This window comes from Acomys russatus, chromosome 31 (assembly GCF_903995435.1).
Source record: "Acomys russatus chromosome 31, mAcoRus1.1, whole genome shotgun sequence".
In the NCBI taxonomy this organism is placed as follows: domain Eukaryota; kingdom Metazoa; phylum Chordata; class Mammalia; order Rodentia; family Muridae; genus Acomys; species Acomys russatus.
The window spans coordinates 16,951,549-17,199,830 of NC_067167.1; the positions used below are offsets into that span (position 1 = coordinate 16,951,549).

The following is a 248,282-nucleotide window of genomic DNA, read 5'->3' on the forward strand; positions in this document are numbered from 1 at the left end:
AGTCAGTGTTTTCTTACGTTCCCCCCAAATCACGTCTATAAACTCCCTAAGTGCACAGTAGTAACAGGTTTCAGAAAGAGAATAATCCTGAAAATATAACTGAAAACACAATTTGAGCACAAAGCAGATGAGACTGGTCTGTGGGAAGCCTCTCAAGACGTATTCACAAGGAAATACAGAGGGACGAGGATACTTCTCAAAATGCTGATGTGTTTCCTGAGTAAGACAGGCCAGGCTGGAGAACAGCTCCGTGACCCACCTACAGCAGAGGCACAGCTGTCTCTGAGTAAAGTGACATAGAGCACTGTCTGTAGGGTTGGGGACGTGGCCTTTGATGTAGAGATACCACCTGGACGTCTGAGTGGCAGGAGGAGTGAATAGAAAAAAACTTAGAAGGGTGCTTTTAAAACGGTCCATTATTTTCCATTTCAAGTTTGCATGGCCCCTTGAAACAGACACATATATGAACAAGGAAACATAGGAAACATGTCACAGCCCAGATACTCTCGAAACTACTTTTAAGTTCCAAACCCCAGCACACATCAATTGAATTCATTACATATTTTTATTTAGAACCTGTATCTCTGTCTTAAGAGTGGTATAAACACAATACGGACAACGTATTTAGCATGGCCGCTGCAGTTACACACTGCCAGGACACAGTAGAAAGGGCTCATCCTAAATGTTTATGCTCTGCAAGAGAATATCCTAGTTACCTATGGCAGCAAATTTTGGCAAAAAAAAAAAAAAAAAGATAAATTCATTTCTTATTAAAATTACTTAAAGAATTGCCAAGATTATCAGTTTTGCCACATACAAAACAGTTTATTAAAAACTGCCCTTACCTTTCTCTCCTGTTCCTAAAAGATTGGCCTATACAGGTATCTATTAATTTCAGGTCAGGTTTTCAAATCAGTATTCACCCTGTAATTTCACGTCTTAGCTTTATGTAGAGTAAACACACACTCATTTTCCTTTCCAGCCTTGAAGCTAAAACACTTTTATAAAAAGAACAATCAAAAAAAAAAAAAAAAGAAATCACTTCATTTTGGCTTTTATTTTTCTTCTACCTCATTTTCGCTTCCTTCATCTATTAGTTCTTCCTCCTCATCACCAAAAGTCTGTTCCTGCATGGTGGTGAAGGACAGAGATCTGGCAGCCACCTCTGCAGCCAGGCCAGCAGTGAAGGTGAATTCTGGTGACAGCTGTAGTCGAGCCAGCCTCTGCTTAATGGAGAGCTGTGGGGAGTCCCTGGGAGTTGGAGGGGCAGTGGCCCTGGCGGTGGCAGCAGCGGCGGCTTGAGGAGACTCAGGCTCACTGTCACACTGGTAGCATGTTCTTTCTTCAGCTCCTTGGAGGAGGGCTTCGTTTGCAGAGGTGTCTTGAGTTTCACCCTCTGGAGGGCTACCACACACATACTCAGTCCTGTTTTTTTCAGGGTCACTGGTGGAGGGCTTACTATTTTCCTCGGCAGTATCGTTACTATCGACCTTTTCTGTATCTGAATTCATGGGTGTTTCTGAATTACTTACAGATTCCACTGGGTCTACAGGAGACAAGGATTTCAACACAGCTTCAAAGAACAAAAAGAAAAAAAGGAAAAAGATAACTAAAGACCCAATGACTTTTAAACTCCCAGTAGCTTTTTAAAAAAAAGGAACAACAAATAAATAAATAAAAGCTCAACAAAACTTCCTAGTAAAATAAATGTAACTTTCTAAATATGGGGAGTTTTATGAGACAGAATACCTAAGAAATTAAATGAGACGGGGGCTCGCTGAAGAGTAAATAGTTCAAAGACAGTGTTCTCAACGCATGGTCCTTGAATCGGCAGAACCAGCTAGCCCCTAGGAAGCTGCTGGAAACATCCTGGAGTCTGATCATAGATAGGGAACTGGACACTGGGGCTGGGGGCAGGATGCTTACAAGCCATCCCACTTGATTCTGATGTTCATTAAAGTTTGGGGACGACTGTCATTAAAGGAATACACTGTGGCTTTCACCACAAAGATAAAAGGCCTGATATGACCCAGATAATGTTATCTTTGTCATATATATATATATATATTTACAAGGTATGAAACATACAATTCATCTTACTTGCCAGTCGCCTAACAGAACCTGAATAGAAGTAAAGCATACTTCTATATTTTGTAGTGCTACAGATAACACAAATGAACTAATCTCTGCATTCAACTACCAGACAAAGTATAACACATAAATAGAATACAGATAGATCCATACAGCAGAAGTTGTCCTTGCAAGAAAAATGAAGTTTTAGTTAGCCCCTCTTGGTGTTAGTAGGCAGTGGGTTGCTTGCTGGGCAGTCTCTCCTCCCAGCATGAATGGTTAGTACGATACAATATACTACGAAGCATGACCGAAGGAAAAAAGTGCGTCTTGAAGGTCTGGCGTATATTTAAAAGGCATTTTTGTAAAAAGTGTCCTTTTCCAAGAAACATCCCTATGCTGCAGTAACTCCACTAGGGAAGCGGCAACAACAGAAACATGGCCACAGCAGGTTCCAGTGTAGGCTTTCCCTCTCTAACTCCATTCGGACTTTACCCCTGTAGGCAGAGATGAAAACAACTCTGGAAGACATACTAGAAATTTTCATGGGAAAGCATTTTTTTTTTTCTTTCTGGCATCAGTAGATCTTTACTTACTTTCACAAACTATAGAGCATTACTGCCTTTTCAAATGAAAATGGAATCAAAAGCATGTTCTTAAAAATGAGACCCATTTCTCTCATTTGCCCATAATGTCAATATAGGTAATTTTATAGCTAAATAATATGAACACTGCACAATAGGATACAAGCTTATACATAATGCGATTTTCAGCATTTCTGCACATTCTTGTTAATAAATCTGCTAGGTCTTAACAAGTGTCCCATGCTACAAGTGTTCAAGATCATTGCTAATTACGGGAGGAGCAGCATTTAGAAGGGAAGCATCAGATGACAGCAGGCTACAATGTAAGCCTCTGGGGAGCAGATTTCTCTCTCTCTTTCTTTCTTTCTTTCTTTTTTTTTTTTTTTTTCCTGTTGATCTGTGTGCCACATACAGCAGTAAACAGTGTCAGGGACCTAACAGGTACTCAGTAACTACTTGTGGAGTCACAATTTCCTGAGTGAATGCTGCTGGAGAATAAAAGCTAGAAAAAAGGACAGTAATTTAGAGACAAAAACAAAACAAAGCAAACCACCTAAACACAGAAACTGATCGTGTCTAAAAAAAAAAACCAAAAAACCAAAAAACCAAAAAAACGATACCACCAATCTTCAGTTTATGAACAGGCTAATCACAGAAGCCTACTGCTGCCTCTGGGAAGGTCACCATGACTCTGCTGTGCTGCTCAAGCCCTCCTTTACAGCCCAGCTGCATGGCTCTCTGGTGTGAAAGTTGACGGAAGAAGGAAAGGCCGGGCAGCAGAGGACTTATAGCGGAAACTATGCTCGGGAGGACAGCTTGGTAGTGAAGACAAGGGTTCTTGGTCAGAGACCGGCGTACATTGTCTCCAAGAATATATCCAGCATGTTTGTGGGACTAATCTAATTCAATAAATGTAAGTTGAGGAAGGTATCTTTATTACAAATACTGGGAACTACAAGTGGGCACAATGGGCTCTTATGCTGGAAAGGCTAATATTAAAAGATGGACCACTGAAGGTTTAAGACAGGAGGCCATCACTAATGAATGAACTGTCTGGGTTTGAACAAGGCCTGGGATAGCTTGCAAGATAGCTTAGGGGAAGGAAAGGGAGCAAGGGGGGAGCCAGCTAAGGGGCTACTGTAATGGACACACATAATCTAGTAGGGATCTGGGTTCTAAAGGGAAACAGCAAAGAAAGGCGAAACCAAAGAGACTGTGCTGGATAGAAAGGTGAGGGTTCCCAAGAGAAGACAGGAGAGCCCAAGGAGCTTTCCAGAAGAAATGATCAATACACTTCTAGTGAGAAAGGGAAAGGCAGCAGGCAACTGGATGAGTCCATAAACATACTCTAGAACGGGATGGGAGGCCCATGCTAGCTTTTTATATGTCCATAGGAATCAACTTAACTGAGAATGAAGTAAGTTGACATTGCCAACTACCAAATTTCTCTTCATTCCTTCTCTTGCCTCCCATGAAGTATGACTGAAGAGAAGAGAGCGAGGATAACATGAAGAAGGGTAAGGCCAGCCAACAATACCCAAAGGTGACTGTGGAGTCAGTGTGCACAGGAACATCTCCTCGGCTTCCATCAAGCTAAGTAACTTATATGAGCTGGCCAAGCGGCCTCAGTCCTCATGCATTATTTTTTTTAAGCATTAAACAGGTACTTTAAATAGAGAACTGAGCTTAGAACCTCAGGTTTATTCCTTTCTTTCGTCTGTCCTTCCCTTCTCCCCGAAAGGGTCTGGCTATGTAGCTAGGTAGCGCAGCCTTGCTGTGCAGCCCCAGCTGGCCTCAAGCTCAGGACCCGCCTTGTCTCAACTACCATGCTGGAACTACAGCGCCACCACGGCCAGCTTGATGTGTTCAACTTACTGTCCACTCTGAAAGAAATCCATCAAAGAATTACATAACTGGCGAAAGAGCGTGACTTCACAGCCTCAGTGTGATTCTATGGCATTCTTTTATTGATCAAATTGATTCTGCTTCTATATGAAAATGCTATACTGACTGGTGGGGTTCTATAGGTAAAACGGCACTCATGGTTCAAAAAGCAAAGACTCCTGTCACTGAGGGAACCTAGACTCTGAAGTTGGAGCTTACCGTGGTCACTAAAGAGCAGCTGCTTCCATTTTTGCCTTTCTGCCTCTGAAGCCTTAAATCCCAGCACGGATTTTAACTCCTGCAGCACCCTCTTGGATTCCTCCTGCTCACGCTTCTGTCTCTCTCTGTCTTCTTGAGACAAGAAATACAAATCGTCCTTTCGGAACTCGCTTTCTATGTCCACACCATCCACATAAGCTTCTAGTTCCTGAAAATGGACCAAAGACAAGGACCGTCAGCAGACAGCTCTCTGACAGGATCCACCACTCTCAGCTGTGCAGTGGAAGGACTTTCTCCTGGGACAGTCACTGTGACAGCTGAGAAGGATGGAAGGCAACAAACGTGTCTGCTGATAAATTAAGATCTTCAAAGCGCTGAATAGTGGGTATGAAAGAGTTCTAGATAAGAAAGTTTAACACCATTAATGGTTGTGTCCTACTCTGAGTCAGTGAATCAAGTTCAAGGCACCAAGAGCAAATATTTTGACATAAATTTACATTGCACTGTACTCTTAACCTCATAAATTCAGCAACTTATCTGACGTGACCCATGTCACCTAAAATCAAAGTAGGCAAATTGTATGCGGACCTCCTCTTGAGGGGAAGCCAGCACCGTTCACCTTTACCTGCTCCTCAGGGATGGGGTCTCTGTCCTCAATGTGGAGGGTAGGCCGCACGAAGGGTGCTGCGGTGCAGTGTGGGTTTTCACACGTTACTTCAGGCTTGCCTTTACAAAGAGAATGGGTGGGAGGGCAGGATAAAGAAGAGAAACAGGCCATCAGAAACAAATGAGTGAACATTAATGACATGACATCCTTTTTTAAAAAAAATATTTATTTTATTTGTTATTTATACATATTCTGCTCACATGTGCATAAGTATTAGATGTTTTGATGTGTATCTGGCTCCCAAAGTATTCAGGTTAAAACTTTTTATTTGCAAAACTTAAAGACACCTAAGTTAACAGTAATAGCCATATATTTACCACTGGCATTAAGTTAAACTCTTGGAGGAAGTGGTCATAGTATCTGTCACATGCTAGATGACAAATACTCCACCCTCACAAAATATTTTCTTCCCAGTGTTTGGAGGGTTTTAAAACAGATTATTTTTTCTCCTAAAACAAACAAACAAACAAACAAACAAACACAAAGATCACTGGGCATGGTAATGCATGCCTTTAATCTCAGCACTTGGGAGTCTGAGGCACACGGATCTCTGAATGTGAGGCCAGCTTGGTCTACAGAATGAGTTCCAGGACAGGCAGAGTTACAGAGAAACCCTGTCTCAAAAAACAAACAAAAATTAATGACATTAAGAACAATTTTAATGATTTTTTTATTTTCCCATTATTTTAACTCAGAATTGAAAACAAGTTTCACAAGTAAATATTTTCACATGCTCACCCAGCTGAGTTTACCTTCTATTACTTGAATGTCAATTTGGTATTTAATCACATGATTAGATTTTGCTTGAAACAAAACAAAATATCCAAAAGATGTAAACCTAGCACTGAGGGGGCTGAAGCAGAAGTTCAAGACCAACTGTCTCAAAAACGCTACCCAAAGGCTTATCCATCCAGACGTGTACCTTTCAAAAATAACACTGGTCTCATAGTGAAAAGCGCTATGAAGTATTTAGGAAATATTAACTGGAGAGCCATCTTCAAGCAAGACAGCCGCTGACTAAAACTAAGGTAAATTACAGCAGTAGGGAGCATTAAAAGAGACAAGATCTCTTATTATTTTGATTTTGTGTGTGAGGCACTGAACCCAGGAGCTCAAGGGAATTAGGCAAGTATTCTAGCACTTAGCTAGCTTAAGCCCCAAGTCTAGGAACATGAAGTTTTGATAGCTCTTAGCCAAACATGCAAATATGATATTACTGAATCTTATGGTATATGTATTAATAGTGGGTAGACTTCTGACAAGAAAAGTTTATTTATAAAATTTGAAGGTATTTAATCATAAAACACTGTGAAATAGTATAAAGGAAGGCTAAAGGAAAATAAAAACAACAACAACCACCACCAAATAACGTATGTTTGGGAGGTAGACATATAAAATTATGGACAATCAGTGAAATTTGAATAGGTACTGTGGATTAGATGGCAATATTGTATCAGTATTAAATTCTTTCATTTTGACAGTATCTTGCATATTAGGGAAAATACCCAATTTGCAAAATTTCAAAAAGAAATATTTAGGGACAATGGGTGTGGTGGTTTTGAATAGGTCTGGCCCCCATAGGCTCATGCGTTTGAATGCTTGGCCACAGGTAGCACTAGTAGGAGGAAGTATGTCCTTGTTGAAGGAATTATGTCCCTGTGGAGGCCGGCTTTGGGGTCTTATATATGCTCAAGCTATGCCCAGTGTGGCACACAGTCTCCTCCTGCTGTCTGCGGAGCAAGATGTAGAACTCTCGGCTCCTCTAGCTCCATGTCTGCCTGCATGCTGCTGATGTCCCTGCTATGAGGTTAAAAGACTAAACCCCTGAAACTGTAAGCATCAATTAAATGTGTTCCTTTATAAGAGTTGTGGTCATGCTGTCTTGTCACAGCAATAAAACCAAGCTAAGATAGTGGGAATTGATGTCTGCTACTTACTCTCAAATAGTTCAGAGTAGCAGCATCCCTGTATTTATCTGAAGACGTTATGCACATACGTACAGAGACAAGACAAATGTGGTAGAATTTACACAATTAGATAATCTAGATGAAGGATATTTTAAAACTTTTTTTTTTTTTGCAATATTTTAAGAATCTGAAGTGACTTCTAACTAAAAAAATATATTTTATGTGTATGGGTACTTTGCTTGCATGTATGTCTGCACACCATTTGTGTGCCTGGTGCCCATGTTGCCTAGAGGAGGACATAGGATCCCTGGATGGAGTTACAGGTGGTTGTGAGCCATCAAGTAGGGGCTGGGAACCAAACCTGAATTCTCCAGAAAGGCAATCAAGTCTATTAACTGCTGCGCCATCTCTCCAGTTTCTAAAATGACTTTTAAATGAAATATCAAAATCTAGTTAATAAAATGTTCAAACATGTAAAGTTTTATAGCCATGGGAAACTGTGTGCAAAAACTAACACTAGGATAGTTATTCATCACCTAACTAATGATGTGAAGACAGTTTTCATATAGTAGCTAAGTCATTAATAGCCTACTTTTCAGAGGGTGCTCAAGAAGCACTGAATGGCACGTACTATTTTATTTTTATTTTTATTGTACAGCCTTTACATGGCAAGCACATATTCTACCACTGAATGAGGCCCTTGCTAAAGATGTATCTTTTTTGTTTGTTTGTTTTGTTTTTTTCGAGACAGAGTTTCTCTGTGTAGCCTTGGCTGCCCTGGACTCACTTTGTAGACCAGGCTGGCCTTGAACTCACAGCAATTTGCCTGCCTCTGCCTCCTGACTGCTGGGATTAAAGGCGTGTGCCACCACTGCCTGGCTCATCTTTTATTTTAAAAGTCAGGTTTCTCTATGTAGCGTTGGCTGGCCTAGACTTGTTTTGTAGACCAAGCTGGCCTCAAACTCAGAGATTCTCCTGCCTCTGCTTTCCTAGTGCTGAGATTAACGTTGCGTAGCAACATACCTGGCTTAAACCAGTTATTTTTTTCTTTACTTTTTTTTGGGGGGAGGGTTTGGGTTTTTGTTTTTTGAGACAGGGTTTTTCTGTGTAGCCTTGGTTGTCCTGGACTCTCTTTGTAGACCAGGCTGGCCTGGAACTCAGAGTAATCTGCCTGCCTCTGCTTCCCTGAGTGCCGGGATTACAGGTGCACGCCACTGCGCTCGGCTTAACCCAGTTCTTTTACTACTTGACCTGTAAGAGTTTCTGGAAGTTCTGATAGTAGAAAATACTATGAACATTCTCCATTGCAGTTTTTATAAAAGGAGATGGGATGCACACATAAATGATCACATGTTTTATATTCAAGCAGAGTCGAGACTTAGAATTCAGTGTCAATTGCACAACTCTTCTTTTTAATAAAGCACTAAGATCTTTTATGAACCCAGTTCCACCATGTCAACAGGCAGGCCACAGAACGGAATCCCAGCAGGACGGAACAAGCATGGTTGATAAGTGTATGCTGAAAGTAATCCAGAGGTACCTTTTTTATCTGTGTTCCTTCGTAGCAGTTTATCCACCTGAGAAATGGCTTCTTCCCAGCAACTGTTGCTGGCCTGAACGTGGGGCTCAATCAGTTTTAATTTCTGCTCTAGTATCGGATAAGCCTCTGATAGCAGCTCTTGTGTCTCTTTAGTACAAACGAGCTTTTCAAGTTCATCTTCAAGAATTATTACTCTGTGTAACACAGAAAATCAGTAATAGGTTCACAAAATATAAAATGGAAAATTTTTTTTTATCATTTAAGAGGAGTATTTTAAGAAATGAAGCCTATAAAATTAAAACAGTTCTTGAGACAGATGGTGGTAATAGTTGTTCAACATTATTATGTATTTGCTACCACTGAACTGTACACTTAAAAATTATCAAGTGGGGCTAGAGATGTATCTCAGTGCTACAGCGTTTAGTTAAGCAATCTATAACAGCCAATTGAAACAAATGAAACTTTATAGGGAGTATTATGTAATTCACTCAATAAGTATTTCTTACATACATACTAGGTAATTTATTGTCTCCTTCTTTTGTTTATTTTTGTTTGGTTGGTTTTTGGTTTTTGAGACAGTCCTGGTACTCATTCTGTAGACAAGAGTGGACTTGAACTCACTGCCTGCCTCTGCCTCCCAAGTGCTGAGATTAAAGGCGTGCACTGAGTTCAATTCCCAGCAACCACATGGTGGCTCATAATCTATGAGATTTGGTGTCGTGGTGTCCTCTTCTGGCATGCAAGTGTATATGCAGATAGAGCACTCGTGTATGTGTGTGTGTGACACACATATATGTACATATTACATAAATAAAAACTAGCAACCAGGAAAATTATATATATATTTCAACATAAAAATATTTCAATTTTTTCCACGCACAGTCCTGTAGGGAGACACTGAGAATAAGAATAACAAATGGGTCAAAGGACAAAAGCAGAAATCAAAAAAGTTTCAAAATATGAAGCAGAACAAATTTTTAGGCAGTGCTTTTAAAAGCAGTAAGAACCATGTATAGCGAGTGGGCAGAGTCTTACAGTCCAGCACTTGGGAGGCCACAGCCATAGGATCATGAGCTCGAGGGTAACTCAGGCTGCGCAGAGAGATCCCATCTCACACCAACAGCCAAGCACCCCACCTAGTCACACAGCAGGAAAGGTGTTCTACAGCAGCAGGATAGAAAACAAAATGCACTGATTTGTACCTGGTATGCTTGTTAATTAAAACACCCTAGCAGCAGTAGCACATATACAGTAGTCTATCTTAAAATAGAACCACACATTTCTCACATACAATCTCCATTCCCGCCTCTTGTTTGTATCAATGTATCTGTGTCCACTCAGTGTAGCATTCTTTCCTCCTTAATCAACCTTTCCTCTATGGTATGCCAATATGCCTGGCATATTTCTCATTCTGGTGCCCCAAATTTTTGGGAGACTTGGTTTTTGCTAATATAACACTTCCTCTGAAGTCTCATTTTTCTCTCTATGATGGTTGCTCTTGTCATCTTGATGAAATCTAGAACGAACTAAGGGACACATCTCAGGTCTGTGAGGGCATTTATGGGAAGGATTAATTGAAGGGAGAACTCAAGGAAAAGCAGTGTTTTGCTTGCAGCTTTTGGTCCTTGTTGATGAGTGCATCTACTCTGTTGCTGCTCCTGTTCTCCGCTGGCATCTGAACCCAGCTTGTGTGGCCTTGTGATGAGGAGTAACACGTAGCAGCTCTTTAGCCATCACTCAGACCTTTAGAACCAGACTGGGGCTGCTGAGATTCCCAGCTCTACAGACAGAGCAGCTGCTAGTTTCTTGGCCTCTCTAGGATGCAGACAGCTACTGCTGCACTACCCAGTCTCTACTGTGTAAGCCAATCTACTAAAACTCCACCTTTTCAAAAAATTGTTTGTAGATTTATTTATCTTACATGTATGACTGTTTTGCCTGCATGTATGTCTTGAGCCACATGTGTTACCTTTGTAACTCCTGCCCTGGAGCATTCAATACCCTCTTCTGGCCTCTATTGACATCTGAATATAAGTGCACAGACACATGCATAAGCAATACATCTTATGTACATCACCAAGTCGGCTCTTTTGCTCTGGAAAACATTTTTTTATTTTTTTAAGATTTATTTATTTATTATTATATATACAGTTCTTTATCTGCCTGTGTGCCTGCACACCAGAAGAGGGCACCAGATCTCATTATAGATGGTTGTGAGCCACCATGTGGCTGCTGGGAATTGAACTCAGGACCTATGGCAGAACAGTCACTGCTCTTAACCTCTGAGTCATCTCTCCAGCCCCTAGAGAACACTTTCTAATACACTCAGACCATCCAGCTTTTGCTTCCCATACATGTGAAAATGGCCTCGTTGTCCCTGTCACTTGCCATGAATTGGTTAGTATTCACCTGTATCTTTGAGTGGTACAGCGAGATCACAGGGACAGCCTCATCTCAGCTTCTTCCCTTTTCCTACTCCTATCTTTCATAAGTCTCCTATCGACCTCTCAAAGGCCTTGAATTGAGGTAGAATTTGTCTTTTTAAACCTGTTTCTAAGCTTACATTTCTATCTCTGTATATCTTGTCCTCCTTCGTCCCACTGGAATCAGCCCTTTGAGTTTATCGAAGTCCAGCCCTGACCACTTTCTTGTCTTTTAGCTCATTTATTGATTTCCCCTTCCACTTCTTAACGGACATCCTGGGTCAGGGGAGTTTATCAGCTGCAATCTTATCAGTCCAGTAAATCCCAATGACCTTCTTGAGTGCCAGTACAAGAACTTAGCCATTTGTTCCAGCCCCACACTATGAATACTTCACATTTATTGGGAAAAAATTCAGTCGGTATGACTATATTCAGATGTTATACTTCGATTCAACTCTAACTCTCTCTCTCTCTCTCTCTCTCTCTCTCTCTCTCTCTCTCTCTCTCGTCTTTTGGAGATAGAGTCTCTGTCCTGCAACTCCCTATAGACTAGGCTGGCTTTGAACTCAGAGATCCGCCTGCCTCTGCCTCCGAAGTCCAGGATTAAAGACGTCTGCCACTAGGCCTGGCTTATTCAAAATTTAAATGTGAAAATTTCCATTTAGAAGTAGAGGAGAAAAATATTTACAACTGATGAAAGTACACCAAATCAGAATACAAACCATTTAGAAACTATAGCTGAATGTCAATATTATGAAAAATAGAAGATAAACAAAAATAAAATGTGAATATTACCCTGTACCGAGGCCAAAAAGTTTATTCTGTGCTATGGAAATATTTCCAGACCTGATGCATTTAGAAAGTAGCAAGGTATTACTCTAGCTAGATACAGCGTTGCCTCTCATAATGCTATAGTGTGTTGACAGGTACTTCTCTCAGAATGCGGCTTTCAGTTTTAAAGCCCAACTTATGTGAGGGTTACAAAGATGCTCATTTTTGATAATCTTCCCCATTTTATCTCTCAAAGATAGGGAGCATCTGCTTTCTGCTGAAACTAGGAAAAGGGGAAAAAAAATTACAACTGATTCTCTTAAACTACAGTGCTTACAAATCATTGTTTCCTTGATAGCTCATGCCTACAAGCCATCCTTTATGATCCATTTTGTTTCTTCTTGCTCATGGGTACATAAGGGGTGGCCAAAATGGAATGAGAATGGCGCTTGCTTATCGCTGTGATGTTCCCTTACAGGGCTTCTAAACTTACTCATTCAGCAGTGCTTTCAGATGGAGCTGAAGGCTGCGCACTGCTGTGTGCAGGTTACTCAGCCCTCTTGACTTCTGCTGAGCTCTGGGTAAACGCTGGGGTACTGACTGGTGCTGAGTTTCGAAGTACCGAAAGAACTCATAGCTGCGCTTTAGCTCTTCCAAGCAGGCAGAGTGAGCATGAGGTAGACCTTGAGTCACGTCAGAGAGAATGTGATGAGGCAAGAGTGCTGCAGTAAGTAAGGGCCCAGAAGGTGAACTGGCTGTAGACAGTAACAGGGCTAAGCGTCTGAAGAACTCTGAACTCTGTGCCACCCAGAGTTGGAACAAAACCTGAGAGATAGGGTGGGGTGGGAAGAAGGGGGTCAGGGGAGCGGGGAGGGAGAGCGAAAACATACTGATCAATAAAAATATTGTCACTATTCAAAACAAACAAATTTATTTACCTTCTGACTTTAACTATTCACATTATCACAAATAATGACTAAACTGAACTTGAACTAACTCCAAGATTAGCAAAGGACAGTATACAGAATTATGCAGTCATAGTCATGTAATGATTTAGGATTCTAATACAGAAGCTAACAACTCTATGTAATTTGGCACAGTTCTATCCTAGATAGAGATGACCTAGGAATGGACTGGGGGCAGGAAGCAGAGAGACAGCTTGGTGCATTTCCAGAGGACCTGGGTTCAATTCCCACCACCCATAGGACAGCTCAGAACTGCTTGCAACTCCAGTACCTCTGACATCACTGGTACACACAGGGACATATAATTTAAAATAGTAAAACCAAGCCTATAATCCCAGCACCCAGGAGGCAGAGGCAGGCGGATCTGTTGAGTTTGAGGCCAGCCTGTTTTACACAGTGAGTTTCAGGACAGCCAGGGAAATACATAGAGAAACTCTGCTTCACAAATGTATTAGAAATGAATTTTCCTTTAAAAAAAATTCAGGCTAGTGAGATGGCTCAGAGGGTAAAGGCACTAGCTATGGAGCCTGAGAATTTGGGCTCTCTCTCCCATGCTCACACGCTGCAACTCCTGCAAGGGATGTTATGGCATGCATGCACCCATACACACACATCAAGCATTTGCAGCTGAAGGGCTGGCTTAGCAGTTGCCAGCAGCTGCTGCTCTTGCACAGTACCCAGGTTGGGCTCCATTCCCAGCACCCATATGGCAGGCAGCTTACACTCATCTGTAATTCCAGTTCCAGATGATCCTGGAACAGAGGCACTGCACATCTGTGGTGCAAAGACACAGATGCAGGCAAAACATCCACACAGATTTAAAAAAATGAATCTGGGGTTCAAGCCAGCTGTGGTGACTCATACTTTTAATCCTAGCACACAGGTGGCAGAGACAAACAGATTTCTGCAAGTTTCAGGCTAGTTAAGGCGACACAGTAAGCCCCTATCTCAAGAAAAAGCAGGAAAAAAATAATTTGGGGTTCAAAATGAGATTACTACTATGTTCTAAGAATTAGCAAGTCTGGCATGAAAATTGCAAACCTATTTTTTGTTCAAGATTAACTTAAAAATATTATGTGTGTACATATGTGTTTGTGTGTGGATATGTGCACATGAGAGTGTAAGTGGCTACAGAGTCCAGAAGAGGGTGTCAGACATACTGGGGCTGAAGTTACAGGTGATTGTGATCCGCCTAACGTGGGTGCTGAGAGCCAGATCGGGTTCTCAGTGGGAGCATTATGTCCTCATAACTACGGAGCCCTCTCTCCAGTCTCTGTAGACTTAGGCTTGAGAGACACAGCACAATGCACAGAGCAGCCCTAACATAAGGCAAACACACGGGAAGCACTCTAGCACTAACAACAAGTAATAGGCAAACTACTTCAGACAAGCTAGATTTCAATATTAACAAGCTATGAATATAGATGTTCTCAAGATGACTTTATTAGATGAACTTAAAATTATGCAGATGATCCCATGGGACTCTACACACACACACACACACACACACACACACACACACACACACACACACACACACACGAAGAGGGAAGGATAGAAACCAATAGAGGGAAGGCCAAGAAGGTCTCTGAAAATTTAATTTGGTCCATGAAGGAAGAGGATCCTATGAAACAGGCGTTGTGTGTGCAGTCTTGTGGCAATAACATACATGATACATGGTATACCTAAGGAACGGCAAGGTCAATGTGGTTGACCCAGCTTAAGCAGTAGGGAACATGGTGTATTATACAGTTCTGGATTTTACTGAGAGAATTAGGAAGTTACTGAGCAGAAGAATAAAATGACTTGTGCTTTAACAGGCTCCTTCCAGCTGCTGAGACTTTAAGAAAGGGAGAGCGGACATTAGATGTTAGCAAAGTAATCCGAGTTCATGGTCCCTGAACCACAGCACATAGAGGTAGGGAAGGTGAGCAGCGACTGCACTCTGGACAGACGGTGACAGGAGACCAGTGCCTAGGGAAGAGCCTTCACAAGGGCAGTGTGAATCCAGCGCTTTGAAAAAGACATCGGAAAGAAGCAAGCTGGCATCCAATTGATACTTTAAAAAAGACTGGCTTATTATTGAATTTCTGTCACATCATCCAGTTACACATTAAAACTCAGAAATATAAAGTTTTCCCGTTTGTTCTTTGGAGAAGGTACACATTCTTTTCTGCTTGCTCGTTTGGATAAGCCGCTTTGGCTAAGGGAATATCCCAAAGCTTATGGCTGAGTAGCACATTTTGATTTTTAAATACTTCATGGCATCTGGATTCATTTCTTAAATCAGAAAATATAGTACTTTATAGTAGTAGTAGTAGTAGTAATAGTAATAATAATAATAATAATAATAATAATAATAATAATAATAATAGTAATAGTAATAATAGTTAAACACATAAAGAATCCAGGCACGATACCACACACTTGTAGTCCTGGTAACTCAACAGACAAGAGGATTACTTGAGTTCATGGGTTGAAAACTAGCAGAACAGTGAGACCATTTCTAAAAATACAGTTCCCTTTTTTTTTTTTTTTTGGAACTATACACCTGAATACTGCTGAGGAAGTGGACATTTTCCCAAAGTCTTTGTAAGCAAGTTATAGCGCTATGTCAAGGTTTACCATGCTGGTCTACCAAAACCTAGGCAGCATTCCTTTATTCTATCGTAGTTATCACCTCCAAACCCTCTGCACTTGCCAGGTAGGTGTCTAGAATAGAGCATATTTATGCAGAATTCACCCCTACACAAAGCTACTATGTAACTTGGCACATAGATTCAATAGATTTAGAACAGTCACCTTAGGAGAGATTAGTGGAATCAGAATGGCTAGTTCAAAGCATGAATAACTTGTAAGTGGCTCTAATATATGTCAAATTACATTGTCAGACAATTAACTTTACAAAATATAAGAAATCAGGGAGAAAACTGTTGCAGCGGCCCACATAAGATGGTAAGCGGTACCTATAACCAGCTAGCTGGAGGACTGAGGAAGAACTTTGAGATCAAGTTTTGCGTAGGCAACAGAGCAAGACATGTCAGAGAAAGAGAAAGACAGATGGGGATGGGGAGACAGAGAGGAGAGAATATGATGATCAGGACAGTGGCTGAGGTAGGGCAGGGATAAGAGGAGGAAAAGGATGGTACTCCATTTTCTAGAATCAGAAAATGTAAAAAGTAAAAGATCCATATTTCAACGCAAAATGTATCTTGGTAAGTGTGGCCAACTGCATCTGAACTGATCTGCAATGTTATCAAGAGATGTTTCAAAGATGAGAAACAAGCATCTCCACTCAGCTCCCTAAACTAAAGGGAACATAAGGCATTTGGACTGACTTCTTAACAACTCTCTGGAAGCTGACTGCATGTGTGCTTTTGATGCTGTTTTGTCCTAACATGTACAGCATTGCAAACGATGGCATGTGGCACCATGGAAGGGGAGTAGGAGCATAACCTGTGCTACACAGCGATGGAGCAGTCTGTGCGCATTCCTCAGTTCTGCCTTCTAAATGGCTGGTTACCTTCAAGGCTGGCAGGCTGAAGCCATCTGTCAAGTTATGAGCTTCCTCTTCTGATATCTGTTCTTCACTGAGTCCGAGCCCCAGCTCCTTAAAAGGTACCACACAGATGTAGTTGGTAACATTGTCACTCTCGGAGTTCAGGGGGTAGGTTAAATCAGGTTAAGGCAATCAACAACATCTCTCATTAACACATTTAAGATAGCCCGAAGTATCCCAAACTATATTGGTTAACTTCATTCAGTTGGTTTAAAGCAAGGAAGCCAAACTCTAGCATTCTTTCTTTTTTTGTTTTTGTTTTTTTTGTTTTTTTGAGACAGGGTCTCTCTGTGTATCCTTGGCTGTCCTGGAGTCGCTGGCCTTGAACTGACAGTGATCCTCCTGCCTCTGCCTCCTGAGTTCTGGGATTAAAGGCATGAGCCACCATGCCTGGCACTCCAACATTCTTTGTAGGCCAAGGACCCTGTGTCCGGCCACACTCTTTGGCTTAGGTACACTTACTGACTCTTCCGTTACACTGCAAAGATGGCACACAGGAACAGCACACAGGGGTTCCTTGAAGTGACATCTCTTGTATATTTAGTGGCTTTTCAGATAGATATGCATACCCCTGATGGCCTGGGCAGTTTCACGGACATTCCCAGTGTGAACATCAAGGTCTGAATCTTTGATTTGTATAATTTTATAGGATGTTCTGGCTTAAAAGTGTTATGAACCATTTTTACACCACTAAAGCTTTATACTTTCTGGTCCATCTAAATGGATGCTTCTCTTAGATTTTTCATTCAAGTCTTAGTTTCAGTGCCAGCTCATCAGAGGACACCCAGTCACTGTAGTACCCACTAACAGTTCTCTGCCATATCCCCGGACCTCCTCCTTTACAGTAATTATATTTGCAAATCCTAATTGCCAGCTCTTTATTATGTTACCTATTAGAAAGCAAGCTTCACTGGAACAGGGTCACTTCCCTTGTTCACTGTAAGGCCCTCAGTGCTGAGGAAACTTGACTAGTGCAAGCAACTTCCCTCAATCTCCCTGCTCTAAATTTACACTGCTTGGGGCAGAGACTATAGCTACACACATAAAATGGCATAGCTAGCGACCAGCACTTTGCTTAGCACCATGTTTCTGTTCAAGAAATTCTCACTGAATGACTAGCCACTTGGAGTTCATAAGCCATTATCAAACCCATTCTTTCCATAGTCTTTTGTTTGTTTTTTTTGCAGACAGCTCTGGCTGTCTGGCTGTGTAGACCACTCTGACCTCGACTTCAGAGACCCACCTGCCTCTGCTGGGATTAAAGGCATGCACCGCCTTTCCTGATTCTTTCCACGTCCTTTTGCTTCATACTCTGTACAGCGCAGACTTGTCGTCTCACAATCAACTTCTATATATTTTTAAAGGACCAATTCATGTTACGGCCCCTTTAACTCCATCAGGGCAGGTGCACTGACCTACTCTGCTGGAAGGCACCCTGAGCACTTATGTTGTATTATGAGTGCTGGGTTATTTCTAGGTCACACTCAAAAGTCCTCGGGACACGTTTTTGCTCTGTCTCATTAACACCTGCAAGAGTGTCTGACACACAGCTGGCAGACATTTTAAGCAGTGGAGGAAGCAGATGGGCAAGTTTTTCATGAGAATTCAATTGCTTTCTCTTCATTTCCAAAGAGAGACGACAGTATAGCTATATATAGTACATATTTACATATATATATTATATGGTTTAAAGGATAAGTCACTTGACTTCTATGTCTGGTTTTCATAAGCAGAGGTAAAGAACACAGTCAGAAGGCCTGTGTAAATCACGTGGTGCTAGAGCACAAGGCACATGGAAACACAGTCTCCATCAGAGCCCAGCAGGCTGAAGGGAGAGCAGTCTTTTAGCCTTCTATTTATTCACAGTTCAGCATACTTATGAATCTTAATTTACTAATTTATGGGATTACCGCCGTTTTAAAGATGAGGAGAGTAGGGCAGAGAGAAACTAAGAAACTAGCTTAAATTAATGAGAGTCACCTATGCAGTAAGAAAGTGACACAGCCAAAACTTGAACTTAGGGAATCCAGCGCTAGAGTTTTTTTTTTTGAAAGGGGAAGGATCTCCTGTCGCCAGCTTATTGCAGGTCAGGACACACATTTGCCATATTTGCTCCTTTTCTTAAAGTGTCTCACGCAAGCTCTGGGACCTCTTTCTTTGGACCAGTGAAGAGAAAGACTTGGAGAATGTTCCCCCTGTGGTAACGACCCACATGGGGCAGGCTTCCTTCCTGTCTGTTACTGTCATTCCTCCTGCAATGTACTTTTAAAAATAGAATTAAGGAGAGAGATTTGATGTGGAATAGACAATATGAATTTATAGTTCACTCTCCGGATGCGAGTGTAACATGTAATTCGGGGCTTTGGAAACCTCTTAGGTTCCCATGGAGACAAAAGGATATTTCTTCAGCATGTACAGTGTAGCTAGCCTTGCAGCTTGAAAGTTGGCTCTTACAGTCCTGTAGACAGCTTTCCGAAGGCCGGCGAGGTGCTGGCTGGGAGACTGGGCAGCCTTATGAAATGAGCAAGCAGCACTGACCCTGTCAAGCAAACTTGAAAAGTAAAATGTGATACAACTGTACAGGTGTCCTAAAGTTTGTGTTTCCTACAACCACAATTCTATTAAACTTAGAAACCATTTCTTTCTTAAAATTACTATAAGTATCTCAAGTCAAGTGTAACCACCTTTTTCTTGATACATACAAAGCCACTAAAATACACAAACCAAACAAAAGTCAACAACTGAAAAATTTAAAATCTCATGGAATATTTAGTCAAATATAGAGAAGATGAATTTTAATTGCAATAGAATAGAAATGAGGAACATTTATGTAGAATGTGTGGCCTTCTACATAAAGACACTCTACTTGGTAAAATCCACTATAGCAGAACTATTTCACAGGCTTCAAACCCAGCACCTACAGGTGATATGCATGGCTTAATTATCAACACTTTCTCATGCGTAATACGCATCTACATTATGTTCATGAGTCACTCATTTGGTGACATGTACAGAGCAGTTAACTACTATATAGAAATGCGGTCTGTACATTCATAAAAGTAGGGCAAAATTACTTACCCACCTGCTGCCACTGGCACTTACCTACTCATAATGAAGTAGGAGACGCAGGAAGGTGACAGGACCAGTGGCCAACAGGGGGATGCAAGTAGAAAGGCAAAGTAAGGGTTACTGTGCGCCAGGCCAGCTGCTCTCAAGCTTTCATGCTGCTCGAGCTTTCCTTAGGCCAGCGGAAAGCACTGGCAACAATGGCATGGGATGTGCTGCTTTGTGACTGAGAGCAGGCAAGGCTAAATGCTGCAGTTATTCTAATCAGCAACCTCCCCCAGTAGCGAGGCAAAATGTCAGACTTATCTGGTAAACCTTCATGAAACCACACATCTATAAAACAGACACTGAAGCAGACATTTTACAATGTAAAACCAAACTAAGATACACGGACAAAGATGGACAGACTTAATTTTAAGTAAGGGAACAGAGGAAAAGAAAGGTTAAATTATTTGCTAGAAAGGAAACATCGAGGCAGAAACAAACCACTCCTGGTTTCAGTGTGAAGCAGTAGGGCTTGTGCTCTCCTAAATCTATTTTACAGACTGAACTGTGTCTAAGACCCTGCAAGGTTTATTATTCCTGTGACATTTCAGTCCACTGTCCAGTTAGACGGAGACAATGAAGTGACGCCTTCCAATACTTTTTACCTGGATGGTACAAAGCAAAACCAGGAGGTCAATCATGCTTAATGGCCTACTTTACTTTTTCATGTTAATTGCATGGATTTGGGTAAAAATCAGAAAACTGACCAGAGTCCCAGCATCTTGTATACATGCTTAAGCATTAGCTGGGCTCCTAGCCATGTATCACTCAGGCCTTTCAATAAAATGCTGTGTAAGTCGACAGTGAAACGGAGACAGTACTTAATTGAAAAGTGACTTTAATTTTTAAAATTTGACAACCAACTTAAAATTTTCTATCTACTGGTAAGAATTGCATTTAACCTAATGGAAGGACAAAATCAACAACATCCACAGGATTGTTTTCCTTTGCACCAAGCAGCACAAGGCATAAAATTCTTCAATGTCATTGTGGCAATTTGAATAAAAATGACTCTCATAGGCTCATAGAGAGTGGCACTATTAGTAGGTGTGGCTTTGCTGGAGTATAGGTGTGGCCTTGCTGGAGTAGGTGTGGCCTTGCTGGAGTAGGTGTGGCCTTTCTGGAGTAGGTGCGGCCTTTCTGGAGTAGGTGTGGCCTTGCTGGAGTAGGTGTGGCCTTGCTGGAGTAGGTGTGGCCTTGCTGGAGTAGGTATGGCCTTTCTGGAGTTGGTGTGGCCTTGCTGGAGTAGGTGTGGCCTTGCTGGAGTAGGTGTGGCCTTGCTGGAGTAGGTGTGGCCTTGCTGGAGTAGGTGTGGCCTTGCTGGAGTAGGTATGGCCTTTCTGGAGTAGGTGTGGCCTTGCTGGAGTAGGTGTGGCCTTGTTGGAATAGGTGACTGACTAGGGGCAGGCTTTGAGGTCTCAGAAGCTCAGGAGGCCTAGTGTGGCATTCACTTCTGCTGCCTGTGGGTCAAGATGTAGCAGCACTGTGTCTGTCTGTGTGGCATGCTTCCCACCATGATAATGGACTACACCTCTGGAACTGTAAGCCAGCCCCAGGTAATGTTTTCCTTCATAAGAGTTGCTGTGGTCATGGTGTCTCTTCACAGCAATGACACTCTAACTAAGACAGTTAGCTCTACTCTCAGGATTGCTGTAAGGAGCACGAGAGCACGAAGAGTGTGGTGCTGACTGCAGGCTCCTGTACTTCTCCACTCCACGATCTCCCAGAGAGTGCTCTGAGGGCAAGGTGAAGGCCTAACTGAGAGCAGGGCCAAGTGAGTGATGCGAAGACTACGGGCACCATCTCCCTCCTGATTTTCTCTATAGCCCAACCTCACCTAATTAGAAATCAGTAATTGTTCACTGCATACTTGTTTTTCCCAATTATAAATGTCAACAGAAAAATGTTACACAGCAGGAAGAGAGGTGACAAGATGTCAATATGATTGAAATATATTATATACACGCATGAAATTGCCAAAGCAAAACTCATTATATAATTAATACATGCTAACTAAACCATTTAAAAATTACATAAATTATTAAACATACTGTAGTCTAACTGTCATCTGTGAACATTTAGTAGTAGCCTAGTGTACTAGAAACGGGCTTCTAAAGTTATGATGGATATGAATGGGATCATAACGGTGTGATAGATAGGAATAATACTATGCATAATACCTTAATTGTATGTAAAAATGATTAGCACAGCATATGGAACATAGCTTGTCCCTAATGAGTGCAACCCCTCTGTATGTGGTATGTGATATGTGGTGTATGCACATGTATATGTAAGTATAGATGCCAGTGTACACAGGTGACCTGCACTTTCTTTTCTTTTCTTTCTTTCTTTCTTTTTTAAGATTTATTTATTTATTTATTTATTACTTATACAGTGCTTTGCCTGCATATGTACCTGCAGGCCAGAAGAGGGCACCAAATCTCATTATAGATGGTTTAAGCCACCATGTGGTTGCTGGGAATTGAACTCAGGACCTCTGGAAGAGCAGCCAGGGCTCTTAACCTCTGAGCCATCTCTCCAGCCCCAGGCCTGTACTTTCACGAATCACTTTATTCTCTTAAAACAGGTTCAATCATTGACTCTAGTGCTGGGCTGGAGGCCAGTAAGGCTCAGTAATGCTCCTGTCCCTATAGTGTCTATAGCACTGGGGTTACAGCTATGTGGCCATGCCTGGCTTTTTATACAGGTGATGGAGATGTGAACTCAAGTCCTCATGCGTGCACAAGTGTTCTTACCTGCTGAGCCATCCCCCTAGTCCTGCAATTCCCCTTTCAGTAACTATCCAGTATATCACGACAGCTAGACTGCTAAATATTTATTTTCCCATGGGAACGAGCAACATCCTTGTGAGCATGATATAAAGTTCTAGTGCTATAGCAGCTGCTAGTGGTTACCCAGGGAGCACTATTAATATATGCTAAGATTTAAAAGTGAACTCATGGTAGACACATCTACCATCTAAACTGGGCAATGAGGTCTTTTGATAGGGAATAAAGGAAGCAAACATTTATTGGGTAGCCACGGCACATTACGCTTAGTGTTAAACAGTGTCACTATCTCCTATAGTCACACAGCAACAGGCCAAAGCAACTATGATTTGCAAAACATTTATCCAAGTGGGTAAGCAGAACTCTACTCTACACTCATCTCTCATACAATGAATGACCTCATCCCTTCACTCATGAGCTATGTGGACTTGTCTTGCCATAACTGTAACACAAAAATAAAAGCAGATGATATCCTCCTTAAAGTAAAATAAATAGCAGAACAGACTTATTTAAGAAAAATAAAGTGAGAAATGAACTCACAGAGTAAATCCCCTGGAAATGACTTCAGTTTCTTGGATGAGACGTAGAGATTTTCTCACAAGGTTAGTGAAGGCTCGGCTATTTGCTGCCATATCTTCTAAACGGACCCTATGTTTTTTCAGAGTCATTTGCAGTTTGGCTGTCCTCCAAAATTTCAAAACTCGTATGATCAAGTAAAGAAGTAGAATTACTCCCCATACCAGCCAGGAAGCCACAATCCACCATGTGGGGAGCACGAGGAGCAAACTAATGAAGGCAAATAGCATCGAGACATCCCTATGAACACAGAGACCAAGAAAAAGCCATCAGGCATGAGGTGGGGGGGAGGGGGAGGGGGGAGGGGGAAGGTCAGCTACCTGAGCTAGTAAAAGCAATGACAGATCTCGGTTTACTAAAGCAAAACACTAGCTTCTTTGTGAAGCCACACTTTAACCGTTTTAAACATGTAACATACTAGATAATGTTGCCTAGGTATTAAAATCTGAGCTGGTGGAATTAGGTAGAGGACATTGGAAAGGAGTGTCTTCTACAACTGTTTTAGGAAGGATGGTATCTAATATGCAAATTACAGATTTAAAAGTCCAATTTTATAGATTTAAAAGTAATAATAGTATCTCAGAGATTTTTCAAGCAGTGAAAACTATGGTGAAATGTGTATACACAAAACAAGAATACAGGGTAATGCTTCTCTGGATATGTGAGAACAGCGTCAGCAATACTTGGGACTTATAGTCACACTCAAAGTCATGTGAGAACACGTCTTATGTGTTGCATGTGACTATGTCCACCCATCACTTTCCACTTTAGTTTCTGAAGCAGGGTCTTTTCATGGAAACTAAAGCTTATCATCTTGACTACAGTGTGTGGCCATCATAGCCTCAGCGTCTGCTTAGCTCCGCCTGCCCACTGCTAGGGCAGGTGCATACCACCACAGCTGGTGTTTAGACTTGTATGTGGGTGCCAGGAAGCTTGAGTTCAGGCACTAATGCTTGTGTGGCAGGCACTTTACACTCTGAGCCATCTCCCAGTTTGGAGAATGCTTCTCAATAAATGTTAGCTCTAACTTCTTCCAGAATCCATAACTTTTAATAACTAAGTTACATAACTAATTTACAATCCTGGTAAAATCATAAATTAAAATCTCATCATTTACTTTTATACAGAAACAGCTGTGGTGATTTGAATGAGAATGGCCCCATAGGCTCATATATTTGAATGGTTACTCACTAGAGAGTGGACCATTGAGAATTATTAAGAGGTGTGGCCTTGTTGAAGTGGGTGTGGCCTTGTTGGAGGAAGTATGTCACTGGGGGTGGGCTTTGAGGCTTCTCTTTTCTCTCTGTCTGCTGCCCATTGGATCAGGATGTAAAGTTCCCAGCTACTGCTCCAGCCTCATGCCTGTCTGTTTCTGGCCATGATGTCATGAACTATCCCTCTAAAATTGTAAGCAAGGTCCCACTAAATGCTTTCTTACATAAGTTGCCTTGGTCATGGTTTCTCCTCAGCAATAGAACAGTAACTAAGACAACAGCAAACTCTAAAAGCATTTACAAAATCTCATACTTGCTCAGCCAATTGCCTTTACAGATTGAACGCCATTGCGGCTAGTACTTAAAGTCTATGTGTGCACAGGTATGTGTGTGTCGAGGGGAGGCCAGAGGTTAACTTTAAGCGTCATTATGCAGGTGTCACTCACTTTGTTTTTTACTATTGTTGTCACTGTTGTTTGTTTTTCTGAGACAGGTATCTCAATGTAGCCCTAGCTGGCCTGACACTTGCTCTGTAGACCAGGCTGGCCTCAAACTCACCGAGATCCACCTGCGTCTGTCTTCTGAGTGCTTGGATTACCAGCCTTTTTTTTTTTTTTTCTTTTAATCTTTCCAAAGAGGTTAGGCTGGGCTCCAGTGAGCCCATGGGAGCTCCTGTCTTTGCCACCCCAGGAGTGGTATTACAAGCATATGCTACCATACCAAGCTTTTTAGAAAATGTGGTGGGTTTTGGGATTGAACTGAGGTCCTTATGCTTGCAAGGCAAACATTTAGCAGATGAGCTAAGTCTTCAGCCCCATAAATGCTTAGCATCTATGGTTCGTTCTTCACATATCTTTAAATTCATTTATTTATACAAATATTTATAATATGCATATAGGTGTCTATTTTTCTGAGTCTTTTGGAGACAAAGTCTTTACTGTGTTGTCCAGGATGGCCTTGAACTCTTGGCTCAAGCAACATCTTTGTGGCCTAGACTGTAACTACATTTGTGGGATTCCAGGTACACACCATGTGCTGGGGAAATTCTTCTATTTTTAAAGAAAAAACTGTAGCTATCCTCATGATGGTATTTCAGTGACTGCTGGCTTAGAAACACACTTGACTATGTGGTACAACGTGACAGGAGAGATGAATTCAGAGTTCGGGCAGTTAATACAGCTACTTATTGAACTTGAACAGTTTGGGCAGTAACTCCACATTCCTTGATTCATTCTTCTCTGTGAAACATGATGAACAAATAGGAGAAGGGCACCAACAATCCCCGTGTGTGTGTGTGTGTGTGTGTGTGTGTGCGTGTGTGTATGTGCGTGTGTGTGTGTGTGTGTGTGTGTAGGTAAGTAAAATCTTTTAGTATTTATCATTTCTTTTTTGAAAAAAATATTTTAAGACATGTGATCTAAGACTTTTGCCTTAGGCTCAAATATTTTCATTAGGATTATTTTTGTTTGACTGTGTGTTTTTCTTCTGAGACAAGATCTTTGCTACATTGCTCCGCTGGCCCCTGACTCCTGGGATCCTCTGGTCCTCCAGCTTCAACTCCTCAAGGAAGCTTTAGAATAGTTCAAATCGCTAGTTATGCTACCAGGTATGATCTCTTCTCAGCCAATATATCAATAATTGATGCTTTATCGCCATGTCTCAAACTTTAGTAACCCTGTAACACAGCTATGACATTATCTGGCTAGGGCAGACATGCACACTGCACTGTTATATTGATATTTTGAGACATTTATCCCTGATGTCTGAGCTGCTAAATATAGAACTAATTTTACTGAGTTTGATAAATACATGATAACTTTTTTCCAGCGCTTTGTAATTTTTGTTTTGTTTTTATCTCTGGCATAGTACTACATTCGTTGTAACTGTAAACATATGAGATATTTATAAGGCCTCCACAATAGAGAATATTATGATGGATTTCTTCTGCCAATTCTCTCTATGTAAGCAGTCAAAAGAGAAATGTTTTCTGGACAGTACCAAATATTAGGGGTTGCCAGGGAGCAGAGTGTTGGAAGGTGTCCATTTTCCTGTTGAGGCTGTCCTGCAGACAGGATGCTGGGGTCAAGCAGCTCAATTAGCTCCACATCCTCTTGTAGCAGGACTTCCTGTTGCAGGATGGTATACAGTGAGTCCAGTCGAAATCCGGTGTCCTGTCCATCAAAATACAGGAAGAGAGGTATTAATACATATGCAATACTGCATTAAATGCTATGTTTAATATAGTTCCAGTTATAGATATTTATTTTCAAAGTAGACTCCAAGAAGAAACACCAATTCACTCTCCCCTTAGTGTGACAGGTGCAGTTTTATTTTCACTGTAAATATAAAACAATAAAGACTGAGGTGGACATATGTGAAAAATGAATTTTTAGTAATGATATGTAAAGTAATTACAGATTATTAAGCCTAGTCACGTGTGCCTTCTTAGTTAAAACACTGGTGTGCAATGTGAGCAATATCATACACATAGGAAATTATACAAAAGATGCTCACTTTGGATACTTTACCCAGTGAGCCAGGGTGGCAGTTTGACTGAGAATGACCCCCATAGACTCGCATGGATGAATGCTTGGTCCCTAGCTGGTGGGGCTGTTTGGGCAGGATTAAGAGGCGTGCCCTTGTTGGAGAAGGTGTATCACTGGGGATGTGCTTTGAGATTACAAAAGTTGGGGCCATTTTCACTGTGCTTTCTGTCCCCTGCTTAACAAATAAGCCGCGAAGAGCTTTCATGTACTATAGCCCTCTGAAACCATTAGCCAAGACAGAGTCAATGCTTTCAGTTACAAGCTGCCTGGGTCAGGCTTTTGTGACAGCAACAGAAAGCAGCTACTACATTTTATCAGAGAGATCAAGTGCTCCGCCACCTGGTCACACCCCTAGCCTGGAAGTGTCTATACTTAAGGCTTTGAGAAAACTGAAAGTAAATGACCACATAAAAAGGTGCAGGGGGTCACAGTAGCTGCTATAAAGGTGACATGGAAGCACTGAAGTTCAAGTCAGAGATCGTACGAGAGGGGACAGCTGAACTAGTCTGAAAGCATGAGCCAATCTGACCAGGCGGCTGGAAGGGTGCAGCAGACAGGAGAAAGTCTAAGCTGTGAGTGTGGAATCTGCCATCGGCTGGAGCACAAGGCAGAAGGGGAGGGAAGAATAGGAGGCTAGTTCTCACAGTAACCGGTGATGTGGACTCACAGAGACTGAGTGGCTTCTCAGAATTCTCATTTCAAAGCTTCAGTCTTTGGTAGTTGTTTTTTGTTTATGTGTTTAAAGGTTGTAAATTAAATGTATTAATTTAGTACTTAGAGTATGTGTGTGGGTACATGGAGATCAGAGCACAACTCATAGGGGCCACTGTTTCCTTCCACCACATGGATCCTAGGATCCAACTCAGATCATCAGTTTTCCCGGCAGGAGCCTGTACCCCACAAGGCATCTTCCTGGCCCATGTCTTTTAAGTAACACACAAGAACATAAAATTAAGCAGGACATGGGCACTGATGCTTGCAAACTCAGCTCTTGGAAGGATGGAACAGGTCAGCCACAAGTCTTAGATGAAGACAGGCTAGTTAGTGAGGCCCAGGCTATTCTGGACTACAGAGTAAGACTGTCAAACAAAAACAAGACAAAATCAGAAGCAAAGTAAAACACAACAACATGGGATTCTGTTAATGAGGTACCATGTAAATTTTGGTACATATATACTGTAGGATGCTTACATCAGGTCAAACAGACCTATCTTCTCTAAGATTTATCATTTCCATTTAGTACAAATTTCCACAATCCTTTCTTCCAGTTTTTAAAATGTACAGTATATTGATGGTATCTGTGCTGGAGAACCCTGCTGTTTGAGGTTGCAGTCTACCATGTCTGGACAGCTTCATACACAGTCTCCTGTGCACCAGCATGGCAGAACTTATTCTTACCTAACTATAACTTAGCACCCAGTGGTCACTGGCACAGCTGTGAGCTCGGATCTACTGGTGGGATACTGGGTAAACAGGCTCATGTGTAATAAGCCTGAGAGCCCAGACCTCAGTACCCAGGCCTGGATCTTGGCTCTATAACTTAAACAAGTTACTAATATCTCAGTGCCAATTTCCTCATCTGCCAAGAGAGTAACAGCAGTACCTAGCCCTAGGATTAAATAAATTGACATTTGCAGAGCGCACGCCTGTAATCCCAGCACTCAGGAGGCAGAGGCAGGTGGATTTCTGTGAGTTCGAGGCCAGACAGGTCTACAGAGTAATTCCATGATAGCCAAGACTACACAGAGAAAACTCTATCTTGAAAAACCTAATAAACAAACAAATAAAAATAGGTTGAATTTTGTTAAGCATGAAGAAGAGTTTCTACAGAAAGCATTACGCATGCTACCATGTATGAAATAATTAAAGAACCAAAACCAACCAAACAAACAAACAGAAAAACCAAACCAAAACAAAAAAACCCAACAAAACAAAACAACAACAACAACAAAAGAAAACAAAATAAAAAATCCAAAGCACAAAACATAAAACTTATGAAACATAAACATAGGCAATTGTTATTAGCCTGGTAAAGGAAATAGACCCAATAGGATGAAGTGTTCAGCAAAGCTAGGATCACTTACTGAAAAGATTGAGAAAAAATAGGAAAGAATTCCACCGCAGAATAACAGCGCACATACCACCCTCAGGATAAGGGAGTTGAAAGACTGGACTCATGGGTAAAAATATCAATAGTGAGACTGGCAAGGGAGGTTAGGGTTAAATTGTGCCAGTTCAGTGCTGATCTGAGTGCTAAGCTGATGTGACGGGTACCAGTAATTTCAGCTTTTAAAAAAGGCATCACTATTCAAGCTACAGGAGGACTGAGTTTTATTGGAAACAGGACTTTAGACTCAGGAGATCTTGGTTCAAATCTTCCCTCTCTCATTTTCTTGCTGAACATTCTTGGACAATTCACTTAAGTACTAGAGGCCAAGCTGTCTAAACCTTGCTTTTCTCCCATTGGTGTAATAGACCAAATCCTGTAATGTGATTTGGAGCATCCAGTCAAATGTGAAAGCTTTGTAAATGCCCGCTTTACAAAAGTCAGTGTAAAAGGACCATACTTCCTGGGTCCCAGGGCAGCCAAGAACCCTGACACCTGCTCCCGCACATCTCTGAGAGCCTAGAGAGCTCAGCAAGCTGAATGCTTTGGGTACCCTGCATATTTACACTGGTAGGTTGGAAGGATGACTGCACCTCTATAGGGGTTTGGCTAAGCAACAAGTACATCGCAGCAGAAACAGAGAGAGACAGAGAGAGGGAGGGAGGGAGTTTTACAGGAACCAAAGACACCATCAATACTGACTCTAGGAAAGGGTGATTTGTCAGCCTTCAGGACCGGACTGATTGTTCCGATTGTTTTATTTGTTTCCTTCCTTACTGAAAGAAATGCCAGTCAATGAAGGAGATGGCAGTAAATTAGCAGTCCAACAAAAAGGGCAGTAGTAACTTCCAGAACACTGGCTACCTTTCATAAGAAACATGAACAATAGCAGCAAGCCCTGTTTAAACCAGCTACTGTAGAATTCCTACTGAAGTCTAATCACATCAGAATCATCAGCAAGACAGAGTTTGAGGCTTCAGCTCTCTCACTGTTACACGGGGCCATAACAGACCGAGGTAGAGCGAAGGAACACTCACTCACCAGCCTGTGGAGTTCCTCATCCTTCTTACAGCGCTGAGAGGAGAAAAGCCAGCCCTTGATGGTTTCCGTCAGCTTCAGCAGGATGCCTTGCTAGAGATTATGAATGATATTGTATAGGATTATTAATTAAACACTCAAGGATCAAAAAACAGTAAACAACTTACCTCTAAGTAATTAGAATTTTTAATTGGAAAAAGAAAAAAAAAACATTTAGATTATACACTGTCAATGTGTTACAGCCTCCTCATTTATTCTTCCTTTTAGTTGTACCACAGAATGACCTAGAAATTGTATTTATGCAATTGATTTCTGGGTCTTTAAATTAGAGTTTAATTCAGTGGAATTGAGATGAGACATGTACATCTGATTTTAAAAAAATAGTCAGAAGTCACTATGGCGCAGCCTGTTTATCATGGAAATACTAACGGCTATCTGTGTCAACATGATAATTATATTTATTTCAGAATGAAAGTACAGTATGGCCCAAATTCCCAATATTAATATAATTTTGTTATAAAATACTAAAGCAGAAAGTTTTTTTCAAGATAGCGTTTCTCTGTATAGCTTTGGCTGTCCTGGACCAGGCTGGCCTCAAATTCCTACTTATCTACCTGCCTCTGCTTCCCAGAGTGCTGGGACCACAGGTGTGTGCCACCACACCTGGCACAGAAAGATATTTTAATCCTTTTTATAAAAACTGTTGTATGCCAAAAGTTTTATTAATTAACCAATTAAATATGTAATTGAACTTAAGAGCCCCATTTCCTGAGCATGCTAGTAAATGAGGCTTACAGTCATGTACTGATTTCTACTCTACCAATAGCCATGGAGACAAAAGTGAGTGTCCATACTGCTGCTGCAGAGAACTTCATAACGAAGAAAAGACAGCACAAACAGTTCATAGCAATGAAGTGAAAGACCATTCAGTGACGTTTATAACGCTTATGAGCAGCTCCACCAGCAATTTCTGAAAGCAAACATTGACTAAACAACCCAAAGTTATCCGTTTTGGTACTTGAATACTAAAGAATGAGGGTAATTACAGAAAACAAAGACTTTAATTATTTTCTTACACTCATTCTTCTCAGTATGATTTTTCGTTTGGGGTCAGGTCATAATTTCTAAACTTTCTGAAATGGTCTTAACCACATGCCTGCAAAAAGGCATTCTCAGCATTGACAAATATAGAACTGAAATATCAACAAATTTTGAAAAGATTGAACATGTTCTACATCCTACAGTATTGAATATTCAGTGAAGATTTACCTCTTCATGTAAAAGTAAACTCACTAGTATGTAGACTGGCTTTTGTCTTTCATGTTTTTGAGACAGGGTCTTTCTATTATGTAGCACTGGCTGGCCTGGAACTCCCTGTGTAGACTAGGCAGGCCTCCGATGCACACCTGCCTCTACTCTCAAGTGCTAGGATTAAAGGAATATGCCACCATGCCCACCTGTGTTTGACTTTAATACATGGTCAAACCATATGCATACAGTTAATTATTTTAAAATAAATTTTGTTAAGATTTGTTATCAGAAAGCATTTAATTTGTACACCCATTTTATACAAGCAGGGTTGCATAAAAATTCCTTGGGCAAAAAAGGGGTTATGAGTAGAAAAGATTTAAGGAGCTCTGAGCTAGGAATTATGACTCAAGAGAGATTTACAGAAGCTTACTATATGTACTGACTCCATGAATCATTTCATTTACTTCAGTGATTAACAGAGTATTTCTTTATGCAAGGACACAGTCATCCTTAAACCTTTGGTCCAAGTTTCCCTCTGAGATAAGTCTCTCACAATGTGCTTTGAACACACTATATTCAGTTCCAAACAACTTGTAAGAGGGAGCTCTTGAGAGAGGGTTGGATAGGTATTTGCTGATCTTGCATAGTTCTTGTTTTTGTTTTTGTTTTTTTTTTTTGTGTGTGTGTGTGTGTGTGTTTTTTTTTTTATGGTTTCTTGAGACAAGGTTTCTCTGTGTAGCCTTGGCTGTCCTGGACTCACTTTGTAGACCACGCTGGCCTTGAACTCACAGCGATCCACCTGCCTCTGCAGGTGCTGGGATTAAAGGCGTGCGCCACCACGCCCAGCTTGATCTTGCATAGTTCTAGTGAGCTGAGTCAAGACAGATGTGCCCTGGCCTGCAGGGTCCTTGAAGTAGATGCTGCCATTTAAGCCAGAATCTTATGGTCAACCACCTGGCTTGTGTGTGCCCTCTGACTTTCCCGAGATTTCTGCTGGGATGAGGATACTAGGAAGAGGGGCCAGGAACCAGGGCGTATACCTCAGTAGCAACATCTTGGTGCACTGTCACAGAACAATACCTAACTATGTTCAATTTTTATACGTAAGTTTACAAAAACAACCCCCCCCAAAAAAAAACCCTGTAGGGCTGGGTGTGTGTGTACAGCTTAGTGGTGGGCTATCTGTCTGCTTGGTATAAAGAAGTGCCATGTTTAAACCACAGCACCAAAACAACAAACTCCCAAAGAACAACAGATACTGGTTGGCAAGATGGCTCAGCCAGTAAAGCCTCTTGCTACCAAGCAGAACACCTGAGTTCAGTACCCAGCACCCACAGCGGACGGAGAGAGCTGACTCTGGCAAGCTGCCACTGCAGAAAAAAGAATAAAACAACAACAACAATTTAAGGAGCATACCACTTAATAGAGAAGTAACATGGGCAAAGTTCTAACTAAGGTTTTAGTGTATTTCTTTGGTCTCTCCAAATAATGTCAATACTTTAAAAAGTAATATATCTTATTTCTCAAATCATTTTCACTTCCTCACATCATATAAATTACCCACAAAAAATTCCAGTACAGCAGTAAGGGCTGATGTTTGTCTCTGACAACTCTATCTGTGAAATAAAAGTCTCACTAGTGTGAGGAAGAACTGAACTCAGGGCCTTGCGCATGCTAGGTAGGTGAGCACACTACCAGTGAGCCACAGGCGAGGCAAGTGCAGTCCCCACTGAGCCACATCTCTGGCCCTAAAAGACAGTAGAAGTAATCATTAAAGATAAAGAACAGAAGACCCAGCCATAAAAATTGAGCGTGTTTCTTACTTTTGGTAGGACTCTTGTGGGAGGTTTTTGAGGTCCCTCTGTTGTCAAGCATTTTTCTGTTTTTGGTGACAAAGAAGAACATATTTCAAAATCTGTGTGTCCCAAATCCTGTAAGTACTGGTAAAGTGGAGAATTCTGAAAGAAGCAGGAAATGAGGCACATTTCAAGATCACTAATGTTTCAAGAGTTTTAGGATCAAATGTAAAATCACACCTGGGCATCAGCTATGCCATACTTTTTATGGCCTCTCCTATGGGAAGTGAAATGATCTGCTATAGTAAAATGCCATCGAACACCAATAAATCAACCAACCTGCAACAAAAAGACCCTAAAAGGAAAAGCTCGAAACAGACACACATTTTTTGAGTGAGCAACAACAAGAAAAATGAACTCAGAATTATAAATAGATTTCTTAAGCAATTTTTAAATCCAATTTTTTGTTGTGTTTAAGTAGACCTTTCTAAAACAGGCGGCACTGGCTATTGATAACTGCTGAGAGGACCTACAGTGAAACAGTTATTATTTAAAGCCAAGAAAAATGAAATATATACATTATAACTCATGTGTAATGGCATACATGCCACACACTTAGCACTAATGTGTGTGTTACCTATCATGCTTGACACAACAAAGAAAACTCCAGTTACTTTAAGAAAAGCTATCACTCACATATTAGGCAACTCAGATATGAAAGAGCATGGTTTTAAATAAAAAGCATGTGATCACAGTGGTTAAAAACACAAGCTTCTTAAGATGGGGATGATATAACACCCCTGTATTTTCAGAATTAGGGAGGCTGAAGGCCATTGGGGGCTATTTGTTAAGACCCTGTCTCACAACATACAAAAATAAATAAATAAAACTCTGGAAGCAAAGTTTAGGTTCAGATTCCAACTCTGACTGTTACTAGTTACAAACCATGGGTACTTTCAGCTGTCACACCTAAGAAACAAGACATTTACATTTAATGCAGAGGCAGATAGATGTCATGAGTTTTAAGTTAGCCTGGTCTACACAGTGAGACTGTGTTTCAAAAACAAACAAAAAAGGGGCAAAAATCACTTAAAACAGTCCCTGGCATATAACTTGTAAGTTATATGAAAACGGCATAGGCTAAGTGACAGTCCCATCCCTGGCTCAAGTGTTGTGTAGCAGTTTCCTTCAAGATTGAAGCATTCTACCCTGCAGTGAAGCTCTTTGATCAAGGAGTAACAACACAGGATATCTTAAGGAAGACCCTGAAACTGACCAAATTCATTAGGCCCCTCCCTGCCAGAGAAAGCAATAAAAGCTGATACTCCTTTCAGACAAATAAAACTGAAGTGTAAAGAAGACCCTCAGACAAGGCGAGCTATAAATAATACCTTGAGACTAGACTATTGGGAGAAGCAGAAAACAGCCAGAGCACAGTCTGGAAGAGGCTTTAAACCACCTGGAAAGAACACTCTCCAATCTGTTGAGCTGCTTGCAGACTGCGCCGTGTGCTTCCTGCTGCCTTTGTAAGCAATCTCTCACCCATACTCCTACAAGGAACTCCAATAAGACTCGCTGCTTGACCAAGTTGGACTTTAGTGGTATCTCTACTTTGGTCTGTTGTGGGCTCCTTACCTGGGGTAACTAGACATGTATGTGGCGTCTCCCTGGAAAAAAGTGATCACACAACTCCAAGTAACCCAATTCCATTAAACAGAAACACACTATTACTATTGCATGAAAATCTCTTGAGAAACTTACCATGGATCAGTAGCAAACATTAAGTCTAACCTTCCAACTTCTCTAAAGTAAAAGTTGAGTAACATGGTTAAAAAGAAACCTTGAGGGGCTAGAGAGATGGCAGGGCTGAGTTTGACTCCTGGAAACCCATATGGTGGTTAACAACCATGTGTCACTCCAGTGTGGGGGAATCCAACAAGCACATACATGAATGTATGCAAAACACTCACATACATAAAGTAAAATAAACTTTCAGGGGCTAGAGAAATGGCTCAGCAGTTAAGAGCACTTGTGTTTCCACAGAGCACCCAGGTTTGGTTCCCAGCACTCACCATGGCAGCTCACAGTTATCCATAACTAACTCCAGCTCTTAGGGATCTGACAGCCTCTTATGATCTCCACAGGCACCGGGCATGCACTTGGTAAACACACATCCATGTAAAACACCTACACACACACAATAAATCTTAATTTTTAATTTTTTATTTCATTCAGTGGAATACTCCAATCTTAAAAGGCAAACAAGAAGCTGGGCGTGGTGACACACATCTGTAATCCCAGCACTGGGGAGGCAGAGGAAGGCAGATCGCTGAATTAGAGGCCAGCCTGGTCTACAAAGTGAGTCTAGGACAGCCAAGGCTACACAGAGAAACCCTGTCTTGAAAAACCAAAACCCAAAACCAAAACAAACAAGCAAGAACACCAAAATCTGTAAATCAGTGTTAGAGAGACACAATCACAAAAGCAGCAACAGAGCTGCCAATCTAAATTAGGCAAGAGAGAGGCAGACTCTCCAAAACCACTCCAGTTTATTCATAAATAGCCAAAGACTAGAATCTGGGATGCTCACGTGCCATGGTGAGCATACTTAGAGGGGTAGGGCAAGGAAAGGTTTTAAGGGCCAGATAGACCACTGGCTACAGCAGCTGATGGAAGAAGCTAATTTTTATTCACCGGAGCTCTGGCTCTTGCTAATGGAGGGTCTGAATAGAACTCACATAACCAGAAAATGTAGGTTGGGGAAAATCCTCTGTGATATTCCCTGTTACTGGCATGTGTATACTGGACACACAAAAGAAGCTCCAGGAAACCTTTTGCTTGGGTTAGGCATAAATGACTTTTGTTTGCTACAGATATCTTGGACGCAGCTAACTCTGTATCATCTCAGTAAAAGTTCTACGGGGGCATTCTCACTATAGCACTGTTAGTGTTAGCCCCTTATTTAGGTGACAAAATAGATTCACTCAGCCAGACAGATGGGACTGAATAAAGAATTTGGCTAAAAGCCAGCACTATGAGATATTACAGTAAATAAATACTGAGGAACACCCCCTTAGCAGTCTAAATCAGCGGATCTCAGCCTGTGAGCAACCCCTTTGGGGGTTGAATGACTCTTCCACAGGTGTTTCCTAAGACTATCAGAAAACACAGATATTTACAATGAATAAAAGTAGCAAAATTACAATTATGAAGTACAAATGAAAATAATTTTATGTCTGGGGGACACCACAACATGAGGAACTGCATTAAAGAGTCTGCAACATTAGGACGGTTGAGAACCACTGGTCTAAATGAAGAAGCCACCAAAGAAGCTTGCTTATAGCTTTATCCAGAGAAAACAAACAATTACAAGAATACATGAGATGGTATGGAAAGAGGAGAGACACCTAACTTAGATTCAGGTTGTTTGAGATTATATCCCTGAGTTCTGAATTTGACAGAATTCCGTCTAAGAGACCAGGCATATGAGACAAATGCCTTCCATTTAATTTCACTTTTAAGAAAAATATTTTAAACAGTAGAAGGGAAAATGTTTCTTATTTCTTTATCCAATTGTTAAGTTTCCCATAGCACATATGGTTAATTTTCTTTCAGGCACGCTTTTTATTATAGCACGGGCTGGAAGGCCCAGAACTCACAGTCTTCTTGCCTCGGCCTCCCGAGTGCTAAGATTGAGCCTGTGCCATCATGCTCAGCTTCAGATTGTTTACCGGCTTCATAGTACATGCTTGCTTTGGAGACAGAGTCTCCTGTAGCCCAGACTGGCCTGGACTTGCTATGGCGGCAAGAATGACCTTGATCAAGATCCCCCTGCTGTTTCTCGTACTTAGCATGTGCTGGACACAGAACCCAGGCCTCTGTGTTAGGCAACCACCTTATCAGCTGAGCTGTACCCCCAGCTTCCGAACAGTTCATTCGAAAATCACCTATAATGTTTACTGAAACAATTGGGTTACTCAACCTGTATTTTCAAGCTGAACTGTGAGCCCTACCCTGCTCTGTCTTCAGCCTGGCAAAGGAACACCCGTTCACTCCTTTGGCTTGACCTTTTGAAAAGGTTACATATTAGAACAACAAAAACAAAAAACAAGACCCCAGGCTTGTTTTTAGAATAATAAATAAGATGGATCAAAGTGAAGCTGCTCTGGATTTGCAGGCCATATGGTCTCTGTTAGAAGAGTCACGCCCACTGCAGCAGAGTGGATGCAATCAGAAACAACTGACACACAAACCCACGAGTGTGGTTAGGACCCAATGAAACTTGATCCACACGGAAATCTGGAATCCTTACCATATTCACGTTACAGAATGTAATCATTCTGATATTTTCTCTGATAATTTAAAAAAGGGAAAGCCATTGCTTGTACAGCAGCACTTAAAAAATTGGATGGGGAAAATTTGACCCAATGCCCTTAATTTACTATGTCCTCTTCCAATTGTAGCCTCCACTGAGACCAGGTACTCTTCTGAGAAGAAGCTTGGGGAGGGTGAGAGATAGGGACATATCTATAAATGTAAGGTCATTTTGTACTTGTGATTGGCAGTGCAAATTGTACCACTTCCCCACACATATAAACCTGGACCCTGCATAAACGAACACCAGAGCTCTATTTTTTATGTTTATCATTGAACTCCAGATTGCAGCTTTATTTTAACTTTTATGCTTCAATAACTTTTGAGCCAAAAGAAAATTCAAATTTTAAGCAACAACACACAATTAGAAACAGTTTTTGGTTTAACCAAATGTCAGCTAAGATGAACTGACCAAGATAGACCTTGTAGTACATTTTAAGAACACAGAAGACATTTTTAATGAAATGTTATTTTACATTAAAAAAAGATGCATGTTTAAACTTATGTGTATGTGTGTGTTTACATGAGTTTACATGGACCACCTGAGTGCAGAAGCTCACAGACAGCAGAAAGGACATTGGTCTCCCAGAGAGGAAGTTACAGGTGGTTGTGAGCCACTACCTGGGTGCTGAGAACCAAACGCAGAGAACTCCCCTGGAAGAGAAGTAAGTACTCTTATCCACTGAGCCATCTTTCTAACCCCACCTTAATTCTTTAAAAGTGTTGCAGCTAACATGCTATTTTTCTTTTAAATTGCTAAATAATCTAGATATTATTTGATAGCTCTCAAGAAACCACATCCTCATCAGTGGATCTCCAAATCAAGATGCCCTGAAGCCAAACACTATGGTACAAGCCTGTAATTGTAGCTCATGGGTTCAAGACTAGCCTTAGCAACACAGCAGGTCTGATGCTAGGTTGGGCTACATGAGACTCTGCTTCAAAAAAAAAAAAGGAAGGAAGGAAGGAAGGAAGGGAGAAAGGAAGAGGGAAAAACCCAAATAAAGAATAATGTACCCCTCTTCAAACAAAAGAACCTTTATAGTTTTAAAAACTGAAGAATCCAAAGACTGTTTTCTGTTTATATAGCTGTTTATTGGCATTTATGATCTCATACATTAAAAGTGAAAATTAAAATATTTGTTTTACTTAAAAAGAGCAATAAACTCTTTAGGAATAATAATGTAAGCAGCGTATTTAACTAAAAAATTCCAAGAGGAAAAATAAGTAAGAGTGGGTTGACATTTGGTACCTTCCTTACTGAAACTGGAGTAATAGAAGACTTGTGCAATGCTGCTTTTTGTATGGGTGTTTTGCTTGTGGGTACAAACGGTCATGGCAAAAGTTGACAAGTGATAGTTACCTTGGAAAAGGTGAGCCTTAGTGTGGAACACGCAATCTTACTAATGAGCTGAATAAGCATGAAAAGAGTGAAAACTGTCAGCATCAAAACTTGATCATGCTGGTTGGTGGTGGCGCATGCCTTTAAACCCAGTACTTGGAAGGCAGAGGCTGGAGGATCTTGTGTGAGTTCGAGCCCAGCCTGGTCTATGAAGTAAGCCCAGGACAGCCAAGGCTACACAGAGAAACCCTGTCTCAAAAACAAAAACAAAACATTCCACCTCAAAACCCCAAAGACTTGATCATTCAGTATAAAATGCATTTTCTCCCCTTTTGTGACAAGGTAGAGTCCCCTCCCTCCCCATTGTAGCTGTCCTAACCACTATTTTTTTAGAGGTCTGGGGCCATTAGGTCTAAGACCCAATTAAATCTATGGAAAGATCTACTTTCACATAGTGAGCAGTATTACCCATTACTGGTAACTTTGGAAAGAGGTGTGGAGGGTAGGCAAATGGTTTGTTATGTCATAGCTCTTTCCCTTGGTTCAAGCAAAACAGATCAGAAATGCTTCGGTTGTTTTTGAAGAGAAAGCACTAACACTAGACTCAAAGTATAATCTGAAGTCTTAGAGTGGATCACTGCTGCCAAAAGCAATAGGAGAAAGCTCAGACACAGCATGTAGGAGCTCCTCCTCAGGAAATCCTTGTGGTTCAGTTCCTGTAAATCCCTGCTGACAGAAACACACATCATAGCCCCAGAAAGAATTCTGTTCAGTAAAAAAATAGCCAAGAGTTTTCAGTTGTGCTAAGCTTTTTCTGGTGGTTGACGCATATTTTTTAAACAAAAATAAAAGCAGGCAAGAAACCTCAAATTTTTTGTCAAATAAAAAGTTCACAAAAATGGCTCATTCAGGTTTTATCCTTAGGGTGCTTCACGGTGTCCCTCTCCCCTGTATCCCACAATAAGACATTAGGTCCCAAATGTAAAGCCTGAACCACTCATTTTATGCAGTATTTGGGTTTTCTTATAGATAACATTCAGTAAAAGTGTCAACGCTGCTATTTTAAAACAAAGATCAGTTCAGAAGTGAATGTGATGGATAAAATGCTTTTGTTATTAAGTTATCTCCTGTCAGGTGTTTCAAGCACAATAGGACAAGATATAGACTCTTAGGTCTAGAGCAAAGATGGTGGGAGGTGACGTCTTCTAAGAGTAAGTGACAGAAGGGCAGGGAAAATGAAGAGAGGCGCTACAGACTGGTTGGAGGCTGATCCAAGTGAAGAGCTGTATTCCAGAAGGACCAACCAAACTGGCTGAGAGGAACTGAGAACGCTCTGCTCTTTTGCCCCATTACAATAACATTTCCCTCTCGTTAGCCTTACAGTAGTGCAGCCTCCCATCACACATCTAATGGCATGCCCTATCTAAAAGCCTCCTTGAGACAGAAACAGGAGTGAGTCCTATTCCTGGAAACGAGTCTTCGCATGGAGATGGCATGGAGATGGCCGTACACTTGAAGTGTGACCCTACTTCGGTCTCTGGGTGCTATGATTACAGGTGTACACTACCATGGGCAGCAAGAAGGTGAACTTCTTTACAGAACTTTCTCATACCCTCGCTTTAACTTTGAAAATTAAGGCTTCCAAGACTTCTAGCTGAACTAAAGAGCAAGCAGATTATTTCTCCTTGGATTTCATCAAGTTTAAATGAATTTTGGTTTCCTAATAAACTATTTTCATGCCAAGGCTCCTGTTGGAGTGTCAGGATAAGAGATGTGCATCTGACTAACTGGGCCACAGATACAACCTAGGAAAGGCAGGTGTCTGAATAAACCCTGCCTCCTTCAGAAATGGCTCCTTCCTAGGTGATTCCCTTTAGCTACTGACTTGAGAACCACCACCAATGTCTGTGCACTCAGCTCTTTATAGCCATGAGTTTAATGCCTGTGGATTTAAACAACCATGGGTAGGACGACACATGGAACTTTTACTGTTGTCAAAAATGTTGCAATGCTCCCTTGAGTCACAATTCTGTTTATGATGCCATGTTATAAGCGCGCAGGTCACTTAGGCTATTTTTAAACTAAAAACTTAACTGAAAGACATAAAGTGAGAAATAACTTTGTTCAGCCAGCCCTTAGCGCTTAGCCCTTTTCTTTTAAAGGGAATAAACATTCTTTAGTTTAGGAAGCCTTCCCTCAAAATGTAGTATGTATTTATGTAGCTATGAATGGCTTTTGAAATGTTTAGACAAGATGAAAATGTACTTCATTTTTCTGCACTTGGCTTCTTCAACTTACTACACTGTGGAGACCCTTCTACATTAGGAATAATAGTCTACTTCTTCCTTTTAGGTGTTTTCACAGCACTTCAATCCCATGTGACCTTGCTTAGCCAGCCTCCTATTGTTGGGTGAAATGACTGCGGTATACATTTGTGGGAACATTAAGTAAATGTTGAAGATTGAAGTAAAGCTCAGTAGTGGCCCATGCGTGTAATCCCAACACTTGGGAGGTGAAAGCGCAGGGTCAGGTCACAGTTATGACTGAATGTGACTGCCACACAGAAACATGGTGGTACCTACACTTCTGTTTCCAACAGGTCAATGGTACTGTTTACTGAAATATAAAATGGTGGCAAAGAAACACCAGAGGAGGAAAACTGAGTTAGAAGCAAACTTGAGCCACACATAACAGTGCATGAGTGCATTTCCAGCACTCAAGAGACATCTAGGCAGGAGGGTCTGCATTTCAAGGGCCAGGGGCTCCACTGGGAGATCCCATCTAAAATATGCAAGGGCTGGGGAGGAGGCGGGGAGGCGCCTGAGTGACAGCCAATGTGAATTATACAGTCTTCAATACTCGCCATTAGGAGAGTTGGACGACTGAATATATAGAGTCAAGTTTTTAGAATACAATCATAGTGGCAGACTCATATGGGACACAGGTATAGGCAACAAGGGCTGGAGAGATGGCTCAGTGGTTAACAGCACTTGTTACAGAGATCCTGGGTTTGGTTGGATGCACCACCATGGTGGTTTATAGGCCGCCTTCTGATTTCTATGGGCACCAGACATACATATAGGACACAGCCATACATGCAGGCAAAGCTTTCACATATATTAAATCAAATAAATAAAGCTAAACAATAACGACAAAAGAAATCTGGCAAATATATCACTAGTAAGGGTGTGGGAAACAGGTACTTCATACACTGTAAGTGTAAGTAGGAAAATATACATGAACATATCCGCTGACCTAGCACTTCTAATACTAGGTATCTAGCCTTGATATCCCTGTACTGTTTGAGCATGTATGTACGTATATATATATATGTGTGTGTGTATGTGTATATACATATTAATATATGTATATAACATACTAATTAATACATATATATATATATATACATTCATGTAATATTGATTGAAAAAATATACCCAGCATAAGCCCTACTGATAAAGAAGGTTTCAGTATCCAATTAAGTGTTACTTTAGCAAATCAACAAAACCGTCTTGTGCTATTTCCACACTAAAACAAATTATTTAATTTATTACATATGTTTTTATTTAAAGTATCAGTACTATATTTTAAACCACACTCTTGGATCTGGCAAAATGCTAACTACTGTCAGCTGTTGGTTACTAGGGCTTGCCAGTGTACACTAAACACAAAAGCAACAGGAAAGCCGTCACACTGGCTACCACTACTGCAGTGTGAGGAGCAGAGAGCTGGCATGGAGGCCTGCAGCTGCAATGTGGAGAGGACCTCACAATGCAGGCTCCCCACCTACAAAAGCCCATGCTCATCCTGGTCCAGAGGCCCAGGGAGGATTTCTATTCCGATTACGGAAGTCACCAAATTGTTCACTTTTCTTTTCAAATGTGTATTAACTTACATGTGGTACAAAGTAAGTCAGTCATATATTTTCAGAAGTTTATACCATGCCAACAGTACCTCTAAAAGATGCTGATTTCAAAATTAAAAACTTAAGGAAAAGGCACTGTCAATGAAAGGGATTTGATGGGAGAATATTTGTCTGCAAATCACAATTTACTTGTTGTTTTAAAACATTAAAAAAAACCCTACCCTTTTATCTTTGAATTAACTGAACACACAGATGTAAAGTCATGTCACAGTAGCACAGGTCTGTAATTCCCAGCTAGTCAGTAGGCAGAGGTGGGAGGATCATTCTGAGGCGAGGGTTTGATGCCAGCTGACCAGCCATAGGTCTAAATATGACTATCATATACAGAATGGAAACTCTTCGGGGGAGGCTGTTAACAGGGAAAAGATAAACACCTTCATTTGCTGTGGCTTCCTTACTTCTGCTAGGCTAACATAAGATAAACTGAGGCACTAAAACTATTGCTATCAAATCATGCAATCATTTTCTAAAATCGTAAATGAGGACTTTATTTGAAGAAGTCAAAATTTTTAAGTCAAAAATCAATGAACCGTACAATGGAAAATAAATTTCATTTCCTATGGAAACCAGTATCTATTTGCTTGTCTTTAACTGAGAAAATGTTTGTAAAGTGTAATCTAAAATAAAATACTCACTGCCTTTCAACTCTTAAAGCAGTAGGAAATATAGGCTAATATACTACAAGATTAAAATGACAAAACAATAGGAAATAGTTGTTGGAGCTTACACATTTTAGCACAACTTCTAAAATACCACTTATTTCCAAAGCCCCAAATCAAAGCATTTAATTGCTCCATAACATTAACTGAGACAAAACTGAATGGCAGAATTTAAAAATATTAAAAGGGCTCATAAACGCAGTCCAACTGAACTACTCACAGACAGCATAGTTTTAAGCTCTCCAGTTTCCCCGGTGAAGAATGTACTGCCTCTTGTCCATATCTCTGATGCAGATTGGTTTCTGAAATGACTCCCACTTGTTTCTCCAGAGCTACAGTACAAAATGGCCACTGGACTGGAGGGCGTGTCTGTCATTACTAAGCATTTTTCTATCAGAAGCAGTGCTCTGAAAAAAACCCTGACCATCATTTTAGCTCTACTGTTACTCAGCAACAGCGGAAGGTAATGGGAAGAGTGGGGCTTGAAAATGCCTTCAAAGGATGTTAATTAACACTAGTGTGTATTTAAAGGTCGTTTAGACACCAGTAGAGCAGGTAAGACACAGATTCATACATCTTCTTGGATTGCCCATTAAAAATGTTAAGACAACAGTATCTAAATGAAAAGCAAAATAAAAAATCAAACTCATCAAAAAGGAGAAAGCTGACTTCTGTAGCTTTTAAATTAACTGACTGAAAATAAGGATCAACAGTGACCTGTTCTTGACCAAGAGGGTAGATGCTAGCAAAGATGGATTGAGTCTTCTCTGGCCTTGATGCTATCTAGCTCTCAAAGTTTTATAAATCTGGCTGATTAAGTGGCATATGCTTGTGAGGCACTTGGTGAGGCACTTATACCTATCTTTTTCAGCTGACCTTTCTTTAAAGAAGGGCAGAAGGTCAAATATATTTGACATAAAATTTTAGGAGAACATGCAAATATCATTAAAATGAAGTTTGGATGCTAAAAGATCATATCAACTTTATTTTCTTTCTTTGCTTACTTCAAAATTGAAAAAAATAAACACAAATGCACACACAATGGGGGGAGGGGAAGAAGGAGGGAGGGAGGGAGAGAGAGGGAGAGGGAAGGAGAGAGAGATTGAGATTCTTTGGGGGAGTGTGGCTGGTGGGCATGTAGGTGCTACGGTGTGTATGGGGGATCAGAAGCCATCCTTTGGGAGTCTGTTCTCTCTTTTCATCATCTAGAACCAAACTCATGTTGTCAGGCTCGGCAGCGGGTACCTTTATCCGATCAGTCATCTTGCCAGCCCTCTTTGAGGTCCTCAAGCCCGCTCTGTGGGTCTTAAAAAGATAAACGAAAAACTTTCTTTCAATATGAGCCGGGCGTGGTGGCGCACGCCTTTAATCCCAGCACTCGGGAGGCAGAGGCAGGCGGATCGCTGTGAGTTCGAGGCCAGCCTGGTCTACAAAGCGAGTCCATGATGGCCAAGGCTACACAGAGAAACCCTGTCTCGAAAAACCAAAAAAAAAAAAAAAAAAAAAAACACTTTCTTTCAATATGAGTTTTCCTTTGTTTAGAAAGTCTGAGGCACTAGGGATGGAGGTGCACACATATAATGTCAGAATTCTGTGGGTGGAGGGGGCAGGAGGATCACGAGTTCCAAGTCCTTGGAAAAATATAGAGTGTTCAAGGATAAACCCTCATTAAACAAACAAGCAAACAAACCAGTAAAGCAAAGCAAGATATGCTTACGTAGAAAGTCCATTTTCAATAAAAGTCTTAACGTATATTAAGTTAAAGGCTGTGGGTCAGCCAGGCTGACTCCCTAATAAGGTAAAGGCCCTCTGGCTTGCTGATCTGTGGTAGGCCTAGCCACGGAGTCTCAATGGGTACTAGAAACAATACTTAGAAAGTCCAGAGACAGTGATACACTACCTGTAGCCTAGATCTTTCCTCCTAAATCCTTAAGGCAATTTACTTCTGGGAACTTGGGGGGACACTTGGTACAAAACCAGAGACAAGTAGAAGTAAATCAGGGGTTCCAACCTAAACATACATTGAATGTGAGTATGCTCTCTTCATGCAGTTCCTAATTGCTGCAAGTTTCCAAAAGGCCAGTCTTTTTCACTCGGGCCACCAGATAGCCTCGGATCTCTTGGGACAGAAGTAAGACATATTTCACATTAAAGAATCACACAGGACCATCTTACCATAACTGGGAGACATAATTGGACAATTAAGTGATCCATTCAGAATCTTAACGCGAATTAATGTAAGTCAGCCTCTCAACCCAGACACCTTCAACAATGCTTTGTAAAGAATGAACAATTTTAAGGAAGGGCATAAAGTACCATGGTAATCATAAAAATAATGTAGGCAAAGACAAGACTGTATTCTCACCAACTAAGGCAGGTGGATCTCTGGAGCCCAGGAATTTGAGGCTAGGATGGGTAGCATAGCAAGTGTGAAAACAAACCTACAAAGTAAACAACCTACATCATAGCTCTAGGCAATGGGCTTACACATTTAATAGGTGCCATACAGATATATAAGAGGGCTGGAGTATGGCTGAGTGGAAAAGTACTTGTGCAACATTCATGGGGCTATCAGTTGCACTGACAGGACCACAAAACATAAAAAAAAAAAAAAAAAAAAAAAAGATTACTTTTTTCAAATGTCTAAATTTTAAAAGTAATTCAATAAATCTCTATTTGGGCCCAGAGGATATGTAATAAAGTGAAAAAAAAATCTAGAAGCAAATGGGGAAAAGATAGGCTTGCTCTCTAACATTCATTTTTATAATTCATATTAAATATGTGACTTATTTTGATATAACTGGTGATAAGCTAAGCCAGCTTTAGTGGCCTACCTTTTATTACACAGGGTTGTGACTTGAGACCATTAGAGTCTTTTATTGCAGTGGTAAAAGTGATAGTCTGTTATTATAGTGGCTACTTAAAATAATAGGATTTAGGACTTTATGCTCTATAAACTAAAACAAAAGACTCAACTTTAAGAAAACATTTCTAGGGAGGGAGGATGGAACGGGAAGATACAAGTGAAGGGATAACAATTGAGATGTAATCTGAATAAATTATTTAAACTAAAAAAGAAAGAAAACACTTCTGCATAGTATAGTTATTCCAGATAGCAAACTCCATCAACAAAGAAGCAGTGCCACGCACGCCCATGTACACGCACTTCCTTCCATTAGTCATTACGCGAATCAATAATGGTAAGTAGAAAAGAATTCACAGTAACACTTTGCACAATGCTTTTTGTTCTTTAAAGGATAATAGCTTTCAGAAATATGAAGAAGATCTACTCAAGTAAGAGGGATTTTTTAAACCATTTTAAATGTGGGGAGCTGTTTGACAGTCATTTCCTTCATTTAGCTGAGTTGCCGCCAAAAGAAAAAAGGACCAGTCAAATGTACTGGCAAGAAAGGGCTGACCTACTGCAACCTACGGGTGGTATAAAAGATCCAGGTGAGAAAAAGATCAAGATTCAAGGGTGAAGGATGATCTTTTCAGCCAAGAAGAAAGTAAGGAGGGTAGAAGAAAGTCAGCAAACATCAAAAAGCCTTTATAGGAAAGAGTCAGCTAGCAAATTAGGTTACCAAGAGCAGATGTTTGATGGCAATTCAAAAGGCTCCTCTCCTGAGCGTGACGGAGCACACCAGGAATGCCAGCACTTGGGAGGCTGAGGCCAGAGGATCACCTACAAGGACAGCCTGGGCTGAAACTGGTCGTTCAGCAGTGAAGGTCTTATTTTCCGACAGTGGTCGGAATCATTCAATTTCTCCAGTTAAGTTACTGTATAAAAACATGAGCCAGGTATAGTGGTGCATCCCTGTAAACTCAGGATTTGGGAGGCTGAGACAGGAGGATCTTTGTAAGCTTAAGGCCAGCCTGGTCTACAAGGCTAGCCAGGACTACATGGTGAGAGAGACCCTGTTCCCAAAACCAACCAAACAACCCAAGACCTCAGAGACGGAGCCACTAGGCCCACTGTAAGGTATTAACTGCAGAGGCAGATGGGAGTCTAGCTGTGATGAACTGAAGGTGCTGAGATCCTAGGGGAGGCCCGAGAAGTCTCCCCTCCCCCCTCCTTCAGTGCCTCTTCTATGCCATTTTTCAGATTATGAGGACTCCCAGCTGTGCCCGGAATGACTGAAAACACAGTAAAACCCATTCATAAGCCAGGAACTGTAAATTAGAGCAAGATTCCTTAAGACGAGGGTGGGGAGGTGGCACAGGTGAAGAGATCGCATGGATCGCGGATCCTGTCAAGGCCCTGAGTTGGTCCCCAGCATTATCAGGTGGCTCACAACCATCTCCAACTCCAGCTCCCACAGGACCCAATGCCTCTGGCCTCCGGCCTCACACACAAGCCCATACCACACATATACACATAATCTAAAAAATGATAAATAACTAAATCTTAAAAAGATATCTTAAGAGTTAAAAGGAGATTGAGTTAAAAAGAAAGGATATTCTTGTGATACTTTCCAAAAGTAAAACTTCTTATTCGTAACGTGGTGAGTCAGTCTGTGCCGTGTAAGAGCTAGACCTCTGACCCTGGAAAGTCATTACCGTGACAGCATTACACCAAGTACGTGGGAAATGACGATAAGCTTTCCCGCGGGGGAGGCGAGCTGGGCGTCCGGCACATGTGGCAGTCTGTCTGGCTTATTGAGCCTCCACTGCACCTCTCATATTGCAGTTCATCTCCTGTATCAGAGACACAGTAAGCCACCCTAACCCTGACCAACCTTGCAGCTGAACTGCATTTCTCCCAGTTGTGTGTATCTGTCAGAGATCTGGAAGGAAGACAGAGGTTCACATTCTCTCCCTCCCTTGGCTTTTCTGAGACAGGATCTCACAACAAAGTTCAGGCTGGTCTAAAACCTGCAATCCTCTTGTCTCAGAGTCCCTAAAGCTGGGCATTGCAATGCTGGGCTCTTCTTTGTTATGCTCAAGTAGTCTTGGTTTCATGTGGACAGCAACAGTGATAGTTTGATCTGTACTTTTCAACAATAAGCTAACCACCAATTTCTTTTCTTTTCTTTTTTTTTAAAGGGAAGTTTAAAAAATATTTTAAATGATTTTTTTATTTTTATTTTCTGACCATTGGTGTTTTGCCTGCATGTATGTCTGTGTGAGGGTGCCAGATTCCCTGGAACTGGAGTTATAGACAGTTGTGAGTGGCCATGTGGGTGCTGGGAATTGAACCCAGATCGTTTGGAAGAGCAGCCAGTACTCTTAACCGCTGAGCCATCTCTCCAGCACCTAACCACTAATTCTAACATCAGATTCCTTTCTGCTTGTGGGATGAACGGGCTTCTGTTTTCTGCACTAGGGTTTATGGCTGATATAGATGCAAACCACACAGCTCTTGTTTCAAAGGGCTGGGGAGATGGCTCAGTGGGGAAAGTAATCCTACATAAGTCTGAGGACACATGTTCAAATCCATATAAACAAGGCATAGCATCTCATGCCTGCAATTGAAAAGATGGAGAGATGGAAGGAAGAGGCAAGCTGCTACAGAAGCTCATGGCCTAGCTAGCCTGCATCTACAGTACTGAACAAGACACTCTTGTCTCAAACAAGGTGGAAAGCAAGAACCTATAAACCAATTTGTCCTCTGACATGTGTTGTGGCATGATGCACACCTGCAACAATGCACACGAGTGCCTGCACACACACACACACACACACACACACACACACACACACACACACACACACACACATCATATACACATGTGTAGAAATACACACAAAAAGAGATAATTTATCATGGAGCCAAAAGCCAGTGACGGTGGCAGGAGAACACAGATCTAGGTCACCCCAAATACTATGTTCCAACATGGTAACAGTTTCGGGAAGTTTTTACGGTAACAGAATAGGGGCACTCTAAATCAAGGTACTTGATCCTGATCTCTGCTATTGGCCTCAATTACTATCTGATATTCTCAGCCTTCGAGTTGGTGGAAGCTACAGGTCTGTTTAAACATTCCAAAAAGATTTACCTGTAATCACCAGGATGTAATGTCACACACAGAGGTGGGTAACAAATGGTTATTTAGAAGGCCAAAGACAGCCCAAGGTAAGTTTGGCTCCCAACCTGTAAGATTTTTAGTTCTCTGCAATCAGTCAGTTGCCTATGTACAATGTTTAGCTTATGTGTAGCTTTGCTTTTCTGGGAACTTTGTTTCACACTGATATAATACTAAGTATGTGTAAATAGGGGTAATTAGCAGAACCTGAATACAACGTACTGGCTGAGTGAGTCAAGTCATAGCTGGCAAGGAAATACTGTGTCTAACAAGTGTTCGACTCAGTAAAGTTTAACCAGGGACTGTGCAGAACCCAGCTGAGCCAGGCCTACCTGAGTCCTGGCTGAAGAATCCTACAAGCATGGGTAACTCCATATGCTTTCAGACCTGATTTGGATTTGTTTTTCCTTGGAGACCCTGCAACTATCCTAAAAATTGAACATATTACAGAACAGACCTATGGCCAATAGTGGCTGAGTCAACACTGAAGTATGTTTATAGTGTTCTGGGAAAAGCCTTTCAACTTGCGGGCTATGTATTCAATATGGGTGCATAGCTCATTGCTTTTGAATACATTGGTGGTGTTGTAATGTGTTCTGGACCATCAGTGAAGCCTACAATTCAAGATTTGGATACCATCTTTGCAGAAAAGTTTAGATGACATTTTTATGGTATCCAAAGAGGTGACACTGTAATTACAAAAAGCCCAAATGATGCAAAATCAAGTATCTGTAGAAGAGTAACTAGTTTGGAGGAGACAAAAGCCTAACCTAGTCTGTAAGACTTCTTAAGATATTCTCTTTTTTATTAATTAATTTTCATTTTATGTGTACTGATGTTTTGCCCTGAAAGTATGTCTGTGTTAGGGTGTCGGATCTTGGAGTTAAGAGGGAGTTGTGAGCTTTCAGGTAGATGCTAGGAATTGAAGCTGGGTACTCTGGAAGAGCAGTCAGTGCTGAAAAGCCATAGTTATGTGCCAACAGGCCATGTTTGGTTAGAAAGCAATAGTTTACAGAATCCTACAGATTCCAGATGCTGTGGGCCTGTAACATCTGGACTAATAAGGAGATGAATCTTCTTTAATGTGGGGCCTTTCTACTATTTTGGATTTCTGAGTGACAGCCCAATGGCCACAGATTTGCTTATGAGTAGCAAGCATTTTCTTTTTTGATTACTGTCTCCTGTTCGAATGAGTTCAGTATTGCAAATTTCAACTGCAGTTGAAACCATGAAGAAGCAACAGCTGTGCCACTGAAGCAACTGACAGGAGCAGCGACCTACACTTACTAGAATGTACCACATACAATGCTCATTTACGCCTTTTCTTTTTATATTCTAGAGATGAGAATTTCAGCTTCTCAGACTGTTCAAAGACTCAGTTATTGGTTTTGTTTGCCAGGCAGTTATGACCTTCCATAGACCTAAAGGCTAAGGAAAGAAATATTTCTGGAATTCAGCAAAAGTTCAAAGTTCAAGAGAAGAAAATACTAGTTGTGGTATCAGGTAGGGGAGTGCAGTTGATTACTGCTTCGTAGGTTTTCTTACTGGCTGAATTCAGCTGGGATGGAGATGGTAAAGGGTGACAGGGCCCAACATAGGGTTAGAATTACAAGTCTCACAGACACACTGAGAAAAATAATTACCCGTGACTCAAATCCCTTACCAATGCTAAGCTAAGTCATGGGCTAAAGAAGAAATCAAGATGATAATCACAAAACCATGACTACCCTTCATAATTCATGAAATATAGCAAAGCAGTACTCACAGGAAAATGTACAGTCTTTAAATTATTTTCAGAAGTCAAGAATCAGTTATTGATTTTGTTTGAATTTATTCATGAATTTAACTCATGAAGCTAGGGAGAAAAAAAAAAAAAAAAACCCAAGCCAAATAAACATAAAGAATCTGTAGAATTCTGTAAAGTAGCACAAATTTTAAAATGTGTAAAAACAAAAAGCAAAAAACAAAACCCCACCACAATAAAAAAAAAATTTCCTGGCTGTAGTGGCACATGCCTTTAATTCCAGTATTTACTCAGGAGGCAGAGGCAGGAAGATCTCTGTGAGTTTGTGGCCAATCTGATCTACAGAGCGGGTTCCAAGATACCCAGGAATACACAGAGAAACCCTGTCAAAATAAAATAAAAATTACAAATAATATGTAGCTGATTAAACAAAGCCAATAACTAAATCTTTTAATTATCTATCTGATAAGCTGAAACTCTATAGAATATAAAAAGAAAAGGCATAAATAAACATCACATATAATAAGTTCTAATTAGTCTTATAAAAAATAATAAGTATCTTGGTGTAACTCTTTTTGGGGTGAGGGTGAGACAGGGTTTCTCTGTGTAGCCTTGGCTGCCCCAGACTTGCTTTGTAGACCAATGATCTGCCTGCCTCTGCTTCCCAAATGCTGGGATTACAGGCGTGCGCCACCATGCCTGGCTTCTTGGTGTAACTCTAACCAAGCAAGTCAAAGACCTTATGACATGAACTTCAAGTCTCTGAAGAAAGAAATTGAAGGAGATATCAGAAGATGGAAAGATGTCCTATGCTCACGGACTGGAAGGATTAACATAGTAAAAATAGCCATCTTACTAAATGCAATCTACAGATTCAATGTAATTCCCATCAAAATACCAACAAAATTCTTTATAGACCTTGAAAGAACAATTCTAAATTTCATATGCAAAACCAAAAAAATGCAGAATAGCTAAAATAATCCTGTACAATAAAAGATCTTCTGGAGGTATCTCCATCCCTGACTTCAAGCTATACTACGGAGCAAAAGTACTAAAAATTGCATGGTACTAGCATAGAAACAGACTGGTTGATCAATGGAATTGAATCAAAATCTAGACATAAATCTACATACCTATGGACACTTGATTTTTGACAAAGAAGCCAAAACCATACAGTGGAAAAAAGAAAGCATCTTCAACAAATGGTGCTGGTCTAACTGGATGTCTACATGTAGAAAAATGCAAATAGATTCATATTTGTCACCCTACACAAAACTAAAGTCCAAGTGGATCAAAGACCTCAACATGACACCAGACACACTAAATGTTTTAGAAGAGAAACTAGGGAAGAGCCTTGAACTCACTGGCACAGGAGACAACTTCCTGAACAGAACACCAACAGCTCAGGACCTAAGATCAACCATTAATAAATGGAGCTTCATGAAACCAAACAGCTTCTTCAAGGCAAAGGACACTGTCAACAGAACAAAATGGCAGCCCACAGAGTGGGAAAAGATCTTTACCAACCCTACATCAGACAAAGGGCTAATATCTAAGATATATAAAGAACTCAAAACGTTAAATACCAACAAACAAAATAACCCAATTAAAAAATGAGGCACAGAGATAAACAGAGAATTCTCAACAGAGAAATCTCAAATGGTCGAGATGCACTTAAAGATATGTTCAACAACCTTAGTCGTCAGGGAACTGTAAACCAAAACGACTCTGAGATTCCATCTTACACATATCAGAATGGCTAAGATCAAAATCTGAAGTGACAGTACATGCTGGAGGAGATTTGGAGAAAAGAGACCACTCCTCCACTGCTGGTGGGAGTGTAAACTTGTACAACCACTTTGGAAATCAATTTGACGCTTTCTCAGAAAATTGGGAATAGCTCTATCTCCAGACTCAGCTATACCACTCCTGGGCATAATCCCAAAAGATGCCGCACCATACAACAACACTTGTTCAGCTATGTTCATAGTAGCATTATTCGTAATAGCCAGAAACTGGAAACAACCTAGATGTCCCTCAACTGAAGAATGGATAAAGAAACTGGGGTACATTTACATACTGGAATACTAACTACTACTATTAAAAACAAAGAAATCATGAAAATTTCAGCCAAATGGATGGAACTAGAAAAGATTATCCTGAGTGAGGTAGCACAGACCCAGAAATATACACATGGTATGTACTCACTTATAAGTGGACGTTAGCCATATTGTACAGGATAAACATACTGCAATGCACAGACCCTAAGAAGATAAGTAACAAGGAGGATCCAAGGGAGCATGCTTAAATCTCACTCAGAAAGGACTAGAATAGACAGCGGTAGTGGTTGAAGAGAAGGAACAAGGTAGGAGAGGGAGCACAGAGAGATATAAGGGTGGAGAGCAGGCCTGGAGAGAGTGGGGGCAGGAGGACAGAAGGCCCATGGCGAAAAGAGAAACTGTGGGCTGCGCCATCTTTGTGACAAGCTGGAGACCTAAGTCAGGGTAGGCTTCAGGGAGGATATGAGGGGGACTCTAGCAGAGACTCCTAGTAGCAGGGGTTATGGAGACTAAAGAGGCTGCTTTCTAACTAGACAGGACTTCTAGTGGAGGAAGGGGAACACCAACCCACCCACAAAACTTTCACCCCAAATTCATCCTGCTTGCAAGATGTGCAGAGATAAAGATAGAGCAGAGACTGAGGGAATGTCCAACCAATGCTTGGCCCAACCCAAGACCCACCCCATGGAAGACAGGCAACCTCTGAATACTATTAATGATATTCTGGGCCTGGAGAGATGGCTCAGAGGTTAAGAGCACTGCCTGCTCTTGCAAAGGTCCTGAGTTCAATTCCCAGAAACCACATGGTGGCTCACAACCATCTGTTATAAGATCTGATGTCCCCTTCTGGCCTGCAGGCAGAACACTGTAAACATAATAAATAAATAAATCTCTTTAAAAAATGATACTCTGCTATGCTTGCAGACAGGAGCCTAGCAGAGTTGTCCTCTAAGAGGCTCCACCCAGAATGCAGTTTGAAACAGATGCTGAGACTCACAGCCAAACATTGGGCGATGTGTAGGGAGTCTTGTGTGAAGGAGAGATAAACATATTTTTTGTTTAGGTCACAAGTGGGGAATAAGAAAAACACTTGTGAGAGAACAGATGATATTTATCTCCTTAGAAGTAGAACCACTGCGTGGGGGAGATTGGTTGTTAACCAGCTGAAAAACATCCTTGAACAAATTCTGAGAGGAGGTATAAATGTGAGCCAAAAACAAGAGGTGGGACCTTTGGAGACTTGGGATAGTTTTGGCTGTTCATTGCTCCACTTCAAGACACTCCTAGAGAACCGCTCAGGGAAGGCTTTGGGGCTCCAGCTACGGCTGAGGTTCCAGGTTCTGGTTGCTCCAGGTTCCAGCAGAAGAAATCCTGCTGATTACGCCAGGAAAATCATTCTTTGGAACTGATATCCTTACTGTTTCATTATTGTATTCTTTAATCTCCTTTTCCTGTTGTTTAGGTTAGTCAGGTTATAAGTGAGGTACTCTTGGTTAATAAGTTCATAATAAAATATATTTGCTATGAAAATTGAGCCTACACTTGTGGAAAAGTGGGAGGAAGGAAGGAAAAAAGGAGGTGACAGGAGCTCCACAAGAAGACCAACAGAGCCAACTAACCAGGGCCCAGAGGGGCTTGCTGAGACTGAAGCACCAGCCAAGGACCATGCATGGCCTGGACCTAGGGCCCCCTACACAGATGTAGCTGATGGAAGCTCAGGTTTCATGTGGGTCCTCTATCTAGTAAGGGGAGTGGGAGCTGTCTCTGACATGGACTCTGTTGCCAGCTTTTTGATCACGTCCTCCTGTGGGGACTGCCTTGCCAGACCACAGGGGAAGAGGACATGCTCAGTCCTGATGTGATTTGATGAGCTGGGGTGGATGGGAAGGGGGCTCCCCTTATTTGAGGAATAGGAGAGGGGGGATGGGAGGAGAGGTAGAGAGGGTGAGACTGGGAGGAGAGGAGGGATGGGGCTACTACCAGAATGTAAAGTGAATAATAAATACATTAATGATAATAATAATAATAAAAGACTAAACTCTGGGCTGGAGAGATGGCTCAGCAGTTAAGAGCACTGACTGCTCTCCCAAAGGTCATGAGTTCAATTCCCAGCAACCACATGTTGGCTCGCAACCATCTATAACGAGATCTGTATACATAATAAATAAATAAATAAATCTAAAAAAAAAAAAAAAAAGACTAAAAACGAAGGAACTACTCCTGAAAGGAAAAGCTGCCTGGTCACGGTGGTGTACACCTTTAACTGCAGCACTTGAGAGGGAAGCAGAGATAGGCAGATCTCTGTAGCTACATGGGAACTTTTAGGCCAGGAACTTGTAGGGCATCACAGTGAGACCCTGTCTCCAAAGAGACAGACAGACAGCTGGATGTGGTGATGCACACATACAATCTTGACCTGTGGCAAAGGCAGGATGAATACCACCAGTTCAAAGACAATCTGGGCTGCACATTTAAACCCATCTCAGAAAAACAAAGGGGGAAAAAGTATTAACCTTGATATAGGACAATTTGCTAGAAAATTCTAATAATACTTGCTGAATGTTTATAATATGCCAGGTCATAATCTAAACAATTGTTATAGTCAGTCACTTAATATCCACTGTTACTCTCTGAAGTAGATTCTATTATTTCTATACACCAGTGAGAAACTTGAAGCTGAGATAAGTGACTTACTCAAAGTCACATTAACTAATAAATAGATGAAATAGCCCTTCCTGCTTTAGAATCCATTCCTTTCTATTATAGTACCTCTCAAAAGGAAAAAAAAAAAAAAAAAGCAAAGAATAAAACTGTAACTATGAAACAAACAGACTGGGGTCTGGAGAGATGGCTCAGAGGTTAAGAACACTGTCTGCTCTTCCGAAGGTCCTCAGTTCAATTCCCAGCAACCACATGGTGGCTCACAGCCATCTACAGGTGCCCTCTTCTGGTGTGCAGGAGTACATGAAGGTGAAACACTGTATTCTTAAATAAATCTTAAGACAAACAGACTGATAGAATATAGTTGCTCTCCTTTTGAGAAAATGACTATCTTTAAGGGGCAACTTAGCTATAGTTTCATGGAAAGTTTAATTCTCAACTTGTAAAATCAGTGTTAGGACACAAAAAAAGATGGGAGGCTGACTGACTTTGAGAAGGTGATCAGAAGCTGGGTGGCAGAGAATATGCTTAACATGACCAAAGTTCTTAGTTCAGTATGAAGCGACAAAGCCAAAAGGCAAGAAATAAGTGTTTTGTATGAGAAGATTCCATGTTACAAAGATGTCAGATTTCCCAGAACTTATTTATGGATTTAATGTGATTTCAAACAAAATTTCAGTTAAGAACTGAAATTCACTGGCTCATCATTTTAGAACTCATGGAACAGTGAGTCAAGAACAGCCAAAGGCATAAGAAAGAAAATCATATGACACGAGGGGGGGGGGGGAATGCAGAAGCTTGCCCAGTGGTGACAGGACATGACTGTAATCCACTTTGGAGACTGAAACAGGAGGGTCATAAGTTTTTGAAGAAAGCCTGGTTTATATAGTGAGACTTTGCCTTCCAAGGAAAAATAAAAGGGGATGGGGTGGGGGGGGGCATGTCAGATGTAGTGGTGCCAACATTCAGGGGGCAAGATAACACCTCTATGAGGCTGAGCCAGCCTGGTTTACATAGTGAGCTCTGGACCAGCCAGGGCTACACAGTGAGGCCCATCGCAATAAAATAAAATGGAACTATGATTAAAACAAAGACATTATATTTTAGTGGGGGAAAGGATAATGCTCGGCCAACCAGATAGCCACATGGGGGATATGGCAGGTCAATTGCATAGGGTCAAATAAAGCTTTTAGAGAAAACATCTTAGGGTATGCAAGTATTTCCTTGGAACATTAACCATAAAAGAAAAAGGATTAAGTGTGTTTTAATGAATTTAGGAGACTCTTTTCTTTGAAATAAACTAGAAGAATGCAGAAACTGGGCTGGAGAGATGGCTCAGAGGTTAAGAGCACTGTCTGCTCTTCTAGAGGTCCTGAGTTCAATTCCCAGCGACCACATGGTGGCTCACAACCATCTATAATGTGATCTGATGCCCTCTTCTGGCATGCAGGTGTACATGCAGGCAGAGCACTGTATACATAATAAAATAAATAAATCTTAAAAAAAAAAAAAAAAAAAAAAAAGAATGCAGAAGCTGCCACTGAGATGGCTCAGTAGGTAAAGGTACTTGCCGCCAAGTCTGAGGGCCTGAATTTGATTCCAAGGGATTACACAGTGAAAGCAGAGAATCAACACTTGCAAATTGTCTTTTGACCTCCATGTGTGCACATGTAACATACATACGCAGAAATGTAATAAAATTTTATGTTTAAAAATGTACAGAAGACACATATATATACACTCTAAGGGGTGTGGGGTAGATATACAATTAAGGACTTGTAGCCTATGTATGTAGTTTCTCTAATAATAAGATGGAAGCAAGGGGAAGACTCACACTACCCGTTAAACATATCACGAAGCACCTTAAGTTCCTTACCAGAGACACTGACATGAAAAGCGCACAGAGATAGAGGTACACATTTCCTAGAAAGAGTGCTGGCAGGGTGTGGCACAGCGAGATGTCTGCCTGCTGATAGGAGTGTCAATAACTGCTTGTAATGTCTGATAAGATCTATGTAAGGCAAATATATGTCTTTTCTATAACCCAGTATTTACACACACACACACACACACACACACACACACACACACACACACACACACGCTTAACAAAACCACACACTGAAAGGTTCTCAATAACACTATTTACAATTATTTCAACTCACGAACTACTGAATGTACACCCTGAAAAGACCTGATTAAAAAAAAAGTCATAGAGGGGCTGGAGAGATGGCTCGGCGGTTGGGAGCACTGACTGTTCTTCCAGAGGACCAGGGTTCAGTTCCCAGCACCCACATTGCAGCTCACAACTGTCTGTAACTCCAAAATCTGACACCCGTAGATATACAATGCACATAAAAAACAAAAATAAATATTAAAAAAATAATAATAAAATAAAATAAAAATAAAAAGTCATAGAGTCACATGAAATACTGTATCAAAATAAAATGCATAGGCAATCATATAAATGAATCTCCCAAGGCCAGAAAGGAAAAAAGAAAGAAAAAGAAGACAAACACAAAAGGACCATGTAAACGAAACTTCACAGTGTGTAAACAGTAGTCTAGGCTGGTTATTACAGTTCTGAATAGTGGTTATACTGGGGGGGGGCGGTGGGGGCTAGTAACTGAAAAACAGCAGGAAGGTGGCACTGGCGCTAGTGATGTCCCATTTGTCATTTGAACGGTCATGGATGTGTACACTCTCAATATGTGTGCATTCCGTGTGTGTGTGTGTGTGTGTCTGTGTGTGTGTGTGTGACAATGATCAAAAAAGTTAAACAGAAAGCTGGAAAAGTTAAGTCAACAGATAGGGTAATGGTGGAAGTAACAGATGAATAATTCATGCAGGGGCTGAAGAAAGTTAAGAGTGCCCATCGCTCTTCCAGAGGACCGGAGTTCAATTACCAGCACCAATATGCTGGCTCACGACTGTCTGTCACTCTAGTTGTGCTGTATCTCACAGTTTTCTCGTCTCCAAGAACACCAAGCACACACGTGGTGCATAGACATACATGCAGGCAAAATACCCAGTGGCATAAAATAACAAAATGTAAAAGGAATGTGCTGGTGAGTAAAACAAAAGAATTAATATAAATCAACTTTTAAGAAGTTAGGCTGAGGGTGTAGCACACTTATTAAGCATGGAAAAGCCCTGGGCTTAATCCCTAGCACCAAAATAGTAAATATATATATATATTTTGTTTGTTTGTTTGTTTTTGTTTTTGTTTTTCGAGACAGGGTTTCTCTGTGTAGCCTTGGCCATCCTGGACTCACTTTGTAGACCAGGCTGGCTTCGAACTCACAGCGATCCGCCTGCCTCTGCCTCCTGAGTGCTGGGATTAAAGGCGTGCGCCACCATGCCCGGCCAGTAAATATATTTTTAAATGGTTCATCAATCTCTAAATGTAAATTAAGCAATATAATGTTATTATTGTGGGGCATGATGGGGTGTGCCGATAATCCCAGGTACTTAGAAGGCTAAGATGAAGAAGTGGGGAGTTCAAGACCAGCTTGGATTACATACTAAGACCCTTTCTGTCTCCCCCCAACCAAAAAAAATGGGGTGAGGGGAGGGAGACAAGATTAATGACAAATTTAAATATAAGCAAAAAAGCAAAATATATTCAAACCGCTGTGGTATGTTTCTCATGCTAAACACACACACACACACACACACATCATCATCATCATCATCATCATCATCATCCATTTGAACAGAAAAACTTCCAAGAACATTTTTTCTTTATCTTTTATAGGAAAATGTTTTGTTTTGATACAGGGTCTCATATCTCATATTACCCTCTAACTCACTAAGTAGCTGATAACTCTGAAGTTCATAAGAACTTCCTCTCACCACCTTTTGAGTGCTGGGAATTACAGGCATGTATCAGGTTTAGGTGATGCTGGCCACTGAACCAAGGAGGCTGTGCATTCAAGGCAAACACTCTACCAAGGGAACTACACCCCCATCCCAATAAAACCCCCAAAGCCAAAAATACCAAAACCACATTTGTTATGTCCAGATATCACCAAAAAAAAAAAAACAAACAAACAAAAAAACCAAAAAAACCAGCCACCTACTTTTGTCTCCTTTCATCTCCCACATTCAATCTGTATCCATTCCCTCAATTTCATATTAGAAATGACAGTATGTCATTATTTCATTATTTTTTTCCGACTTCCAAAATGTATGCCTTTGTCTTCTCTATTGAACTCCTCCTCATGACCTACACCCTTCATTATAGCAAAATAGTCATAGTCCCACTTTGAAATCGCGGGTACAATTAAGTCATTTTACATGGCAACCCTCCACACTCCAGCCCCTCAAACTACACATTAAATATTGTCACTCCACCCCGATCCCTGGCGTACATAAAATCCTTTCCCTGTGGTACATTTTCTCCCATCCATCTTTCTAATTTCATTGACAGTTGATGATCTATCTCGGGTATCATTTGCTGGGTGTAGTTCTTAAGGTGCCAACAACAGACAACGGTTACCAAATTAGCCTTCCATGGACAGTTTGTACAATTCCAAGCACTTTGCATTCTGTACCATATCTCACTCTCCTATTGTACAGTATGGGTAATTTCTTTTCTTCTTGTTGTCTTAATTTCCTAAACTCTAGTTGGCTTAGAAAAAGTAAGGCATACCTACCTACCTACCTACCTACATACATACACACACATTCCGGGTGTGGGTATTGACCTGTCTCATGGGGCGGGGGAAATGACATTAAAAGCACTGGACTTTATTTTTTAAATTCAAGATGGCAGAGACATCTTAAAATAGTCCTACACAAAAGCGTTCACATCCAGACCAGAGCTTCCATTCGTAACTGGCTACACCTAGCGCAACAGCAGGGACAAAAGAATGGAACCTAGGTGCTGAGACACTCCAGAGCCCTCAGCCATTGACCACAGGTCTTACACTTAAACCTCAAACCCAGGTAGAAAACCGGCACCTGCTGCCCGCATTCCAAAGGCCACGCCTTGATGATGACTATGATCATGGTGACCCGAACCACTTCTGGATAACACGCCCGCAAAAACCAAGGATAAAAGGCAGCCGGTTAAGTAGCACAGAGAGAGGAGTATCCGGCACGTTTCGGCCCCGCCCCAGCGAGGCGCAGTCCGCCGAGGTGCAGCCACCGGGTAAGGATTGAGCTAGTGCTCCCGCCCAGAGCCGGTTAACCGCGCCAGATCTGGGAATTCTGGGCGAGCTTGGGGGTACAGGCCAGCCACACCAGGAGCCCATGGGCTGTACCTGTCAGTCGCCCGCAGCCAGCAGGCCCCGAAACAGCGGAGGATTGCTGACCCGGGCCCGCAGGCGCGCGTCAACCGATCCCTCCCCTCCGAATCGCTTTGCCTCCTCGCTCTTTCCTCTAGCCCTTCTGAAACAAAGACGGTCCACACTCCCCGCCATTTCCTCCTCACCTCAAAAACCACCTCTTCGTCAAACTCCGGTGTCATCCTTCTCCGCCATACCACCCGCCTCGGCACGATGGGAAATGCAGGCAGGCGGGGCAGCCAGCACCCAGGCTTCAGCTCCGTGCCCACCTCAGGGGAGCACTGAAAACTACAACTCCCGGCACGCTTCGCGACTCACGCCCCCCCCCCCCTTTCCAGTCTGCTTATTGGAGCGGAGGGTGGACGTGTAGGCTGGAGGGGCGGGAGCGGGCGGGCGTTCCCGAGCTCCTATTGGAGAGAGCTATGGCTTTTGTCTGCCTTTTACATGCTGCGGCTACCAGGGGGCGCCCGGAGCGCGCATTTTTTTTTCTTCCCCCTCCGGAGTTGAGGAGGGGCGCGCGTGCGCGACGCCGCGACGGGCGAGCTCCTCCCGTGCGCGCGCCTGGCGGTCGTCCGGGAGCGCGGCGGAGCGGCGCTCGCGCACGTCCGTCCGTCCTCCCGTCGCTGGCCACTAGCGGTCGGGTAAGCCGGAGGGTCTCGGGAAGCCGGCGTCCGTCCTTTGTGAGGAGCTCAGGCTGTGGGGACGAGATGTGGCCGCTGCGGGGACTTTTGTCTCCCGCTCAAACTCTGGAGAGTGTGGATTGACCGGGGAGCCATGGACTTGAGGGCGTGAGCTGCGCGGGGGGCAGTCATGACTTCTGCCGCGGGTAAGTGGTAGCAGCGCTCGCGCCGGGGCTGGGAAGTTGCTGCGGGCGCCGGCGGGGCTCGGGCTCCCGCTGCTTTCCTCCCCGCGGGGTGGCCGGTGCGGTGGCGCCGGTCGCTCGCGCCTGGGGTGGGATCCTCCGGGACCCCCCACCCCATCCCACCCCACCTCCGCCCCACGGAGCCCAGGTGAAGCGACGGCGACGCGGAGCTTGCTCCTCTAGTGCGGCTTAGGCGCTGTCGCCTGTGCGCGGGGTGGCAAGCTTGGAGTCCGATGCGGAGTTATTCTAAGCTGGGACAGTTTCCCAGCGAACTTGAACTAACTCCGCTACGAGCTTGAGTTGCTTCAAAACCTAGTATTTACTGACTTGAAGCTCTTCGCATCGGGAAGGTTTAAACAGAGCTGTTCTTACCCTGGTGTTTCATTACCTGAGAGTGCACTATTTAGACGGCAAAGCAACAAAACAAATCAAGCAGCACCTCTCCCAAACAAACCCCGCTCCCCCATTTTTTGTTTTGTTCTGGTTTTTGCTCATCTTTACCTTTTCTCCCCACCCTCCCTGTTCTTACCTGGATAGTGTAAACAAAGTCTTATTTTCCATCTGCTTCCTTTCCACTCACCCAAATAACAAAGCCTCTGCTTACCTTTGTGTGAATTTAAGCATTTCAAAACATTCTTAAGGAACAATTTTTATTTTCCCAAATTTAAGTGTTCAAGTGACGTTACAGTATCTTACTAAGAACATAGCTTATTTTTACAACCAGAATTTAATAAGGTATGGAATATTTTAAGAACATCTATATCCACATTTGCAGGAACTTTGGTGAGACATGGTGTAGTAAAGGAATTTAAAGCTAAACTTCAGTCCCGTCTAAGAACAAGCACTTAAGTATGAGATTACGTTTTCTTTGCTTTCGTTGGCATTTGTTTAAAGTGCCTGCAACTTGAAACTGTCAAAAGTGTACACACACACACGCACACACGCACACGCGCGCACACACACACACACACACACACACACACACACACTAAATGTTCTGATTTGTATTTCTAAAGCCTCAGAGGAGTCACACTGCTAGGTATAATCCGATTACATCAAACAAGCAAGAAATTAGAGGCTGCTGTAGATCTTTTGATGTTATGTGTCTTCATTCATGTGACCATCGTGCACGATTGGAGTCACTTACAAACGTTTCTCTTTAATTTTGGGATGCGTTCCGTTTACACAATGGATTGTTTTCAAATTTCTGTGCCTCATCAGCATTCAGCTTTGTAAAATGACTGAACTCTTTTAATTAATTTGAAATAAAAATTTAAAAATTAATTAAAATTTCTAGGATTAGGTCTCGAAGTTTATGACTCTTTCATTTGAATTACTCTAGGACAAGGCTAGCTATTTTTATACTTATCAACTTTACAATTAAGGAAATCCACAGCATTTTTGTGGTATTTAAAAGAGACACTTCCTGTGTCTAGCTGAGTTAGTTGATTTTTTTTTTTTTTTAAACCATGGCTTTGCTGAGAAACATTAACTGCTTCTTTTACTCACTGATCTGATGAGATGTGGTGTACGTTTTTTGTCTAGGGGATATGGAAGAGGACTGAGGGTTTTCTTTCCACCCCATTTTGTTAAAGTTATGTATACATTGTCCTCACAAGCCACGGGTGTGGGGTCATAACAATGAAACAACCTGTTAAAGCTTTGGGGGAAGGTTACTCATGAAGCCAAGTGTTTGTTTTCAGCCTATTCCAGTGTATTCCAGAAGGCTGGCTTAAGTTAAGATTAGAGGGCTGGTGTACAACATTTAAGTGATCTGTGTCCTGCTTTTGTTTTGTTTTGTTTTGTTTTTCTGCAGCTGTTGAAGAGTGAGCTCATAGAGGAGATTTTGCAAGTATTCTAAGTATAACATGAAAAAAACATATTTAAAAGTCTATCTATCTATCTATCTCTATCGTATTGTGTATGTACATTTCACTATTTCACTGATGCCTGGGCTTTTTTTCTTTGGGGCTGGCAGAATAGCCTAGAGAGTGAGTGCATACACGAGCCAAGGCCACCTGCGTGTAACAGATGACGAATCTGTTTATAACAGTAAAATGGTACTGATACTTCACTTTTCTACCTTAGATTTCCCTTGGAGCCAAACAGCTGTGTAAATAAAAGATGTGCTGTGCTGCTCCAAAGAAGCAGCATTTGGGTCTGATTGTTAGTCCGGTGTCAGGAGCCAGAGGTGCAGAATCCACTTCCAAACATTGTGTGCTGATTCCAAGGTTTGGCACTGGAGTACGTCATAACAGAATTTCTTACTGGAGTTTTGAGCCACATTCCTTTCAAAATAGAGCCATCAAAAATAATGAGGGCCGGTGAGATGGCTCGGTGGGTCAGGCTCTTGCTGTCAAGACTGATAACCAGAGCGTGGTCACCGGGGCCCACACGATGAAAGGATGGACCCCTTGACACTTGTATGATATGGAATGCACGCCTCCCCCTCCCCACAAATAACCTATAATCTGAAAACTAGTCATGAAGCTGACGTGGTGTTGCACCCCTGTAATCCCAGTGACTTGGCACACACTCGTTCCTATTAGTCATTAAGGAATTACACAATAATCCTATTGAAGTTCATTGTGCTCCCTTTTCAAAACATCATTTTTAAAAAATCTATTTTTAAAATGTGTGTGTGTTTGTATGTATGTGTGGTGGGTAGAGGGTTGTGCATGTGTGAGCACAGGTGCCAGCAGAGTTCAAAAAAGGCTCTCCCTAGAACTGGAGGCAGCTGTAGAACCCTCCTCATCTCCAATCCTCAGTCCTCCCCTGGCCACATGGGTGCTGGGAGCTGTGCTCAGGTTTTCTATGAAAACAGTATGCACTATACTCCTAACTACGAGCCATCTCTTCAGCCTTCAGAACACCATTTGCTGTTAGATTGGAAAGTGAAGTTAAAAATAAAAGAATCTTTCTGTCGCTGAGAAGCATTAAATGGTCTATATGTGGCAGCTGTCTGTTCTCAGGCCCTTTTTTTTCCCCCCAGCTCTCACCCAGCAGTCACTAAGACCCTGAATAAGCTGGACTCTGAACTGTAGTAGTAACCTCTTCCCATTTCAAGACACAAGTAACTAACACTACTAAGCCCACGTTCACAGTTACTTAGTGAGTGTGCGTGCATCAAAGGCTTTAGAACAGTGCTTCTCAACCTGTGGGTCACAACCCCTTTGGGTTTCCCATATCCAATACCCCGCATATCAGATATTTATATTGTGATTCATAACAGTAGCGGAATTACAGTTACGAGGTAGCCATGAAATAATTTTATGGTTGGGGGGGGGGGTCACCGCAGCATGAGGGTTAAAGGGTTGTATGTAGCATTAGGAAGGTTGAGAACGTCTGCTTTAGAACACAGTGCTGTGCTGTATTTACTGGGAGTCGGCCTTGGCTCATACTTTCTGTGACATTAAGAGAGAACAGGGATTTGTCTCTTGGAATCAGACTCAAAGGGAGGGCTGGAATTGGTACTGGAGGTTAATCATGGTTTAGGGAGAGTGAGGCAGTAGGTTGGTACTAGAAGTGCTTTAGGGAGGCTGAGCTGGAGGGCCAAGAGTTTGAGGTCAGCCTGGAGGGACTTGGCAAAACAATAGCAACAGAGTAAATGGTAATACAGTGTATTTCAGGACGAGCCGAAAGAATTGATTAAATGATCTTGAACCTCCTGACTAGACTCTAAGATCAGAAAATAAATTGCTAGTTAGATGAAATCTTCCTTCTTTTTCTTCCTTCCTTCCTTCTTTCTTTTCTTTTCTTTTCTTTTTTTTTTTTTTTTTTTTTGGTTTTTCAAGACAGGGTCTCTCTGTGCAGCCCTGGCTGCTCTGGACCTGGCTCTGTAGACCAGGCTGGCTTTGAACTCAGATCCACTTACATATGCCTCCTGAGTGCTGGGCTTAAAGGCGTGAGCTGTCGCCGCCTTCTAAGATCTCTCACACATTCTTTCTCTTTAAATAAACCTTCTAAAAATGGATATTATTTTTTTTTAAGATTTATTTATTATTTATACAGTATTCTGCCCACATGTGTGCCTGCTTGCCACAGGAAGGCACTGGATCTCATTGCAGATGGTCATAAGCCACCATATGGGTGCTGGGAATTGAACTCAGGACCTTTAGAAGAGCAGACAGTGCTTTTAACCTCTGAGCCACCTCTCCAGCCCCTAAAAATGGATATATTAGTGAGTACCAGTGGGCGTGTGTGTGTGTGTGTGTGTGTGTGTGTGTGTGTGTGTGTGTGTGTGTGAAGGTTAGAGAACAGCTTGGTAGAGACAAGTTTCCTTCCACCTTTGCGTGTGTTCTGGGAATTGAACTCAGGTTGCCATGTTTGCATGGCATGTACCTTTGTCTGGTGAGCCTCTGGCTAGCCTGATTTCTTTTTAATTGTGATAAATAAAATAGAATATCCCAGCCTCTTTCTGTTTCTGGGGGGACAGAGTCTCACCGCATAGGCCCTGCTAGCCTCACACTCACAACAGTCCTCCAGAGTAGCAAGCACTGGGATTATAGGTGTGCACTGCTGTGCCCAGCCATGTTAACTACTTGTAAGTGTACAGTTCAGAAATGCTAAGAACATTGTAGTAGCTGCTCTCCAGAACTCACTTAATCCTGTAAAAACTCATATTTTTAATTCTTTGAAAAACCCCAGAGGCAAGCAGTTTTAACAATGACAGAAATGAAAACAACATGACAGTCCTGTCAGTTTCTATTGAATAAGAAGAGAGACAGGGACAAGTCCTCAGGCACACATACTTTCACTTAAGATTTGACTTGATGGATGGGGAATTTAATTTAATACACTCCTCCTGTAAGCTTTATCATTAGGCTTTTCCAAAAAACACAAGAACCAAACCTCAGGCTAATAACATGTGTATTGTATAGCTAACTGAAAATTGCCTGATTTGGGAATTTGTATTATTTTGAAAATTCATTTCCTTTCTTACAATAACCGTGTGCCTAGGAATTGAGTTTGCTAAGGGATCTGTTATAAGAACTTGTCTGGGTAGGGGTTTAAAGTTTACAGCCTGTACTGTTCTTGGCTGGTGCCTTAGTTTGAGCGGGACCCCTGGGCCCAAATCTGCCTATCATAATGTTCTACTTTAGGTTTCTAGGACCCTCTGGATCCTTCTACTTTGTTATTCTCCCATGCTTCTCTCATCTAGAGTCCCAATATGATGTCCTCTAGATCTAGCCAATGGGTAGAACATTCTCCACAGTTGAGTAGAGAGTGGGATATGACTTTCTCACGTACTCTGGTGCCTCACATTTGACCATGTCCCCTGGAGAGGGAGACCTGGTGGCACTCAGAGGAAGGACAGCAGGTTACCAAGAAGAGACTTGATACCCTATGAGCATATACAGGGGGAGGTAATTCCCCTCAGGAACAATCATAGGGGAGGGGAGTAAGGGGAAAATGGGAGGGAGGGAAGAATGGGAGGATACAAGGGATGGGATAACCATTGAGATGTAACAAGAATAAATTAAAAAAAAAAAAAAAAAGAACTTGTCTGTGCCTATAATGCCAGAGTTGGAGAAATTCCTCTTTGCTTAGGAAAAGGAAGTAGAGCACCCCACTTTTTTTTTTCTTTTTACTCAGTGCCATGTAATATTTTTTTCCGAGCATTATGACTAATTTCCTTTGTGGAAGAGAAAATCAACACCAAATGAAATATCAAAGCCTCTATGTGTGCAAGCAAATGAAACAATGCCAAACAGTCTTGTGTGGCACAAACTGAGACTGTTTTATAAATAAGTTTTTATTCTATTTAAGTATTAGACCCCGCTGAAGAATCTAATTTAAGACGTATAAGATAAAATGTGCATGAACTCAAGTCCCCTGAGGGAAGCATGATTGACAAGTAGAAGATCCTAAGGAAACTTAAGAGAAATATAGTCTCTTTGTGTCATTTTTACATTTATTAGGGTCTTTTAGAATGAAGATTTATTTCTTGTTTTGCTTGTGTGTGTTTGTCTATTTGAGTATATGTTCGCTTGTGAATTCAGGTTCTTAAGGAGGCCAGAAGAGGGTGTCCCGTCCCTTTGAGCTGGAGTTCCAAGTTGCTGTGAACTTCTTGTGGTGGATGCTAGAACTGAACTCTGCCCCTCATTATTGAACCAAAAGCACTCTTAGCCACAGAGCCATCTATCTCTCTAGCTCCCTCACTAGGGTCCTCTGTGTAAAGCTGGTGTCAAGTTCCACGTGAGCTAAGAGCCAGCGTGCAAAAGTGCAGCATTGTACACTAGGTGTGGATGGAATACGCGGCGTGTGGTGAGGGACTCGTGGTAACCCTTTAATGCTGGACTTGAGGGTGAGGCCGGGATTCCAGCACCTGGACACAGAAGACAAAGGATGTGAGTCTGAGACCAGCCTGGTCTCATGACACCCTTGCTCAGAGAAACGAAGCATCCAGACACGTAGTGCTTGCTGGTGAGGTTATGATAAATGGCAGAATCGATCGCCCGTGGGAAGTGAAACACAAATGTACGGATTGTATCTTCACGTGCTCTTCTGTCGGTGGATCTGGAGCCAGGCCTGGGCATGTGATAAAATAAAGCTCTATGAAGAAATAGGAAATTCCCGATTGATCCTCAGGCCGAGAAATACCAGCCTCGTTATGAACCTCAACACCAATGAATTTACTTTCAGTTTTGTTTTGTTTTTGTTTTTTGGTAGAAAATGTCTGATTTCCACATACATTTTTAGACTGCATAGAGGTTTTACCAGCTAGACACTTTTTTCCCCCTATGTAGGTGCTTGGAATTGAACCCAGTCCTCTGGAAGAGCAGCCAGTGCTCTTAACCACTGAGTCATCTCTCCAGCCCCAGGTAGACACTCTTTATAACAGAAGTCCTGTATTACAGAACAGTGCTGCTTTTATTTACATGAGACACTTAGAGAGTTGCATCCTGTAGGCAAGCTCTTAATACCCTGTGGATGAGCTGAAGATACTAAATAGAGCCACTAAATAAAAGCCAATGATTTAACGAGTGTCCAAGGTAGAGGAAAACTAGCAGTGAATTAACTAAAAGGTGGGCAGTGTAGGCAAAACTGCATTACACTAAAACTTGAGGACAGTTTTAGGAATTTTCAAGGTAATGTTGACTATCTAAGATAATGTAATCTGCCTAATAAAATGAAAGGTCATACTGTTAAAAATGTTTCTTAACAAGCATGATATTACATGCCTGTAATCTCAGAAAGACATGAGTATGGCTGTAAGTTCGAGTTATGTGGTAGGTACCAGGCCAGCCAGGGCTGCATAGCAAGACCTCGTCATAAAATACAAATAAAAACAGGAAAATGTTATATATCTTTGTAATATCCTCTGTGCTTCATCTATTTCATCATTTACTTATTACATTTTTTTTTCTAGACCTTAAGAAGCCACCATTGGCTCCCAAGCCAAAGTTAGTGGGGACCAATAATAAGCCACCTCCGCCTCCTATTGCACCTAAACCGGATGTTGTAAATGCTAGTGTTCCACGGTTAACAAAGAAAGCCAAACCAGCAATTGCGCCAAAACCAAAAGTCCTGACAAACTCAGCTGTTCAAGACATCAAGCAGTCACCCACAAAGACGCTTACTTTGAACCTGCAGGAGCGGGAGCCAGAATTACCTGAGAGCACTGACAAGTGTAATTGCAAAGATGCCGGAGCTCCGCACAGTGATTATATTTTACCAGCGTGTCCGTGCAGTCCTGGGTGTGTTCCTGAGCCTGGGAATAGAGAAAGTCTGTGCACAGACCGGCTCGTTTTAGAGCCTCTGGCAGTGAAAGAGAATTTGGAGAACAGTAAAAATTGTGCGTCCTCGCTAAGGGCTACAAAGACAGGCAGTAGATGGGATTCAAGCGGTGAAAAGTGCCGGAGCCAGAGTGGAGTTGTCTTAAAGGCAAGCATCTTGGAAGAGAAGCTCAAAGAGCCTCTAACACAGCAGCGGTCACCTTGTAGTTCCCCGAGGAAGCATAGAACTCCAGACAACCCAGAAATGAATGGTGACAAGAGCGGCAGCAGACAGATCAGAATTGAATTTGAAGATTTGTCCCCTTCCATGTCCACCGTTGAAAAAGTCCCTGCTCGTCACAGCTGCCACCCACAACCTCCTAGGGAGGGATCTCAAAATCTCGAGACTCGTCCGAGTGGCAATGCTGAGGGTCACAGGCACTGTCTTCCGTGTGACCCGGATGACAAAAGGATGACTTCAGATGGACCTAGTAAGAAGACAGAGGTCAACGATCTCGGGCCTGTAGAAATCCACTTATTACCTCATCCCACTAAGTTTCCAACTCCCAAGCCCAGAAAGACACAAGCTACTCGTCTGCGTCGCCAGAAGTATGTCGAGACTCCTAGCGAAAGTGCCGAAGAGCCAGAGGATTCCCACAATAGGTCTTCTTGTCTCCTGGAAGATAGTTTGAAAAACAATAAAGGCAGTGTTCTCCATCAGAGTGCATTGTATATCCAGGGGCAAGTGGACAAAGCGAAGCCAGCAAATAAAAGGGCTTTGACCTCTGACTCCAACAGACAGGACTCAGTCACCTCACAGAAAGCTGAGCGTCATGGGAAGCCTCCTTTGGAAAAAGTGGCACCTTCTTCAGACACAGACTCTGTCTTGAGCTCCGAGAGCCCGGCAGAAGATGGTTTCGGCATGTTGCCTGCTGCGGACAAAGAGACTGCCCTTCCACAATGCAGTACTCAGCCTCCGAGCTTGCCTCAGCAAGTCAAACTAGCCTGTACTGAACATCCGCCAAGGGCCTGGAACACAGACTCGTCAGGTCCTCAGATACAAAAGGAATCTTCCTCTAGAGTTGTTCCCAAAAAGCCTCAAAGACACAGCTTGCCTGCTGCAGGGGTGCTTAAAAAGGCTGCTTCTGAGGAACTTGTAGAAAAGAGCTCATACTCTTCAAGTAAAGAAACAAATGCAGAGAAAGGACTGCAAAAAAACCACCTACAGCATCCGGGTCCCTCAAACCATGGTATATCACCATCATCCTTTGATTTGCCCAACCCGACTTCAGAAAAGCCAGTATGGAAGTTGCCTCATCCTATTTTACCTTTCTCAGGGAGCCCAGAAGCCTTGAAGCGTGTCACTTTATCCTTAAACAGTGAGCCTTCTATTTCCCTAACCAAGCCAAGAGCAAAATCATTGTCTGCCATGGATATGGACCGGTGCAATAAACCGTGCAAAGACCCCCCAAAGAAAACTTCTTTTAAAAAGTTGATTAATGTGAAACTGTCCATTGGCTTCCTAAAGAGTGACTTTCAGAAACTCAGGTCAAAAAGCTGCCAACATGGGGACGTCACCACAGGACATCCGCTCAGTAGAGAGCAGAAGGAGAAAGGGCTGGAAAGTGATTGGCAAGGCTTGGTGACAGGAGAAGAAACGAGAAGTAAACCCGCCAAGGCATATTCTGCAGAAAACTGCAGCCTGGAATCTCAAAAGGTGAAACCCTGGGGCCAGGCCAGTGCCGGCAGTGGGCAAAGAGCGGAGTCCTTGGATGACCAGATGCTCTCCAGGGACTCAGCCTGTCCGCTGTCTTCCAAGTCTAGTACAAGCGACTACGCGCCAGAGTATGAGAACGTGCGCCATTATGAGGAGATCCCAGAGTACGAGAATTTGCCCTTTTTTGTGGCTGGAGGGAGAACTACGGAGTTGGGATGGCAGAACTCCTACAGTGCAGAGGACACTGATGCAAATCTGTATGAAGCAGAAGAGCCCTATGACGCTCCAGATGGCCAGCTGCAACTTGATCCTAGACATCAGCCTTCCAGGTAATACGGGGGTGTCAGCTAGACCTGCACTTCCCGTGCGTCGTCTTTGTAATTAGCCTTCCACAGCTCTGATATGGTACTGCAGAGGGGGAAATCGCCTGCGGAGGAACCCTTCAACAAAGTGTAGATGAAGGCAGTTCTGTGTTCAGACTCCTTCTGTCATACAACAGGAGCATTTGCATTGCAAGCTTGTAATGCGCTTGCCTTTAATCTCAACACTCGGGAGGCAGAGGCAGACCAGACACGAGGCTAGCCTGGTCTACAAAGTGAGTCCAGGACAGCCAAGGCTACACAGAGAAACCCTGTCTCGAAAAAAACCCCAAAACCCCAAAAATAATAATAATAGCAAGATAGACCTAGAAGGATGACGTGGGCCAGGTCCCAGCCCCACCCCACCGTGCACCAACATAGAACCTTAGGCAGGCACTGGTTAATCCAGGAGGCTTATGAAATGATGAAGCCCATGCGTTTATGTAAGGTGCCATCATTGGAATACTCTAGATCTAGATCTTGCCACTCCTTAAGCATTATTTTCCTTGCTGACCTCAGGTACTAACAGGGAAGCTCAGGAAAGCGTTGTCTTCCTCTTGTGTATGTCCTATCTGTTCCACCTCACTCTCTGGGATTCCACTCCTGTCATGGCTCGGCTTTCCAGTCCCTGGCTTCGGGGAGCTTCTTCGTCTACCTAGTGGGAAGTGTTTACATCCTACTCTGAACTCCCTAAACTCTTTGCATTTTGTAGCTCAGTCTGAACTGCGGCATACCATTTAGTGATGCAGCTGAGTTCTTCTGTGCTTAGTCTTTAGAAAAAAAAGTACTTACCTTTGACAATTTCATTCATGTACATAATGTTTGTCATTTCCACTCGCACTACTCTCCCTCATCTCTCTCCATTCCCATGACTCCTTTCTTCTTCGGAGGAAGTTACCGCCCCCCCCCCCCCCGCCCTCCCTTATTTTCATGTCCCTTTGGCTTCTGGGGACTTTGTTTTCGTGCGACCTACTACATTTAATTATGGTTTCTTGCGTGAGTGTGAGTGGGGAATTATTTACTGGAGCACAGACACCTTAACAGTGGCTACACTACTGAAGAAAATGGCGTTCAGTTTTAAGCGACCTAAAGAGTTCTGGTTCTGTGTTTTTATTCTACATAAGGCCAAACAAGGAGCCTACTAGGCGTGGAATGGACGCGGGAGAGAAGGGGTGAAAAGGAGGCAAAGGAAACAATCCTCGGCCTCCTTCGCTTGCCAGTGCTGCAGAGGCGGCCTGTGCGTTGGCTGCCTTTGCAGTGCTTGGTTGTATTTTGAAGTCGGCAGATTATCCGAGTCCTGAGTCTTAAAATGTGACTTGTAAAAATACTACCATACCTAGCACATAGTGGAACTTCAAAGGGCTATGTGTGAGTTAGTGGGTGAGTTAAATAAAACTGTCAAGGAAGTCAAGACAGACAGTGAAGCAGATTGTTTGAGTTATGTTAATTTTCAGATGCTCTCATGGTGACTTTTTGTTTTGTTTTGTTTTTTCATTTAAAATGATAATCTTTACCTATCCTCTTTTTTACCTGTAAAAGGCTTCTTAGGCCCCTTGCCTATTTTTTCTTACAGCTGACCACAATTTGTTTATACTCCTAAATGTTAGTATGTAGTCAAAGACCTCTTTAGCATAAGTATTTTGATACACTTGATATCTAATAACTATTTGAAGAATTTATCTTTTTTCCTATGTGCGATATTCTACCCATGAAGCAACTTTATTGGCATTTTTAATATCCTTTCATTAAATGCATGTGTTTATGCACGTGCATGTGTGCACATGTGTGTGATGACTTTGATTCCTTTCTTCAGATACACCACTGTCCTCTGCTGTGATCATTTTTTTCCCTTCAGACAGGAGGCTTGACCTTGAGGTTTGTTTCCTGTTGGCTCAGCTCTCAATCCTGAGGGCTTACCACTATCTCTGACATGCGTGGATTCTTCACTTCTGGGACTGGTTTGTCCGGTCTGCTCCACGCTTGAGGGGAAGCAGGTTCTGAGCGGCTAATGTAGCCGGCCAGCCGGTGTAGCTGGTCAGGCATTCATAAGAGGGCTTTTTCTGGAGACCACGGGAAGCCAGTGGATGGCATTGGACAGGCTACAAGGTGTTAAGGACGGCCTGGTGAGGGGTGGGCAACTTTGGCTTTTGAAGTTCGAATTCCACAGAGGGTTTTGTTTGAGTCATGAACAGGGAGGCTTCAGTGGGCTTTGAGAGACCTAACATGTGCCAGCTGGATCCAAAGCGCTCAGCCATAGAGCCAGGCTCAAGCCTTAGACTTTGGTCCTTTTGTAAACAGTTGACTAGTCAGAGAAAGCAAACTGTTGGCCTTCATGAGGAGGACCCTGGGAAAAAGAAATGAGGTGAATGAGGGGCTGAGAGCCAAGAAGATTCAAGTGGGAATCCTGAAGGAAGGTCTGCAAATGGAGACCTGTGCCTTGGAAGAATTAATTCAAAATGCAGGATCCTGGCTGGGCATGCAGTTTAGCAGTCTAGTACTTACTTGTCCAGCATGTTCAGATTATTTTTTATTTTTTATTTTTGAGAGTCATCAGGAAAGTGTTCAACAGTGTGTCAGCCCCCAGGGAAGGGAATCCAGGACTTCTCTGGGGCTCTGGGTTAGAGTGTTGCTAGCTTTGGAGTCTGTTTGGCTGACTCAGAGGTATCTCATTGGTCACTTTCTTTAAAACATAAATGTTTCATAAACCTGAGCAGTTACAAGTCTATAATAATCTATTTGTCATTTATCAGCAAATATTTAAATAATAGACTGTCCCAAATTCTGATTAGGATTATAGTCTAAAATTCTGACAATTCTAACTCATTGTTTTTTTCCCAAAGAATAGTGTTGGGAATTCAGGTAAAGGGTTTGTTGTTGTCGTTGTTTGGTTATTTTGGTTGTTTTTTTTTCCAGACAGGGTTTCTCTATGTAGCCTTGACTTCCTAGAACTCACTCTGTAGACCAGGCTGGCCTCGAACTCACAGAGATCTGCCTGCTTCTGCCTCCCTGAATGCTGGGATTAAAGGCGTGGTCTACTGCCGCCTGGCCCAGGTGACCTTTCTGTGTGATCCTGTAAGATGCTAGCTGTGACTGGAATTGGAGTGTCGGCCTAGGTGTCACTGGAGCACTTGTTATCTCAGAGGACTAGCCGGAGACTCAGCAGGGCTTCTGAGGAAGTGACAGACAAGAATGAGGAAATCAGGGGGCCTGGCTGAGCTTGCTGGGAGGGCTGTTGTTAGAGCTGATAAGGAGGGAAAGGTACCCTGACTGTTTAGTAAGCAAAGGAGTTCTTTACTTCGTTTTCTTTCATAATGTCTATCCTTTCTCTTTTCCACGCTGTTCTTTGTAAACTGAGCGTTTCTGAGCACAAGCAGAGCGGGCTGTAGCTAGAGAGAAGGGAGGAGGTAAAGAGAGGGGACTGGGAGGCCCCCAACGGGAGGGATGAATGGAGAGATGGACCCGGAGGTGAAGGAGGGAGGAAGGGGACTTCTGGATACAGAACCGTAAGCCACATGTGTCACTGTTTGCCTACTGCATTTGTGTCTTAATTTCTTTGGAAGTAGGATGTGAGTCACTTTGGAATGTTCTAGTGTTTGGGGCAGATTTATTTATTTGACAGGATTTTAGTCCAGGATAGCCTAGAAGTCTATGTAGCACAGGTTGACCCCATATTTGCACCCTTCCCACCAAAGCACCTCTCTAGGGTGCTAGGGTTACAGTTGGGTCACCATTCAGGCCTGGGGATGGCGGGGTGGGGGTGGGGGAGATCTCTTCCCCAGAGTGTCTCTACATCATAACCCTGAAAGAATTAGCAGACAATATACATCTTTGTTTCAATGAGTACTGATGGCAAATTTCCAGCTACTGCTCTTACCCAGGAGGCTTGGTTTCATAGGGAAGGTTATAAAATTTAGGTCATTGATGATGGCATTCCCTTTGAAATTCAAACAGATTTCCTGACGGGGGGGGGGGGGGGGGGGTGGGGGGGGGGGGGGCACAGGTAGGGAGGCACTTTACCTGGAAACGGTCCAGATTTTTCTTGTGATGTTTTGGTTTGTCCTCATAGGCACTTAAAAAATGATGGCAATTACTCCCCTCGCCCCCCCCCCCCATAGATATTAAGCATGTGTGCATTTGAAGTTGAGTGTTTACTGGCAAGGAACTCCCCGCTATGAGGCGACAGGTAATTACAGCACGTGATATTTTCATTGAAAGTTTAGCCTGACAGGGTATTGAAGATCACCGAGGGCCGGGGTGTAGTTCAATGATGTCGTGCTTGCCTTGTGCACACACAGTCCTAGATAGAGCCCTCAGGACTACAAAAGCAAACAGAGACAGCCTTACAGATCCATGGTGACACTTGAACCAATGTTGGTTTTTAAGTCAACAGGATCAGACTTGGCTTTCAGGAGCCCGCGGGTTCTGTTTCTATAACATAGGAAGGGCATGTTGGTGGTACCCCGGAGGGAGAAGCCTGAAACAGAAGTAGCATTAGAAATGTGAATCGTTCCAGTACCACCCAGTAGTCCCAGCCTCAACAAGTTTCCATTCATCTTTTAGTCTTCCAGAAACAGGCTTAAAAGGAAAGCAAAGAGACCTCAGAATAATCTCTTTTTCATCAATCGGTATCACTATACTCCCACTGAAGACTGAATACTATTTTGGGGTGGTTGTTTCTCTCCACATTAAACATGGGACTGGGCTTAGTACGCTGTCCAGTAGCATCTGTACTGTATCTTGGCAGACCCGGCCTAGAGGACATCTGGTTTACCATCTGGTGGTATCGTTGAATTTTAATAATGTGATTAAACAATAAAAGAGCAAGCACTAAGTTAACGGTTTGTAAACTAATAGTTTCTTTGTTGTCGCATCACAGATAAGATCATACACAGCTAGAAGGTGGGGGCGGGGTGCATAACATCTCAACAGTGGCCCTTTCCTGTCGGCTGTTTTTAGATTCAGGAAATATCAAATATTTGTATGCCTCTTTAACTCAGTGTTTCAGAGTTACACAGTTTTGACAAATCTGTTTGTTTACATACTTACCCTATATTTGACACCGTGGCTAGAAGAGTTGGGTTTTATTTCTTCCCAGTAAAGTTTCCTTTTTCTTTTAAAATAATCTGCAAGAATTAGTAAAGTGTTACACTCTTACCAGTCATCTCTCGTTGCTCTCTTCTTTTCTTTTCTCTCAGAACAATTAAATTGATATTTTATCAAATACCTGATTTGGAGTGGTTGGGCATCTTAGGCTTTGTTTGAGGCAGGGCCTCATTATGTAGTCCAGGCTGGCCTCAAACTCGAGATCCTTCTGTCTTGAGCCCTGAGATATAAGTGTGTAGCATTGTCACACTCAGCTTTGTTTTTATTTATTTATTTAGTTTTTGTTTTTTGGTTTTTGGTTTTTTGAGACAGAGCTTCTCTGTGTAGCCTTGGCTGTCCTGGACTTGTTTTGTAGACCAGGCTGGCCTCGAACTCACAGCGATCCACCTGCCTCTGCCCCCCGAGTGCTGGGATTAAAGGCATGCACCACGACTCCAGGCTTTTATTTTTAACACTTTTACAGACAAGTTTTAGTGGGAGATTTAAGAAGACCCTTCTGCACGTGTGTGACTGTGTGTATGTGTGTGTTTGTGTGGTGTTCATGTGATACAAGTGTGTGAAAGTACTACGGTGTGTATACATGTAGAGGTCAGAGGGCAACTTCTGGTGTCTGTTTTCACCTCCCACCTTTTGAGGCAGGATCTCTGTGTTTTGGTGGGCCTGCAAGGTTCCCGGAATTCTGCTGTTTGTGTTCCCACCTGCGTCAACATAGGAGCACTGGCGTTACAGATGAGCACATTACTGTGTCAGCTTTACGTGAACTCAAGTTGACCTCAGGCCCTCCAGTTTGTGTGGCAGGCATTACCCACTGACCCATTCTCCAGCCCTTTATGGTTTTCAATTAACTGAGCCCTGGGGAGCTACAGGGAAGGCTCAGTGGTTAAGAGTACTTACTGTTCATGGTCATCAGAGTTCAGTTCCTGGTACCTATGTCAGATGCCTCACTCTTGCTTGAGGGGACTGTTTACCCTCTTATAGCCTCTGTGGCATCTGTGTGTGTGGCATACACACACACACACACACACACACACACACACACACACACACACACACACATTAAGGGGGATAGGGAGGAAACATCTAAACACATGTAGCCATGGAAAACTGATCATTTAGATCAAAAGTAATGCTACCTTTATTAGTCTGTTTGTCAATAATGGTACACATTGTCTTTTCTACCTTGAATGTTACCCAGGAGCAAGTGCATGATTTCTCAGTTTATTAATGCCACAGTCATATTTCCCGTCACTCCCCACTGCATTCAAATTACATATTCATTTTCCTGTCATTCCTTTTTTTACCTTTTAGATTTCAAATTTTATTTTATGTGTATGATTATTTTGCCTGTATGTATGTATGTATGTATGTATGTATGTATGTATAGCATGTCCATACCTGGTACCCCTGGATGAAAGAAGAAGGCATCGGATCTGGTACTGGAGTTAGAGGTGATTGTAAGCCACCAAATCGGTGGTGGGAATTGAATCTGGGTCCTCTGTAAGAGTGACCAGTGCTCTTAACCACTAAGCCATCTCTCCAGCCCACTCATCCACCTTCTTGTATTTTCTAACACATTAGGATAGTATCCTAACTCCTACTCCTTTCTTTTTTTTTCTACTCTGAAAATTCGTTCTGAGTTGCAAACATCTTAATAGGTGTGGTCCATTCACACATTGATCAGTTGTTTACATCTTTTACCTCTCAAGGCCTTAAAAAGGAAAACTGGGCATGCCTGTAATTCTAGTACTTGGGAAATAGAGGCAGAAGGACCTTCAGTTCTGAGTCAAGCCTCGGCTACATGAGACCCTGGAGACAGAGAGGGAGAGAGAGAGAGAGAGAGAGAGAGAGAGAGAGAGAGAGAGAGAGAGAGAGAGAGAGAGAGAGAGAGAGAGAATAGAGAATATGAATTGCAAATGCTTGGGGGCAAACAAATCTGGTGACTGGCTGACTGGCACATCTGTTTTGTCCTACCAGTTCATTCTAGGAACATGTCCCCAGGACTGAAGTCAGGAGCCAGTGCTGTGAAGTAGTTCAGGTTTTCTGAAGTACTTGTTCTCACCTGGTGAAACCTAGATCTCTTAGTAGGTTGGTGTGTTGAGGACAGAGTCATTACTTGGCAAGACATGGGGCAGGTGAACTTGGCCTGAAGGTCCCCAGGTAGTTCAGGAGAATTCCAGATCCAGGGCCCTGTGGGATGAGCATCTTCCCCTCTCAGGAATTCTTCAGTAACAGCTGCACTTACACATGACTCCTGTAAGCTTTCTGTGTTCTTCCAGTCATCTTTCCTTGGAATCACAGAGATGCATTTGTTAGAGAAAGGCCTTTTGGATTAAACAAGTATGATGCTTAGATTAGCCTGTTTATTTTAATGCCTTTTTGGTGGGGAGTACCCTTGGGCAGAGTCTTGCTCTGTAGTGTCTGTCTGGCCTGGTACTCCACTAGGGTAGCCCAGACTGTCCTTAATCTTCTTGCCTCAGTTTCCCCTGTACTGGGATTACATGTATACATCACCATGCCTGGATTTATGATAATGATAAGACTAGGGCTGGAGACATAGCTTAATTGGTAAAGTGTTTGCCTAGCATAGGCCCTGGGTTCAAACCCCAACATGGCATAAAAATAGGCATGGTGGTCATTGGTGTACTCCCCACACTCTGAGGTAGAGACAAGAACGGATCAGAAGTTCAAGGCCATCTTTGGCTACATAACAAGTTCCAGGTATATGACACCCTACTTCAGAAACCTTTTTGAAAGACTATATTTTAGATACAGAGAGCTGTTTGTATTATAGCAGTTTGGTTTGGGGAAGCTAAGAAGAATCACTGACACTTAAAAGGAATGCTGAATTCCAAGGTAAGGTCAAAGCTGGGCATTGTGGCATATGCACTTGGAGGATGGAGGCAGTAAGATTGGGAGCTGAGTTCAAGGCCAGCCTGGGCTAAGTGAGACCCTGTTTCAAGAAAAAGTGATCAAGAGACAGAGACAGCGCCGGGTGCTGTGGCACACACCTTTAATCCCAGCACTTGGGAGGCAGGGGCAGGTGGATCACTGTGAGTTCAAGTCCAGCCTGGTCTATAAGGTGAGTCCAGGACAGCCAAGGCTACACAGAGAAACCCTGCCTTGGTGGTGGTGGTAAGAGAGACAGAGAGAGAATAAGAGAAAGAAAGAATGAACCAACAACTTACTGTGGGTTTTTTATTTGTTTTTTTTGTTTTTGTTTTTTTTTTTTTGGTGGTAGGAAGAAATTGCTTTGGTGCTTTGATCTGCCTCCAGTCATTTTGTTTATGGATCTGTAGGAAAAATGTTATTTGTAAGTAGTTTCGACATTGTCAAAGATAATCTGTCACAGAAGTTGCAGAAAGAGACAGGACTCTAGACCACCAGTGACGTAAAGCGCTGCTTATGTGACTTCTAGGAAGAGTAACTGTCGTCTACAGTTACCTTTCCCAGTTTCTCAGAATTTTTTGTTTATGTAATTCTTGCTGTTTCCAGTTGAGGGTGAATTGGCGTGTCATTATACCCATTCACAAAGTGAAGATGTTGAACCGTGGTCAAGTGGTCCAGGAAAATGAGTGCTGACGGCACTGCAGCTGGATTAGCGGCTGGAGCTGCTGGGCCCATTTACTGGAATCTCTCATTAATGAAGTATTTTGGTTTCTGCCACAGGAAAAGTTAAATAATAAACACTGGACAAAGAAAGTCAGTTTCTCTCAAATGTTTGGATTAAAAGAAAAAGAAGAGCAAGTGTGTTAGTCTTTTTATGTTCAAAAGTGCTATGGCTGCTTGTTCAGCTCCTGAGTCATGTGGACTTAGCTGAAAGCGTTACATGTTTTGCTTAGATAATTTATTTTGTCAGAGTGAAGCCTCTCGATAATATTTATATAGGTGGTCACTCTGGGACACATCCTGGTATCATTTGAAACGTTATAAAGAGTGGATTTACTGGGGCTTCCTAAATCTGAAAAGTAGTTCTGGGTTTGTGATGCTTTGGCAGCTGCAAATCCAAGTCCAGGGGCCATACAGAGAAGGAATGACCTGTGCTCCGCCGCTGCCTCTCTTGGGGCTGTGCATGTATCTGCAGTCAGAGGCAGAGAGCTTTTGATTTAGTGAGAAGCCTTCTTCCCTTTCACCTGTCCCTCCCAAGTCTAAGAAGAAGGGCAAGGACAGTGCGGTCAACCGGGTTAGAAAGAATGTGTGTGTGTGTGTGTGTGTGTGTGTGTGTGTGTGTGTGTGTGTGTGTGTGTTTACAGCATCAGGTATGATTTGCTTGGTGGCAGAAGTTTCCAACCTCAGTCTGTGAGGAGTTTTGGGGTAAGGAAACTATTAGAAGAGGTTTTTGCTTTGTTTTGTTTTGTTTTGTTTTTTTGTCTTTCCCAAATCAAGTAGTTTGAAGTAAAATAATTATACCTTTTAGTAGTTCTAGGTTAAGTATACTCATACCCTTTAGAACTAAAGGAGTTACTGCAAAGCTTCTTTATCAGCCCCTTCACTCATTGTTGAAATCAAAACCTTAGCAAAGGGGCTGGAGAGGTGGGGTAGCGGGTAAGAGCACTGTCTGCTCTTCCAGAGGTCCTGAGTTCAAGTCCCAGCAACCACATGGTGGCTCACAACCATTTATAATGTGATCAGATGTCCTCTTCTGGCCTGCAGGTGTACACGCAGGTAGAGCACTGTATACATAATACATAAATAAATCTTAAAACAAACAAACAAAACCTTCGCAAGACTCATGGACTTTCCCCTCCCAAGAAGATGAGACATTGTAAGACCAGGGCTCCAGCCTGGACCTCCAAGACTTCCTTCTCCCTCTCATGCTGGTAGGAGCATTCTAGAGAAGGTACCAGGAACATTCTAGAGAAGGTACTGGGACTCGGAAAGCTCAGTTCCATCCCAGTGGTGGGAAGGTTCAGGCTGACCTGCACCACGGCTCAGCTCTGCTGTGAAAGATACCGTTACCAGCCAGGCGCAGGGGCCCACGCCTATAATCCCAGTACTCAGGAAGGGAGGCAGAGGCAGGCGGATCTCTGCGAGTTCGAGGCCAGCCTGGTCTACAACGCAAGTCCAGGACAGCCACGGCTACACAGAGAGACCCTGTCTCAAACAACAACAACAAACTCTGTTACCTAGTTAAGAAGGAGGTCTCACATGTTACTACTATGTTATCTGCGCTGAGGCTCCTAGACTAAAGTCATTCCTGGCCACAGCCTCAGTCCCGCATAGCACCCAAACCTGGCTCAAAAATGTAGAATTGCCTGGTGCGACTATTGTATGTTAACAGTGCGTTCTTTCCTTGTACCACCTGACTCTTTCAATCCAGTGCTCCTTCTGTCCTACCAAGAGTCAGGACCAGAGAGTCCCAGGGACTAGAAGCGCTGTTCTCATCGGACACCCTGGGTTTGGTGTGTAACTGGAGTAGTAGTCCCTCATAGGTGGAGCATTATGCTATGTTTGGAGTGATTGTATGCATGGATCTTATCATTTTCTTGTGTAGACGAGGAGCCTGAAGTTGCTCAAGGACATGCAGACAGCACATAGATAACCAATTATTGAAATGAGAGTTCTGATCCTGTGGCACACTGCCTCAAACCCTAACAGTTTTTCTTCACTGTTAGCCAGGGTTCTGACAGAACCGTGGACCTTTTATCCAGGGGATATAAAGGGAAAAATATTCTCGTGTCGAATCTACTCACAATGCCCATACTTTTCAAGCAGGAAGAGCCCAGGCCAGGCAAGAGGTACTTCACACTCTGGAAACTGGATCCTACCATGTTTTTCACTTGGTCTGTTTAGTAGTGGCCAGCACTCAAAGCATGTTAAACGTGGTTTCTGTCGTTTGCTAGTTGAGCATGGTCATTCACGAGATGAAAAGTATTAGGCATGACTTACATTTATGACTTATGTAAGACTTGCTTTTTTAATCTGTTGTTTTTTTGTTTCTCATTCATGCTGTCCAGTCCTTTGTGTGTGTGTGTGCCTTTAAAGTTCTCTCATTTAATAAAGTTAATCACTATTTATAGATTTCTCCAAAGTAAATTTTGTAAGAACTAAATGCCTTATATAATAAGATAACATCCGCTCATCTTTTTGAGACAAGACCTTATTATGTAGACCAGACTGGCCTGGAACTTGTGACCCTTGTGCCTCAGCCTTCCAGGCAGTAGCATAACTGACACACGCTAGCACCTGTAGCTGTTGTCTCTATTGAACGCTGTCTGTATCAAGCACTACTGTTATTGTCTGTGAGGGGGAAAATGAGGTTAAGTAAATGGTAGGGTATTTCTCCCAGAGCGGCAGATGATGAATAGTGTACAGTAGGAATCAAAGGGTTTGTTTGTTTGTTTTTCCCAACAGGGTTTCTCTTCGTAGCCGTGGCTGTCCTGGACTCACTTTGTAGACAAGACTGGCCTCAAATTCATATGATTCGCCTGCCTCTGCCTCCTGAGTGGAGTGCTGGGATTAAAAGTGTGCGCCACCATGCCCAGCAAAGTTTTGTTTTGTTTTGTTTTGTTTTAAGTAGACTTTCTGGAGATTTAGGGTCATGAGAAGGTTAAGGCCTGGACCCTGGATGTAGGTGTGCATTCGGTTTGGTCAGGATAGCTGCCGGGATGCTCCTAGACAGATCTGCTGGCATTATTGCTATGGCAACTAAGTAGGTCAGTCATTAACCTTGCCCCACCAGAGGCTTGTAGCATTTGCCACGGACTAAGGTGCTGCTTCACGGCCTATTTTGTTTTCCTTTCTCTCCCCTTGGCATAGCAGGTAGAAACTGATGTGGATCTGTGGTGTGTGTGTGTGTGTGTGTGTGTGTGTGTGTGTGTGTGTGTGTGTGTGTAGTATGTAGGACTCAGTCATCACCTATCCTGTTGCACCTTTTCATTTGGTATGGTTCATCCTACCTAGGCTCAAGTAGCCATAGTCTGTCTCCGTTCAAGCAAATCAGTGCCATAAATCATATTTAAATTACCTCTGTGCACACCTCTTGGGTATTCTTACACTATTTCCATACTTTAATTACTGTGCTAGTTGTAACACGTTTCTGTAAGGTAAGCTATACAATTAGGTAGATACAGGTACATGAAAGTACTCAAACTGTATTTCAGTTAAAATACCCTGTAATTCAGACTTTCAATGGATTTGTAATGTTTTCTTAATTTAAACCAAATTAGAACCTACCTAGCAATGGGCCCCGTGTTTGTTAGCTGGTGGTCAGGGTGTTTTCCTATGGAAGGGTGTATGAATCAGGGCCTGCACTGTTTGGTCTGCTGGTGTGTTGTTGCATTGTCTTGTGTAACTCGCTTCCTGCCTCTCTTGTTCTCCCACATTTCATGTGTTAAGGGTGGACAGGGTTATGAACCACCATGTGGTTGCTGGGGATTGAACTCAGGACCTTTGGAGGAACAGTGTTCTTGACCTCTGAGCCATCTCTCCAGCCCCTTATTCTTTTTAACATTTACCTTGTTGCTGGCCATAGTGGCACACACCTTTAATCCTAGCACTTGGGAGGCAAAGGCAGATGGATCTTTATGAGTTCAAGGCTAGCCTGGGTTGTCCAGGACTGCCAAGGCTACATAGAGAAACTCTGTTTCAAAAAAACAAAACAAAACAAAACAAAAACCTCATTGGCACCCCACTCGCTAGAGAAGAAAAATCTCTGTAGTTTAGTATTTAAGACCTTTTGTGTCTGACCACAGCCAGCCTTTCCAGGTTTATAATCTTACTACCTACAGTAATCTGACCGGTGCCAGTTCCCCTTTGTTACACTGTCCAATAACCTCTTTACCCAGACATCACTTCTTACCCTTCTAGACTTTACTCGGGGTTATCCTTTAGTACGCATTGGGGCTCACTCTTTGTCATTTTTATTTTTAAAGACAGGATGTCATGCAGACTGGGTTGGCCTCAGACTTACTGTGTGGCAGAGCATGACTTCAACCTCAGCCTCTCTTGCTTTCGCCTCCCAAGAGCTGCATTGACAGGCCTGGCTACCACACCCAGGTGTGTGCCATGCTGGATGCTAAACCCAGGGCACGCACTCTACCCACTGACTCATATCCCGAGCCCTGCCTCTTCTGACCTAGGGAGAGGCACAGATAGGCTCCTACACGTACTTTGTTGCTTTCCATCCTAATTTATCCAGTTTCATTTTCCTTTCTGCCAATTCCCGTCCCTAACAGTACCTTATCTGTTTATGATTGGGATTCTTCCAGAACGTGGACTTCATGACCGGGAGGTACACTGTGTCACAGTGCTTTGGCACTAACATTTAGGATTGTGTGACCAGGAGGTGCACTGTGTCACAGTGCTCTGTCACTAACGTTTAGGATTGTGTGACCAGGAGGTGCACTGTGTCACAGTGCTCTGTCACTAGTATTTAGGATTGTAAACTGGGAGGCGCACTGTGTCACAGTGCTCTGTCACTAACGTTTAGGATTGTGTGACCGGGAGGCGCACTGTGTCACAGTGCTCTATCACTAAAGTTTAGGATTGTGTGACCAGGAAGTGCACTGTGTCACAGTGCTCTGTCACTAATGTTTAGAATTATTTTTGGCCTAGAGTAGACGCTTAGTAAATGCTTATTGAAACGATGGATGTGACAGGACATTTTTGTACATCTGCATCCTTGCTGTCTCCCATAGCATGTTGCCCAATATATAGTGCTCAAACTACAATAAAAATAACACTGTTTGCTGTATTTTTACTCTATACCAAGCAGCACAAGGTGCCTTGTCCCTAGGTGTTTAACAGTTACACTGCACTAATGGATCGCTGTTTTCTAATACTTCATCGGTGTCTGTCTGTCTGTCTGTCTCTCTCCACTTGCAAATGTGAGAGTTAACACTGTGAGGGATTGCATTTGTACCTTTGCACCCTAGCTGTTACTGGCACAAATTAGATGATTACACCTATGCAAATAATATGGAGGTTAAATGTTGCTTTTATCTGTGTGAGGTCAGAGTCTAGCTGCATTTTGAGCACACTCGTGTCCCATCAACCAGGCTTCCAGAATGTGCAGGAAACACCTGTTAATTTTGAGACACAGTTATGTCGACTGGGGGAATTACTGCTGTCCACCGAAAGACTGTTCATCTGGAGAAGTGACATTGAGCTAAAGAGTCATAGCGTGTTCATCTTTATTAGTTCATAGGGAGCATCTGACTCCCTATGGGATAAAGGGATATATTGTGGGATGGTTAAACAACAACAACAACAAAAAACCACTGGGTTTACCCACCCCATTCCTCCTCCCCAGAACCCCAGAAGGAAGCCATTTTGGTCTCACATGGTCCTCGTATTTCTTACTTTTCTGTTGTCGTGATGAAGCATCGTGGCCAAAAACAACATAGGGTAGAAAGGGCTCAGTTCATCCTATATCCCTTAGGTCTCATTTCCTCCCAGAGGGAAGTCAGGACAAGACTATGGAGGCAGAACCTACACAGACGCCATGGAGCAGTGCTGCTTCCTGGCCTGCTCCCCAGGGCTGGCTCAGTATGCTTTTTTCTATAACTCAGGACCACGTGTCCTCAGTGAGATGAGCCCTTCGTATCAATCACTGGCCAAGGAGATGCCCCACAGCCTTGCCTAACGGCCAATCTAATGGGAGCAGTTTCTCAATTGAGGTTCTTCTTCTCAGATGGCACCAGCATGTGTCAAGCTGACCAAAAAAACCAAAACCAAAACCAAAGCCCAACCAGGACGGAACCCAAGATATCATGTACTATTCAGAAAGGGCAAAGATACTTGTAACACTCAAAAAACAAAAAATTTTTTTAAAAATCTAAAGATTGAAGAAATTCACTTTAATTAACAGAACTGTCTGTGTGTCCTAAGTGTGCTAAGAATAGGAGTGGGGAAAAAAGTCTAGACAACCTACAGATAAATAGTTTCGGAGTGAGCACAAATTTACCAAGATGTCCTGCTGACAGGCTTTTTGGAAAAAAAAATAGCATTTGAATAAAAAGATATAATATATGTGTATATGTCACGTATATACGCAGATACACACGATATATGTGTGTATGTGTATATATGTACACACACACACACACATATATATCATATCTGTCTCTATCTCTATATATCACGTGTAATCAGGAGCAAAGGGCATGAATGATCCCTGCATGCTTGTGGTCGCTCAGCTTACTTTTTCTTTTTATGCAGCCCAGGAACACACCCAAGGAATGGCCCCGCCCACTTTTAGGCTGGGCCCTCCTACATCAGTTGAGGTGGTCAAGACAACCCCTCCACAGACCTTCTCATGGGCCAGCCTGGTGTAGACAACCCTTTTTAATGCTTTCTTCCCAGGTGATCCTAGATTTAATACTTGATCCCAGGTCAAGCTAACAGTGAAAAGAGCCACTGCAATGCCTTCCCTCTTAAAGTCTTAAGTGTTCTTTCTAGGTCTTGGGCGACATAGTAAGTTCTCAGGCAGCCCACGCTACAGAGGAAGACCCTGTTTCAAAAAAGTATAAAAACAAATGAGTTGAGAAGTAGATTCCGGTGTACCCTCAGTGCCCAGGAGACACAGGTGGGAGCAACAAAGGCTCCAGGAAAGCTGCGTAACAACACCCCACCCCTTCAAACAGGCAGGTGGAGAGAAAACAGGCGCTAACATGCAGTGAGGAGTACAAAAGGACAGTCAGAAGGACAAAGGCTTTCTGTGGCTGAAGGAAGTGGATTGGAACTCATTAACATACATAGAGTATTTCAGTAGGACAGACGTATTTAAATAAGTAAAATAAAAATATTAAAAATTAGACCGGGCGTGGTGGTACATACCTTTAATCCCAGCACTGGGGAGGCAAAGGCAGGAAGATTGATGTGAGTTCGAGGCCAGCTTGGTCTACAAAAGGAGTCCAGGACAACCAACGCTACATAGAGAAACCCTGTCTCTAAAACCCCAAAACATCATCATCATCATCATCATATAATTATTTTTATTTATTATGTATATGAGTATACTGTCTTCATGCACACCGGAAGAGGACATTGGATCATAATATAGATGGTTGTGAGCCAACATGTAGGTGCTGGGAATTGAACTCAGGACCTCTGGAAGAGCAGCCAGTGCTCTTAACCACTGAGCCATCTCTTCAGCCCAAATTTAATTTTCTTAAACTACAAAAATAATGCATCCACTCTAGCTCTTTCTTTGCTAGAATTAGTTTAGGTGTGCTTTGCCTGTGATTGATTGTTCCTTGGTTAATAGGCAATTCTTTTCACACGATAATAGTCTAAAATGAGATCTTGGGCACTTTTTGTATGTCACTCTATTAGGCTTACCACTGATGGGAACTCAAACCAGGTGGGTGTTGTAGCGCATGCAGAAGGCTTGGGAATTCAAGGGCAAGCTGTGCTACAAAAGCAGGATCCTGTCAGGAAGCAAATAAAAAAGGCAGCAATTCTAAACACTTAGGTCTTAGCAGGCATCACGCTGTTAAAAAGTGAAAAGTGTTTCGTGACTCCATCTGCACGGAGAGAATGCGTTTTCTGTGTGTCCTTGGAAATCGTGTCCCAGTAAGGGTTTCTGCTGGCTGCTCTGCTGGAGCCCTCTGGGTGGACTCTGTCTGTCAAACATGTGTTTACAAGTGCAGCTGGAAGGCATGGGCGCATGCTTCTGCTTTACCATATCATCTGATGCTTTGCTGGAAACAGTTCTTCTTCCTTCCCTTTATCTTGCAAAATACAAAGAGTTGGTCGGTCATCTTGGCCTGCGACTGAAGACAAGGTCTATGGTCCTAGAAGAGTGTGGCTTGAGAGACTGCAGTCAGTATGCTGGAAACTGTTGCCGTGAGGCACATTGCAGCATGGTCGGGTTGGTTTGTTATTGGGTTTTTTGTTGTTGTTTTTCATTTATGAGGAAGACTAAATGGGCATACCTGTCTCCAACCTGCCCTGCCTCTCTGAATTTTTCTTCTTAAATATTAAAAAAGAAAACGTTGTTAATGAGAAAGGTTTAAAAGAATTGAGATTAGTAAACTTGGGCAGAGAAAATGGAGATTTAAAGATTATTTATATGTTAGTTTAATCATAAAAATTATATAGCACTTTTAAAATCTATAAAATGAAAGGTAAATATTCTCTTCTTTCCCCTCTCCCTGGGGAAAGGGGCCTTTTCTCTTTAATTGTTTTGTTTCACTTTGTTTTTCTCTTTAATATGGAAAGTTTTTGCATAAATGGAAAGTTTCGGAGGCGTCAAGCTGTCTCTGGGAGTCTATTGTTTGAAGCACAGGGAAATAAAGACAGCTGACCTGGCAGTTTGCTTAGGATCAGACCCCGGCTTCCTCTTTCTAGCTTTGTGCCCAACTCAAAGCCTGACCCACTGGCTGCTTGTAATCTGGGAGAGCGAAATGCGCCACTGGCGTCCTGGGCGTGGCGCTGGGTGCTTCTTCCTACTTAGTATTTCTTGCCTTCTCCTCTGGTTTTAGTCAGAACAGGACATTCTGTGAATTGCTCACATTAGGAAGGAAATCAGCAACTTTGTTGCATACATGAAGGTGTTTTTCAGTGTCAGCCATAGGTCCTTTTCTGCTTATCATTCCTCAAAGTGATTGTCACTGTACAAAGAGAGACAAAGAAATAGTGGAATGCCACCGAATGAAACTACGTTTTAGGTTAGTGACTAAAATTCCTTTAGGAATAAGGGACAGTACAATTCAGAGCTTGAGGGTTTTACTGTGTGAGCAGTAAGCTCCCCAGAAGTATCAAAGCTAACTAAGCATGACGCCTTAGGAGATGCACTGCAAGGCACACCCGACTTCGGTGATGGAAGGAGTTCTTCACTCTGACACTTAAGCTGGCGGTGAGTGTTTTCACAACACTGATAATGAAGTTTGTTTGTTTGTTTTTTGGTTTTTCAAGACAGAGTTTCTCTGTGTATCCTTAGCTATCCTGGACTCTCTTTGTAGACCAGACTGGCCTCGAACTCACAGCTATCGCCTGCCCTTGCCTCCCGAGTGCTGGGATTAAAGGCGTGCACCACCATGCCCGGCTTGCAGAGTTTTCTTGAGTAACTGTCTATACAGTCTGGATTGCAAGTGTCTGCAGCAACCATTATTTTCCCTTTGGTAGTTTAGATAACACCATATTGGAGAGACTGAAAGGACAGGCGCTTCTGTACAGAAGCATTGTTTGCAAATTATTTGCATTGGTTCATAAAGTCCTCATAGAGTTATAGGCCCATTATTGTCTTCATTTTATGAATGAGGAAAACTGAGGTACCAACAAATTAAAGACTTACTAAATTTTATGAAGGCAGTAAATGCAGAGCACATGTAATTATACTGCAGACCAGCAAACTTTTCCCTTAAAAGGCCAGTGGGAAATAGTTAATACTTGACAGGCCATAACTTTCCTTTTGCACCTATCCAATTCTACCTGTGCAACATTGTACAAATATGAGCATTCTCCGCTCCAATAAAACTTTATTTGAACACCACCAAACCGAATAACCCAATTGAGAAATGGGGCTTGGAACTAAACAGAGAATTCTCAACAGAGGAGTATCAAATGGCTGAGAAACACTTAAAGAAATGCTCAACCTCCTTAGTCATCAGGGAAATGCAAATCAAAACAACTCTGAGATTCCATCTTACACCCATCAGAATGGCTAAGATCAAAAATTCAAGCGACACCACATGCTGGCGAGGATGTGGGGAGAGAGGAACACTCCTTCATTGCTGGTGGGAATGCAAACTAGTACAGCCACTTTGGAAATCTATCTGGTGCTATCTCAGAAAAATGGGAATAGGGCTTCCTCAAGACCCAGCTATTCCACTCCTTGGAATATACCCAGAAGATGCTCCAGCACACAACAAGAAAATTTGCTCAACCATGTTCATAGCAGCCTTATTCATAATAGCCAGAACATGGAAACAGCCTAAGTGTCCCTCAGTAGAAGAGTGGATAAAGAAACTGTGGTACATATACACTATGGAATACTACTCAGCTATTAAAAACAAGGAATTCCCGAAATTTGTGGATAAATGGATTGAGCTAGAAATGATCATAATGAGTGAGTTAACCCAGAAGCAGAAAGAATCAAATGGTATATACTCACTTATATCTGCATACTAGCCCAAGGGGCATGTCCCACGAAAGCCTTCACTTACCAGGAAACTGGGACAGAGGGGAAGGCATCCTATTGGGACTCTAAATGAGAGACGCATGGGAGAACAGCAAAATAAAAGGATCCAGAGGGTCCTAGAAATCTACAAGTAGAACAATATGATAGGCAGATTTGGGCCCAGGGGTCCCGCTCAAACTAAGGCACCAGCCAAGGACAATACAGGAGGTAAACTTTAAACCCCTTCCCAGATCTAGCCAATGGTCAGAATATTCTCCACAGTTGAGTGGAGAGTGTGATACGACTTTCTCACATACTCTGGTGCCTCACATTTGACCATGTCCCCTGGAGGGGGAGACCTGGTGGCACTCAGAGGAAGGACAGCAAGTAGCCAAGAAGAGACTTGATACCCTATGAGAATATATAGGGGGACGTAATCCCCCTCAGGAACAGTCATAGGGGAGGGGAATAATGGGAAAATGGGGGGGGAGGAATGGGAGGATACAAGGGATGGGATAAACATTGAGATGTAACAAGAATAAATTAATAAAAAAAAAAAAAAAAAAAAAAACTTTATTTGTGGGCATATTGCTTTGATAACATAGCTTCATTTTGCAGTAGAAAACAAAGTACCCTTCTTCATTGCTAAATACAGATTATTATACTTCATTAAAATGGAAAACGCCTCAGAGACTGCATTCCAAAATTAAAAACTTGATGTTGTATAGCATTTTCACATGCCAAATAGTTCTTACCCCTCATCCTTTGAAATGGTACTTAGCAAGCCAAACATGGCAGTATACCCCTGTAATGCCAGCAATCAGGAGACCAGGGTGGGAAGGTACATTTCAGCTTGGCCGGGCTATTAGTTAAGACTGCATCAAAACGAAAACAAAATTCTTAACTCTGTAGGCATCAAAATAAATGGCAGGGTGGATGTACCTCATTGTGTTCTACAATACCTGTGCTCAGATATTAGGAGTAAGTCTAATTTATTCATGCAATAAATAGATCAGGTTGGTGTCAAATTCTGGACTTACTAGGAGTAAATAAGGACAAATCTAGACCCTGGCCATTTTATCTACTCAGTAAACACTAATGCCTTTCTTTTCTTAGGACTTTTTGTTTTGTTTTGTTTTGCTTTGCCACTTTTAATGTTTATTTATTTATTTATTTATTTTAGAGTTATCATTTTATTTTGTGCATCTGAGTGCTTTGCTTGCTTGTATGCCTAGTCCATGTGCATGGCCGGACCCTGAGGAAGTCAGAAGAAGGTGTTGGGTTCCCTAGAGCTGACGTTACAGACAGCTGTGAGCCGCCATGTGGGTGCTAGGAATTGGACCTGGGTCCTCTGCAAGAGCAACACGTGTTCTTATGACACATTTCTCTAGCCCCTCCATTTTGGTGGTTGTTGCATCTCCATCCTCAGACCCTTCTATATTCCTTTCCTTGGTCTCCTTCAAATTTATGACCTATTTTTTTCATTAATTGTTGCTATGGACATACACACACACATATGTATATTGCTAAATACATGGCTACAACCTGCTCAGTCTATATAAGGTTGTTGTGTGTCTGCTTTCGGAGCTGATTCTTTGGTACGATATAACTGGTTGATATGCTCTTTCCCTGGGGTTGCCTGTAGTTCTTTGTGTAGGGTAGAGGCCCTAAGAACAGCTGCTCTGCTCTGTCACGCTTCTTCGGCTCCTGTTTCTGCAGTCATGTGGCGAGCCTGATGGTTATAGCTCCTGACTTCCCCGGGAGACACAGTCTTACAGCAAACGCCCTGTTCCTTTGGCTCCTCAAGTCTTTCCGCTCCCTCTGCCTCAGTGATTCTCGAGCTTTAGATAAGAGCTGTGGTGGACCCAAGAGCCAACATGTGGTGCTTGGGACCAGGCTCCACAATTCCGCATGATTATCGCTTGTGGTTTTCTGTAATGGTCTCCAGATGCTACAAAAAGAAGTTTCTTTGATGAGGGGTGAGAACGTCACTTGTCTCCCTAGACCCCGAAGCTTAGTTTAAGTTGTGTTTGTTTCTTGTCTATTGTATATAGTAGGCAAGCTCACATTATTTCATTGAACCTTAATAGCAGGTGGTATTCTTTCAGTTTTGTAGTTGAAAGGAACATTTAATTAAAGCTAACCAGTTACATAGACAAGTGAGAGGTGGGCCCTCTTTTTGAACTGAGACAAGTGTTTTCCTTCTCTATAGAGGACAGCCTCTCCTTTATTCCTAGACGTATTTGATGCTATAAAGAAATGCTTGGGATCCTACTCAGAGTGAGCCTGTATTAAGTATTTGTTTATTCTTACTTCCTTTACATTTTCCCTGACCCTGGCTTTAGAAGATGTTATCACAGTTTGCTAGAACCATCAAGGTTTTTTGAGGGGGTAGTTCTCAAGGATTCCAACGATGAACAGAAGTGGTCAGCCGTGTAGCTATGGAGGGTACACTGCTGTGTGGGATTAAGAGAGTGCAGAAGGTCAAGTCCAGTAGCACAGTGCTACAATTCCTACACTAAGGTATCTGAGGCAAGAGGGCTGTGAGTTTGAGACTGTCCCAGGCTACATGGCAGGACCCCATTGTAAAGAAACAAAAGAGAAGATGGAGAAGGCTAGCACTATCTTAGTGGTAGAACTCTTAGCCAACATGGGTGAAGCCCTTGGTTCTATTCCTCAATACTGAGTAAAAATAAAAGGGTGGAGGAGAGCACCTGCCTGATGCCCATCATATCCACCAGTTTTGAGAAACTCAGAGTTCTCCAGGGAACTCTGAGACAGAAGGTTCTATTTGGGCCTTTGGCGTTATTGGTGCATAGCTGTCCTAGAGTAGAGGTTAAAGAGAGCTCTTTTGTGTCTGTATGGAGGAGAAAATGTTGCTGGAATTGCTCAGAGGTATCTGTGAATACGGAAGTGAACTAAAATGGATTCCTGAGTAACAGCAGTCCAACCCTGTCCAGCATTGCCCCTTACAGGCTCCAGGCAGCTTACTGACCTTTTCCCAAGAGGGGAAGTTCTGCTTAGGGTTGTAGGGTCTGTTAGGAAGTGAGACGCTTCAGCAGATCTGTGCAGAGTCTGGGCATGAAAGCAGACGTCCTTGAACACTAACTACTGTCTGCGTATACTCCCATCATACTTTCTTACAGTAAGGTCTGCCTGTGATGTAGCATTTAACATGCTGTAACATGGAACATGCACATTTCTGCAGTGTTACCTTAGTGCCTTTGGCTTACTTATAGTTTGGATGGATCAAGAGCCTGTTCAGGTGTCTTTACAAAATACAGTTAGGGATATGCAAAGACAACTTTCCGTACCTCTCAATGTGGTTGATCCAGGCAGTTCCTTTAGAAAACACCAGTAGGCCTGCTTGCGCAACCCCGGATCCTAGAGGGTGGCGGTCTCCCTACTGTGCATTTTAGTCACCTTCCTGCTACCATATTAGTGAGGGAGGCATTCTTATCCTAAGGTTGTGGCTTTGGCTGAACACACAAGTTCTACGCCAACTGAAGGGCAACATACATTCACAGCTGGAGAAGGAGCACACCAGATGTCGCGCAACACTACGTAGGAACAAACTGAACCTCCAGGAGCTGTGGGAGTCGGGCGTTGTATATCAAGAGGGTGTGGTGGTCGCCCGGCTCTACAGGAGGTTTATTATGTTTGGTTTATTCGAGCAGTTTCCTAGACTGATAGTTGCTTGGCTTCCACCGAGGGCCTTCTCCAGTCAAACAAAGAGTAGGGGAGAATTTGGGCTTAGCCAGTCAGGCCCACCTGACTTGCCCCAAATAGCAAGGCAGAAGTTAGGCCTTCATTTTTGGTCTTTATGCTACTGCAGTGGTTTGTATGTACCAAGTCATAATCAAGAGTATAGCACATGGTCACAATTTCCAACTGTCTCACCACCTCCTCCGTGGCCACTGGAATTAATTAGGGTTATGGCAACATGACATTGGAGGAAACACAGTGTGGCCACATAAAACTGACGCAGGACAAGTGGTCACCCCGAGAGAAGCGCCCCACACTGTAAGCTTTCATTTTGTATCAGTCTCACCTCCTGGCCTGGCTCCCCTGCTGGCTCCTTTCCAGAATGCTAGATCTTGGCAAGGCTGCTAAGAGTGAGGCCTGGATTCCCAGCACTCCTGCGGGGGGGTGGGGGTAGTTGAGTGTCTGTTCTGCCTTGGCTCCTTGCCAAGCAGCCACTGTTAGCAGCAACCATGTCTTTCATCTTACAGAAGTGCCCACCCCATACTTCCCCCATACGTTGTCTGCCCAGTCACTCTTTCTGTCTTAGGGCCTCCGTTTGTGCCGCCCCCCAGGCTTCCTGCACCCTGGATGCTTTTGCTTCTTGTTGACTTGCTGGAGTCATGTCTCCAAGTCAACCCTTGTCCACCTCCCTGACCACAGCAGCCTGCAGGGGGTTCGGGGTCTCCTGTAACATGTTACCTAAAGTATGTGCCCCTCTTCTCCCTCCCTCTTCCTGGTTCTTTGGTTGTAGCCCCTCTTCCCTCTCCCTCCCCCACCCCTCTCTTGGGCTTTGCTGATTTGCTGCTAGGGATAGTAACCCCAGGCCTTGCACATGGTAGTTAGGGGCTCTTAGCACTAGGTTGCATCCCTAGTCCTTGTTTTCTTTTTTAGATAATAGTCCCTGCTACTATGCTTATCCTAAATCCCTTTTCTCTATCTGTTTAGGAAGGCCACACTCAGTAGGAAAATAAAGAGAAAGAAGAAAATAATTGATAGCTTGAATATTTTAACTAATTCTAATCTTTTTTTTAGCACATAGAATAACAAATAATAGATACATAATTGGTCCTTAAAGCATATTTATTTTATAGAAATAAAGGCCATAGTTGTCTTATGTGTTTTAAGTACTGTTTGATATATCAGTAAAATTTATGTACATGTGTAAATATATGTGCATGGGTTTGCAAATAACTGCCCTTATGTGGCCATCTCAGCATCATTATTTCTAGTGACCTTTACTTGGTCTGACACACACACACACACACACACACACACACACACACACACGTTAACATTATGTAAATAAATACATGATATGCCATGAACAGGTAAAGGAAAAAATAGCGATAGGTTCACAATGCCTAATCTTTTTTTTTACTTTTCAATATATGAAACCTTACAGGACTGGTGAGATGGGTCAGTGGTTAAGAGTACTGCCTGCTCTTCCAAAGGTTCTGAGTTCAATTCCTAGCACCCACATAGAGGATTACAACACAACCATCTATAACTGCAGTCCCATGAATCCCAGTGCCCCCTCTGGTGTGCGCGTGTGCATGTAAACAAAAGCACCCATATACAGAAATAAATAATTCTTTTTAAAAAAGAGAAGGAAACATCGTTTTTTGGTATGCTAATAAAGTAGATTAGAGACAGCTAGATTTTATTGACAATCGCTTTAAGATCAGTAGAATGATTTTCTATTGGTCTTAACAAAAAGTTACAGTCTGCGTTGCTGGAGGTTTATTTTAAGGGATCATTCCTCAAAGCCTTCCAAGTTCGAAAACAGCAAAGTTTCTGACACGTGGTCGCTATTTTAGCTAGCACTTGTTTTGGGGTAGACTTTTATAGAATTTTTTTCACTCCTAGGCTAGAAAGAGCACAGACCTGACCTGGCTGCCTCCTAGTTAGGCAGGGCATGGGTGGGGGTAGGGAGGGGTGGGGGGGGCATGGGGGGGGGAGCAAGAGTGGTAACTGGATTGTGCTCTCCCTTGCTCCTTTACTAGCTACTAAGTGAACTGGGAACCGGAACAGCTCAGGGAGCTCATAGGAGACATACCACACAGTTTGTTTACCTTGGTATAGGTTACAAGTTTTATGGCTACCCTTTGACTCAAAACACTGTTAAACAGTCCTTATGTTTTTTGCTTTTTGTTTTTTTAAGCCATCAACTGGCTAGCCTGTGCTTTTGAGGGCTGGTGATGTAGTTCAGTTGTATAGTGCTCACCTGGCATGTGTGGCTTGTATGTTACCTAGGAAGTAGTCTGTATCCTTGTATTTGGGGAGTAAAAGATTTATGTGGTGTGTGTGTGTGTGTGTGTGTGTGTGTGTGTGTGTGTGTGTGTGTGTGTGTGTGTGTTTACTGAGGATCAAATTCAGGCCCTCACACATACTAGGCAAGGACCATACAACTGAGCTGCTTCCTTGGATCTCAAAAGCACATATTTGAAATTTGTGTGTGTGTGTGTGTGTGTGTGTGTGTGTTTATACATTTTTCTTCTAGATAGATGGAAGCGCACCGTGTCCTGGTTTTGTAGCCCACCAATGTTTGCTAGAGAACAAGCAGTGTCCCTCATTGTGCGTAGATCTAACTTACTTTCAAGTAGGCGCTTAGCAGTTTTCATACAGAATGTCCCCGTTTTAGTCTTCTATTAATGGCCACTGCTGAAAACTCCCTTTAAAACAGCTTTTTAGCTAAACCTTAATGACCTATAAACTGATGAGGTACAAGTCTAAAGGCATCTGTGTAGCTGCCTTTATACCTTAAGGAATCTTTTGTTTTGTTTTGTTTTTTGTTTTTTTGAGACAGGGTTTCTCTGTGTAACGCTTTATAGGCCAGGCTGGCCTCGAACTCACAGCGATCCACCTGCCTCTGCCTCCTGAGTGCTGGGATTAAAGGCTGTGTGCCACCAAGCCCAGCCCTATGAATTTTGAATTCTTTCTTCTTTCCTTAAGCCATTTTCAGAGTTGACCCTCGCAGACTGTCTTTAAGCTATCAGCCTCAAGGGTCAGATTCAGACACTGTTTTGTTTTTGTTCAGTCGGGAGGGCCCGGCTTGAAGAGTCTTAGTAATAAATGCCTTCTCGGGGAAGGGATGGCCTGGCCTGTGTGAAGGTGGATTTGAGGCTGGACACTGGAGTGTGTGTTTGACCAGCACTGAAGCTCCTTCCCTTGTCTTTTGCTAACAGTCTCTTGGAGCTAGTTTTAAATCATCTCTAGCTCATCTTCCAGGGAAGCAAAGTATATTTTTTCCCAGCACAGAACCGAGCTTGGGATTTTTTAAAATTAATTTTTGGAAACTTATTTGTGGGATGAACCACTTGTTCCCCTTCAGCGTGCATGGCGGTCCGAGAGCAACTTGAGGAAGTCCATTCTTTCTTTGCATTGTGAACGTCCCAAGGATCGAACTCAGGTCCTCAGCCTTGGTGGCAGTCACCTTTACTCACTGAGCCTTCTCACTGGTCCAGCCTGATAGTTTTAAAGCCTTGATTGCTAGATCCTCTAAAATTTATGAGCCAAAACACTAATCCTATGTCTTTTATAAGTTCCGTTTTTTCTTTTTTCCTTAATTTTGCTTAACAAACTCCTACCATCTCCTTTTAAGTTTTTAAGGATTCTTAATCTGTATTAATCAGTTCTTAACTTAAAACGGTTAATGCACTGCTTACAGGCTACAGTTTTTTTTTGTGTGTGTTTTGATTTTTGGGTGTTTGTTTTAGTTTTTAACTGACAGCATAAGAGTGAAACCTTTTACTTTCATTTATTATTATTATTTGTTTTTCCTGATACATCTTCTTAGATCTTCCAGGTGGTCCTGGAACTCACAGTTGCTCTGCCACAGCTTCCTGGCCACAGGGGTTGTAGGTGTTTGCCACTGTACCAGCTAATGGTTCGTGTGTTGCTGTGTACCAATATCCTGGAACTCTGGGGTTTCAAACAGGATGCTCAAAAGTTAGGGCCAGCCTGGGACTCCAGTGTAAGGCCCTGTCTCAAAAGGAAAAGAAACAAAGAAAGAAAGAGAGAAAGAAAGAAAGACATGGAAGGAGAAAGGAGAAAGGGAAGGCTAAGATCCTTGTGGGGAAAACCTGCAGATGACTCACTTCATTCACCTCCCTGCAGAGTCACATTGCTGACTGTGGTACTTGTTCAAGTCACATCACTGCATCTAACTGTTAACCCTGGCTGCCTAGACTCTGCATACGGCCCTAAAAACAGAACAGGGCTGTGCGACTCCTAAGAGGTCTACTGGCAGGTGAAATGACCAGTATGCCTACTTTTTAGGGTGCACCAGGTTTTAATGAAACAATCAAGAGAACCACCCTTCTTGTTTTAGGGGAAATTCCAGGTGTACTGTAAGACTTCAAAGCAGACTTAAGTTGAATGGTTCGGGGCTAGTGTTTGTAGGTCCGCAGTAAAGCCTTTGCTTACTTAGTGTTCAGGAAGCTCTGGGTTCAATAGAAAAACAAACAAAATGAACAAAACTAGACAAAAGTATTCGAGAAAAGGTTTTCGAATCTTGGTTGCTGCTGACTCGATTCATAAATCAAGTCTTCCTGTGACACTGGCATCCATAGCGTTACGGCGAAATTGAAGGAGCCACCTTCTGGTGAAATGATGACGCTGTGAGCTTTATGTAATAACTGATCGATCGTTAATTTAGTTTCTCGTGTAATGTTCATCCTTCGAGGACCCTGGTCTCTCTTTTCCAGTGGTAAACATGAGAGCAGCCAAAGGAAAACAGCCCCACAGTCACAGCATGCTGAGCATGCGTGTGTGTGTGTTCTGCCCAGCCCAGGCCGGGTGGAAGGTGGAAGAAACTCAGGCTGGAGTTTGGATTTACATGCTGCTACAGAAATTTAGCCCCGCGTGGTGGCGCACGCCTTTAATCCCAGCACTCGGGAGGCAGCGGCAGGTGGATCTCTGTGAGTTTGAGGCCAGCCTTCTCTACAGAGTGAGTTCTAGGACAGCCAGGGCTACACAGAGAAACCCTGTCTTGAAAGACAAAACAAAAGACAAACAAACAAACAACAGAAACTTGAGAAGGAGCAGGCATTCTCCTGGGCTTCTCTCAGACTTGGGCCAACCTTGATAGGTAGGCAGGCAGGCATGCGCCACCACACCTGACTAGTTTTTATATAAAATTTCATGCACTTTTCCAGTGGAGGCTATTCTGCCCACAGAAAATCTAACGTGGGGAATATTTAACTTTTAACCAAACTCCGTAAAATGATCACAAAGATAGTGGCACTTGGAACTGAAGGACAGCGCCTGCCTACCAATAGGCATTGATTTCTGCCTTTGTTTTCTCTTGATCTGCTAGAAGTCTGCCTCCTTCCAGAAGCAAATCTGACTTGAGGAGGATGGCCCAGGGAGGTAGAGCAGCCCAGTGTGTGTGCTGGCTGCTGTGGATGCTCACTTAACCCTTTCTTCTACTGTTACATCCGGACTAACTAGGCAGGAAGACGTGGAAGAAACAGGCCACAAATTGGACAGTGTTAATTAGGTGTTACTTTCCAAGGAAATACTGAGCATAGAAGAGTTCCATACTGCAGGATTGGCATAAGTGAGGACCACCCCCATCCCCCATCCTTCTGCCCCTTACCCCCTCCCCCCATTATCCTAAGTCTTAAGTTATCTGGTGGATTGGAAGCTACAGTTAATTATGCGGGTCAACACGCTAACCACTGTGGTGTGGCCCCTGGCTGCTGTCTCTGCTGAGGGACCACAGGCCATTGTTGTTCCTTTAAACTCTTGGTGCTTGTTTCCAGATTCTCTTCTGGGTAATCTAACTTATTTGGATCCTTCAAGTCTTCCGTAAGCTTTTTTGGTTTTGTTTTGTTTTGTTTCTTCCTTCATAAGCCCATCACTTCTTCTCAATCCCCGTGCAGTCAACTTCTTCCTTTCACCACTGAAAATGGTGAAAAGTAGCTGGGCGGTAATGCACAACTTTAGTCCCAGTAGGCAGATCTCTGAGTTTGATGCCAGTCTGGTCTTACAGAGAAAGTTCCAGAACAGCTGATGTTACACCATACAGGGCTACAGGCTAAACTTGTCTTAAAAAAACCAAAATGAATAAACAAATAAATAAATGTTGAAAGCCCGGTGTAGTGAGTTCGAGGCCAGCCTGGTGTACAAAGTGAGTCTAAGACAGCCAAGGTTACACAGAGAAGCCCTGTCTCCAAAACCCAAAAAACAAGCCAGGGGTGGTGGCACATGGCTTTAATCCCAGCACTCAGGAGGCAGAGGCAGGTGGATCGCCGTGAGTTCGAGGCCAGCCTGGTCTACAAAGCTAGTCCAGGACAGCCAAGGCTACACAGAGAAACCCTGTCTTAAAAAACCAAAAAACAAAACAAAACAAAACTAAACCAAAACAACAACAACAACAAAATGTCGTAAAGTGCTTATGGAGATATTCCATGTCAGGCAGCATGCTGGGACTCAGCTGAAAACACAGTTGTCTTGTGCTTTCATGTTAGCGAGGAAAACCAGATTGTGTAGCTGTTGACATGAAGTGATTTAGGGCCCAGAAGAGACAAATAGTTTGTGATTCAAGGATAAAGAGAGTCTGGGAAGGTCTTAGTCAGTAAGCAGTCTTTGGAACTCAGAGCATCCCTCTGTGTCCCGTCAGGAAGTTTGCATTCAGGAAGTTGTGTCTTCACTCTCTGTGGAGTTGGGATTGACCGGGGGTCTTGAGCATGCTAGAGCAATGCCCCGCCCCCAGCCACACGCCCAGCCCGCCCACAAGCACAGCTCCTTCACCCTCTTCTGAAGTGGTAACCTTTGCATTTCACTTCATTTGCGGGCTTGTTTGGTGGTGACTGTTGCTGTTTTTCCAGTTTGATTTTAGAGTCCAGCTTGGCCTCAAACTCATGGTCCTGTTGTCTCAGGACCACAGGTGTAGGCCACCACATTTTCTCTTGAGTTCCTAAAGGCTACGACAATAGGAGCTGTCTTAAGAAAAGCCTTTTAAACGTTTGGCTGGGAACCACCTTTCAACTCTTAGCAAAAAACAAAAACAAAAAACAAACAAAACAAAACCCAGCTTCTTCACTACTCCACGCCTGGGATCCCTCTGTTCAGCAGAATCCACAGAAGAGGCTATCAGGAAAAAGCCTTCTAGGACAGGGCTCCCCACACTCCCGGATCCTGTTTCTGTAGGTCAGGGACTGAGGTCTTTGCCTCTTTTAGGAAGTTTCCAGATAATGCTGGTGACTGTTTAGAAATTTAACATGTGCTTAGGTAGCAAAGATCAAAAGAGGTGAAGAGCCAAGGTGAAAGTAGATGGGGCTTGGCTCTGTAGCTCGGTGAGAGAGCTATTGTCTAGGATGCACTGAGACCCTTGCTTGGGTCCCAGCACAGCCAACACCCCCCCAAGGTACATTTCCTTCTATCTACATGGATGGGCTCATTATCTTGTTTACTTTGATTTTTTTCTTGCCAATACAAATTAAAAATCACCAACTCACCCACATTGGCTCCGATCCCAGCTCCCAGGAACGGCTAATTTTGCCAGTGATCTGACTGGAAAATCCCTGCTTCCCTCCCACCCCAGGATGTGAGTCTGAGTCTGCTGCTTGTCCAGGCCACCTATGATAAAGGTGTGCATCCACCCAGCCAAGTGATAAGAGGCCCCAGCCACTGAGTAACAGGAAGCCAAGTCTTTGGTGGTAGGAGGCCTTCCTTTTGGCAGTTCGCCTAGATCCAGCTCGTTTGTGTAGCAGTTGAACTGCAGGAATGGTTTCTGAAGCAAGTCTGTTATTCTACAGTGTAATCAGGACCTGGCAGAGAATTTACCCTTTAGCTTTTAAGATTCACGTTAGAAGTGCTTATAATTTGGAGCTTTGGCAGTTGACTTGACCTGCCTGTGACCTCCAAAAGAGCCACAGCAGGAATGGAATGCAAATGTGACTGTTCTGCAGGAGTGTTTCTCTTGATGATTTCCTGGGATCTTTTCCTGGGTTCACCTATTCTATTCTGCAGATGCTCTGGTGGGCTGAGGGCTGACTAACATCAGAAAAGCGGCATGTTGTTTGCTGAGACAGCTTCACACTGTAGCCTGATCTCGCAGCCAACCCTTTACTTAAAGCCCCAGATGCTCAGGCAGTTTTTAAAAGCATCTTGTTTCTGAGTGTGTACACCCTATGCTAGAGTGATTCCCATCATCTGCCTGGGGTGCTTTCCTGTGGAATTCCCCTTCCAGAATGGAGCTCCGTCTCTACGCACTGAAAACCTCGGTGAGATCAAGCTGACAAGGAAGAGCAGAGCAGATAAATGGCCTGGAAGCACTTTTCCAATGTCAGGCTGAGTCATAGTCACCTGGAGGGCTTGTTTAAACGCCCTCATTAGACTGCTGGCCTCTGTCCCTCAGAGTTTCTGTTTCTGTCGGAGGCTAGAGCCCCTAAGTTCACTGTCCTGCCTACACTTTGAGCTGCAGGCCCACTATCAGTGGTAACCAGGATGGTGGGCGCGTGCTCACCGTTACTCCTGTGTGGTTGGTTGGATGCTTACTGGCGTACTTCCTGAGTTTTCCAAATTTGGTGTGTTGTTGTTGTTTAAAATATGGAGGCCCAAGGTCTCAGCAAGTCTTCTAGTGTACGCCTTCGAGGTCCTCCTGGTTTGCACCCGGAATCAGTAGGCACTTGGGCTTCTGAGGGCAGGACACGTGGGAACGGAGGCAGCCTGCTTCCCAGTCACCTTCCTACTCTCAGCCTGATGTTGACTCTGTCTCCTAAAGCTAAATTCTAAACCCTGGAGTGAATCTGAGTTTATGACAGCTGTATCGGGAAGGAGAGGCGGGGCTCGGCTTATCTCGGCTTTTCCCATTCCTTGGAATCCTTTAAGTGTAGTCTCTCCCATAAGGAGGATGAGGTAGCTGATTCTGGTTTGGTCTAGCTAGCACTTCTTTTTATTGAAGGTAATTAACAACAGGCATTTCTTTTGATGCAGCTCCGGAACCTGCCAGGATGGACGGGATGATCTCCATCTCCATCTTGGTGACCTGCCCTCTGACGAGGAAGCCACCAATAGTTCTGATGACGATGATGTCAGCTCCGAGTCCAGTAAAGGAGAGCCAGACCCGCTGGAGGATAAGCAGGTATATTTTGGTAATCAGTTATTTCTGCTTTTGTTTTTTTTCTTGGCCTGCCACTGTGCATGGGAATGCTCTTTATCATCCTGACAGGAAAACAACACTCACAACCGTAGTGAGTTAGTCTGGAAATGCTTTTCAAGTCTTAAGTTCTATCCCTTGTCTAATAAAGCACCTAAAATGTTATATATCGATATATGTATCACCTAATGATGATTTAGTGGTTTTTGAGAAATTATTTTACCAATGTTCACTGGCTTTTTATATGTGCATGTATGTACGTGAGTATAGACATATGCTGTTATGTGTGCATTGAACTTGAAGAAATCACTCTTACGGATTGTTCTTGCTCTGCTAATTCTTACATTTCTTTGTTGTTGGGTTTTTGTTCATTTGTTTTCGCTTTATGTGTGTGGGTGTTGTGTCTGTATGCATGTCTCAGATGCCCTGGAGTCTGCGTTACAGACAACCGTGAGCCGCCATGTGGGTGATGAGAGTTGAACCTGGGTCCTTTGGAAGAACAACCAGTGCTCTTAAACAGTGAGCCAGCCCTCCTGCACATTGTTTGTTTTTTTTGTTGTTGTTGTTTTGTTTTGTTTTTGAGACAGTATAACATAGTCTGGCACTGAATCCTAGCAATCCTCCTGCCTCAGCCCTCTGGGTCCTGAGATTATAGGTATGAGCACCGCACCCAGGGGAGTTCTTACATTTCCTGAAAGAAGGGAATTGGATGCATTGAGCGTTGGCCACATCTTTAAAAAGCTTGTTTTTAAATAAAGCTCTTGTGTACAGAGGGATGGGGAAGCTTGCTCAAGCGAGCATGCTTTTGTGCCATGGTACATGTGTGGAAGTGTCAGGGTGCAACTTGCAGGAGTCAGTTCTCTTCTGCCGGCTGGCTTCCGGGTTCAAACTCAGGCTGTTGGGCTTGGCAGGCTTGGCAGCGAGCGTCTTCACCCACTGGGCTGTCCCAGTGGCACTTGATGCCGTCTTCTTCAGGACAGAATAAAGATCGCTGCTTGTACTAGTTACTTTCCGCGTTGCTGTGGCAAAATGCCCGACAAGACACAGACTTAAGGAAGGAATGGTTTATTTGGGCTCACGGTTCAAGGGTGCAGTCTCTCATGCCTGGGGAAGTCACCGCAGCAGGGGCCGAGTGTGACAAGTGTGACTAATGCTGGCTTCCAGCCTGCTTTCCCCTGGCATTCAGCCCAAGACTCCAGCCTGTGGAATGGTGCTGCCCACCACTAAGGTGGGTTTCCCACGTCAGTTAGTTAACCAGTGGGGGTTGTCATGGGTTAGTGCTGCTTTACTAACACACACACCAAAAGCAGCGTGGGGAGCAAAGCCTTTATTTTGTTTATGTATCCGGAATCACAGTCCGCTGAGGAGTGCTGCTCAGGGCTCACTCCTTCAGGGCTTGCTCAGCCTGCCAGGACCACTAGCCCAGGGCTGGTGGCACCCCCAATGGGCTGGGCCACATCAATCACTCATTAAGAAAATGCCCCACAGGCTTGCCTACAGCCAGATCTTATGGAGGGATTTCTCAGTTGAGGTTCCCTCCTCTCAGATGACTCCAGCTTGTGTCAAGTTGACATAAGACTGACCAGCACAAGGCAGTCCTTCATCAGTGTCCCCTGAAGCCTGTCTTCTGTGTTATTCTGGATCCTGTCAAGTTGACAGAGGGTGTGTTAACTATCTCACTGTTACCAATATAGCCATCCTTAAAACAGTCCAGTGTGTGTACATGTTACGTGAGTATGTGTTCATCCTTGTGTGTGTGTTTGAGAGGCATGAAGACTGACTATATGTGTGATAGGGAAATTCATTGTACTATTTTTAGTTTATTATAAACATTTATATGCTTCATTTGAAATCATGTGTCTTTGAATAGGGTATGATGAGCGGGAGATAGCGAACATAGCAGCAATGTCCCCATGATGTATTGGAGCGATACAAAATGGATCCTCACAGTATAGCAAGCCAAGGGGGAAACACTTGTCACCTGACTCCTTGTCATAATTTACTAGTCCACTATGCTCCCTGCTTAACCTGTTGCTCTGTTTCAGTTTGCTCTCACCTTTAAATGAGTGGCACAGTGTGGGTGTCTGACCTGGAGTCCTAGGGCTGGAGAGGTGGCTCAGCTGTTACTGCACTTTTGCTTATATAGAGGTCCTGGCTTCAATTCTCAGCACTCTCATAATGGCTCACGACCATCTGCAACTCCAGATCTGACACCTTCTTCTGATCTTGGCATGTGCTGCACATGCATACATGTAGGCAAAATATATAAACACATAAAATGATAAAATAAGTAAACATAAAAAAAATTTGGTTACCATGCCTTTAATCCCAGCACTCGGGAGGCAGAGGCAGGTGGATCAATGTGAGTTTAAGAACGGCCAGCTCTACAGAGCAAGTACAGGACAGCCAAAGCTACACAGAGAAATCCTGTCTTAGAGAAAAAAAAATGGTAACCAGCTATGAATTGGGTAACTTGATGCTAATTACTTAATCTTTTTGGTTTGAAGAATGCCACTTTGTAAATGAAAGCAAAATATTACTTATAAATGATTTGATATGTGAAAAAAAATCTAGACTATTTTTCCAGTATGGGGTTCGAGCTCATTGATGACTTGTTCTCTGCTGATGAGAATTTCTAAACTGGACGTGGCAGCACACATTTGTAATTCTAGCAGTTGGGAGGCAAGAGGATTGGCATGAGTTCAAGGCTGGCTGGGGTTAAATAGTAACTTCCAGATTAGAATGGGCTATAGAGTAACACACTCTCTCAAAAACAGACAACACACACACACACACACACACACACACACACACACACACACACACACACCAGGATTAAATATCAAATCAGGTTGTTGGAAGTTGTTGGTAAAATGAAGCCAAGTGGATCTGTAAAGCTCCTGACAGCGGAGTGACTAGCACAGACACACACAGCAGACTAGGGGGGTTTATGGACTGTCGTGGAACTGCCCCTGTACCTTGCCCATACCTTTTGTGCTTTAGCTCTGTGCTGCTTCTTGGACACAGATCCTATTGGTATGTCTAGGATACCCCTCACATCCCAGGTCGCATCAGCATGTGTTAGAGGTTAGCAGTGGCCATGGCCCGTGCTTCTGTGCTGCTCACAGCCCAATGGAGGAAGAGGGATCAAAATATGTAAACAGGAAGGAGCTCACAGTGTGTTTCCAGGCGGCAAAGGGAATCACAGCGATGTGCTAGGAACCTTAGTGGCCACTTTGGATGAAAGCCTCTGAGAAAGTGGTACTGGGCTAGAATTTAAATGAGCACAAAGAGGCAAAGTCCGTGGAGAGTTTGAGAAAGAACATTCAAGTAGTATTGTGTGGGAGCCATAATTAAGATCAAGACTCACTCTCTTCATGCGTGACCTTGCTCGCTCTTTTCCTGGTTCATCTTGTTGTTTTCACCTGAAGCTTTTCCAGTGCCTCTGGAAGTGGTGTCTGCAGTTATCTCCACATGGCTCTGGGGACAGCAGTGGTGCACGGTAGAAATAAAGGCTCTGTCCTGTCCCATGGCTCTTCCTGGCATCATGTTCTGTCACCGCAGGGTCTCCTTTAGTCTGCGGTCAGTGGAGACTGCTAAAGCCCTCTGTCTCTGTGCCTGCCTTCCCCTCCTGTCATGTCCTTCTGTGCCGCATTGCCATCTCCCTGCTAAATCTTTGTCTTTTTTATCTCCCACATTTGTGCGTGGTGTGTGTATGTGCATGCACCATCACAGATTTACAGAAGCCGGGGGACAGTTTGTGGGAGTCATTTCTTTGCTCTCCTCTGTGGATTTCAGGGATTGGATTCAGATCTTTAGGTTTATATGCCAAGTACCTTCACCCACTCAGGCATCCCACTGGCCTTAATTTTGTTTTTTGTTTTTGTTTTTGTTTTTTAATGTGACTACTACTCAGTTAATTGTTAACATGAAACATTTTTTTTTCTTTTTTAACTTGTAGCAGTAGCATCAATGATGTGTCTCCTTTAGAATTCTCAGCTGCTCTGAGGGACTTACATTGTGTCTCTTCATCTGGAGCAGCAGCTGCAATAGAATATGTTAGCACCTTCTTTCTAGACAGCCCGTTACCCTGCCTCACTGTAGCCTAGTGAACGTTTTTAAGTACTTTGCTTTCATGGATAGTCTCTATGGTGAAATTGTTTGGGTTCCCACCTCTCACTAGCTCTGTGATTTTGACCAACTCACTTTGTTAAGTCCTAGTTTCCCTGTCCAAAAAACAAAGAGAAGTTCATCTTGTCCCTGTTCATAATTGAACAGTCTCAGATGGGGGTCTGAGGAGACAGTAAAGTGGACCATGGGGGAAGAAGTTGATTAGAAGAACTGTTGAGGTCATGGCCAGACAGACAGGTAACAACGTGGTGGAGGGCTCTCAGGAGAGTTTATGCCCCCCCCCACCAGAGACAGAGACAGCACGGCGGGGGTCTGAATAGAGGAAATTAAGGCTCACCTGGCTAAAGTGACTTTTCTGAGAATAGGGGTTATTTGACAGCACAAGCCTGAAGTCAGGCTTTCTGAGTCCTGGGCAGGAGGAAGGAAGGGGAAGAGCTGGGTGGCCACCAATGCACTTTGGCTATAAACTCCCCCAGGTCAGATGTTCTGGCAGCTGCCAGTCTGTTAGCTCGCGATTCCCAAGGTCTTAGTAGGGTGTCCGTCAGTGCCTGAGAGGGGAACGGCAGTTGCAGACTCTGTGGCCTGAGCAGCAGGTAGATTCTAGCGCCATACCATTGTAATACTTCTCCAAATGAGAGAATCTAAGTGATCGCTGGCTGAAAGGTGAAAAAACCAAAGGTGACATCTCCATACAGTAGAGTAGTATTTGGCCATAAAAAGCAATGAAGAGTGACTAGGCAGGGGAGCAGTTTTTTAGGAGATATGGAAGTAGTCTAAATTTAGCTTCTGACGATAACTGGACAGGCCCAACGTCACAAAGAACCACTCAATTATTTAAAGAGTAAAACCACATTTTATGGCATTTAATAAAAACAGACAGGTGTGCCTTTAAGCCCAGCACTTGGGAGGCAGAGGCAGGTGAAGGTCTATGAGTTAGGGGCCAGTGAGTTCTCGTCTAGCCAGGGCTGTAAGTGAGAACCTGCTTCACAAACAACACCAACAGCCCAGACAACAACAGAAGCCCCCATATCCTACATATATCTTTGATTCATATGAAGTCAGGGGATCTTAGGCTGTGTAACCCGCTTGAAAACTCCAATATGGAATTTTTCATTACTGTCTGTTTCTGCTAACAAATTGGTTCATCATTCACAGAAGCCAAATGATGTCCACAGAACATGTTTGGAGAACAGTAATAAGCCATGGGACCCTTTGCTAATTCCCTTTGGAAACTCGTGTGTGTGTGTGTGTGTGTGTGTATGTGTGTGTGTGTGTGTGTGTGTGTGTTTTCACATAGAGGCCAAGGGTCAGTGTTGGGTGGAGGCTTTCTCTAGTGTTCTCCACCGTATTATTTTCTTTTTTAATCGGAGCTCTTCCTGAATCTGGCACTCACCAGGGCAGCTAGGCTAGTGTTTGCTGTCATGCCAGCTTTTTATGTTGATGCTGGGAATCCAAACTCAGGTCCTTACTCCCGTGGGGCAAGCACTTTACCATCTGAGCCATCTCTCTGGCTCCCTGGAAATTCTCCAGAATTTAGTTTATTATCCTTTCACTTTTTAATAAATGTTTGTTTTAAAGAAATGCGCTGGGCATGGCACCTCATGCACATGGCCTTTAGCATTGGGAAGGCAGAGACAGGAGCATTCTTGCAAATTTGACGCCATCTTGTTCTACACAGTAAATTCCAACCAGCCAAGGCAACTTAGTGAGACTTGGTCTCAGAGGAAATAAATACATAAAATAAGTAAGTAATAAAAAAAAGAAATATATTCATTTTGTTTCTTTGTGGTTAGAACATTCACTCTGCAACTTCTCTAATTATTTGTTTCTCTGTTCTTTTCAAATCGTTTGGAAACAGGCTGTGATGATTCTGTTGTAAAGAAGGGTGGGGACTGAAAAGGTTATCACCCTGATATCACCTCGTCTTTGACGTAAAAGTGATAAAGAGCTGTGCCTTGGACATGTCCTGCGGTTAAAGTTTATCTCTTGCAAGTAGAACCCTTGAGTATGACAGAGAAGGCCTCTTAACAATAGTACTAAACACGCTCGGAAAAATGTCATCGGACATCACTGGTACTGAGCCAATATGAAACGAAAGAACTCACTTAAGAACTTAACAAAGCTGGGCTGTTATCAAAACATCAGAGCATATCACTGGATTTCAGATCAAAGGTTCTGCTTTGGAATTTGTGTGACTTATTTCATGACCTTGACAATGTGATTTTATTAGTCTGTGCGAGTGTCTCAACTTCCACAACAATTCTCACTCTGGGGAGATGATGTTATTTAACAGGCAGTCTGCTCTGAAATGTGATACAGTTTCACGAGCTGAGAAGTTTTGAGATAGCAGACGTGGCCTCTTGAGGTCTCTCAAGGTGTGTGTGTTTCCATCCTGTCTCACTGGGTCTGAATCAGCGACTACAGTCCATTGATTGCTTTTCTAATAACATGCCTTTATTTAAATCTATAATTTTCCTAGCTTAAGAGGAATAATGCCCCCAGTACTGCATGCTCATGTAGAAGGCTGGAGTTGGTTGCTAGCAGGTAGCCAGAACCCATGTCATGCTGCTCACAGCTGAAGCTTTGACCTCTTTGAGCATCTGCGCTCATGTATGCAAAACATATATGCCCAAAACTAGAGGCTCATCACGCACACACACACACAGACAGACACACACACACACACACACACACACACACACACACACACACACACACACACACCATTAAAATAAACCTCAGGTGGAGCATGTTGGTGAATGCCTTTAATCTCAGCACTTGAAAAGCAGAAGCAGGTGTAATCGATGAGTTAGAGTTTACTATGATCTATGTAGTGAGTTCCAGGCCAAGCAAAGCTATATATACAGTAAGACCCTGGCTCAAAAATTAAAACAAGGGGCTGCAGAGACAGCTCAGAGGGGAAGAGAAACTCTTGTTCTTGCAGAAGACCCATGATAGCTCACAACCCTCTGTAACTCCAGGGTCCTCTGTCACCTCTAAAAGCACCAGGCACACAGGCAGGCAGGCAGGCAGGCAAAATACTCGTACACAGAAAAAATATGAGAAAATGAAAACAAAGCAAATAACAAAGACAGACAAAATAGATAACCATGGGGACTCCTAGATCAGATTCTTGTATTTAGTTCAGCCCACTATACTTTATTATATGCGCCACAGATTTTGAGTTTGAGCTTGTGTTTTTACGTTCTGTAACACATCAAATAATGTGCTCTAGTCTTAGATTCTAAGAAAGTGACAGCCACTTGTATACATCTGCTTGCTCATGAATGCGCTTGCTCACGAGCAGCGGATTAGGCCCTCCGTGTATATTTAGAAGGATTCCAAAGTAAGTAGGCACACTAGAGAGAGCAGGAGATTTCAACAGAGAATAGGAACATACTTTTAAGTAGTATGTGAACAAGAGAGTAACCTCGTCCTTTGAGGGTGACAGAAGAGAGCATCAAGGCAGCCTTCAGAAAGAGAAAACCCTCACTTGCCATCTTAAAGAGCGAATGGAACATGGCAATGAGAAATCCTCTCCGCGGAAGGAAAGATTGTAGTGGATGTAAACATGTTTTGTTTTGATCCCAAGTGTGGTGTGTGAAACAGACTTGTGTGAGTGTGTGCAGTGATTTTCTGCTGGAAACAGACTTGTAAGAGAATGGGTGATGTTTGTCCATTGGGAAAGTAACCGGTCTTTGCGTTTGTGTGTGTGTGTGTGTGTGTGTGTGTGTGTGTGTGTGTGTATTTTGGTCTTGCTGTTCATTGAAAAGCTCCTAGAGAGAACTGCTCCAGCAGTTCACTTTGAGGTTCCGGGTTCCAGTTGTTGCTCGAGTTCCAGCTGTGCTCGAGTTCCAGTGGCTGCAGTTGCAGTCACCTTTGCTGAATTGCTGGTGTGTTGTTTAATCGGTCTGCTGGAACCCTGCTGACTATGCAAGTGGAATCTCTCCAAAGAACTGAGTCTAAAAAGGTCTACTTCTCCTGTTCCTGTTAACCTCTTTTCTCTCCTACCTAGAGTAGGTAGGTTCGAAGGGAGGTATAAGCATTAAAGAATCCCAAGCAAAGTAGGTTTGAAAAAGTTCAAAGCCTACAAAAGATGCTCTGCTCTTGACCAGAAGGGAATTCCAAAACAAAAGGAGGGATATTGAAGGAGACAGATAGGCCGCAGCTCTCTTGGAATTAAAGGTAGTTCCTGTCTGGCAGGAGTCAAGGAAGGGGTGTGGCGAGTAGGAGAAAGAGGGAAAGGTTACTTGACACAGCATAAGATTTTGTCTTCTCCGCTTCTCACAGTTATGGGGGTCAAGAAGTTCCTTTGCCTCAGGCCCAAAGCAATACAAGCAGCTGATCCCAGTCCCTCGAAATGAGCCCAATTAGACTGCTTTTACATTTCTCTTGGGTGTTTTGTCAAGGGTCGAAAGTCTAACACACACTAAGGAAAGGATCAATTAAGTGGTGAGAAAATATTCATAAGGGTGAACTAATAGGCTCTGTTGACTCAAGGTGGCACTGAGGACAAGAAAGAGGAATTCAGGTGTCTGGCATTAATGCATGAGTAGGTGCAGGCAAGTGTAAGGAAGTTTTTACTTCCTCTACAGGCTCCCTGTGTGAGTGAGGTGAAACAAACTGCGTAAGCACACCAACTGGAGAAAACGCAGACACATCTATGTCTATGGGAGCCACACAGAAAGCAGAACACAGCGAAGGGCCATCCAGTGCATAGGGGTGAAGGTGGGGGCGATGCACTGTGAACTCTGGTTGTCACTGTGTAGAGCAAGTCTCTCTTGGGTGGCAATGCTCAGGGGAAAAAAAAGAGGGTTGTATTTAGCTCTGTAGGTGGAGACAGTTTCATATTTTCTGTGAGTTGGCCTTCCCTAGTTAAGGGATTTTTTATGGAGGAAATGCAAGATAGTGACACTTATTTTGGGTGACCTTTCTTCAGTGAGATGAGCACATCTGTGATGGAGCCCAGGGACAGCTAGAGAGCCTTGAGGTCTCAGGTGGCTGTGTGTGGTTCTGTGCTCCTGTGGTCGGCCTGTCTTGTTGCTTGAGCCCTGCACTGGGGTGCAAGCATGGAACGAGTATTTACAGTGATGCATGGAACGAGTATTTACAGTGATTGAAGGTCGTCAAATGCCTTTTTCTTTGTGAAGTCTCCCTGATTCCACATTGGGCCTTAGTGGAATCGTATAAGGTGCTCAGCAGATTCATAGTTGGGGTATTATCTGGTATTATTCCCTTTGTCCACTTCTTGAAGAGTGGGGCTACTTCTTTTTTTTTTTTTTTTTTTTTTTTTTGGTTATACAGAATAATGGATCTCATTATGATATTCTTACACGCACACACACAGACAGACAGATACACACACGGAGTAAATTTATCTTAAAATGCCAACAAGAGAAATAGAGATATAAATTTTGTCTCCATGATATTAGGAGACTATAGAAACCTCAATCAAAATACATAATGGCTGTCAGGCCTACCTGCAGTGTCTGCAAGGCCCAGTATCTGCACATCTTGCCAACACACTCCTGGCTTTGTGTTTCAAGACAGTGAGTGTCTTACTAGACAGTCCAGGGTGGCTTACAGTTCAAGATCCTCCTGCCTCAGCCCCCTGAGTTCTGATGGGCCTTGTTTGTTTGTTTGTTTGTTTGGTGACAGGATCTCATTGTATAGTCTGGCTAGCCTCCATTGCTTGATCCTCCTACCTTACAAGTTTGTGCCTCTATGCCTGACTTGATTGTTTTTAGTTGTAGCTATTCTGTGGGTGTGAGGTATCTTATTGTAGTTTTAGCTTGCTACTTATGGTAGCTTTAACATAACCATGTCAAAACATTTTCATATACTTGTTGGCCGTTCTTTTCATCTGCTCCAGTGAAACATGTTTGTTCTCATTTCTACCTGAGTTGTTTGAGTTATCAGAAGTTTTTATTTTTATTTTTATTTTATGTGTATAAGTGCTTTGCCTGCATGTATTTCTGTGTACTACATGCATGCCTGGTACCTGAAGAGGTAGTCAGAGCTCTTGGAAATGGAGTTATGGATGGTTGTGAGCCACTATATAGGTCCTGGGAACTGAACCTGGTTTTCTGCAAGAGGAACAAGTTCTCTTTAGCTGATGAGCCCCGTAGTTATCACAGGTTTTGTTTGTTTGTTTGTTTGTTTGTTTTGTGTGTGTATGTGTGTGTGTATTCTGGATACTAGTACTTTTTCAGAATGATGTATAAATAAGTTTTCTAGTCTGTACTTCTGTCATTTGCTAGGAATAGTGTATTTTTGTAATTATGGAGGATCCCATTTTGCACAGTTCTATCTGATTAAGGCTCTAGTAGAGCAAGGTTCCGAGCAGAGAGTTCCAGTGCTAGATCAATACTAAAAGGTGGAAAGGAAATAGGAGGCAAATGCCAAAGTAGTTACACCTTAAAAGAAAGATTTATTTTATATATATGAGTGTTCTGCCTGATAACTGAAGCCATCAAGGACAATAGATCTCCTGGAACTGCTGCTACAGATGGTTGTGGGCTGCCCTGTGGGTGCAAGAACAGTAAGTGTGTCTTCTTCCTCTCACCCCCAGACAGAAACTTTCTATGTAGCCCTGGTTGACCTGGAATTCTTTCTGTAGACCTCACAGAGATTGGCCTGTCTCTGCCTCATACCTGCTGGGATTAAAGGTGTTTGTTTGCTTTTAATATACACTACCTGGCCAGCAAGTGCTTTTCACTGCTCAGACATCTCTCTACCCCACATCATCTCGATTTTTGGGTTTGTATACATGGGGTAGGGGTTGGGGGATGAAAACAATGCTAGGGATCAAATGTAGGATCTCAAATGGTTTGCCCATCACAGAACTATGCTCCCAGCCCTTTAATGAATTTCTAACTTTAAAAATATACAATGTACTTCATTAGCATTAACCTTATAGTCACATGTGTGTAACTATAAGGAGAAATGCATAATGCTATTAGGAAAGCATGAGTTTGTTGAGTCCTCAGAATGCACGTATGCAATTGCAGTCATCAGTGCATGACTGGCGTCTGGTCTGCACAATCGGGACGTGATTCCCGAGGTACCTTAGCCACGCCTCTCTGCTTCTGTTTCAGAAATGTAGTAGAAGAAGAGTGGTGGGAGCTGAGTAGAAGAAACCTCATGCTACCCATCCATCTTAACCATTCAAGAGCCTGCCTTAGAGAAGTGGGGGTTGCTGGGTGGTGGTGGCGCACGCTGGGAGGCAGAGGCAGGTGGATCACTGTGAGTTCCAGGCCAGCCTGGTCTACAAAGCTAGTCCAGGACAGCCAAGGCGACACAGAGAAACCCTGTCTCAAAAACCCAAAAAAGAAAAAAAAAAGAGAGAAGTGGGTATTAATAGGGACAGAAGTCAAATTCATCATTTGTCCCTTTAGCAATAGAATTTGAGAGCTGGGGAAAAGAAGAAAGGTAAAACACACTAGGCTAATTAGACTGCATTTTATGTACCCTGAGTTTGTCACTCGTCCTAGCTGGGCTTCTGTCATCGTGATAAATAACATAACCAAAAGCCGCGTGCGGAAGGAATGGGGTTAGTTGGCTTACAGGCCACACTGAGGGAAGCCCGAGCTCTGATAGTCAAGGTCAGAACCTGGGAGGCAGGAACTGAAGCAGAGACCACAAGGGAATGACTGCTGCTCCCTGGCTTGCTTCCCCTGCTCCCGTTCCTATCCTCTTCTCCCCCAGGATTACCTGCCCACGGACAGTACCACCCACTGTGGGCTGAGCTCTCCCCCGTGGATCATCCGGTCAAGGAAGTGCTCCACAGACATTATCACAGGCTCGGAGGCCGACAGCCCAAGTTAGCCATCACTTGTTGCCATTTAAAGATTCTTTTCATGAAGAGTTGGGTTGTAGCCTCCTCTGAGTATTTTTGTCACAGCAGTCGGCATTAGTGGAAGGGTTAGGGTTTCTTTGTGTCCTGTGCAAACTCCTCTGTAATAAAAGAAAACATGGAAGGGACAAATACAGGGAATTTGCAGGATTATTTGTTAGTGTCACACCCACTTGTAAGCCCAGCAGCACTCAGCAAGTGAAGGCCAGAGGACCAGGAGTTTCAGGCCAGTCTCTGCCATACAGCAAATTGAGTCCAGCTTGAGCTGCACGGGTCTCTGGTTTAAGAAAAAAAAAAAAAGTGAGTTCTGGAGAACAAGAGAGAATTTTAGTGTGTTATTTAACAAATTGTTTCACTAAAAGACTATTTAATGTAAATATTCCAGAATGGCTGGATTTGTCAAATCTTGGTAGGAAAGTAACTAATTATACTGGGTGTGTGTGTTTAGCAGTGAATGCTGGGAAGATATGTCAAGGTTACTACCAGAAGTTGACAAATGATGCAATATTTACTACAGTAGTTTTTCATTTTACCCGTGTGTGTGTGTGTGTGTGTGTGTGTGTGCGCGCACGCGCGCGTGCATCCATGCGTGCTTGTCTATGGAGACCCAAGATGTCAGGTGTCTTTCCCAGTTGCTCTTTGGGGTCTTCCACTGATCCTGCTTGGTGCTCAGTGTTATAGCTAGACATGTTCACCAGCAAACTCAGGGATTCCCTTGTCTCCATGTGTGCCGAGTCACAGGTGCACAACACCACACCTGCCCCCCCCTCTTCAGGTATCTTCAACCTTGCATATATTCATAGCAAGCACTTTGCTAGCTGAGCCATCTCTCAGCCCCATGATAAAACGATACAATACGTTTTAGGTGTATTGCTGAGGATCAAACCCAGGACCTCAGGCGTGCCGGGCAAATGCTCTTCTATTGAGTTTAACCCCTACCCCCAACCCCTCTACTAATCAACTTTAAATATTCACTGTCCGTGTGTCTTCTGCTCTTACCGTATATATTTCCTGTGTCTGAACTGCCCATATGACTACAACCACTACTTATGATCTAATTGGTCTCAAAAGCAATTTTTAAAAATGCATCTAACTTACATGACTATAATTAAAATGAAAATTCCTGGAGCTGAAGAGGTGACCCAGTGGTTAAGAATGCTTACTGCTGCTGTAGAGGGCCCTGTTTCAGTTCCAAGCACCCACATGGAAGCCTGCAACTGCCCCTGACTCTGTTCCAGGGGACCCAGTGCCATTTTCTAGCCTCCAATGGCTCCTACATGCGCTTGATGCACATATACTCACACATAAAAATAAAGGTAAAGAAATACATATCCAGATTCCAGGGGGCTGAGTATGTAAGCTTCATGGTAGAGCTCTTACCTAGCATGTGCAGTACCCCTTAGATAGGTCCTCGCCACTAACAAACAAAACCCCAAATCTCAGTACGATGACCCTTCAGGGCGAGGTGTGACTGTAGCTGAAACAGGAAGAGTTGAGGCCGGTGTGGGCTACAGCAAGACCCTATCTCAAACATGAAACAACAAATTGAGGGAATAAAAGGACTTTAAAGTATGTACAGAATACAGTCACAAGCCTGAACTGTCACTAATATGTATTCTCCCCGAGAGCTGACTCATTTTTAAAACCATGTTTATTTTATACCTTTGTATTGACATGGGAATTCTGGACCCACATGAAAACCAATTCAAGAACTAAGAAAGGGCTTGGGTGTAGTTCAGTGGAAGAATGCTTGCCTAGCATGCTAAAGCTCCCTCCCCTCCCCCACCTTTTGATACCCAGTAGCACAAAAAATTAAAAAATAAAGAACTAAGCTACTACTTTGAGCTGTCACACCGGTCACAGGGCTAAGTAGATCTGCTGGGATGCTGCACCATTTCCGTGTAGAGAAGGCTATTTCTGAGAGCCATTGCTTTAACACATCACTGGCCCCGCCCCCAGTGTCATCCCATGAATGAACAACTAGTGGATTGCCATGGTGACTTTTGATGCATTTCCTTGCCCAGTGATTCTTGAAGCAGCACAAAAATAACTGTCTCGGTGCTGCTAATGCTGGAGAAAATGCAAACAACAAAGCAACAGGGAAGAAAAAAATCTTTATAAAATGGGGTCTAATGTTTTCCTACAGAAGTATTGGAGCTTTTCCCTTTTCATAGTTGTGGAAATTGCTCTTTACTTTTTTTGTTTTTTGTTTTGCTCTTTAATTTTTATGTTTGTGCGTGTGCATGTTTGTGCGCACATACACATGTGCTCTGCTGGGGGTTTAACGGCCGGTGTGCTGAGCAGACTAGTACTGCTAAATTACATCTCCAGCCTTGTTCATTTATAATTTTTGCCCGATATAAATACCCTAATTCTTAGCCAGGCATGGTGGTGCACGCCTGTAACCCCAGCACTTGGGAGGCAGAGGCAGGCGGATCACTATGAGTTCAAGGCCAGCCTGGTCTACAAAGAGAGTCCAGGACAGTCAGGGGTACACAGAGAAACCCTGTCTCAAAAAACAAAACAAGACAAAAAAAACAAAACACACACACACACACCTTAATTCCTTTTTCCTTACTTACTGGTTTTTTTTCCCTCTTCAGTAAGGAATTGTGATTTCAGATCTTTCAGAGAACATAAGGTAAACTCCTCCTGCCTGTCCCCTGCAAACAACAACAAACTCACCGAAATGTTAGCTGCGCTTTCCAAGTCATCTTCGTTTTTTTCCCAGACATGTGCAGTTTTTGTCCTTGATGGGATAAGTAACGCTCAGACTAATAAATAATTAAAAGATGGTGGCGTTGGGATGATGTCGGATCTTTGCTCTGATTACACTATGCTTTCAGAATTAGAGTCATTTGACTTACACAACCCATTAATAGTTCTTCATAACTTCAAGTATTATCGAATGTGCTTTTATTTATTTATTTCTACTTGGCCTTGCAGTGTTGTCTGAGTTGGCCTAGAACTCACCACCTTCCTGCAGCAAGTCTCTTGATTGTTGGAATTACTTATATACATGACCTCACTGGGCTTATTGTGAAACTCCTAGTTGTTTTCTCTGTAGGATATGACATTTCCATTTTGAGCCTTTGATGCTGTTCATTTGGTTGGTTGGTTGGTTGGTTGGTTGATTGGTTGGTTGATTGATTGGTTGATGCAAGAGTCTCACTATGTAGTTTTGGCTGGCCTGGAACTCACTTTGTATACCAGCTGGCCTCAATCTTATAGAGATCTAGGTGTTTCTCTAAGTGGTAAGATTAAAGGTGTGTGTCCCCCAATCCCACTTGTGATTTCTCTCAGCTACCTCTGTATTATGGTTTATTGTCTTATTTAATTGCCCGTGTCTGCCTCTGAGGTATTGTACATTGTGAATTGTATGCTAATAGAAGATATAAGGATCAGAGCTAAAGTGCATGTCTGCCCAGCTCACAGCTGATCCCGTTTTGTGAATTCATGCTTTCTCATTGCACTCTTTCTCTTCAGGATGAAGATACTGGGATGAAAAGCAAAGTTCATCATATTGCCAAGGAGATCATGAGCTCCGAGAAAGTGTAGGTATCAGCTTGACAGTTCAGAAGACTGCTTTTCCACAGTTGGCTTTTTAAAAAAATTTACTGCTTTTCTTTTTTCCTTTACAGGTTTGTGGATGTATTAAAACTTTTGCATATTGTAAGTATCTGATAATATTCTCAAATCTAAGATTATCCCCCAGTCCTATTCTTTTCCTACCCCAAAGGTTCTTACCAATGCTAACCAATAAATTGTACACATGTGCTCTCTAGTGCTTGGTTGTATTTAAATTTGTAATAAAATATTATATACTTATAAATTAAATACGTATTTATAAATTATATGTATATGTATAATAAGCATTTTCTGAAATATCTGTTTCTCATTTGCATATAGATATATGTAGATGATTTCTGACAATATGTCTTCGGCACTTTCCATTTCTTCATAATAAATGAGCTGTGGTGCCTGTTGCTGTTGTGTCCTCCTTCTCGCCTTCCTCCTTTTCCTCCCTTTGGCCCTCATCCTATGTTTTTCTCCCCCCACCACCCCTCACCCCCACCCCTGCCCTCCCTTTCACCTTCCCCTCCTCCTTTTCTTCATCGTCTTCTTTTTTTTAAACCACCCAACTACATCTTCAGCACTCCTAATGGTGGTGTCTCTTTGGGGGCCCTTTCTTCTCTAATCTTAACAGCTCCCAGATACACTTGAGACACAGACATTTTCACAGCTTGAACAGACCCATTAGGAAACAACTGTTTGTAGCTTTTAGTGTTACCTTTGTTTTGATTATATTTTGCCAAGGTTATCCCAAATATCCCAGACATCTCTCACCTGTGTGCCATTAACTGCTAAAATCCAATACTTCTTTTAGCTAAAGACATACTTTGCCTTGAACATTTGATGATCTGTCTCTGCCTGCCTCCCTCTCTCTTTCTGTCTGTCCCTTCTCCCTGCCTCTCCTTCCCCTCTAGCCCTCAAGTCCTCTCCTTTCTCACTCTCTTCCCCTCTTTCACCATCTCTGTCTTTTTCCCGAGTTCTCTTTTGAACAGAGTCTCACTTTAGCCCATCCCTGCCTCAGAGGAAGCAAAGCAACAAGGGGAGGAAAGTGTGCCTTTGACTTATACTTCCTGTTTAGAATCCATCGTTGAGGGGCCTCAGGGAGGAGCTCCAGGCAGGGCAAATGGAGGAACATTGTTTACGTGCTCACTGTTTAGGTCATTCTCAGTGAGCTTTCTTATTCAGCCCACACCCACCAGCCTAGGGATGGTGCTGCCCATGGCGGACTGTGCCCTCTGCTGTCAATCATCAGTCAAGATAGTCTCTCATGGACATGGCGACAGGCCAACTGGTCTGGCAGTTCTTCAATTAAGGTTTCTTCTTCCCAGGCGACTTTATTTTGTCAAGTTGTCAACAAAATCTGGCCAGCACATAGACTCTCAATAAACCTCAAGGCCAGCTGGACATACAGATATCTTAATACCTAATAGAATGTGTTGCTTGTTTTTCTAAGTGCAGTATAAAATGGATAGGTTTCCCAGATGTTTTGACCATCTTAGAACTACCATTCTGCCTCAAGTACACACTTACCTTGTGAGTCATGTGAACCTTTTAAATTATTGTTTGCACTGCCCTCTCTCTAGCTCCTGTTAGTTAGCACAGCCGCCACCTTCACTTGAGGCCTTGAGGTGAAGTTCCTTATTAAGAGCACAGGGCCTGCCTTCTGTCTTCCCTCCTTGGCTTGGCATCTCCTTCTCTCTATGGCTCTAGTTCAGTCTTTGTTTCTCAGCGTCCAAAGACTTGTGGGTATTAAGTGATGTTCGTGTGATTATTTAAGTTACCAAATCTTTTTAAATGAATGGCCTTCTAGTGAGCAGTCTTTATATACCTTTTAATATACTATATAACCATATTACACAGATTATTTATTTTTACCCCCATCACATCTGTAAAAATAGTCTTTTGTTGTTGTTGTTTATTTTAAATGAAGAAAGTAACACGTTACTAAGAGCTACTAAATTTCAAGGCCAGGCTTTGAAGTCAGGTCTCTATGAGTTGTTAGTGCAGAAATTTAAAATGTTTGCTTGCAGTCCTAACCATTGCTATTTATAGTGCAGCTGTAGGATGTAGTGTGTCCTTGGGCATAGTTGTTGCTTACAGAATTCTCTTCAGCTGCCTGGGAAACCAGAGAAACTTTAGTTTTTTTTTATCTTCTAAGGGTGAAAATGAAGTGGGTTTTTGTTACTTAGGTTTCTTACAAACATTATGTATTAACATTATTAAAGAGGGTTGAAAAGTGTTATAAGCGGTTGGTTTCAATGTTTTGCATTGTACGCACTGATGATTATGCACAACTTGACTTGTTGCATATAGAAATGGAAGGATCATCCAGGCGCAGTGGCGCATGCCAGGCGGATCGCTGTGAGGTTGAGGCCAGCTTGGTCTACTAATCGAGTCCAAGACAGCCAAGGCTACGTAGAGAAGCCCTGTCTTGAAAAAACAAAAAAGAGAAAAGGAAGGCTCATTTCACCTGGGAAAATATTTTCATTTTAAAAATAAAGTTAGCAAAGCACAGTGGCACGCCCCTGTCATCCCAGTACTGGGGAGGCTGAGCGAGTATAAGTTAAAGGCCACCCTGGGTCTTCTAACAAGAAACAAGAGGGAGGCAACTGTTGTTGAGGTGGAGGCTTCCCCCTTTACTTTTACTTCTCAGTCTCTCTTTTATTTTTGCATATCTATAACAGGTCTTTGAATGCTGCAGCCGCTTTGCTTTCCTTTAAGTGAGTTTTACTCACTGAGAGCTCAGGTCTGTCCATGTGGGCTCTGTAATTCAGGGGCTCCTGATGGTGGTTAAACAATGCCTCGAGGTCAAGCAAGCTGCTCGGAACAGCTGCTAATTAAGTCCCTCCCTGCTCTCCGCTTCTGGAGATAGAGAGCCTGACTGTAGGCAAGGCCATCTGTTTTGTGCTTCAGTGCCTCTGATGTTCAGACTTGATCTGATCCAAATTGCTCTTTGTTTGGGTCTTCCCCCTAGTTATAAGAGAGTGAAGGAGTTGCTGTCCTAAACGGTTAGAGTTGTTCTGGTTCTTAATTATGGGCTATTGGGGGCGAAATGTTAAGACTAATATTGTGGTGTGCTTTATTATTCAGAGGCTCCTTTTGATCTTTAAAAATTCCAGCTTGAGCAGGTATTTAGTGAAGGTACTTACAGATGATTTGACTTTGCATACAGAGCCCTTGTTTGGTTTTTTATTAGAATTAGTGTTGTGTGTGCTTGATGCCAGTCATGGCTGCAGTGTGCCTAATATTTTATGACATCTCCCCCCTCCTTTATTTCAATTATGCAGTCTCTTTGTCTCCTCACCCTACTCTCCTTTCCAGTGTTGGTTTTCCAACCCTAGGGCCTCACACAACCTAGGCTGGCGCTCTTCCACTGGGCCACACTGCCAGGCTTCTTCTCCAGCTTTCCTGGAGCGCAGAAGTGCTTCATTGCTGAAGTACACGCTCTGCTCACGGGCACCTGCGCTGGTGTAGTCAAAGGAGTTTTGATGAATTTAGATGTCTGCCCAAAATAAGTTTTGTGGCAGATCATTCCACTTTCCCTAATTATCCTGGCTGTTGGGATTTAGAAAAATAACGTGGCCATTGTTGGGGAAAAAAAAAAGTTGTGGCTGCCTGCCAGTGGCATCCCTCGGGCTAAGGTTCTTCAGTATCTGGGAGTTTATCTGGGAAGTTCCTGTAGAAGTCGTTGCATCTGGCCCTGGGGTCAGAGTGCATTGTTTTTGGGAGATGGAGCCAAAGAAGTGAAGGAATGCAATCCAGGTTGCCCGCTGTGTGCAGCGCTGAAGGCTTTTAAGTTACTATGGAGCTCTGGTGTTCATTGTCTTAGCCTGGAGGCAGGGATGCCCTTTCTGGAGCTGGGGTGTTTAGGATTGAATTTAGGATTTTGTGTGTCATACACTAAGCTATGTTCCCAGTCAGGGGACATCTTTTGTTTGGTTGGTTTTGGTTTTGGTTTTGTTTTGTTTTTTGTCTTTTTGTTTTTTGTTTTTTGAGATAGGGTCTCTCCATGTTAGCCTTGGCTGTCCTGGACCCTCTTTGTAGACCAGGCTGGCCTCAAACTCACAGCAATCCGCCTGCCTCTGCCTCCCGAGTGCTGCAAGGGACATCTTTTTTTATGTACAAAAAGATACCAAGAAAACCAATGATAGCCCTAGTTGAAAATAATTATTAAATGACATTTATGAAACCTTTTCAAATTTTGTTTTGTTTTGTTTTTGTATATGTGTGTTTTGAGACAGTTTTTTTGTTTTTTTAATAACATAGCTCTGGCTGTCCTGGAACTCAGTATGTAGAGCAGGGTGGGCTCACTCTTGGAGATGCACCTGCCTCTGCCTCCCACGTCCTGGGATCAGAGATGTTCACCACCATACCTGACCTTTTTTTTTTTTTTTTTTTAATTAATTTTTTAAACATAACAAGACAGACCTTACTCAGCACCAGTGTTGTTGAAGGGATTTTGCAGTGGCAGAGATTAGACTTAAAACTCTGAGCACACAGCTCACATCCCAGGAGCAAAGTGAGTTTGGGTGGGTAGAAGATTCCTCAAAAAGAAATGGAGGAGTCAGCGGGGGAGGGGGCGATCTGCTGCTCCTTGGGAGATGCTGGAAGGCAAGGCACAGGGCCAGAAACTGGAGGTGGTGATGGTTCTTAGTAAAGCTAGCTTGTATAAGGAAGTGCGTCAGCTGACCACTTTGGTAAAACAGAAATCACTGCCATGTGCCTGCTTAAAACATAGAACTGGGTCTTATAGGCCCAAACCCTTGATTTTCCCATAGTCTTTATTAAGTGCTATTCTTTGTTGAGACAGGGCCTTGCTGTGGAGCTCTATGTAGCTAGCTTCAAACACAAAGCAGTCCTCCTGCCTTGACCACTCCCTATCCCGACCCCTAAGTCCTGGGTTTATGCACGTGCAAATGCCACCATACCAATCTTTCTTTGGCTCTCTTTTAAATGCAAAATAAACTTTCTGTTTTGTTTTGAGTTACTACCATAATTTTAAAAATATATCATTGGTCTTCAGTTCATGTAAAGCTGCCCCAAGCATCGAGTACTCTTAGGGGGTGGGGGGAAAAAAAGCAAGCCTTGCCAGGTATGTAACAAGAGCGTCCATTCAGAGGTGGCCATGTCATTGGTCAGCCCAGTTTGGATTTGATTGGTCTTTGTTAAATATATCTTTTGGTTTTATCCAGACAGGTTCTCTCTGTAGCTTTGCCTGTTCTGGACTTAGTAGACCAGGCTGGCCTTGAACTCACAGAGTTCTACCTGCCTCTGCCTCCCTGAGTATTGGGATTAAAGGCTTGCACCACTACACCGGGCTGTTAAATGTGTCTTAAATAAACAAGTTGCCGTTTTTTGGCAGAGGAGGATCTGGAATGCAAAGTCTGGCCGAAGCTGTGTCAGACCAGTTCTTAAGTTACGTAGCAGGCAACATCCACTGGTACTGTCAAGGGAAGGAAATGCCTTCCAGTTGGAAAACAAAAGTTATTCTGCTGCCAAGGGACCAGCATAGCCATCACTTAATTCTGTTAGAAGAAAGGAACATTTGTGTTGCTTTGCTGAGCAGGAACTCGTGCATCTGAATTGTGTTAATCACTAATGGGTTGAAAGCCATGTAGTGGCTTACCTGCTGAACTTTGAACATGTTCAGAGTCTGGGGTGTGATTCATAAATGTGCTCTCTAGTGTTCTTGATAGTAGGCAGTCAAGTGACTTCCAGAAGGGTTAAATAGCTGCAGTTTCTCCTAGCAGATGCCAAGGCTGAGCGGGGCAAGCTGCAAGAGATGGAATCTGGCTGCTATAGGTTTAGTTTCTGGGGATGCTTGTGTTGTTTTCTAAACTGGAGCTTTTTCAGGCTAAATTCTTGTTTTACATTTTACTATTCAGTTATATGAGTTAGTTCTTCAGTTGCTGTGTAGATAAGGGGTTTCTTTAGATTAATGTGATTAATGGGGCAATAAAAATGACCTCAGGTTCTGCTTCTAGAATATGTTATAACGCATTTGTTAAGAAAGTGAGGTGGCTAGGCACATAGCTCTGTTGTAGAGTTCTTGCCTAGCATTCAGGAAACCCTGGGTCCAATCCTTAGCACCTAATAAACGGGGTATGATTGTGCAGGCCTGTTACTCCAGCGCTTGGGAGGTAGAGGCAGGAGGATCAAAAGTCCAAGACTACACAGCAACGTTGAGGCCATACTGGCACATCTATAATCCCAGTCATCCAGAGGTTGAGGCAGGAGGATTGTGAATTCCCGAGGCTGGCCTGGTCTCAGTACGACAGTCCCAAACAAATAAAACACTTAAGAGAGCTGGGAGCATAGCTCGGTGGTAGAGCTTTGTCTGTATGCAGAAGGCTAGGAACATACATCCTAGCTCTGCAAAGAAACTTAACTGGATTTTTGGGTAGGAAGCCTCTCTGTTCTTCTGGGGTATATGTGAGACTTTTTGAATTTGGGGTTTATTTTATTTTCCTTTTTTAAAAAAATTGTTCTGGATAAATAAGAAATGCTCTTAATTTGTATTTTAGGGACAAGTGTTGAAGGGATCAATAGAGAAAATGCTATCCCTTTCAAAGAGAAAGCCTCTGAGCTTCTTGAGGGTTCTGCTTTAGGGCTTGTAATCAAACTGCTAGGAGAAGGAATGGACCTCTGTTTTGGAGTCTTGGACAGCTGGGAGATTCCACTATTGTTTAATTTGGATCTGGAGGCCCACCCTCAGAGGACAATGAAGCCTCGGCACATACTTATCTCCTCCCCCACACTTTCCTCCTCCTCTGCAGTGACAGGGTGTGGTGGCGGTGGCCTATATTAAAGTGTGGCACTAGTGGTAGTCCTCGAAAGATTTTAAAGTGTAAATGCTGAGCTTATTGGGGACTTGGCTCGTGGGAGAGAAGCAGTAAGGCCTAGAGGCTCAGAGCTCTGTACTGACTCTGCACTAAATGTATTGCAGAAAGTTTTATGTGCAACATGCAACTGAACATTATTTCTAGTACTGTACTAATACTAATTATGTAACACTTGTAACAGAAAAAGAAACCAAGGCTAGCTCAGGGAAACACAGTAATTCAAGAGCCATGGCTTAGATCTAGAATCCTGAGTACCAAGTACCCCCCTCTACAAACCTGAATACTGACAGAGATGAGGGACTCTCCAATCCAGGATGGAATTAGTGAAGACCTCCTGGGAACTTCTTAAATTTTTTAACTCAACATTTTTTTGAGAATTTCATACATAAGTACTTGTATTTATGTAATTTCTGTCCTTTTCCCCAACCCCTCCTATCCTTTCCAGCTCCTCCTTTGCCCCACACTTCCAGATTTACTCTTGGTAATCACATACACACACACACACACACACACACACACACACACACACACACACACACTCTTCACTGAGTCTGCTTAGCATTGCTCATATGTACGTATGTCTAGGACTGGACCACTTGGGATTGAATGACCTATCAGGGTTATCCCCTGGAGAAAATGGATTCTCCTCCTTTTGGCAGCCATTGGTTGCTCACAGCTCCTCATCTAGGTGTGTGGCCTTGTGAGAGTCCCCCATTCATGGTGCCATATAAGTTGATGCCATTATACAGTTCTAGTTTAGGCAGCTTGCTGTGACCTTGTGGGTATAGCTTCCCCGTCGCGTCTAGAAGACGCTATCTCAAAGCAGCTGTCTTGGTTTTCTGGCACTCACAATCTCTTCTCCCTGTGCTCCCCCAGGGTTTCCTGAGCCTTTAAGTGTAGGAGTTATGTTGTAGGTGAACTAGTTGGGGCTGGACACACACAATCATTTATCTTCTACATTTTGAATAGGTAGGGATCTCTGTACTAGCCCCCATGTATTGCAAAAGGGAGCTTCTTTGATGAGGGCTAAGAACTACACGTATCTGTGGGCATGAAGATCAATATTTAGAATACAGTTAAAAATTATATTGGCTTATGTATTCGTCAGAGTTCTCTAGAGTAACAGGATTTATAGAATAGAATGAATCTCTCTATTATACATATATGGAGAAAAAAGATTTATTAGAATGATTTACAGACTATAGTCTAGCTAATCCAACAATAGCTGGCTATGAATGGAAGGTCCTAGAATCCAGAAACTGCTCAGTCCAGGAAGCAGGAAGTCTCAGCTGACCTTCAGTAGATATAGGCTGCGATGCCTGTGAAGGAGTGGACCTGTTAGCAAGGTGAGAGTAGGCAGGCAAAGAGAAAAAGCTTCCTTCTCCATGTCCTTCTACAGGCTTCTAGCAGAAGGTGAGGCCCAGAGTAAAGGTGTGTCTTCCCACCTCGAGATCCAGATTAGCCATGGACATTGATACTTCAAAGTAAACAAAAGTCCCTTAGTGGTGTGCACTCCATTTTTGGATATTAGTTAATTCCATGTGTAGTCAAAAAAAATAACCATCACAGTTTAGAAAAATGGCAGTAGTAGGTTCTTCTCTAGGGTCTATGGCCTCTCCAGCCACAGGCTAGGTTTACACACTACCAGGTGCGCATTTCCTCATTGAACAGGCCTTAAGTCTAATTAGACAGTTGTTACCCCCAAGGTAAAGGTGCACTACTGCATTCTTTTTTTTTTTTTTTTCCCTTTACTATTGCATTCTTGATTTTTCCAATTTCTGTGTCCAAAGTGCGTGGCATCTTCAGCAGTAGGGTCTTAACTTCAAGTTGTGGGAGACAACTAAGGGTCGTCACAACCCTGCCTTGGACTCCCCTGACTGACAGCTCAGTGCTTTACCATACCTATCGCCAGCATTTTGTTAGTTGATGCCTCAGGAGGGAGCATTATCACCGCATGTAGCAAAATAGAGGGGTTGTATTCTTATGATGGCGTTAGAGTGGCTTTAATTCCTAGAGCTGCAAAGCAGTTTTTACCTACTTCTTTGTATAACTTAAAGATAAGACTGTCTTGTGGTTTTAGGGCTTCATAGGGAAGAGCAAGACCAGGCAAAAAGTAAATTTGATCAAGTTACGTGCATGTATGGTGATTTTCGTCCTCCTAACTGTAATAGGATTTCCGGGGTGCTGTGGCACGCGCGTCCAGGCAGCTTGGGAAGCCCGTGATTGAGGAGCGGACCCTTAACCAGATCTTGTACTACCTGCCTCAGCTGTATGAGCTCAACCGGGATCTCCTGAAGGAGCTGGAGGAAAGAATGCTGAACTGGTAAAACAAGGGGCCATTTCAGGCTTCCTCAAAGGTTACGGTTTAAAATGAAGCCACAGGGACAGTACAGGGAGTGGGGGGTGGGGTGCGAGGGTGGTGTCCCTTATCCAGAGATATTTCAGTACATTGAAGTTTCGGGCAGTTACCTGTAGATTTTGGCACACTGGAAATACATGTCATTTTAAAAGCTCTTCAATAATGCTTGCTCAAACCCAAGCTCAGCCAATTGAGCTTTTTCTATTTTTTTCCCCTTTTTGTTTTGTTTTTCTTTTTGCTTGTTGAGGCAGAGTTTCACTTCCTGGTGCAGTCCAGGCTGTCATTTTTTAGAGTGCCATTACCAAAACAATTCCTGTACGTATTCTATCTTTTGTTCCTTTTAGAACTTTATATTAATAACACTCTGAATTGGCTCGAAAACCTAACTTTAGGCATATTTAAATAAGTAACATAAAGAGGCTTAAATATGTTTTGCTTATACTAAAGGCTTCCTCAAGTTGGGGATCTGTAGATGGTCTGCATTAGAAAACTCAGCATTCCTAAGAACCAGGCTAAATTAATAAAAGCAAGAACTCTTCAATTATGGAAAATGTTTCACTTATTGCTAACAAAATAGTTGAAGTGTTTGGATAAGGTATTTTCTATGAAAATAAACTTTCCACTGGGCCTGGTGGAGCTGGTTTGCAGGTCCAGATAACTAGAAACTGACGTGAGAGGACCAGACGTTCATTAAGTTGTAGGGGCAACTTAATGAGTCTCTGTCTCAAAAGGAAAGGTTAAGAGACAGCCTGGCACGGTGGCCCAGTAGAGAAAGGTGCTTGCCTTCAAAGTGATGACCTGAGCTTGCTCCTCAGAACCAGCACAGTCAAAGGAGAGAACCAATTCCTATTTGTGTTAGAGCACTTAGCACCCAGTACTCTGTATGTAGATAGAAATGTGCATGTTTGTCTTAGCCTAATTTAAGTGCTCACACTGTTAAGGGAATTACAGTATTTTTAATTCATGTTTTCAATCCAGACCAGGTAGAGAGGGAGCAGTCTTTATCTATAAAACAGAAGTTTGAAACTGGGTTAGGGCCATTTCTTGGTGACCTTGAGCTGGTTGAGCTGGCGTGCAATATCTCTTTGCCAGGAAAAAGTGGAAGCAGAGCCCACCTTGTTGGCCTGGAAAGCCCCGGCCCTGTGTGCCCTACCCCTGTGTGACACTTCTGTTCTGCTGTCCTGAAGGACATGCTTAGCCAGGAGTGACTCTTCACCTTGACCTCCAGGCCCTAGATCATGGTCTGCACCATAAGGAAGGGCCTGGTTCGAGGCCACTGGTGACCCCTGATCTACCCACTGCCTGCTGGCAGGTCACTTTTGTTGGGGTAGAGCCATGAGGAACCCTAACCCTATCCCCGAGCTGCGTGGCTTGGGCTCTACTGTATAGTACAGGCTGATGTTGGACTCGGCTGTTCCTTCTGTCTCACCCTGCAGAATACTAGGATTACAGGAGGGAGCCGCGGTGCCTAGCAAGTATTTTCTTTCCAAGGTTTGACCACCTTCTGTGCTAGTTGGTAACTTACATATGACAGCGATGTCATATAGTACACACAATGGACAAAGGTCTAACTTTCATGAAATAGTTTAGTGAGGAAAAAGACAAGGTGAATAGACAAGGAAAAGATTGTGATTTGCAGACACTGGTAAAATGCTGGGGTACTTAGTGGGGGTTAAGATGGCTAAAAACGGTTCTCTCAGGCTAGAACCTATTCTATTGGACTAGGGACACAGCATCAGGAGAGCGCTTGCCTAGCACATGGACGGTGTCCAGGCCCCCCTCCTGCCCAAAAAGGTGGAACATGTAAACTGACCTGGGCATGTGGGCTCGGGGAAAGTCCAGGCCTCCGTATTTCCTTCCAGGCGTGTGGAACCATTAGTAAACAGCTCCAGCGAGGGTGGACTCTGTCTACTCAAAGGGCACGAAGAAGCTCTGCAGAACAGGAAAAGGGAGGAGAATCCTGACCTGAGTCAGACAGGAAGGTGCAGCAGCCCTTGTGCCCCTTGAGTTTATTTTTACTTTAAGCTCAGTAGAAGGACCTCGGAGCTGGGTGTCGCGTCTCTCAGCTGTCATCACAGCAGGAGAGAGGCAGAAGCAGGAGGAACAGGAGTTCAAGGCTAGCCTGGGCAGCTTAGTGAGATCATCTCAACACACACACACACACATATATATAATGAAAAGAAGACATCACTGGAGATCACATATTAGGGTGTGCATTTTTAAGACTCTTACTGTCCTGATGACTGTAACAGAGAGGACAAGAAGGGGAAAAGGGGGGACAGTAAGAACTGGCAGAGCCAGACAAGCTGTGCTCACGGCCGGGACAAAGATGAATGAAGAGCAGGCATCTCAGGATATGTTTTGAAGAAGAGAGGGGAAAATAGATCAGCTGCTAACTTAGCTGTGCCTTGGACACATTTACAACTGTTTTCATGTATCCTCTGTCCCTAGGACTGAACAACAAAGAATTGCTGATATCTTTGTTAAGAAGGGGCCGTATTTAAAAATGTATTCCACGTACATCAAGGAGTTCGATAAGAACATAGCTTTGCTGGATGAGCAGTGCAAGAAAAATCCAGGGTTTGCTGCGGTTGTTAGAGAATTCCAGGTATTTGCTGCCATGTAACACTGAACTTTTTGTCTTATATTTGTCTTTTTGTCTTACTCTTTTTATAGTCATTGAAAACAAAACTTTGGAGTAAAAATGTATTAACATGTAATCTCTTCGCTGAGTGGTCGTGACACATGCCTTTTTTTTTTTTTTTTTTTTTAAAGATTTATTTATTTTATTTATTGCATATGAGTGCTTTATCTGCAGAAGAGGGTATCAGATTACATTACAGATGGTTGTGAGCCACCATGTGGTTGCTGGGAATTGAACTCAGGACCTCTGGAAGAGCAGGCGGCGCTCTTAACCACTGAGCCATCTCTCCAGCCTTTTTTTTTTTTTTTTGAGACAGGGTTTCTCTGTAGCCTTGGCCACCCTGGACTCACTTTGTAGACCAGGCTGGCCTCGAACTCACAGCGATCAGCCTGCCTCTGCCTCCCGTGTGCTGGGATTAAAGGCGTGCGTCACCACGCCCGGCTTGTGTCACATTCCTTTAATTCTAGCACTTGGGAAGTAGAGACAGGTAGGTCTCTGAGTTTAAGGCCAGCCTGGGCTACAGAGTGAGTTCCAGGACAGCCAGGGCTATACAGAGAAACCCTGTATTGAAAAATAAAACAAGCAAATAAAAAAAAAAGGAGAGAGAAAGGAAAAGAAAAACAAAAAGTATTAATAATAATTTCTTCTAAGTCATAGGAGGAATTGAACAAATAAAGCAGTGAAAACTCAAACAGCCCAAAATTCAATTCTGAAGATCCACTGCACATTTTACTGTTTCAGTTGGGTAAACAATATTTTGGTGAGAGTCAGTTAGCTAATTGATTTGTTTGAAACAAGGTTTCACTGTGTAGCCCAGCTGGCCTCAGAGGCCTGGCTTTCAGGTCTCACCAGCCGCCTGTGTGGCTCGTGCTTGTGCTCCCGGCACTTGGGAAGCTGAGGCAGAAAACTAAAGAATTCAGGGTCATACTCAGCTGTATAGTGAATTCCAGGCCAGGATGGACTCTGTGATCGCTGTCTCAAAAACAAAACAAGGGCTAACAGGATGGCTGGGAAGGCAAAGGCACCTGCTGCCAAGCCTGACGTCTGAGTTCACATGTGGGATGAGAGAAGTGACTCCTGAAAGTGGTCCTCTGACCTCAACACACAGGCTGTAGCATGTGTGCACCTAGTTCCTACACGCATTTGCACACGCACACATAGCACTAAACTAATGAATAAACAAATTAGTTAATCTTATTTTTTTAAGCCTGTGGTAAAATGCATACACTATAGACTTAGGAGCTCAGCAGCCTGTACTGTTGTGTATACAGTTCTGTAATATGAAGCATGTAAGCAATGCTGTGCAACCATCCTTCTAAAATGTACTTAGTCCTGCAAAATTGAGATTCCGTGGCCATTAAACATTAACTTGTCCTTCTCCACCCTGGTCACCCCTATTCTGCCTTGATGAATTTGAATATGAAGGGAACATTTCTTACTTTCAACCTAATATTTTTTTCCATTTGTCTGACAGCTGCACATATAATAATGAAAAGGAACATAATTTTTGTTAGATAAGTAAATAAATTCAACTTTAGCATCAAAGTTAAAAGCTTTTATCTGTGCTTTATGTTTCAGCTAAAGATCTGCGTTTTGACTGAAAGTTTGGAAAGTTAGAGATGCAAACTTGATTTGATTGAGATAAAATGATATTGTACTTTGTAACCCAGACTTGTCTCAAATTTGTAGTGCATTCAGGGCTGTCCTTGAACTCTGGTCCACCTGCCTCAGCCTTCTGAGCACTTGTATCACATTTTTTTTTTTCTTAACACTCAGGTTAATTTTACTTTACCCATTTGGATTGGTATATTTTAGTGCTTATTTCTTTGTTTTGAAATTAAAATGGTCAGTAAATTCTAGCCATACAAAATAAGAAATGAAAAGCTTCAAAAGTATTATAGTATTGCTGATTTCTACTTTATAGTGATTTATAAAAGAGACAAATAATGGTACTGTAAGAATAATTTGTAGTCTTTTCTGTTTTTCCTCTCCTATTTTCATGCTCTCACAAAAAAAAAAAAAAAAAAAAAAAGGCGGTACTGGGTATCTTGGGGCACGTCCTATAATCCTAACACCCAAAAAGTTGAGACAAGAGCATAGAGAGAGTTCAGGGCCAGCCTGAGCCACATAGAGAGGTCCATCTCAAAGAGCAATGCCACACACACACACACACACATACTCATTTTGACCCTACCACATTGGCTTTGGACTGTTGGCTCAGGAGTAGACTGAGATAACCATTCTACATATAAAGAGAAGAAAGTTTAAAGGAGAAGCCTATGGCTTTACGGCCAGGTCAGAATCTTCCAAGGCTCTTGGTATGCCTCAGGGCAGCACATGTGCAACGCCCTGGGTTCTAGTCCCAGCATACATACACACACATCCCAAAGAAAGCATCATGCAGTCAGGGGTACACATGTCGACATGGCTGTCTCGTTCAAAAAGGGTTTTATATCCTTCATTCTTGTAAGAGAAGGGGCCCTTAGCAGGGCTCCTCTTTCCTTTAATTTCTGCACCTGTCCCCAGCAGCCTGTTGTTACTGTAAGTATACTGACCACGGGGCTCTGCTTATTGTTCAAATCTAACCCCAATAGTTTTAGATAGATCTGCTTCCTTCTTTTAGAGGCTAGGTTTTCCTTTCTTGTTTCCTTGGGGCTTGTAGTTAGGACTGTATTGGCAGATGTGGAAGCTGGGACCTCCCCAGCAGGGAATGCAGTTGTGGGCCCCTTACTCTGTTGGGAGGGCTGTGAACCAGTGCTCTCAGGAGCAGCAGCTCAGAGACCTGAGGTGGGTTTGATAGCTCTAGTCAGTCTCCCTTGATGTGTGGCCACTGCATCTCACAGAAGGGAGCGTCTCTCTCTGTCCTCTTCCCAAGTTTACTTTGAATGCTTTTCTCTCCCTTCAGATGAGCCCTCGCTGTGCCAACCTGGCCCTGAAGCATTACCTGCTGAAGCCAGTGCAGAGGATCCCGCAGTACAGGCTACTACTGACAGGTGGGGGCTCCAGAGCTGGCAGCCGGGTCGCCCTCAGTGCCCTCCCTGAGCACTGCCTTTCCTAAGCAGGCTGTCCTCCTTAGGCTTTTACTGCTGTGACGACACCATGATTAAGGCAACTCCTATGAAGGATTTCTTTCTTTTTTTTTTTTTTTGGTTTTTTGAGACAGGGTTTCTCTGTGTAGCCTTGGCCATCCTGGACTCACTTTGTAGACCAGGCTGGCCATGAACTCACAGCGATCCACATGCCTCTGCCTCCTGAGTGCTGAGATTAAAGGCGTGCGCCACCACACCCGGCTCTCAACTCCTATGAAGGAAAGCATTTGATTGGGCCTGGCTTTTAGTTTCAGAGGTTTAGTCCGTTCTCATCATGGTGGGAAACATAGAGGTGCCTAGGCAGACATGACGCTGCACAAGGAGCTGAGAGTTCTGTGCCTACTCCAACAGGGCTACACCTCCTGGTAGTGCCAGTCCCTGTGGCCAAGCACTCAAAACACATGAGTCTATGGGGACATTACTACTCAGACCACTGCCCAGGCCTCCCCATCTCTCCTCCTCTACCCTCTTCTGCCTTGTAGACAGAGTGCATCGCTGGGACTGAACCCCTTTCAGTGCTTTGAACACCCAGTGTCCGCTCTCACCTCAGAGCATTCATGTCGGCTGTGCCCTTTGTTCTGAGCACTCCTTCACCATATCAATCCTTGTCTTCCTCATTTTACCTGAATAGTATTGTTAATCCCAAGGAAGTATTTTCTTAACCACTCAGGGGGCTCTGTAGTCACTCCCTTCTGTTTGCACAGCACTGTCCTGGTGACCCTAATTACTTTCCTCTGTTGTTATAAGGATCGATTAATGAACTAAATTATGTGCATGATCCTAGAATAATTCTTTGGACTTTGTATATTCTAATAATTTTGCCATTCTTGGCAATAATAACAGTACGCTTACTATTATTACTTGAGTATTCTGGCCATCATTTGTAAGTTGTTAGACTTTCCTGGCTGGTTTACAAGAGAGTCTGAGGCATGACTTAGATGAAAGCACACACACTTAGGTACTTTAGTTCCCTGGCTCTGTAACACTTACCAACAAGTTTACATGATATTTTTTTTTCATTGATGAGATAACAGGCTTATGAAGATTTAAGTGGTTTGACGTTATAACAAAAGCTAATACACATCATATTTATGCCACACACTGTTATGTCTACTGAGATTTGCTGATGTGTAGTGGGGGGGCAGGTATATATATATATATATATGTGTGTGTGTGTGTGTGTGTGTGTGTGTGTGTGTGTGTGTCTTATATATAATTTCATAACACTTTGTATCAAAGTGGATTAAAACACTGAAATGTCACCACAGCTCAACAGTATTTACGTATGGTTTGGTATAAATAGAATTTGAAATACTTGGCTATGCTATGACTGTTGTTTCTGGAGGGGGAAAAAAACTAAACCATGATGTGCGTGCTGTCTCTTTAGTCAGGTTCTCTTAAACCAAGATTGATAAAGGACTATATGAACCCTGGAATAGCAGCATTTGCCCATTTCCCTTGAGGCAGAGGCTTCAGGCTTTCCCTGCTTGGTAGTGACAAGAGTGGATGGGAGGGGAAGGCCTTTTCCAATGCCCTGTGACCTGCCAGCCGAGGTGTGTCAAGAGCTTCATTTGAGTTTCTAAGTGCCCGTTGGGCACCAGCTCTCTCTCTGGAATGACATAAAGCAGAGCAAATAACCTGAGGGTATCTTGGCCATCTGCGCTTGCTTCCCTCTGCTGTTGGCCGAGATTATTAATTCACAGGATGAGAGGAAGTACTGACTGTTTTTGCCAGATACATCTCCAGCTTTGCCATAAGCAGCTGCTGAATGGCTGTTTCCACAGTTGTAGAGTGAGTGCGTTGTTTTAGTGGCCAAAGACAACCGTGGCATCAGGCTTGAGAAGGAAAGATCCTTTAGTGAAAATGAGGTGTAAAAGATCCCCACCCCCACCCCATCCCCTACTGTGGCTGGTCTATATAGTAAAACACTGCCTGTGTTTAATTTAGATTGCATGCTAAGTTGTTTTTGGTGGAAAAGAGAGAAAAATCCAGGTTTTTAAAACTGTATATATGTCTTCTTTTTCTTTTTAAGACAAAGTTTCATTGTGGAGGCAACAATGACTCAGGCTACTTACACTGCTGTTGGCCTCCTGAGTGCTGGGATGATAGGTGTGCACTGCCGTGCCTGGCTTTTACATTTCTTTTGTTTCATTTACTTACTTGTTTGTTTGTTGTGTGAGATGTGTATACATGTGTGCCATAACACACATGTGAAGGTCAGAGGACAATTTACAGGTGTCCATTTCCTCTTTATCATGTGGGTCGTGTGGATTGAACCGAGCTCATCAGGCTGGGCAGCAAGTGCTTTTATCAGTGCCCATACCTGGTTTTTAAAAAACGTGGGTTTTTGTTTTTAATTATTTCCTTTATCTTTGAGGTTATAACTACATCATTTTCCCCTTCTCTTTTCTCCCTCTAGACCGTCTTTGTTCTATCCCAAATTCGTGGCCTCTTTTTTTTCATTAATTAAAATCTGTGGGGTTTTTTGCTTTTTTTTTTTTTTTTTTTTTTTTTCGAGTCAGGGTTTCTCTGTGTAGCCTTGGCTGGCCTGGACTCACTTTGTAGACCAGGCTGGCCTTGAACTCACAGCCACCCGCCTGCCTCTGCCTCCCAAGTGTTGGGATTAAAGGTATGCACCACCACACCTGGCTTTAAAGTCTGTTTTTAAGAAAATATTTGAGTTGGGCATGGTGGTGGTACATGCCTGTAATCCCAACACTCGGGAGGCAGAGGCAGGTGGATCTCTGTGAGTTTGAGGCCAGTCTATCCTACAAAGTGAGTCCACGACAGCAAGGGCTACACAGAGAAACTTGTCTCAAAAATAAATAAATTGATAGATAGATAGATAGATAGATAGATAGATAGATAGATAGATCCTACAAAGTGAGTCCACGACAGCAAGGGCTACACAGAGAAACTTGTCTCAAAAATAAATAAATAAATAGATAGATAGATAGATACAGAGAAACTTGTCTCAAAAATAGATAGATAGATAGATAGATAGATAGATAGAAAGAAAGAAAACAAAAGAAAGCAGCTTTGGGGCTGCGGGTCTAGCTGAGTTGGTAGAGTGCTTGCCCAGGATGCCTGAATCCCAGCAAGCTGGGGCATGTGTGTATAATCAAAGCAAACAGATCTGTTGTTTTTTAATACCAACATCATGTGAGATTGGACTTTTAAGTCCGTCTGTGTGGTTCAGCATCCAGAGGGCAGCCTGAGTTCCACATCCAGCAGGCTGGTCCAGGCACTGCTTGCCTCCAGACAAGAGTGCACAGACCTCCAGGTCAAAGGTCTCAAGATCCCATTTCCCTCTCAGAGGCACCTTAGAGCGCTCAGGGTGAGGCCGGAGGCCTGAGTACCAGGCCAGGTTCCTGGTCTTACCAGGAGAGGCAGAAAATGAGTTTCCACTAGAGTGTTACAGGTTAGCTCTTTTAGAGTGAGATTGCTGGTATCAGAAGATAGTGGAGGCTTGGGAATGCCACAAACCAGTGATGATACCAAAAGCGTTACAGTCCTTCCTTCCTGCCGTGCTGAGCACAGCAGAGGAAGTAGGCAGAAGTCCGAAACCTGCTGGCAGGCAGGTCCGGGGAGACACTGGCCTAGCAGTGCTTTGCCACGGGTCAGCATGGAGCTAGCAGTGGTGGAGCAGCTGCCAAGGCAGCTCAGCCACAGCTGTCTTGACCGCCTTACCTCGAGCGTCAGCGTCAGTTCTTCCGTGGAATAAAGGAAGTCTCAGATGGTCATGGTAGGAGAGTGGAAAGCAAGCGAGCCAGCCAGCCAGCCAGCCTTTATTTATAAACAGTGGGCCGTGGGGAGGGACTTGTGAATGTGTCTAATTTGATAGGGCTACTGGGACCAGGATGCTTAATCTACATGCAGTAGAACAGGGTCCTATTACAAGAAGGAAAGCACAGTACTTAATTATCCTATCCTCGAGGGAATAACTTGTAAGTATGATCATTTGTTGGAGGCTAGGATCTCCTCAACATAGTGTGGGGTACTTCCAGGAATTCCCTGTGCTTGCTGAACAAATCCTTTATCAGGAAGTGTTTGGCCTGTTATCTTCCTTGAGGGCTATGTGACATTCCTTACAAGATCTGGGTTTACCAGATCAGGTTGAGTGGGAACCCCACTGAGAAAGGGAGTCCACATCAGACTTCAACTTTATGTATGTCCGTCCGTCCGTCCGTCCTTCCTTCCTTCCTTCCTTCCTTCCTTTCTTTCTTTCTTTTCTTCCTTCCTTCCTTTTCTTTCTTTTATTATGATTTATTCATATTACATCCCAATTGTTATCCCCTTGCTCTTATCTTCCCAATCCCACCCTCCCTCCCTCCTCTGCCCTGTTCCCCTCCCCTAGACCTCTGACTTCACCTTCTGACCTCAGCCTATCAGGTCTCATCAGGATAGCCTGGATCCCCTTCTGTGTGCCCACAAGCCCACTCCACCAAGTTCATGTCAGAGGCATCCCCCCACCCCCCATGGAGAATGAGCTGTCCATCGGCTATATCTGAACAGGGTGTCTAGTTTCTCTGCTTGCGGTGTCCTTGGTTGATGCATCAGTTTGTGCAGCCCCCCTGGGTCCAGAGCCACCAGGCTTGATGGTCTCCTTGTGGAGCTCCTGAACCCTCCAGGTCCTTCCATCCCCCAACTCTTCCATACAACTCTCAATCCTTCGCCCAGAGTCTGGCAGCAAGTTCCAATATCTGTCATAATCCCTTGCTGGGTGGAGTCTCTCAGAGGACATCTATATACCATGCGTGTCTTTCTGGGTCTGGGCTACCTCACTCAGGATGATCTTTTGTAGTTCCATCTATTTGCTTATAAATTTCAAGATTTCCTTGTTTTTGATAGCTGTATAATATTCCATTGTGTAAATGCATCACAGTTTCTTTATCATTTCTTTGGTTGAGGGACATCTAGGTTGTTTCCGGATTCAGGCTGTATGTCCAGGTATATGCCCAGGAGTGGTATAGCTGGGTCTTGAGGTAGCACTAGTTCCAATTTTCTGAGAAAGTGCCAGATTGATTTCCAAAGTGGTTGTACAAGTTTGCACTCCCACCAGCAATGGAGGAGTGGTCCCCTTTCTCCATATCCTCGCCAGCATATGCTGTCGCTTGAGCTTTTGATCTTAGCCATTTGACAGGTGCAGATGGAATCTTAGAGTCGTTATGATTTGCCTTTCCCTGATGACTAGGGATGTTGATTTCTTTAAGCATTTCTCAGGCATTCAGGATTCCTATGTTGAAAGTCCTCTGTTTAGCTCTGTATCCCATTTTTTAAATTGGGTTATTTGCTTTGATGGCTTTTAATTTCTTGAGTTCTTTATGTATTTTGGATATTAGCCCTTTGTTGGATGTATCCTTCCTTCCTTCTTCCTTCCTTCCTTCCCCTTTCCCTTCCCTTTCCTTCTTCCTTTCTTTCTTTCTTTCGAGGGGGTTTGTGGGTTCTTAAATTTTGATTTTAATGCTGTTGGAGGCAGTGTCTTGCTGTGTAGTCCTGACTGGCTTGTACATGCTAGGTAGCCCAAATTGGCTTCAGCCTCACTGTAACCCTCCTGGTTCACACTAAGGAGTGCTACAATTATCGACATATTCCTCTACACTAATCTCTTGGAGTCATTTTCATTAGGGTATATTTTTAAGATTCATAGACATAGTCCACATAAGAGCCTAGGCTGGCCTAGAACCCATTATATAGCCTAAGCTGCATAGAACTTGTAGGAATCTTCTTGCATATATGTATACTACATGTGTGCTTGGTGCTCACCAAGGTCAGAAAATGGTGTCAGATGCCATGGAACTGGAGTTTGAGACGGTTGTGGACCACTGTATGGGAGCTGGGGATTGAACCTGGGTCCTCAATAAGAACACCATCCAGTCTGGATGTTTAGTCTTAAGTCTACATCTGCTTAAATGACTAACTGGGCCCCCACATTTGGGAAAGCAAGTTCAAATTACGCAATCCTCCCAACAACCTTGTAATTTCAAATGCACAAACAGTCCAGTAGCTAAAAGGAAGAGTAAGCCTTTATTTGAACCGAACTCCTGATGTCCATTAGTATCTACGTATTTGGCAGCGTGGGGAAGATTCCTGCCTGACTCTGTGTAAGCAGACGTGTATGCTTCCTTTCTTGGCAGAGGGAGTCTGAGAAATGCATAGATAGATGAGGACCCATAACGCAGAATATTTCTTTTAGAGAAAGGTGAGTAGAAATCCCCAGAGGCAGTGGTCTTTGCTACTGGTTAGCCATCTTTTTTTTTTTTTTTTTCCTCTCTTCAGTGCTTTTCCGCATGGGAGAACTATAATTTCTGCTAAAGTTCTCTCTCCCTTCATTGTAGTAAACAAAACTCCAACTAAATCCTCTGTGGGATTCCTTGTAGAGGAGCACATGGCGTGGAGCATATCATATGGCCACCACTTGCATCCCCCAGCATCACTAAAGCAAACGCACACATGAATTAAATTAATTAATTAGATTAATTCTTGGTAGTAGTTTTTAAAATATCAACTCAAAATTAAATCTAAGAGGATGCATACAGTTGTATAGTAAAATGTTCAAGAAAACACAGTGTGCGGTTTACCTAATGGATCCTGAATGCTTTTTAAGTGTTCCTTTTGTGTTGCCTGGTCACGGCTAATGTGTTACAGTCCGGCCCTATCCTGAGTGTGCGGGGCGCTCAGATCTTCTTGTGTTGGAACGAATAGGAATTCTGACACGCAGGCAGGAAGCAAGCAGACACTGCTACCAAGTCGTCAGCAGTCTGTTGCCTGTTTCTCATCTCTTCAAGAAGAAGCTGTCTGGGTCTCAAAGGTCTTGGCCTGTATCATACTTGACTGATAGGCCTAGGAAACGAGCAGTTGTTCCTTTTTATGAATTTCAGAATCTCTTGCAATAGCATCATGATGTGTGCCGAATGGACACATCACTATATAGCATTTGGCATCAACAACAAGCACCCATGACGCGGGCCCTTACAGAAGGACTAAACTCCTCTTCCTGGTTACTCCCTGCTAGGATCTCCTGGTTTTCCTGTCCCTCTGGAACCTGTTCCTGCTGGGTCAGGGCTTTTCCCACCCACTGCAGAAATGTCTTCCTACTGGCCAAACCACCTATCATCACGCACTATACAACCCAGCAAATCGTTGTTTCATTTCCCTGCCAAAGGAGTGCTTTGGTTCTGCTTATAGGTCTTGGTGATCTGTTATTGTTATTTAATTTGTTTTCTTACTTACTTTTGTACTACAGATTGATCCTAGGGCCTCAGGCATGTTTTACCAGTATTTAGTCACCCACCTTTCTCCCCAGCCCTCGCTGTACTTGATAGAAAAGCTGGGAGCACACTTAGCTGCAGTATAGAGACCTCGGCTCGTGAGGCCAGCTTTCTCCAGTCTTACTCTCCTTTGCTGTAGTTGTAGGCGGCTTCCTGCTGCCTGCTAAAGCACACCCTTCCAGGCTGAACTCTCCCATGCGTTCATCACTCACTCTGCAAGTGCTCACATGGGCTGGGCCTGACCTGGACAGCCGGGGCTGGCCCGCAGCGCGGAAATGGCCCTCACCCCACAGGTCATGCAGTGCTTTGAGGCTGTGTCCAGCTACCCCAGTTCCCACTGAGCTCTTCTTCTCTCTCTGAAATTTGTATGGATCTTGCCCCTTGTTATTTTTGTAGTTTTCCTTCTAAGGGCTCTTTAATGCATATAGAAATATGTAAGTAATATAAAAAGCCAGATCCTTTTTCATCTTCTATTGTTTGGGAATGACTCATAGACCCTTTCAGCTTCTTTTTTTTTTTTTTTTTAATCTCCACATATATTTGCATTTTTCTCAGTAAAAGCATTTTTTTTTTTTTTTTTTTTTTTTTGGTGGAACAGTATTACATTGATATTGAAGGAAGTTGAATTAAGCAGGATCACTGAGGAGAAAGTATATTGAAAAATATATTTTAAAATGCTTCTGAAAATCCTTTCCATTTCCACAGTTATGGAAACAATAGTCCTTTGAACTTTGAGTCATTGTACTTTCTTTGATCTTGTTCAAAATATCTGTTATATTAAAGTTGATTTACTGATACATTTTATTACTTTTTCCTATAGTCTTTGTCTTTGTCTAAGATGACATTAACTCCCTCTAGGTTTTAGAAATTTAAGACTTTCTTTGTTAGTAGAATATGGGTATTAAACATATCTGTTGTGGTGTTCTGACGCTGTAACTCTGAGTGAAAACCAGGCTAATCTACAGATTTTGAAAAGTAAATTAGTAGCTTACACTTTAAAAATCCTTATTGAAAACCCCTCTTAGCAAGTATTTTATTGCCGGGCGTGGTGGCACATACCTGTATTCTCAGCACTTAGGAGGCAAAGGCAGGTGGATTGCTGTGAGTTTGAGGCCCGCCTGCTTTACAAAGCGAGTCCAGGACAGCCAAAGCTACACAGAGAAACCCATTCTCAAAAAAAAAAAAAAAACCAAACAAAAAGCAAGTATTTTATTTTGAAACCAGAGCTGATTGTGTACATCCAAAATCACTTTATATTGGTGTAGTGGCCCATACCTTTAGTCACAGCACTTGGGGCACAGACAGTCAGCTTATCTACATAGCAAATCCCAGGCCAGCCAGGGTTGCATAGTAAGACCCTGTCTCAGAACGAAAATCAAACAGGCCATTTCAACACTTTCTACAGGTCAGAATTTGATTTTAAAAGGGTCTTGGTGACCATATCTTAGACGCCAGACAAAGAATTTACTTTCTCACAAGCCTAAAGGCTATGATAGAAGCATTTCTCTCTATGGGGAGATAGGAGATAATGCTGTCCAGAATTTATGTTAACTAGCCCAGATCCTGTGCTATTGCAATTCCTTTTTAATTATAGTCTGAGGAAACCATTTTAATAGATTCTATTAAATAAATTATATCTGTAGAAATATTTAAATATTTTGGAAAGACCTCAGGACTTAAAAGAAGATCTATGCACATTCTATCTGCCTGTTCTTTCTGTGTATTTGTTTTTGAGGCAGTCTCACTTAGCTCGCGCTGGCCTTCAGCTTCCTAGGAAGGCAAGGGTGGCCTTGGAGCTTTGCCCCTCCTGTCAGGATTACAGTCACGCATCACTGTGAAGTACTAGGGATCACACTCAGGGCTTTGTGCTTGCTAGGCAAATACTCCTGCACTTGAATTACATACTCAGACCTATTCTGGTTTTGTTGTTGTTTTGAGACCCGATGTTGTGTAGCCCAGGTGACCTCAAATTTATTATATAGCCAAGGATGACCTTGAACACCCCATCTTCATGTTTCCACCTCCCAGATGCTGGAATTATAGTCTGTGCTACCTCGCCTAGCCAAATGTGCTCTCTTAGTCCTGAGTTAATTAAGATCTGATGGGAGATTGGATAAGTACCCTGACTCAGAGATAATGCTAATGTGAATATTCACTATTTTCCACTGTTTGCCTCAACTATAATTTGTCATAAAATATATGCTATTTTCATGGTGATAGAGTCACAAAGGTTGTTAATACTTCTGGGATTTGCTACCAGTACCGGTAGACAGAAACTCTTACTTCATTTTAAGGTTGATGAAAATGGGGCTAGGTGTGGTGGCACAGAAGCAAGTGGATCTTTGTGAGTTTGAGGCCAGCCTGGTCTACATTGCAAGTTCCAGGACAGCCAGGGCTACACAGCAAGACCCTGTTTCACAGAAACAAAACAGTAAAGGTTAGTGAAAATCAAGGCTGTCTGTCTGTTTATGTGCTTGTATTTTGTCCATCCAAGGTTGCAGATACCCTGAATATTATCAGCAGGGATCTCTACAAAGCCATTCTTTCTTCAGTCCTTACTGCAAGCTTGACCTAGATTCCCTGCAAGTAGCCAAATGCCTCTGTTTCTGGGACTTGTTTTGGCAGTGATTTAGTGAGCAGGACTTGTTGCTAGAGTTTCTCTCACAGTTTTTGTCAGAATTACGGCCTCATAGGGACTGTTGGACAAAAACACAAAAATTCAGCTAAATGTGAACTCCCTCTGGTGCTCAGCTTTGCTTTATCCTCCACTTGCCTGTTGCAGAGTGAACTACTCTTGTCTCCCAAAGCCTAACTTTGCTCTGTTGATAGAGTGGTAGGGACAAATACAGACAAGAGTTTCTTTACACTTCAGAGTGGCTTAATGTGCCAAGGCTCTTTCTGTGTACTTGAGATTGTCATCTGATCAACTAGCAGCCTTGATTGTCCAGCCACCAAGAAAAGGAGTCTTAGAAAACCCAGAATAATCCCTTGAGAGGCGTCATTTGTGACTGACTCCTCTTGAGGGCATTCTAGACACGCCTCACCATGTAAGAGGGCCCTGAGGCTGGGTCTGCCCACTCTAAGATGCACCTCTAAAGCTTGTCACAGCATGGACTTGGGGTTCACGAGTCCTTTGAAGCTACCTTTTCAGGACCAACGTCATCAAAATCTTGGGTAGATAGACAAGTTTTTTTTTTTTCTTGGTTCTGCCCTGCATTAAGATGATCAACTGAATTCCAAGTCCAGCCTATCTCCCAATAAGAGACTACATCAGCCGAGAAGGGAGTCTTATCTCACAGAATGCTGTTTCTTGCATTCGAAGCCATGAGTCTGGAGGGGGGGAAAAACATAAAGGTCCCTTTTCTAGCTTATACAAATGCCATGTTTATAAAGACAGGTCCAAGCCACATATTCAAGGACTAGAATTGAACTGGTATTTGAAAAATAGATGAATTCGAGTCAGGAGTCACAGTGCTTTTTAATTAGTAATGATGTTACCCATGGCTGGTGTCTGAGGCCAGTGTGTCCAGGTTCTTGGCATCATGTGAAAGGATTGAAGTAAATGCCCACAGATTTCAAAGTAGCAAGGACACTTCATTCATTAGCACAGCGATAGAGCTGATCGGAGTACACTGTTGAGTGATATCAGGCCACATGAGTACTCAAGGGTTCCCCGGTTATTGACTGGGACTTTTATGAGATCCAAAGGAAGGGGGTGCTGGTTACTAAGGGATATAGTTTAGGTGGTTTTCTGTTCTCACTGATTTCAGCTAAATAACCACTCTTTCTACTGTGCACAGCCCTTCCCAGCATGCAGCTGATCTTACCATGTGCACACCCAGCTATGTACATAGGGGATTCTCCCTTGAGGTCAGTCAGAGGACAGAGTTTTCCTTTGCACCTATTCACAGAAGTAGTTCAGGCTGAGTACGTCTCTGACCCATATGCCCAGTTTAACTGGGAATACATTTGAATAGAAACCGTCTGTGTTTGATGGTTGTGAGGGAGCAGGACCTTGTTCTGTTCTCCAGTGTGGAGTGGACTGCATGGATATGCAGCTGATGCGGACAGCGCTCCTGAGTTGCTAGGTGCCTCATAAGAGAAGTATGTGCACTTTCTTGTAACACCAGCGCCCAGGAGGTGGTAGCAGGAGGGTCACAGGTTCAAGGTCAATTGAGTCTGAGGCCACCCTTTTGACAATGCCTTTAAAATTATACTTTTAAAACATTTGTTCATAGTAATCCAAAAGTAGTTTGCAATATGAAAAAACGACAAGTTATCAAGATAATGATCTATGTTACTTAAAACGATCACACCATTTATCCAACTCTGTTAACTTCCAGGAGTGCGATAAGATGCTGTTTCTAACATCTGCTATTCCTGGACAACAGATTTAAGACTGCTGTCAGGCAATAAAATAGAGGAGGAAATCCTTCATATTGCTAAGACACATCAAGCATCTATAAAGCCAGAAGGAAACCAGATTTGTACTCAGTACTGGTAGTGGTAACACACACCTGCAACCCCAGCACTCAGGAAGCTGAGGCAGGAGGCTGGAAAGCTTGAGGCCAGCCTGTGCTACATAGCAAGACACTGTCTTTTTGAAAAAACAAAATCAGGCTTTGTGGCACATAGGTGCATGCCTATAACCATGGAGGCAATATTGATCAGGAGTTCTAGGCCCGTTTAGGCTGTATGAAGACCTGTTTCAAAGAGAAATACTGTATGCATTATTTTAGAGACATGCTCAAGGGTTGAATTTTCTTCATCATTATTTAATTTACCAAATTTCTCATAATGCACCTTATAATTAAAGTAGGTTTCACAATATTTTATAGGTTTTTGTTGTTTGGCTGAGTTTTGTTCTGACTTAATTGTTCCCTGGGACAGTCTTGCTATTTTCCCTCAATCTTCTAATCCTTTTGCCTCAGTTTCCCGAATAGCTGGAATTGCTGGCATATACCACTATATCTAGCCAGCCTAATTCTTTAACATATTCAGAAGTGCTGAAGGGACTGGTGGCCCTCAGTGGTGGAATGCTTGCTTGACCCATGCAAAGCCTGGGTTTGATCTCCAACACCATAAAAATTAATGGATTAAATAAAAATAAGTAAAAATACATTGAAAAAAGAAGTTGCAAGATTGTTCCCTGGCTAGACATCACTAACCAGGGGAGTAAGAATTTCTTTTTTTTTTTTTTTATTAATTATACAATATATTCTGATCAGCTTTTTCCTCCTTGATCTCCTCCCAGATTCTATCCACTTCCTTACCTATCCAACTCCCTGCCTTCTTTCTCTCTGTAGAAAACAAATAGGCACATAAAAACTAACAAACTAGCCAGGCAGTGGTGGCACACAGCTTTAATCCCAGCACTCTTGAGACAGAGGCAAGCAGATCTCTGTGAGTTCAAGGCCAGCCTGGTCTACAAAGTGAGTTCCAGGACAGCCAGAGCTGTTACACAGAGAAACCCTGTTTCGAAAAAACAAACAAACAAACAAACTAGAATAAAAATAAGACAAATAGAAAAAAAAAAGAATGAAAAACATATAGTCAGACATATACCCTGTCCCATAAAAACTCAAAATTGGAAACTATGATATATAAGCAAAAGATCTGTAAGTTAAAAAAAAAAAAAAGTGTGCTTTGTAATTTTTTTTTTCCTTTGTGAGTAGTTATAGATTAGAGATAGCTTCTGGGTCAGGGATGGGAGCTTGTGCCCACTTCCCCTCTCAGCACCAGGACCCTATCAGAGGCAGACCCATGCAAGCTTTATGCGTGCTGCCACAGTCTCCTGGTTCATTTTATGCTTCTGTCCTGTTGTGCCTAGAAGGCCGTTTTTTTCCCTTGATGTCTTCCATCTCCACTAGCTCTTAACAGTTCTTCCTCCTCTTGGCAGATTTCCCTGAGCCCTGAGCGGAGGGATATGATGGAGACATCCCATCTAGGATTGAGTACCAAAGGTACTCTCTGCACATTGTCCTGTTGGGGATCTCTGTTAGTTCCCATCTCCTGCAGGAGGATGATGGCTGAGCAAGACGCTCATCCGTCCACATAGCAGAATGTCCTTAGGAGTCCCTTCTTTGCTGTGTTCCTTTAGCAAAACAGTCGTATTTGGATTTCCAGGGGAGTAAGAATTTTGGCCTCTGATGCCGTAGAAAGAGCTCTGGGACTCTCTCCCAAGCTGCCTTGAAGAAGTCAGTCTTGTAACTTGACATGTAGACGTTTGTTTCGTGTTTCAAAAAACATGAGCTTTGGAGAGCCAGGGTAATTTTAAGCTGCTTGTTTCTAACTTTGAGACTTTGCAAAACAGGCACTTTGCCTGAGTTGATAACCTCTCTCCGGGGCCCACAATTCTGCCTGTGCTGCTAAAGGAAAGAAGGAACCGGAAGAAACACGGCAAGCCTCGTTCTCCGCTTTGAGACATTTTACTCTGGAACAATACTCCACAGTTTGTTTTCTGTATTCTGCCACCACCTGCTTTCAGGATGATCTGTGTTTGAAGGCAGAAAGTTCTAGGCTCCCTCCAGCAACTGAAATGAGATGAATCTGTGAACAGTTTGTACTTTTAGGTAGATGTTGGTTGATTGTGATTGAGCATGGTGAAGCTTACTAGCAGCTCTGATGTAGACAGCGTGGAACTAGAAGAAGAGGCAGTGTTTTAGGGCCCCCATCCTTTCTCTTTGGCCATACGTGAGTAGAAAGGTAACTTGTGTATCCCTAGGGGCCTGCACATGACATGTTTCACTTGGTTTTGCATTACTAATGCTAAGGGACAGGATGCTCCGGAGTTAATTAATCAGTGGTGCCACCTGGTGGTCCAAGAGTACATTTTGTGATGTCCATATACCAGTAATTTGATTCTCATTCATTGTCTCTGTCTGTCTTTGTCTCTCTGTCTCTCTTTCTGTGTCTCTCTTTCTCCCCCCTCCTTTCTCCCCCCTTCATACTGTCTCTGTCTCTAATTTAAGATGTCCACCTCCCAAATGCTGAGGTCACACAGGTGTGCACCACCAACCCTGGTTTTTATCTTTCCTAGTTCTGATTCAAAACCAAACAAAAAACAATAGTCTCATTGGGGTTTGAGACAGTTTGTTTGTTTGTTTGTTTCTTTCTTTCTTAGTTTCTTTCTTTTAAACAGCACTTTAAACTATACTTAATTGGTTTGGGTAGGGGCAGGGAATTCGTGATGTTACAAGTCTAAGTTGGCAGCTGAAGCAACTGCTGGCCCGTGAGTCCTGTGAAGGTTTCTGCAGGGCCAGGCCCTGAATGGGAGGTGGTAGCTAATACCTGTGACTATGCAGGTTGTCTGTCTGGTCTCCTTTTCTGGTTTCACCCTGGCTGCAGCCAGTCCCTGGGTAGCTGTGTTGTCTGACTCACATCGATTGCTCATAGTCCTCATGGTGCTGCCTGCCTGCCTGATTCATACAACTGTTGAAGGGAATCACGAATGAATGGGCGGGCTAGTTGAATTGTAGAGACCAGTATCCTAAGTTTTCTTTTCTTTCTTTCTTTCTTTCTTTTTTTTTTTTTTTTTAAGATTTATTTATTTATGTGTACAGTATTCTGTCTGTATGTGTGCCTGCAGGCCAGAAGAGGGCATCAGATCTCATTATAGATGGTCTTGAGCCACCATGTGTTTGCTGGGAATTGAACTCAGGACCTTTGGAAGAGCCGGCAGTGCTCTTAACCTCTGAGCCATCTCTCCAGCCCCAGTGTCACAGGTTTTAAATTGGCAGAAGGCTGACTTGTCTGCGTTCCTGCCTCGATTCGATGGCTCAGCAATTAAGAGCATTAACTGCTCTTCCAGAGGACCTGTGTTCAGTTCCCAACACACGCATGGCAGCTCACAATTCTGACACCCTGACACAGCCAAACATGCAGGCAAAACACCAATGCACATAAAATAAAAGTCAATAATTAAAACAAATAGCTCATGGTAGCAACACCCTTAGTATACTTTCTGGGTAGCAACTGTACTCAACGCCTGTTCCTGAAAGCTCATGTCGGCAGGCCAGCAGCCTAGTTTGAACACTAGCCCAAACCAAAACCAACCAACCAACCAGCTAAACAAACAAACAAAATCTGGAGAATGGTTCTGAGGTCATGATTTCCTAATATTCATGTCTCCCAGGAAGCTTTTTTGGGATAAAGAAACAATTTCATTTGCAGAAACAAACTTCAGTATAGATGAACAAGAACTGAAAAAAAAAATAAATAAATAAAAAGAAGAATTTGCCATGTATCTGGCACTTAAGTAAACCTGCTTTCCCATCTAGATTCTTCAGCTAACTACAAGCTTAAGGAGAATCCCTTGGACCTTATATCTGTTAAAAGGGGAAGTTTGGGCTGGCAAGATGACTCAAAAGCCTGCTGTGGTTGCCCAGGCCTTTAATCCCAGTCCTCGGGGAGGCAGAGGCAGGTGGATCTCTGTGAGGAGCTTATTGTCATGCCTTCTGACCTGAGTTCAATCCCAAGCCTCAAGGCAGAAGGAGAGAATTGACCTTTAATCTGACCTGCATAAGTACATCAGGGCAGGCATGTGCCTCAGGCAAACACAAATGTAACAAATAAGTAAATGTTAAAAAAAATAAAGGACAAGCTTGTTTGTTTTGGAGACAGCGTATCACTGTACTGGAGGCTAGCCTTGGATTCATCAACCTCCCTTGTCCTGGGATGACAGGCATGAACCACTAGAGAGGGTTTCAATGCTAGCACTTTCAGCCACAGGATTATTAAATACACAGTCATCAAACATGGCTTATATATGGAGCGCATTCTGAGTTGAGTCAGCTGAAACTAGCCTGCTTGGTTTTATTGAGACAGAGCCTCCTTTTGTTGCCGAGGCTAGCCTGAAACTCTTGTAGTCTAGGCTAGCCTTAGATTCCTGGCAGCCCTTTTGCTTCAGGCTCCTGAGCTAGAGTGGCAGGCACGAGCCAACACGCCTGGCTTAATAAGCATTGGTTGCTTTTTTGGTTTTTGTTTTTAAGTCTGAGAATAGGCTAAGCAATTTTGTGATTTCTTTTTTTTTTTTTTTTCCTTCATACTTCATCAGAGAGCTGCCATCCTCCCTGTACATTTGAGCTGCCTTCAGATCTGAATTCCTAATGACCCTCCCTGGCAAGATGGAAGCCTTGCCATACCCCGAAGAAGCTTACTATGGTCACACACAACACTTTACCAGGCTTACTACCATACTGGATAGTTAAAATATGTATATCCAGACTCACAGGCTCCTATTTCATTACCACAGAGACAGGAAGTTTCAACAGTTGGAGTGTATCTGTCATTACATTTGGAAAACCAGTGTGAGCATCCAAGTTTTCATATTTGCTTAAAGTACGGGGATGTGGTTCAGTGATTGACCATGTCTGAGTCCCTGGGTTCCATCTCCAGCATTACACAGGCACACACACACACACACGGGGGTGGGGGGGAGTACAAGAAGGGATTCAAGGGGTTGGAGAGATGGCTCCGAGGTTAAGAGCACCACGGTGGCTCACAACCATCTATAATGTGATATGATGCCCTCTTGTGGCTTGCAGGTATACATGCAGGTAGAGCACTGTATACATAATGAATAAATAAATCTTTATTAAAAAAAGAAGAAGAAAAGGGATGCAGAAGAAGAGAGCAACTAGAGACAGACAGCATGGGGCCACGAAGTACATGGGAAGTGTTTGAATTGTGCCCAACCAAATATTGTTTTAGGACAAGGAGCCTTTGTTAGGCAACAGCTAGAAAGTCAGAAGAGTAAGTAACAGACCATGCCGTGGGGGATGGTGAGTTCTAGAGAAAGAAATTGGATGGATAACTAGGACATGCAACATTTCTCAATAGAGAAGTAAGTGTTTTCTGAGTCCCAGTGACATTTTCTGGTATTAAAGATTCATTAACTAGAACTATCCCATATAGTAAGGCACAGTGCACCATGTTGCTTATGCTGTTCGCATGCCATCTTCATCTAGTCAGGGGTTTCTGGACCTCAGCCATGCTGAGATTTGGGTTATCTGTCCCGAGACTGTATCAAGGATGAATCACCAACCCCCAGATGCCAGTGGCACCCCTTCTCCCTAGCTGAGACAGCAGAAAGCAGCTCCAGACACCGGCAGATGTCCTCTGAGGCTAGATGTCTGCATCTGCAAAGGGCTGCTTTAGAACACACGGGGAGTTACTTTGGCACTCTGGTAATTGCTAGATTCTTAGGTTGAAAAATCTGACTTCCGAGCCTTCAGAGTATTCATGCCTTGAGGTTTTTGTATTAGACCTTGAGGTTTAGGCATTTGATGGTTGGTGGAGTAACCACACTCAGGAAAACAGTAGGTGACCTGGATTGCATTTTTGGCCCAGGAACGAAAAGAGTTGTGAGACTTAGTCATATGATACTAGACCTTACCCCCCCCCCCTCTCTCCCCCCTACCCCCCGTGTTTTTGTTTGTTTGTTTGTTTGTTTTGTTTGGCAAGCTTTCACTGTGTAGCTCAGGTTGTGCTATCCTCAAATGTTAGATACCCCTGCCTGCTGCTTCTGCTCAGGGGTGCAGTTACAGGTATATGTTCCAAACCCTGCTGATTTCTTAGCTTAATGCGTATAGCAGTGGTTCTCAACCCCTTTGTGGTTGAACGACCCTTTCGTAGGGGTCTCCTGAGACCATCAGGAAACACAGATCTTTGCATTATGATTCAAATCAGTAGCAAAGTTGCAGTTATGAAGTAGCAATGAAAATAATTCACGATTTGAGGTCACCACAACATGAAACACTATATTAAAGGGTTCTGGCATTAGAAAGGTTGAGAACCACTCATACAGTCTTTGCAGTTCTGGTTCTGTATGCCTAATCTCAGGGTTTTGTTCTTCCACGGTTGAACTAAAAATAAAACTGAAATACTAAATTTAAAACATGAGTTAGGGAGTATGCACGCTGCATTGTTGTAAATACTCTGACTTGTTTCTTTTCTAGATTATTTAAAGAACCTCCTGGAAGACTCTGTAGATCACCGAGACACCCAAGGTAAGTAACCTTTGCACTCTTAGCTTTTGTATTAGGTTTCCTTAGTTAAGGCTGGAAAGGAAAGATGCATTGAGCACAAAACCCTTACATGGAGCTCCTTTTTTTCTTTTTTAAGATTTATTTATTTATTATTATATATATAGTGCTCTGCCTACATGTACACCTGCAGGACAGAAGAGGGCATTAGATCACAGTATAGATGGTTGTGAGCCACCATGTGGTTGCTGGGAATTGAACTCAGGACTTCTGGAAGAGCAGTCAATGCGCTTAACCTCTGAGCCATCTCTCCAGCCCTGGAACTCCTTTTTAAAAGTTCCCTCGGGCAGATGAGACTAGAACTAGGGGAAGTAGCAGTGTGCTGCTGGACGCAGGTGAGGGCAGCCTCAGGAGACCCACAGGCCAGCCTCCAGGAGAGTGGACAGGCCTGGCCTGATCAGGAAGGTCCTTCCTTGTGCGTGCATTACCCTGCCATGGTGGATTCAATCTGTAGGTGCCCATTTCTCCGTCTCTCAGAACCAGAGACTGAGCCAGATGGTCCACAAGGTCATTTCAAACTTGAAGTGACTAACCTACAAGTCAAGGGTAAAGTTTAAGCCAGGCACAGTGACACACACACATAATCCCAGTATTTGGGAAGCAAAGCGGGAGGATTGCCAGGAGAGTAAGGCTAGCCTGGCCTACAGCTGGCACCCTGACTATAGACAGACAAAGCAACCCATAAAAGGATAAAATCTAAAGTGTTTAAAGGACATTATTGCTAGAGGTTTAATACTTTCCATGTGTCTTACCTCTTATGCCCCCTCCCCAAACACACACACACACACACACACACACACACACACACACACACACACACACACACACACACATTCACTCACTCATTGGAGACAAGAGTTTACAATGTACTACAAGCTGCCCTCAAACATAAGGTCTTCCCAGGTTTGAGGATTACAGGCACATCCCTCCATACTTGGTCTTTCTAGTAAGGAAAATAGCCTACGCAGCGCAAGGAAGATAGTCCCTGTCTCTTTCCCCCTGCCTCTCCATCTCAGATTAACTGTGGTTGGGGTTTCTGTTTATCCTCATACCGCCTCTTCCAGGAGTCATAGGCTCATCTTTAGTTCTTTAGTAATTCACTAACAAGTCCATGTCCACTCCATTAACTTATGAATTTTGATCATATTCTTAGGCATCCTATATATCTTCAGAGTTAAAACTTGAGTGAGCATGGGAGCTGGAGATATGGCTCAGTGGTTAAGAACACTTATTTCTGCAGAGGACCCAGGTTCAGTTCCCAGCACCTACATGCTGGCTCATAGCTGTCTATAGCTCCAGTTCCAGGGGATCTGACAGCCCCGTCTGGCCTCTGCAGGCATTAGGCATGCATACAGTGTACATGCATGCAGAAAGAACACTCATACACATAAAATAAATTTTAAGAATTTGAGCTTCTTTCAAAGCCATTTTTAGAGATTCATCATCATTGTCTCCTAATCATTGTATGTCTTCTCTAGCTTCTATTTGTCTTTTGTCTTTCTTTTTTCCCCCTTGGCTTGGCTTGGCTTTTTAAAATAAGGTTTAATTGTAGCATAGGTTGGATTAAAAGTTGCTATATAGCCAAGGATGACCTTGAACACTTAATCCTCCTGCCTCTACGTCCTAGTACTGTGGTTACAAATACTTGCTCCAAGTCTTGGCTAATTTGTTTTGAAGCAGAATGGCCTTGATCTCATCATCCTCTTGCCTTAGCCTCTTTTTAAAAAGATTTATTTATTTATTGTGTATATAGTGTTCTGCCTGCAAATAACACCTGCACACCAGAAGAGAGCAGTAGATCTCACATAAATGGTTGTGAGCCACCATGTGATTGCTGGGAATTGAACTCACGCCCTTTGGAAAAGCATCTAATGCTCTTAACCTCTGAGCCATCTCTCCAGCCCGCCTCAACCTCTTTTGAGTGCTGCGACCACAGGGCCTGTGCTTCTATTCCCAAGTTAATTTCTTTGGTGTAGTTGTTGTTTGTGATACTACAAATTCCCCTCAGGACACATACTAAGCAAATGCTCTATCAGTGAACGATGTACACAGCCCAGAGTTATGCTAACATCTTAAAGAAAAGTGATGCTTTATGTCTTCAGGAGAGACATAGTCCAGTTGATGAAGAAACTTAAAATCTCTCCCATATGAATAATGAAGGCAATAGCTTTAGAGTAAGGATGCTCTGATCTGTACAGAGTCATAAGAGGAAAATATGACCATTGTAGCGGCAGAGCAGTTAGCTTGGGAAAAAGCAGGACAGTGAATGAGCTGGCATAGGTGGAAGAGTAGGCATTGCTGACCTGAGTCTGTCTCATGAAGAAGGAAAGATAGAGCTTTGAGAGGTAGATAGACTGTCTAAAGGGATAGAGTCGTCAGCATCTCTCTCTCTCTCTCTCTGTCTGTCTTTCTCTCTCTGTCTTTCTTGTTTTTCGAGACAGGGTTTCTCTGTGTAGCCTTGGCTGTCCAGGACTCACTTTGTAGACCAGGCTGGCCTTGAACTCACAGAGATCCACCTGCCTCTGCCTCCCAAGTGCTGGGATTAAAGGTGTGTGCCACCACACCTGCCTGTCAGCATCTCTCAAGGAGATGGCACACAGAGAGTAGAACTGAGGAGCTTGGACACCAGTTGGCAAAGTACAGCATCTCTCAGTCACCCACTCAGTCCTAAGGTTCTCAGCCCTGCTCCCTGCAAATTGCAGCTGACCAGAGAGATGAGCGTTTCCAGAGAAACCATGAGCATGTGCTGTAAAGACAGAGTCAGGTGCTTAAGTTCTGGCTTGTGGTGGGGATTGCTATATAAGGAGACCCTACTTTTCCTTTAGTAACTGAAAAGGGTGAGAGTGTAGTTCAGTAGTAGAACCATAGCCTAACCTCTCTAGCATAACACAGACACACACGCGCGCGCACACACACACGCACACACACACACACACACAGGTTTTAAGCAGTAATACTGAGGAGAACATATGTTTAAGAAGTACAGAAGCCTCTAGGGTTGGTACTAGAAAGAGTACCCAAAGTCAGACAAGGTAACACAGAAACACCCAGCATTCAAGAAGTAGAATAAAGCTGGGCATGGTGGCGCATGCCTTTAACCCCAGCACTCGGAGGCAGAGGCAGGTGGATTGCTGTGAGTTTGAGGTCAGCCTGGTCTACAAAGTGAGTTCAGGACAGTCAAGAGAACACAGAGAACCCCTATGTTTCAAAACCCTGTGTGTCAAAAAAAAAAAATCAAGAAAATTAAGTGGTCCAACATTCAGGAGGCAGAAGCAGGTGGCTCTTTGTGAGTTTGAGACCATCCTGGTCTACAAGAGTGAGCTGGAGGACAGCCAGGGGCAGAGAAACCTCGTCTTGGGGGGAAGAAAGGAGAAGAATAATTTTAAGTCCAGCGTTGGCTACATGAGCAATGGCTCCTTCGTTGCTGAACACTTACGTAAAACTCTGGGCAAGCATGCTTTCTCCTCTGTCATTTCTCCTGTTTGTCTCAGAATGTCCCAGTCATGTGTGCAGGGCAAGCATGTGTGTCTAGGTTAGTGACAGCTAAAGGCTGTGAGCTTCTCCGCTGCCTACCCAACAAAGGCTGTGTGTGGGACCTTCCTGTTCGTTGTGACAAATTATCTTTACATTTGTTCTTTATGGAACATTCGGGCACAGCCACATCCCCAGACAAAAGACTTAGCTAGGTATAGTGGTAAATACCTGTAATCCCACTATTACCCCAGCTGAATACATACACATACATACATACATACATACATACATACATACATACGTGCTTTTATATCTAAGTATAAAGATTTTGTGACCAGAACATTAAAAACACTTGTGAAAGGCAAAGGACTAATACAAATTATAAACTAAAAATAGTCCAATGAAGCTAAGTAACCCAGCGTACAAATTGATGCCTGAATTTTTCGTGCTGAGATCTGGTGTGCTTCTGTGTGGCATTCTTCTTCCCTCCTTCCCTTCTCCTTTCCTCCCTCCATCCCTCTCTTCTCTCCCTCCCTCTCCTATCCCCAGCCCTTTCTTCTCTCCTTTCCTGTGTTGTTCTTTCCCTCCTCTCCCTCTTCTTCCTTTCTCTATCGAGGATGAACCCCAGAGCCTCTCATTTCTCTCATGTCTACTAATTCACATACCTTTAAATCAGTCTAAGAGAAGAAGACTGAACCCAAGGCCCCCTTCTGCTTTTGTTTTGGAAGACTTTGCTTTATTGGTGGTCAAACTGAACCAGGGCCTTAGCCATGCAGAGTACGCGCTGTATCCCCGAGCTGTACTCCTAGCCTCCGAGTCTTATCAGAATCATTTCCCAAGACAGTTTGTATTTGGGAAGCCCTTAGCTACTAGGTAGAATCCTATTCTTACCCTTGTAAACGTAAGCACAATAATGCTCTCTTAGCAAAACCCAGGCCTGACACGTGATCTGTGCTCTCCTTAGGGTCTGTGGCTCAATTTGTTTATTGGTTTTGTTTGTTTTGTTTTTGCCTGTTTCTCCTTGGTTATACCCTCACTGAATCTGTTTGTTTGTTTGTTTGTTTGTTTGGAGACAGGGTTCCTCTGTGTAACAGCTCTGGCTGTCCTGGAACTCACTCTGTAGTCCAGGCTGACCTCGAACTTACGGAGATCCACCTGCCTCTGCTTCCCACGTGCTGGGATTAAAGGTGTGCTCCACCAAGGCCCAGCACCCTCACTGAATATTTTTTTAAATATATTTTATTAATTTATTCATATTACATCTAAATTGTTATCCCATCCCTTGTATCCTCCCATTCCTCCCTCCCTCCCATTTTCCGCTTACTCCCCTCCCCCATGACTGTGACTGAGGGGGACCTGTATATGCTCATAGGGTATCAAGTCTATTCTTGGTAGCCTGCTATCCTTCCTCTGAGTGCCACCAGGTCTCCCCATCCAGGGGACGTGGTCAAATATGGGGCACCAGAGTTCATGTGAAAGTCAGACCCCACTCTCCACTCAACTGCCCTCACTGAATCTTAATGTCTATACTTCCGGCTACTCACAGGCAACCAAGGTCCCCGCAGAGCTTTTACTGTGTAGGGTTTTGTCAACCATAACTGCTTAGTGTTGGAATCCATTTGCTTCCTTGGTAATGACCAGATGCCCTCTCTATTCCTGCACACTTTAGATGCCCTAGCCGTTGTTATAGAGGTAGCGAACCATGCCAACGACACCATGAAGCAAGGGGTAAGTACCTGGGAATCAAGGGCCCGTACGCTGCGGAAGCTGCAAGCCCAGGCGTCACATGCTCTGCATTGTCTTCTGTAGGACAACTTTCAGAAGCTCATGCAAATCCAATACAGCCTAAGTGGACACCATGAAATTGTGCAGCCTGGGCGGGTAAGTGTTCTTGGAATGCCTTCTACAGTTTAATAACGGTGTGTTTGGGCAACGTCTGTAGCTATTTTTATCTTAGTTTTGAAAATGAGTTATGCCAGTCTTCACTGACCTAATATGCATCATTCTGTCCATTCAAAACAGTATGATGTAAGTCACGGTGACAAGCAGTCCAGTTCAATTAGGAGAGAGGCAGAGGACCCCGCGCAGTTCAATAGGGTGATTTAATAGCAACTGAACACACACAGCTTTGAAAGCAATGTCGTTTAAAACCGTCAGGCCTAGAAGGAAAGAGATTGCTGTTTTGATGCTCTTCAGAGAGCACAGAAGTGGCCTAAGAAATGAACCCAGGACGTTGTAAAGTGAAGTTCTTAGGTCCTTGGATGTGCTCAAGATCAAGTACATGCAGTCCACAGAATGCTCCTGGGGCCAGTGCAGGATTTATGAGACCAGTTGTTCTATGCCTTAGATATTTTTTAAATTTCTTCATAATTTTTAGTTTCTTCCCCTTTTTAATCTTTCTAAGAAAAAAATTAAGTTACATTTGGTGTGGGTGTGTGTGTGTGTCTCAAAGGAGGATTCTCTCCTACCATGTAGGTCTCAGGGATAGAGCTCAGGTCATCAAGCTTTGTAGCAATTACCTTTAACCACTAAGCCATCTCACTAGCCCCTTTAAATTTTTTATATTTATTTTAATATTTTACATATTCATAACTTTATAGTTATAAAATAGTTTATATTCATGTTATATGTAAACATTTTGATATGCTAATAATGCATAATTAAATATATTTATATTTAATTTTTATATTCTTGTATATAATAAATGTATTTTTTATGTTTATATTTTATTTTATAAGACAGAGTCTTAACATAACCCAGGCTAGCCTTGAACTTACGTTCTTCCTCCCAAGTGCTGGAATTGCAGAACAGCACATGGCTTCGTGCCTGGTTTATAGAGGTTCTAAATTCAAACCCAGAGCTTCCTGCATGCTTGGCAAGCACCCTTCTAAGTAAACTACAATCCTTTTTAAAATATTTATTTTTTGTTTTTATTTCATGTAGATGAGTGTTTTGCCTACATGTGTATAATGTACACCGTGTGCCTGCAGTACCTTCAGAGGCCAGAGAGGGTGTCAGATCTCCCAGAACTAGAGTTAGAGGGGATTGAGGGCTATCCTCCATGATAGCAACTAGTAATCCTACCCACTGAGCCATCTCTCTAGTACCCCAGCCCCTTGTCTTTTTATCCCCATTTCTAAACCACCTGGAGGGCTTAAAAAGGAACCATGACCTTAAAAGTCACAAAGAAATGATGTCTCCATGGCTCTCAAAAACACAGCTCAGGGAGAATGTTGGAAGGAAAGTGTATGTATGCTGTAGTTATGTGGTGATGGCAGGACTAACTGAGTGTTTGCTTTGGATGCATTAGGTTTTTCTCAAAGAAGGCACGCTGATGAAGCTGTCTCGGAAAGTCATGCAGCCCCGAATGTTTTTCCTGGTAAGAGGATCTGTGTGGTTGGACATGTCCAGGCAATTGCTTAGTGGAAGCATGCATAACAGATGAACTCAGTGCATTCAGGTGGCAGCTTAGAGGCATTTGGGGCAGCCGTACCCCTTGTTTCAAGCATAGGAAATGATGAGATCTGTTATGATGCTTCATCAGCATTTTTTCCCTCTTTGAATTTAGTTTATTTTATTCAGGGAGATTATAAATCTTTTCTTTCTTTCTTTCTTTCTTTTTTTTTTTTTTTTTTTTTTTTGTGACAGGGTTTCACTGTGTAGCCTTGGCTGTTCTGGACTCTCTTTATAGACCAGGCTGGCCTCGAACTCATATCGATCTACCAGCCTCTGCCTCCCTGGTGCTGGAACTAAAACCTTGCGCCACCACACTTGGCAGACAGATTATAATTCTTTAATGTAATTTGGAATCCATAAAACATTAAAGCTCTAATAGAATTTGGAAATGAAATGCATTTCCTTAGAAAATTTCTGACAGGTAATCTTTGCCTTTTATTCTTGTGTATTATTAATATCTCTGTCGCTGAAATTAGTTCCGGCAAGTAGCCTTGTGCCGTGCTTCTCCTTTCAGTTTAACGACGCCCTGCTGTACACAACACCCCTGCAGTCTGGGATGTACAAGTTGAACAACATGCTCTCGTTGGCGGGAATGAAGGTCGGTGTTCACTTTACACTTTTCCTTTACCCAAGCCTGTGCAGAAAAGAGTCCCTAAGGTAGTCGCCTTTGTCACCCCCTCACTTTTCTGTTTCTGTTTGCTCCTGCTTCTGCATCTGTTCCTTCCTGTCAGAGGTTTGCTTTGCTCTTCCGTCAGTTATTCAAGGTGTAGTTATTGAGGATGACTGTCAACAAAAATAGTAACAGATTTGGTAAAAAAGGAGGATGAATTTTAAAAAAGGAGGATGAATTAAAGGATGTTTCATTTTGTCTCTCCTTCTTCCCAAACCTCCCTTTATCCGTAAGACTTGCAGTAATGGAGACATGATTCCTGTAACTACACAGTAGTAAAGGTCACTATAAACATACACGTAACATTTTAGGAGGTCAGTGTGAGTCTGGCAGCATGCACTTTCAGCCTCACCCCTTGGGAGAAGCGGGCGAGAGGATCAAGGAGCTCTAAGGCTTTTTCAGCTACATAGTGAGGTTTTGTTTGTTTTGTTTTTGTTTTTCAAGGCAGGGTCTCTCTGTGCAGTCTTGGCTGTCCTGGACTCACTTTGTAGACCAGGCTGGCCTTGAACTCACAGTGATCCACCTGCCTCTGCCCCTGGGTGCTGGCATTAAAAGCGTGCGCCACCACACCCGGCTTACATAGTGAGAGTTAACTTAACTACTTGAGACTCTACCTAAATATAACATAAATCAATAGATTAATAAATTGAGTTTAGAGCCAAAGATCTATGCCTTTAATCCCTGATACGCAGGAGGCTGAGATAGGAGGATAATTTGAGTTCAGGAGCTCAAGACTCGCCGGGCGTGGTGGCGCACGCCTTTTAATCCCAGCACTCAGGAGGCAGAGGCAGGCGGATCGCTGTGAGTTCGAGGCCAGCCTGGTCTACAAAGCGAGTCCAGGACAGCCAAGGCTACACAGAGAGACCCTGTCTCAAAAAACAAACAAACAAACAAACAAACAAAAAAAGGAGCTCAAGACTCTTTGAGGTAGTGTAGTAGGACCATCATCTTAAATACGTACGTACGTACGTACGTACATACATACATAGTGTTTGCGTGTGTGTGCAGGGTTGTCTTAGTTCGGGTTTCTATTGCTTTGAAGAGACACCATAACCACGGCAACTCTTAGAAAGGAAACCGTTTAATTGGGCCTGGCTTATAGTTCAGAGATTTAGTCTATTGGCAGCATGGCAGCATGCAGGCAGACATGGTGCTGGCGAGTAGCTGAGAGTTTTACATCTAGATCTGCAGGCAGCAGAAAGAGAGAGTGTGTGTGTGTGAGACACTGAGCATCTGAAACCTCAAATCTTACCCCCCAGTGACATACTTTCTCTAAGGCCACACCTACTCCCAACAAGGCCACACCTCTAATGATGCTACTCCCTGTAAGTCTGTGGGGGTCGTTCAAACCACCACAGTAGTCTTTTTTAAAGGCTTGGTTTGGGGCTGTGCTTTTATTTTATTTCCCAGGCTGGCCTATGTAGTCAAGGATGGCGTTGAGCTCCTTATCCTCCTGTCTCAACTTCCCAAGTGCTGGAATCATAGATGTGAGCAACCGTACCGAGCCTCTTTTGGGTTTTATAAGATAGAGTTCACTCTGTAGCACAGGCTAACTTAGCAATCAGGATGCTCTTACCTCCTTGCACGCTGAGATCATTGGCGTGAGCCACCATAGCATAGGAAAGCATGTATCTTTCATAGGTGTGGTGGAGGGGTCGGTGTGCTGTTTTTGATTGACAGCTGGGGAATGGCAAGTGCTACAGAGTGAGACCCTTTCCCAGATAAAACATAAAGGAAAAACCACCACCTGAGAGAGAATCAGGGAAGTCTTTGTGGAGAGAGACAGTGAGCCTTGAGGCATGACTTATAGACCACCATGCTGGGGCATTGGGAAAAAGCATTCTGTAGAATAAATATTGTGACCTAAAGCTGCATGTGAGTATTCAAGTTTGTCTGGAACATAGACAGTAAAGCTGAGTGAGGAGACTGGCTGTGGACATCAGTATCTACGAGCCTGGGCAGCTTCAGCTACTGTTCACATGTCGGACTTGTGGCATGGTAAGTTTGTCAGATGTCGGTACCTTCTTCCAGGTCGGAAAACCTACCCAAGAAGCGTATCAGAATGAATTGAAGATTGAAAGTGTGGAGCGTTCTTTCATCCTCTCAGCTAGGTAAGTGTGTGTGTGTGTGTGTGTGTGAAGTTACCCCATATTCACCTGCATGTACACACACACACACACACACACACACACACACACACGTTGAAATGGCATTTTGGTTGGGCAGTGGTGGTGCATGTCTTTAATGCCAACACTCGGCCTGGTCTACATAGTGAGTTTCAGGACAACCAGGGCTACACAGAGAGATCCTCAAAAACAAACTAAATAAATAAACAAAAAGAAATGACATATTGCTACTATAGCTCACTCAGTTGTTGTTTTTCTTTTTAATTTATTTTTTAACATTTAGCTCAACTGCTAGACATTTTATTTCTCCCTTTGCTAAAGCTTCTTTCCCACAAGTGTATTCTTTGTACTGTCAAGCACGTGAGGGAACCGATACAAGAGTGTGTGCTAGGAGCACCAAAATAGCAGCGTTCCTCTGGATAGGATAATAATGCTAGAATGCGTTATGCTTATTACTTTAAAAAGTATTTAAAATACTTCCATGGTTTATCAGGTAATTATAAACACATAGTGCTTTATATTTTACTAAAAAGATTTCATGTATTATTTAAGTAAGGTTTGTAACCTATGCAGTAGTCATCATCTCATTAAAAATGGGGAAACCACTGGGTGGTGGTGGGGCACGCCTTTAATCCCAACACTTGGGAGGCAGAGGTAGGCAGATCGCTGTGAGTTCGAGGCCAGCCTGGTCTACAAAGCGAGTTCCAGGACAGCCAGGGCTACACAGAGAGACCCTGTCTCAAAAAACAAAAACAAAAACAAACAAAAAGTTGAGTTGTTCTCTGATGTAGCTAACAAATCCAGGGTGGAAATCAAAGCCTTTGCTTCTTTGTCTGTTATTACGATTGTGTATGACACCAGCTCACCTCAAAGTGAAACCTACAGAAACTTATGTGTAATGGAAGCATGTCACAAGGGCTGGGCTTAATGACACACACCCACAGTCACTCAAGATTATTCTCCTCCACATACAAGGTTTGAGGCCAACCTTGACTACGCATTTCCCCATCTTAAAACAGGGAAGCTATAATGTAAATCAAGCATTAAGGAGACACAAAGTTGTGTGGTTCACACAAGCATAACTCACTGTATTGTGTTTCACACTACCTGTGTGTGTGATACTGTGCGCTTTAGTTTGTGTTTGTAAATTGGTTTGTTTTGCGGTCTCCCACCTCCCGTGGTTTGGAATTAGAGGCATGTGCTACCACACCCACCCCAATATGCAATATTCCATGAGCTGAAAGTCTGTAGCTACTCTGCATGCATCCTTGCAGTGCCCTTCTCCTTTTTATGAATTAAGATTTGTGTGTCTGCGTTTGTGTGTGTATGCACATGTGTGAGTATGTGAACATACGCACCTGTGCACATAAAGATGGCAGAAGAGGGCATCAGTTCCATTGGAAGTGGAGGACAGGGCTTGTGGAATTCTGAGCTTGCTAAGTGACTCCTCGTGATTGCTCAGCAGGATTTGTAGCTACTACTTAGCCATCTTCTTGGCCCCTCGATGTGTTTGTTTGTTTGTTTTCTGACAGCAGGTGCTCATTTGATATTTCTCTCTGGCATATTATTTCTCTAATCTCACATCTGTTATCATGATCTGCAATATATGATCATTGATGTTAACATTGAATTGGTTTTGGTACTGTAATGATGTTGAACTGAACTGAGAAATGTGTGTTTTTCTGACTGTGAACTGTCTGTGTTTTCCCTCTCCTATGTCCTCCCTATTTTCTTAGACAAAATAGCCCCAAAATGGCCTATACGTGTCCAACCAAAAGGAAGAGTTACACATCTCTCACTTTAAATCAAAAGCTAGAGGTGATCAAGGTTAATGAGGAAGGTGTGTCACACGTCCCAAGAAACTGGAAACTCTGGGGCCAGTTGGCCAAGCTGTGAATGGGAAGGAGACATTCTTGAGGGCTCGATGCACTACTCCCTGAATGCATGGATAAAGGCAACCTTACTGTTTTATGGGGGGCCGTCTGAGTAGTGTGGATAGAAAAACCAGTAAGAGCATCCCCTCAAGCCAAAGCCTGTTCTAGAGGAAGGTCCCTTTCAGTTGTGTGAAAACCTAGAGAGGTGGGGACCCTGCAGCAGAAAGCCGCCGGAAGCAAGCAGGGCTTGATTCGTGAGGTCTGTGTTGTGTCTGAGAACGTGCAAGCAGACGGTGAGCCACTAAAGCGGCCGGTGCTGATGGAGAAGCTGCAGTGATTGTCCAGAAGATGTGTCTGGACTGCAGAGGGCGGCCATGCCAGCCAACAGATCCCCATCACCTGGAGCTTGATAGGAGTCAGCTTACGTCTCCATGCATGATATCCTACACCACATCTTCCTGATAGGAGTCAGCTTACGTCTCCATGCATGATACTCCACATCTTCCTGCCTCTTGCGGGGATCTCCCCGACCTGGGCTTCATGTCTTCAGTCAGTCAGTAGAAGGGAGCCTCTACCTTACAGATGTAGCGAGTGATTAGAAGAGCCTTTCTTCACTAAGCTTCTATTCCACTAGGGCAGATGTGCACTTAGCAAATATTAGCCCAAGTAAAGTAAATAAAATTGTAATTAAGTAGAATACAGGGAGAGTACTAGTTGTTATGGGGCTGTTAAGTGAGCTTGACATAGGGAAGAAAGGACATGGAGCTAGTCCTTTTTTTTTTTTTTTAATTTATATAGTGCTTTGCCTGCATGTACACCTGCAGGTCAGAAGAGGGCACCAGATCTCATTATAGATGGTTGTGAGCCACCATGTGGTTGCTGGGAATTGAACTCAGGACCTTTGGAAGAACACCCAGTGCTCCTAACCTCTGAGCCATCTCTCCATCCCTGGAGCTAGTCCTTGAAGGCTCATTGTGTACCCTGACGTATGGAGGGTAGGTATTGGATAGCTAGGCAAAGAAAAGCAAGAGCCTGGTACTTAGGACTACAGAGTTCTAAGGTAGAAAGGAGCATGTAGTATGAGGTAGGAATACAGGGCTAGGCACCCGAGAGAGGCTTAGAGAACCATGTGAGCTAGTACGCAGAACCACCCTGTGTAAGAGCCATAGGAAAGCCACTTAATGGTTTATAACAGAGACCAGTGCGGTGAGAGGATTTTACTCCTTAGAAAGGATTATTCATCAGGAGTTGACAGGCTGTGTGGACTGTAGGGGGCTGGTGCCATTCACTGTGATGGGTAGCACTTGAATTCGAGCAGTTTAGAGGAAAATGGGGTTGGTGTGCACATTGAGCACGCGGGCTGTTAGCACAGCGCAGTGAGCGTTGTGTCAGTGGGAAGACAGGCTGGCTGTGCGAGTGTGAATGTGGGTGTGACTGCCATCATCACGGAGATGACCCAAGCCATGAGAGTAAATGAGGGCGCCCAGCACAGACACTGCAGTTCCCTGTGAGCAGTGTTCTGTAATTCTTCAGGTCCTGTCAGCCCCTCTGCACACTTGCCCTAAAGAAAACAGTGTCTCCTTCTATGCATGCATTCTATGTAATTATCTTTCTCACCACCGTAAGGTAGGAACTCTTAGCTGAAGCATATTTTGTGTGGCTGGTTCACACCTTAGTCCCTAACCTACAGTAATTGCCCAGTAGACCGAGTTCAGAAGCGTCACAGTAATGTTGCCTGTAAACATCATTGTTGTACCCTGCACTCAGCACAAACATGGGTGTGGCAAGGTCTGTCTGATACACCCAGAAATCCCTTCGAGTAGACAGTTTTTCCTCTTAGCAACTCATTGCAATTGAGAGGAAAATAATTTTAACTTGGCAAAAATTTACCTTCGATGATATACACATTCTATTAAAAAAAAAAACAAACAAACAAAATAGTCAGACTGTTTGTCAGTTTAAGGAAGATGTGGGTTCTTTTGCTGATCCCATTACAAAAAGCCTAGAATGTCAGCACTGCATGCTTCAGGCAAATGTGTGTGGTCTGTGAGAAATGTGCTATCAAGAGCCGGTAAACATTGTCTTGGCAGGAGCCCACACAAGAGAGCGCCAGGACTGATTAAACAAAAGAGCAACATATGTGACGTGATTTGCACAGTCAAATCACATTCCCCATGCTCCTGGGGCTCCAAGAAAATCCAGCAGCAATTCTCAAATTAGCCATCTGCCTCTGTGTTTTCAGTTACTTTGAGCAAAAAGTGGGTGGTGGCAGGAGGGCTGGTAGTGATTCACGACTGCTTGCTAGGAAGTCCTATGTCTGTCTCTCTGTAGTTCTTCAGAGAACACACACCAGATGGAACAGACCTGGTGAGGAAGGGCTCAGCCCTTCGCAACGCTTGTCAGAGTTGTTTATCTGTGCATGGTGACAATGTCGAGGGAGGGAGGGGTGGAAGTAAGATCCAGTGAGCATTCCAGTGCCTCTGAAATGAGAAACGGTGGCACTCCTGTGGCACTCGGGAAGCCTTTGTAAGTGCGCTTGGCAGAGCACGCTAACTATCAAGTGGCGGCTGTCTCTGGCAACAATGTTGCAATAGCAGAAGTAACAGGCAGATTTTATTTGGTTTAGAAAGAAAAGTGTTGTTGCTTGTTTTGCTCTTTGTATACAATGAAAATTTTGGAACCATATTAAATTTTAAGCAGTATTTGTAAATTTTTAAATCAGTTGAATAAGTAATATAAGTAGCATTTATCAGGGAAGCACGGCACTAAAGACTTGTGTTATGGCAAAGGCACGTGATTGCAGTGTCTGCAGTAAGGAGGGAGCTAGGGCCAGGGCAACTCACCGGCAGAGTGCTTGGTCTGGGTCCCCGAGGTCCTAGGAAAGGGGGAAGAAGACAAAAACAATCCGAAAAACAGTACCCTGTGTCCATATGCCTTCTGCCCATGACAGAGTTTTGCTTTTATTTTGTTCTTATGTGATAGAATTGTTTATACTTAAAATTAGAGTGAATTACACAGTGAGCTGCAAAAAAAAAAAAAAAAAAAAAAAAAAAAAAATCAAGACTACCACTGACTTTCTTGTTTTACAATTTTCTAAAGTATTTTAAATCCAACTGTAGTTGTCAGGTCATTTAATATCACGCTTCAAAAAATACAGAGATTTCTTTACCTAGTTTACACTCTCATTATGATGGGTTCATTTTGATAGATGTTTAAGTTGATTGTTAAAGTCTCTTTTCTTCACCTTTCCTCTCCGTGTCTGTGTATAGATTTACATATTTATATTACCCCAAGTGTGCCTGGACATTTGGAATATGCAAAACAAAGTTTAAACGACTTCATAGGGAGCTGGAAAGATGGCTCAGCGGTTAAGAGCACTGACTGCTCTTCGAGAGGTCCTGAGTTCAATTCCCAGCAAACACATGGTGGCTCATAACCATCTGTAATGTGATCTAATGTGCACTGTATATGTAATAAATAAATAAATCTTAAAAACAAAACAAAACAAAAATCCCGGCTTCCTAACTATCTTGACTCCAGTAAGACAGGGAGGCTTTAGTGAAATCTTTATGTCCAGGGAGGAAAGAGACTAGAGAAGGGAGATGAATCAAGCTCCAGGAACGAGCCGAGAGACTGGTGGGAAGGGAGCCAGGAGCAGAGCAAAGATGCGACAGGAGAGACTTAGGGGGAAGAGTCACACACAGACACCTCTCCAGAGAGAGAAGTCCAGTGGAGGGGGAAAAGCAGTGCCTTAGTGGAGAAGCACACAGCAGGCCCCAGGGAGAGAGAACCAAGGAAAGGCACAGCCTTTGCTTGCCCTGGGCGCCCAGGAGGGCATGGGCAGCTCGAGGAGCAGAGAGGCTCTCTACGGGAGCAGAGGGCACTGACTGAGTAGGCAAGGAGAGCAGGCGGAGGACAAGCAGCGGAAGAGACAAACCCTAAAACTGGAGTCGAGCATGGTGGGTGGCAGAAGCCAGCAGCAACAATGACCCATACCTTAGGAGATGTATGTGAGGGTTTCGGCATCAGATACGAGAGGGGGTGCAGTAAAGAAACTGCCAATCCCCTCTCTCCCAAATAAAAGCTGGGTGTGGTGGCGCACACCTTTCATCCCAGTGCTCAGGGAGGCAGAGGCAGGTGGATCTCTGTGAGTACGAGGCCAGCCTGGTCTACAAAATGAGTCCAGGACAGCCAAGGCTAACCCAGAGAGACCTTGTCTCAGGAAAAAAAAAAAAAAAAAAACCCAAAATTAAAAAGAGAAAAAGAAACTGATAACATGACCACTCCATAATCTAGGAAGGTTTCTATTGCAGATGGGAGTCGGGGGGTGGAGAACAAGAATCCAGAACATGGAAGGAATGAAGTTGAATGAGCACGCCCGGCAATTAGACATGGCCAGAGCTAAGAAAGTAGGGGAGCATGAGAAAACAGGAGAGAGAGAGAGAGAGAGAGAGAGAGAGAGAGAGAGAGAGAGAGAAGAAGAAGAAGAAGAAGAAGAAGAAGAAGAAGAAGAAGAAGAAGAGGAGGAGGAGGAGGAGGAGGAGGAGGAGGAGGAGGAGGAAGAGGAGGAGGAGGATGAAGAGGGAGAGAGGAGACAGAATGAAAATGTGGGCGCTTTGGGGGTTAGTTTGCTGTTATAAAGACAACAAATGGGTGTCTGGGAGGAAGGAACCCTGGGCCAGGTAGAGTGGCTGGGATGATAGCATCGACTCTGAAATTTGCAACAGGTACTTGTGACACTGAGGGAGCCTGGAGGCCAGCATGGGTTTTGATATGCACTCACAGGTTTCAGTACCTCCCTTCTGTCAGAGATGAAGAAAAAAATGACTCCTTTTGTCAGATGGGAACTGAGGTTTGCAAGTTCCTGGGAAGGCTGGCTTTTACCTAACTGCCAGAAATCCTCGAATCCAGCTTGAGCTGGGGCTAGAGTCATTTTTGGACAGATCAGTGGACCTGCCCTTTCGTGGGGAGGGTGGAGTGCCCTTTGGACCGCACAGGAGGGTGAGAATTACTTGTCATGGGAGAAGGAAAAGAAAAACAAAGGACAAAAGAGCTCAGCGCTGACATCTGTTTGATGGACCCTTTTCCTCCCACCAGCTCTGCCACCGAAAGAGACGACTGGCTGGAGGCCATATCCAAGTCAATAGAAGACTATGCCAAGAAGAGAGTCACCTTCTGCCCCAGCAGAACTCTTGATGAGGTACTGCTGTCTTCTCTTTCTGGGCTTGCTTTCAGGTTTTAGTTTTTTGTTTTGTTTTGGTTTTGGTTTTTTTTTTTTTTTTTTTTAAACTGTAAAAAGTTCACGGAGGTTTAGAAAAGGAGCCTGTTCTTCAGAGATGGAATGGAGGAGGTGTGTGTACTCATAGCTTCTCCTAGTTTTAAAACTTAGGCGTGGGAAGTTTTACTTATTTACGCATGTACGTGTGGCTGTGGCTGTGGCTGTGGGCACGTGTATGGGGAGGGAGTGTGTGTCTCTGTGTGCTGTGGGGATTGAATTCACACTGAGCACACACTCTTCCAGCTCCATCCCCGGCTTTCGCTGTAGGCAGCTGAGAGAGCGTGTATTAGCTCAGGGAAGAAGCTAAGCATCACAGTACCGCAAGCATCTTTTACAGATAATTTTGCCGGAGAGGATTTTCAAATGTATCTCATCTTAATATACTGAGGGCTCAAAAAATATAGTAGCCCACTTTTACTCTCGCATCGTTAATGGTGCCATCAGCATTACCTACCAGGAAGACCCGATTCTGTTCCAGGCAATGTGCACCAAGGTGATCAGTGTCACTCTTCTCCCATAGGACCCAGAAAAAGAGGAGGAAGTTAGTCCTCTGGGGTCAAAGGCTCCCATCTGGATCCCTGATACCAGAGCCACCATGTGTATGATCTGCACGAGTGAATTTACCCTGACCTGGAGAAGACACCACTGCAGAGCCTGTGGAAAGGTCAGAGGGACAGCGTCTGCCCTGGTTGCGATCTCTATGGCTCTGGGCCATGTGCAGTGAGGAGATATTTTCCTCCGAAGACATTGTAGTATACAGGGAAGGAAAAAAACAGTAGTTGTGAAACATGGATGCGGTCTTACCTATATGTTTGGGGTTGGAGTAGGGAATATTGTTAGAGGCTCCCCTTCCTCTGCTCTCCACCCACAGATATGGTACCATTGCAGTCATGGAGAACTTATATTCAAAATGAAAACTAAGGGAGGCATGGTGGCACGTGCCTGTAATCGCAGCCCTCAGAAGGCTGAAGCAGGAGAATCTCAGCAAGTTGAAGGCTAACTTTTTGCCTTTGTTTGTTTAATAAATAAAACCCAGTTCTATAGACTCCTATTTATACTACAGCTTAGTTTTTTAGATATCTTTGGTAGACAAGATCAGTAGGAAGGTCTCTATGTAGCTTTGGCTGGCCTGAAACTCATTATGTAAACTAGCCTGGCCTTGAACTCACAGAGTTTCACTTGCCTCTTCCTCCTGGATGCTGGAATTAAAGGTGTGTGCCACCACTCCTGGCCCAATGAAATTAACTTATAAAGAAAACAGATTTACTTTGACTTACACTTTTGGACTTTAAGCCCAAGCCGATTGGCCTGTAGTGTTCGAGTTAAGGCAGCATTTAAAAAGTGGAAATGACCACACCATAGTCTTTGAATGTACCACCCTAATGACCTCTTAAGGTTTCTGACACCCCCCCCCCACTAGTGCCCAAGGGTGGACTTGAACACATGGGGCCATGGCAGATATTTCTGATCCATACCAAAGTTACACTTTTATGTCTTTAGCAGAATACGAGAGCTCCTTCCATTGGTAGAATTGCAGAGAAGTAGTTGTTGCTGTGGCAACAATGCTCAGGGGGATGCTAAGGGGATGCTGCTTAGGATAAGGGGTGGTCAGTGAGGCTGGCAGAAGTTCCTGCACACTAGGCAGTGTTCTGAAGGCTTGTGTTAGCTCCGCAGAGCACACTGTTTATGAAGCAGGCACTTGGGACCTATATGTAGCCTCTTAAGTGTGGCCATGTAAGTTAACTCATTGCGTGTCACAATGCCATGAGATAAGTGAGATTCAGTCACTGTCAAACTGTTTTGTGGCCTTTTTTTATGGCGTGTAGTCAGAAGTCTCCCTGAATGAAAAAATCACAATATGTTTTCAGATCGTGTGCCAAGCTTGCTCATCAAATAAGTATGGCTTAGATTACCTGAAAAGGCAACTGGCGAGAGTATGTGAACACTGCTTCCAAGAACTACAGAAATTAGGTAATGCCAAAGTCAGCATTTTACCAGCCTCATTCTTCAGACGCTTTCTCCTGAAAGAACCGTGCTTGCCATGACAGCATGATTGCCAAGCTCCTCTTAATTCCTACTGAGCTCTAACTTGAATTCTATGGTATTTCCAAGAGAAATTGGACTGAGCCTTTTTTGTTTTTAACAATATGAAAACTAACTATTGAATAATTGTTACAGAATGAAATGTTTAACTCGTGAACTATTTCAAAGTTTCAACTTACTAAATGATTTGTCATTCATATTCTTTTAGATTTATTTATATTATATGTGACTGGTCTGAATGAAAACAGTGCCGTGTGTGTGTGTGTGTGTGTGTGTGTGTGTGTGTGTGTGTGTGTGACCCCCCAGAGGTCAGAAGAAGGTGTCAGAGCCCCTGGAACTGGAGTTCAGAATGGTTGTGAGCTGCCATGTGTAGTGCTGGGAGTTGAACCCGGGTCCTTGGCAAGAACAGCTGGTGATCTTAACCACTAGGCTATCTCTCTAGCCTTTTGCCTTTCCTTCTTCACCTCACCCCGTGAAAGTATAAGGGGCCAGACCCAGAGCTGTGCATGTATGAGGTAAATGCTATACTACTCAACTGCATTCCCTGTGTCCAAATATGTTTAGCTACAAAGCAATTCAGCATGGTAACTTACTATCTGTCGCTTTATTGAGTTCTATTTCATTGGATGATTGGTTTTTAAGTACACTTTTATTAACTTATTTATTTATTGGGATGGTTTCCCTTTGTGACCAGATTAGCCTGGAGCACTCTTGGCAGGTGCTGCTCTTTGAACAATTCCAAGGTATTCTGATTCTGCCTGTTCACTATGAGCATTATTTGCCCACAGGCAAAGAAAATTCAGCCAAGAGGACTGCCCAAGGCTCTATTTTAAATTTCTGGAATCTCTAGATCTAAATTCTAAAACCATTATCCCTTCTATTCATGAAAAGTAGCTAATTAGGAAAGAGGAGTATGTATGTGAATAAAACTAGATGCCATGCAATTTTAGAATCCCTGTTTTTACAAATCAATAGTTCCTGTTTGTGTACATTTTTGAAGATACATCCATCTATTCTTTGTCAGCCTTTCTGTTCCACTGTCGTCTGTCGTCACCCACCTCTACTCAGTTAGTAGATCTTGTCAGTTTTATCTCAGAAAGTCTCACTTGTCTTGTTTTCTTTGTGCCACCCTTAATAAGGTCTAGATTACTGCAATCATATCATTCTGCAAATCTGCCTGCCTTTCTACCTGCTGCCTGCTTTATTTTTCTAGGCTGGCTCTGAGAGGAATGCGGCTTAGTGGAAAGTACCTACCTAGCAGGTGCAAGGCTCTAAGCTTGATCCTTAGCACCGTGTAAAAAGCAACACTATGAAAGTGGAGATAATTGATTTAGAGCCAGTCAGCGTGGCTCACACTTGTCATCCCAGCACTCAGGAGGCTGACACAGGGAGACTGCCAGGAGGCCAAACTGTTCGTATGCTTCCCTAGCCTAAACAGTACTCCGAGTTTCTTAGAGCCACCCGCCCACTTTTCCTCCTAGCCTCATTCTTCGGTAAGCAGACATTCTGCTTCAGACAGCTCTGTGTTTGTCTCTGTCAACCTTTTTAAGTCAGCGGGGAAAGTTTGTAAAATTGATGGGGTCCTTGTATATTTCAGACTTTATTTATTTACTCCTTTATTTCTTTGTTTACTTGTGCTTTATTGAAACCGAGTCTTACATAATTCAGGTTGAGATTGAACTTGCTGTGGTAAGCAAAGATGGACCTTTGAACTCCTGGTCCTCCCACCTCCATCCCCCACGTGCTGGACGGGTGCCACCACGTCCATGTCCATCACCGTGAATTTTTACTGCATGTTTTGGTACTGAGGATGGGACGTAGGGCATTGTGCACACAGAACAGGCACTCTGTCACTGAGCTGTGTCCCCGGCTGTTTCAGAATTCTGAGGGCACAGAAATGTGATCTTTTCGCATGGTTTGTAGTTCAAAAAGTCTGTATATAATCGACTCAACTCCTATGCAGCCCTTGCCTTCCGTCTTTGTTTCTCGAGAACCCTTTCGTGGGTATCTTCTGCATCATCGCTTACTGATTTTAGTAGAGATTCTGAGTGCTTGCCTTTGCTGCATGGGCATGCCTGCTCTGTTATAGATAACCAGCAGCGCCCTAAGATTGGATCTCCTGGAAATCACAAGTCTCCTTCAAGTGCCTTGTCATCGGTCTTACACAGTATCCCATCCGGGAGAAAACAGAAAAAAATCCCAGCTGCTCTCAAAGAAGTAAGTGTTTCCGTTAAACTTGATGAGTCTGATGTCATTTCCTGTTACTGTTAGGACATGAGTTTTAACACTCTGATGGCTATGGCAGATGCCTTGCAGTTTTTCTTCATCTTATGACCTGAGCCATTGGCAGACAATGGCTACAGAAAGTTTTGGGCACCTATTAGTATACCAGAGTGCACACTGGCCCCAGGTTCCCTCTGTGTCACAAGTACCTGTCACACATTTCAAAGTGCATGCCAGCATCCCAGCCCTTCCCACCTCCTCCCCTTCCCTGAAGCCCACCCCAACCCCCCCCCCCCAGCTCACAGGCTTCTTATAATCTCTCTGTTCTCACTATGCTCTGCTCCCACGGTTCTCACTACCTTCTCTCCCGTGCTCGTCTCCCCACTCTAGCAGACAGCCCTGGCCCAGTCCAGTCCACTGCCTGTGTTCCGCTTCCTTCCTTCTGTCTGCTCCAGACTCTTCCATTTGCCTCTGGCTGACTTTTTCCTCTCATATCTACAATAAAAACCTTGACCTTATCATGGAGCCAATGTGTTACCAAATTTCTTTACTGCACCCCCTCAAGTCCCGAGAGCACCCAGGGTGACTCTGAAATGTGGTCATGGTTATTGCTTTCAGTAGCTATGGCTGCAAGTGACCCCGCCTTTCATTGCCTTGTCTGTCGTCTGTGAACCACACGGGCCTTCCTTTTCCAGGTGTCAGCAAACACAGAGGACTCCACCATGAGTGGCTACCTGTACAGGTCCAAGGGCAGCAAGAAGCCATGGAAACACTTATGGTTTGTCATCAAAAACAAAGTGCTCTATACGTATGCTGCGAGCGAGGTGAGAGGGACTCTCTAGAGTGGCTTCAGGATCTTATTTTAGTTTTGTGGGTCTTGTTTGATGCAGAGCTGAAAGGTGTGGGGCCTTGGACATGCCAAGCAAGTGCTGTTTTAGGCACGAGGAGGTGGAGTTGCTGGGTTTTTGCTCTTTGCTGTTTTGAGACAGTGACTCATCTTATATTCCAGGTTGGTTTCTAACTCACCATTTAGCCTAGGTTGTCCTCAAATTCATATCATTCTCCTGCCTCAACCTCTCTAGTTCTGGGATTACAGGTGTGAGTCATTATGCCTAGCATGTTACTAGGACTTTGAATGTGAACAGTGTTATTCTTTTTTCCCATGAGCTCTTACTCAAATGTTAGGAATTTCTCAGAGTACTAAAATGCCAGTTTCTGTCGTCATATGACTGCTATTTCACATAAGACAGAGACTGCCTTTCTTCTAGCCTTCCTTGGTGTCCCCAGCTTGCACTGATCAGGCATCAGCACAGATAAGCTTTGTGATAAACTGTGTCTAGCTGTCCTAGGATCCTGCCTTTTTACCCAACCTGATCTGTGTAACAGTAGCCTATGAAAGCCTCTAGGTGGGGTGGGAGTGGGCTGGAGAAATGGCTCAGCAGTTAAGAGCACTGACTACTTTTCCAAAGGCCATGAGTTCAATTCCCAGCAACCACATGGTGGCTTACAGCCATCTGTAATGTGATCTGACACCCTCTTCTGGCCTGTGGATATACATGCAAGCAGAGCACTGTATACATAATAAATAAATAAATAAATAAATAAATAAATAAATATTTTCCAAAGAAAGAAACCCTCTAGGAAAGCTGGATATGGTAGCACATGTCTGCAGCCTGGAAAGTAGAAACAAGAGAATCAGGAGTTCAAGGTCAACCTCAGTTACATGACTCTGGAAAGTAGGAAGGGGGGACCAGGCATGGGGGTGCATGTCTTTAATTCCAGCACTTAGAGGCAGAGGCAGGTGGATCTCTGTGAGTTCCAGGCCAGGCAGAGTTATATGGTAAAATCACCCAAGACAAACAAACAAACCAACAACAAAGTGTTGGGATTGGGAAAAACAAACACCTCTGGAGAATGCAGGCAGGAGAATTACTGTGAGTCTCAGGTCTGCTTGGACTATAGAGTGAGATCCTGTCTCAACCAACAAACAGTAAGTTTCCCAGAGTTCCTCACTGGGATCCAGGTACGTCACTGACCACTCTAACTGTTATGAAAGAGCATCACCTGCATTCCTTGGCTACAGTGGATACAAGCATGTTGAAAACTGGCAGGGGCTGAGTAGGTGGCTCCCTGCTCGTTAAGTAAAAATAAGCTGCTTAGAATTACTGTGTTGTGTATGAAACTGAGTTGTATAGATCAAGACCTTTCCAAGCTGCATTAAATCTCCATCTAAAAGCCTGCCTTCCTCTGTCTGTTTTGAATTAGGATGTGGCCGCTTTGGAGAGTCAGCCCTTACTAGGATTTACCATCACTCAAGTCAAAGACGAGAATTCAGAGTCTAAAGTGTTTCAGCTGCTGCACAAAGGCATGGTGTTCTACATATTTAAGGCAGACGATGCCCACTCGACTCAGAAGTAAGTAATGCAGACTTCCCTTTTCCTATAGGAGGGTTCAAGCTTTTGTCTTAAATGATGTTTTTAAAAGGCATAGAGAACAGCTCAGAATTTAAATTGGAGATCCTAATTAGGATTTAACCTTTTAATTCAGACTGTTAATTCAGATGATTTTAAAAGAGAAGATGAAAGAAGGGTGGCCCTGTCCATAGTGTCAGTCTGCAGTGACCTGGAGGAGGCACTGGGAGCTCTGCTGAGGGAGGTGGAAATGGAGGTGGAAGCCCTCTCCTTCAGAGAGGACAGGGATTCCTCCCCACCACCCCCCGACCCAGTTGTTTTGTGGACCAGTAGGATTTAAAACAACTGCTGGCTAACTTACTACTTTACAGGGAAAGTCAGACACACTAGGAGACACACAGGCTGATTCCAAGGACTGAGTAAAAGGAAATGGCTATCATTTTCGATGGTCAGGGGTGAAACCATCTCTTCAAAATGCCAGCAAGAGTCTTTTTTTTTTTTTTTTTTTTTTTTTTTAAAGATTTATTTATTTATTTATTTATTTATTTATTTATTTATTTATTTATTAAATATACAGTGTTTTGTCTGCATTTACACCAGAATAGGGCACCAGATCTCATTATAGATGGTTGTGAACCACCATGTGGTTGCTGGGAATTGAACTCAGGACCTCTGGAAGAGCAGCCAGTGCTCTTAACCTCTGAGCCATCTCTCCAGTCCCACCATCAAGAGTCTTGATTTGAGGTCTTAGGATGCTGTTTAACCCAAAGTGTGCATCTGTAAAGTGAAGTTCCCCTCTGTGCACGTAGCTCGGCCTCCATCTCCTCTCACTTGATTTAGTCCACCTCACAAAGCAGGCTGCTGCTTTCAGTAATGGGTGTTCATGTTTTCTCAGAAGGCTTTAAAGCTGCGTGATTGGGGATACAAGGGTATAAGCTTTGAGTATAAGTGAGGTAGGCAGTTTGTGGGAAGTTAAGAGCTAATATGCTAGAATTACATATGTTCCTGAGTCCCCACCAGGTATAAGGCTGCACTCTGAAGGACTCCCCAGGCTTCTACCTACTTGCAGCAATGTATAGCTGGTGTGTGTGTGTGTGTGTGTGTGTGTGTGTGTCTGCAGCACATGTGTGCCTGGTGCCTGGGCGAGGTCAGGAGGGGTGATCAGAGCCTCTAGAACTGGAGTTACATACAGATGGCTGTAAGCCACCATGTGGGTGCTTCTTAAGTCTTCTCTTGCAGTATAACATAAGCTATTTGCACCTAAAATTTGAAGTTTTGGAAATTCTGTCCTTGAAATGTGAGCTGACTGTGTGATCACTAAGATTTAGTGATTTCAGAGGTTTGCAGCTCACCCCAGTCCTTTCTTCTGCAGTCTATTATTGTAAGAAGTCAGTTATCAGTAAGCGTGGGGTGCAGTAGGTTTCAGGAAGTCCAAAGAGCAAAGAGCAAATGGACACAGCCCAGCATCTTCTGAGTAGCCGAAGCTATGTGCGACCAGATGGCGCTTTAGACCCAAGAATTTGTGATGACTGCTATGAAATCTTGGAAAGCTTTTGCAGTGTATGTAAATTCTTGTTCTTAGAATAGACTAAATGACACTATCATTTCCTTTTTATTGAAACATTTGGAATGAGTTTGATTTAGGGGACATGTAAGGGAGTTTTGGTTGGGAGAGTTAAGTAGAAACACAAGTCCATAGCTAGTTTTCAGAACTCACTGGGTCAGGACGCCAGAAAGTGAGGAAAGGAGTTACGATTAGGGCTTTTGTTGACATATCCCTTCCAAAGCCAAGAAAACACACACACACACACACACACACACACACACACACACACACACACACACACATCACTCCCGCACTTAACATTTCTTTATTGTGTATGTGCATGTGGTATTAGTGTGGAGGTCAGAGGATAACCAGCAGGAGCCAGTTTCCACCTCTGCCATGTAAGTCCCAGGGACTCAACTCAGGTCGTCAGGCTTGGTGGCAAACGCCTTCACCCACCATGCCTCCTCACTCACCCTAGGACATCTTAGAACATTCACACATGAAGTAGTGATGCCACACAGAACACACTTTCCGGGCCAAATGTGGGCTCAGATTACCAAGTAAAGAGTGGCTTTCCGTGAGTAAGAGCTCCAGTGTGCTGTGGGGAGAACTCAGGGCCACGCTCCTGGTGTCACATGGTTGGACTGCACAAGCCTAACAGGCCTCTCTTATCCCCAGGTGGATAGAAGCATTTCAGGAGGGCACAGTGCTGTAGCTGCACTGGCTTCACTTCCTCTGTGACCCCGACAAGGTGGAGGAGGCCCAGCAGAATGGGAGAAACACTATTCGCAAGCATGTGAAAACGAACACTGCCAAGAAAAAATGCACCCACAGTCATTACAGGTTCAGTTGTCCTGTTAGGTATATACAGCTCCTAAAAATGTTTTTCATATGTGTTATTTATTAAAACGTTGATGTTTACTTGCTGGTCAGAGTTGATTCTGAGACTCACACTGAATTCTAAAGTACTGTTTAGAGCCTGGGAGCTTACCTTAATACTGTATTCTGTACACTATTGACGATGTGCCGTCCACAGTGTTGTCTCTGCCTTACCTCGTGACACTTGGTAAATCTTTACAAGTAAAGCCTACATGTTAATTAGCAAATTTCCATACAGTGTTTGGTTTAGAAATTGCAATTTAAAACTGCTGGTGAAAATCCATATTTTTGAATCACTAAATGTAGGTGGAACATTTTTTATATTGCAGTAGAGATACACATAGCCGGCTTCTACCTCAGTAACTGTGAAGTGAGATCCCAGTGGAGTCTGTACTGATAACTGTGTCCCCAGCTCCCACCACTACCCCTCACCCCATAGGATCTTGTTAACTGCCAGGTTGGCCTTGCACTAGCTGTGTAGCTCAGGCAAACCTTGAGCTGCAATCTCTGCCTAGGCCTCTGAGCTACTGGAGTCCTAGGCCTGCACCATTATGAGCAGGCTTTATCTAAAACTGCCAGTTCAGTGTAAAAAAATAATTATTTTTTACATTTGTTTTTGGAGACAGAAACTCACTTAGACCCCAGGCTAGCCCAGAACTTGTTATGTAACCCATGCTAGCCTTGGCTTCTCAAGTGTTGGGATTACATGTGTGCCACCAAGCTCAGCAATTAGTGTTTCAAGAGACAGACTATGGCAGGCTCTGTGTTACCTAATGCCTTCTATTAAAGGCATAGTGGTGCACACCTTTAATCCCAGCACTCGGGAGGCAGAGGCAGGCTGTGAGTTTGAGGCCAGCCTAGTCTACAAAGCGAGTCCAGGACAGCTACATAGAGAGACCCTGTCTCAAAAAACAGAACAACAACAACAAAAAGAATTTTGAGTCCAAGTCAGTGGTGACACTTATGTCTAAAGGGTGTCATATTTTCTGTAACGTGTATTTGTAAAGTGATCTGAAGTCACCACCATTTCTTTTTTTTTTTTTTTTAAAGGAAATTTTATACTACTCTGATTTCTTCCCCTTGACATTTAAATCTTACTCTTCTTCTCTTTCCCTGGGACACAGCCCTTCCGTGCAGCCCAGGCTGGCCTTGTATTCATCACCCTGACTTGGCTCCCACATACTGGGAGTATAGACGTGTGCGAACCCACCAGACTTTATCAGTCAGCGTTCCTTGTTAGGAAAGGCCCATATTTTTAATTCTGGCACACTTACTGTTTAGCATATAAGCCCCCTTTCTCACACACACAGGGAAAAAAATGTTGATTAGCAGCAGAAGGAAGTTAACATGCTGAAAATTGTTTTAGTGTCTAAGTATTTTATTGACTGAGTTTAAACTATCAGCTAAAAGGCAAGATTGTCCATAGAATATTCTATTAAAGGATACAAGAATTTTCCTGCTTCTTTGTAGGTGATTTTTTAAATTTAGTGTGATGTCAGGAGTTGAAAATTATATCCTGAATACTGTTTTTTCATCATCAACACCTTCATGCGGTCTTTTGGATGCTGTTTTCTGCACATAAACTAGACCTAGAGGTGGCAAGTGTAATTTTTCTTGGCTGCTCCTGGCTCTGGCATAATTTGAAGCCCTGTGCAGTTTCACACAGCCCTATGGACTCCCTTGCCCCAGGAGTAGCCAGTTCTTTCTGCCTCATTTTAATTGGGTCACATCAATACTTTTCATGTAAACATCTGTGTAATGTTTACGGTGCATTCCTCTTGGAGACCAGGGCTCCTTATATTTCCGTCTTTTGTCCTCTTTGAATTCTTGGCCCCTTTAAGATTTGCTTGTGTGCCTCAAAACATCTAACAAGTATTAACTAGGATATTTTGTCTCCTAGCTCTTGACAGAATTAAGAAACTGATCAAAGTCTAAAATATATATAAAGAGGAGTTAGCGCACAAAGTAACTCCTATGTGATGAAACCCGTGTGTGGCTGTTTGCTAATTGCTTAGTCCTGTTGATTTCCTGATGTAACAGTTTCCTTCCATCTTCCCTGATGACCCCAGTCTTCTCCAGGAAGAAGCTGGACTCTGAATACTTGCTGACATTTTTTAAAAATGCAGTGAGACACACACACCCTCGACTTACAATACAATCTAACGATACTAGGGAACAACAACTCGAGCCTGTGTGTTTGTCAGCCGGATACACAGTCGGCTCTGGAGGGACGGAGGAAGCTAACATCGTCATCACAGCATATAGGGATGTCTTGAATGGAGTTTCTACTGTGCTCATTGTGGTCAAAATGCTGGAATTTCCAGGGGGAAAGTCTATCTCATTGCCCCACGTGACCCTTAAGAAGAGAAGCTATGTTTGTTCTCCTGGATCTTCCAAACTTTAGTTGAGTACAGCGAGGACAGGATTTCCCAGGTGTTTTGTCTGCAGTGAGAACCTGGCTGTTTTTCTTTTTTAAAAGACAGCTCGACCTGCCTCCTCCTCCTCAGTGTGTCACCCTGCCTAACTCAGTAACAAGACTCAGCTGTCCCTGAAACAGTCCCCGGATCTTATGCCCACTGTCCCCACCATCCTGCAAGCACATGTTCATGGCTTTCGTCCCATGCAAGTCTGTTTTCCTGTGCAGCGAAAGGACACCACACGGGCTCTAGAATCCGACTCTGGGTCTCTTGACCTTTCCATCCTTGTCCTTGTGTTTAGGGCTGCTACAGCTTTCCCTCACGGCTGGGGGTGCATCGTGGGGACGCAGCACTTGCCTACTGTATATGAGTTCAATTCCTCACCTAAAAAAAACAAACTTTTTTTTTCCCCAATGCCTTCTTTGTATTGGTCTGTTTTAAGCATTGTCAAAGCAATCTGCCTGAAGCAGAATTCTACTTTAATCCCTGTTCCTATGGACTGCAGTGGCATCCCCTGGTTTGGCACGGAACAACTCCTCTCATCCCATACACTCCAACGGACCCCACATCAGCCTTTCTCTGTTCCTGCTGTTTCCTTTGTTCTCCTGTCAGCCAGCCTGGCCCTGTTTCAGTGTTGAGGTCCTCGTCTGCTTCTGTCCCTTAGGCTAGATGTGCCTTCTTTCCTGTGTCCCTGTAACCCTCACTTCATACACACACTTTGATTATTCTCACCACACTCCTCCGTGAAAACCACTTCCCTTGCTCACGGGAGGTTTCCCACATCTGACAAGAGTGCCTCACACGTAGTGAATAAATGTTCACCTGTTGACTTAAATCTCTCCTATTGGGTCCCTAAGCATCTTCAGCACAGATTCTCTGGAGCCTATGCCACTTTTAATGCTATTTTCTAAATCAGAGTCTGTGGTGTTTTCCCTTATTAAAAAGGCTAGTTACGACTAGGAAAGTGTTTTAAGAGAGAAAACAGGTGTATTTACTATACTGTAAAGGCAGCAGTGATTGGGATAGTAACGTGCCTGCTAGAAAAAGAAATTAAAGGTAGTAGGAGCTTTTTTAAAAAAAAACTAAACACCAAAATAGTCTTTTTCCTTTGAGCTGAAGAGTGGAGGGAGACAGCTTTCCCTTTCATGGAGTTATTTGCTGTATGTAAGAGCCAATGTCAGAATATTTTTAAATGACTTTTAGTGTTTTTCTCAAAACACTTCTTTTTTTTACTTAAAGTGATCATGGTTTGTATCTTACTGTTCATATGAAGATCATTTATAAATAATAGTAACATTGTAAATAATGTCAATATGTATTATAGTTTATACAAAATAAATTTACTATAATATCTACTGTTTGTGTGAATTCCTTTATTAGAGGTTTTGTTTTTTGATTCATTTTTGACACTGGGTAGCCCAAGCTGGCCTTCAGTTTTCAGACCTTCCACCCCAGCCTCTTAGTAACTGAGATTGTAGGTGTGTGCCCCTGAGCCCAGTTTTGACAAAGTCTTTTAAGCCATGCCTTTAAGATGAGCCTCTCTCATCCCTTTTGCTAGAGTGTGATAAACAGAGACATGGCACCTCCAGTATGATCCTAAAGTGGCTTCTGTTTCTAAGGCTGATTTATTCATTTAGTTAAAGACAGGGTCTCGTCTTGCCTTGTAATCCAGGCTGGCCGAATAGTCATAGCAACCTTCCTGCCTCAACCTACCAAGTAGGGGCGTGACAAGCATGAGCCAGTGTGCCCAAGTTTTAATAAGTCAACTTCTTGTGACTTAGTTCATAAACTGGAGGAGAAGGGTAACCACAGCATCCCAATCAAGACGTTGCAGGATCTTTCCCCTTGAATCCAGTGTGCTTTCATAGTGTTCCCCTTTTGGTCCAGCTTAAGGCTGTTAGAAGGGGTGCACAATGTCCAAACCAGACAACACTAATAGGTAGTGTTAGACTTTGGGAGAACTGAGTATGAAACATAGTTCTAATTGCTGGGGAAGGCTGCCAGTCCTTTTTCTATATCTAAATACTTATTTCCAAGGGGAAATGACATTTTTTTAAAAATTTATTTATTTATTACATATACAGTGTTCTGCCTGCACACCAGAAGAGGGCACCAGATCTCATTATAGATGGTTGTGAGCCACCATATGGTTGGTGGGAATTGAACTCAGGACCTCTGGAAGAACAGCCAGTGCTTTTAACCACTGAGCCATCTCTCTAGCAACCACCCTTTATTTATTTATTTATTTATTTATTTTAACATAACCAGGTTAGGCTAATATTGAATTGACTTTGAGCTCCTCCCGTTCCTCCAGCCTTCCCTCCCAAGTGTTAAGATTACAGGCATGAGGCACCAGGAGAATAGGGGACAATTATCCTACCTAGCACAAAAAGAGTTTGGTTCCCCACCCCCTCCACCCGCCCCAACTTAGCTTTCTGCTAAGTCTGGCTGCATTTCTACAGTGCTTATTTAGATGCAAAGAAAATTTCCAGCTCGCCCCAGAGTCTAACCACACAGTACTTAGAACACAGATCAATGTCTCCTGCCCACAGGGTGACCACTGTCAGAACGTGATGTTCCATTAGTGACCTTTCATTTTTTTGCAAATCTTTATTGATCAGCAGGAACTGATAACTATCTGGGGCTACATCATCTAACAAAAGGAACAAAAATCAGCCTTTAGGAACAACACACACACACACACACTGGCGACTGCATTCTTGCTGTTTACTCAAAACAGCCGGGTAAAATTTGCCATGAGTTTGCCTTCGCTTTATCTAGGGAACTAATCTAAGAGAGTGCCTATTTCAAAATCCAGTTTTCCACGTCTACTCCAATTAGGTTATTATTTCTCAAATTAAAACTGTCTTTAAGGGGAAGGAGAGATGGCTTCATCCAGTAAGAGGACCCGAGTTCAATTCCCATCAGGCACATGGCCACTCCCAATCATCTGTAACATCAGAACCAGGGTTCTGATGGCCTCCACCTGCACCAGGCACACCTGTGGTGCACAGGCATACATGCAGGTAAAACACTCATATAAATAATTAAAAAAAAAAAAACCCTACAGCGCACGCCTTTAATCCCAGCACTTGGGAGGCAGAGGCAGGCGGATCGCTGTGAGTTGAAGGCTAGCCTGGTCTACAAAGTGAGTCCAGGATGGCCAAGGCTACACAGAGAAACCCTGTCTCAAAACAAAAAACAAAAACCTACAGCACTGGGGAGGGAGGCAGGAGGATCATGAGTTAGAAGACAAGCGTGGCTTCTGACAGTCCCAGTTTCAAGACTTTTTCTTCTTTCAAGATTTTTACTTTTAGTGTTGAGTGTTTGGTCTGCACATATGTTTGTGCACCAGAAGAGGGCACCAAATCCAATAGAACTGAAGTTACAAAAGATTGTGACCACTGGGCACGTGGGTGCTGGGAATCAAACTGAGTTCTCTGGAGGACCAACAAGTACTGTTAACCATTACGCCATCTCTCCAGCCCTCGGTTGTCCTTGATTTCTAATTACGTGTGTTTGGGTATGTGCACTTGGGTGCACGTGCCCGCGGGGTCCCTGGCACCAGAGTTGCAGGTGTTGCCAGAACTTGATGCTAACCTCACCGGGCATCGAGTGGACAAGCAGCTGCTGCGGCGGTCTTCCTCCACACCTGCAGGGGGCAATCGACTTCCAGAACAGCCGCTGGACTCCGGGGGCCCTCGGCTTCACCCAGGGAACGTCACCACGGCTGGCCGCTTATCCAATGCGCAGGCGCCGAGAGCACCGCGCAGAGCCGAGCCGAGGGTGGGGTCACGAACTCTGACCCCCCACCCCCAAATACACAAACCTAGAAAGCTCCCCAGTACCCTTGGCCTCGGGGTCCCTCTCGATTCAGATCTCTCCAGCCCAGCGGCCGCCGCGGCGGGAGGGGTAAGTAGGGTACGGGGCGGCCCAACCGCCAAGCGTCGCGGCCCGAGCGCCCGTGTCCCCGAGTGTCTGAGCTCCGGGTTACCGAGTGCTAAGCGGTAGCAGACTGCCTGAAGCCGTGGGAGGCCGGGTGAGGACGGAGATCTTTGGCCCTCTGGGAACGCTGCCGATAAGGCGCCGCTTCCCCCGCCCCGGGGCTTGAGCGCGTGGTGGGTGCAGGGCTGGGTGCTGCGGGGCGCGGGACTGGCGGGCCATGTACCCGGGGGCTATGGGATGCTGCCCCTCCGCCCGCTCCTGTCTCTCCCTGCGCGGAGAGGAGGAGCAGCTGCTGCGGTTGCATCTCGGAGGAAAGGTGGCCTACGGTACTTCATACATCAAAGCTTCCACTGGCCCATTTGTTAAAAGCCTGCCTCCAATTCCTGCAGATAGTATCTTGTGAGGTGAGGATACTGCCGAGCTGTCTCTTACCCTCAGTTAAGGAGGTCAGCCTAAGCTGGAAAGGACAGACCAAAAAAAAAAAAAAAAAAAGTTAAATCCTTATGGGACTTTTACCCTTCTCTGAAAGTTGTTAAGTATGCCTTAGACTTTGAAGGAGGGTTTTTTGTTTGTTTTTAAAACAGTGTCAGCTTGTTTACCCGGTTGAGTAATTGTTTTTAAACTTCATGTGTCCAGCTCGGTACATTTGGAAAGAGAGTATTGACCTGTTCTAACCAAACTTGCAAAGATGAAATGCAAATTGATTTGGGAGGCTGTCTTAGGAATTGTAGTTTTGGGGGACAGAAATTCAAGTAAATTAGGGAAGATTCACAGAAGGTGCGAAAAGGGGCAGCGTATTGTAGATGGTTCAACATTGAGAAAGAACCGAGACTGGATGATTTGTGGGAGCCAGACTGGTGATGCACGCTGAGGCACCAACGATTGATCGCCTAGAGTTCCCCGCCGAACTGGCTAGAAACTGTGTATCGCAGCCCCAGAAGACATACAGAAGATAAAGGAAAGGTAGTTCGCATGCCTTTTCTACAATATGTGCAGTGACCTTTTGGAGAGCACCTTTGGATACAATGTAATTTTTCCATTTGGGCTCATACGAGAGAGCTGTAGTCAAAAGGTTAACAGTAGCCAAAGTTCACAATTCCAGGTCAGAGAGTCTGTACTGTTCCCTTCATAGCCTCCTAACTCTGGTTTCAAACACTGTCGTAAAGTTGTTTTCATTGTTATTGAAGAAGATACTTGTGTCCGTTATAAACAAACAAACAAAAAGCCCATATGGTGACAATAAATGTAGCTGATTTCATCTTTCTGTGTAACAAGGTTGAAAGGTTTTGAAGGGGAGGGGTCCAAGGCAACAAATATCTACTGTGGTGTGGTGAAGTTTGAAATTCCTACCCCAGAGATAGCAAGGACAGACACCATACACTAAGTAACACTATAAGATCCTCTCTGTGTGCCTGGACACACACACACACACACACACACACACACACACACACACACACACTTTTTTAAACCATCTCTAGAAAAATGAGCCTCTGCTTGAAAAATTCTAGGAATGAATTGAAGTTTGTCTTTGAATCCCAGTTAACGCTTCCTGTGTACAGAATACACTGGATCAGTCAGGAATTGTGGGTAAAATAGAATTTGAACTGGGTCTCAGAGGTCAGGTAGAATAAGTGAGGCAGGAGATTGAAATGGTGTATTGAGGGTGTTGTTAAAGCCACTGCTTTGTAAACCCTGATGTTTAGCATATAGCACTGGGCTGTAAAAGCTGGGTTTTCTGGGGGGGGGGGGGGGGGGGGGATAAGCGGGGGGAGTAATCTCCATCAGTTGCCTGCATGTATGTCTGTGTGCCAAGGGTGCACAGTGCCCTGAGGGGCCAGAAGAGGAATTAGAGTTGAGGGCAGCAAGTGGGGTAGAGAAGCCACCATATGGGTGGAGGAAGGGAACTCAGGTGCTTTGAAGGGCAAATGCTTTTAACCCTTAAGCCATCTTTCCTGCCTATGGAGGTTATTTTCAATTATAAAGCCCTCTACTGTAAACATCTAGAAAGAGTCAGTTTACACCCTGTCTTTCCTTGTTAACTTTATTTTAGTAAAACTTTCAATTTTATCTTTTAACATAAACATATTTCGGTTGCTTCCTCGAAGCCACATGTTAAAATCATTGAATTTTTTTTCAAAAACTAATATCTGACAAATAACTGTTTTTGAGAGCCATAAATCATTATGAAAAAAAAAAAACCAAATCTGATTTCTGCTTCATCCAATATATAAGTTTATCTCTCAATGTCAGTAGCCTTGAAATTTGGCTGTCTCGAGAACCAACTCTACATGCTGAGAAGCTTCTGTAGGCTGAGTCTGTTTGCCAGTATAAGAAAACAGAGACACAACTTTCTAATGAGCACAACTGACTTGGTGCTCCTCGGCTACAAGTGCCTCGGTGGTAGATCGTTCAGTGAGTAAAAGGACATCCATTTCCACCAACTTTTTTGTTTGTTTTTCAAGAAAGGGTTTCTTTTCACTGTGTAACAGAGCCCAGCTTCCGGGACTCTCTTTGTAGACCAGGCTGGCCTCGAACTCACAGAGCTCCGCTTGCCTCTGCCTCTCAAGTGCTGGGACTAAAGGTGTGCGCCACCACCGCCTGGCCCATTCCCTCCAACTTTAGCTTCTGCTCCAAGCCAACGTTCTCCCATACTGTTTCTCCAACAGCATCTATGCAGAATCTTAAAGAAACCTTTTAGCCGTGAACCTCATTTGTGAAAATAAATCCACTGATGTTAAGATTAATATCTTCTCAGCTCATGTGCCCTTCCACTGGGCAACAAAGTAATTTTTTCAAGTATGTTTCCTTCCTAAACAACTATGCCTGGTTAGAAATACTAGTTGTGACATCTAGCTGAATTACTACAGTCTTTGGCCTCCCTTAGACCTGGTAATAAGCTGATGGAACTGGTCGTATTAATTCTGGAAATTCTGTTGGAAAGAGTGCTCTTCAATAAAGAAACTACGAATGTCATCACTAGCTCTGTTCCGTTAGCAGGCCCCTGACTATTTAATCCCCTCTTCCATGAGCCACTGGTGATGTTTTAATGGTGACACACCTACCTGCTATATGTGTAACACACACACACACACAGTTTTTGCAGTTAAATAAGAATCTTTGTAGGATACAAATAAGTGCTTTTCACTGATGCTAGCAACTATTCAGAGCCTTTTTTTTTTCTCTCCCTTTATTTAGAGTGTTTTAAGAAACATTCAAGGGCTGGAGAGATGGCTCAGAGGTTAAGGGCACTGACTGCTCCTCCAGAGGTCCTGAGTTCAATTCTCAGCAACCATATGGTGGTTCATAACCATCTAAAATAAGATTTGGTGCCCTCTTCTGAATAAATAATAAATATGTCTTTAAAAATGAATAAAAAGAAAGAAACGTTCAAAACATTCTTTTGTCTTACTGCAGTATGTTACGTACTTGTTAGGAAGGTATCCGTTCAGCTACTCCCATGCTCTCTGCAGCCAAAGCCTCACTAAAAACCAAGCCGAGGACTTCTTACTTATTTTCACATCATCATGCTTATTAGAAATAAACCTGTATTGCAAAGATGCCTTGACTTTTTTTTTTCTTGTCAGTTTGGGTAGTCTACAACCTGGCTGGGAAGATTTAGACAGTTATCCACAAATGAACAGTTTTGCCCTAAGATACAAACAAATATTACTTAAAATTTTAAAAGTAAATGCTACCTTTAGTTTATGAAATTACATTTGTGGTTAAATTTTTTTAAATGTTGTTGATACCTGGGCAGTGGTGGCGTACACCTTTAATCTCAGCACTTGGGAGGCAGAGGCAGGAGGATCTCTGAGTTCAAGGCCAGACTGTCTACAGAATGAGTTTCAGGACAGTCAGGGCTACACAGAGAAACCCTGACTCAAAAAAACAAACAAATAAATAAATAAGGAAGGAAGAAGCAAAGGAGTGAAGGAAGGAAAAAAGAAAGAAAGGTAGGTGCTTTTTGTTTATATACATACAAGTACATACATGCACACACACACACACACACACACAGCAGTGATGGTTGAGGAATATTGGTTTTTTGTTTGTTTGTTTGTTTTTTTATTTTATTTTTATTTTTTTTCCAGAATTTTACTTTTTTTTATTAATTTATTCTTGTTACATCTCAATGTTTATCCCATCCCTTGTATCCTCCCATTCCTCCCCCCCCCCCATTTTCCCATTATTCCCCTCCCCTATGACTGTTCCTGAGGGGGATTACCTCCCCCTGTATATGCTCATAGGGTATCAGGTCTCTTCTTGGCTACCTGCTGTCCTTCCTCTGAGGAATATTGTTTAAGGACTTTTGTCTTGCTGCACTGAACATTTAGTTTCTGGAAAAGGACAGAACAGCAGTTCTTCCTTTTTTTTTTTTTTTTAAGATTTATTTATTATTATGTATATAGTGCTCTGTCTATATGTACACCTGCCGGCCAGAAGAAGGCACCAGATCTCATTATAGATAGTTTTGAGTCACCATTGAGTCACCATGTGGTTGCTGGGTATTGAACTCAGGACTTCTGGAGGAGCAGTCAGTGTCCTTAACCTCTGAGCCATCTTTCCAGTCCCAGAACAGCAGTTCTTAAAGACTGTGGCACCAAGCACAAGGCCTGCACAGATCTGAGACAGTTGCCAGCACAGAGTGAGGAGTGGGCACAAACTCCCACCCGTGGACAAGACACTCTCTTCACTTAACACCCACTAGCAATGAGAAGTTGGCTTTCCCCAGTGGAGTCTCTCTGGGTATATTAACCACACCTCAAGGCAGGCCCCACGCCCAAAGCAAAGCCAGCTCACTGGCATTCTCATAGACCGTGTCCCATCGGCCTTTGTTTGGGTTTAGTCTTACGGGCCTTCTGCTTGCTTGCTTTGGTTTCCATCTTTGTGGGGTTTTGTAAGGGTTTAGGTAGATGTTTTTGTTTTCTTCTTTGTTTTAAAGAGAAAAGAAAGACTATGAAGCTGGTGGGTAGAGAGGTGTGCAAGCATTTGGAGAGGGCGGGGAAACGGGATCAAAATAAATGGTATGAGCCGAGCATGGTGGTATGTGTCTTTAATCCCAGCACTCAGGAGGCAGAGGTAGGTGGATCTGTGAGTTCAAAGCCAGCCTGGTCTACAAAGGAAGTTCCAGAACAGCCAGGGCTGTTTCTCCAGAACAGAGAAACTTTGTCTTGAAAAACTTATATATGCATGCATGCATGCATACATGCATACATACATACATACATACATACATACATATTTTCAATAAAAAATTTAATCATATGTATATGCATTGAGGGGCATGCACATAAGTGTAAGTGTCCATGGAGACCAGGAGGTGTCAGATCTCTGGAACTGGAATTATAGGTAGTTGTCAGTTATCTGATGTGGGCGCTGGGAACCGAACCTTGGTCCTCTGCAAGAACAGTACATGCTGGTAACTGCTGAGCCATTCTTTCAGACCCCACAATAGCAATTTTAAAAATCATGCAATAGTTTATACAATCCAGGAGCATATTCATCTTATTTTTCTATTGCTGTGACAGCCATGACCAAAGCAACTTATAACAGAAAGCATTCAATATGGGGACCAAGTATTCAAACATATGAGCCTATGGGGGTCATTTTCCTTCCATTCCAGAGGCCTAACGTCCACGACTATCCTGGTGGGCAGGCTTGGTGCTGGGTAGTAACTGGGAGTTTGCATGTTGAGACAGCAACCAGAAGGCAGAGAGAGTGTGTATGCGCACCTGAGAGCTACCTGGAAATTGCACTTGCTTTTGGATGCTTAAAACCTACCCCAAGAGGCACACCTGCAGCAAGACCACATCTGCTACTCTTTCCCAAAAACAACTCCACCAACTGGGGACCAAGTATTCAAACATACGAGTCTCTGGGGGCCATTTCCTTCAAACTACTACAGTACTAATTTGATAATTAGATGTTAAAGAAGGGTGGTAGGAAAATATTCGAAAATCTTTTTATAATAGTTACAAATGATTACATAATGGTTTTATGTAATTAAACCATTATGTTTCTATAAAAAACAGAAAAGTTGCTGGGCATGGTAGCTCATGCTTTTAATCCCAGCACTTGGGAGGCAGAAGCAGATGGATCTCTGCAAGTTTGAGGCCAGCCTGGTCTACAAAGCAAGTCCAGGACAGCCAAGGCTAAACAGAGAAACCCTGTCTCGAAAAACCAAAAAACAAACAAGCAAAAAAAAACAAAAACCAGAAAAGTTTATATGGGGAAAAGAAACTTCATAGCACCCAGTAGTCTAAGCCAAGGTGTTTCAGACAGAGCTATAAAAGTTTGTGTGTTATAAAAGCATGCATAGTGCAAAGTGCACATATTTTGTGCTTTAAAAAAAAAAAGGTCTCAGTGACGTGGCTCCATGTAACATGGGTGGACCTGTGCTGCCAGCAACACTTTGGATTTACTGTATATTTGGTTTTGAATTAATTTTTGGTCATTATACTCTTAAAAATCTTTCACTGTTGCCAGATTTGTGTTGATTCCTATGGTGATCCATGCATGATCGTGTATGGGGTAGAGATCCATGGTTTAAGAAACTGAGGGGATTTGTTTATTCAGCCACGTCTATGGAAAGGATGAAGAGATGAGGTGAAGGGGATTTTGTACAAGAGAGATCAAGGTTCATGGCTCTGAAGTAGTAAAGAGAACATCCTTATGCTTTTGAAATCTAATTTCATTTCATCTGAATGGGTATTTTACCTACATGTATGTCTGTGTACCACATGCATGCTTTATGCCTACAGAGACCAGGAGAGGGTGTTGGATCCTCCAGGAACTGGAGTTACACCTAATTGTGCCTCCCGGAACTGGAGTTACACCTAATTGTGCCTCCAGGAACTGGAGTTACACCTAATTGTGAGCCTCCGTGTGGGTGCTGGGAATCAAGCCCAGGTCCTCTGCAAGAGCAGCCATAGCTCTTAACTGCTGAGCCTTCTCTCCAGCCCCCACCCTCCTGTGTCTTGCTTTCTACCCCAGGCTAATAAAAATACATAACCCTTCAATGACTAATTTAGTTGTCTCTTCTATGAGATTTTTTTTCCCCTAAGCCTTCCTCTAGTTGTATTCTTCCATGTCCTCTCGCTCACTTAGTGGGCCTTTTGTTCCTTCTGCTAACTTACACAGATGCAACGCTTATTACCTACTAAAGACCATTAGCTACAGCTATATTTTCACTTACATCCATTCTTTAACTTCTCAAAGAGATGGTGTTGACTTTCTTATTTCTGAACAAAACAAAACAAAACAAACAGCCTCAGGTTAAGTGGCTGGAGGATATTATATAATAAACTGTGTGTTTAGTAGCTATTACAATTGGGATTACAACTCTGAAACAGGCTGACCGTGAACTTGAAACTCTGACTCAGCCTCGAGTGCTGACAGGGTAAGCAATTTAAACTTTTTGATGTACAACGGCAAATTACGTCTCTGGGAAGGTAGACTACTTTAGTCACCAACAGTCTGCAGACTGTTGTGGGTCCCTGCTGGAAAGGTCAAAGTCTGGCATATCCGGATAGCCAACTGAGCTCAGTCTATTACAGTGGACTCCTTTTCTCAGTTGGGTTCTCTCTTTGCCTGATCTGGGGAACCCCAGATCTTGTAAGGAGCATCATATAGCCCTCAGGGAAGATTACAGGCCCAACTCTTTCCTGATAGAACCTGTTCAGCAAGCACCTAGGGATCCCTGGAAATACCCCAACCTATGCAAAGGAGATCCTAGCATCAGCAAATGACCTATAACCGTACCTGGAAGTTCTTCCCCCACCAATAGGATAATTAAGTACTGTGCATGTAAATGAGGTACTGTAGCACCACATGTAAATCAAATATCCTGGCATCCTATCCCCAGCAAATCAGACACATTCACCCTCAAACCCCTCCCCATTGCCCAAGGTTTATAAATACCTGGTTCATGAAAACAAAAGTTGGCTGGCTTGCCCTCTCTATGCCTCCACCATGACCATCTGAGCCTCCTTATTTATTCTGGAGAAAATCCCTGCTGGACCACTGGGGCTTGACTGCTTGTCTAGGTAGTGATGGCAGAGCTGCTATGGCAGTTGCTGAACCCCACTCGGTGCTGCCCACTGGTGAAGCACCCACCTGGCCTGTATCTCACCAGATTCACCTTCTGGCTGGTTTTGGGTGCCTGCCCTATTCCTCTGCTGTGCACAACAACTTAACAAAGGACTATAACACTTTTGGTAACATCATGGGCTTGCAGAGCTCCCAGGTCTCCACTGCTGTCTGATACCAGCAATCTCATTCTAAAAGAGCTAGCTAACTATAACACTTGGTGGAAAGCTCAATTACACCCCACCCCACCCCCACCCCCCAGTGAGACCGGGATCTTTGCCTAGCCCATAGGCCTCGCCCTAAAATGATCTAGTCATTTCTTGAGACGAATAGGACCTTTGATCTTGAGATCCATCTGCACCACCTGGACCAGCCTGCCAGAAGTGAACCCAGGCCACCTGCCAGACGCTGAACAATAGTGTATGTTAGAATTTACCTATAATACTAATAGGCAGGTAGAGGCAGAACGGTTAGGAGTTCACAGTCATCCTCAGCTATGTAGCAAGTTCAAAGCCAGCCAGGATACTTGGGACTCTGCGTTTAAAAAAAAAAAAAACCGGGCTGGAGAGATGGCTCAGAGGTTAAGAGCACAGCCTGCTCTTCCAAAGGTCCTGAATTCAATTCCCAGCAGCCACATGGTGGGTAACAACCATCTAATAATGAGATCTGGTGCCCTCTTCTGGCCTGCAGGTGTACATGCAGGCAAAACACTGTGTACTTAATAAATTAAAAAAAAAAAACAAAAACAAAAACAGAAAAGTGACAGGAGTCTGGAGAGATGGCTCAGCAATTAAGAGCATTGGCTGCCTTTCCAGGGGGATCCAAGTTCAGTTCCCAGCACCCACATTGGGCAGTCCACTGCTGCATGTAACTTCATCTTCATTCCTGTGCACAAATTTATGTACATACATATAATAAAAAGTAAAAAAAAAATTTTTTTTAAAAATAAAAATGTGGGCTGGAGAGATGGCTCAGTGGTTAAGAGCACTGTCTGCTCTTCTATGGGTCCTGAGTTCAATTCCCAGCCACCACATGGTGGCTTACAACAATCTATGGTGAGATCTTGTGCCCTCTTCAGGCAGGTAGGCCAGAATATTGTATACATAATAAATAAATCTTTTTAAAAATATGCCTATTTTGCCTCACTTTCTGTGCAATCTTGAGCACATATATTGATCAGCGGTTGTGTGACACTGAGAGTGAAGGATGGGGAGCCTGGTAAATTTGCGGGAATTGGGAGTGTGTCTAGCTAGAATGCAAAGTTTAGCAAATGACAGCCCAAATCCCATAGATAAAACCAAACAGTGGTGCATATTGACAAGATAGGTAATTTTAAATCTGTGTGTTTGATCTTTTGCAAAACAGGAAAGTAGGGCCTGTAGAGATTGTTGGGGGATGGTCTGATGTATTTTGATGCTAATTACTGCTTGCTGTCTCTGTGGACCGCCTTTTGCTTAATAAAAAGCCATCCCACGTGGGCAGGGCAAAGGAGATAGAAGTGTGACTAAGATTCCTGGGCTTAGGGAGAGAGGGGTTGGGGGGTAGGGAGGGGAGAGAAAATGGAATCCTGGAATGAAAACAAAACAAAACAACAACCATGAGGAGAAAGGAGAAAGACCCGAGGAGAAGGGAAGAGAGGAAGGCTGCCATGGGTTAGATGGAGGAGAAACACATGGCAGGTGTGGATGGAGATTTGGCCCAGATGAAGAACATTAGCAAGTATTTGAGATTATGGATGGGAGGTAGCTTGATAGAAATTATTAGAAGCAGATGGCATGGGATTGGGACAGGGATCCCATACCTGCCCCACTAAGGGAAGTAGTTTAGAGGATTAATGTCTGCCCTGCCCCAGGTTAACTAAGGCTATTTTAAAATATAACAAATGCCAGTGTCTTACTTGATCACCAGCCAGACCTACTGGGCATACTGATAATACGGAGGGCATACTGTTAATAAAGCTAATTTAAAAACAATAAGAGTTGGCTTCCAGGCAGAGACAGGGGCATTACTGGGACTTGCTGCCTTCCAGCCTAGCCAAGAAAATGTGAGCCCCAACTTCAGGGAGAGACCCCACTTCAAAGAAATAGAGTGATGGTGGAGGAAACTTAATGTCATCCTCAGGCATCAAGACATGGACATGTAAACACACACACACACATTAAAATAAAAAAAAATAGTGAAGTTGCAATTCGATGAACCATGTTGGGGTTTGAGGTTAAGATACTTGCAGATTACATAGGTATAATTTTCATTTGGCTGTCCTCAAGGACAAGAAAGGGACAACACTTAGTGTAAACTCTGAGGCAGTATCGAAATGGAAGTCACCAAATTATAAATTAATAAAGTCACTAAAAACTGAACTTCAAAAGGAGAGTTGTTCTTGTTTGATTCGCTTACTGCTTTCGTGTTTCTAGGAATTGAGTTCCGGCCCCTTCTGGCATGCTGGGCAAGCGCTCACTATAGAACTCCCTCCAGCTTAATAGAAGGTAGAGGAATTATGGTTTAGAAAGACAGAATTCAGAGCCGGGTGTGGTGGCGCACGCCTTTAATCCCAGCACTCGGGAGGCATAGGCAGGCGGATCGCTGTGAGTTCGAGGCCAGCCTGGACTACGAAGCGAGTCTAGGACAGCCAAGACTACACAGAGAAACCCTGTCTTGAAAAAAACAAAAATAAATAAATAAATAGATAGATAGATAGAAAGACAGAATTCACGGTGGCACCAAGGGAAGTAAACAACTTTTTCAGTAGGCTAGAACACTGGCAGCATTCTGGTTCTAGCCTGGCCCTTCCACACATGGGCTGCTTACTATGTTTGCAGTACTAAACATGAATTAGTAAGTCATAGCAGAGAGCAGCTGGTTACCCCTATAACAGGCTTGCCACTCTTGTGCCACTGGGGACATTTTGCTTATGAGGCAGCAATGTCATCTTTCAAACTCTACAGCTAAGTAAGACTGTAGTTAACTGCCCCCCACAGCCTGCAAAGCGCCTTCCAGCACCTAGGGCTAGCCTGCAGGGAGGAGCCTTCAAGTCTAGCCCCAGCCTGATTTCTCTTATGTCCTGTGACCAAAGACGGTGGTGTCTTCAGCAATAAAGTCTTACCATCTAGTTCTCGTGGGCAAGCAACAGAGGTGGCAATTGCCTGTGGGTCTAAGAGACCTCCTTGAATAATAATAGCTCACAGGAAGCAGCCTATTCCAGGCCCTGGGATTTTCATAAAACAGCATGTGGCTTGTAGGAGCAGCTGGGTGGACCCACACAGGCACAATAGCTTTTCAAAGCAGATGCATCCGCATGTGCAAATACAGAATAGTTACACGAACCCCCAGCATGTTACCTCCATCGGCTGACAGTGTCCAACATTGCTAATACATGGCCAGTCTTGTTTTGTAAAAGCAGATCTCAATCTGTGGGTCATGATCCTGCGTGTCAAACTACCCTTTCATAGGGGGCACATAGCAGATATCCTCCATATCAAACATTTACATTATGATTTATAACAGTAGCAAAATTATAGTTATGGAGTAGCAACAAAAGTAATTTTATGGTTGGGGTCACCACAACATGAGGAACTGTATTAAAGGGTCACAGCATTAGGAAGGCTGAGAACCACTGGTCTAGTCCTTCTCACAGCCCACCGCCTTAACTGGATTATTTTAAGGAAATTCTTAGGCAGCAAATAATTTCACTTACAAATTCTTCAGTAAATATTTTATGTATATGATTGTTAAAAGGCTTTTTTTTTTTTTTTTTTTTTTTTTTTTTCATCTTTGGCAGATATTTTGACAGTTAGGTCATGGCGACCATAGAAGAAATTGCACACCAAATTATTGAACAACAGATGGGTGAGGTATGTCTAGCTTAAAATTCATTTGCTGACCTGCCAAACTTTCATTCTTTATGCTAAATGTCGGTACTGGGTTTTGGAAGTTCCCGGGGTGAAAATTAGCCTGGCTTTCAGATAGCTTGTCTGTGCAGCGGAAAACAGTGAAATAACTTCAATAGAATATGGTAAGTACTATGATTTTGATGTAAATTGTGCTGTGAAACGCTAATAAAGAGGAGGAAGAGGAGGGCTGATCAGAGAAATATTTTAGAGGTTAGGAAATCTGAGACCAGTCTTAAGTTACTATATCCTATTTCTAGCAAAAAGCAACAATAACATGGCAGATGATTTTAGGGCTTTATCCAGAGTTTTTAATGGTATTATTCTCATAGATATTGCTAATTTTGGCCACATCTGACATGTTTTTGGTTTTGGTTTCTTGATTCAGGGTTCCTTTGTAGCCCTGGCTGTCCTGGAACTCTCTCTGTACATCAGGCTGGCCTTGAACTCGCAGAGACCCACCTGACTCTGCCTCTGGAGTGCTGAGATTAAAGGCATGTGCCTTAAGGTCTGATGATAACCAGAGCGTGGCTAATTGTGGCAACCGTTGTCTTTATGAATAACTGGGATCAGACCTTGAGATAGCTTAGCAAGTAGAGGTACTTGCCGAGCAAACCCGGAGACATGAGTTCAAACCCTGGAACCCACAGAAAGGCGGAAGGAGAGAAACAAGTCCACAGGATTGTCCTCAGACCTCCATGTATGTGCAGTGTCTCTCTCATATGCACGTGCGCGCCCCTACATCCCCTCCCCCATGGATGTCACACACACACACACACACACACACACACACACACGATAATAAGATAATAATAGCTAGGATAGTTTATGTTAAAAGCACAAAGCAAGCCAGGTGTGGTGCTGCAGCCTTTAATCCTAGAACTTAGGAGGCAGAGGCAGGTGGATCGTTGTGAGTTTGAGGCCAGCCTGGTCTACAAAGCGAGTCCAGGACAGTCAGGGCTACACAGGGAAACCCTGTCTTGAAAAACAAAACAAAACAAAGCACAAAGAAAATATCCCCATAGTTCAATCATGTTGTATCATATCAGCATGGTTGATAAGATTCCAGTACCGCAAATAAGTAAATCTTATGTTAATAGTAATAGCTGATAGTGAAATAAAAAAATAAATTAAAGCTTCCTCAGGATATTAGTACCTATAACAAAAACAAAAAACAAAAACAAAACAAAACAAAAAAAAAAAACTGGGGCTGGAGAGATGGCTCAGCGGTTAAGAACTCTGACTGTTCTTCCAGATGGCCCCTGGTTCAATTCCCAGCACCCACATGGCAGCTCACAACTGTCTATAACTCCTGTTCCAGGAGCACTGACACATTCAGACATACATGCGGGCAAAACACCAATGTACGTAAAAGAAAAAGAAAAGAAAATTACTGACTTGCCAGGTCACTGGCACGTGCCTGTAATCCCAAAACTCAGGAGGCGGAGGCAGGAGGATCTTAAGTTCAAGGCAGACTAGGTATAGAAAATGTGGACAAAATGATTCATTTTAAGAAAAAGATAAAAATGTTCTTGACTTCATAAGACAAAATATCTGTTTCTTCAAAGCTCCCCCAAAACCCAATCTCACAAAGGTACTATGGAAAGAAATGGAATGTCTTAATAGCATTTTGAATTATGGAAACTGGTAATTGACACCAGACCAAAACATGACTGGTAGCTTTGCAAAAGTTAGCTGGAGCGTGCAATCTGGAGTTATGTTATACACAAAGTTAGCTGCAGCATGACTCAGGAGTTATGTTATAAAGAAATGGAGAACCCAGCGCAGAGAAGTGAGCAGAAGGCAGGCTTTATATAGGGTTTCTTGGGAGTCGAGCTTTCCAGGGTAGTTTGGGATTGGTAGGATTCTGTGGCCTGATCCTAGGGCAAGCTCAGGGATTGGTAGGATTCTGTGACCTGATCTTGAAGCTCAGAGATTGGTGGGGCTTTGTGCTCAGGGATTGGTGGGGTTTTTGTTGTTGTTGTGTTTGGTTTTTGTTTGTTTCTTTATTTCTCCGCTTGGCCCTGGACTCTGACCTGGGGTCAAGTGAGGGTCAGGGTATTCTTTTCTTGGCTCTTTTACCCTACAATGTCAAGTTTGACATGATACCTGGCTCCTGACTTTTTGAGTGTAGTGTCTTCCAGAGAGACCTGAGAGTTGCTTACCTAATTACAGTTCTTCTCCATCGAAGACCAAGTTATTGTATTGTCTTTCCTTTCAATTATTCTGTTACACTGTAGTAAATGCCCTTTTACTGATCCAATGTTTCAACCCAGAGACAGTTAGATCACGAATGTACCCAATTCTCCTTTCTAAAAGCTAAGTGAATATTAGCCTTTTAATCATGATGAGTATTGTTGAAAGAAGCAATCTGAAATAGGACAAAAAGCAACTTAAACATGGTGTGCTGACTAGTGTTATGTCACCTTGACTTAAGCTAGAATCATTTTGGAAGAGGGAACCTTATTTGAGAAAATGTCCCCACCAAATTGGCCTGTGGGTAAGCCCGTGGATTTTTGACTGATGACTGATATGGGGGGGCGGGGTGCTCTCACCTGGGCCTGATGGTTCTAGGTGCTATAAAATGGCAGGCAGGCTGAGCATGCCACGAGGAGCAAGCCAGTAGGCTCCTCCATGGCCTCTGCATCCGTTCCTACCTCCAGGCTCCTGCCCTGTTTGAGTTTCTGCCCTGACTTCCTTCAACGACAGGCAGTGATGTGGAAATATAAACCGCAATAAACGCTTTCCTCTCCAGGTTGCTTTTGCTGTGATGTTTTCTCACAGCAGCTGATACCCTACCTAAGACACAAGGTAGCATCTGTTACAAATGAACTGGCTCACAGCCAAATCCTGTAGGCTGTTGAAAACTATTGAAGTTAGAGCCACCGATTAGTGGAAATACTCTATGGAAAATATTATTGAGAACTTAAACAAAACAAAACAAAACTACCTAGAAAAATAGGACATGGTAGAAATAACGTTCATCAAAGAGTTCAAACCTTCATTATCCATTTCAGAACCTACTCTCAAATTTTGTACACAAAGTGATTTCAGAAAAGTAGAAGTAGGAAAAAAAAAAAAAACCAAACTGAAACAAGTCTGAAAGTTGGGTCACAGATTAAATCAGTTTAATGAAGCATATTTTAGGAAATACTTGATTTGTAACAGAAAATGGCATTGTTGAGATGATTCTCCCATTCATGAGTTTATTCTGCTATAGACTGCCCGGTCCTGTAGTAGCAGAGGTCACTGCTGTCCTCACTGCCCAGGCCAGTGTTTTGTAACCCTGGTTGACTAACCTCCTAGCCACCAGCACCCCCATGCGAAGTGTTTACCTAATCCAGGCTAATCCTTTTTTCACTTTCACCACAGAGCTGTCACTGTTTATATATGCAGGCACACCCTGACAGTGTCAACGGTTTCCTGTCTGTCCCTTAATTTTACTCTTAAACATGTCAAGTCTTCCAAAGTGAGATCAGCCACTCCCCTCCTCCCAGTCCCTAAAGCAGTGGTTCTCAACCTGTGGACCATGGCCCCTTTGTGGGGGGAGGGGTCACACAGCAGATGTTTACATTATAATTCATAACTGTGGCAAAACTACAGCTATGAAGTAGCAACCAAAACAACTTTATGGCCAGGAGTCACCACAGCGTGAGGAGCCATACTAAAGGGTCGCAGTGTTGGGAAGGTTGAACACCACTGGCCCAAGGTGTGCCGCCGCTGTTTTGCACAATGGGAAATCTAGACTCTGCGGGTCCTCTGAAGCTCCACGCTATCTGCCCCCAGCTGTTGCTCACATGTCCATTGCCCGCTATAACCTGTGTTCTGCTGTCTGCTGTCATTCACAAGGCTGTCTTGCTGTGATTTGTGCCTCAGATGTGTAAGACATATTCCCCAAGTCCTCTGGACCACCTTGTATGTTCGATTTTCTGTATCTGGGATGCTTTACAGTTCTGATGCTGCCTGTGTTTCACTCAGGTGTTTGTGTATACGATATGTGTGTACACACATACATGTATCACTCATTAAAACGAGTTTCTCTCTTCATACTCCTTTCATCTCTTTCAACTTTCTTCCTCAGCACTCAGGATAGCTACAGTATTGATTAATTGCCTGTCTTTCCCCACTAATGTGGAAGTTTTATGAGGGCAAAAATTTCGTGCCTTTCACTGATGTACTGAAGGACCCCAGAACATCTGTTGGTCTAAGTCGGTGCTTCTCAGCCTTCCCAGTGCTGCGGCCCTTAGCACAGTTCCTCGTGCTGTGGAGACCCCTCAACCATAGCATTGTTTTCATTACTACCTCACAACTGTAAGTTTGTTACTGTTATGAGCTACAATGCAAATATCTGTGTTTTCGATGGTCTTAGGTGACCCCAGTGAAAGGGTCGTTCAACCCCCAAAGGGGTCGAGACCCACAGGTTGAGAACTGCTGGTCTAAGTGCAAAGTGAAAGAAGGACGAAATCAGAATAGTGAGGTCAAATAATCTTGCCATTGTGCCTTTATTTACAAAGTTCACACGTGCTTACGCAGATCAGAATTTCATTAGAAGTAGAATTGCCATTTAAAAGGTATATAACCTTTTCCGGCTTTGTTTTCACAGTAAAATGAATTCATTAAAGAAAATAAAAGCCAGTTATGGTAGCACATCTCTGTTCTCTAGTCCTCAGGGGGTAGAGGCAGAGGCAGCCAGTCATGGGTTCAAGGCCAGTTTGGCTGCATAGCCAGACCTGTCTCAGAAAGCAAACAGACAAGATTGAGTTGGATTATTAATGTGTCATGGTTGTATTAGATTGTTACAGATCAGCAGACGGGACAGAAAATCCAGATCGTGACAGCGCTTGACCATAGCACACAGAGCAAGCAGTTCATCCTGGCAGATCATGAGGGCTCCACCCCAGGAAAAGTTTTCCTCACAACTCCAGATGCAGCAGGTGTCAATCAGTTGTTTTTCACCACTCCTGATCTGTCTGCATCACACCTCCAGGTAAATCATCGTTTAAAAAAAAAAAAAAGTCTTTTCTCTTATACAGGGAAACAGTTAATAAAGATTGATAGAAAAGTAGATCTGAAAGAAGAAACTAGAACGCTTTGCTTGCATCCTGATAGCTGTACCTAGTGATGAGCTGTTGATACAATGTAACAGGCTTAGTAGTTCCCCCAAGGCTCCTAGGCACCTCACCTAGTCTCACTAATGGCCAATTATGTAGTGTCTTTGCGTAGCAGTCATATTTGTATAACTATAATTAATTGCATAACATTTATTTATAACTCCCTTTCTTTAAAAGAAAATCCACAGCTATCTTTTTATGCTATCGTATTGGGGTTTGGAGGCAGCAGGGCTCTTTCATTCGACACAGGGTCTCACTTTGTAGCCCGGGCTGCTCTGAAATCAAAGATCCTTGTTCCGTAGCCTCCCAAGGGCTCTGCACAGCAGCCGTGCATGACCATGCCCAGCTTTATTTTACACGTTTGTCATGCTGGTCCATTTGTCACAAAGACACATGTCATGAAAGGTCTTAGAACTTTTGGAAGAATTAGACATATTTCATCTGATACTATCAGTGTGTATGAGTGGCTTACATTTAAAAACATCCCGTGTATCTGTGTGTTGAACTTTTTAACAATTTGTATGTATGTCCGCGCTTGAGGATATCTGCATGTGGAACATGTATGTCGGTGCCTGGGGAGGCCAGAGGAAGGAAGGCCTCACCTCAGTCCCTGGAACTAGACTTTCAAATTGGTTGTGAACTCCCTGATGTGGGTGCTGGGAACCGAACCCATGTCCTCTGCGAGAGCAGCAAGTGCTCTAAACCACTGAGTCACCACCACCAGTTGGGTTTTGGTGTTCTGGGTTCAAGAAAGAGTCTCATTACATATCCATGGCTGGACTGGAACTAAGTAGACCAGACTGGCCTTGAATTCACAAAGACTCCTCCCCCTCCCCACCCACAGCCTTCCCCACCCAATCCCCACAGTACTAGGATCAAAGGTACTGTCCCCAGGGCCCATTCATTTTGGTTTCTCAATGGAATTGTTGCCACTGCTGTGGAACAAGTGAAAGGACACTCAAAGTGTCTGCCCTGTGTATCACTGAAGTTTTTGCCTACGTGTGAAAGGAGCTAGCGGTTGAGCTACTCTTTTTTTTTTTTTTTTTTTTTAATTAATTTATTCTTGTTACATCTCAATGGTTATCCCATCCCTTGTATCCTCCCATTCTTCCCTCCCCCCATTTTCCCATTATTCCCCTCCCCTATGACTGTTCCTGAGGGGGATTACCTCCCCCTGTATATGCTCATAGGGTATCAAGTCTCTTCTTGGTAACCTGCTGTCCTTCCTCTGAGTGCCACCAGGCCTCCCCCTCTAGGGGATATGGTCAAATGTGAGGCACCAGAGTACGTGAGAAAGTTATATCCCACTCTCCACTCAACTGTGGAGAATGTTCTGACCATTGGCTAGATCTGGGTAGGGGTTGAGCTACTCTTAAGATCTGCCCGCCGTAAAAAAAATAAAAAAATAAATTTAAAAAAAAAAAAAAAGATCTGCCCGCTGTAATAGGAACTTCTGTCTGGTAAAAGGGTACCCTGGCTCTGCAGTCTTCCTCTGTTGGACCCTGTGACAGTGCTGCTGACTGATAATGCATCTTCCTTCTTTTAAAAGCTCTTAACAGAAAATTCTCCTGACCAGGGACCAAATAAGGTTTTTGATCTTTGTGTAGTATGCGGAGACAAAGCATCAGGTATGATTAAAAGAATTCTGCATGTGTTATACTGTTAAATGAAGTGCTACTCTACTGTGTTCCCTCTAAAGTTGAAAAATGAATAGAAAGTGTTGTTTTATGCTTCGTATTTGTGGCTTTATAAAACTTCATTTTCTCTGTTTTGTTTCATTTGTTTCTTCAGTGCCATTTGCTTTGATTTATAATGTTATAAGATGTTTGTTTTCATTTCACTGTTCGTAAGTAAATACATAGAAAAGTTTTAAATGTAAAAATTAAATTTGCCAAAGGAATCGTGGCCTTTAGTAATACGACGTATTGTTAATGTGCCGTTAACACACTTCCCCCACCCCAGCTTTAGGAAGTCAGAGTAAACCAAGCCCACCCCTGCTTAGCTGCTGTGGTTGGATGGGGTCCGCTGGGGAAGTGCGACTCGAAGACTCGGGTGAGATGTGCTCAGAGTCAGTTATCAGTGCTCAGAGATAAGCCATCTTGGTTCTGACCATAGCTTGTGTCCTGTCAGAAATACATACTCATGCCCGGTCACATGTAAGCACAGATGTCAGTGGGCCCACATTATGTTTGCTAATTTTTTTTTTTTTTTTTTTAAATTTCGTTACAAAAACCTCCCTGAGCACTTTTCCCTGAGTATGTGTAATTTGTTACTATTATACTAAACAAGTGGCTGGTGAAATAACAAGCTAACCAAAATGTAATATGTGTATAAGAAGCTTACCTGGCTGTGTCTGTGTGGTATGTGCGTGCGTGTGTCTGTGTGTGCCTGCCTGTGCAGGCCTGACACCCGTGGAGGCTAGAAGAGGGTGTCAAATCCCCTGGAACTAGAATTACAGGTGATAGCTGTAGGTGAGTGCTGGGAATCCATCCTGGACTCTTTTTTTTTTTTTTTTTGGTTTTTTCGAGACAGGGTTTCTCTGTGTAGCCTTGGCCATCCTGGACTCACTTTGTAGTCCAGGCTGGCCTCGAACTCACAGCGATCCGCCTGCCTCTGCCTCCCGAGTGCTGGGATTGAAGACGTGCGCCACCACGCCTCGCCACCCCATCCTGGACTCTTAGCCACAGCTTTATTAAGAAGTTTTAAGCCGGGTGTTGTGGTACACGCCTTTAATCCCAGCACTTGGGAGGCAATGACCAGTGGGTTGCTGTGAGTTCTAGGCCAACCTGGTCTACAAAAGTGAGTCCATGATAGGTAGCCAGGACTGTTACACAGAGAACTTTGTCTAAAAAAAAAAAAAAAAAAAAAAGGAAGAAGAAGTGGAAAACTCACAAAGAAAGATTATTAAATTTTTCTGGAGCATAGAGTTAATACCAAGGTATCTCTTATACCCAAAGGACACAGGTTGGTGCTAGAATGCTTGCCTAGCATGTATAAGGTGGTGTATTTAATTCTGAGCAAGAGGAAATAAAAACAAAACACTGCTATATGATATATGACTAAACTATATTTTGTAGGATTTCTCAGAATTAAAATTTTTAATGTGCATAATAGAATTTTTGATGATGATCTTGTTTTCTTTCCTAAGTTCCTTAACACTTTTAATGTTACATTATAATTTTTTTTTTCCTAGACTCACTTTGTAGACCAGGCTGGCTTTGAACTCACAGCCATCCGCCTGCCTCTGCCTCCTGAGTGCTGAAATTAAAGGCATGTGCCACCACACCCAGCTTACATTATAAAATTTAAAACCGTATTATTAAACTTAACCACAGGATATGTCTGTTTGAATCTCTACTTAAATAAATCCTTAGAAAATGTGTCAGAATCTCAAAATCACAATTTCATCTTATATATTGTCGTTTTAATAGAAAAAGGTGAATTTGTTTCACTTCTAACCTATAGCACATTTTGTGTTTTCTTAAACACGTCATCCTCAGGACGTCATTATGGAGCGATAACTTGCGAAGGCTGCAAAGGATTTTTTAAAAGAAGCATCCGGAAAAACTTAGTATATTCATGTCGAGGATCGAAAGACTGCATTATTAACAAGCACCACCGGAACCGCTGCCAATACTGCAGGCTGCAGCGGTGCATCGCCTTTGGAATGAAACAAGACTGTACGTACTTGCTTTAAAGGGTTAAGGTTTGTAAGAATGCAGCAGATTTGGAAAGCGGAGACAAGTTAGCAAATCTAAGTAGCTCAAGTATAGTGCCTAGTTACTTAGTTACTTTTCTGTAGCTGTGATTCAATGTCATGACTAAAGGAGCTGAGGGGAGAAAAAGCTTATTTGGGTTTATGGTTGCAGAGAGCGGTGAAGGCATAGTGAGCCAACAGAAGCAGGGAGCAGGCTGATCCCATTTTAGCCCCGTGGAGAAAGTGGAGTGAGGGTATAAGCCCTCAGATTTCACTCACATCAGCACACTTCCTCCAGCATTCTTGTTCAAGCTGTGACATAGTCCAACTAAAAATAGAATATGTACATATGTATTTATTATTTAATAAACAAATATTTTTTGATTACTCCTGTGACAAGCACGCATTTCCAGCAGGCACTTAGCACCCAAATGATTTTTGTAAGTTGTATCGGAATTTAAAAATCTTAATGTGCGTGATAGAACTTTTTAGTGATTTTATTGTCTTTCCTAAACTCTCTGTAGTATTGTTAATGTTACATTATAAAATTAAAAACTGTGTGTCATTAAAGCAGCTAGCTGCCAGCGTGCTTTGTAACTGATCCTCAGAATGTGATCTTTGTAACAGCAGCTAATACAAACTAACTGCACCATCTGTGCCCAAAGCTGTTCCTTGTGTGTGGGTCTGCGCAGTCTCGGGGCAGTTCTCTGCGGCCGCCTGTACTGTCAGGACCTTAACAGACAAAGGTTGGCAACTCAAGGCCAGACATCTAATAGGTGGCTGCGCTTAGTTTTGAGTTCTGACAGTTTGCTGTTCCCTCTACCTCAAAGGAAACTGTACATTTAACAAATGCCTTGCTGCCTCTGTAGTTTTTACAAAATTCTTACAGATCCTTCATGTTGTATAGATGAACATATGTGTAATACATGCATATTTATTTCTTAACTAGAAAGGCTCCACTAGACCCTCTTTATTAGTATGATCTTCAATTGGTCAAGTGTCTTTTTCTTTAACTGTGCATGTAAGGGACGTCTCGCCTCAGTCTTTCTTCTCAATAGTGAGGCTTCTTAAGAGTCCTGTTTTCCACTGGGTATCGTGGCGCACGCCTTTAATGCCGGCACTTGGGAGGCAGAGGCAGGCGGATTGCTGTGAGTTTGAGGCCAGCTTGGTCTACAAAGTGAGTCCAGGACAGCCAAGGCTACACAGAGAAACCCTGTCTCGAAAAACCGAAAAAAAAAAAAAAAAAAAAGAGTTCTGTTTTTCTACCATGGGAGTGCTGAAATAGAAAGAAGTGAGAATAAGACGTCAGTTGACCAGTTTTACAAATAGCGAGTGACATTGTTGATGTGCAGACTCTGAAAAGATTGATGGTCGCTTTGAAATCCAGCCAGAAGCAGTGTCTCTTAGCCATGTTGGCGATAAGACATTTAGATTTTAAAAGCTCCATAGCGTCTGCATTGTGTAATTATCTATCATGTTTTTATAGCTGTTCAGTGTGAGAGAAAACCCATAGAAATATCCAGAGAAAAATCTTCTAACTGTGCAGCTTCAACAGAAAAAATCTACATCCGCAAAGACCTACGAAGCCCTCTGGCCGCCATGCCAACCTTTGTAACGGACAGCGAGACCGCCAGGTGCCCTACCGCTGACATTAAGTAGCCAGTCATTTGCTTCTCCTCCCAGATCTAGTAAGGCTAAAAGTTGTCCTTCATTTGTGACAGGTCATCTGGACTGTTGGATTCAGGAATGTTCGTGAATATTCACCAGTCAGGAATAAAAACAGAATCAGATATGCTGATGACACCAGATAAGGTATGTAGCACAATTTAAAGTGCCTACCCCCCTCACACCCCCCCCCTAACCACCCCCTCACCCCCTCTCACACCCACCCCCTAACCCCACCCACCCCCCTCACACCCACCCCCTAACCACCCCCTCACTCCCTCTCACACCCACCCCCTAACCCCCCCTCACCCCCTCTCACACCCACCCCTAGCCCCCCCTCACCCCCTCTCACACCCACCCCCTAACCCCCCTCACTCCCTCCCCCTAACTCCTCCCTCATTCCCTCTCACACCCACCCCCTACCCCCCCCTCACGCCCTCTCACACCCACCCCCTAACCCCCCCTACCCCCTCTCACACCCACCCCCTAACCGCCCCCCTTCACTCCCCCTCACACCTACCCCCTAACCACCCCCCCTCACTCCCTCTCACACCCACCCCCTAACCTCCCCTCACTCCCTCTCACACCCACCCCCTAACCATGCTCCTCACCCCCCTCTCACACACACCCCTTAACCCCCCACCCCCTCTCACACCCACCCCCCAACCCCCCCTCACCCTCTCACACCCACCGCCCTAATCCCCCCCAACCCCATTCTCCTAAAGTTTGAACCTTTAATCCCCATGCTATAGAGCAACAATTCCTGTTTTCTCTTTTAAAAGATTTTATTTATGGATGTGAGTGTTCTGTCTGCTAGCCCTAAAAAGATAGGAGGTTCCTGGGATAAGACTTTCTCCCACCTGTATTGGACTCTGCCTCTGCAGCACTCACAACCCCAAAGTCCTAGCGCATTGTTCAGTGGAAGAATATATGCTTATGTGAGGTTCTTGGTTTAATCCCAGCTCCTAAAATGTAATGCCAAGCACTTTAACCACCGGTGGATCTCCCCAACCCCAAAAGGATCTCATACATCAAAGTGTTGCATATATAAAAGCCTTTGACTTGGAAATATATCCAAAAGCTCATGTGTCATTATGAGAAGTTACTGAGTGTCAGTCAACTCATTGCTTTGACAGTTGAAAGAGCCAAAGACTGTGAAGAATTTCCCTGCTTTTCCTGGGCAGTGGCTTCAGTTACAGCATTGGAGAGACTTTGGTTCTTTTTTTTTTTCTCTGTCTCTTTTTCTCTCTGTCTCCTCTGTCTCTCTTTCTCTCTCTGTCTCTCTCTGTGTCTCTGTCTCTCTCTGTCTGTCTGTCTGTCTCTCTCTCTCTCTCTCTCTCTCTCTCTGTGTGTGTGTGTGTGTGTGTGTGTGTGTGTGTGTGTGTAGCCTTGGCTGTCTTGGACTCACTTTGTAGACCAAGCTGGCCTTGAACTCACAGTGATCCAGCTGCCCCTGCCTCTGCTTCTGCCTCCCAAGTGCTGGGATTAAAGGCGTGCGCCACCACACGTGGCGATTTATTAATATGCTTTTATTTTAGTATTTCATAACCTAGAATTTGATACTTGGATTTGATATTCCCACTTTGCAAAACATTAGTGCTTTTTTTCTTTTTTCTTAAAGGCTGAATCACACCAGGGAGACTTAAGCACACTGGCCAGTGTGGTCACGTCATTAGCAAATCTCGGCAAAGCCAAGGCCCTATCTCCCAGTGGTAGCGATATGCCTGTAGTGGAGAGCTTGCGCAATGGTGATGCGCCCTTCTGTGCATTTCATCACGATGGCCAGACCAATAGTGATGTCTCAAGGTAAGGGCTGTTTGGTGCCATCTCTCCAGGTTTCCTTTCAATTGAGCAAAATGTTTTTGCATTAAAGTTTATCTATAAAAGTTCCTGAAAACAGTATTTCTATAAGACTTAGAAAACGTAAGGCATCGTAAGGGTTAACCGAAAATCTGCCTTTAGTGCAACCTTGCTGAGCCCTTCTCCTGAGTTTCATGAGCAGTAAGTGCATAGCATAAAACAACTGCTGAACTCTGACATGAATAACTTTCTCTACAAGTAGAGAGATTGGTACTATGGTAATATGCAATACTTCAAACTGCACCCACTAAGTTCAATGTGTTGATTTTGTGATGTGGATAGTCACAGAGGTCACTGCAACGCAGCAGTGTCATACAAGAAAGCTCTGGTTTCTGAAGCCTGGCTAGTTGTTGTTGTGGTGCCTGTGAGTACCTCTCCCAGACGCTGGCACTGGAGGTGGGGGTCCAGGGCCTCCTGTACACTACACAAACCTTCTACCACTGAGCCGCACCCCTGCCCTATTTGCAAAAGACTTTTCAGGCTTAACCCTCCCTCTCCACAGTCCTAGGTATGGAACCTGGGGCCTAATGCCTACCTGGCAGGCGGTCTCTGGTCTCCTACTGAGCTAGTCCCACAGCCCTTTGACTTGAATCATAACTCCAGAATTTTGTATAAGAATTTCATTTTATTGATGGGGATTGGTCATGCTCATAGCCTCTGATGTCTCCCTATAGGGCATTTGACACTCTTGCCAAAGCGTTGCCTCCCGGAGAAAGCGCAGCCTCCTGTCAGAGCTCCATAGAGGGCATGGAAGGAAACATGCATCTAACTGCTGGCGAGTCGGGCTACATGGAGAAAGAGGGGCCACTTCTCAGCGAGTCACATGTAGTTTTCAGGGTATCTTTATTTATTATTATTTTTTTAATGTTATGTTACTGTTCGACTTTGATCTTCTTTTCAACCATCAAAATTTGCCTGCCAACTTTTAAAGTTAAAGGTACCCCTGGTAGAATTTTGGGACTGAAACCAAAACATGCTCGCCCTGCTATCGAAGACAGTGGGCCAGCTTGCTGTCGGTCAGTCATGATAGCGCAGTTAGTTGGTTAGATTTCAGAAGCCGTTGCTTTTGCTTTCATTAAGCATGGACACCCATCGTGAACTGAATATACTGCTACTCTCTTAGCATAAATTGGTATCTGAGACCCAGACATTTTGCTCTTATGTTAGAAATGTTTAAGATAAATACGATGAATGTGTGAGTTACCTTTCTCCCCTACAGCATTATTGTCTGAGGGTGCACATGATGCATTTTAGTGTTAGGTTTTTAGCTGTTAGTGCTTTTAAAAACCATTTTGGAAAAGGAGCATTTGAAATTCAGTTTGTTCTCCTAAATACATCTTGCAATGGTGCTGGGGATAAAAGTCTATGTACACACTACGTATATGGCCCTACGTATGCTAGGCAAGCGCTCCACCACTGCCCCTCTCCTCAGCCTCTGAACACACTCATAATGCAAGCAAAACAGGTAGACCATTAAAAACATATATACTTGCATACATACATATATACATACAAAGCCTAAGAAATAACTCTCAAATAATTGATTTATTATTCAAATTAATGTGCTGAACAGAGCTGTGGGTGTGGCCCCCCACTGAGACCTCATTAACACCACAATTGACCCCCTACTTGGATCTTTGCTCTGCCAGTTGTGAATGCTGTTAGAAAGGCCTGTGCTGGAGAGATGGCTCAGAGGTTAAGAGCACTGACTGCTCTTCCAGAGGTCCTGAGTTCAATTCCCAGCAACCACATGGTGGCTCAAAACCATCTATAATGTGATCTGATGTGCACTGTATACATAATAAATAAACAAATCTTTAAAGAAAAAAAAGAAAGAAAGAAAGAAAGGCTTGTGCAAAATAACTGAGTGGACATAGCAATCCATAGCAGTTCTGGAACACTTTAGAATGATTTACAATAGATTATAAACTTTTCTACATTTCTTAGGAAAACACTTAAAACTATGAAGTAAGTGTCTGTACTTCAACTTAAAATAATGGACAGAAAATAAGTGTATCATAAGCCAAAAACTATAGACATAGATTGCTATTTCAAAATTCAGCTTGGTTGAAATAGCCACAGAAAATGTTAACTATGGTTTAGTAATTGCTGCAACATGATATACCAATTAAATACATCAAAGAAACCAGTTATGTAGAATTTTACTAAAGATAACAGAAAAAATTCAAGTGATTTGTGTTTGTTTCTGTTTTTCGAGACAGGGTTTTTCTGTGTAGCTCTGGCTGTCCTGGAACTCACTTTAGAGACCAGGCTGGCTTCGAACTCAGAGGCCTCTGCCTCTTCCTCCCGAGTGCTGGGATTAAAGGCTTGTTGCCACCACCTCCCAGCTTCAAGCCTTGTATCTGCATTGCACAAAAAATAAATAAATAAATAAATAAATAAATATATATATATATATATATATATATATATTCACAGACCATAAAAGAAAAGATAATGAGAATAATTAATGCCGTGCTTAAAAGTAACTGTTGGTGCCACAATCAAGGGTGGGTCGAGGCAAAAATGCTCTTGCCCGTTGTTCTTTCATATTCTAAATAAAACACATTCTTCTGTGCTCTCAGTTTCATTTCCTGCTCTGGACTTAGACTGGAGGAAGGACAGCAAGAGAGATGTAGGCAGAGCCCCCGTGCAAGCCAGGACCAGCAGCTGCTTTAGACAGGAGCCATTGAACTTCCTTACATTGGTCCTCATATCTTTAATTGTATGAAATAAATGCTCTGGACAGAGAACTAAACAAATTCAACCTTTGACTGTTCTTTCTGAATTTGGTGGGTTTTCTCTCTCTCTCTCAATTTTTTTTTCTTCTTTTTGGGGGAAGGTTTTCAAGACAGGGTTTCTCTGTGTAGCCTTGGCTGTCCTAGACTCACTTTGTAGACCAGGCTGGCCTCGAACTCAGAAATCCGCCTGCCTCTGCCTTCCTGAGTGCTGGAATTAAAGGCATGCGCTACCGCGCCCGGCTTCATGGCTGTATTTTAAAACTCTTTTAAAGTTATAGTTTGAATTGTCACTGTAATATTATTATGTTCTGTTTATCTTCTCCATCTTTCCTGGGTTCTGAAACTAGCATAATCTTTGTTTAAAAAAAAATCAACCCACTATGTCACTTGACAACTTAAAATGTAGCAAGACCCTGTCCTAAAAATCATTATATTCCGTAGCTGCCATTGCTCGTGTGGGATTCAGGTCAGGCTGTGTCACATGACCTTTTAAAGTCCAAGTCACAGGCCACACTCCAAGTCAAGTTTCCATCGCCTCTGGCACGTGCCATTCTTAGCCTTGCCCACACATCTCAGCGTCCAGATGTAAGTGCTGAGATCCAGATGTGAGTGCTGAGACCGCAGCTCCTGGTGTTCACAGCAGCCCAGCAGTCACCCGAGTACCTAATCCAGAGTCACAGAACCTCGGAGGAGAAGCCATGTCTCCTGACGAGTCAAATGTTTAAGTTTTATTCTGACAGTTAGAATTTTGACCTAGAAGCTGCACTAGAGAGATACTTGCCAAAGGCAAGTAAGGAAAGCATACCACTAGCATTCTCTTGTCTAAAAGGCAGTTTAAAACTATTTGGCAACGTGTGCTGAGGTCTTTTGGAGGGTGTTGTTTTCTTGCGTGGATCTCTGTTACTTTGGCTTTTGAGACGGGGTCTTGCTGCGTAGCCTAAGCTGGTTGTGAACTCCCGGTGCTAGTAATGTGCTGTGATGACAGACAGGTGCCGCCACACCTAGCTCACCAGCGTTCTGTGTTGTTCTGTGTTCTTCTTTTGTAGCACCCCTTATCCACAGGACCGGGTGTTCTATTAGAGTAGTTCACCTAAGTTTTCACTCCCCCTCTACTCACCTCAGGCAATTCTGAAATGCTACACTCCCCAAAACGTTTGCACTTATCCCTGTGTAAAAACAGCTACATCCTTGTTTCTAAGGCGCTTGACATTCACTTGCTTCTTTTCATCGTTTTGTGGGTCTGGGGAAGGTGGCTCAGTTCCTAAGTGCTCCACATAGCGTGAGGACCCAAGTTCAGGTCAGCAGCATCTGGAACAGAGCATCAAACAGATGCGGAGAGGTACCGGAAGCTCCCTGGAGCTCACCGGCCATAGGCTTGCTGTATCAGTGACTTCAGATTCAGGGAGCAACCCTGTCCCAGGAACAAGGCGAGGAGCCAGCGGGGAGATGACTCAGTGGAGTTTGACCCCTGAGATGCACAGTGGAGAGAATTGCTTTCTGAAAGCTCTGCTCTGACCTGCACAGCACACCATGGCACACACCCATCCTCGTGTGCACGTGTCACATGCACACCATGGCACACACCCATCCTCGTATGCACGTGTCACATGCACACCATGGCACACACTCGTACACGTATGCACGTATCACATGCACACCATGGCACACACCCATCCTCGTATGCACGTGTCACATGCACACCATGGCACACACCCATCCTCGTATGCACGTGTCACATGCACACCATGGCACACACCCATCCTCGTATGCACGTGTCACATGCACACCATGGCACACACCCATCCTCGTATGCACGTGTCACATGCACACCATGGCACACACTCGTACACGTATGCACGTATCACATGCACACCATGGCACACACCCATCCTCGTATGCACGTGTCACATGCACACCATGGCACACACCCATCCTCGTATGCACATGTCACATGCACACCATGGCACACACCCATCCTCGTATGCACGTGTCACATGCACACCATGGCAAACACCCATCCTCGTATGCACGTGTCACATGCACACCATGGCACACACCCATCCTCGTATGCACGTGTCACATGCACACCATGGCACACACCCATCCTCGTATGCACGTGTCACATGCACACCATGGCACACACCCATCCTCGTATGCACGTGTCACATGCACACCATGGCACACACCCATCCTCGTATGCACGTGTCACATGCACACCATGGCACACACCCATCCTCGTATGCACGTATCACATGCACACCATGGCACACACCCATCCTCGTATGCACGTGTCACATGCACACCATGGCACACACTCATCCTCGTATGCACGTGTCACATGCACACCATGGCACACACCCATCCTCGTATGCACGTATCACATGCACACCATGGCACACACTCATCCTCGTATGCACGTGTCACATGCACACCATGGCACACACCCATCCTCGTATGCACGTGTCACATGCACACCATGGCACACACCCATCCTCGTATGCACGTGTCACATGCACACCATGGCACACACCCATCCTCGTATGCACGTGTCACATGCACACCATGGCACACACCCATCCTCGTATGCACGTATCACATGCACACCATGGCACACACCCATCCTCGTATGCACGTGTCACATGCACACCATGGCAAACACCCATCCTCGTATGCACGTGTCACATGCACACCATGGCACACACTCATCCTCGTATGCACGTATCACATGCACACCATGGCACACACTCATCCTCGTATGCACGTATCACATGCACACCATGGCACACACTCATCCTCGTATGCACGTGTCACATGCACACCATGGCACACACCCATCCTCGTATGCACGTGTCACAGCACACCATGGCACACACTCATCCTCGTATGCACGTATCACATGCACACCATGGCACACACCCATCCTCGTATGCACGTGTCACATACACACCATGGCACACACCCATCCTCGTATGCACATGTCACATGCACACCATGGCACACACCCATCCTCGTATGCACGTGTCACATACACACCCATGGCACACACCCATCCTCGTATGCACGTGTCACATGCACACCATGGCACACACCCATCCTCGTATGCACGTGTCACATGCACACCATGGCACACACTCATCCTCGTATGCACGTGTCACATGCACACCATGGCACACACCCATCCTCGTATGCACGTGTCACATGCACACCATGGCACACACTCGTACACGTATGCCACGTATCACATGCACACCATGGCACACACCCATCCTCGTATGCACGTGTCACATACACACCATGGCACACACCCATCCTCGTATGCACATGTCACATGCACACCATGGCACACACCCATCCTCGTATGCACGTGTCACATACACACCATGGCACACACCCATCCTCGTATGCACGTGTCACATGCACACCATGGCACACACCCATCCTCGTATGCACGTGTCACATGCACACCATGGCACACACTCATCCTCGTATGCACGTGTCACATGCACACCATGGCACACACCCATCCTCGTATGCACGTGTCACATGCACACCATGGCACACACTCGTACACGTATGCACGTGTCACATGCACACCATGGCACACACCCATCCTCGTATGCACGTGTCACATGCACACCATGGCACACACTCGTACACGTATGCACGTATCACATGCACACCATGGCACACACCCATCCTCGTATGCACATGTCACATGCACACCATGGCACACACCCATCCTCGTATGCACGTGTCACATGCACACCATGGCACACACCCATCCTGGTATGCACGTGTCACATGCACACCATGGCGCACACCCATCCTCGTATGCACGTGTCACATGCACACCATGGCACACACCCATCCTCGTGTGCACGTGTCACATGCATACCATGGCACACACTCATCCTCGTATGCACGTGTCACATGCACACCATGGCACACACCCATCCTCGTATGCACGTGTCACATGCACACCATGGCGCACACCCATCCTCGTATGCACGTGTCACATGCACACCATGGCACACACCCATCCTCGTATGCACGTGTCACATGCACACCATGGCACACACCCATCCTCGTGTGCACGTGTCACATGCACACCATGGCACACACTCATCCTCGTATGCACGTGTCACATGCACACCATGGCACACACCCATCCTCGTATGCACGTGTCACATGCACACCATGGCACACACCCATCCTCGTATGCACGTGTCACATGCACACCATGGCACACACTCATCCTCGTATGCACGTATCACATGCACACCATGGCACACACCCATCCTCGTATGCACGTGTCACATACACACCATGGCACACACCCATCCTCGTATGCACATGTCACATGCACACCATGGCACACACCCATCCTCGTATGCACGTGTCACATGCACACCATGGCACACACTCGTACACGTATGCACGTGTCACATGCACACCATGGCACACACCCATCCTCGTATGCACGTGTCACATGCACACCATGGCACACACTCGTACACGTATGCACGTATCACATGCACACCATGGCACACACCCATCCTCGTATGCACATGTCACATGCACACCATGGCACACACACATCCTCGTATGCACGTGTCACATGCACACCATGGCACACACCCATCCTCGTATGCACGTGTCACATGCACACATGGCGCACACCCATCCTCGTGTGCACGTGTCACATGCACACCATGGCACACACCCATCCTCGTGTGCACGTGTCACATGCACACCATGGCACACACTCATCCTCGTATGCACGTGTCACATGCACACCATGGCGCACACCCATCCTCGTATGCACGTGTCACATGCACACCATGGCGCACACCCATCCTCGTATGCACGTGTCACATGCACACCATGGCACACACCCATCCTCGTATGCACGTGTCACATGCACACCATGGCACACACCCATCCTCGTGTGCACGTGTCACAGGCACACCATGGCACACACTCATCCTCGTATGCACGTGTCACATGCACACCATGGCAAACACCCATCCTCGTATGCACGTGTCACATGCACACCATGGCACACACCCATCCTCGTATGCACGTGTCACAGGCACACCATGGCACACACCCATCCTCGTATGCACGTGTCACATGCACACCATGGCACACACCCATCCTCGTATGCACGTGTCACATGCACACCATGGCGCACACCCATCCTCGTATGCACGTGTCACATGCACACCATGGCACACACCCATCCTCGTATGCACGTGTCACATGCACACCATGGCACACACCCATCCTCGTATGCACGTGTCACATGCACACCATGGCGCACACCCATCCTCGTATGCACATGTCACATGCACACCATGGCGCACACCCATCCTCGTATGCACATGTCACATGCACACCATGGCACACACCCATCCTCGTATGCACATGTCACATGCACAATAATAAAAAGAAAAACGTGGAGGGCAATAGAAGAAGACACTCCACATTAACCTCTGGTCTCTGCATATCCTTGCACACATACATGAAGGTATACATACGTCTCTCTCTTCCCTGCCCTTCCTCCCTCTCCCCCCACACCTCTCACAAACACACACACACACACACACACACACATACACACACACACACACACACATACACACACACACACAGAGGTATTTTTAAAGAAATGTTTTCTGTTTTCTGAATTGGGTTGTTGTGGGTTTGTTTGTTTGTTTGTTTGTTTGTTTTTTGGTTTATTTGTTTTTGCTGCTCCAGTAAACATTTACAGTTTTGTTTTCTGTTTTTTGTTTTCATAAGTCTGCAGGTATTGTTGGCTGATAGAATCCATTCTTAGCATGCACAAGGCCCCAGGGTTCAGTCCTCAAAAGACAGTCAGTAGTTCCTCCATTTTCTTCTCTTTTTTTTCTCTTTTCTTTTTTGTTTTTTCTTTTTTTTTTTTCTTTCTTTTTTTTTTTTTTTAGGTTTTTCAAGACAGGTTTTCTCTGTGTAACAGTTCTGCCTGTCCTGGACTCGCTTTTGTAGACCAGGCTGGCTTCCCACACACACCTTCCAAGTGCTGGGATTAAAGGCATGCGCCACCATGCCCGGCTCTTCCATTTTTTTTATATAGGATTTAAACCATCTGTTTCCCTGTCTCATCATTTGGTGCTGTCAGTATTAATAAACAGGTAAATCAAGCTGGGGGTGTAGCTTGGTCAGTAGAGCATCTGTCTAGCATACATACATAATGCCCTAAGTTTGCTCCCCAGCACTACAGGTGAAAATAACACACTTTAGTGTGCTTGTGGTCCCACCTTCTTTTTTTAATTCTATTGAAAATAATATTTTTCATACAATCTATTCTGATCATGGTTTTCCTTTCCCCATCTCCTCTATATATCCTCCCACCCCGTCCCTTTAAAACAAACAGGGGGAAAAAATCCAAAGAAACCGGAAGTAAAAAGAAACACAAACACATACACACGACATAAAAACACAGAATTTGAGACCATAATAGACAAGGAAAGGGCAGTCCCATATTCTACTCCTATAAGTAATAATTAGGGAAACCTAATTCTACCTGATTTTAAACGAAGACTTTTTTTTTTCCCACTTACTTTTAAAATTGAAAAAAGATCCTTTGCTCATACAATACATCCAGACCACAGTTCCCGTCCCCCTTCCCCACCCCCACTTTCCCCAGCTCCACTCCCCCTCTGTTTCCCTTCAGAAAGGAGCAGTTCTCCAAAACACAACAACCGAACATGACAAAACAGGACACAATAAGGCAAGGCGAAAGCCTTCATATCAAGGCAGCCCAACGGGAGAAAAAGAGTCCTAAGATGAGGCAAAAGAAATCAGTCATCTGTTCCCACTGGTAGAAGTCCCACAAAACCACCAGCCTAGCAGCCGTAACATATATGTAGAAGACCTGGTGCAGACCCGTGCAAGCCCCGTGCTTGCCACTTGAGTCTCTGTGAGCCCATATGAGTCCTTACTTGATTCAGTGGGCCTTGTTCTCCTGGTGTCCTCTATCCCCTCTGACTCCTACAATCATTTCTTCCCCTCTTCCATGAAGTTCCCTGAGCTCCAAGGGGAGGGACCTGGTGGAGACCTCCAGTTTAGACTCTGTCTGCATAATGTCAGGCTGTGGCTCTATGTGCCCGCTCCCCTCTGCGGCTGGAGGAAGCCTCTCTGGTGACCACTGGACAAGGCACTGATCATATTTGTCTTTCTGGATGATTTTTTTCTAATTTCACCCATTTGCCTTTAAATCTCATGATGTCATTTTTTTTAACAGTTGAGTAATACTCCATTGTGTAAATGTACCACATTTTCTTCATCCACTCTTTGGTTGTGGAGACCTCTAGGTTGTTTCCAGTTTCTGGCTATTACAAATAAAGCCACTATGAATATGGTTGAGCAAGTGTCCTTGTAGTAGGGTGGATCGTCCCTTGGAGATATGCCCAAGAGTGGTATAACTGGGTCTTGAGGTTGATTGATTCCCAATTATCTGAGGAGCTGCCATACTGATTTCCATAGGCTCTGTACAAGTTTGCACTCCCACCAGCATTAAAGGAATGTGCCCCTTCGTCCACATCTTTGCCATCATGAACTGTCACTTGCACTGTTGATCTTAGCCATTCTGACAAGTGTAAGATAGAATCTCAAAGTAGTTTGATTTTCATTTCCCTGATAGCTAAGAGAATGTTGAACATTTTGTTGTTGTTGTTGTTTTGTTTTGTGTTTTGACACAGGGTTTCTCTGTGTAGCCTTGGCTGTCCTCGACTCACTTTGTAGACCAAGCTGGCCTTGAACTCACAGCGATCCGCCTGCCTCTGCTTCCCGAGTGCTGGATTGAATGTTTCTTTAAGTGTTTCTCAGCTATTTGAGTTTTCTGTGTTGAAAATTCTGTTTAGATCTATAGCCCACTCTTAATTGGATTATTTGGTTTGTTGGTGTCTAGTTTTTCTTGAGTTTGTTTGTTTGTTTGTTTTAATATGTTTTGGATGTTAGTCCTATGTCAGTGGTGGAATTCATGAAAATCTTTTTCCATTCTGTAGGCTGCTGTTTTGTCCTATTGACAGTGTCCTTTGCCTTGCAGAAGCTTTCCAGTTTCTTGAGGCCCCATTTATTAATTGTTGATCTCAGTGCCTCGGCTGTTGGTGTTCTTCAGGAAGTTGTACAAGGCTATCCCCCACTTTTCTCATCACTTGGGTTCAGTGTATCTGGTTTAATGTTGAAGTCTTTAATCTGAGTTTTGTGCAGGGTGATAAATATGGATCTGTTTGGATTCATCTACATGCAGACATCCAGTTTGACCAGCACCATTTGTTGAAGATGCTTTCCCTTATTCAGTGTGTATTTCTGGCTTCATTGTCAAAATTCATGTGTCCATAGATGTGTAGATCTACATCTGAGTTTTCAATTCCATCAATCAACATTGCCAAGAGCCATCCTGTTAAAGGAGCTCATTAGGCATGTAGGCTTTCTAGGAGGTGAACCAGTATTTCACAAGGTCTGTACCATGATGCACACCCAGAATTGCTTCAAGCCTCTGTCTGACATGATGTCAAGAGCCATTGATGTAGGGAAGTTTAGTAGGCATGAGAGATCTCTGGAAGGGATCGGTATTTTGCAAGGTTTGTACCGTGATGCACCCCAGAATTGCTTCCAACCTCTGACAACCTGATCAATTGTGCACTGCTGCATCTCTCTAAAATCTGGCATTAGAGCCAGGCATGGTGGCTCATGCCTTTAATCCCAGCACTTAGGGATGCAGAGACAGGTGGATCACTGTGAGTTGAAGGCCAACTTGGTCTACAAAGCGAGTCCAGGACAACAAAGGCTACATTCAAAGCCAGCCTGGTCTACAAAGTGAGTCCAGGACAGCCAAGGTTACACAGAGAAACCCTGTCTCAAAAAACCAAAAAGAACAAATATCTGGCACTGGTGTAAACTGTCACTTTCTGGGTATTGACCAGCTCTGATTGAGCAAACTTCCCATAGGATCTTGTCGAGGATGTACTGTTGTTCAAATGAATTAATCCCTGATTATGGAATTTCTGATTTGATTCAGATAGTTTGAAAAATTAAATTGTTTTAGATATTCTAAAACAATTCTAGAGAGCTTATGGCTACAGTAAATACCTTTGTGGACCTCCAGATGCCTCATTAGGGGATAGCCTTGAAGCAGATTTGTGGCCTCAGATAAGCCTTCACTCCAGATGGCACCACGAATCCTGGTATTCACCATAAATCTAGGCATGGCACCCAAGATATAATGGGGCTATCTAGAAATGTCTAAAATAAATACAAACCTTAATGTCTAAATATACAAACGTTTCTGTTATAATTCCTATACCATGTCACTTTGTGACAACATACATTGTCATTTTTAATTTACTGTTTCTTAGAATGAAAGACAGATAAGCCAGGCTGGCCTAACCCTTTAATCCCAGCACTCGGGAGGCAGAGGCAGGCAGATTGCTGTGAGTTCGAGGCCAGCCCGGTCTACAAAGCAAGTCCAGGACAGCCAAGGCTAACACAGATAGACCCTGTCTCGAAAAACCAAAAAAAGGGAAAGAAAGACAGATAAAATTATTGTCCTGAAATCATTATGAACTAAGAGATATCTAGATAATATATAGTTATCTCAGTCCTATCTAATTGAAAAGTCATATCTTCTTGTAAGTTTAAGACCCTGTTAACCTTTAGGCCTTGTCAACCTTTGTCATATGAACTTATGTAATAGATACATAGATAAGGCATGTTTACCTTTAAAACATGTAACCTGTTGTATTTTAGAATTTATCTGTTTTTGTGATTAATTGCCCTTTTTAGACTATGAGGTAATTCCCCTTTCTCAGAAGTATAAGTAAGGTGAAATTGGGAAGCTTAACTTCAGTTGAAGTTAAGATGCCTAACTTCATCCACATTTTCTCTTGAATGTGTATATGTGTGTGTGAGTGGTTTATTTTCTATCTCATATTTCTTATTTCTCTGTAGATTCGCAAATAAGTTAGCAGACTCAGGGCTTTACTGTTAACCTTCTAGGGCTAGCCGGTGTAAGTTTACATTCTGCTTACTGGAGATCTCTGCAAAGAGGCCTATCTACAGATCAAAGAGCCTCCTTTCATGACCCCCCCCCCCCTGCAGTTTCCAGCTAGAAGCCGCTTTTATAGCCTCAGCTATAGGAAAATTGTGGTCAGTTTAAATTTCCTTCCATGGCCACAGTACAGCCAGTCCCTGGAGGAGGAACCCCGGGCTCCTTTTCCTCTGTTGATCTTACGTGCATGGGACATCTTTCCATCTTCTCATATCTTCTTCAGCTTATTTCTTCGGAGACTTAAGGTTTTTATCAGACAGGTCTTTCACTTGCTTGGTTAGAGTTACTCTAATATATTTTATATTATTTGAGGCTATTGTGAAAGGTGTTGTTTCCCAGGTTTCGTTCTCAGTCCATTTGTCATTTGTATATAAGAGGGTCACTAATTTATTTGAGTAATTTTGTATCTAGCCACTTTACTCTAGTGCTTATCCTTGGTAGAATTTTGTGTGTCACTTATATTTACTATCATATCATCTGCAAATAGTGATACTTTGACTTCTTCCTTTCCAATTTGTACCCCCTTGATCGCCTTCTCTTGTCTTACTGCTCCAGCTAAAACTTCAAGTACTCTATTGAACAGGTATGAAAAGAGTGGATAGCCTGGATAACCTTCTCTTGTTCATGATTATAGTGTGATTGCTTTGTGTTTCTCTCCATTTACTTGGATGTTGGCTATAAGCTATAGGCTTGCCTTCATTGCATTTAGGTATGTCCCTTGTAGCCATAATTTCTCCAGGACTTTGTCATGAAGAGGTGTTGGATTTTGTCAAAGGCTATTTCAACATCCAATGAGATGATCATGTGGTCTTTTTTCTTGCAGTTTATTTATATAGCAGATGACATTTACTGATTTTTGCATGTTGAACCATCCCTGCATCTCTAGGATGAAGCCTACTGGATGATCTTTTGTTGTTGTTGTTGTTTGAGACAGGGTTTCTTTTTGTAGCCTTGGCTTTCCTGGACTCCCTCTGTAGACCAGGCTGGTCTCAAACTCAGAGAGATCCACCTGCCTCTGCCTCCCTCTGAGTACTCGGATTAAAGGCATGCGTCACCACCTCCCGGCAGATGTGATGTTCTTGATGTCTTCTTGGATTTAATTTGCAAGTATTTTATTGATTATTTTTACATCTGTGCTCGTAAGGGAAATTTGTCTGTAATTCTCTTTTTTGTTGAGTCTTTATGTGGTTTGGGTATCACGGTAACTGTGGCCTCACAAGATGGATCAAGAATATTCCTTCTGTTTCTATTTTGTGAAATAATTTGAGGTTGGAATTAACTCTTCTTTGAAAGGCTAGTAGAATTCTGTGCTAAAACTGTCTGGCCCTGGTTAGGAGACTTTTAGTTACTATTTCCATTCCACTAGGGGTTATAGGTCTATTTAAATTTTATATATATATATAATTTTTATATATAAACACACACAGATATATATATATATATGTATGTATATATGTGTGTATATATATATATATCTGTGTGTGTATGTACAATTTTTAAAGTTTTGACGTTTGTATGTATGGGTGTTTTGCCTGCATGGATGCCTATGTGTGCAGTGCCCTTGGAGGCCAGAAGAGGGCATCAGATCCCTTGCCATTGGAGTTATAGAAGTTGTTAGCCACAATATGGACACTGGGAATTAACCTGGGCCCTCTAATTGAGCCACCTCTACTCTTAAGCAATGAGCCATCTTTCCAGCCCTTGTTTTTTATACTTCATCTGACATTTAAAGAGAACTTTTGTATTTTATTGGTGAAAACTCTTTGATCTGTTTGGTATCATAGCTACTTTTGAGAACGTGATCAAAGCTGTATATTAATCCCCTAGGAAATCTCACTACTGGGAGTTGGAAAGGTGGCTCAACCAGTAAAGCCTCCCACGCACAAGGGCCTGAAATTGGATCCCAGAACCCATGTTAAGTAAACCAACAGAGCCGGCCATGCTGCCACCTGCTTGTAATCTCAGCTGTGTGGACACAGAGACCAGCTTCTCTGGGGTCCCCTAGCCAGCCAGCCAGCCTAAACTTGAGCTCCAGGCCAGTGGGAGGCTCTTTCCCCACAAAAGAAGTTGAACGGTGTGATGTGTTAGGAATGGCGCTGTCCTCCAGCCTGCCCTTGACCCTTGCACTCCCATGTGTGCGTGTGCGCACATGCACACAGGAACACACACAGGGAAAGAAAAATACACTCGGTGCAGCTACGCAGCCCCGCCCCGCCCACAGGCAGCTGCTGTTCCCTGTTGGGAGTCTCCCTGCCCTGCCCTTCTTCCTGTGTCCTGAGGTACTCTCTTCAGCAGAAACTGGGTCATGTACCTTTTATTTTGCTTTTTTTTTTTTTTCCTACCTAGATGTCTGTGAGGCTTTTGTTCTGTCTTGTTTTGTTTTAGAGCAAATAGTCTGTAGCCCAGACTGCTTAGTACTTGCTGCATAGCCCAGACTGGCCTCAATGTCAAGGTCGTGGTCCTCCTGCCTCATCCTCCCAATCTGGACTACTGCTGGCAGATTTTTTTTTTTTTTTTTTTTCCTGTCCTGGACTTGCTTTGTAGACCAGGCTGCCTCTGCCTCCCAAGTACTGGGATTAAAGACGTGTGCCACCATGCCTGGCTTTTCCTAAGATATTCTACAGTGGACGTTATTCTTTTTGCTAGTGATGGAAGTTTGAGTGGTCCCCAGCATTTAACGTCACCGTTAGAAGCAGAGCTACATTGGCTCTCCTTGCCTATGACTTTTCTGTGTAGGTGTAAGCATTTTTGTAGAATAGATTTAGAAACAGTACCCAGGACCAGAAGTGTGCAGATTTTGCAGTTTCTCAGATTTGGGGGTGGACATTCAGAGTTGTTCGTGGTTGAACCCTGCTGATTCCCAAAGCCCAACATGTGATAATGTCTGAAACACCCAAGTACTGATCCCCAAAATGGTTCCTAGTTTCTCTGGTTTTGGACTAGGGCTGCTCAACAATGTTTAAGGTCACAGATGCAACTCAGTTTTCCAATTTTGGTAGATTAACAGCCAGATTCCCTCTGCTCTGGCCTGTCAGTCACAGTGAGTCCCCATTTCCCTGGTCCTCACTGAGGTCAGTACTGTTGCTTCAAAACAGGAAAAGTGGTTCTTCCATATGTCACATGTAGTAATTGCAGCTTGCCTTAAGATTTTAAGGATGCTGGGGCTGGAGAGATGGCTCAGAGGTTAAGAGCACCGTCTACTCTTCCACAGGTCCTGAGTTCAATTCCCAGCAACCACATGGTGGCTCCCAGCCATCTATAATGTGATCTGATGCCTTCATCTGGCCTGTAGGTGTACATGCAGGCAGAACAGTGTATACATAATAATAAATAAATACATCTTTTAAAAAAAGGTTTTAAGGATGCTTTCAGAAATATTTTGATGAGAGGATTTATTTTCACTGTGGTCAGACACTTAAAAGTAACTATCTCAAGTCAAACTGGATATTACTTTTACAGTTGTTTGTTTATAACAACACAAACTTATAATCAAACTTATTTGTTTATAGTAAAATAGCCTTTGAGTTACTTGCCTATGAACACAGTTTTCCCGTAGAACTTTTTTTTTTTTTTTTTTGAGCCAGGGTCTCTCGGTGGAGCCTTGGCTGTCCTGGACTGGCTTTGTAGACCAGGCTGGCCTGGAACTCACAGGGATGCACCTGCCTCTGCCTCCCTAGTGCTGGGATTAAAGGTGTGCGCCACCATGCCTGGCTTGACCTTTTTTTTTTTTTTTTTTTAACATGCCTTTGTAACATTATTTTAGGCTGGGGCCCTACTGCACACACTTGCTTTGTGAAGTTCTGAAGGAGTGTCAGCATTAAGCCCTGGTTCCCATGGTTTTTTCTGCCTGCGTCAGGCCTTCATCATGCCCACATCATGCCCAGTAGTTGGGAGCATGCTTTCCTCTGTTGGCACCAGCAGGACCTGCTTCACACTCACCACTCTGCTGTCTCTGCCGCCAGGGTAACAGAAGGGCCCTTCAGCATCCAGGACTGTGATTGTGTCCCATCAGTAGAGAAGGGAGAGGAAAAGAAAGCACATTGACGCCCCAAGATAGTAACTTCATGAAGTAAATCAGACCATGTCTGATAGCCATTAGGCGAGAGTCGATTTGCCCGGATAGTACGTTGACAGAACTTACGATGTGCTCCTTCCTCCTAAGCAACTCTTATGATACCCCAGCGGCTTGGATCAGCCCCATACCAGGTCTTGTAGGCGAGGATACAGGACCCCTATACGATGCGTTATATTTATAGTCAAGGTTTTCAAAGAACTGATAATTGTAGAACTGTAAGTCATGAGATGATTTACCCTGATCCCTGTTCACGCTAGCTCACCATGCCTTCTCCTATGCCCGAGTACCTGAATGTGCACTACATTGGGGAGTCGGCCTCCAGACTGCTGTTCTTGTCGATGCACTGGGCACTTTCCATCCCTTCTTTCCAGGCGCTAGGGTGAGTGTTTTTGACGTCCTTGCATATAAATGTGATTTTTTTTTTTTTTTTAAATGGGACACATGTATCTAAACAAGAACTTTATTCGGGGAGACTCTGTTATTACAGTAAAAAAAAAAAATGGTCTGCTATTCTATTTATTTGACAATTCATGGTAGCTAACTACAGTTCTCTATTAGTTCTTGTGTGGAAGAGTAGCTGTGTTTTAGAGTTTGAACAAGTTAAAAGTCTGGGTAAGTGGAGAGGACAAATTGTGGCCAGTATCGGCAACAGCTAGCTGCCTTCGGTTAACTCAGTGAAAGCAGTGTTTGGACTTTGAGAGAGGCACAGGGGTTAAGAGCACCATCTGCTCTTGCAGAAGGCCCTGGTTCCGTTGCCAGCACCCACCTGGTGGCTCACAGCCTTTTTTTTTTTTTTTTAATTTCATAAAGTTACTTAATTTATTTTTAAATGTAAAATTATATTAATATTTTAAATTTTAAAAACTCATATTAAGGTGTGTTGTCTGTGTGTGGTGACAACTTTCTTAAGTGCAGGTTCAGGGCATTCAATGCCTTTTCTCTCTGACTCTGCTGCTGGCACCAGGCATGCCCATGGTGCACAGACACACATGCCAGCGAAGCACACATGCATGCATCTTAAAAGATAGGAATGTACGAGAACTCAGGTATGCCCAGCCTCACGGCCATGGGCCACATATACCCAAGGGCGGCTATAATTGCAGCATAAGATCATATAGCAGGGCTGGAGAGTTGGCTCAGTGGTTAAGAGCACTGTCTGCTCTTCCAAAGGTCCCGAGTTCAATTCCCAGCAACCACATGGCAGCTCACAACTGTCTGTAACTCCAAGATCTGACACCCTCACACCAATGCACATAAGTTAAAATTAAATAAAAAAAAATTTTTAAGATCATATAGCAGCATAGGGTTTTTGTAATATATTTCATTTATTTATTGTAATTTGATGATTCTATCTTTGAACTCTGTGCATTGCAGTGTCCAAAGGCTGGATACTCCTGTTGGGTAGTTGTTGTCTGTCCCCCCCGGACCTCCCCACCCCCAAACCCCCAACAACCTGTCTCAGTATTCCTCCCGGGCTTGGCAGTAGTGATCTGCATTTGCTTACATGGTTATGTTTAAAATTAGAGGTGATTGTTTCCCAGGGATCTAGTTTCCTCTCCAAAAAAGGGAACAAAAAAATGCCAACCTCCAACGACCATTTTAAAAATTGCTCCAACTGTGATGGACCACATCTGCATTTCTGTTCTGAAGCAACCAGATGAAATGGAAGTGATCTCCTCTAAGAAATCAAGTTACGAAAGTCCGAGAACCTTTGTCTAAAGTTATAGGCACCAGTAATCGTGATACCAGCAATAGTGAACCAGCCAAGCCTGTCGTCAGTGAGTTCTAGTTTACGCACAGCACCCCGAGTATTCAGTCTGATTTTATAACCACTCGCTTTCCCAGCCCGCTCATTTGTTTTCCCACTTGACACATGGGAACAACTCCCCCTTCCTATTGCTATAAATTGCTTTCACTATATAACTAAGAGGCGCATGAGCCCCGACTTCAAATTGGTGATACCACCATTTGGTGACTAGCGAATCAGCGGTCCGATTTAAAGTCTGGAACCTTTGAATGACGCTTCCCCTCTTGTCTCAATAATATTCAGCTTTTAGTAACATTTCAATAGTTTTAAGGGAAAAAAAAAATTGCGCTGGAGAGATGGCTCAGATGCCAGAGGTCTTAAATTCTATTCCCAGCAACCACATGGTGCCTCCCTCCATCTATAATGTGATCTGATGCCCTCTTCTGGCCTGCAGGTGTACATGCAGGCAGAGCATTGTATACATAATAAACAAATAAACAAATCTTTATAAGCAAAAAAGAAATAAGTTAAAATGTGGTTTAAAACATTAACATACTCATGTCTTACTATGTCTTCAGCATTAAGTGCCATGGCCAAGCTCATAACTGACACTTTCAGCCCAGAAAAGCAACCTAGAGTTTTTTTTTTCCCAGAATAAACTACCTAGTAATTTAGTTTTTAAAAAATTAAAAAAAAAAAAAAAAAGTTGGAGGTATAATGGGAACTGTGTCAATTAGTCACACCAGCGTTGTTTTTAATTACTCTTTGCTTATTGCATGGCAACAGCCGAGCCATTGAAGAAACTAAGACAAGAGCTGAGCTTTCTGCTTACTGAATAATTAATTTTATAGCAGCAGCCACTTTCCTCTGTGGTCTATATTGGAAATCTGTTTCTGTGCTGCTGCCACAGGGCTCTTAATTAGAATAGCTGTTGAGCTAACAATGCAGGCCATTAGCTTCTGTGTAAACTCCGTACTTCTTATCTCTGCCTAGATAATCTGTAAATCCTTTTCATGTGTTGACTTAACCAGATAAGAGCGGGAGTCTAATGGTGGGAAAATCTGTTGTATGGAGATACAGGCTGTTCTAAATCTGCCTGATGTGGGGGCTGCATTTTCCTGGCTGGATACAGAAATTGTCCACAGAGAGGCACAGACAACAACGGCAGTCAGGCACCTTTGCTCCAGTGACCTAGGGGGTGGAGGCTAGTTAGTGACACTGTATTTTGAAAGGCCTTCTATATGTTGATTTTCTGTTTAAGATCTGTAGTTTAGCCAGGGTATGGTGGCACTCGCCTTTAATGCCAGCACTCAGGGAGGCAGAGGCAGGTGGATCACTGTGAGTTCAAGGCCAGCCTGGCCTACAAAGTGAGTCCTGGACAGCCAAGGCTACACAGAGTAATCCTGTCTCAGGGGAAAAAAAAATCTGCAGCTTAATGGGTAGGAAAGTCATTCCACATGATTTAGGTGAATGGCCCCACAGTTCAGCAGATTAAGAAACTGGGGATTATTTAGTGTCATTTGCCTAGAATGTGGACACCAGCAGGGGTATTGGTTTTTTTTTCTTTTCTTTTTTTTTAAACATCTATTTGTGTGTGTTAATGTGCTGCTGTGTGCTGTGCCTGTGCATACGTGTGTATGCATATTGTGTATGTGTATACATGTGTGTAGATGTGCTGCTGTGTGCCGTGCGTATACATGTGCATGTGTGAGTGTGTGGAGGGGCACATGTATTACAAGGCAAACATGGAAGCCGATTCTCTCCTAGTTTCAAGGACCAAGCTCACGCTGTCAGCTCAGCATGAGTGCTTTCAGCCACCCAGTTACCTCCCTCGGCCTCTCCTGCCCAGGCTGACCTCAGACTCATGGCAGTCCTCCTGTCTTCACTCTCCTAGGTGCTGGGATCGCAGGCATGGGCTGTCATACCCAACTCTGCCTGGACCCTTAGAATCAAAACTTCCAGGCCACCATCATTTGCCACAACAGATGTTATAAGTCACAGAAGCTGTCGTTAACTCTACACCTCAAAGTAAAGCTGCCAGGCTTGTGTTAACAGTGCAGTGTCTTCTGTGACCTGGTGGCTTGAAACCATGCCATTTGGTGGGTTTATTACATATTGTTGATTTTATCTAAGAACTATGGATTTAGCTCAAACAAATGGGGGCGTGGTTAAGGCATTGGGTGTATTGATGTGGAAGCTAAACGGTTGGGTTGGCCTCGGTCATAGGTAACTTGGCCAACATAAAGCTTTTGTTGTTAATACTTGTGGGGCTGTCTGGGACCTGCATAGATAGTTTAAATCCATTTTTCTGTCCGTTCCTTTGGCTTCTCAGAAGAAAGAGATTTTCAAAGTAAGTACTACAAGGTAACTGTAGTAGTTATTTATTTATTAACAGAAAAATTCTGTCAGCAAACGTGCCCTGATTCTAGGATAGCCTCAGACTCACTATGTAGCTCAGGTTGGCCTTGAACTCTCTCTCCTCTTGTGTCAGCTTCCCAAGTGCTGAGACTGCAGTCTTGCACCCTATCCCTGCCTGTTTTGAATAAACTTGGGTGGATGTCTGTTGTTGTCGGTTTAAAAGTATGCCCTAATAGATGCTTATTTTTAGGCTTATAATTGTTACAGTGGCATTAGTTAACCCGCTGTCACAATCAATAAAGAAAGAGACACCTGGTATTTTTTAGACTAGCCTTTTCACATGGGCCATGGCAGATATTAACTCCTAAGCTACCTTCTGTTACATCTCAGCCTCCATCCCATGCCATCTGTTGTAACAATTCCTATCCGGGCTATCTCCCATCATCGGGTCATTTCTTTCATGTGGAACTTCAGAGTTCCTTCTCTAGGCTCATGTGGCTCTTTTCTGTACCATGGAGACCCTCTTCCCCTCCTCCTCCTTCCTCCTCCTCCCTTCCTCCTCCTCCTTCCTCCTCCTCCCTCCTCCTCCTCCTTCTCTTTCTCCCCCTCCTTCCTCCTCCTTCTTCCTCCTTCCTGCTCCTCCTCCTCCTTCTCCTCCTCCTCCTTCCTCCTCCTTCTCCTCCTCCTTCCTCCTTCTCCTTCCTCCTCCTCCTCTGGTACCTGACTGCTTCTCCTTCTAAAGATTCTCTCTTTGCCATGCAAACAAGGAGGCAAGGTTTTACACAGCAGTTTTTGGGGTAGTCCAAATTTGCTTGTCAGGGCAACCATTAGATTTTGGGAGCCAGTAATTAGCATCAGAATACATCTCATTAGGCCAACCCCCAACAGAAGTCCTGTACTTGATTTCTATGATTAACCCTTTGACTTCCTGCTGTTTTACTCTCAATTATCCTGGTCAGCTACTTGTTTCAACATTTCTCATCCTCCGCACTGAATCTAAGCTGTTCTCCGAGCCTTCTCTAGGAGGTCCAGGTGTTTCCAATAGCAAAGACCAGCTCTGATTTTTTTTTTTTCCCAGTTATTTTTACTTTCCTGTATTTGCTATGTGTCCTAGTGACTTTTCTATTGCCATGATAAAACGCCATGACCAAGTCAACTTATTGAAGAAAAAGGTTTTTTTCAGGGAAGGGTGGGGGTGTCTTATATTTTCAGAGGGTTTAGCGTCAGTGGCCATGATGTTGGAAAGCATTCCACTAGCAGGCAGGTATGCATCTGAACCTCACACAAGAGGTGGAGAGAAAGCCTGGGAATGGCTTGGCTCTTTTAAGCTTTAAGCCCTGTGACACAGCTCCGCCAGCACAGCCACCGCCCCTAATCCTTCCTAAACAATTCTACCTATTGGAGACCAAGTATTAAACATGTGAGCCTATGGAGCTGTTCTTATTCAAACTGCCATTTTAACTACTTTGGTTCGCTGTTTTCCTTTTAAAACTTCATAATCAGGGGTTAAGATGAAAGCTGGTTTGCTTTTGCCTCTTTTTCGTGCCTCAAGTGATCCTAAAGTACAGAATAAATCAAAACCCCTGCAGAAATAATCCCATCGCTAGTGGTTCAGTGCCCTGCCAGCTCTTCCCAGGCCATGGTCATTGACCATCCGAACACCCCCCACATACTGACGCATCGTGTTCTTTCCCTTGATTGCCACATTACACATTTCTCAATTCACACATATAAATTCCCATTTTCCTAATGGCTGCCGGCTTTATGGGAGTGGTACAGCTTACACGCTCATCTCTATCGATAGACAGTTGGGCTGTTGCCAGCTTTCATATTCTACGCAGGGCCACCAAGCACACTTTGTCAACGTGTATTTCACATAATAGGTCCTTCCCAGTGGAATTGCGGTGTCTTATATCTTCTGCACGTGAGCTCTGATATTGCTAGACACTGTTCCCGGAAGCTACCTCAGCAGTGGACCGACGGTACTCTTTTCTTCATCACTGTTCTTGATTCTGGATCTTACCCTTTCTGACAACTGAACACATTGTCTTCTGATTTTCCTTGCCTTTAACTGGGATGGATCTCTCTCCATTATTTTACGTGTGAAAGTTTAAAAATACTGGAGGTTTTTTTTTTTTTTTTACATTTGAGCTTTGCTCTTAAGTTCACTTCATAGCTAAGTATCTTCTGATGGCAGGACCATCCTCCCCAAATACTGAGGTAAAAATCTTACCCTTGTAATTCCCAGGAGGCAAAACTTCCGTGTAAACTCTTGGCTTTTTGCTGTTTTTGTTGTTGTTGCTGAGTTTTTTGTTTTTGTTTTCTTTTGTTTTTTTTTTTGGTTTTTTGTTGTTGTTGTTTTTGTTTTCTTTTGTTTTTTGTGACATCTCACACTGTAGCACAGACTAGCCGGGAACTCATTGTGCAGCCCAGGCCAACCAACCTCTTACTCTCACCGTCCTCGGCCTCCCACGTGCTTTGTGCACCCACATGCGCTGCCATGTCCGTGTACGCTGTATGCTCTCAGGCAGTGCTAGTCTCGGTGTCTTTTATTATGTTTTTCATCGATGTGCATGCGCTGAGTTCACTTATATGCACCACGTGCAGCAAGTTGCAAGTTTCTTTTTAAATTATATTTTAGTTTCTTTTGTGTTTGGCACGGCACACACGTGAAGGTCAGAGGACAACTTGTGGTTGTCAATTCTTTCCTTCTTCCATGTGGGTCCTGGGGACCGTCAGGTGGCCCGGCTTGGCGGCAAGCACTTTCACCTTCCTGCCATCTCACAGACACCTTGTGGCATTTTCGAGAAGGAAGTAATGTGTGTGCAGTCATCGGGAGGAGCTTGTTTCTTAGCAGCATGTTTGTACTAACTCGGATCTCTTTGGAGAAAGGAAAGAAATCTTATAGTTTAGTTTTCCTTTTTTTCTATTTCTTTCTTTCTTTCTTTTTGCTTTTTGCTTCTTCGAGATAGAATTTCTCTGTGTAGCCTTCGTTGTCCTTGACTCCCTTTATTGACGAGGCTGGCTTCAAACTAACAGAGATCTGTTTGCCTCTGCCTCCCCAAGTGCTAGGGTTACAGGCGTGCGCCACTGCACCTGGTATAATTTAATTATCTTATAATAAAATATATAGGATTCACTTGAATTTTTTTTCTTGTGAAAAGACCCACAACCATATCTTCTCTGACTGTCTTTTTAAAGTCCTTACTTCTGCCTATTCTATGTCCTCAAGGATACAAAACAAATAAACAAAAAAAAAAATCCTGTTTGTTTGTTTGTTTGTTTGTTTTCTATCTGCCATGTATTTTGAGGTCTTCACTGCCATGCAGAAATTCATAAGAGAATTTTTACCTTTGGGTAGTGTGGCAAACAGACCCCTACACAACAAACCAGAAAACTGTGAAATCTGTATAAACTTTGACTGGATGGGTGGGTAAAGCACCAAAGGCGACTAGACAGAGAGAGACATGTTATAAGAGGGCATTTCTTCCAAGAAACAAGCTCTGAAGCCAGATATCACAGTGCATGCCTACAATCCTAGCACTAGGGAGGCCAAGGCCAGAGTCCTATGATCCCGAACCATGGGGGGGCTCTCCATAGTGAAACTCTAACTCAAACAAAAACCAATCAATAAATATATAACTGCAACTCCTGGGACTAGAGGTATGTTTCATGGCCCTGGGGCCAGTGTTTTATCCTCAGCAGCACAAGAGGAAAAGCTCCTATGTAGTCCTTAGAGCATGAGTGGGCTGGGTTTGTTAACTGGAAAATCAAGTGGAGAAAGAACATTCAGAGAAGGCGGGGCCACACTCAAAAATGCATCCGGCAAGCCACTGAACACTGACTGTTGCCTTTCTCACCTCGCTACTTTTCTCATTGCTCTGACAAAGGCAGCTTAAGGAGGAAGGTTTCCTTCTGGCCCGTCAGTTTAATGATATTGTCCATCATGATGAGGGACTCGTGGTGGCACTGACAGGAACATTAACCATTGTACCCCTGTTTCAAGCTTGCTGGAGTTGTCCCTTATTGCTGCAAGGCTTGCTTTCTAGTCTCTGGCTTTTTTTTTTTTTTTTTTTTTTTTTTCCAATTTATTTATTTATCATTATATATACAGTGTTTTGCCTGACAGCACACCAGAAGAGGGCACCAGATCTCATTATAGATGGTTGTAAGCCACCCTGTGGTTGCTGGGAATTGATCTCAGGACCTTTGGAGGAGCAGCCAGTGCTCTCAACCTCTGAGCCATCTCTATCCAGCCCCTAGTCTCTGGATTTTTGAGGCAGTGTTTCATGTAGCCTAGGCTCTCTTCCAACCACTGTAATGCCCTTGAACCCATGATCCTCTTGCCTCCACCTCTTGACTGCTGGGATTGCAAGCTTAGCCCAGCATTTTTGTGCTTTAAAAGTTATCTCCTGGAGCTGCGGAGATGTCTCCATGTTTAAGAGAACTTGCTGCTTTTGTAGAGAACTTGAGGTTGATTCCTGACATCCGCAACAGGCTCTCAGTGGCCTGTAATACCCGCTCCAGGGGTCCAGTGCTCTCTTCTGGCCTCTGAGGACACACATGCACATTTCACACCAACCACACTTACACACACACAGACACACACACACACGCACATGCACATGCAACACATACATGCACACACCACACATACACACGTGCAAACACACATGTACACGCAAACACACACATGCACACATGGCATATACAGACAATCACATACACATGCATATAAATGTCTTTAAAATTACCGCCCATCTTTCTTCAAATTATTGAATGTCATTGCCTCAGTCCTGTCTCCTGGCCTTCCCTTTTTCTTGCATCTTCCTCATAACAAGTGGAATTTTAGTTAACTGAAACTAACTATATGTGCGTGTGTGTGTATTCATATGTATATTTTTATATAACACTTATATAAAATATCCAAAGCTACACATTTATGTGACCTTTCTCTTTCATAGGCAGACTTAATCCACCACGCCAATTCCCATTTCACCAGTGCCTGGCATATGTCATAGCCTATTCATTTAATTTTTTTTTCAATATATTCTTATTGACAATCGATTCATAGAAATGCCTATGGAGAACAGTGTGTCATTTCCACACTCATACAGTGTGTAATGGTCACGTCAGGTACATATCACCTTTTTGTATTGGCAAAGGTCAGAATCTTCTCTATTTGGCATACTGTAAATCTTACTGTAGCCATTGTTATAAACTGGCTGATTGTTAGTGAGCTAGCTGAGATTCAGATTTCATGGCACTCTTCATGGACTCTGTCAAATGTATGCCCATGGGTCTTTTAAACTAGTTGTAATTTGGTATTTTTTTTAAGAGCCTCAATCAGGGTGAAGTTTATATCTGATGTATGCTTTTGTTTCTGTTTTTACTAGGCAAGAAAACAGCATATCATTGGTAAAAGCGTATTGGAATGAACTCTTCACACTTGGTCTTGCTCAATGCTGGCAAGTGATGAATGTAGCAACTATATTAGCTACATTTGTCAATTGTCTTCACAGTAGTCTTCAGCAAGGTAAGAGCACACCTTTATTACGTTCTCAGGGCCCTAACTCGGAGTCTTCAGCTCTACAAAATGTTATGGCCAAAGTTAGATAGCCTGATGACTGTGTTAATGTTTTACCTTTTTACTCTGAGCAATCGTAACCTTGTGATAAATCCATTAATCATTCAATATATTTTTAAATGAGGAAAACACCATGAAGGCTAGTGTGACTAAGTGTGAAAGGCTCAGTAGTCAGTGTTGGCCACCAAAATATAATACCTGAGGGTGGGTTAGCAAGCAGTGTCTCTAGGAGAGAGAGAATGCATGCCCATGCACCAAAGAATCCAAACTTGCTTCTAACGGGAATGAGTCTAACCTTGTGAGGGAGCCGTGAATCCCTCTCCCTTGTACAAGGCTTGCCTCCCAACCCGCTCCCTTAGCAACCAAATTCCAACATGGATTTTGGCAGGTACAAACCACGCCCACATCATGAAAAAGTCCACATAGATCTGCACGTAGGTAGAGAATATGTGTGTACTTCTCTCCCAGTGCCAGAACTGTACCTTTTCCTAATAACCCCCAGGGTCACAGGATGAGCTGGTTTTGGGATCGTCACATAGGATCTATTGTTTCATCTTAAGAGAATGGGGCCACGCTGGGCTCAGTGGCACCAGGAAGACTAGTCTAGGAAGGCAGAAGTTCAAGGCCGTCATGGGCTACATAGGCAGACCTTTATGCAGACATAGTCTCACTGTACACACCAGGCTGTCTTGAGGCATCCTAGAGGTCCCCTGCCTCTGCCTCCTGAGCTCTCAGATTTAAGGCATGTATACATGTGTCACCATGCCCAGCTTCAAAAGGCTTCTTTAAAACAAAAGAGACTGCATACTTTTTTTTTTCTAGATGCTTCATCTGAGGAAGTAGGTAATAAGGAACTTTAACACACGTTGAAAATGTATCACTAAGGGCTTGAGAGATGGCTCAGAGGTTATAGCACTGTCTGCTATTCCAAAGGACCCAGGTTCAATTCCCAGCACCCACATGGCAATTCACAACTGCCTGTAATTCTAGTTCCAAGAGATCTGACACCCCCACACCAATGCACATAATAGCCTTTAGCTCAGAAGTAATGTATACAGTAGTCACTATTTTTAGTTACTTAGACATTCTATTTTTCATTGTTTTTGTTGGTTTTGTACTTTTGGTTGGTATTTATTTTTCTCAAGACAACATATCAGTGTCTTCCTCTGCCTTCAACACCCCATAACCCATTCCATATTGAAGAGGAGTGAAGGTGCATGAAAAGGGCCAAACATTTTAGATGACAATTAGAAGTAAGTGTGTGTTTGTTTTGTGTTTTAAAGATAAAATGTCACCAGAAAGGAGAAAGTCATTGATGGAGCACATCTTCAAGTTGCAGGAGTTTTGTAACAGCATGGTTAAGCTCTGCATCGACGGATACGAATACGCCTACCTGAAGGCAATAGTGCTCTTCAGTCCAGGTATATAATAAGCACACAGTTGGTCTTCTGTTTATCCCTTACGTAGTCGTGTTTGCACTTTTGAGATAGGGTCTCTCTCGGCCATGTAGCCCTGGTAAGGCCAATATTGCCTATGTAGCCCAGGCCCAGCCTGAACTCTTAGCAGTCTTCTGCCTCAGATACTCAAGTGTCTCATTTAAAGTATTTGATGATACGGAGAAATTGGAGCTCTCACCCACAGTAGGCAGGAATGCGAAATGGTGCAGTTGCCGGGCATAAGAGTTCAGCAATGCTTCAAACGTTAAACACAGGAAGGCTGGGAAAATAGTTCAGGGGGTGAAGAACACGCCATGCAACCACAGGGACCTGAGCTTGAATCCCCTACACCGATATAAAAAGCCAGGCACAGTAGTGTGTACCTGCAAACCCAGTGCTGGGGAGTGGCAGTGTGATAGGCAGATCTCTGGAGCTCATTGGCCTTTCAGCCTACAAGATCAATGCATTCAGTGAGAGACCCTGTCTCACAATGTAAAGGCAGAAGAAAGATGCTTGGCCGCTCCCTCTGGCCTACACAAACAGACACACACACACACAGGCGCGCGCGCATGCGTGCGCACACACACACGCACACATGCGCACAAAGTGCAGCATAAGTGAATGTTTGTGTTGGCACTAGTGACAGTAGCCAAAAAGGCGATACTATATAGTTAGCCATCAAAAAATGATTGAAGCCTGGCTTGGTGAGATATGTCTTTAGTCTAAGTGCTTGGTAAGTAGAAGCAACGTGATGAGGATTCAAGGGTACACAGGAACTCTGAGGCCAACTTTGGTTAAATGAGGCCCTGGCTCAAAAACAACACTTAAGAAAAAAAGAAAGGGCCGGGCGTGGTGGCGCACGCCTTTAATCCCAGCACTCGGGAGGCAGAGGCAGGCGGATAGCTGTGAGTTCGAGGCCAGCCTGGTCTACAAAGTGAGTCCAGGACAGCCACGGCTACACAGAGAAACCCTGTCTCGAAAAACCAAAAAAAAAAAAAAGAAAAAGAAAAAGAAAAAAGAAAGAAAGCCAGGTGTGATGGCACACAGCTACAATCCCAGACCTCTGGGAGGCCGAGGCAGGCAGATTGATGTGAGTTCAAGGCCAGCCTGGTCTACAAAGCAAGTCCAGAGAAATCCTGTCTTGAAGAGAAAGATAGATAGAAAGAAAAAAGAAGGAAACAAAGAAACAGAAAGAAAAGAAATAAAGAAAGAGAAAATAAATGAGACTGGTGAAATGGCTCAGCCAGTGAAGGTGCTTGCTACCAAACCTGATAGCCTGAGTTCCAATCCCTGGAATCCACATGGTAGAAAGAAAGAACTGAAGCCAGGCGTGGTGGCGCATGCCTGTAATTCCAAGCACTCGGGAGGCAGAGGTAGGTGGATTGCTGTGAGTTCAAGGCCAGCCTGGTTTACAGAGCAAGTCCAGGACAGCCAGGGCTACACAGAGTGCAGGCCGAGTGCTTCCCAGGAAGCTAATCATCTGTACTTCCGGTTTTGCTCCTTTCTGTTTTTTTCTGTTTGTGGCACTGGCATCCCGCATAGGACCTTGTACAGGACAGGCAATAGCTCTACCACCGAGATCCACTTCAAGCCCAAGCATGTCTCTGTTTTAGCACAGCCAGTTTGCCAATTTCACTTTTTTTTAGGTAAAATTGAGAAATTAGATATACGTTGACGAAGGTTTTTAAATATTTCTACTTGTGAAATATGACTATCAAAATATTTTGTAAGTTATTTCATGTTCCTGTGTTATGGTTTTTCTAATAGAAATAAAAGTGTCTATAATTCATGATCTCATAAGCACTCTTAAACTTGGCTATATCTGGGAAGGCTCCTTGAAAAATGTAACCTGTAAAATATTTGATGGATTATGGGTGCTTTTAAATTTAGTCTTTTAATTTTTGGTAATTTTCTGCTGTTAAAAGCAAAATGGTGTTAGGTGGTGGTGGCGCACGCCTTTAATCTCAGCACTCAGGAGGCAGAGGCAGCTGGATCTCTGTGAGTTCAAGGCCAGCCTGGTCTACAGAGTGAGTTCCAGGACAGCCAGGGCTACACAGAGAAACCCTGTCTCCAAAAACAAAAACAACAAACAAACAGACAAAGCAAAATGGTAAAAACAAAACAAGCCATTCCAACACTTTTGAGGAAAAAAAAAATCATATTGGTAACACACAGTGGAATGGCTTTTATTTATTACGTATTAAAATAGTTTCTTCCGGCCCCAACATGGTGTTGGTTCTGTATTCAGTAACTACTGAGAGAATAAAGGCGCAAAACACTGTAAGTGGGACTTCTGTGTTGAATGGACCGTTTGTTCCTCCACCCTCTGTCTCCACGTTCCCTGAATTATTAACTGTGCATTCAAGACTAGAATAACTATATTCTTTTATGCTTAGATCACCCAGGCCTGGAGAATATGGAGCTGATTGAGAAATTCCAGGAAAAGGCTTATGTGGAATTCCAGGATTATATCACAAGGACCTATCCAGAGGACACCTACAGGTACATCTAGGTTACAACTAATGCGATTAATTTAAAGAATTTGTGTTTGTTTCGAGATCAGGTCTCATATCGCTTGCCTTGAATTTACATGTAGCCAAGGGTAGCCTTCAACCCTGACTCCCCTGCCTCTGCCTCCAGACTGCTGGGACTACACACAGACAGGCGCCACCATACCTGGCCTAAAAGCTTTGCCGTAAATCTGTTCTATCCTTTTTTTTTTTTTTTTTTTTTTTTTTTTCCCATTTTAAGAGTAATGTAATGAGCCGGGCGTGGTGGCGCATGCCTTTAATCCCAGCAGGTGGATCGCTGTGAGTTCGAGGCCAGCCTGGTCTACAAAGTGAGTCCAGGATGGCCAAGGCTACACAGAGAAACCCTGTCTCGAAAAAAAAAAAAAAAGAGTAATGTAATGTTTTAGTCAACCATGACCTTTGAAATAGTTAATGCTACTGAAGGCCATACTGTGACTGTCATTACAGCTTAGCGTATGCCTCATCACCGCCGATGAAGGAGGTTCCAGGGCTTTAGGTTAGTGCAGGGCTCAGCATTCGGCCCCCAGCACAGAGGGAACAAACCAGCTGTTAACAGGCATCGCATGCTAATGAGGTCTTACTTTCAATCAGTGGTTCTCAACCTATGGGTTGTGACCCCTTTGGGGAGGGTTATCTATTGACCCTTTCACTGAGGTCACCTAAGACCGTCAGAAAACAGAGATTTTTGCATCATGATTGATACCAGTAGCAAGATTACAGTTAGGAAGTAACAACAAAAATAATTTTATGGTTGGGGGTCAAAGGGTCACAGCAATAGGAAGTTTGAGAACCATGGCTTTAAACAGACAGGGTGAGAAACTAGCTCAAAGACGCAGGATTGCCAGAGCCCCGCTTTGCCTGGGGAGTTGAGCTGTGGAGCCCAATTTTTCAGATGAAATAATTGAATTAGTAAAAAGAAGAAAATGACAAATTAAAACACCCTTAAACTGACATATAATTAATTTTGAAAAGTAGCATATAATTCTTCCAAGTTATTTCTTGCTAGTGTTCTCTGGGGTGGAAGGGAATTTTCTTTTCTTACTTTTATAAAAACCAGCCACCCACCTCTGGAGGAAGGACGATAGGTGGAGGAGATAGGAGTACGGTGCCGTGCTTGTTGGGTTTAACGTCGGCGGTTCACTTTCCCTATGATAACACTACCACGTCTCAAGATTGTAGTAGGCTTCTCCATGCAAAGCTTCGGTTCCCTATGGTCAGTCTCCAGCCAAAAATATTAAATAAGGAATTCCAGAAGTTCCTCCTGCATCCTAAATTCCACGCTGTTCTGAGTAGCAGATGAGATGTCACATTCTCTTATTTTGTCCCACCTTCGATTGCGTCACCCCTCTGCCCAGCACACCCACGTTGTGCAGACTACTCATGTGTTTATCTGTTGGTAGGCACCTCAGGTGTCACGTGTTTCGTTCAGTGTCTGTTTTCATGTAACTCTTATTTTACTTCCTGGCCACCCAAAGCACGAGAGTAAGGATGCTCTCTTGGTTTCTTACATTCCTACTTAGTTAAAAGTTGTTACCCCTGAGCAGCAGTTTTCACAAGCTGACAATCCTCCCTTCACGAACTTTCTCCCAAACACGGAGTTAGACTGGAAGCAGCCACTCCACGTCTCTGTGGGAAGGCCTGGAGGAAGTGACACTTACCTCTAACTAGGGGCAACTGGGTCACTGTTTTAGCCCAATGACTGTTTTCCATGTCCATGCTCATTGTAATAAGATCAGTTGCCTGTTATACCATTTCTAGGATCATGTGTGTGTGTGTGTCGGTGTGTCTGTGTGCCTGTGTGTATCCTGTGTGTGTGTGTCTATGTGTGTTTGTGTATATATGTGTGTCTGTCTGTGTGTATATATGTCTGTGTGTCTATGTGTATGTGTGTATATATGTCTGTGTCTGTGTGTATATGTCTGTGTCTATGTGTTTGTCTATGTGTGTGTATGTGTCTGTATGTGTGTGTTTGTGTGTATATATGTGTCTGTGTATCTATGTGTGTTTGTCTATGTGTATGTGTGTGTCTATTATGTCTGGGTTGTGTATATATTTTCGAAAGAAAAGAGCTTTTGGACCTCCTGTGTTCTGATAACATAAAGCATTGCTCTTACCATCTGAAATGAGTTGGGAAGCTGTTCTTGAGTGACACTAACTCATGCTTTAATGATGTAGTTCCATGGCTCTTGCAGCCAAGCGTGGACAGTATGGGTCACAGCTCAGAGCATGGCTGTCCTGTGCAGATCGCAATAGTGTACTGGCCCCTGTCGCACCACTCTAAGCCTTGACAACGTAAAATTCTGCTTTTAGGTTTTGAAATTTTGATCTTTGCTATTTTACATGGATGCTTTTCTCCATTTCCGCTCTCAGGCTGTCTAAATTACTTCTCCGACTGCCGGCCTTGAGACTGATGAGCGCCACCATCACTGAAGAATTGTTCTTCAAAGGTCTCATTGGGAACGTACGGATTGACAGTGTCATCCCACATATCTTAAAAATGGAGCCTGCAGATTACAACTCTCAAATAATCGGTCACAGCCTTTGAAAGCTGAGGTCATGTTGCTATGAACTGAGTTTACTGTCCCTCCTTGGGACACAGGAAACCAAATGGAACTGTTGCTTCCAGGGCACCTGCAAATATTAACTTTAAGAGTAACCAAAACTGAAAGTATTTTTCTTTTGGATTCCTTAGGAAGAATTTAAATGACCAGCCAGGGGTCGGGAATCAGACTTCCCTGTCTGTCCTATGGGGATGAATACGAAATGGTAGGAGTCTGGTTTTGGTGAAGATGACGCCCGAGCCAGTCTCCTCCTCACCATCTACACTAAGCTGTCTCATTCTATTTTATAAAACAAATAAACCAGTCATTTTCCTCCCTTGAATTGTGTTCTCTTCCTGTTTAATTCCATTGACCTAATACACTGTAATGATGAGATGCCTAAGCAGGAACTTATTCTTATTCTTCCATAATGTAATCATTTTAGCTACCAGATCCAAAGATTATTTTATGCTCAGTTATATAACGATAATATTAGAACTATGGGAAGTGAGAAATGAATATATATTTTTGGCTTTTATAAATATCAAGGTGCCCTTTAGCATATAATACTCTCATTGCTGGCAATGAGACACAAGCCATTTGTAATTTTTTTAGTGTTGTATATTATTACTTATGAGCACTTTTATTCATTGTAGTAGAAAATTAGCCTTGAAACTAAGATGGGGATCTTGTTTTAAAATTTCGGGTTTATGGGGCTGGAAAGATGGCTCAGAGGTTAAGAGCACTGACTGCTCTTCCAGAGGTCATGAGTTCGATTCCCAGAAACTACATGGTGGCTCACACCCAACTATAATGTGATCTGATTGGCCCTCTTTTGGTGTGAAGGTGTACATGCAGGCAGAGTACTGTATATGTAATAATAATAAATAAACTTTTTTTAAAAAATTGGGTGTCTACTGTGTTTTAAACACAACCGAGACTGAGCCTGGGATGTGTTAGTATTTTAGGATGCTTATTAACAGAATTGCTTTTCCATTCCACAGGAAGCACCTGGCCGCTTCTCACGTGGGGTTCAGCTTCTCCACCTTACTCTGGCCGTTAGCCATTTTTCTTAGGTCACTTAAAAAGACCCACCCAGTTTGTTAAGTAATGAAATTATCAAAGCCAACATAGTTCCAAGGTGAGCTAAATAATCAAAGCAATTGATAACTTGTCAAAGGATATGCACTATTTTTATTTTTTCACTGCACTGCAAAGTAGAAGAGGCCTGCTACAACCTGAAGTTTCGTTATTTGCTACAGTGAACGCATCTTAGACTCCTCAGTCTTTCACATCAATGTGACAAGCATCAATTCTGTGTGCTGACTTCACACTGAATCCCTTTGGTAAACCTAGTCATCTGTTTGTTGATATTCTCTCTCCTCCCCCTCCCCCTCCCTATTATCTGTCTCCCTAGCTCATCTCTTTCTCCCCTCCTCCCCTTCCTCCATCCCTCCTTCCTTTCCCCATCTCTGTTTTGGTTTTTTGAGACAGGATCTTGCTACCCAGTCCAGTGATCTTCGTGCCCCCAGCCCTCAGTTGCCGGGGTTACACACACACACACCACAGACTGATCTTTGTTTATTTTTAAAACACAAAGGTAGGGATCTCGTTGCAGCCAGAGTACATTCTTCTAATACAGACTTTTGCTGAGTTTTTCTATGAGGGTGGATTTTACCACCACTAAGAGTAGCAAAAAGTTTAAAAGTATAATCTTGCAGATTTTTACCAACTTACCACAAGGGCTTTATTTATTACTTGTTTAATTTTGTCAACAGCTTTATTTATAATAAGCTGGTGGGAAAACTACATAGAGCATAAAATGCTCAAATGGACTATTTGTCAGGGCATATGTAACCTGCAGTGGAACACATCTGTAGATGACAGTGTTATATCACAATGCCAAGCTGTCTGGCCCCTCTCATACCTTTATCATCTCAAGGTAGTAAGCCAAGGATTCAGAAGAATAATCTTTTAAAGCAGTGTACTAATGGTTAACATATTTCTTTGAGATTTTTTTTTTTCTGATTAAGTTTGTAGTTATATTGGGAAGTGTTTTTGAAACTGCATTAAAATGTGGCTTGCTTTACAAATTTCTGTATCCTGTCCATGTATTTTATTTCAATGACCTATTTATGTTGGTGTTTGGATGTCTTCAGTTTATGGCAAGGAAAGTGTCCCAGTGGGAGAGCTTGTGCTTAGCTTAGCATTTACAAGACCCTAGGTTCAGTCTCTGGCACTAGAAAAAGAATTAACCATTTTAGGGACAAAATAATGGCTCAGCAAGATGCCTTGGTGGGTCAAAGCACTTTCTGTGAAAGCCTGGGTTTCAGTTCTCTTCCGTCTGAGCTACACACACACACTAAGGCACATACATGCCCCCCCTTATACACACAGGCGCGCGCGCACACACACACACACACACACACACACACACACGATAAGATTATATAAACGATAGGCCGCATTGACAGGCGAATGAGCACATAAAGCATGCAGAATATAATTTAACCAGTTTCTTGTTACATATGTGTAACAACACTTTTATATGTACATATACATATAAAATGAGTGCTCCAGCACTTGAGGGAGGCAGATCTGTGTGAGTTTGAGGTCTGCAAAAGCAGGACAGCCCAGGTGACACAGAACCCCTGACTCAGATAATATTCCTAGGACAGGGGAGATGGCCCAGTGGGTAAAGTGCTTCCTGCTCAAACATGGTCTGAGTTTGGATTTCCAGAACAAGCCAAGTACAGTGGTGTGCCCCTGCGCTTGTGGCCAAAGGTGGGGATGGGGTCACATACAAATGGATGCCAAGGACTCCAGGCCAGCCAGTCTAGCCAAATTTTAGGTTCAGGTTCAGTGGAAGACCTCATTTCCAAAACAAGGCTGTAAAGCTGGGGAGATGGTTCAACAGTTAAATGCTCTGGCTGCTGTTGCTGAAGACTTGCAGCTGGTTCCCTGTCTCAAAACAAACAAACAAACAAAATAGAGACCAATAAGAAAGAAAATGTAGTGGCACTCGGGAGGCAGAGGCAGGCAGATTGCTGTGAGTTTGAGGCCCGTCTGGTCTAAAACGAGTCCAAGATAGCTAAGGCTACAGAGTAAAATCTTGTCTCGAAAAACCAAAACCAAACAAACAAAAGAAAAAGAAAAGGAAACGGCGGCAGCACCTTTGTAGTCTCTGTGCTGGTGAAGTGGAGGCAGTGGATCCATGTCTGGCCAGCCAGCTCTACTTGGCAAGTTCCTGTTTTTAATCTTTAGTTTTATTAATATGACTCCTCTTCCTTTTTTGGTTGTTATGGTTGGGGATTTGACAGTGTTGTTTACTTACTTTATTATTTATGTAAAGCACTAACTCCGCGATAGTCTATGTGGTGTCTATGCTCACATTTTGAACATTAACCTAGCAACTAAAATAGCAAATCTTCGAGGTATTTTGCTTCATCTTACACCTTTCAATTCCTCCTTAATCCTCTACCAACACACCAGCAACGTAAGTATTCAAAATCGTATGCACTCTGTATCAAATGTACAATGTTGATATAAGGGCAGTAGGGCATTCTTTAGCTTCTAGTGCTATAAGGAATTTTTAGAATGGGCTCTGCCTCTTTCTCTTTTTATTAATTAATTAATTAATTTGTTTGTTTGTTTATTTATTTATTTGAGGAAGGCACTGTTTCTGTATTGTCCTCCGCCCCTCCTTTCTGTACTTACTGTGAAATCCAGAAAAAGGAAAAAAAAAAAAAAGACAGAAAGTTCTGCGCATGCGCAGAGACATCCGCGCCTTCCTCTTGCCTAGGAACCTCCAACCGGCGGTTGCTTGCGCTTGAGCAGCAGTTTTCCGCCCGGCGGGTTTTAGCCGGGCCACGGAGAGGGCGGGCCATGCAGGGAAACATGATGGAGCTGGTGGGGGTTCTGAAGCGCGGACTGCAGCAGATCACTGGCCACGGTGGCCTGCGTGGCCTTCTGCAGGTGTTTTTCAGGTAGGAGGCCAGAGCTAGACTCTGGGTCTCTGGGGACGGACCTGCGCTGGCTGCTCTCCTGGAAAGGGGTCTAGGTTAGTTCACCTTGGAGGTCCACGATTCCCGTCAAGGACGACAGGTTCAGTCCCAGTGTTGAGTTCCTTGGACAGAAGTCTCTGGGCCCGGCTCAGCCCCTGGGGATGGAGCTGTGGCGCACAAGGTAGGGCAGCTGGGCTGCACCGGCCCCGAGTCCTGGGGTGTTGAGGCTGACCAGACGCCTCCTTGATGACCTTGGGGAAGTTTTCCGCTGCCCTGTCGTGCAGTAAGCAGTTGAAGGAGGCGAACCTAATCCTCTTTCTCCGTCCTGTTAACCCCCTTTTGCTCCAGGAAGATCCTTAGTGGACTGAGAAATCCAGGGGCCGTTCGTAATACGAAGATGACGTACTTGTTGACTCCCTGAAGATTTTGCTAACTATAGTGTCTCTGGGTGCGGGGTAGTAGATAAACGTGGACTGTGGCTTGAAGATAGTGTTTTAGATGTAATTTAAGTCAGTTGCGTTGGTTCATTTGACCCATACCTGTCTACAAGCTGCTGGGACAACACGGGAGACTTCAGAGCGCTTAGCTGGAAAGTTGATTCTTGAGCGCTGAGTGGCAAGAGCCTTCAGCTGAAGGCTAGAAGTGTATGGCCAGCGATCACCCCCCAGCCTTTCCTCATTCTTGAGTCTTTGCAGCAGTAGATGGTTTCTCTCACTTTATGGCTGTTGTGTCTTGGACCGTGAATCATTCTAAGATTTTTTCCCCCCCGTGTATTTACAGGGCAAATGATATAAAGGTTGGTACATTGGTGGGAGAAGACAAATATGGAAACAAATACTATGAGGACAACAAGCAATTTTTTGGTGAGTGCAGTATTTTTTTTTTTAAATATAAGTAATTGGATTGGGGTTGGGATTTTGAGTCTATTTTTCACACCATGCATGAGCTGATACAAAGTGCTTGGAAAGGAAAACTCATTAGAAAATTTAAAAGGTGGGCAGATGAGATGGTGCAGCCAGTTTGGGCTCCTGCCACCAAGCCCAGTGACGGGAGTTATTCCCTTTTTTTGTTTGTTTTGGGTTTTTTTTGCTTTTCGAGACAGGGTTTCTCTGTGTAAATAGCCCTGGCTGTCCTAGACTCACTTTGTAGACTAGGCTGGCCTCAAACTCACAACGATCCACCTGCCTCTGCCTCCCAAGTGCTGGGATTAAAGGTATGCACCACCACTACCTGGCTGGGAGTTATTCTTTTTTCTTTTTCTTTTAAGATTTATTTATTATTATGTATACAGTGCTCTGCCTGCATGTACAGCTACAGAAGAAGAGGGCATCAGATCACGTTATAGATGGCTGTGAGCCACCATGTGGTTGCTGGGAATTGAACTCAGGACCTTTGGAAGAGCAGGGTAGTGCTCTTAACCTCTGAGCCATCTCTCCAGCCCCCAGGAGTTATTCTTAAAATAGTCAACCCTATGCTGTATCTTTCAGGTGAAGAAACCAAGACATATATCAGCTAAAGCTATTCCATAGTTGTATGTAAACCATATTTACATGGCTACAAGTGGCACCCCCAGAGGTTTACATCTTATTCTTTAGCCATAACATTTTAAACACAAACCAGAGAACTTAGGTTTGGGTCAGATTGTAAGAAATTATCTGGGCTGGGCATTGTGGCTTCTGTGATCCTAGCACTCTGGAGGCAGTGGCAAGAGAATTAATTGCCAAAGGTTTGAGGCTAGCCAGGACAGCCCAGGCTACAGAGCGAAACCCTATCTCAAATGAAAAAAAGGAGGAGGAGAAAGAAAGAAAGAGAAAGCAAAAACCAAAAAGAAGTTATCTAAAAACTGGTTTTTAGAGATGAAGCAGCCAAGGCTTATATATATTTTTTCCAACCAAAGAGACCTAATCATATCACACAAATGGTGACAGAGCCCTC

The 248,282-nt window shown here is 43.4% G+C and overlaps 4 protein-coding genes and 1 pseudogene across 9 annotated transcripts in view; 4 read left to right on the top strand and 1 right to left on the bottom strand.

Moving 5' to 3' along the window:
• Positions 1 to 1,024: 1,024 nt before the first annotated feature.
• Vezt (vezatin, adherens junctions transmembrane protein) lies at positions 1,025 to 61,375 on the bottom strand. 6 transcript variants are annotated; one of them, XM_051172703.1, is made up of 12 exons: positions 61,246 to 61,375; positions 33,045 to 33,179; positions 29,974 to 30,063; positions 26,278 to 26,450; positions 23,030 to 23,305; positions 18,991 to 19,128; positions 16,554 to 16,701; positions 12,559 to 12,890; positions 8,872 to 9,065; positions 5,383 to 5,483; positions 4,758 to 4,965; positions 1,025 to 1,573 (listed from the first exon to the last, which is right to left on the bottom strand). In XM_051172703.1, the coding sequence occupies exons 1-12, from the start codon at positions 61,279 to 61,281 to the stop codon at positions 1,056 to 1,058; spliced, it is 2,349 nt and encodes a 782-aa protein (XP_051028660.1). In that variant the 5' UTR covers positions 61,282 to 61,375; the 3' UTR covers positions 1,025 to 1,055. The 6 variants fall into 6 exon arrangements, with proteins under 6 accessions (XP_051028660.1, XP_051028658.1, XP_051028659.1 ...); XM_051172701.1 differs by having other exon boundaries at positions 18,991 to 19,140; XM_051172702.1 differs by having other exon boundaries at positions 18,991 to 19,140; positions 29,974 to 30,059; positions 33,044 to 33,179.
• Positions 43,662 to 50,495, top strand: LOC127212614 (mitochondrial inner membrane protease subunit 1-like; annotated as a pseudogene).
• Positions 61,376 to 61,689: 314 nt separating the features above from the next.
• Positions 61,690 to 179,134, top strand: Fgd6 (FYVE, RhoGEF and PH domain containing 6). The gene is made up of 21 exons (XM_051139940.1): positions 61,690 to 61,925; positions 69,334 to 71,725; positions 103,608 to 103,755; positions 119,243 to 119,310; positions 119,398 to 119,428; positions 128,343 to 128,494; positions 130,982 to 131,138; positions 134,080 to 134,167; positions 152,493 to 152,543; positions 157,723 to 157,781; positions 157,863 to 157,934; positions 159,364 to 159,432; positions 160,024 to 160,107; positions 162,211 to 162,290; positions 169,277 to 169,379; positions 169,978 to 170,121; positions 171,326 to 171,428; positions 173,590 to 173,717; positions 174,419 to 174,547; positions 175,989 to 176,137; positions 178,362 to 179,134. The coding sequence occupies exons 1-21, from the start codon at positions 61,910 to 61,912 to the stop codon at positions 178,396 to 178,398; spliced, it is 4,260 nt and encodes a 1,419-aa protein (XP_050995897.1). The 5' UTR covers positions 61,690 to 61,909; the 3' UTR covers positions 178,399 to 179,134.
• Positions 179,135 to 184,706: 5,572 nt separating this feature from the next.
• Nr2c1 (nuclear receptor subfamily 2 group C member 1) lies at positions 184,707 to 242,575 on the top strand. The gene is made up of 14 exons (XM_051172891.1): positions 184,707 to 184,891; positions 196,794 to 196,866; positions 201,695 to 201,889; positions 203,563 to 203,641; positions 205,514 to 205,693; positions 207,197 to 207,344; positions 207,432 to 207,522; positions 208,997 to 209,181; positions 209,910 to 210,072; positions 226,402 to 226,523; positions 235,646 to 235,785; positions 237,120 to 237,257; positions 239,669 to 239,774; positions 242,174 to 242,575. The coding sequence occupies exons 2-14, from the start codon at positions 196,813 to 196,815 to the stop codon at positions 242,346 to 242,348; spliced, it is 1,776 nt and encodes a 591-aa protein (XP_051028848.1). The 5' UTR covers positions 184,707 to 184,891; positions 196,794 to 196,812; the 3' UTR covers positions 242,349 to 242,575.
• A 3,653-nt stretch (positions 242,576 to 246,228) lies between these two features.
• Positions 246,229 to 248,282, top strand: part of Ndufa12 (NADH:ubiquinone oxidoreductase subunit A12) — a 24,072-nt gene continuing 22,018 nt past the window's right edge. The window contains exons 1-2 of the mRNA XM_051139607.1: positions 246,229 to 246,329; positions 247,128 to 247,210. Of these exons, the coding sequence (XP_050995564.1) occupies positions 246,229 to 246,329; positions 247,128 to 247,210 (184 nt within the window). The remainder of the gene's footprint in view (positions 246,330 to 247,127; positions 247,211 to 248,282) is intronic.

Excerpts from the sequence above, each read along its gene's own strand:
- Vezt (XM_051172701.1), bottom strand. The coding sequence starts at position 61,281 with ATGACACCGGAGTTTGACGAAGAGGTGGTTTTTGAG. Across the intron at positions 9,066-12,558 it reads CTGAAAGCACTGCTGAATGA|AGTAATAATTCTTGAAGATG; the intron begins GTAAGTTTAGAA and ends TGTGTTACACAG. Across the intron at positions 5,484-8,871 it reads AAGGAACACAGATAAAAAAG|GCAAGCCTGAAGTAACGTGT; the intron begins GTACCTCTGGAT and ends CTCTTTGTAAAG.
- Fgd6 (XM_051139940.1), top strand. Across the intron at positions 103,756-119,242 it reads ACCCGCTGGAGGATAAGCAG|GATGAAGATACTGGGATGAA; the intron begins GTATATTTTGGT and ends CTTTCTCTTCAG. Across the intron at positions 157,782-157,862 it reads ACGACACCATGAAGCAAGGG|GACAACTTTCAGAAGCTCAT; the intron begins GTAAGTACCTGG and ends TGTCTTCTGTAG.
- Nr2c1 (XM_051172891.1), top strand. The coding sequence starts at position 196,813 with ATGGCGACCATAGAAGAAATTGCACACCAAATTATTGAACAACAGATG. Across the intron at positions 196,867-201,694 it reads TTGAACAACAGATGGGTGAG|ATTGTTACAGATCAGCAGAC; the intron begins GTATGTCTAGCT and ends TGGTTGTATTAG. Across the intron at positions 209,182-209,909 it reads ACCAATAGTGATGTCTCAAG|GGCATTTGACACTCTTGCCA; the intron begins GTAAGGGCTGTT and ends GTCTCCCTATAG.